The sequence below is a fragment of the Trichoderma citrinoviride genome (assembly GCF_003025115.1).
Source record: "Trichoderma citrinoviride strain TUCIM 6016 unplaced genomic scaffold BBK36scaffold_12, whole genome shotgun sequence".
In the NCBI taxonomy this organism is placed as follows: domain Eukaryota; kingdom Fungi; phylum Ascomycota; class Sordariomycetes; order Hypocreales; family Hypocreaceae; genus Trichoderma; species Trichoderma citrinoviride.
This window is the reverse complement of record NW_020194720.1, coordinates 1,378,517-1,627,415: the sequence shown is the minus strand read 5'-3', so window position 1 is coordinate 1,627,415 and position 248,899 is coordinate 1,378,517. Positions and strand designations below refer to the sequence as shown.

General features: G+C 53.4%; 79 protein-coding genes across 79 annotated transcripts; 41 read left to right on the top strand and 38 right to left on the bottom strand.

Annotated features, from left to right (window-relative positions):
* Positions 1-7,327: 7,327 nt before the first annotated feature.
* BBK36DRAFT_1136290 (hypothetical protein) lies at positions 7,328-8,620 on the top strand (the record flags this gene model as incomplete). The annotated part of the gene is made up of 6 exons (XM_024892934.1): positions 7,328-7,359; positions 7,435-7,516; positions 7,584-7,666; positions 7,730-8,327; positions 8,393-8,524; positions 8,588-8,620. 6 exons carry the CDS (start codon positions 7,328-7,330, stop codon positions 8,618-8,620), a joined length of 960 nt encoding a protein of 319 aa, XP_024747369.1.
* Positions 8,621-8,952: 332 nt separating this feature from the next.
* Positions 8,953-10,002, top strand: BBK36DRAFT_1181391 (hypothetical protein; the record flags this gene model as incomplete). The annotated part of the gene is made up of 1 exon (XM_024896246.1): positions 8,953-10,002. The coding sequence occupies one exon, from the start codon at positions 8,953-8,955 to the stop codon at positions 10,000-10,002; it is 1,050 nt and encodes a 349-aa protein (XP_024747368.1).
* A 140-nt stretch (positions 10,003-10,142) lies between these two features.
* On the bottom strand, positions 10,143-12,208 carry BBK36DRAFT_144977 (WD40 repeat-like protein; the record flags this gene model as incomplete). Its single annotated transcript, XM_024897517.1, has 9 exons — positions 10,143-10,905; positions 10,957-11,057; positions 11,119-11,178; positions 11,236-11,397; positions 11,460-11,480; positions 11,549-11,674; positions 11,726-11,803; positions 11,884-11,970; positions 12,146-12,208. The coding sequence occupies 9 exons, from the start codon at positions 12,206-12,208 to the stop codon at positions 10,143-10,145; spliced, it is 1,461 nt and encodes a 486-aa protein (XP_024747367.1).
* Positions 12,209-12,733: 525 nt separating this feature from the next.
* On the bottom strand, positions 12,734-15,835 carry BBK36DRAFT_1181380 (DNA mismatch repair protein MutL; the record flags this gene model as incomplete). Its single annotated transcript, XM_024896245.1, has 4 exons — positions 15,790-15,835; positions 15,641-15,737; positions 14,333-15,576; positions 12,734-14,302 (listed from the first exon to the last, which is right to left on the bottom strand). Exons 1-4 carry the CDS (start codon positions 15,820-15,822, stop codon positions 12,734-12,736), a joined length of 2,943 nt encoding a protein of 980 aa, XP_024747366.1. The 5' UTR covers positions 15,823-15,835.
* Positions 15,836-16,207: 372 nt separating this feature from the next.
* On the bottom strand, positions 16,208-17,123 carry BBK36DRAFT_1136289 (hypothetical protein). The gene is made up of 3 exons (XM_024892933.1): positions 16,532-17,123; positions 16,373-16,477; positions 16,208-16,303 (listed from the first exon to the last, which is right to left on the bottom strand). The coding sequence occupies exons 1-3, from the start codon at positions 17,038-17,040 to the stop codon at positions 16,237-16,239; spliced, it is 681 nt and encodes a 226-aa protein (XP_024747365.1). The 5' UTR covers positions 17,041-17,123; the 3' UTR covers positions 16,208-16,236.
* Positions 17,124-17,775: 652 nt separating this feature from the next.
* On the top strand, positions 17,776-18,056 carry BBK36DRAFT_58336 (hypothetical protein; the record flags this gene model as incomplete). Its single annotated transcript, XM_024898305.1, has 2 exons — positions 17,776-17,858; positions 17,918-18,056. Coding segments are annotated over 2 exons (222 nt in total), but the record flags the coding sequence as incomplete, so codon positions are not given.
* A 324-nt stretch (positions 18,057-18,380) lies between these two features.
* Positions 18,381-19,435, bottom strand: BBK36DRAFT_1125013 (Arv1-like protein; the record flags this gene model as incomplete). The annotated part of the gene is made up of 4 exons (XM_024891227.1): positions 18,381-18,844; positions 18,902-19,058; positions 19,134-19,187; positions 19,247-19,435. 4 exons carry the CDS (start codon positions 19,433-19,435, stop codon positions 18,381-18,383), a joined length of 864 nt encoding a protein of 287 aa, XP_024747363.1.
* A 571-nt stretch (positions 19,436-20,006) lies between these two features.
* BBK36DRAFT_1136284 (PGAP1-domain-containing protein) lies at positions 20,007-23,878 on the top strand. The gene is made up of 3 exons (XM_024892932.1): positions 20,007-20,072; positions 20,337-20,861; positions 20,927-23,878. Exons 2-3 carry the CDS (start codon positions 20,337-20,339, stop codon positions 23,741-23,743), a joined length of 3,342 nt encoding a protein of 1,113 aa, XP_024747362.1. The 5' UTR covers positions 20,007-20,072; the 3' UTR covers positions 23,744-23,878.
* Positions 23,879-24,165: 287 nt separating this feature from the next.
* Positions 24,166-25,586, top strand: BBK36DRAFT_67700 (AAA-domain-containing protein; the record flags this gene model as incomplete). Its single annotated transcript, XM_024898489.1, has 4 exons — positions 24,166-24,225; positions 24,280-24,553; positions 24,623-24,995; positions 25,070-25,586. 4 exons carry the CDS (start codon positions 24,166-24,168, stop codon positions 25,584-25,586), a joined length of 1,224 nt encoding a protein of 407 aa, XP_024747361.1.
* A 606-nt stretch (positions 25,587-26,192) lies between these two features.
* Positions 26,193-29,437, bottom strand: BBK36DRAFT_1181358 (hypothetical protein; the record flags this gene model as incomplete). The annotated part of the gene is made up of 6 exons (XM_024896244.1): positions 29,232-29,437; positions 29,139-29,163; positions 28,970-28,987; positions 28,758-28,891; positions 26,314-28,671; positions 26,193-26,256 (listed from the first exon to the last, which is right to left on the bottom strand). The coding sequence occupies exons 1-6, from the start codon at positions 29,396-29,398 to the stop codon at positions 26,193-26,195; spliced, it is 2,766 nt and encodes a 921-aa protein (XP_024747360.1). The 5' UTR covers positions 29,399-29,437.
* A 902-nt stretch (positions 29,438-30,339) lies between these two features.
* On the bottom strand, positions 30,340-31,270 carry BBK36DRAFT_58237 (hypothetical protein; the record flags this gene model as incomplete). Its single annotated transcript, XM_024898301.1, has 3 exons — positions 30,340-30,560; positions 30,621-31,016; positions 31,093-31,270. 3 exons carry the CDS (start codon positions 31,268-31,270, stop codon positions 30,340-30,342), a joined length of 795 nt encoding a protein of 264 aa, XP_024747359.1.
* A 923-nt stretch (positions 31,271-32,193) lies between these two features.
* BBK36DRAFT_1125003 (carbohydrate-binding module family 50 protein) lies at positions 32,194-33,927 on the bottom strand (the record flags this gene model as incomplete). Its single annotated transcript, XM_024891224.1, has 1 exon — positions 32,194-33,927. One exon carries the CDS (start codon positions 33,925-33,927, stop codon positions 32,194-32,196), a length of 1,734 nt encoding a protein of 577 aa, XP_024747358.1.
* Positions 33,928-34,835: 908 nt separating this feature from the next.
* BBK36DRAFT_1126103 (MCM-domain-containing protein) lies at positions 34,836-37,522 on the top strand (the record flags this gene model as incomplete). Its single annotated transcript, XM_024891347.1, has 3 exons — positions 34,836-34,908; positions 34,974-37,104; positions 37,207-37,522. The coding sequence occupies 3 exons, from the start codon at positions 34,836-34,838 to the stop codon at positions 37,520-37,522; spliced, it is 2,520 nt and encodes an 839-aa protein (XP_024747357.1).
* Positions 37,523-37,878: 356 nt separating this feature from the next.
* Positions 37,879-39,211, bottom strand: BBK36DRAFT_1136281 (Ribokinase-like protein; the record flags this gene model as incomplete). Its single annotated transcript, XM_024892931.1, has 2 exons — positions 39,105-39,211; positions 37,879-39,016 (listed from the first exon to the last, which is right to left on the bottom strand). The coding sequence occupies exons 1-2, from the start codon at positions 39,202-39,204 to the stop codon at positions 37,881-37,883; spliced, it is 1,236 nt and encodes a 411-aa protein (XP_024747356.1). The 5' UTR covers positions 39,205-39,211.
* A 640-nt stretch (positions 39,212-39,851) lies between these two features.
* Positions 39,852-41,874, bottom strand: BBK36DRAFT_1181338 (carnitine acetyl transferase; the record flags this gene model as incomplete). The annotated part of the gene is made up of 3 exons (XM_024896243.1): positions 39,852-39,980; positions 40,044-41,706; positions 41,835-41,874. The coding sequence occupies 3 exons, from the start codon at positions 41,872-41,874 to the stop codon at positions 39,854-39,856; spliced, it is 1,830 nt and encodes a 609-aa protein (XP_024747355.1).
* A 1,221-nt stretch (positions 41,875-43,095) lies between these two features.
* BBK36DRAFT_1181333 (hypothetical protein) lies at positions 43,096-43,787 on the bottom strand (the record flags this gene model as incomplete). The annotated part of the gene is made up of 4 exons (XM_024896242.1): positions 43,096-43,161; positions 43,202-43,241; positions 43,308-43,499; positions 43,747-43,787. The coding sequence occupies 4 exons, from the start codon at positions 43,785-43,787 to the stop codon at positions 43,096-43,098; spliced, it is 339 nt and encodes a 112-aa protein (XP_024747354.1).
* Positions 43,788-43,917: 130 nt separating this feature from the next.
* Positions 43,918-46,024, top strand: BBK36DRAFT_1136280 (MFS general substrate transporter). The gene is made up of 4 exons (XM_024892930.1): positions 43,918-44,174; positions 44,382-45,271; positions 45,328-45,461; positions 45,530-46,024. The coding sequence occupies exons 1-4, from the start codon at positions 44,088-44,090 to the stop codon at positions 46,009-46,011; spliced, it is 1,593 nt and encodes a 530-aa protein (XP_024747353.1). The 5' UTR covers positions 43,918-44,087; the 3' UTR covers positions 46,012-46,024.
* A 533-nt stretch (positions 46,025-46,557) lies between these two features.
* BBK36DRAFT_1143736 (TMS membrane protein/tumor differentially expressed protein) lies at positions 46,558-48,144 on the top strand (the record flags this gene model as incomplete). Its single annotated transcript, XM_024893621.1, has 3 exons — positions 46,558-46,608; positions 46,707-46,786; positions 46,845-48,144. The coding sequence occupies 3 exons, from the start codon at positions 46,558-46,560 to the stop codon at positions 48,142-48,144; spliced, it is 1,431 nt and encodes a 476-aa protein (XP_024747352.1).
* A 473-nt stretch (positions 48,145-48,617) lies between these two features.
* Positions 48,618-50,338, bottom strand: BBK36DRAFT_144911 (glycosyltransferase family 62 protein; the record flags this gene model as incomplete). Its single annotated transcript, XM_024897516.1, has 5 exons — positions 48,618-48,785; positions 48,935-49,030; positions 49,098-49,417; positions 49,492-50,171; positions 50,262-50,338. The coding sequence occupies 5 exons, from the start codon at positions 50,336-50,338 to the stop codon at positions 48,633-48,635; spliced, it is 1,326 nt and encodes a 441-aa protein (XP_024747351.1). The 3' UTR covers positions 48,618-48,632.
* A 965-nt stretch (positions 50,339-51,303) lies between these two features.
* On the top strand, positions 51,304-53,150 carry BBK36DRAFT_1125139 (hypothetical protein; the record flags this gene model as incomplete). The annotated part of the gene is made up of 5 exons (XM_024891246.1): positions 51,304-51,350; positions 51,406-51,658; positions 51,735-52,057; positions 52,119-52,644; positions 52,707-53,150. 5 exons carry the CDS (start codon positions 51,304-51,306, stop codon positions 53,148-53,150), a joined length of 1,593 nt encoding a protein of 530 aa, XP_024747350.1.
* A 763-nt stretch (positions 53,151-53,913) lies between these two features.
* On the top strand, positions 53,914-55,306 carry BBK36DRAFT_1125547 (cystathionine beta-lyase; the record flags this gene model as incomplete). The annotated part of the gene is made up of 2 exons (XM_024891296.1): positions 53,914-55,161; positions 55,235-55,306. 2 exons carry the CDS (start codon positions 53,914-53,916, stop codon positions 55,304-55,306), a joined length of 1,320 nt encoding a protein of 439 aa, XP_024747349.1.
* Positions 55,307-57,709: 2,403 nt separating this feature from the next.
* Positions 57,710-59,257, top strand: BBK36DRAFT_1125773 (Ca2+ transporter; the record flags this gene model as incomplete). Its single annotated transcript, XM_024891314.1, has 3 exons — positions 57,710-57,863; positions 58,012-58,357; positions 58,456-59,257. 3 exons carry the CDS (start codon positions 57,710-57,712, stop codon positions 59,255-59,257), a joined length of 1,302 nt encoding a protein of 433 aa, XP_024747348.1.
* Positions 59,258-60,079: 822 nt separating this feature from the next.
* Positions 60,080-64,481, top strand: BBK36DRAFT_1136276 (ARM repeat-containing protein). Its single transcript, XM_024892929.1, is given in 10 exon segments — positions 60,080-60,265; positions 60,334-60,378; positions 60,448-62,465; positions 62,548-62,839; positions 62,920-63,074; positions 63,145-63,438; positions 63,507-63,797; positions 63,867-64,005; positions 64,079-64,183; positions 64,199-64,481. The coding sequence occupies 9 exon segments, from the start codon at positions 60,247-60,249 to the stop codon at positions 64,174-64,176; spliced, it is 3,351 nt and encodes a 1,116-aa protein (XP_024747347.1). The 5' UTR covers positions 60,080-60,246; the 3' UTR covers positions 64,177-64,183; positions 64,199-64,481.
* Positions 64,482-66,314: 1,833 nt separating this feature from the next.
* BBK36DRAFT_1125827 (glycosyltransferase family 2 protein) lies at positions 66,315-68,648 on the top strand (the record flags this gene model as incomplete). Its single annotated transcript, XM_024891319.1, has 3 exons — positions 66,315-66,356; positions 66,468-66,634; positions 66,734-68,648. The coding sequence occupies 3 exons, from the start codon at positions 66,315-66,317 to the stop codon at positions 68,646-68,648; spliced, it is 2,124 nt and encodes a 707-aa protein (XP_024747346.1).
* A 1,438-nt stretch (positions 68,649-70,086) lies between these two features.
* BBK36DRAFT_1133657 (heat shock protein 70) lies at positions 70,087-72,829 on the top strand (the record flags this gene model as incomplete). Its single annotated transcript, XM_024892109.1, has 6 exons — positions 70,087-70,221; positions 70,362-70,423; positions 70,504-70,535; positions 70,639-72,097; positions 72,204-72,470; positions 72,536-72,829. The coding sequence occupies exons 1-6, from the start codon at positions 70,206-70,208 to the stop codon at positions 72,827-72,829; spliced, it is 2,130 nt and encodes a 709-aa protein (XP_024747345.1). The 5' UTR covers positions 70,087-70,205.
* Positions 72,830-73,437: 608 nt separating this feature from the next.
* On the bottom strand, positions 73,438-77,487 carry BBK36DRAFT_1136275 (hypothetical protein). Its single transcript, XM_024892928.1, is given in 9 exon segments — positions 73,438-73,500; positions 73,568-73,589; positions 73,784-74,031; positions 74,120-76,122; positions 76,204-76,716; positions 76,787-77,145; positions 77,158-77,240; positions 77,286-77,404; positions 77,459-77,487. 5 exon segments carry the CDS (start codon positions 77,231-77,233, stop codon positions 73,788-73,790), a joined length of 3,195 nt encoding a protein of 1,064 aa, XP_024747344.1. The 5' UTR covers positions 77,234-77,240; positions 77,286-77,404; positions 77,459-77,487; the 3' UTR covers positions 73,438-73,500; positions 73,568-73,589; positions 73,784-73,787.
* Positions 77,488-78,305: 818 nt separating this feature from the next.
* BBK36DRAFT_1126116 (hypothetical protein) lies at positions 78,306-82,612 on the bottom strand (the record flags this gene model as incomplete). Its single annotated transcript, XM_024891348.1, has 5 exons — positions 78,306-80,092; positions 80,181-80,497; positions 80,555-81,069; positions 81,140-82,276; positions 82,385-82,612. 5 exons carry the CDS (start codon positions 82,610-82,612, stop codon positions 78,306-78,308), a joined length of 3,984 nt encoding a protein of 1,327 aa, XP_024747343.1.
* A 2,589-nt stretch (positions 82,613-85,201) lies between these two features.
* On the top strand, positions 85,202-86,677 carry BBK36DRAFT_1125477 (hypothetical protein; the record flags this gene model as incomplete). Its single annotated transcript, XM_024891285.1, has 3 exons — positions 85,202-85,448; positions 85,525-85,725; positions 85,818-86,677. 3 exons carry the CDS (start codon positions 85,202-85,204, stop codon positions 86,675-86,677), a joined length of 1,308 nt encoding a protein of 435 aa, XP_024747342.1.
* Positions 86,678-87,057: 380 nt separating this feature from the next.
* On the bottom strand, positions 87,058-89,210 carry BBK36DRAFT_1125270 (Vps52/Sac2; the record flags this gene model as incomplete). Its single annotated transcript, XM_024891262.1, has 4 exons — positions 87,058-88,200; positions 88,273-88,667; positions 88,751-88,862; positions 88,938-89,210. The coding sequence occupies 4 exons, from the start codon at positions 89,208-89,210 to the stop codon at positions 87,058-87,060; spliced, it is 1,923 nt and encodes a 640-aa protein (XP_024747341.1).
* A 1,954-nt stretch (positions 89,211-91,164) lies between these two features.
* Positions 91,165-92,602, top strand: BBK36DRAFT_1207710 (translation initiation factor eIF-5A). The gene is made up of 4 exons (XM_024897430.1): positions 91,165-91,323; positions 91,641-91,907; positions 91,974-92,106; positions 92,175-92,602. Exons 1-4 carry the CDS (start codon positions 91,312-91,314, stop codon positions 92,243-92,245), a joined length of 483 nt encoding a protein of 160 aa, XP_024747340.1. The 5' UTR covers positions 91,165-91,311; the 3' UTR covers positions 92,246-92,602.
* Positions 92,603-93,126: 524 nt separating this feature from the next.
* BBK36DRAFT_1125294 (hypothetical protein) lies at positions 93,127-95,025 on the top strand (the record flags this gene model as incomplete). The annotated part of the gene is made up of 4 exons (XM_024891267.1): positions 93,127-93,246; positions 93,308-93,832; positions 93,889-94,102; positions 94,160-95,025. 4 exons carry the CDS (start codon positions 93,127-93,129, stop codon positions 95,023-95,025), a joined length of 1,725 nt encoding a protein of 574 aa, XP_024747339.1.
* Positions 95,026-97,205: 2,180 nt separating this feature from the next.
* Positions 97,206-98,270, top strand: BBK36DRAFT_1171460 (Yip1-domain-containing protein; the record flags this gene model as incomplete). Its single annotated transcript, XM_024895574.1, has 3 exons — positions 97,206-97,250; positions 97,332-97,755; positions 97,867-98,270. 3 exons carry the CDS (start codon positions 97,206-97,208, stop codon positions 98,268-98,270), a joined length of 873 nt encoding a protein of 290 aa, XP_024747338.1.
* A 402-nt stretch (positions 98,271-98,672) lies between these two features.
* BBK36DRAFT_1098337 (Rhodanese-like protein) lies at positions 98,673-99,176 on the bottom strand (the record flags this gene model as incomplete). Its single annotated transcript, XM_024889118.1, has 2 exons — positions 98,673-98,971; positions 99,059-99,176. Coding segments are annotated over 2 exons (417 nt in total), but the record flags the coding sequence as incomplete, so codon positions are not given.
* Positions 99,177-100,522: 1,346 nt separating this feature from the next.
* BBK36DRAFT_1161960 (sterol desaturase) lies at positions 100,523-102,446 on the bottom strand (the record flags this gene model as incomplete). Its single annotated transcript, XM_024894412.1, has 5 exons — positions 100,523-100,558; positions 100,620-100,903; positions 100,970-101,937; positions 102,025-102,175; positions 102,266-102,446. 5 exons carry the CDS (start codon positions 102,444-102,446, stop codon positions 100,523-100,525), a joined length of 1,620 nt encoding a protein of 539 aa, XP_024747336.1.
* A 4,134-nt stretch (positions 102,447-106,580) lies between these two features.
* On the top strand, positions 106,581-106,835 carry BBK36DRAFT_1125836 (hypothetical protein; the record flags this gene model as incomplete). Its single annotated transcript, XM_024891320.1, has 2 exons — positions 106,581-106,648; positions 106,745-106,835. Coding segments are annotated over 2 exons (159 nt in total), but the record flags the coding sequence as incomplete, so codon positions are not given.
* A 1,006-nt stretch (positions 106,836-107,841) lies between these two features.
* On the top strand, positions 107,842-109,292 carry BBK36DRAFT_1143719 (histidine kinase; the record flags this gene model as incomplete). The annotated part of the gene is made up of 2 exons (XM_024893620.1): positions 107,842-108,023; positions 108,107-109,292. The coding sequence occupies 2 exons, from the start codon at positions 107,842-107,844 to the stop codon at positions 109,290-109,292; spliced, it is 1,368 nt and encodes a 455-aa protein (XP_024747334.1).
* Positions 109,293-110,222: 930 nt separating this feature from the next.
* On the bottom strand, positions 110,223-115,629 carry BBK36DRAFT_1125914 (glycosyltransferase family 2 protein; the record flags this gene model as incomplete). Its single annotated transcript, XM_024891327.1, has 3 exons — positions 110,223-111,588; positions 111,658-115,320; positions 115,385-115,629. The coding sequence occupies 3 exons, from the start codon at positions 115,627-115,629 to the stop codon at positions 110,223-110,225; spliced, it is 5,274 nt and encodes a 1,757-aa protein (XP_024747333.1).
* A 5,205-nt stretch (positions 115,630-120,834) lies between these two features.
* BBK36DRAFT_1125437 (glycosyltransferase family 2 protein) lies at positions 120,835-126,770 on the top strand (the record flags this gene model as incomplete). Its single annotated transcript, XM_024891283.1, has 3 exons — positions 120,835-121,136; positions 121,423-126,653; positions 126,739-126,770. The coding sequence occupies 3 exons, from the start codon at positions 120,835-120,837 to the stop codon at positions 126,768-126,770; spliced, it is 5,565 nt and encodes a 1,854-aa protein (XP_024747332.1).
* Positions 126,771-127,610: 840 nt separating this feature from the next.
* On the bottom strand, positions 127,611-131,115 carry BBK36DRAFT_1161955 (hypothetical protein; the record flags this gene model as incomplete). The annotated part of the gene is made up of 2 exons (XM_024894411.1): positions 127,611-130,882; positions 130,959-131,115. The coding sequence occupies 2 exons, from the start codon at positions 131,113-131,115 to the stop codon at positions 127,611-127,613; spliced, it is 3,429 nt and encodes a 1,142-aa protein (XP_024747331.1).
* A 2,045-nt stretch (positions 131,116-133,160) lies between these two features.
* Positions 133,161-134,827, top strand: BBK36DRAFT_1161954 (hypothetical protein; the record flags this gene model as incomplete). Its single annotated transcript, XM_024894410.1, has 3 exons — positions 133,161-133,266; positions 133,404-134,150; positions 134,220-134,827. 3 exons carry the CDS (start codon positions 133,161-133,163, stop codon positions 134,825-134,827), a joined length of 1,461 nt encoding a protein of 486 aa, XP_024747330.1.
* A 1,509-nt stretch (positions 134,828-136,336) lies between these two features.
* BBK36DRAFT_1171452 (histidine acid phosphatase) lies at positions 136,337-137,778 on the top strand (the record flags this gene model as incomplete). Its single annotated transcript, XM_024895573.1, has 2 exons — positions 136,337-136,392; positions 136,461-137,778. 2 exons carry the CDS (start codon positions 136,337-136,339, stop codon positions 137,776-137,778), a joined length of 1,374 nt encoding a protein of 457 aa, XP_024747329.1.
* A 2,822-nt stretch (positions 137,779-140,600) lies between these two features.
* Positions 140,601-141,369, top strand: BBK36DRAFT_1126128 (hypothetical protein; the record flags this gene model as incomplete). The annotated part of the gene is made up of 2 exons (XM_024891350.1): positions 140,601-140,705; positions 140,776-141,369. 2 exons carry the CDS (start codon positions 140,601-140,603, stop codon positions 141,367-141,369), a joined length of 699 nt encoding a protein of 232 aa, XP_024747328.1.
* Positions 141,370-142,096: 727 nt separating this feature from the next.
* Positions 142,097-143,240, top strand: BBK36DRAFT_1181243 (inositol monophosphatase; the record flags this gene model as incomplete). Its single annotated transcript, XM_024896241.1, has 3 exons — positions 142,097-142,214; positions 142,358-142,516; positions 142,618-143,240. 3 exons carry the CDS (start codon positions 142,097-142,099, stop codon positions 143,232-143,234), a joined length of 894 nt encoding a protein of 297 aa, XP_024747327.1. The 3' UTR covers positions 143,235-143,240.
* A 250-nt stretch (positions 143,241-143,490) lies between these two features.
* BBK36DRAFT_1181242 (cytochrome P450) lies at positions 143,491-147,266 on the bottom strand (the record flags this gene model as incomplete). Its single annotated transcript, XM_024896240.1, has 6 exons — positions 143,491-144,163; positions 144,218-144,414; positions 144,476-145,852; positions 145,920-146,642; positions 146,709-146,827; positions 147,155-147,266. 6 exons carry the CDS (start codon positions 147,264-147,266, stop codon positions 143,491-143,493), a joined length of 3,201 nt encoding a protein of 1,066 aa, XP_024747326.1.
* Positions 147,267-149,641: 2,375 nt separating this feature from the next.
* BBK36DRAFT_1171449 (hypothetical protein) lies at positions 149,642-151,556 on the bottom strand (the record flags this gene model as incomplete). Its single annotated transcript, XM_024895572.1, has 3 exons — positions 149,642-150,752; positions 150,831-151,321; positions 151,413-151,556. The coding sequence occupies 3 exons, from the start codon at positions 151,554-151,556 to the stop codon at positions 149,642-149,644; spliced, it is 1,746 nt and encodes a 581-aa protein (XP_024747325.1).
* A 2,253-nt stretch (positions 151,557-153,809) lies between these two features.
* BBK36DRAFT_1171448 (hypothetical protein) lies at positions 153,810-154,145 on the bottom strand (the record flags this gene model as incomplete). The annotated part of the gene is made up of 2 exons (XM_024895571.1): positions 153,810-153,879; positions 153,955-154,145. The coding sequence occupies 2 exons, from the start codon at positions 154,143-154,145 to the stop codon at positions 153,810-153,812; spliced, it is 261 nt and encodes an 86-aa protein (XP_024747324.1).
* A 645-nt stretch (positions 154,146-154,790) lies between these two features.
* On the top strand, positions 154,791-155,948 carry BBK36DRAFT_1143709 (ribonuclease III; the record flags this gene model as incomplete). Its single annotated transcript, XM_024893619.1, has 1 exon — positions 154,791-155,948. One exon carries the CDS (start codon positions 154,791-154,793, stop codon positions 155,946-155,948), a length of 1,158 nt encoding a protein of 385 aa, XP_024747323.1.
* A 389-nt stretch (positions 155,949-156,337) lies between these two features.
* On the bottom strand, positions 156,338-158,764 carry BBK36DRAFT_1125366 (FabD/lysophospholipase-like protein; the record flags this gene model as incomplete). The annotated part of the gene is made up of 1 exon (XM_024891276.1): positions 156,338-158,764. The coding sequence occupies one exon, from the start codon at positions 158,762-158,764 to the stop codon at positions 156,338-156,340; it is 2,427 nt and encodes an 808-aa protein (XP_024747322.1).
* Positions 158,765-160,109: 1,345 nt separating this feature from the next.
* On the top strand, positions 160,110-161,464 carry BBK36DRAFT_1181226 (hypothetical protein; the record flags this gene model as incomplete). Its single annotated transcript, XM_024896239.1, has 3 exons — positions 160,110-160,469; positions 160,537-161,306; positions 161,365-161,464. The coding sequence occupies 3 exons, from the start codon at positions 160,110-160,112 to the stop codon at positions 161,462-161,464; spliced, it is 1,230 nt and encodes a 409-aa protein (XP_024747321.1).
* Positions 161,465-162,600: 1,136 nt separating this feature from the next.
* Positions 162,601-164,022, bottom strand: BBK36DRAFT_1171444 (hypothetical protein; the record flags this gene model as incomplete). Its single annotated transcript, XM_024895570.1, has 1 exon — positions 162,601-164,022. The coding sequence occupies one exon, from the start codon at positions 164,020-164,022 to the stop codon at positions 162,601-162,603; it is 1,422 nt and encodes a 473-aa protein (XP_024747320.1).
* Positions 164,023-167,491: 3,469 nt separating this feature from the next.
* Positions 167,492-168,250, bottom strand: BBK36DRAFT_1125481 (hypothetical protein; the record flags this gene model as incomplete). Its single annotated transcript, XM_024891286.1, has 1 exon — positions 167,492-168,250. One exon carries the CDS (start codon positions 168,248-168,250, stop codon positions 167,492-167,494), a length of 759 nt encoding a protein of 252 aa, XP_024747319.1.
* Positions 168,251-169,535: 1,285 nt separating this feature from the next.
* Positions 169,536-171,836, top strand: BBK36DRAFT_67662 (hypothetical protein; the record flags this gene model as incomplete). Its single annotated transcript, XM_024898487.1, has 3 exons — positions 169,536-169,617; positions 169,714-171,754; positions 171,818-171,836. The coding sequence occupies 3 exons, from the start codon at positions 169,536-169,538 to the stop codon at positions 171,834-171,836; spliced, it is 2,142 nt and encodes a 713-aa protein (XP_024747318.1).
* A 1,065-nt stretch (positions 171,837-172,901) lies between these two features.
* Positions 172,902-174,464, top strand: BBK36DRAFT_1125291 (pyridoxal-dependent decarboxylase-like protein; the record flags this gene model as incomplete). The annotated part of the gene is made up of 2 exons (XM_024891266.1): positions 172,902-172,950; positions 173,026-174,464. 2 exons carry the CDS (start codon positions 172,902-172,904, stop codon positions 174,462-174,464), a joined length of 1,488 nt encoding a protein of 495 aa, XP_024747317.1.
* A 198-nt stretch (positions 174,465-174,662) lies between these two features.
* On the bottom strand, positions 174,663-175,256 carry BBK36DRAFT_1125156 (hypothetical protein; the record flags this gene model as incomplete). Its single annotated transcript, XM_024891248.1, has 1 exon — positions 174,663-175,256. The coding sequence occupies one exon, from the start codon at positions 175,254-175,256 to the stop codon at positions 174,663-174,665; it is 594 nt and encodes a 197-aa protein (XP_024747316.1).
* A 522-nt stretch (positions 175,257-175,778) lies between these two features.
* Positions 175,779-180,707, bottom strand: BBK36DRAFT_1136263 (patatin-domain-containing protein). Its single transcript, XM_024892927.1, has 3 exons — positions 180,356-180,707; positions 177,385-180,299; positions 175,779-177,174 (listed from the first exon to the last, which is right to left on the bottom strand). Exons 1-3 carry the CDS (start codon positions 180,643-180,645, stop codon positions 175,811-175,813), a joined length of 4,569 nt encoding a protein of 1,522 aa, XP_024747315.1. The 5' UTR covers positions 180,646-180,707; the 3' UTR covers positions 175,779-175,810.
* A 566-nt stretch (positions 180,708-181,273) lies between these two features.
* BBK36DRAFT_1171438 (hypothetical protein) lies at positions 181,274-182,508 on the top strand (the record flags this gene model as incomplete). The annotated part of the gene is made up of 3 exons (XM_024895569.1): positions 181,274-181,337; positions 181,433-181,761; positions 181,819-182,508. The coding sequence occupies 3 exons, from the start codon at positions 181,274-181,276 to the stop codon at positions 182,506-182,508; spliced, it is 1,083 nt and encodes a 360-aa protein (XP_024747314.1).
* Positions 182,509-182,540: 32 nt separating this feature from the next.
* Positions 182,541-183,177, bottom strand: BBK36DRAFT_1125711 (hypothetical protein; the record flags this gene model as incomplete). The annotated part of the gene is made up of 2 exons (XM_024891307.1): positions 182,541-182,872; positions 182,964-183,177. 2 exons carry the CDS (start codon positions 183,175-183,177, stop codon positions 182,541-182,543), a joined length of 546 nt encoding a protein of 181 aa, XP_024747313.1.
* Positions 183,178-184,025: 848 nt separating this feature from the next.
* BBK36DRAFT_1207329 (hypothetical protein) lies at positions 184,026-186,197 on the top strand (the record flags this gene model as incomplete). The annotated part of the gene is made up of 4 exons (XM_024897393.1): positions 184,026-184,292; positions 184,357-184,435; positions 184,498-184,702; positions 184,838-186,197. The coding sequence occupies 4 exons, from the start codon at positions 184,026-184,028 to the stop codon at positions 186,195-186,197; spliced, it is 1,911 nt and encodes a 636-aa protein (XP_024747312.1).
* A 511-nt stretch (positions 186,198-186,708) lies between these two features.
* On the bottom strand, positions 186,709-187,563 carry BBK36DRAFT_1171435 (F1F0 ATP synthase subunit C; the record flags this gene model as incomplete). The annotated part of the gene is made up of 3 exons (XM_024895568.1): positions 186,709-186,820; positions 186,903-187,338; positions 187,506-187,563. 3 exons carry the CDS (start codon positions 187,561-187,563, stop codon positions 186,709-186,711), a joined length of 606 nt encoding a protein of 201 aa, XP_024747311.1.
* Positions 187,564-187,837: 274 nt separating this feature from the next.
* Positions 187,838-188,752, top strand: BBK36DRAFT_1136258 (transcription initiation factor TFIIA, small subunit). Its single transcript, XM_024892926.1, has 4 exons — positions 187,838-188,081; positions 188,185-188,332; positions 188,415-188,619; positions 188,698-188,752. Exons 1-3 carry the CDS (start codon positions 188,035-188,037, stop codon positions 188,565-188,567), a joined length of 348 nt encoding a protein of 115 aa, XP_024747310.1. The 5' UTR covers positions 187,838-188,034; the 3' UTR covers positions 188,568-188,619; positions 188,698-188,752.
* Positions 188,753-189,474: 722 nt separating this feature from the next.
* On the top strand, positions 189,475-190,157 carry BBK36DRAFT_1095078 (hypothetical protein; the record flags this gene model as incomplete). Its single annotated transcript, XM_024889073.1, has 4 exons — positions 189,475-189,551; positions 189,698-189,773; positions 189,863-189,898; positions 189,963-190,157. Coding segments are annotated over 4 exons (384 nt in total), but the record flags the coding sequence as incomplete, so codon positions are not given.
* Positions 190,158-190,493: 336 nt separating this feature from the next.
* BBK36DRAFT_7228 (hypothetical protein) lies at positions 190,494-193,282 on the bottom strand (the record flags this gene model as incomplete). Its single annotated transcript, XM_024898540.1, has 5 exons — positions 190,494-192,479; positions 192,530-192,597; positions 192,652-192,933; positions 193,027-193,042; positions 193,109-193,282. 5 exons carry the CDS (start codon positions 193,280-193,282, stop codon positions 190,494-190,496), a joined length of 2,526 nt encoding a protein of 841 aa, XP_024747308.1.
* A 1,113-nt stretch (positions 193,283-194,395) lies between these two features.
* On the top strand, positions 194,396-195,348 carry BBK36DRAFT_1125090 (histone-fold-containing protein; the record flags this gene model as incomplete). The annotated part of the gene is made up of 5 exons (XM_024891237.1): positions 194,396-194,459; positions 194,542-194,627; positions 194,715-194,805; positions 194,942-195,155; positions 195,246-195,348. 5 exons carry the CDS (start codon positions 194,396-194,398, stop codon positions 195,346-195,348), a joined length of 558 nt encoding a protein of 185 aa, XP_024747307.1.
* A 318-nt stretch (positions 195,349-195,666) lies between these two features.
* BBK36DRAFT_1125603 (L domain-like protein) lies at positions 195,667-197,031 on the bottom strand (the record flags this gene model as incomplete). The annotated part of the gene is made up of 5 exons (XM_024891301.1): positions 195,667-195,882; positions 195,968-196,102; positions 196,215-196,475; positions 196,550-196,590; positions 196,953-197,031. The coding sequence occupies 5 exons, from the start codon at positions 197,029-197,031 to the stop codon at positions 195,667-195,669; spliced, it is 732 nt and encodes a 243-aa protein (XP_024747306.1).
* A 737-nt stretch (positions 197,032-197,768) lies between these two features.
* BBK36DRAFT_1125554 (vacuolar sorting protein) lies at positions 197,769-202,444 on the bottom strand (the record flags this gene model as incomplete). The annotated part of the gene is made up of 2 exons (XM_024891297.1): positions 197,769-202,147; positions 202,231-202,444. 2 exons carry the CDS (start codon positions 202,442-202,444, stop codon positions 197,769-197,771), a joined length of 4,593 nt encoding a protein of 1,530 aa, XP_024747305.1.
* A 1,624-nt stretch (positions 202,445-204,068) lies between these two features.
* On the bottom strand, positions 204,069-205,253 carry BBK36DRAFT_1171429 (hypothetical protein; the record flags this gene model as incomplete). The annotated part of the gene is made up of 1 exon (XM_024895567.1): positions 204,069-205,253. One exon carries the CDS (start codon positions 205,251-205,253, stop codon positions 204,069-204,071), a length of 1,185 nt encoding a protein of 394 aa, XP_024747304.1.
* An 823-nt stretch (positions 205,254-206,076) lies between these two features.
* Positions 206,077-207,014, top strand: BBK36DRAFT_1143690 (hypothetical protein; the record flags this gene model as incomplete). The annotated part of the gene is made up of 3 exons (XM_024893618.1): positions 206,077-206,152; positions 206,265-206,355; positions 206,633-207,014. 3 exons carry the CDS (start codon positions 206,077-206,079, stop codon positions 207,012-207,014), a joined length of 549 nt encoding a protein of 182 aa, XP_024747303.1.
* Positions 207,015-208,039: 1,025 nt separating this feature from the next.
* BBK36DRAFT_1181140 (hypothetical protein) lies at positions 208,040-208,430 on the bottom strand (the record flags this gene model as incomplete). Its single annotated transcript, XM_024896238.1, has 1 exon — positions 208,040-208,430. A coding segment is annotated over one exon (391 nt), but the record flags the coding sequence as incomplete, so codon positions are not given.
* Positions 208,431-216,935: 8,505 nt separating this feature from the next.
* On the bottom strand, positions 216,936-219,468 carry BBK36DRAFT_1125105 (hypothetical protein; the record flags this gene model as incomplete). Its single annotated transcript, XM_024891240.1, has 6 exons — positions 216,936-217,024; positions 217,151-217,852; positions 217,997-218,712; positions 218,787-218,838; positions 218,898-218,928; positions 219,346-219,468. 6 exons carry the CDS (start codon positions 219,466-219,468, stop codon positions 216,936-216,938), a joined length of 1,713 nt encoding a protein of 570 aa, XP_024747301.1.
* A 1,761-nt stretch (positions 219,469-221,229) lies between these two features.
* BBK36DRAFT_1161926 (hypothetical protein) lies at positions 221,230-222,015 on the top strand (the record flags this gene model as incomplete). The annotated part of the gene is made up of 1 exon (XM_024894409.1): positions 221,230-222,015. The coding sequence occupies one exon, from the start codon at positions 221,230-221,232 to the stop codon at positions 222,013-222,015; it is 786 nt and encodes a 261-aa protein (XP_024747300.1).
* Positions 222,016-225,324: 3,309 nt separating this feature from the next.
* BBK36DRAFT_22472 (hypothetical protein) lies at positions 225,325-227,191 on the top strand (the record flags this gene model as incomplete). Its single annotated transcript, XM_024897941.1, has 4 exons — positions 225,325-225,412; positions 225,588-225,673; positions 225,735-226,568; positions 226,649-227,191. 4 exons carry the CDS (start codon positions 225,325-225,327, stop codon positions 227,189-227,191), a joined length of 1,551 nt encoding a protein of 516 aa, XP_024747299.1.
* Positions 227,192-227,559: 368 nt separating this feature from the next.
* Positions 227,560-228,831, bottom strand: BBK36DRAFT_1095811 (Metallo-dependent hydrolase; the record flags this gene model as incomplete). Its single annotated transcript, XM_024889080.1, has 1 exon — positions 227,560-228,831. A coding segment is annotated over one exon (1,272 nt), but the record flags the coding sequence as incomplete, so codon positions are not given.
* Positions 228,832-230,288: 1,457 nt separating this feature from the next.
* Positions 230,289-231,095, top strand: BBK36DRAFT_1181122 (hypothetical protein; the record flags this gene model as incomplete). Its single annotated transcript, XM_024896237.1, has 1 exon — positions 230,289-231,095. One exon carries the CDS (start codon positions 230,289-230,291, stop codon positions 231,093-231,095), a length of 807 nt encoding a protein of 268 aa, XP_024747297.1.
* Positions 231,096-231,572: 477 nt separating this feature from the next.
* Positions 231,573-232,247, bottom strand: BBK36DRAFT_144715 (Spc24-domain-containing protein; the record flags this gene model as incomplete). The annotated part of the gene is made up of 2 exons (XM_024897515.1): positions 231,573-232,149; positions 232,221-232,247. The coding sequence occupies 2 exons, from the start codon at positions 232,245-232,247 to the stop codon at positions 231,577-231,579; spliced, it is 600 nt and encodes a 199-aa protein (XP_024747296.1). The 3' UTR covers positions 231,573-231,576.
* A 630-nt stretch (positions 232,248-232,877) lies between these two features.
* Positions 232,878-233,664, top strand: BBK36DRAFT_7217 (mitochondrial fission 1 protein; the record flags this gene model as incomplete). The annotated part of the gene is made up of 4 exons (XM_024898539.1): positions 232,878-232,896; positions 233,040-233,058; positions 233,124-233,217; positions 233,335-233,664. The coding sequence occupies 4 exons, from the start codon at positions 232,878-232,880 to the stop codon at positions 233,662-233,664; spliced, it is 462 nt and encodes a 153-aa protein (XP_024747295.1).
* Positions 233,665-234,756: 1,092 nt separating this feature from the next.
* BBK36DRAFT_1181109 (septin) lies at positions 234,757-236,807 on the bottom strand (the record flags this gene model as incomplete). The annotated part of the gene is made up of 3 exons (XM_024896236.1): positions 234,757-235,536; positions 235,601-236,202; positions 236,402-236,807. The coding sequence occupies 3 exons, from the start codon at positions 236,805-236,807 to the stop codon at positions 234,901-234,903; spliced, it is 1,644 nt and encodes a 547-aa protein (XP_024747294.1). The 3' UTR covers positions 234,757-234,900.
* A 3,804-nt stretch (positions 236,808-240,611) lies between these two features.
* On the bottom strand, positions 240,612-242,001 carry BBK36DRAFT_1125858 (ferrochelatase-domain-containing protein; the record flags this gene model as incomplete). The annotated part of the gene is made up of 3 exons (XM_024891322.1): positions 240,612-241,072; positions 241,129-241,705; positions 241,774-242,001. 3 exons carry the CDS (start codon positions 241,999-242,001, stop codon positions 240,612-240,614), a joined length of 1,266 nt encoding a protein of 421 aa, XP_024747293.1.
* A 500-nt stretch (positions 242,002-242,501) lies between these two features.
* On the top strand, positions 242,502-244,575 carry BBK36DRAFT_1136254 (Ku DNA-binding complex, Ku70 subunit; the record flags this gene model as incomplete). The annotated part of the gene is made up of 3 exons (XM_024892925.1): positions 242,502-242,579; positions 242,643-243,248; positions 243,315-244,575. 3 exons carry the CDS (start codon positions 242,502-242,504, stop codon positions 244,566-244,568), a joined length of 1,938 nt encoding a protein of 645 aa, XP_024747292.1. The 3' UTR covers positions 244,569-244,575.
* Positions 244,576-244,958: 383 nt separating this feature from the next.
* On the top strand, positions 244,959-248,515 carry BBK36DRAFT_1161917 (hypothetical protein; the record flags this gene model as incomplete). Its single annotated transcript, XM_024894408.1, has 3 exons — positions 244,959-245,859; positions 245,938-246,860; positions 246,929-248,515. 3 exons carry the CDS (start codon positions 244,959-244,961, stop codon positions 248,513-248,515), a joined length of 3,411 nt encoding a protein of 1,136 aa, XP_024747291.1.
* Positions 248,516-248,899: the final 384 nt, after the last annotated feature.

Genomic DNA, 248,899 nt, shown 5'->3' with positions numbered 1-248,899 from the left:
ATTTAACCTTAAGCTTAAATAATATAATATTAAAAATACCTTTTTAATATATAATATATAATAAGTAAAGTATTTTTATAATATATAAAATATTATAAGGCTTTTATAAGGCTAAAAAGCTTATAAAGCTTAAAAAAGCCCTTTATAGCTTAAAAGATTTACTAAAGTTATAATATAAGAAATTTATAATTAAGCTTTTTTTACTAAGCTTAAAAGCTTATTTTAAAAAAAGCTGCCTTTTTTATATAAAAGATAAAAAGCTATTTTTATACTTTTATATAAATAATATTATTATTATATATTATAAAAAGAATAAAGTATATTATATTAAGCTAATTAAGGCTTTAAAAATAAAATATAAGCTTTATAAAAAAAGTAATATAGCTTAATTTTTAAGAATTTATATTATTTAAAAGTATAATAAATATATAATTATTTTATTTTATAAGACTTATATTATAAAGATTATATAATATTTTAGCTTAATTAATTAAAATTAATATTTAATATTTTTAATTTTAATAATTAAGCTTTTAAAGTATTAAGGCTAAGTTATAAAAGTAAATATTAAGTAATATTAAAAGAAATTAAGCTTAGCCTTATATATAATAATTATAATATACCTTAATATAATATATACTACTTTAGCCTTATTATACTTCTTTATTAATCTTAATAAAATTTTTATACTTCTTTATTAATCTTAATAAAATTTATTAAAAAGCTATTAACTAGCTAATTTAATATTTTTATATATAAAAGTATTTTACTTTATAATATAAATAAGTAAATAAATTATAAGTTATAAGCGCTTTTAATAATACTTTTTTTATTAATAATACTAATATAAAAAGGTTATTTTAAAGGTTTTTAATAATATTATTTAATAGCCTAGTTATATAAAATATAATAAAATAAAATATAATAAGTACTTTAATTATAAAAGTAAAGCTATTATTACTTATTTAATTAATAAAAAAAGCTATTATATTATAATGCTTATTTATATATATAAGGTTTAACTTAAATAATAATTAAGACCTTAACTATAATAATTTATAAACTATATAACTTATAATTAATATAAATAATTAAATTAGTATTTATTTATACTATATAAATATATATAATTTATAGCTTTATTAAGAATATTAAAAAGGAATATTTAAAGTTTTTTATCTTTTAATATAAAAAATATTAATAAATAAGCTTATAAAGGCCTTATTTTATTAGCACTTTAAGTATTTCTAGTTATTATTAAATATAATAAATACTAGTATTATAAAAGTAAAAAAAGTAAATAATATTAATAAAAAAAATATAAAAATACTTAATTAATAAATAGTAATAAACTAGCTATATTTATAAAGTATATAATAATAAACTAGCTATATTTATAATATATATAATAATAAACTAGCTATATTTAATTTTAAAAGACTTAATTATTAATATACTTTTATATCTTTAAGGTATAAGCTTAAACCTTTTTAAAACTTATATTTTTAAGCTTTTATTATTATTATTTATAAACTAGATTTTTATTATTTAATAGCTTTATTTAAAAGTATAAAGTATATTTTATATTTTATATTAACTATTTAAAAGTTAATAATTAAATATTAATAATTATTAAAAAGTACTTACTTTAATATTAACTAGTTAAGTAGTTTTATTAAGCTATACTAGCTTAGCTATTAAAAGTATAAAAAAAAAGCAGTTATATATATAATTAGCTAGCTAATTTTATACTTATTAAATAAAGAATTATTAATACTTATAAATAAATATAAAAGTAATTATTAATAATATAAGCTATATAATAAGTAAAGCATTTTATATTATTAAAATACTAAGTAAAAAAGCCTTTTTTAAAAACTAAGCTTTATATATAATTCTTATAAAAAAGATTTTATAATATTATAAAAAAAAAGCTTATAGCTTAAAAAGTAAGTATATTATTTTATAAATTAAGTATTAATAATAATAATAAAAAGTATAAACTTAATTATAAAAGTAAGTAAAATATACTTTAAGCTAAAAAAAGATATTATAATAATATTTAAAGTAATAGTAATAATATAAGTAATATAAGTAATATTAATAATAATAATAATATTTTTCTAAGCTTTTTAATTATGCTATTAGCTTTTATTAAGCTTAATAAGTATTTAAAAATAAAGCTTTTATAATAGCTTTATTAAAGTAAAGGGTATATTATAAAAAGCTTAAAATATAATATATTATATTATTATAAGTATATTAAGTATTTATATTAAAAAGCACTTTTTTATTATAAAATAGCTAGGAATATATATTAAATTATAGTATTAAAAGCTTAGCTAAATAAAAAAAAAGATAATTTTTTAAAGATTAATATATAAGGCTTTTATAGCTATTTTCTTATATAAAATTAAGGCACTTTAAAACCTTTTTTTTAAAGCTTAATTTAAGCTATTTAAGTATTATAATATTTATAAAAAGTTTAAAAATAAATATAATTAACTTTTAACTTTTATATTTAAAATTCTTATTATATTTAATATTATTAAAGGTATTTATAAGTAATATTAAAAAGTAAAGAGAATTTAAATTATAAAAAAGTCTTAATAAAGTATAACTTTAATTATATTAATTAAATTATAAGTTTATATTAAATATAAAAGGAGTTTTAAATATAAAGATTAAAAGTTAATTATATTTATTTTTAAACTTTTTATAAAAATATAAATTATTTACTTTTTTATAATTATAAATATAGTATAAAGCTATAACCTTTTTAAATTAAAGCTATAAGCTTTTAATAATAAGATTATATTAAACTTATTTAATATTTATAATCTCTTTATATTAAGGTTTATAATAAATATAAGCTTATAACTTAATTAATATAATTAAAATTATACTTTATTAAGGCTTTTATATAATTTAAATTCCTTTTACTTTTTAATATTATTATAAATATTAATATTTACTTACTTAAGTTTTTTATTATTTTTACTTTTTTTTAAAAAAGCTATTAAAAAAGTAATAATTTTTAAGTATTTATAAATAAAATATTAATAAAAGTTATAAAAGCTAAAAAATACTTTAATTTCTTTATATATCTTAAGCTTAATTTAAATATAAATAATTTTTACTTTTTTTAAATTTAATAAGACTTTTTAAATTAATAATATAAACTTTAAGAATTTAATTTTTTTTAAAAAAAGCTATATTTTAAAAGCTTTATATATAACTTAGCTTTTTTTAATTAGTTTAATATTTTTTAAATATAAATAATATACTTCTTTTTTACTTTAAAAAAATAAAAATATTATTAATATATATTATATAAGTAATATTAATTAAATCTTTTAATACTTTATAAATATAATATTTAAAAAATAACTAAAGTATTAATTAATTTTATAAATATTATAAAAAATTTATAATAGCTATATTATATATAAAATATTATTTTATTTAATTTTAATTTAATAAGAAGTATTTTTTATATTAATCTTTATAAAAAATTAAGCTTTTTATATATAATTTATTATTTTAAAAATTAAAAATAAAAAATAATAATTTTTAATAGTAATTTTATTAAGTTTTTTATAATTAATATATAATTTAAAAAAAGCTATTTTATTTAATATAAAAAAGATTAATACTTTTATAAAACTTTATAAAAGCTTAATTTTTTTATATTTAAAGTTCTTTTTAAAATATATATAAAGTTTTTTTAAGTTTTATAATAAAAGTAAATAAATCTTTTTATAAAAAAGTTTTATATTTAATATTAAATTTAATTATATAATTTATCTTTTTCTTTAATAATAAAATACTTATTTTTAAAAAGTTAAAAATATTTTTATAATTTAAAAACTTTATAAAAATTACTTTTAAACTTTTAAGCTTATTCTCTTTTTCTTAATATAAAAAAAAGCTTTATTAAAGCTTAAGTTATTATATATATATAAATAATATTTTTATATATATATTTAAATTTATAAAAGGCTATTAAGTAAATTTTAGCTAAATTTTATTTAAATTATTATTTTTTATTTTAAAATATTAAGTAAATTTACTTATTTATAAAAGTTAATATTTTTTAAAAAAAACTAGTATTTTTTTAAAATAAAGATTTTAATTAATATTAATATAATTATAAATAAAACTTTAAGTTATTTTTTAAAAATTAATAAATATAATTAATATAGCTTAAGTATTATAATAAAAAAGATTAAAGTTATTTAAGATTTTTAAGTATATTTTAAGTATTAATATTTATTAATATTTTTATTATTATATAAATTTAATATTAATAATATTTACTTTATCTTTTATATTTATATTTATATATAAGTTAAAAGGTTTTAGTTTTTTATTATAATAATTATATTAAAATATTACTTTACTTTTATTATTATTTTTTAATTAATTAAAGTAAAGATAATTATTTTAATTATTATTTTTTTTTATTTTAATATTTTAAGCTAGTATATTTAATAAAGTAGTAATTAAGTTTATTATAATTAAAGTATATTATTTTTTTATTATTTTAATTTTAATAATTATAACTTTATTATAAAAAGAAAATATTAAGACTTTTTTTTTATTATATTATTTAAAAAGCTTTTATTTATTTTTTATTAAGTAGTTTATAAATAACTTAATATAGCCTTTAATAAGTTATTTTTTATAGCTTTTTTATAATAAGTTTTAATATTAAGTAATTAATAAAAGTATTCTTTTTTATATTTTTAAAATCTTATTATTATATTAATTAATATAATTTTATAAAAATAATAAAAGTTTATTATAATAAAAAAATATAAGTTTTTTAATTTATAAAAAAAAGTATTTTTTTAATAAGTTTAAATAAATATAAAAGTTATAAAAAAACTAATTCTTTTATTAATAAGCTTTTTATAATACTATATAAGTTCTTAATAAATTAAATCTTTAATAAAAGTATTACTTTAAGTTTTAAAAATATTTTAATTTTTTTTAAAGCTTTTCTTTTTTATTTTATTTTTTTATTAAAAAATAATACTTATTTTATTTAAGTATTATTACTTATATATTTTAAAAAAAAGAGGATTTCTTAATACTTTTTTTTTATAATATTAAAAGGCTTTTTAAAATATTTATTAAAAATTATTTAATTAATTATTATAAAAATAAAAGTTAATATTAATAATTATTTTATAAATATTCTTAATTTTAACTTTTTTTTTATTATTTAAAAAGTTATTATTATTATTCTTAAGTTTTAGCTTATAATTAAAGTTTATATTAATATAATAAATTATTATTAAAAATATTACTTTTTTAGCTTATAGCTTTTAAAAGGCCTTTAATTAAGTAATTTACTTTTAAATTAATTTTTATTTTTTAATAAGGCTATTAATAGCTTTATTAATAATTAAAAAAATATAAATAGCTATAAGTATTATAAAAGCTATATTAATAATTAATATTATTTTTTATAAAAAAAAGCTAAATAAAGCTATAAAAATTAAAAAGTTAATTTAAAAAAGGTTTAATAATAGTAAATTATATAATAATTATTATAATTATTTAAATAATTATTAATAAAAGTTTTAAAATATAATAAAAAAAGAGATTTTAATTAAATAAGTAATAATAATAATAAATAATATTATTTAAACTAAAGCTTAAAAAGCTTTTTAAAAAAAAAGTATTATATATTATACTTATATAAAAGATTTAATTCTTCTTTAAATTCTTAAACCTTAGATATATAAATTAATTAAGGTATAAGGCTTTATTAATTATACTTTAGTATATTACTTATTATTTAAATAAGAAAGAGAATAAGGTTAATAATATAAAGCTATAGTTAATATTTATTCTTATTATATAAAAGATTTATAAATATTAAATAAGTTAATATAATTTTATTATTAAAGGCTTATAACTTTTACTTAAAAGAATTATAATTTTATAATATATTTATAAATATAAATAAATAAATAACTTATACTTTAATAAAAAGTTTAAAAATAAATATAATTAATTTTTAATTTTTATTTATATTTAATATAAACTTATAATTTAATTAATATAATTAAAGTTATATTTTATTAAGACTTTTTTATAATTTAAATTTTTTTTAATATTATTTTTAAATATTTATTAATATTTTATTACTTTTTTAATATTTTTTAAAAAAGTACTTATTTTAAAAAAATATTAAATAATTATAATAATAAAACTTTAGTTTTTAATTATAAAGCTAGGTTTTTAATTATTATATTAAAATATAACTTAAGTATTTATTAATCTTAAATATTAATTACTAAGCCTAGCTTTAAAATCTTAAGTATTATAGTTTTTTAATTATTTTATAAGTAAAAGAATTTAATTTATTAATAAAAGAGTTTAAGCTAGATTTAAATTAATAATTTTATTACTTATATAAAACTTTTAAATATTATATTATTATATTATAAAAGTAATTAAATATTTATAAATAATTAATAATTGAAATTTATTATATATTTAATTTTATTTATATTAATATATTAAGTATTTTTAAGAAATACTTATAATTATTAATAATATTAATTAAATTATTTTATTAAGATAATATTTATTTAATATTAAGTATATACTATTAAATAATTAATATATATAATTTAAACTATTTAATAATTTTATTTTATTAAGTATTTTTTATTTTAAATTATACTTTAACTTATATATTATAATAAGAATATAATATACTTAGTATACCTTATAAGCATTATAAAGGTTAGCTTTATATATTATAAGTATAAAGGAATTTTTTTTAGTAATAATTAGTAAATATACTCCCTCTGCTATTTTATAAGCCTAGTTACCTTAAGAAGGAAAAGGAGATATACTCTAAGAAGCTAAAGAGAAGAAAGACTAATTACCTTTAATATAATACAGCTATAAGAAAGCAATTCTATAGCTAATATTGCAGTAGCAGGTGAAATCAGGCATGTTATAAAGGTACCGCCCTGTCTCTATATACTGAAGTCGCGCGACTTATTCTCTTATACTAAATTCGCTGATTAGTAGGTTGCTGTACATGTGGCAAATTGTACTTAATTAACCTTTGTGATGCTTGTAGGGTGTATACAAGGGCGACGTGACTCTGTAGAGGGGTAGCAAGTTTCTAGTGGGTTACTCTAGTAGTTAGTGCGGGGCAAATACCTCAAGTAAAGTGATGGACTTGAGAGATGGATACAACTGGATACGCAACCGTATCTCAACCAAGCTTTACCTGCCAAGTTACTCTTATGAAGATTAATTCGCCCTTCTCTTAAGCCAGAGGACAGTAGTCAATATGGATTTCTCAAAATTCAGCAAGGGAATCTCGTGAGTCTCCCTAAATAGAATGCTGCTATACATGGCGCACTCATGATACTGACAGCCTGGTTGGGAAACTTGCAGCGATCTCAGTGCGCAGATTACTCCATTTGCGTCACGGACACTCCAGTTCACCAAGGAACAACTGGGCCAGGCGGATGATCGAGTATGCGACTCGCGGTACCGGGACTGTTGCAGCATATGAGTGTGGCATTAACTGTTCAATGCCTTAGACTGAGCTTCCTGCCGATTACATCGACCTTGAAAAGAAGGTCGATGCTCTGAAACAAGCCCACCAGAAGATGCTGGCGGTGACGTCTGTTGCCCAAGTAGCCCTCCGGTTTTGTCGGGTTTTGTGCTAACCTAGACGGTTGGACAGTTCGCAATATGCTACTGAAGCCTATGACTACCCGCCCAATATCAAAGAGACCTTTCAAGACCTTGGTCGAACTGTGAGCGAGAAGGTCAGCCTTCTATCCTCAGCCACGACGCCCGCGGAAGCTCAAGCAGCCCTGGTGGCCCCGGCATCCGCGAAGCCACAGCCGAAAACCTTCAACCATGCCATCTCCCGTGCGAGCTTAGCTAGCAGCCAACTCCTGCACCAGCATCACACAGGGGCTGGCGAGGATCCGTTGGCGACGGCCCTCGAGAAATATGCGCTTGCCATGGAACGGGTGGGCGATGCGCGTCTTGCCCAAGATTCGCAAATCCAGAGTCGGTTCTTGGCTGGATGGAACACGACTCTCAATACCAACCTTACATTCGCGGCGCGCGCAAGAAAGAATGTCGAGAATTCAAGGCTGTCGCTCGACGCTGTCAAGGCTCGCGTGAAGGGAAATACATTCAAGCTTGGTGGTCACTCTCGGGGCGAGCGTCCAGACGACGCAGAGCTGAGCTCTGACGCCCAAGAAGAAATCGAAAAAGCGGAAGATGAGTTTGTCACACAGACCGAGGAAGCAGTTGGCGTGATGAAGAACGTAGGTCTATCTGCTACACACTACCAGGAGGGATTTCCAACGCTGACTTATCATGCAACATGCAGGTCTTGGACACACCTGAGCCGCTCCGCAACCTCGCCGAGCTGGTTGCCGCCCAGATGGAGTATCACAAGAAGGCGTATGAGATCCTGAGTGAACTCGCCCCGGTCCTCGAGACCCTGCAGACGGAGCAAGAAGTAGGCAGCACCTCCAAATTCTCAGCACTTTAATAAGCATCTGACATCGAGGGCGTTTATTAGGCTAGCTACCGGAGGAATCGCGATATGGCTTAAAGGATGCCTAAATGCTCTCTGAAAGCTGTCAATTTCATAATGCAAGACTTGGACGTTATTGTAATGAGCAATGCATAATATAAATGCCCGTGGCATTCCCGTTTCACCAAATCTAGTGAGATGCTGAGAAAAAGGTGCAAGTAGAATCTTGTCTGTGGCCTCATTTTATGGCTTTGATAAAATACACCCTTAGTATGGGGCGTTCCGTTCCCTAGATTTGGACTTTTCCACCTTCATTCAATTGTGATCGCAACAGTAAAATTTCCACAGTTAGGCGAGAGGTATCGCGCGAAAGAAAAAAAACCACCCAGGAGGAGCAGACAGCCTTCTTGATGAGCCTTGACAAATCGATTTACGGGAGCCCGGGCAGATCCCATGTCCAGTCTTTTCGCAGCTCCAACCAGTCAATCCCCGATGTCCAGCTTGCTCTGGCAGGTCTTTCGGGAGCAGAGGAAGATCCGAGACGGGCAGTCAAAAACTTTCCGCACCGGGGCCAAGATTCAGAGGAGGAAGAGAAGAGATATCAGTCCGAGCCTGAGAGGCGCCGGCGGAAGTCGACACGCCGGGATGACGATCGCAAGGGCCACCTGGATGTGATGCTGCGTGCGACTGAGCAATTCCTGGCTCAAGGAGACATCTCGAAAGCAGCCAAAGCCTTTGCAATCGTCCTCCAGCTGCGGCCTCGGGCTCAGCCCATCGACATTCGGCTGCACAACCTTTGGTCAATCGGGTCGGAGATTCTCATGCGGCAGAGAGAGCAGCTGCAAGGGATTGACCAGCAGTACGCAGAGCCATCATCCTCACAGAGCGCATTTGCTGGCGGCGGTAGCAGTGGGAAGCGAGTGGCTGCACCTTGCTGGGGCTCTTCTGCCAATCTGAGCGAGATCAAGTCCTACTACGAGATCTTGATCCGTCAGTTCGCATACGATCCAAAGCAGCCGAACAAGCCGTCGGCACTCGACTTTTGGCTGGCCTTGCTGAGCTGTGAGCTCAGCACCATCTACGCGGAGCATCTGAGAAGCATTGCTCGATTGGAGGCTGATATACGACTACAAAACGCGGACTCTGCGCCTCACGACACTGCCATGCTAACGTCGCCAAGTACACTTGACTTTTTCGCTAGACGGCCCGGCTATGAAGTTGGCGACTCTGGGCCGCAATACGAGACAAAAGAAGACTGGGTAAGATCCCGGAGAGATGCCATTTCTCAGCGCACTCTTACTGGTTTACGGGATATCAACCACAGAATGGAGAAACTCATGGATCAGCCGCCTTATTCTCAGAACGAGCACTTTTTGCGGCTCAGGGAGATCACGACGCTTCTCTCGAGGGACCTCACCTCATCAAGCTTGAGCAGCTCGAGGTTTTACATGGCAACCTGAAATCGGGCTCGTCAAAAGCCTCCAGTTGTCTAAGAGAATATGGGTATCAATACGGATATCCACGGATGCCCCAATGCGCATCATGACAGCATTTAAGAGGCAGCCGCCTGCTGCTCATGTTCCTGTTTCCCATCATGGTCTCACTCCTTCATTTTTTGGGCCCATCGCTGCAGCAACAGGGCCGTGTTTGAGCTGCCAACCACAACGCACCAATCCCCTCCGGGACTCCAAGACGCTTGCCGGCCCACGAAATTGGCCGACGATGACTCCATCTTATGGCATTTTAGCGGCTCGTGGGTGTCGGCCATGCTGTACTTGGCTGCCCAGGACTCCAACGTCTCTGGGCTGAACTCTCGGGAGTCGGCATGTTTCACATTCCCCGGGGCCGACGAATCTTGGTTTTGACTGGCTGCTGCTCGGGGCTTGTTTGTTGAATCTGGCCTTGAACGCGGGATGACGGTCTTCTGCCAGCTGGGTAGTTGTACGGGCTTGTCTTTGTCCGCGGGGTTCGACATGGTCAACATGATATCGCGGTGCGCAGTCAGTCTCTTCAGATCCCAGAAGAAGATGTTACCTGCAGCGTTGCAAAACGCGAGCACCGGATTCTGATTGGGCACATGATGTAGCCTGAAGCGCATGAAAAACTGAGGACCACAGCTCGGAGTGTAGAAGGCCAGCAGCCGTGTATATTGGACTGGGCACTGAGGGGAGGTCAATGGGACAAAGGCAGACCGTGTAAGCCGCCCAGGGTCTTCATAGTTTGTTGGGAGGGCATTCTGTGGCGTAGGAGCAGTGCTTTGGGCCGGTAGAGGCCCGTCCGAGGAGAATCCTTCAATCTTCCACAAAACAATGACGTTATCATGGCATGCTCTGGATAAAATGAGATCTCCGAAGAATGAGACGCTACCGTTCCATTAGCACAATACTTCATCACTCTCTCTTTGAGACTATTACCAATCAACAATGCCGCTGTGCACTGCAGAAGTCGAGAAATGGGGGTAATGGACCTGCAGCGGTGTATCAATGGGTTCAGTGGGGAGGTCGGGAATGGTCCACTGCATTGTAGGTCATGATTAGCACGTTTGCAGCCCCAAGTAAGACAGAATGGGATCATACCAAGTTGATGATCTGATCGTGACCACCGGAGAGAAGATAGCGGCCAGTTTCATGGAAAGCCTACGGGGCAATGTCAACGAACATGTCGGGACGGCAAGAAAGGAGGTGACGCCTTACGACACTGAGCAGATTCCACGAATGGCCCTCTCCGGCGAGAATACATAAACAAGGCTGGCGCCTGTGTTTTTCTTCCACGCTCCATATCCGCACACTTGTGTCGTCGGAAGCTGAAGCGATGATGTGTGGGTTGATAGGGGATGTGGCTAGATCGTTGACGTCCTTTTGCTTCCAGTGAGTAACGCGACGTGGATGCAAGGGTAAAGTGTCTGGAGAAAACGAACCCCTCCATGGCCGACAAGGCACTGGATGATGAGAGAAACTCTTTAGCCCATTGTTCGATCTTTGACCTCCTGGTAGTTATGATACACACCTCGACCAATTCACCACTGATCACGTCGTATATCTTGACCTTGGCATCAACGCCGCCGATGCAGATGTAGGGCCTTCCACTAACGGCATCCATCGTCCACGTACAGCAGCAGCTGGCAGCCTCATCCTAGGCGTTCATTAGTGAGGTCCAACTCGTGGTAGAGTGCTTGAAGCGTACATCGTCGTCTCTGATGACGTTGATAACATGGCATGGGTTGGCATCGTCTGCGTCTTTTGTGAGACGGCAGATAATCACCTAATGAGCGTTGTCAGCACGCTGAAGCTTCTGTAGGTGCGTGATAGATGCGTGATGCCATCTCTAGGTATGCAGCTTACATGTTTCTTACTGATGGCAGCGAAGACTGGCTCATGATCCAGAGGTTGGTAAGGGCAGAATTTGACGTCGAAGAATTCTACATGTGCCTCCGGTGGTTAATATGTATCACGCATGGCCAGATCACAGCCGCTCGATATCAGGATCCAGTGCTTGCCTGCAATATTGTCGTCACTGCCGAGAAATCTGGTGTCATTCTGCAGGTATCAAGAGTGATGTTAGTGAGCCGTGAGCGACGCGCTCATCCCAAGGGTCGGCGTGTACCTCAAGCGAGAAGGAGGTGCGCAGTTTGGGGAGTTCAAAGTTGACATCGTCAACGCTCGCCATCCCGGCTGATGAAAACGACGCGATGTCGTTAGCAGAAGAACATGATGTGGCTTCCGGCTCGGCCTCTGTGAAGGAGTGAAGTGCGTGTAGTATGTAGGTAGTTGTAGGTTGAACGAGTCTCGCCCCACACCCACTTTGTCAGCACAGGTTCTGCCACGAGTGAAGTCGCGATTCGGCTGGTGATGATCAAACCTCGACAGAATGAGAGTTCATCTGCAAGCATTCCCTGAGCTATTACATACATACGTAACACGTACAGCGCGGCATTTCAATTGTTGCACCAATCAATGTGTAGTCATGATAGCCTCGGGCTGAACACCAGTAGCTTCCGATGGACTGGGCATTTGCCGCTGCGAGCCGAAAGACTTACAAGTCAACTGAACCGACTCCTTTCACTTGAGCGCAGGGATACCATCCAGTAGAGATCTGGGTAGAGGAGCTCCGTTCGCCATTGGGTTACCCGCCTGTATCTATGTACAACAGAATGCATCCACTATCCTACAGACTCTATATCAACAACGATAGTCAGTTCTCCTCATCCACGTAACTCTGCCAGGTCTCGATCGAATCGGGCCGTATATCCTGCGCCCAACCTACTCCGCTCCATGCCTGCAGCCGACTCAAGTGTCGTATCGTTGGGCGTCCGTGAGGGCAGTTCCACGGTTTGTCCAACTCTCCCAAATGATTGACAAGAGTATACATCTGGCTTCTCGTCATGGCTTTGCCAATCATGATGCTGCTTCGGCACGCTCTCATTGCAAGCATCTTTCGTACCTTGGATGGGCGGGGTAAATATGAGGACTCGGAAGAATTGTCTCCCAAGAGAGAAATAAGTTCCTCTAGATCGTCCAGTTTGAACGTAACTTCACGGCTCAGCGGTAATGATGTCAATTGGCATCGCGACCCGACAGGGAAGCGTCCTGATGTATCCGTTTCAACTTTGAAACCATTCGCATTCAAAGCCGCCGCATTCTCCAGGATTATCTCTTCTTCAAGGGCCGTCAGCTGAAGCCTCTTGGGATGGACAAGTCGCTGAGACTGTATTTCAGTGGTCCTTTGGAGCCTCTCATAGTTGTATTTCTCGTCTGACGCATGCTGGTCGATGATGAAGAGCTCATCATGCTTCGCTTCGGTGCCAGTGCTTGTGTGGTTGGCAGGCTTCACGGCTATGATAAACCCGAGATTGAATTGGCCGACGATCCTCATTCGAGAAAAGTCACCTTTTGAAATAATAAGAGGGAGTTTGGACTCGGCGTCGCTGGCGTCGATCCGCTCCACAGAAGAGGTATCACGCGCCGTAGAAACAGACAAGGAACTTTGACGACGAGGACCTGCATTTTGTAACACTCGGAGCTTTCCCTTTCCTATGTGCAGGTTCTGTATCAAACATGTCGTAGCATCTTTCCGTCGTGCAGCTTTGGAGAGTTGTGATGTCGACTCCAACGGAGGGGCACTTGCGTTTGCTGTGCCAATTGAAGAACCACTATCAAGTGATGAGACTGTAGGTCTGATGAGTCGAACAACAGGTTCTGCTTCTGTCTCAAGAGACTGCATGGCATGCCCGCTTTGTCCGGCGGGAACATCATCGTGTGTGGCTTTGACGTTATTCGGTATGCGTGGAAAAGGTTGTTGCATAACGGGCTCGGTATGCCGGCTGTACACTTCAGAAGCAAGCAAGAACGCCTTTGCTTTACCGGATATGGCTGATGTCGAATGCGACTGTTCTGGCTCCGAAGCTTCTTCTGCCACCTCTGAAGCGATGGAAGCGCTGCTCACTTCTCGCGCAGGGGTTATCGCCTCGGCCAGGTCGTTGCTGCCTATATCCAGCGTGATATCTTCAGGCGCAGCAGAGCTGACAGGGTTGTATACCTCTGCGCTTTCAGTAAGAACGGAGCTGAATAACCTTCGAGGTCGACCCGGACTTCTGCTGGCGCTGGAAACAGCAAACGAACCCTCGTGAGAAGGGGAACGATCCACTAAAACAGTCTTTAAACGAGGAGTTTTCGGCGTTTTTGTATCTGGGGATGGCCTGGCACCGATCTCAGATGCCGAGTCCATATCGTGGTCCTCCTCGTCATCGTGATCATCGTCCTCCTCATTATCGTCATTATCGTCATCATCAACATCTTCCTTATGGCGAAACTTCTCCATCTTGTCACCTCGTGACGGGGCAGTCACCGATCGTGATGCTGGCGGAGTTCCATTGTCCTCTTCTGATCCCTGGCTGTCTTCCATGGAACCGGATGAGTTCACTTCAGGACTGCGGCTGGGCTCTACTACTGGAGGAGTAGAGGACACAGATTCTGATCGAGATGCTGCTTTGTCAAACATCCGAGCAAGTCGTCCTGGTTGGGTAAGTCTATTGTGAGAAGACTGCGACTTCGTATCTTGAGTGGACGCCGCAATTGATATACTGTTTTCTTGTGTATCAAACAGTTGAGACAAGGAGATGCGGAGGGTGTCCAGGAGGGTATTCTGGTCGTGTAAAAGAATAGACCTCTTATCAGGGCTGACGTTCACGTCGTATAGCATTGTATCCAGCTGGACGTCGGCGAAAATGAAAGGCGACTGGGAGTTGTTGTATGATCGATAGACCTCGTTGAACGCTTTTGCTAGTTGAGGCAGCAAGCAGGGTCGACCATTGACGAAGAACATCTGCCGATCCGGTGTTTGTCTGCCTTCACCGTGGACGGGCTTGGAAACATGTCCAACAATTCGGACGTCATGGCTGTGTGGTGTCGACTTCTCACTGATTTGCAAGTCAGGGCGAGTACCCGATGGCTGGAGTTCCAGGTGCAGATCGAGAGGGATCAACGCGGCCAGTGTTTTTGCGCCGAAAATGTTGATGATGTTGTCACGAGTGCTCGGGTTGCCTTTGGTGGAGAAGAGGACTATGCGCTTGCCCTTCGTAGGTTGCTGAGATACGGAGAATTTCACGTTCGTTAGAATGCACGCGTACTGATTAAGTAGAGCAATAACCTTGTGCCATTCTCTCTTGATATTACGATCAAGTTCTCGGCGTCGGACAGGCAGATTGTGGAACAAGTTTTCCACTGTGACGGTGGTCCCTCGCTGGGCTGCAACAACTGTCGTTCCCTCCAGCTCTCCTGACTGGCGGAACGTCAACCGGGATCCTTTAGGGACATCTTCTTCAAGGCATGTTGTCACGGTGAGGACAGACAGTGCGCATAGTGATGCCAAAGCCTCGCCGCGGAATCCGAATGTCTGGAGCGATTCTATGTCAGAGTAGGAAGAAAGCTTCGACGTATAGTGCTTCAAAGCGACAGAGCTGTAGTTGGCGGGTGAGATTCCAGATCCATTGTCTTGAACCTCGATTGAATCAAGGCCTTGGTTCTTGAAACGGACATCTTAAATCACAGGTCAGTCAGAAGTCCGGGCAGTGAACACCGCAGCCGTAGAGCGCTCACAAACCTATGATTGTTGCCCCGGAATCAACGCTGTTCTCAACCAGCTCCTTGACTACAGAACACAGGTCAACAATGACCTGCCCAGATTGTATTTGATGGACCTAACGGCGGATTGTGAGCTGATTTCACCGTGTAATGCGCGAGAGAGCTTACGGTACGGCCATCAATCTGTTTGATAGTGGCCATATATTCTAGTAAAATGATTCGAAAACAGATGTTTAAGCTGTCATATCATCACTGAAATGCGACCATGTCATCAGAGAAGCTCGCGTCAACTCCGCCAGGGGCCGGGAACCTGAACGCGTTAGTGTACCGCGTAAAGTAGTAGTACCTAGGTAGTATTATATAATATCTTAACATCCACTATATACTACTCGGTAATGCCAGTTTGCTATTTATACCAGAATCTAACTATATAATTATTATATATTCTATATTCCTATAATTCTTTAATATAATTAATATATATATATATAAAGGGACCTTTTCTTTAAAACTTAAGTAATATATAGCATAAATCAGATACGGATACAGTTACGGAAAATGGTATTGGATTTTGGTATTTATAATAAGAAACTAGAGAATACACAGCTCTGAATCTTATGACGATTGTCGCTCGAAATATGTCCACTGCCCTGGGGCCGGCTTTTCTTCCAGATTTTCCCAGCTACAGCCCATGTTAGCAATGGAAGATACTTGCACGTCCAAGGAATGCCCTGTCTTTGAAGTGACTTACACTTGCGCCTTCTCCATGGTCTCAATCAACTGCAGTTCACCTTCTGCCACCTGGATGACCTCTTCGATGAGGCCAGCACCCAACTGCTGCTCAAGTTCCTTGACCCTGCCTCGCTTGTTAGCCGCCTGACAAGTACGTGGACCAAGTGATGAGCCTCACTGTTCAGCAGTCAGCTGCGGTTCTTCCACCCACTCCAGCTTAACATCGTTGATGTTTTGGTGTTCCGAGGCATCTGGAACCACATCGCTGCTGATCACCTGGCTCTCGCCATTCCATTCCTCGACACGGACGTCTCCAGCCTCATGCGCAATTCCAACAACGAAAACACGGTCGCCAAACTTGACAGCCCTGGCACCACTGCCATCAGCTCGATCGCTTGCGGACTCGAATTGGTGGGGATATTTTCGCATCAGCTCCCTGGCCTTGACAGTCCACTCTTCATATCCGGGGGGAACGATCTTTTCGACGAGGCCCATGCGGTGCTTGGTGGTCGCCTCGACGGATTGGCGGTACAGAGAGGTCTCGGGTATGGATTGCAGTCGGTTGAGCGTGGTGTTGTACAGGTAGAGGAGCGTTGACCGGGGCGTCTTGTGCGTCCACAGCCCCGTGAGGCCGGTAGGAGTTCCGGGCTCCAGATAACTGGCGAGAGCTCGAAGTGTCGGCCGCATCTTTGCGAGGATCAATGGGAATCCGATGTGAAGCAGTGCGCAATTGATCGTGAGGCTATTGCGCCGCGGGGAGAAGTTTGAACCGTAGATCTAGCTTGTCCGAGTTGAGTACCCACAATATCCACCCGGCGACCCGGACTCGAGGCTCGATACCGCAGCACAAGCTTAAGCGCAGCTGCAACCGGTACTCGTACTAGTAGTATAGTAATTCTAGCAACATGGAGCAGAATTCAGGGGAATTCAGTATTTGAATGAGATATTTTATAGTGCTTTTTCTTATTATATTTATAAGATCCTTAATAATATCACTAAAATATACATAAGTTAATTTGTAAACTAGAAAGATTACTTAATTTAATTAATTAATTAACTAATATATATATATCTTAATATATCTTCTTACATAGTTAATACTCTATAAACCAATGGAGTGCTTACGTAATTATCAGTCGGAGAATCTTTAGGCCCTTTCCCAGAAGCCACCCGGTGACGCGACCTGGTCGGCCTCTAGAAATACAATGCGTCAAGGGACGGGTAATCCACAGTCATCTAGCGTTCAGGGTACAGCTTCATACCTGCAGTTGCGTCGCCAGTCGTCCGTCGTCAACAGACTTGCACTCTCCAACTCGTGTCTCTCCACCACCACCAAACCATCCAAATGGCCCAGGGGTAAGGATCACCTACGCAATGCATAGGATTCTGGACTAACGAGGTTGTCGGGCATTCATCAACAGATATTCCATTGTGATTGGCCTCGTGGTCATCGTTGCGTTGAGCGCAGCGGCGTGGTTCCTGTCGCCCAAAGGCGAGAACCAAGTGTCAGTCTTTCGTCCTCTCCTTCTCCAGACTGTATCATACTGACAATTGCTTTCGGCAGATTATGGCGGTCCTCTTTGATCCTGGCCATCGTCAGCTGCTATCTCATGTGGCTAATTACTTTCCTCGCCCAACTGCATCCGCTGATCGCACCGAGACGAAGCAATCTACGAGAGGAGTTTGTGGGGCATAGCATCTAGACTTGACGGCTGGCTATGACGAGCGAACCTTCAGGCGCATGGGACCTATTGGCGTTGGGGATTTTACTTCGTTCGCTTCGACTTGTTTCGCTATCGGGGGTTTCTCTGGGAATCGACCTCTTCATCTGCAAGCTATCCATGATTAAAGTGCACAAATAGAGCTGTCGAAAAAGCTTGGGTTCAGTCGGCCAGTCGGCCTCGCTGAGACTTGCGGATTCTCATAATACAGGCCGGCGTTAGTACTATTCATCATTTAATGTTGACATTGTATTCTGTAATGCCTGGTGCGGTTGATATACGCTCTTTTGGTTTTCGAGAGTCATCCTATCCTACAGCCAGACGGCCGGCCCAGTCTCTCAAATACTTGACCAAGGCCCAAAGTGCCTTGCCGTCTGCAGCAACGCTGCTATCACCGATAGTATCTACATCACCCAGTCCAGCAGAGATCAATATCAGCTGGCCCACGGCCCAGCGCACCGATGCGCCGGCAATTGCTAAGAAGCAAGCAACATAATACTTGCAGTCGAGTAGGATCCGCAGGGCTTCTACGTTATTTGCCACGACAGCCCAACCTAACGACCTGGCTGCAGCGGGCACGTCGTACTCCCAGATGACCATCAGTATCGGAAATAGTTTGGTCGACGATGAAACAAGCAGAGCCGTCGACACCGAGTTCGGGCGAGCATACCGTGGCATTAGCCCCGTAATATGCAGCGGTGAGAAGCGGGAGGACGTTAGAAACCGGATGCTCATGTGGAAGGCGATGGTGGAAAGAGCGCAGAGGACCACTGAAGTTTGCGACGTTAGCCGATGCAGTGAAGCGCGTAGAAGGGCGGGATACCGACAGAAAAACATGTACTGGATCACAATCGGCTGTTCAGCGAGGGGTCCCAGTTTACTCTCCCCGGGCGTCGACGATGGAATGGTTTGCTTCTCTAAGCGCGCCCACGTCAAGTAGACGTCGAACAGCAGAAGCAACACCCCCAAGCGAATGATGGAAGGCTACCCAGGACGTCAGCATTTCCGCGTGCGGCGGCTGATAGCGGGCGAGGCAGGGAGGCGGCGCAGCAAACGTACGTCGAAGCGATCGCCATCTCGCATCAGGGTATTGTGCAACAAATGGCGATAGACCTATGGAGACTCATATATGAGATATGGCACGCAAATTAAGCCCAGTTCAAGCAAGATACCTGAGGTTTGATGAGGACTAGATCGATGAAGAGCACAACGAAGTCGTGCTCTACATATTTATCACAGAAGTGGCCGCATTTTCGGCAGACAGTGAGACGGATCAAGTGGCCGTTGGACTTGTCATCGGCTCCGGAATATTGTGTCCATAGAGTTTTGACGGGATATCGGCACTCTATACAAATAGGCATTGAGGTGATGGGAAGCCACGTAGCCTCGACATGGATGTTCTGTTCGTGGCTGCCGTGGAGTGTCTGCGCATGTATCGCCCGGTGTTTTTACATCAAAGGGAGCGTTCAATGTGGTTGGCGGTTCGTGGTAATTGTTGGATTCGGAATGGGTAGTGAGTGAGTGAGTGATGATGCTACAGGTAATACTACAGGCAGTACTATAACACCTTAATATCCATTGCTGGTTAGCGTAAGGGACCTTGGTAGTCCCGTGTGGTGAAGGGGGTTAGCAACATATAGTGCCTAGAGTAAAGCCCATGCACTCATATAAGGGTATGCGTTTGACGGGTTCATTTATAGGGATCCAAAACGATGCAGAGGTTCCAAAGCGGCTCCAACGACGAGAGTACATATACAATAGGAGCAGAGATCCAGTGTACTTCACGTGGAATCTAGTCATAGTGTCATGGTCCTTCCAAGCGCTTTTCTGTAATGCACCGAGTTTCTCACACGTGTTGTATGTACTTATGAAGTTGGGTAGTACTACTCGTATTAAGCTCTGTGATAGACACTCTCGCTGACACCACGATAGCCCGGCTCGTCCTGCATTAGTGCGCAAATGCTGGATTGCTAAATAATAACGCGAAACGCTCCCCCCAACTTCTGGTACTGGTACGAGTACTGTATCGAGCTGCTTTCCCGCGATTATCCACTTAGCGCTCTGCTCCTCGCGCTGCTCGCTCCCATTGGACCAGGCCACAGCGGATTGGGTCGCATTCGGCCGTGTGACTTTCTGCTTTAATTTCACTACTTTTTCCCAGACGTTGTTACTTGCTGCGATCGCCTTGCTCTGGCCGTGCCGTAGCAACCCATAGCCACCCACAGCTTCGGCCTCACCAAAGGTCTCCCCTCGACCTTTCCCATGAAGAGGCGCTCGTCGTCTGTCGATGTCGGTGGCAATACCTCCCTCGAGCTACAAGACCCAGACGCCGAGCCGGAAGACGGCCTCAATGGCTTAATAGCCCGTCAGTCGTCGACTCTGGACAGACAGCTGCGCGGCCTCTACTCCAACTCGAACCAGGCGAATGGCCACCAGCAGCACCCTCCCAGCCATGCAGCGATCGCGTCCTTCTCACCACTGTCGCTCCCTACCTCGTCGCCCAGTATGACCACGACCAAGCAACCGCCCTCAGCAGCGTCGGGGGCGCGCGGTCGCGGCCTTTGGTTCCTGTCGCTTCTCTGCTTCTTCGTTGCCACGGCTGGTGTTGGTCTCTTGGTCGCCATTTTCCGGTCCCTCACGACTCGCCAGATCGAGCCCAAGGGATGCCGAATGTCGTACATGCGGCCTTCTTACATCCACTTCTCCGAATTCGACACCGAGCACACCCGCTTTGCGAGCAAATACTCTCTCTATCTCTATCGCGAGCAAGGGATTGATGGCGGTCAGGTTGGTTCAGTATCCCCCTACTCGGAAAGGCAGACACACCAGAGCTCACACACCACGGCAACAAGCTGCGCGGGATCCCAGTTCTCTTCATCCCGGGCAATGCCGGAAGCTACAAGCAAGTCCGACCAATTGCTGCGGAGACGGCCAACTACTTCCATGATTACCTTCAGCACGACAGAGACCAGCTAGACTCCGGCATCAGGAGCCTTGACTTCTTCACGGTTGACTTCAACGAGGACATCACTGCGTTCCATGGCCAGACGTTGCTCGACCAAGCCGAATACCTCAACGAGGCCGTCCGCTACATACTTTCGCTCTATACTGAGCCTCAACGAGGCTCTCGCGACTCGCATCTCCCGGATCCTACCTCAGTCCTCATTCTGGGGCATTCCATGGGAGGAGTTGTCGCAAGGGCAATGCTGGTTCAGCCAAACTATCAGGAGAACTCGATCAACACCATAATCACAATGTCAGCACCGCATGCGCGCCCCCCAGTTACGTTCGACGGCCGAATCGTGCAGATCTACGACGAGATCAACGACTATTGGCGGCGGGCTTATACCCAAAAATGGGCCAGCAACAATCCGCTGTGGCATGTCACATTGGTGTCTATTGCTGGAGGAAATCTGGACACTGTTGTCCCGTCCGACTATGCCAGCATCGAATCGCTTGTGCCCGAAACCCATGGATTCACCGTTTTCACGTCGGGCATTCCGACGGTCTGGACCAGCATGGATCACCAGGCAATTCTCTGGTGTGACCAGTTTCGACGAGTTCTGGCCCAGACTCTGTATGAAATCGTCGACGTCCACCGGGCCTCTCAGACGAAACCTCGGGCACAAAGGATGAGGGTCTTTAAGAAGCGACTCCTGACTGGTCTGGAACCGATTGCCGAGAAGACTCTGTCCCTGAATGAACCGACAATACTATTGACCCTGGATGACTCGTCCAGTACGGTAGTGCCAACCGGGGTCCGACTCGCACTGTCGCAGCTGGGTTCTGAGGCTGCGCCGAGGGCGTATCTCCTTCCCGTCCCGCCTCATGGATCACCTGAACCAAAGCGCTTCACTTTGTTGACCGATGCTCAACTTCACGCAGCCATCGACGGCAATCAGCTGCAAGTCCTCCTTTGCAGCGTCGCGGGTGTCAATTCCATTCTGCCCTCCGCAATCGATCTATCGAGGAATGGCACCACGCCGACAAAGTTAGCATGTAAGGATGCTGCGTCCGACACGGTCCTTCTTCCAGCTTCAAGAACGGATATCGAGGCCCCTTTCTACCTGGACGGACAACCCCGGATAGATCCCTTTTCATACCTACAATATGATGCTGAGCATCTCTCTGATCATCAATTTGTCGCCGTCATTGATAGAGCGACGAGCACCAGGCACGGTTTCGTCGTTGCGGAATTCAGTGATCACTCGTCCTTTCAGAAAAAGGAAGACATCGGCCTCGCCCGTCTCCTTACATTCGGGCTTTCGCTCCGACTGCCAGCTGATCGCCCCCTTGCCATGGACGTCCACATACCTGTTCTCAAATCCAGCCTGATTGCTTATGAGATGGTGATCAACAATCAGCAGTGTGCTGGGAAGCGACTCCTTTTTGCGCCGCTGATTCGCCAATACATTCAACGGCCCTACGAATCCAAGTTTTTCGTTAATGCCAGGACGACTGGGATCAGTTTCCACGGTGTTGCTCCGTTTATGCCTCCTCCGCTCACATCATCGGTGGACGATGGCCTGGCTTTCGGAGTCTGGTCTGATCCGACGTGCAGAGGCCCCCTGGAAATTGACCTTTATGTGGATGTTCTGGGGAGTCTTGGCAAGCTGTATATGCGATACCGCACAGTTTTTGCAGCCTTCCCTTTGCTCATCGTTACGCTAGTACTTCGAAAGCAGTTCAGTGTCTACGACACAACGGGCACATTCATCTCCTTCTCCGAAGGCTTGGATCTGTCTCTGCGACGGTCTATTCCGCTTTTACTTTCTTGCCTCACTCTGCTCTCCCTCTCACCTAGCAGGGTGACAACGTTCCTCGCCGCACTCGTGGATAGCAATCAGGCGAATTCGAACCTTTCTTCGGACCTCCGCTTCCATAAAAACGACCTTCTCATTGGCACCGACGACCCCTTGTTTATATACCTCGTGCCTTTTATAGGCATTGTATGTGTCGGCGTCTGTACCGTGCTTCATTACATTCTTCTTGCATTGACAAGAATTCTTGGCGTCGCATATGCCATTTTTACCGCATTGCCTGCCATCAATGGCAACAAGCCGCCGAATTCATTGCCAGTCTTTGCGCCGTCCACTCCTCGACGGAGGGTGATTTCGACCATTATTCTACTATTTCTAGTTTCGACCTTTATTCCCTACCAATTCGCCTACTTGGTCGCCTGTCTTGTGCAGATTTTGACAGTCGTTCGCGCGCTTCGCATATACGTCGTCAATCCGTCAACGGCCAATTCCAACTATTATCATTACTCGCATTCTATCCTCCTGCTGATGATGTGGGTTCTTCCGATCAATCTACCCATCTTGGCAGTCTGGGTCCGTAACCTCGCCGTCCACTGGCTCACACCATTTTCTTCCCATCACAATGTGCTGTCTATAATGCCGTTTATACTCCTCGTGGAGAACTTGACAACAGGGAAGATGGTTCCACAGGTAACTTGCGGATTCCGCCACATCACGAGCGGGCTTCTTTTTGGCACGGCGCTCTGTGCTGCAATCTATGGCGTTTCACGGGCATACATGCTTCATTACTTGGTTAATGTGGTGGCCGGATGGCTCGTCATCCTTCACTCTTCCACGGAGCCATGGTCGTTGATGAATTTCGGTATGTTTTTGGAAGGGGATGCGATTGAGTTGGAAGAAAAGCAGTAAGTCGCACTGAATAATGGTATAGATGTTCATATAATAAGCGTTACTTTTTGGTTACCACCGCTTTATACCTTATAGTTAATACCCACAACATAGATAATTGTAACATGACAATATATATAAGATGTTAATTTTCTCATTCTGTCAATCATGTATGGTTTAGAGGACTGTATATACCTTATTGTAAGAGATGGGTGGTTGTCTTGAGAGAGACGTTCTGCCTTTGTCACTGTATGTCTACCTGTTTGCACTTCGGCACTTGGCCTAAATCGGATACTAAGCCATTACATCATACCTTACCGCATGTAGTATTATCCACGGTCCTCGGTACGAGGTACTCGTACGCGTTTACACTCCCGACCTCATCAGCCTCTCTCTCTTCAATGCCCAACCGCACAGCCTCGTGGCTGCGCTGGATACTCGGAATGGGCGAGCGTCGAAAACTAGGAGATGTCGCTCTGGACATTGTCCTCTTCGCTGGCATGGTAAACAGATCCCCTTCATCCATAACTGCCGTTGTGCTGACGTCGTCTCGCCAGATGACAGCTGGTCTCTACGTTGCTCGCACGTTCCTGAACCCGATCCTGAGCAATCTGGTAGATCCCGATAAAGAGAAGCACGAACAAGCGAAGCGACAGGCGAAAGCTCATCTCGACCGCCTAAGTCGGCGGCGCCATATCGATGGCATTGGCGATAACGGGGCCGACGGGGCTCGAGGTGGCCGGCGAGTCGAGGAGCTGGTGCTGAACGAATATGAGAACCTGATAGCGCTCGAAATGGTTGCACCGGATGATATTCACGTCGGCTTTGATGGTAAGTTTTGGCATTCAGATTTCCGCCATGGGGGTCGCCGCCGCTAATTGGACGTGAATCTCGAATCAGACATCGGAGGCCTGGACAGAATCATTGAAGAACTCAAAGAATCCGTCATATATCCATTAACGATGCCACATCTCTATCAACATGCCGCTTCGCTGTTGTCAGCACCATCCGGAGTTCTGCTGTACGGCCCGCCTGGCTGCGGCAAGACAATGCTGGCCAAGGCTCTGGCCAAGGAGAGCGGCGCATCGTTCATCAACCTCCATATATCAACGCTCACGGAGAAGTGGTACGGCGATTCCAACAAGATAGTTCGGGCTGTCTTCTCGCTGGCTCGCAAGATGCAGCCTGCCATTGTTTTCATCGATGAGATCGACGCCGTTTTGGGCACGCGGCGGAGTGGCGAGCACGAGGCCAGCGGTATGGTAAAAGCCGAGTAAGTACTCTCTGACAGCCCGGGTGACGTTGAAACTTGCATCATGGTGCAAATGAGTATTGACGCGATAAAAGGTTCATGACCCTGTGGGACGGATTGACATCGAGCAACTCATCCGGCGTCCCAGCGCAGATAGTCGTGCTCGGCGCCACCAACCGCATCCACGACATTGACGAAGCGATCCTCCGACGGATGCCCAAAAAGTTTCCCATAACCCTGCCGAACCTAGAGCAAAGACGACGAATCCTGCAACTGATTCTCAAGGACGCCAAGGTGGATGCCGAGCACTTTGACCTGGATCACGTCGCCAAAATCACGGCCGGCATGTCGGGGAGCGATATCAAAGAGGCTTGCCGCGATGCTGCCATGGCGCCCGTGCGAGAGTACATGCGCCAGCATGGCCGCGACGGCTCCAAAAGGCCAGTTGACCCAGCGCAGTTCCGCGGGATCAGGACGGATGACTTTCTCAAACACCCAGGGGACCAGTATCTGCTAGAAGTGCTGCAACAGCGCCAGAAGGGACCCAACCAAGCACCGGCGAATGATGCGTACGCAGAGATCGATGAAACATTCATCGAGCCCCAGGATTAGTCCTTGACGTCTACGCAGCTGCCCACCTATGCCTACCACGTTTTGCATGGCTTGGAGCAACAACTCTCCTTTTTTTTCGTTTTTCTGTTGTCTTTTGGGGTTCTGTCTTTTCAGGTGTAGTGTTTCTTGTCGGTTAGCGTATTCGTCACGGAACTCCGGTCATCATTTCACGACAATCCCCACGACAGCACCTTTGATGTTGAGTAAACAGTGATATAGCGTCCTCGTGGATCTTGTGGGATATACAATATAAATTGGGTCTAATACATTTGTCGCTGAGAGGTTGTACACGGGCTGCCAAGGCAAGTGCTGACGTGAAAGGGCTGATAGGCCAAGTATATATGACCGTACAGACCATGAAAACATGTAGAATAATGGGGCATAAAGCCAGGAATCTTGGTTTTACTATAAGTTCTCTTCTCATAAACCCGCTCAAATGTTTAAAAAAAAAACAGCGTGCCCTCTTACACTCGGACGCTCAACTCGACTGGTCTCTCGTACACTTTTTGTCGGTCCAACCACGCCGTCTGTTTGCTGACCGTCACATTCTGGGAAATGCTGAGAGATAGTTTCTGGCTACCCAAAGCACTGCCGTGAGACGCTCATCTACCCCAAAGGCATGTCTAAATTGATGCTGCTCATGTCCCCATTGATGCCGAAGAATTGAAACCTGTCGGTCATTGGTTAGCGGCAAATATCAGTCTCAGTCTCACACACATGGACTCACCAATCTTCCACGTTCAGCGTCGTCGGCGCAGGCTGTCCCTGCGCAGAGCTCGTGCCCCAGCTGTCGGGACTGTTGCTGTCTTGCAGTCCTCCGTCGAAGCCAGACTGCCACAGGCTGGATTGTTGTCCCTGGAAGCCAGACATGGGCACCATGCCTGCAGCGCCCTGTGAGGCGTTTTGGCCGGAGCCTCTGTACTGGTTGGTCTGTATGCCTGTCGCCACACCGCCCCCGGGCATTTGATTCAAGGCGTTTTGATCCAGAGTCTGGTGTGTCTGTGTGGGCGACAGATTGGGGAACGCCGACAGGCTTGAGCTTTCGGGGAAGAGCTGGTCGGGCTGGAAATTCTCCCACAGAGCTTGTGAGATGTTTGGCGAGTTGCGGGTGACCAGGTACAAATCGGGAGGGGTGGCAGGGAGAGAAAACGAAGGGTTGAACGGCGTCGCGGGCCTTGTCTGGGGCCGCGAGTTGGTTCCGCCCATGAAGGTATCTGCGCCGGTATGGCGAACGGTTGGAGACGCTGCTGACGAGCGTTGACCGGGATTGCCCGTATTTTCGCTCCTGGTAGCGCTAGGGGTCTGCGGCCGTGATCGTTCGTATGATTCCTGCGGCGTCGGGGTGTTGCTCATGAAATCCATTGCCATGTCGTCGTATTTCCGCTTAGCCGAGTCGTGCCTGTTGTTGTTGAGCTGCTCCAGCTGGGCAACGGTTTGCTGCATCTTCCGATGCCGCTTGCCTCCCGCTTTCTGCAGCCGCTCTTCGAGCACCTTGTTGCCAAGAATGGACTCAAACAGGGTGTAGACCATCTTGCCCACAAGCCAGACGCGAGAGACCTCCTTCATTGCCTGCATGCAGCTGCGCAGCCTATCTTGCGTCACCTGCTGGATGGAGGGCACAGGGGAGCGCATTTGGTAGACATGCATAATGAGGGCGGAGAAGAGGCTATATACGATAAAGGCCGGGCAGTATCGAAGCTGGTTGTGTGCTGCCAGATTCTCAACAATGGACGTGATCATGGCCGCCGCTTGGAAGGCAATGTTTCTTGACGGATAGGGAGTGTCGTTGGGGAAGCGAGGCGAGCCACTCGGCGGCATATGTGCCCGGTGCAAGAGACACAGGGTCGTGTAGTAGTTGGAGTGAAGGAGCGCAGACCAGAAATGATGGCGCGGCATCTCCCAGTATACAATCTTGGGGCAGTTCTGCAGCCAATCGGCCAAGGCCATGTCGCTGTGCGTCAGGTCAATGGCGTTCCGCTGCCTTCCCTTGGAGGCAACCGAGTACTGCTGCGACAGAACCAGCCCCATGATCTCGCACAGCTTGACGTATTGCAGGAAGAACTGCACATGGATAGGGTCCGGCGGGTACTCGCTGCCTCGGTCACCCTCGTCCTCGATGAAGTCATCCTCAGTCAGCATCTCGACGTCCGAGTCGTCAAGGTTGATGTGGACCGGACGGCCAAGGGCAACGGCCACTGATCGATCGCGCGTGAACAGCGTCCACCAGATGCGCTTCCAGAGCCGCTTGTCAGACTTGCTCAGCTGCGACCGCTCGACAGACCTATGCATGCCCGAGCCCTGAGCAACAATGGTGGCGACACGGCTCCAGTAGAAGACATTCTTGGTGACATCCTCAGGCCCCTCCCAGTACCATCCCATCAGCAGGAGGGACTGCACAATGGTGACGCGGTCGTCCTCGTAGTTGGCGTCGTACAGAGCCTTGGCCCGTTTGTAAAAGGTCAGGGCAGCCGGAGTAGTCGAGCCATTGGCGTCCATGAGCTGCGCGTTTTGGCAGACTCTGGAACCGGCCAGGAGGACAGCCTGGAGGAGCAGCAGCGACGGCGGATTCTTGGGATCCCGATACTGTCTCATAAAGCGTGTGCGATTGATAACAGGGACAATGGGATGAACCCATTGGAAATAAGCATCGATCAACTCATCGCAGAGCGATCGCGGAGGCAGTAGAAAGGCCCCCCGCTGGTGCAGTATATCGATCTCGACGTTATCAAGCTCGGTCAGCCTGGCTCGCGAGCCCCTCACATTCTCGGGCAACGGGTAGTGAACGACGTCCGCAGAGCCCTGACGGTCGTGGACGAGGAGGGTGAGATTCGATGATTCGCCGAGGTACGCAACACGGCCGGCCTCGGTGATGGGGGCACGCGTGAACTTTGGCTTCATGACCAGGTTGAGATAGGTGCCATTGTCGACCTCCTCCTTCCTGGCCTGGGCCTCTGTAAGAGACGTGGGAGGCGTCCCGTCAGCAGTATGTGACACCGTCGGAGCCGAAGCTCTGGGCGAGTACGGGGTAGCGGTGCTGCTTTGAGGCGTCTGCCGCGACGGCTCATCGGTATTGTCGCCGCGATCGCTGCACAGAGAGACGGGCATGCGCACCGGTCAGCATGGAGAGAGCGGAACACAGGACTTGTGGCAGAGCTCGACATGGACACGCACCTGTCGGAATCTTTGTTTGCTTGCGCCCCAGTGGCCTGGGTCTTCTTGCGCTTGGGTCTTGGGATGCGGCATTCTATCTGAAAGGCGACGCAGTTGGTGCATGGAACCCCCAGACTGGCTGCGTCGCATCGAACCTGGACACGGCCGTACGGTTAGCATGCAACGGCACCCATGGAGAATAGCGCATGGCTCGCGACGGCGGGCAAACGTACTTTTCGAGCGTGACATGTCTGATATCGAGTGGTTAGCAGAGGTGGTTATAGGTCAAGATATGAGATGCCGGTCGCAACGTGGTCAGCGGACCCGCCGCTGGACGAGATGCCTCGGCACGTTGGAGAAGTAGTGATTATGCGACCTGCAGGATGATACACATATACATACCTCGCATGCTCGTGACGCTCGTTGCCTAGAAACATCGGGCGAGTTAGAGACGTGCATCCGCGCAGCGCTGTCACCGAATCGTGGCCCTCATACCTCCTAAAGCTCATCTGGTTGGCGGCCGCCGCGGCGCTCGCAGCAGCTGAGGGCAGAGGAGACGTCTTGGATTGCGGCTGCGCTTGCGGCTGTGATTGCTGCTGCTGCTGCTGCTGCTGCGGACTCACGCGCGACGCGCCGTCGCCAGAGGGCACTTCGCCGTCCATGGTGCGGGCGTGGTCGCTGAGGCCGCGGAATTCGGAGGAAGTCGAACGATTGCGGGAACAGAGACGGCGGGGGGGGGAACGATGGAAGGAGGAGGCAAAGCGACCTCCTCCCCGGCACGATGTCGAGATCAGTGCTCAGCTACGTCCAACGGGCGACAGACCAAGGCGATGGATCAGGGCTCGAAAGGGCGCATGCGACTCCAGGAGGCGAGGGCGATTTGCAGACGCTGTTTGTTGTACAATCGGACAAGAGGATCAAACCGGCAAGGCGAGCGCAGGCATGTTGCGGCCTTGGTTCCAACTCCGTCAGCACCTGGAGGCCACACCCCGTCTCGTCACGTCGGTACTTGCGGGCGATGCGGACGGTTCTGTTAGCCGTAACCACTGTCTCGGGCTGCGTGTTTGTATGTGTCGCCGGTTCCGAGATGGCTTCATTCGTGTGTCGGAACTGTGAAGCTGATCAGAAGCAATTCCGCAGGGAAAACGTGAAGCGCGCTGCCTCGGCCGCTTTTACCAAGCACGGCACTTCGCCCTTTGTACTAGTCAGTCAACCCGCACGGCCCAGGCACGACAGTCTACCTGCAGGTACAGCTGCTACAAGGGATCGGAATCGAAATCCGCCAGGGCACAGCGCTTTTGGCACTGGTCTAACACATGGAGAAAGAGAATGATGATAAAGGTACTTTCAGTTGTTCCAGTGCAGATTGTAATCTGACAACCTGGATATTATCCAAGAGGCGGCAGTCGCTCTCTCTCGACGTCATATTTCTACCGAGGAGTACTGTGCGTACATAAGGTAAGGTAGTAACTAAGGCGACTGCATCGTCGGTTTGAAGCTTCCAGTGTATAGTAAGGTAGGTGTATTCTCCAAGCATGCCCGCATCAACAACGATAACCAGGATAAATCTACTGCGCATCCAATGCTCCTTCATCCTCGTCTCTCAATCCTTATCTACGCGTTCCGTCAGCGCCTTTATTACTCTGGCATAAAACTTGGATGCCTGATGCCGAGGAAACGTAATTTCTTCAGTGAGGTAGTCGGGGAGGACTTCGATCAGATCGCTGTCGCGGTCGTCGTCCAGCTGCGGGCGGTATGTGAACTGCAACTCCTCGTAGCTTTCGGCTGCTTCCATGTCTTCTAGCGCAAGCTTGAAATGAAGAGCTATTAGAGCGATTAGCCTTTGGTCCCTACGCAACCGTAAAACAAGTCATAGCAACTTACTCCCGTTGCGTCCAGTCTGGATGCAATCAAAGACATCCTCCTTGTCAACACGGCGCACATCCCTGACGATGAGACCCGTCAAGTCTGCATACAAGTCTTCTCTGACCTGCGCGACCCGCTTGCTTTCCTGTTCGCTTTGGGCCGCCCGGTTCCCCGTCGTCGGTCCTTTGCTGCTCGTTTCGCCGCCTTGTCTAGCCGCTGCCAGTCTTGTGTATAGATTCTTCGTCTCGGATCGGGCGTGCGCCAGAGACTGGTTGGCGGCCGACAGCTGGGCGCGCAAATCCTCCACCTCAGTCTCGCTCTGGTCTAGCCGCGACTGCAGCTGCTCTGCTCGCTGGATGGACTTGGATTGCTCGGCCACCTCTTCCTTGAGCTGCGCAATCAATTCGTTGGCCACTGTCGCGCAAACGTTAGCGGGCAATGCTTTCTGGCGGCATCCATAGCACCTCCTGTACGCCAGGCGCCGCCTCACCTCGAGTATTCTCCTCGGCTTGCGCCTTGAGTTGTTCAAAGTTGTGCTCGGCTTGCTTCACGCCAATCTCTTGAAGCTTCTGATATCTCTTTTCTAGCTTTGCATGGCTCTTCTGTAACTGGGAAAGTTGCCGTCGGACATCGTCGCTGGTTGTACTGTGGTCTTCCAGGCCACTCATCTCTTCGTCGTCTTCGCCATTCTGTACGTCGCGGTTCTTGGATGCTTTGGGCCGCCCTCGTGCCAGCTTCGATGACTTGGACCGATCCGGAATGCTGGCTTCATCATCTACTTCGGATGCGACGCTGGAGTCGGAAGAATTTGTGCTCTCGTTCAATGCGCTTTTGATCTTCTGGGCTTGCTTCGAGGCCGTGGACGCGAACTTGGCTTTCGCGTTGGATCCGCGAGATCGGTGTCGCGTTTTCTTTGACACTTTACTTGCCGCCGCTGGCCGATCGCGCATTATTCCTGCTTTAGTCTATGGTATGCGGCCGCTCAGAAATCAGTGATTGAAGTCTCGAACCCTCGGACAGAAAACAATATTCTTTGTTTTTATTTTTTGTTTCACTTCCAAAGATTGTGAAGCTCTCGAATTAGCCAACGCGCGTCGACCGGCGCTGATATAGAAATGCTGAGTATTGCCAGTATCGGCGAATAGTAGTATCTGAAAGAGAGATTGAGCGTCCAAGCTTGCCAAGCTACCTGGAAGTTTGGGGACTGAAGCCGGGCCTTGACTGTATTATCGATAAGAGGTTAAGTCTAGTACAGGGGGGTTCTGCCAAGTCCCCAGTGTGAGGACAGTCTGGATTCACTGCCTCCGACTTTAAAGGCATCGTGGTCCCCCTCAGATCAGTCTTCACGAGGTCCTCATAAGCTTCGTCCGTAGATCCTACACGCTACCACAAGTAGTTTACAAAAAAACTATCAATCGTCGAATGTCCAATCTCAATAGGGAGAATTCGATGCATAGCTCGAATTGCATAGGTACATCTATCAATAGTTGGAAACCATGCTAACCACATACAACTACCTATACACATATGCTGAGCAACTCCAAAAGCAGGTGTAAATCAATAAGAATGCTGTGTATCAAATTCTATCCTTTTATCGCTTTATGCTAGAATCGTCGCTCGAGATACCCCCAAGGAATTGCGACGATGCTTGTGAATCAAACATATCGAGGCGTGGCGTGCCTTCGGCACCTGGCGTAGGTGTCAGCTCTATTAGGTCTCCAAAATCCTGTCCGTTCGTGTTCCTCTGCCGTGGCAAACCGCCAATCAACGGGCCCATATTCCGCTTCGACCACGCAGTTCGCAGCCACGTCTCAACTGCGGCCGCCGCCTTGTCCAAGCCATTGTTCTGATTGCTTGGTGACTCTGTATCTCCCCCCTCTTGATAAGTGCCTTCCACGATTTCAGCAGGTTCACGATCGAAGCCGAAGCGTGCCATCTCTGACCCCATTACCGACATGGACGGCAACTTGTCCATGTCAAGGCCAGGGAAGTGCTTTTTGGCCCACGAGTTGAGGTAGTCCTTGTCTGGACCGGGAGCCCGGATATTCCTGCTCAAAGGGCCTACACCACCAGCGCGTCGCATCCACGCCGGCCTCATATCCGGCGCCTCGCTGCTTCCATGACTGCGGAGGGAGTCTCGTCTTCCCAGCAGCGTTGGTCGATCGTCGGCCGCGCTCTGTCGCCTGGACATGGGCTGGTCTATTTGATCTGAGGTGGTGGAGGCGTCGAGGCTTTGCCGCGGCGTTGATGAGAAAGAAACGGTCCTGCCAGTCTTTTTCCTCCGCGGCGGGAAGTAGCCCAGTTTCTGGCGCGCCATGCGCCCGATTTCTACCGGCTCAGGCAGTGAATCTATCCTGACCCATCTGACGTGTGACCATGGCATGGCGTCCTTTTCAGCACTCTCATCTTCCGGTGCAGGCCGTTCGCCTGGTAAGTTGAAAAGAGTATCAGGTGTAGCTTGTGACGGTGTTTTGTGAGAATTGGTGGCGGCGTGGTTTTGACTGCTTGACGGGGGATCACAGGGTCGCCCTCGCACTTCGCAGGCATCGACTGGAATAACGACCCATTTTCGGACTTGGATACTGTCCCTGGACCAGAGGCCATTCGCTTTTCGGAAAGCATCCTCCTGGCACTTGTACCGCAGGATAATGCCAGCATACGTATCGCTGGGCTGTATCTTGTGGATGTACACCAGATATTCTTCTGGTTGAGAGTTCTCTGAGGGAATTTCGTCCGAGTTTCGACGCTTGTGGTATCTCGAGTAATCCAGCGCTCTGTTGTTTTCCAGGACGCTAGCCCTCTGTGCGGTCTTGAGCGCGGACTCTCGCTGGTCCGATGATCCAGCAGCCACCCGGTTCGCAGCCTTTGGGCCTTGAGAAGCGGGAGAGCTCCCTCCCTTGAAGCTCTTGCTGGCAATGCTGCCGAGGTTCGATGGTATTCGATTCCAAAGGGAGGTAGAGAATGCGTTTCCGGACTGAGCATCCGCTCGCGATCGAGACACATCACCTGGGTTCTCTGCTACCGAAAGAAGCGAGGATGCGAAGCCCTGGACGGATGACCAGCTCTGAGTCCAGGAATCACCGAGAAACTGCCCCAACCCAAGCGTCTCATCTCTTCCCTTGGTGTTCCCACCTCTCTGTGATACGTTCCCGTAGCTTCTTGTTAGGTTCTCGTCGCTGCTGTGGCCGCTGCCGTAGTTGCCATGATCGGGGTTGCGGCGGTTGCGCGACCGAACGGACGTAGCGCCCGCTGTTCCGGCAAGGGGCGCTGCAGAGGATGAGGATTGGTGCGGCGATGACACTCCAGGAGCATTGCGGTCGGCCATGGCGACCACCGGACGATGGAGGGCAGCTCACGAGTCTGCAAGTCTGGCAACGCCTTCTCACCAGTCGGCGGCAGTGGCGAGGCTCCGTGGCGGTTCGTGGCCGTGTAGCGCCGTCAAGGCCGTATCATGGGTCTGCGGAGCCCGGGGGAATCAGCAGTAATTAAACCCCAAGGCCCTCGCGAAGATCGATATCTCGGAGCCGTCTGGCCTCTCTTCCGTCATAGGGAATAGGGGAAACGAGCGTCGCTGGGCTGATACTCGGGATATACATTGGATGTCTTGTCTGCAAGAGCAATGGCAGTGGTAAGACGGCCCTGGCGGTCCCTTGGAGTGTCGCAGCTCGTGGCCACGCACGTCGTTATGCTCGGTGCTAAGATGGAGTTGGTCTGGCACGGGGGGCCCCCACCATCTGAATCCTTGAGACGGCGGAGCACGGTGCCGGTACTTTGCAGGTACATGGCCGCAGAAGTCTTAGCACGTGCATGCTCCTGGAGTTGGACTTTCAATGGCTGAGATGTACTTCACCCTGCCTGTAGACAAGTCCGTTATACTCGGTACAGTAGTAAGAAAAGACCGTTATACCGGATCTCATTGACTTTACAGATGGAGGGAAATCATACAAGTCGACCTTTGATTCGACGGGCCACCAGTTAACACTCAAACACAGTGTCGTCATCAGCTCAGACGGTCGCTTGTTCCACCTCTTGGTTGCACATCACAGTGCGGATCAAGAACAGCTGCACTTATTGCAAACGCGAGCTGGTACGTACCCTGAAGCAAAGTGGTGCTAGACCAAGCAGGGCAAAATCAATTAAGAGATCCCGCGTCGACGCGGTACAGCTCTGCAAGACGCATCCTTTTCGCGATTTGCCTGCTGCTTGCCCGTGAATCCAGCACAACTGCCCGCCATGGATTCGTTTATGCTCCAGGACGATGGCGTGCGTGATCGTATTCGTCAGGCTGAGGAGTTCTTGGTTCCCAGTATGCATGAAGCTCATCTTCCCCTCTCGTCTCGGGTCTCTGCCCTGGCTAACCTCTTGTTCAAGATGACCCTCATGCCCGAAGCTATAGATCGGACATCATTTTGATGCTCCGCAAGAACCAGCGTCGCCTCACCGTCAACATCGACCACGTCCGAGATCACAATGCCGAGTTTGCGCAGGAGATCCTCCTGAAGCCTTTCGATTATACCCTTGCCTTCAACCATGCCCTCAAAGAGATTGTGCAGACGCTGCCCCAAGCCCGGCCTGACCAGACGGCGAGGGACACCGTTTACTACTGCGCGTGGGCCGGCAACTTTGGCCTCAATGCCTGCAATCCTCGCACGCTGTCCTCGCAGCACCTGAACAACATGGTCTCTGTTGAGGGCATCGTGACCAGATGCTCCCTCATCAGGCCCAAAGTTGTGCGCAGCGTTCACTACAATGAGGCCAAGGACAAATTCCACTTTCGAGAGTACCAGGACCAGACCATGACCAACGGAGTCACTACCTCTAGCGTCTATCCGCAGGAAGATGACGAGGGGAACCCTCTCACAACAGAGTATGGGTTCTGTACATACCGGGACCATCAGACGATTTCGATCCAAGAGATGCCTGAACGGGCGCCTGCTGGCCAGCTTCCTCGAGGCGTGGATGTCATCTTGGACGATGATCTGGTTGACTCAGTGAAGCCTGGCGACAGGATCCAGCTTGTGGGAATATTCCGAACCCTGGGCAACAGAAACGCCAATCACAACAGCGCTCTGTTCAAGACTGTCGTTTTGGCTAACAATGTCGTCCTACTATCTTCCAAATCCAGTGGCGGCGTGGCTACCGCCTCCATCACCGACACGGACATCCGAAACATTAACAAGGTAGCCAAGAAGAAGGACCTCCTCGGCCTTCTCTCTCAGTCACTTGCTCCCAGCATCTACGGCCACGACTACATCAAAAAGGCCATTCTACTCATGCTTCTGGGAGGTGTGGAGAAGAACCTCGAGAACGGCACCCATCTGAGAGGAGATATCAACATCTTGATGGTTGGCGATCCTTCTACAGCCAAGTCTCAGCTCTTGCGCTTTGTGCTCAACACAGCGCCTCTGGCCATCGCCACAACAGGACGCGGCTCCTCGGGTGTCGGTTTGACGGCTGCGGTGACTACCGATAAAGAAACGGGCGAGCGGAAACTGGAGGCGGGCGCCATGGTCATGGCTGATCGCGGAGTTGTCTGCATTGATGAGTTCGACAAGATGTCAGACGTTGACCGTGTGGCCATCCACGAAGTCATGGAACAGCAGACAGTCACCATCGCCAAAGCTGGAATTCACACGTCGTTGAATGCTCGGTGCTCTGTTATTGCAGCTGCCAATCCCATCTTTGGACAGTATGATCCTCACAAGGACCCTCACAGGAATATTGCTCTTCCGGATTCGCTCTTGTCTCGATTCGATTTGCTCTTCGTTGTTACCGATGATATTGAGGACGCCAGGGATAGACAGGTGTCCGAACATGTGCTGCGCATGCACAGGTATCGCCAGGCAGGCACCGAAGAGGGCGCGCCCGTTCGGGAGCAAACCTCCCAATCGCTCGGAGTGTCCGCAAACACGCAGAACGGCTCTCAGCGCCCCACGGAGGTTTACGAAAAGTACGACGCAATGCTGCATGCAGGTGTTACCCGAACATCAGGCCGGGGAGCCAGCAAGAAGACGGAGATCCTCAGCATAGCATTTATGAAGAAGTATATTCAATATGCTAAGCGGATCAAGCCGGTCCTTACGCAAGAAGCCTCAGACCGCATCGCCGACATCTACGTCGGTCTGCGGAACGACGAGATTGAGGGAAACCAAAGGCGGACGAGCCCGCTCACAGTCCGTACTCTGGAGACCCTCATCCGATTGGCTACTGCTCACGCAAAGTCACGCTTGTCATCTCGAGTAGAGGAGCGAGACGCCATTGCTGCTGAGAGTATCTTGCGATTCGCTTTGTTCAAGGAAATTGTCGAGGACAGCTCACGGAGAAAGCGCAGGCGCACACAAGCCGCTGGGCTGGTCTCGTCTAGCGATGAGAGCGGCGAAGATGATAGCGACGACGAAGGCGACGAGGGAAGCCAGCAAACTAGCCTGCCCAACGGCAGCAGCTCTCGACAATCAACCTCACGCATGCAGACCAGGAGTTCACGGACGAATGGAACTAACGGGTCTACAAGCCACAGCTCAAGCCGCCAAACCCGGGCAATGGAAGCAGATATGACGCTGGACAGCAGCTCTCATCCATCTCACGACATGGTGGACACGCAGAGCTCCTTTGCATCAACATTACCGGCGTCGCAGGTCTTGTCTCAAACCCCTGGAGAGGGCGAGGATGATGGCCTGGCCGGCGCGGCCAGCAATCTGGAGATTGAGGAGACTGTTCTCACCCCTGAGCGACTATCGGCTTTCAGGACAAATCTCGGCCAGCTGCTCAACACCAGCGTGTTCGAGGACGATTCGGCGCCTCTTGACGCGGTCATCCAAGCCGTCAATGAGAGGATTGGTGGCCGCGAAGGGGGGGCTTTCAGCAGACCGGAAGCTATCCAGGCGCTGAAGAAGTTGGAGGAGGCAAACCACATCATGTGAGTTTACATGCGGAAATCTTTTTTTCGTGACAATGATCTCTGTGCTAACCAGTGACGCAACAACTAGGTTTGGCGATGGCGATGTTATCTACAAGATTTAAAATCTAGAACGACTAAAAGACATCTGCTGGCAGCTAAGGGTAGAATCAGGGAACTGCGGGAGCTGGAGAATGATACCTAACTATTTGAGTACGAAGGCTTCGTATATGGAACGGTAACGTCAGGGATACTAAGGTATTACAAGGATACTACTACTACAAGGTGAACCTCGGGGCTGAATGACTTTATGAGCCACAAAGTTGTTGGGAATTAGAAGAAGTAGAAGAATTAAAACGACGACATCTATGCGATATGAAATTTCAAAGTCTTGCCTCAAACTCATGCAGTCGGTCTAGCACAACGCTTCCATTCCAAGTCTCCGTTTTATCTTGTTCTCGTTCCAGTGTCGGCATGCCCACCTGTTGTACGGCAAAACTGGCCGCGACAGTTCCCCAAACGGCGGCCTCCTCGTAGCTCTTCCCCCGAGCCAAGGCAACAGCCATGCCGCCGAGAAATGTGTTGCCGCCGCCTGTAGGGTCGACGACCTCTTTGCTGTCTTTGAAGTAGGCGGGGATCCATCGTTCGACGCCGGGGTCGACCTCGATCTCGTCGCGAACGACCAGCCCGTCCTCGTCGCGGATGAGATCGGCCAGCAGAGCCGTCATGTCGATGTCGGGTCGCAGTCCGCCTCTTGTGTAGTTCTTTTTTCGAGTCGACCTGGAGCCCTGGTTAGGTCGACGTTTCCTGCCGCCATTCTTGACGACGTAGCAGCCCTTGTGAGCAGCTCGCACAACGATGGCAAAGGACTGCAGGGGCATGCTGTCCAGAAGCTGCTCGCAAGCACGCTCAATCGCCCTCGTGGAAATGTCTCCGGTCACCGGGTCCAGGCCATCGTCGCCCATGAAGCCGGCAAGCTCGCTGTGGTTCGGGCTGCAGACGTCCACCAGGGGCAGCGTGTTGGTGAGGTTGAGCAGCTCATCGGGGGTGCACAGGTCGGGCACAGGCTCCCACACGAAGATGGGTTTGGTATATGTCTCGGGCGGGGACACTTCCTTGCGGCGCGCGATGATGCTTGTCACCAGTTCCTGGCAGCGGGACGGAGAGCAGATGAGGTGGAACGACTTGGACTGCAGCAGGTTGGGCGGCAGATCGTCCGTCGTGATGCGTTTCTTGGGCGTCAGGTACTTGAACTCGCGCTTGTCGCCCGCGCCGCCGTAGCCGTTCCATCCTCGCGTCGTCAGCCGGTCGGCATCATGGCGTATCACGGCACCGGTGCCCCAGCTGTCGACCAGCTCCGTGACCGAAGGCGGGAAGTCGGAGCCCTGGTCGACAATCCACCCCACCGTCGACGAGAGCGGCGGGGGCGAGAAGAGGCGGGCGCCGAGCGCGGCGTAGGAGCCGGCGCCGCCCAGGACGTTCTTGCGGGAGGGCGTTGGAGGAGCGAAATCGATATCATCTTGACGACAACAAGCGCGTTTGGACACGGTCGGTCAGCCCCAATGGCTGTTAGGAGGCTAACAGGGCCGGTAGCGGGGACGCCTCACCGAGTATGAGCATGCCAAAGGTCACAAAGTCGATGTCGGCATGATGCTCCAGTTGCTGCTCGGACTCCTCTGGGGGATCCGAGTCTTTGCGAGAGCCCATGGCCGGCTTGGTGAGGACGAGGTTTGAAGGAGTTGAAGATGGATTTTCTGGCTCGGCGACGGGCGAGAATCACGGCAAGAGGTGATCTGATGTGCCTGCAGGCAGCTTATCGCGGTACATTGGTGCAAGGTACGGGGTACTGGACGAGCTAACACAGCCCGAGTAGTGAATCATGGCAGAATACCTTGATGGCGTCGAATTCCTGCGTCGCTGATACGTCCGGGGTAAATTGGTCCCGGTACCTTATCTCCTCTATCTGATAAGCTTATGAGCCGCCATGACACTTGAAATGTTTCATGGCAAGCATGAATCGAGTGTCGACAATGTCATAACTGAAGATACTTTGTGTAATCAGCAGCTGGGGCACTAATTGGTTGTAACTGTTGCTATGAATTGGTTTTGGGGCTTCAATTGCTCCCAGATGCCGCCTGGACGCCGCCAGAGTGTCGAGCAACTACTACAGACACACACAAGAACTTGGAAGAGCCAGATATGCAAGTCACTATTACATATGTTGCGTTCCGTGACCAGAAAAGTAAAAAGGTATTGACTTTATTCAAAATGGGCGCAGTGAAGAAAGAGTCTATGGGAAGCGCCACTGGTATATGTGTATGTAGTATAGCAGTATACAAACCAAACAATTCTCGGATTACAGCTTGGCCTTGGGCGGCTCCAGTGTAGGAGTCAGCAGATCGCGCATCTCGTTCGCTGCCTCGTTGAGGTAGTAGCTCATCCGGTCACTTCCAAGTCCCTTGGACACGACGTTGAAGTTGATGCTGCAATGGTTGTTAGCGGAAGTTCTGCCAAGGGGTTATACAAAAGTCAGTCTCTTTTCTTACCTGTTCTCATTGATCATGTAGGCAATGCCAAACCCATCGTCAATGACCTGACTCCAGCCGTAGCCGTTGAAGAACTCTGAGCTGAGCTGCGACGTTGACAGATACCATGACGAGGAGTAGGTGTATGCGGGATCCTTGTAGATGGCCGGAAGCTCCTGGCCGGGCTCGAGGAGCTTCTTGAGGCCAAAGAGGTGTCTATCAACGCCCTTTCCGTCGGACGCGGCCGAGATGTACTCGAGGTGAGCCGCAATGGCCTTCCGGAAGAGGTCAATCTTTGTCTTGTCGTCAATCGACGGGTCTGCCATGGACTTGCACCAGGCCACTGATTCGTCAGAAACGCTGCGGCACGTCTCGGTGCGACCCTGCTGGAAGCGCCGGGTGGCAGCCGATTCATACGTCGGGCGGTTCTTGCCGTACATCTTGGCGTAGGCAAGCTGGATAATCATCTGCACATATGCATCTGGCGAGCACTTGAACTTCTTGATGAGACCCTTGCCGTAGGCCTGGTACGCTTGGACAGCAAGCTGATGCTTCCCAATGACGCTGTTGAAGTCGGCAACGGCGCGATCAATCTCGCTCTGAATCTTGGGCGTGATGTCAAACTTGATAGGCTGGGGGTCAGGCAGGCTGGATCGGATGCTGGGATCTGAGAAATCAATCTTGTTTCCAAAGATGAGATCATTGATGTAGTCGTTCAGACGATGTGTGGGCGTGCCGTCCATCATGGAGTGCTCGCCCATAAAGCCCGACGTGCCGTTGTCGTTGATGATAAATTGGAGAGGCTTGTCGTACCAGCGATTGGCGCCATCGCCATGCCAGTACTGGTGAGCACGCTCCTCCAGAGTGACGGGAGACGCATCGTCGAGGCAGACGACGAACGAGGCAGACTCAATAGTCTCCAGAGCCTCCTTGTTCTTGGGGCTAGCTGAGACCAGCAGCTCACGCGCATCCGCCCAAATGTCGCGGTTCTCCGAGGTCAGGGCTCCCACAGGAGACACTCGCTCCGCAACCTGATAGATGCGGTTGAACTGCTGTTCGAGCTCCGACGTGTTCAGCTGCTTGCCAGCAATCTCGTGAGGGACCTTGAAGAACTGGTTCTTGCGAATGGCAACAAAGTGCTTGTTCTCGGCCGGGGAGAACTTGACGGGATAATCCGCGGGGCGGGCTGCAACGCGGCTCGCATTGAACATCCACTTGTAGCTGTCCATGCAGATGGGCAGCCCTTTCATGTATTCCGGCTCGAGGTTGCCGCTGTCAACGAGCTTCTTGAACTCAAGGACGCTGCTGGTGATGGCCGCGGCTCGCTTAGCAGGGTTGCGTCGTTTGGGATCGTCCCTGTGCGAGTAGAAGTAGCTGACGTATGGCACTACCGGATCGCGATAACTCAGGTATGCAGCGTCATTCCACCAATCATACATCCAGTTCTTGATCTTGGGATCCTTGCTCCTCTCGATGAGCTTTTCTTGAAGCTTGCTGCCGACTCCGCCCGGCTTGATGAACTCGGACACGGCCGCTTTACTATGCTCAAGCTCGCTGTCAGAGATGATAGGGTGCAGGCTCTTGAGATATCGCTTGGCGGTCTCCTCGAGTGTCGGAACTGGAAGGCGGGGGAGCGAGTCTTGGAATCTGAGCATCGGGCCCTTCGACTTGTCCTCAACATAGCCTGATGCAGAGGAATAGCGGTATTAGCTCAGGTAACGTCTCAGGAGAACAGCAGAAAGCCTAGCTGCTGGGTCGATAAAGCAATTGAAGCGAAGCATCGTTTCGCCCAGGTTTGAATTAAGAACATACCGGGAGGGAGCGAGCTGCTGTTGCGTTTGGGTGGCGCCATGGCGATGCGATGGGTCTGCCGTCAGCAGGCGTGTAAGTCAGCAGCAAATCCAAGAGACAACGGCACAGAGCAACGAGTATCGTACAGAAGAGAGCGCAACCCGTCGGAAGGTGTTTGTCGGTCTTTGGGAGCGAATTGCTGACAACATGGCAAACTAGAGGGAGGCAAAGGGGGTTGGCCGAGTCGAGGCTTCGGAGTTGTTTATATCGGCTGCTGGAGATCCGCTCAGATACCGCGGCTCATGGGGAACGGGACTGGTGCGGGAGGCGACTCGATGCTACCGCATTCGCGCGCGGACAGGGCCAACAATAGTGGTGAACAAGAGTCAGGTTTATCCGGTCCAACCTGCGTAGAGAGAAGTGGAACAGCCTTCTTCGCCAGTCGATAATGGGGGGAGCGCCGAGGACATAAAGGAAATGGAAGCGCCCAGAAAACCACAGAGAGCAATGCGGCTTCACAAGTGCGAACAGATTGTCTGGAGCGACGTGCCAGACCGCGGCACATGCCAAATGCGAGAAATAACGCTTGGCTGGCCGACGCTTACCGCTCTCGGACCTTCGGCTCCACTGGACCCCGGATGTAACGAGCCGAGGTTGTTTTCTTTTGCTGCGTCAATACAACTAGTCTACCGACCACAACGAGGGGGAGGTACTGGTGGGCGCTATCGATAAACGCTACGGGGCAAGGGATTGACGGCCCAAGCTGAGCCACTGCCCTAGGAGCAACGGAAACCTCCGTACGTCCTTTGTTTCAAAGGCGGTGGTGCATCTTGGCTTCTGATTGGGGTCAAGATCAGGGGCTGCCGTCATCACGAGCCGCTGTGCAGGTGACGGAAATACTGCCGGCAGTAATCGACGAGCACCAGTGCTGACCGCCTACCATGATGGGACGAAGATTCCGTCAGTCCGCACAAACAAATGATCACCTACTTGACACACGATATTTTAAGACGAGACCAGAATTTCTTCCTTCGTCCGAGCACGCCGGCGGTCGTCCATGCCAGACCATTATCTCCACGATATGAGCGCCATCCAGTGCTTCCGTAGACTGTGGGGAGGTATGGCGTCGGCATTAGAGCACGGTGGGGAATCTGGGGAGCAGTCGGACCAAGGCTATCGGTAGCGGGTTTCCAGACGTCGCCAATGGGAACTGATGTAAATAGGAAAAGCGATTGCCTTTGTGTCTCTGGGCAGTCGAGGCAGTCGAGGCAGTCTGGCCTCGTCACAAGATCATGATTAAATTCCCAACGCGCCAGGCAAGCTTCCACTTGCCGTGGTCAATCATGAACTGAACCGCCCCCCAAAATTGGCCCAAGCTGCAGCCAGACGCGAGCAAGCATGATGCAGAATTGCATGGAAGGACTGGCCCTTGCAGTCAAAGGACGAAGCATTCATCCGAGGGTTCCTCCGCCATATGGACGTCGTTCGCAATACTGAAAGTAGGGTATGCACATAATTATCATCAGAGCATTGCTATATGCTATGCTCGTGTCGAAGCCGTGGACGATGTCTGCCGGAGGAAACATGCGGAAACTCGTCTGTGAGTTGAGACCGAGCATCTGGGAGATCAGAGTCTCGGCCCAGAAGCCAGGCATAGCGACATAGCTCAGGGCGTAGAAGATGTGCCTCAAAGTCAGTATCCGCAAGATCAAGATGCGTACAAAGTCCAAAATACCTACGTTGTGATGGAAGCCTCTTATCGATTAAGAGAACGATTACGCCACAAAAGATTACATGCCGCGTGCAGAAGCGGCCGGCCCGATCTGGCCTAGTGGATGCGTGCAAGTTGGGGGTCCTGCGGACTTGGGCTTATCATCATCGCGGCGCCTCATCCATACAGATCACTTCTCTCAAGAGCATCTCGATAGCAAACTGTCGGACGGCACGACAGCATCCCCCCAGTCTTATACACATCGCGCTGTAGCTCATCATGCCTTATCTTCCTTGATTTACTTCTCGCCTTAGGTATTGCAACATTCTTCATATTTTTGCCTATTCCGAATCCTTGCTCAGGGGCGCTGCGAAGCAGTCTCATGACCCAACTTCTCGCGCCCTTGTTGCGCGTTTGCTTCCCAAGACACGGAGACCATCGCTGCCTTAGACAAGCAAGGTGCCGATCAGTGCAAAACCAAAGACTGACCTTCTAGGGGCTCGATCTCTTGTCTTTCAGCTCATAGCATCTCTCCCGATCCTCCGCATCCGAAAGATCTCAGTATGCACCCACAAGACAAAGACGCTCACCGTGGGCGGCTAATCGCCACGGTCGCTGCAACTGTCATCTCCCTGGCTTGCGGCACAAACGTGAGACACCACTATTACCCACCGTCCTTCTCGCCATCTGCGGCATCATCGCACAGTGCAATGACCTGGTCCTGCCGGCTGCTCCGTGTCCTCGAGGCGGGAGATTGAATCTCGGTCCATCTCCTTTGCCTGTTTATTGTTCCTCACATGCCGTAAAAGCGAAAATATTATGAGAAAGCGTCAACTGACTCCGAGATCGCAACGCAGTATGTCTATTCCGCATGGGCGCCCCAGTTCGCTGAGAGACTCCGGCTCTCTACCACGGAGAGCAACTTGATCGGCCTCTTCGGCAACCTGGGCATGTACACGCTGGGCATCCCCATCGGCATGTTTGTGGATGACCGTGGATCAAGACCTGCTGTTCTTGCCGGCGCCTTTCTCCTGGCTATCGGCTATGCCCCCCTCTGCATTTCCTTTGAGAAAGCCGCGGGCTCTGTCCCTGTGCTCTGCTTCTTCTCCTACCTGACTGGCTTGGGCGGCTGCATGGCCTTTGCAGGAGCAGTCAAGACATCTGCGCTCAACTGGCCAACCCATCGAGGCACGGCCACGGCCTTCCCGCTGGCTGCTTTTGGTCTCAGCGCCTTTTTCTTCTCCTTCGTCGGAGCCGTCTTCTTCCCCGGGAGCACCAGCTCCTTTTTGATGCTGCTGGCATGGGGCGCCTTTGGTCTTACTTTCTCGGGCTACTTCTTCTTGAAGGTCTACCCTCATGACTCCTACCAGGAGGTGCCCAGTCACGCATCGGAGTCACAAACACCCGCTCGACAGAGGGCGCGCAGCATAACCGAACCCGGTACGTCGTCCAACCCCGATGCCGTTCACCCAAGTCCAGGCACATCACCCCAGGCCTCTCCAGCATCCGACGCCAGTCGCGCCGCTATCTTCAGTGACACCGAAGCTGGTGATGATACCCAGATCAACGAGACATTGCCCTTGATCCCCGATGTTGTCACCGCCGACATAGTTGGGGGCAGTAGTGTTGATCAAGACGTGTCTCATCGAGTAGATATACGAGGATGGAAGCTCCTGTTCTGCCTGGACTTTTGGCAGCTATTCGCCATCATGGCAATCCTCGCTGGAACTGGCCTCATGACTATCAAGTATGTCCTCTGGCGCGCCCAGCCACTTGTGATGATCAAGCTAACGTTCAGTCAAGTAATATTGGAAATGATGCCAATGCTCTCTGGAGACATTACGACAGCTCGGTCGACGAGCCGTTCCTGGTCAGCCATCAGCAAATCCACGTGTCCATTCTCTCCGTCTTCAACTTCGTAGGACGACTGCTCAGCGGTAAGGCCACAGCAGCCACAATATGTGTCCTCTCGCCTCACAAGCAGCTTGACTGACGCATTTCACAGGCATTGGCTCGGATTATCTGGTGAAAAGGCTCCATGCCAGCCGAATTTGGTGCCTTGCCGTCGCTTGCAGCATATTTCTCCTGGCTCAAGTTTGCGCTACACAGATCGAGATGCCTCAAAAACTGGTTTTCGTTTCAGCCCTTTCCGGCTTGGCGTATGGGGGCCTTTTCGGCGTCTTCCCCTCCATCGTCGCGGAGACGTTTGGCATTCGCGGACTGAGCCAGAACTGGGGATTCATGATGCTGGCGCCCGTTGCCTCTGGGAACGTGTTCAACCTGCTGTATGGGAGGATCTACGATCACCACAGCGTCGTCGAGCCTGATGGCACGAGATCCTGCGACGACGGCATTGCATGTTACCGTACGGCTTATGCGGTTACCTCGACCGCGTGCGGTCTTGGATTGCTCATCACCCTGTATATAATCCACTACCAGAGGGTCCAGTATCTGAAAGGAAAGGACAAACTAGAGGAGGAAGACTAAATGTCTGTATATGACTGGATCGTGCCCGGTATAGAGATCAGGATATGGGTTTTGCAGACAATTACAGCAAGCCCATGATGGGTACACTCTTGGATTCATATGTTCAAGTATTAGATTCTCTACATCGATAGCAACTAGCATTTTCCAATTGGAATGCATAAGTGGACATGAATTATGCTCACTCGATCCTTGACCCGAATACAGTCTCGTCCGTCTGTAAGTCTTCGTTCTCGTACTTATAATACTGTGAGCTTGAAGCTATCTTGGCTATGCATTTAAGCGAGCCGTTTGATCGCTGGGCTGATAGTACGGATAGAGGCATTAGGTATGCATACCAAGCCGCGCCTAACCGCATACGGGCAGTTATGTCATCTCCCCATCCTTCCAGGTCACGGGTACTAACCTGTCGTCAGTTACTCCGTATCTCGACTTAAACGCATCATCTTGTTTCAGTCCTTCTTTGCACGCCAACGACATCGAGCGCTTTCATTGCGCGTCTGCGACTCTCCCCCCTTGCTCCCAGCGCATGTCTCGATCCTCCACATAATGGGCGCCCTACTTTCGCTGCCGCTTCTGGCGGTACCGAGCGTGAGCACGGTATGTTCCCATTAGCTTTGCGCCATGCCGCCCGAGTCTTGATGAACGCCTAGGGCATCATGTTTGTTGACTTTGGCTTGCTGACTTGCGCGATGTAGATAGTGTCATGCTTTGCCAGCTGCTGCGGCGCGGCGACATGCTCCATGGTCTGTAGCGCGTGCGGCAAATGCGGCAACAGGTACGAAGTCGATATGGTCTTCGCCAAGCCCTCTGATGGCTCGCTGACAGCTTCGCAGCATCGCTACGCGCATCGCCTACGCTCTCCTGCTCCTCGTCAACTCGATTCTAGCATGGATCATGCTCACGGATTGGGCCATAGAGAAACTCCAGCACCTCGCCCTTGACTACGTCAAAATCAACTGCCCCACGGGACAGTGCTATGGGTGGCTCGCCGCTCATCGAATCAACTTTGCCCTCGGGCTTCTACACCTCATCTTCGCCGGTCTTCTCTTTGGTGTCAGGTCCTCCAAAAGCCCACGAGCAGCTATACAAAATGGTTACTGGGGTCCCAAGATCATTGCTTGGCTGGCACTCATTGTCATGTCTTTCCTCATTCCAGACAAGTTCTTCATGTTCTGGGGAAACTATGTCTCTTTCGCCGCTGCCATGCTCTTCCTCATCCTGGGCCTCATTCTTCTCGTCGATCTGGCACACACCTGGGCTGAGTACTGTCTGGCGCAGATTGAGGAGACCGATTCCAGGTTCTGGCGCTTCGTCCTCGTGGGCTCAACGTTGGGCATGTACCTGGCATCGATCGCCATGACGGTGGTCCAATACATCTTTTTCGCTCAGGGGGGTTGCACCATGAATCAGGCCGCCATCACCGTCAACCTCCTTCTCTGGATCATCATATCCATTGTGTCGATCAATCCCACGGTTCAGGAATACAACCCCAAAGCTGGCTTGGCCCAGGCCGCAATGGTCGCAGTCTACTGCACCTATCTGACCATGTCAGCTGTTTCTATGGAGCCTGATGATAAGAACTGTAACCCCCTGGTGCGCGCTCAGGGAACAAGAACCACATCCGTTGTCATCGGAGCCATCGTGACAATGCTCACTGTTGCGTACACTACCACCCGTGCCGCTACCCAAAGCCTTGGACTGGGAGGCAACGGTGACGCTATTCGACTACCCGAAGATGACGAACACGATCTGGTTACGCAGCAGCCCATGGAACGCCGTGCCATGCGAGCCGAGGTCCTGCGTCGTGCTGTCGAAGAGGGTAGTCTTCCGGCTGATGCGCTTTTGTCAGACGACGAGAGCGACGACGGCAATGATCACCCTCATGATGACGAGAGATCCAGCACCCAGTACAACTACTCAATGTTCCACATAATATTCTTCCTGGCCACGGCATGGGTATCGACACTTCTTACGCTCAACTACGAAGAGGCCACTCGAGACGGCCAATTTGCCACGGTTGGCCGCACGTACGGTGCCAGCTGGGTGAAGATTGTCAGCGCTTGGATCTGCCACGGCATGTACATCTGGACACTTGTTGCGCCTATCCTTCTTCCCGATCGGTTCGATAACTAAGCTATGGGGGGCGTCGATGCAACTCCACTCAAGTATATCCCATGTCCAAGACTGCACAAGGGGCACGATGGAAGAAAGATACCATATGCCCTGAAAACAAGACGCTTGTTGGGCGATATCAGATCTGCCTTTCCAGAGCCCCCCCTAAGAGGGGAGAAGGCTGCAGCGCTTCACTGTCTGCTACATCGCAGTACTATAAATGAGCCAACTGGCAGCCCCATCAGACTGTCCGAGCCGTGGAGGGATAAAAGCATCTGTTCACCATGACTGCGTGGGAATCTTTCAAGCGACGGAGTTCAGCACATCGTATTGGATCATTAGGGAACTGTGAATTGTCATTTTCGTTTTGGTATGCGTTTATTAAATTAGATTCTGCTTATTGATGGCGATGACCCGCTGGGAGGGCGAGATGTATGCTGCATCCGTATATATAGGTAACCCGTAACGGCGCGAAATAAATTCGATTACTCCAAATCCTCAAGCCATGCTTAGTTCTTTTGCCCTTCTATAGCCCCCGCGGCCTTTGCGGCTGCGCCCTGGTTCAATCCAACAGCCTCTCTATCGCTTCCCTGATCCTGCAATTTGAGATCCTGCATCTGCTGCTTGTCCTGCTCCCACTGCGAGTTGGCATCACCAAACTCCTCTTTGATCTGCGCTTCCTTCTTCTTCCGCTCTTCTTCTTCTTTCTCGCGAGCGATTCGTTCTCGCTCCATTTCCTGCAGTGAAAGCCGTTGTTAGCAAAAGGTGACATAAACTCAACAACGATAAGGGGCCACAAGGAATTACTTACCTCCATATGCTTGATATCGTCAACACTAGGTTCATACAAATGCCAAATAGTATAATGCGGCAGTCCAACAACAGAGAATTTCATACGCTTCGCCATCTAGAGGAGATCTTTGTCAGTTCAAACTCTCCCAGCATATCTCAAGGCGCAGTATGAAAAGACTCACCTTGCCGAAACCCTCTGTTTCAGCGTGCTTCTCAAAGCTAAACGCCGGGAAATGAACGCCAGCGCGGAAGACTTTCGCCTTGGCCAAGATACTGACACCGCCGACTCCGTCGATTTCCATTTCCATATCAGGGTCGCCGTAGGGGTCGCGCAGGTAGGCAAGATGCGGCCTCCATGTGGCATACTCGGCGTAGCCTTCGACAATAACGGCGTCTTCGTCCAGAGTGTCGGCCAGCGCGAGCGCGGTTTCGGATTCCTGCCACGAGTTCAGATCGTAGGGCTGCTCACCGCCGAGCCAATCAGGAAGGGGACGCCAGACATCTAGGGGAATATTGTTTAGTATACGAAACAATATAAAAAACAACTTGGATCTGGAGTTACAGGGGCAGACATACTGGGGACAATGACGTCCTTGTTGTGTCTCATCAGATCCTCCAAAATGGTAAACGGTGCGGTTTCCACGTCCACATCACGCCAGTATACCCAAGAATGGTACGGCCGCAGAGCGGCGCTGAGAAGCCAATTGCGCGCCTGGGCCATGAGCTTTCTGCGGCTCGCCTGAGCAGCGAATCCGTGGCGGCTTTCCACGTCCTGGTTCACCTTTTGGCCGAAATCTTTCTCGATGATGGAGATTTCTCCGTACGGTTGCTTGGGGTCCGGATCGGCCTGGATGGCCTCCAGATGCTCCGTCAGGGATTGCAGCGTGTGGTCCTTGGAGTCGGAGACGAGGAACGCAAGATCGATCAGGTTGTGAGGATACGTAAAGTTCTTCAGATGGGAGAAGAACATGGGCAAGTGCTGCTCGGCATCGCGGAGAGGGACGCAGAGCAGGATACGCTCCTCACGCTCCCAGCCGCGCGCGCTGCCCTGGACGTTGGAGAGGTCATAGTATCGGACCGTTTCCAGCTTCAGGTCCTCATATCCGGAAAGGATGCCGAGCGAGATGAGGGAGGCGACAGACTTGGGCTGGCCGAACCAGAGGATGAGGACGAAAATGACGACGAGTGCTATCCCGACGCGGATCGCTGTCCTCTTGCGTTTCCTGTGGGGAGGGAGCGTGGCCCTTGGCTGGAATCTGCGGGCAAAAAAAGGCTGGGTTAGCTGGGCATGCCAATTGGCGTCAACGTCGTGCGAGGGAAGCATGGGCGCGGACGGAATATCGCACCTATGGGGGGAGATCTCGAAGGTGTCGGCACGCGGATATCCATTCGAGAAGCCGCTTGTGTGATGCCGTGGCATCATGATGTGGAAAGCGTAGGCGTTGGTGATGAAAACATCTAAGATTCCTGCTATCGGTTCGCGCTCTTGCACGCGGGCGGCTTCTACCACCTGCGTGGACTTTGGGTTTTGGAGGTGATCGCGGGCTGATGGTTGGTGGCAAAGGCAAAGGAGGCAGAGGCCCGAAGGAAATGTAACGTGTTGGAGTGGTGGCCCTCGTATTGCCTGTGATTGTCCAGCCAAAGACCCCTTGATCCTCTTTGGCGGCCAATCTACGAAAATGTGCTAGCTCGAATCTGCAACATCTCTCGCAAAAATTCACCCAGATAGGCGACGAAAATGGCACCTATTTTTAGCTTGCAATCACTGGATGCTCAAAGATTCAATAGTTGTACATGAGATATTTCATACACTGAATTATTTACAGGAAGACTGAAACTCTACAGTCATCATTTATACTCGAAAAACGAGCCTGACACGCAGATGTCACTGAAAACAGGCACAAAGTCCCGGTTACATATCTTAGGTCAGCGATTTCGATCGCTTTTGCGGCCAGCCAGCCCAGGCAATCGGGCAGACAGACATCCTATTGTAATTGTAACCCCGACAAGCTGCGGATCAATGATCTTCAGGCTTCCAAATAGCTGCCTGTCTCAGGTTCCTGTACGGCGTCTTGGGGCGCCTGCAGACGAGATTCTCCATTGTTACAGGTACCTGCTACTAATCCCCAAACAAGGGACGCACTAGCGCCACCTACGAACCCCTCCAAAGGAGTCCAGGCAAATGATTTAGGCGGTGCCGCCAACCAGCAAGCTATCACGTACTACTACTTAAGCTGCTGGGCCAGGAGTCTCGGTTCGTCACTGTCACTGCGGCCCTCAACAGCGTATCCTCTTCATGTGTTTACTTCCTCTTGTCCAACATCCACAGCAAGCTGCCGCACAGCCCTTCTGACTGCATTCGCGCATCTCACTTCCAACGTCGCCGCCATGGCCGCCCCAAGCAACATGCATAACCTTACAACCCTCATCAAACGGTACTTGGATGCCCGTCATCCCGATTCTTCTCCAGCTTTGCTGATTGCATGGCAGACTTGAAGCCGCGACCTCACGCCTCGAAGATATCGCGTCGTCCACGGAGCTTCCCAAAGATGTCCCGGGCCTTGGACAGCCTGCGACCCCCGTATCGGTATCCGAACCGGCTGCGGCACCGCCGCCCCCCGCCGTCCAAGAGCCTCAGGAGGCGCTGCCCGAGTCGATAGAGGATTTCGACACTTTTCTGAACACCACCCTTGCCAAATATGTCAAGCTCAGCAATGAGCTTGGAGGACCTGTTGCCCAGCAAGTGCGTCTTTCCCTCCTAAACACTTGGCGACGCGCCGATTCAGGAGAGCTGCTAACCTTGTTGCGCTACTATGCAGGCCGCCGAGGTTCTCAGGGGGTTCCAGGAACAGCGCAAGTTCCTGCTTATCGCTTCCAAGGCCGCGAAGCCAGCCACCTCAGGATCGAGCTTGGTCGTCTATCAGAATCTGCTGAAGCCCATCACGGAAGCGCTCATGGCCGCAACTGAGATTAAAGACAATAACCGACCCGACCCAATGTACAGCAACCTGAGCGCCGTTGCAGATGGAATCATGGTTCTGGGCTGGGTTACGATTGACCACCGGCCTTACAATCATGTCGAAGAGTCCTTGAGCGCCGCGCAATTCTTCGGAAACAGGGTTCTGAAGGAGCAAAAGGACAAGTACGTCCAGTGTGCGGGCCAGGCATGATGATCAAGCAGCTAACCATGTTGTGTGCTATAGCGACCCCAGACAGGTTGAGTGGGTGCAATCGTTCTATCAGATCTTCCATGACCTCGGCGACTACATCAAACAGCATCATCCGCAAGGAGTCGCTTGGAACCCCAGAGGAGAGCCTGCCGAGGAAGTTGCCAAGTCTCTGGATTCCAGCAAAGAATCACAGCGACCCCCTGCAATCGCCGGCTCTTCTGCTGGCGGCGCTCCCCCGCCCCCTCCCCCGCCTCCGCCACCCGGCCCGGCCCCTATCCTGGATATCGGCTCTGATTCCGCAAAGCCATCCGGGGGAGCGCCTGCTGGGGGCTTCGGGGCTGTCTTCTCCGAGCTGAATCGAGGCGAGGATGTCACCAAGGGCCTGCGTAAGGTGGACAGGTCAGAGATGACGCACAAGAACCCATCTCTGCGCGCAGGATCCACAGTCTCCGACGGCGCCAGAGCAAAGAGCCCCGTGCCCGGCAAGAAGCCCAAGCCTGAGAGCATGAGAGCCAAGAAGCCTGCCAGGAAGGTGCTCGAGGCCAACAAGTGGACTGTCGTATGTGGTGACCCGGCCCCTGGACACGGCGAGATCGTTGTGCGCTGACAAAAGAATTGCAGGAAAACTACGAGAAGGAGGCTCAGCCCGTGGAAATTGAGGCATCCATCACCCACTCCGTGCTGATCAGCCGATGCAACAACACCACCGTCATCATCAAGGGCAAGGCAAACCAAGTCACTGTCGAAAATTCCACTCGTCTGTCTCTTGTCGTTGACTCGCTGGTCTCTACCGTGGACGTGGTCAAGGCAAACAACTTTGCGCTTCAGGTCCTCGGCACGGTGCCCACTGTCATGCTCGACCAGGTCGACAGCGCGCAGGTTTATCTCAGCAAAGAGAGCTCAACCACCAAGCTGTTCACTAGCAAGAGTGACGGTATCAACTTGAACATCTTGGCCGGACCCGACGACGACTACAAGGAGGTGCCGCTGCCTTCGCAGATCTGCTCATACTACAGCGAGGAGAAGGGCGAGTTGGTGAGCGAGATTGTGGCCCATGCCGGCTAAGGAGCAGCTGGATGGATGACGGACTTGGTACCCAGGGACGGTATATACGGACCAGATACATACACCACTATATCCATGTAGAGATTAGAGTTGAATATGGCTTCATTGATATCACATAGTATACAGTACTGACAGCTTCGTCGCGCTAATAGTACGAGTATCGTACTAGCCCCAGTGAAACGCCTGCAGTCCTTGGAGAACTCCAATGCTGACTCACTCCTCCGCATTTCCACTTCTCGTTGGCGCCTCGGATAAAGCGCGGCTCAAAAGCCACCCCCAGGAAAACCGGCGATTGTGTGATTTGTGCTTGCGCGGGTCAGGCTGCCGGTATCGCAGCGCTACGCCGCATGGGGCAATTCAGCCCCTCTACTGTCATCCTCCAGAGGATTGCGACTTCATCCGTTGGGCCAATTGCCTCCCCACAGCGCCGATTGCTGGTTTGCTTCTTGCTACAGCATCCAGATCCCTGAACCATTTTCCCTCTCTCCTGTTTTTTGTTCTCTTCCTCTCTATATCGAAAGAAGGAGAACTTGAAACACCAATCGCATCCCATCTTGCACCAGTGCGGCGACTTGTTGGATTCTCTGTTACCAGTCAGCCAATTCTCTCATACTAGGTACTGGGCACTTGTCGGGCTGTACGGGACTGCACAGTATCTGCTGTAGTAGTCACACAACCTCAGCCAGACAGACGATTGTCGCATCATCTCATTGCAATCCTCTCTCATCCGACATCACCTTTCCTCTACCCTTCTATATCCAAGATGGCAGCTCCCTTCCCCGACGGCCAACCCGGCAAGTCTGCCAGTCCCCTCCAGCGTCTCGACCTCGACGGCCACAACCTCCCGCCCTCACCGGCGCCATCGAGTCCTCGAAACGGACGACGCCGCTATGCTCTCGCGACAGAGCTTGTTTACACCGAGGGCAAAGACCAATATGGCGCTTCCAGCACGCCCATCTACCAGTCTGCGACCTTCAAGCAGACTTCTGCCAGCGGCGGCCAGCAGGAGTACGACTACACGAGATCTGGCAACCCTACACGCACTCACCTCGAGCGTCATCTCGCCAAGATCATGAATGCCAACCGTGCGCTGGCTGTCAGCTCCGGAATGGGCGCTCTCGACGTCATCTCGCGACTCCTGCGCCCTGGCGACGAGGTCATCACGGGCGACGACCTCTACGGTGGCACCCATCGATTGCTCACATACCTGGCGACCAACCAGCAGATTGTCGTGCACCATGTCGACACAACAGACGTCAACGCGGTCAAGGAGCGCCTGTCAGAAAAGACGACCATGGTTCTCCTCGAGACGCCCACAAACCCTCTGATCAAAATCGTCGATATCCCATCAATCGCGCGGCTGGCGCACGAGGTCAATGAAAAGGCTCTCGTGGTGGTTGACAATACGATGCTCTCCCCCATGCTCTTTAACCCCCTCGACGTCGGCGCGGACATTGTGTATGAGTCGGGAACCAAATATCTCTCTGGCCATCACGACATCATGGCCGGTGTGATTGCGTGCAACGATGCGGCAATTGGCGACAAACTATACTTTACCATCAACTCGACAGGCTGCGGACTGTCACCCAACGACTCTTTCCTCCTTATGAGGGGAGTGAAGACGCTGGCTATTCGCATGGAAAAGCAGCAGGCCAACGCTCAGGCAATTGCCGAATTTCTAGAAGCACATGGGTTCCGAGTGCGATACCCCGGTCTCAAGTCTCACCCGCAGTATGACCTGCATTGGGCCACTGCCAGAGGAGCCGGAGCAGTCTTGTCGTTTGAGACAGGCGATCCGGCCATCTCGCAGCGCATCGTCGAGGCGACCCGTCTGTGGACCATCAGCGTCAGCTTTGGGTGTGTGAACAGCCTGATCAGCATGCCTTGTCAGATGAGCCACGCCAGCATCGACGCCAAGACGCGAAGAGAACGGCAGATGCCCGAGGATATCATTCGGCTTTGTGTCGGTATCGAAGATGCCAGCGATCTGATAGACGATCTGTCCCGTGCTGTAAGTTTCTCTTTGATGCCTAACCGTTCAACTCCTCCTTGCATGGCCCAACGACTAACCTTGTTTTCTTTAGCTTGTCCAAGCCGGCGCTGTGACGGTCACTCTGGACGGGTTCCACGCCATTGAGCCCTCTCCATCGCCATGAGGGCGGGGCGCAATGAAGTAACTTGAGAGGAGTAAATATTGACGGGTTATTCGCTTGCTGCGCATGTTGAGCCTGCAGAGTACACACGCGGCTTGGGTTCGCAATCGTGAAATCAGGGGTCACCGGTTGTGATTTCTTACTACGTAGGATTGGGGAGAGTTCCCAGACCATGTAAATGGAAAAAAGAGAGAGCATAAGATATGCTTTGTCGGGCAGTGGGCCCTTGAATGGCAGAGGAGGGTCTGGCAACAGCTACATACCACCATTACAAACCACTTCATCAACATGAATAGAAGATGCAAAGGTGCTGCCACCATCGGGCTTCTCCATCCGCCGTGTTGTTACCTTTTACTACCTCAGCTTTGAAGAGAAAGTCGAGACCTCACGACCCCTGCTAAACAGGTTTTTCTACTGCCGCTTAGCGCGCCGCATTCCTCCCAAGTCGTATGCAACCCCCAGCGAGAGCGAGTGGAAAGGAAGACGAAGAAGGGTGGGAGGTAAAATTAGAGCTGCGAATAAGGCACGAGTAGCGCCGAGGCAGCCAACCGACGGGTTGGGCGCTAAAGCCATGCTTGTTTGTTTTAAGCTCTGGTTTCTTTCCAGGGGGGGGGGTGAGGAAGTGATTGCTTGCTTGATTTAATTTATCTTGAGCCAACTGCGTCGCATTGAGCGCTTCGTACTCGATGATTGCTTGCTCGTATGCATCATGGCGGGAAGGGGGGGGGGGGGATTGAATTGAGATTTCCAGGACCAAGAAAGAAAGAAAGAAAATTGGAAGAGTGAGACAGTTGCTTTTTTTCCTTCTCTCCCTATTCTTGTGGCTGCCCCTGAGTGGCCCAACGGGCAGAGCGTCTTTTTGCTTGCTGCTGCTCGACTCTTGATACTGTATTGAGCTAAAGCAAGATATGTACTGCCTAAGCGTCCTGCTGGGCGATCTGGTAGATGGAGAGTCAATTGGCGCTCTCGTGTCTGTTTGATTACATGTAAACGCCGTCCCCAGAGCAGAACTTGACTTGATGACTCGGGGGGTGGGCTTCAATCTGAGATGTTCTAGACGCCAAGGTCGGGTCACTGGTTACCTACATTATGCGAGGAGGCCCTGCGGCTTGTATCTCACCAACAATGCAGCAATTACTGGTGTATCGAATGATAAGATACTGGTTGGTGTCTCTACAGCATATTGCACATAGTACATACACAGCATCTTGCTCTCGGCGACTCCTTTTTTACACCACCGCAGCACAGCATCGGGCATTCCATGTCGGTGCCGTGTGTGCCGTTTGTGCGTCTTCTCGCATCGATAACCCTCCAGAGCAACTACTCGTATTTTCCATTCTCATCTTCTTTTCCTGCTCCATCCACAGCTTAGCTGAGCCGTGTATCCACCTAAGCGAGCAAGGGCATGGGGCTTCTTTGGGGCGGCAAAGACTCTCCATCATCCATGCATGCAGACGGAGTACATGGACAAAGTGCGAGCAGCCAGTCCTGGGTCTCGATCGCGGACTCCAGTTGGTCGGGCTGTTCCGTGATGCCGGCCACCGACATTTACAACGCGGGCGCCCACCAGTTGGCTGCGTATACTCGTAGTAGTACTCGTCCTCGCCCGCCAGCCTCTTCTGTTTCGGCATGGCCCCCGCGGCGGCGGTTCGTCAAATCACAGCTGACGCCTCCTGATGGTGCCCGTGAGACTATTCCCAGGACTGCCGCCGACTGGGCCCGGCATCTGCAGCGATGCTCTCCCCGGAGCCTGGCAGAGGCCATCGGGGGCCACCTGGAGCCTGCCACGTCGTCGAGAAGGGGGGAAGCCCTGCGCCACGACGGTCGTGAAGCCAGAGTCGAGAACTTATTAGTATCGCCCACTGCCCAGAGCTGAGCCTGCAGGGTGTTGAGACAGACCTCTAGCTTTCTTCTGCTTCCTTGGCCTTTCCCACGCCAAGCCGCCTCCGTGTAGTATCTTAACCGCTTCGCTGCTAGTCGATATTGCAGGCAGCGCTTCCGTCTGGGCTGCCTCCCACACCCTCTGGAGCTTGTGTTGCATCAGGATCAAACAGAAGCGACAGCAGGGAACGACACACGGGCCCCACTTGCATCAGAGCTCGTTTCAATCCGGTTGCTTGACTTGATTAACGCTCGCCAGCCGCCGCGATGGCTAGCCCAAGTCATCGCCGCCACGGCTCGCAGCATCGTCACGGCCAGCACCGAAGTCTCGTCAACAACGACGCCCTCGAGCCCGGCCCCGTGTACGATAAACACTACGGCTCCCGAGACCGAGCGCGAGAGCGAGAACGGGATCGAACCCGAGAGCGTGAGCGAGAGCGTAATCGAGAGCCCGAAGAGCTCCCTCGTCCCAGCACCAGCCACGAGTACAAGCGCACCCGCTGGCGGAGCGAAAAAGGCCGCGGCATGCAGCTATTCAGGATCAAGTCCAGCGGCGAGAGCGGCCGCGGTGGCATTCACCCATGGCACTTCTTGCGCATCTGCTTCCGCTCCTCCTGCAAGGCCAGCGCCGCCATCAATGTGCTGTGGCCCATTGTTCCCGTCGCATTGGCTGTTCGATGTAAGTTGTTGGAAATCTTTGTGAGAGAGAGAGAGCTCTTTGCGGGGGACCAGCGCCGCGATTTGCCCATCTACACCCGTCCGCTTTCCGTGCTTCCGTGCGTCAGAGTTGCTGATTGTCGACGAACAAATCGCTTGATTGTGTCTAGATACCCTCCCCGATGATCACATCCTCATCTTCATTCTCTCCTACATTGCCATGGCACCGTGTGCCAACCTCATCGGATTCGCTGGTCAGGAGTTTGCGCGTAAAGTCCCCCATGTCTTCGGCGTGCTCATTGAGACGACCATCGGCTCCATTGTCGAAATCATCCTCTTCATGGTTCTGCTGCAAAAAGACCAATTCCTCGTTATCAAAGCCGCCATCCTCGGTTCGATTTTAGCCACCATGCTGCTCTGCTTGGGCTTCTGCTTCTTTGTCGGAGGCATCTATCACGAAGAGCAAACCTTTAGCGACACCATCAGTGAAGCTGGTAGTGGTCTGCTCCTCACAGCGTATGTTTCACCCCCTCCCACCCGCCTGATCTTGCGACAGGATTTATATTCCATTTCCTGCTTTACTTGATGGACACCCGACTTACCAGTGATTCCAGGGGCGTTGCGCTGGCTATTCCCACCGTGTTCTCGCACGGCCTGCCGGACGACAGCACGCTGACTGCCGAGCAGATTGCTCACAAGACACTGAGCATCTCGCGAATCGTCTCCATCCTCCTCATCATCGCCTACTGCGTCTATGTCTTCTTCCAGGCCCGAACCCACCATGGTATCTACCACGCCATCTTTGAGATGGATGAGGAGCGCGACCGCGACGGCCATAAGGACGCCGCCAAGGACAAGCTCACCATGACCGAGTGCATCGTCGCATTGACCATTGCCGTGACTCTCGTCACCTTGATTGCCATCACCCTCGTCTTGCAGATCGAACACGTCATCGAAAAGTCCAAGGTGTCCGATGCCTTCATGGGTCTTATTCTGGTTCCCCTGGTCGAAAAGTTCGCCGAGCACATCACGGCCATTGACGAAGCCTGGGACAACCAGATGAACTTTGCCCTGTCTCACGTCCTGGGAGCCACCCTTCAGACTGCCCTCTTCAACGCCCCGCTGGTCGTCGTCGTTGCTTGGGGCCAAAGCAAGCTCCTGGATCTGGAGTTTGGCATCTTCGACTTGGTCATGCTCCTCCTAGCCATCTTGACCGTTGGGCGCTTCTTGCAGGATCAAAAGAGTAACTATCTTGAGGGCTTCCTCTTGGTGACTCTCTACGTGGCAGTCGCGGTTTCTGCCTTTTACTATCCGGACCCGCCGCATGCTCAGGGTGCCTCTGCTGAGGGTGGTGAGGGTAACCATGGAGGCGCTGTGCCTGGCGAAGGCGGTAACGAGAAATTCCGCTTCTTCTAGCATAGAGTAACCCTCTGTGATGCCAGCATTGCGGTACGAAGGAGAAAGTATTGCTCATGGCTCGCTCATGCTCTACACTTTTGACAGTCGAATGAGAAGGGGTGTTGACAAAGTCCTCTTCGGACGACCATGCATAGCGTTGGAAGGAAAGGAGGATTGCGGAGCATGTATAGCGGTTTTCTAAAAATCATTTCAACTGGGAAGAGTAGCGTTTTCACTCTGTCTCTCTGTTCATACTGGCATAGGCAATGGTTAGCAATTTTCGGTTTATAATAGAATGTAATGAAACGCTTACAGTACCCAACTTCAGCGTGGCGTGTAATTGCTGGGGTACTTGCTCTTACCCTGGAGGATTTTCTCGCGCCTTTGTGCGTCAACAGTTCCCAATTGCTATCGACAGCAGATGTTTACCATTGGTGGCATAATGGAGTCGTTCTATTCTAGCAACTGCTTGATGTTCGTGAACAATCGCGTGTGGACTGGATCTCTTGTCATTTCCGCGATGAGCTTCGAATCTACAAATTGTTGCTTAAGATCACAATGTCGCTTTGATTGGCTCACGTATGGCAGTTGTTGCCCTTTCTGACCTATCCCTCATTTTAGGCTAAGCCGTATCTCGCCGCCTCGTTGTTCCGGCAGCCGCTTATCAGAATCGGGTGCAGTAACAGCCTCCGATTCTGCCACTCCACTCCATTCCGCATCCATAGCCTTGACCTTAGCCTTGCGTCAATCTCGTGGCGCAAAAGACCCCCAAAGCTTGGTCTTTCTTTTCCCTTCAACTTCCTGGCCGGCCGCTCAAGAAACGAACTTCCCATTTCTCTGTCTGTCCGACTCGCTCCCTCGGACGCACCGATGCTGCTCGCTCGACTCGCTCAACAACAGTGCCGTGTTCCAGGGCAGTACATCCCTTAGCAGTGCAGCGCCACGCTCGAATGTAGTACCTCGATCACACTCCGCTGTCGCAATCCAGAGTCACCCTGCGGGTTGCCATGGACCGCGCAAGGAAGCGTACGTTCTGATCTTGATCTTGCGATTTTACTGACGGCATGGATATGGGAGCTAACTGTAGTTTCCAGGAGAGCTTCGAGCTCTAAATGAAAAAGCATGGGAGGGCGACAAAGGTATGGAGATTGGATGTGCTCCGAGATAATGCCCTCGTTGCTCATCTTTGGCTAACATCCTCACCAAAGACCTCATCAACGTCAGCAGCTCGCTTGACTCGTCGCTCAAGAAGAACACGGCCTTCATTAAACGCCTCCGGACTGCCATTAGCGCCGCAACCCTCTCGACGTTTCTGCAAGAGATTCGAACTCTGAGTCTGCACAAGTACCTGTCCGAGATCATATCTGCCTGCTACGAGGGTCTCTGTCGCCTCAAGACTCCCGGGGAAATCGATGCCGCCATCGAAATCGTGAGCGCCCTCCACCAGCGATTCGGTCCCACCGAGTTTACCGAGTACCTCACCTGGCTGCTTGGCAAGGGCATGGCCACACCTGACAAGAGTGTGCTCAAGACCCTGGCTGCCGAAGTTCGTGAGAAGGAGGAGAAGGAGCGCATCACCCGCCAGCGTGCGCTTCTCAGGGTCATCACCGAGCTCTGGTTGGTTGGCGTGCTGCGAACCCTGGACGATGCCACCAAGCCAGACGATGCAACCAAAGGCGCTACCGGCAAATCCGTAGAGCTCAAGACTCGAAGCAGCTCAAAACCTGGCGCCTCTGCAGACCCGTTCCCGCTCGAGGTTCTGAAAGACCTACTCGGCCACGACAGGGAGCACGCCAATCTGCCGCTGCTCGTCATCTTCGTCAAAGCATTCAGCTGGGATATCTTGGGGGTCCGGACTACTACGCCTGAAGGTCGCAAGTCTGGAGAAGACGAAGCCTCGCCAACCCGTGAAGAGACCGCAGAACCCTCCGTCGAAGATCAACCGTTCACTCCTCCCGAATTGGCCGAAAAGTTCAAGGAGATTCTCAAGAAATACTTTGACGATGTCGCCAATCACATTGTCCGAGATCAAAAATCGATTCATTCCCAAGCCCGACGTAACGCTGAGGCCTATGTCAAGTCCGGAGAGGTCTTTGAAGATAGGCAAGCAAATTACGAGAAGCAAGTCAAGGCTCAGGATAGGCTTGTTGCCAATGCCCAGGTGATAGCCGACGTTATCGGCGCCGAAATGCCTAGTCTGAAAGATTCCAATGACCCCCATGCTTCCTCAAACAACAGCATCGGCTTGGTAAAGACTGGCGACTACCTACGATCCATGGCAGATGGTGCCGGTATCTGGGAAGACGAAGACGAACGCCGCTTTTACGAAAATTTAGTTGACCTCAAAGGAAAGGTCCCAGCCATCCTTCTAGAGGATGGCAAGAAGAAGAAGCAGGAGCCTGAGGAGCAGAATGCCAAGAAGCCTGATTCTGCCGAGGGCGCAGAAGCTACAAAGGCCCCTGAAGCCATTGACGATCAGTCGATGGCCATTGCGAACAAGACAATTGGAGCCCAGGTTGATGCCCTCTTGGCTCGTCTGCCCGACCTTACCAACAAGGATATTATCGATCAGACGGCCATTGACTTTTGCTTTCTCAACTCCAAGGCGTCGCGCAACCGACTGGTCAAGGCGCTGACGGAAGTCCCCAAGGGTCGAAGCGATTTGCTGCCGTCTTGGGCCCGTCTGGTTGCTACGCTGGGCAGATATATGCCCGATGTCCCCAAGGGATTAGTCGACTATCTTGATGCCGAGTTTCGTAGCTTGCAGCGCCGCAAGGAAAAAGACTTCTTGGGCCAGGTCCGACTGAGCAATATTCGGTACCTGGCGGAGCTCACCAAGTTTGGGGTCGTCCCTGAGCACGTTGTTTTCCACTGCCTCAAGGTCAGCCTCGACGACTTCTCTCGCATGAACATTGAGATTCTGTGCAACTTGATTGAGAACTGTGGCCGCTATCTTCTCAGGAACCCTGAAACAGCGCCAAGAATGGCCAGTTTTCTCGAGACGCTGCAGAGGAAGAAGTCTGTACAGCACATTGGCCAGCCGGAGAGGATGCTCATTGACAATGCCGTGTACCACGTTGACCCTCCGGAACGGCCTGCCATTGAGCAGAAAGAAAGGACTCCGATGGAGCTCTTTATTCGGAAGCTGATCTATGGCGACATGACTAAACGGAATTATAGCAAGATTCTTAAGCAGATTCGCAGACTTCACTGGGAGGAAGCAGAGGTAAAAACTGCCCTTTGCCTGTTTTCTGCCCGAGTCCATATGTTCTCTGTCTCGGCTAACAGGTGACATTCATTACATTCAGGTCGTTGCTATTCTCGAAAAGGTCTTTTCTAAGCCTGGCAAAGTGAAATATGGAAACATCCATCTCCTCGGCATTCTTTTGAGCGCACTCTACCGACATCATCCGCACTTTGTTGTGAGAGTCGTTGATAACGTTGTCGAGTCCATTTGCTTTGGGCTAGAGCAGAACGATTTCAGGTTTTCCCAGCGTCGCGTCGCCGAGGTCAAATACCTCGGGGAGCTCTACAACTACCGCATGTTGGAACATCCGGTCATCTTTGACACCATGTATAAGATTTTACTATTTGGATATAGTGAGACCCACCCCTTCCCATCCTTCCTGCTGGCAAACCAACTTCAGCTCCGCCGATTCTCGTTTCTGACATGTTCCCAGGCGGACCACCTGTTCCCGGCAAATACAATCCCTTTGATCCGCCGGACGACTTCTTCCGGATTCGCCTCATCTCCATTATGCTGGAGACGTGTGGCATGTTCTTCAATCGAGGTGCCGCTGGGAAGAAGCTCGACTATTTCCTCTCATTCTTCCAGGTGAGTCAAGGCAATAGGGCCCTATGTTATGCTGTAAGCGTGTGCGAGACTAATCTGTTATGTTTTCAAGTATTACGTCCATACCAAAGCACCTCTGCCGCTGGACATTGAGTTTCTCGTGCTAGACACGTTTGCACTGACAAGGCCTCAATGGAAGTTTGTGGACGACATCGAGGAGGCGGCCAAGGCCTTCCAGCTTGCCATCGCCCAGGACCAGAAGACGGCAGGAGTGGACAAGGTTGCGGAAGCAGACGACGCTACAAGTGGCCCGTCTTCCGAGGACGACAACGGTGACATGGACGACGTAGAAGCCGACGGTGATGGCGAAGATGAAAGCGCTTCTGAAGAAGAAGAGGAAGCAGAGGTATGATGCAGCACGGGCCTCTGAGCGAATGCCCTTGGACAATCCTGCTAATGCCTCATCTCTGACAGGAGGGTGACAATGTCTCCACCCATGAAAGCGAATATGACGAGGCCATCATCGTCACCAGGCAGGAAGAAGCCGTTGATCCGGAAGATGAAGCCGAATTTGAACGAGAGTATGCCAAAATGATGGCGGAAAGCCTTGAATCGCGCAAATTTGAGCGCAAACAGCTGTTTGACGTGCCGCTCCCCGTGCGGTCGAGGAATCGTGAACCGTCCATGTCCACTGGCTCTGGGGAGACGCAGCAGAACGGCAAAATGGCATTCTCGTTGATGACAAAGAGAGGCAACCGGCAGCAGGTATGCTTTTGTCATGTTTCTTTCTCCCCTAAACTTGTCCTGAGATTTGAATGCTGACGTGGCCGTTAGACTCGGACAGTCGAACTGCCTTCGGATTCGACGTTTGCAATTGCTATGAAGACACAGCAGCAAGCAGAGAGGGAGGAACAGCAGCGGATCAAGAACCTTGTCCTCAACTATGACCTTCAACAAAGTGATGACCAAGACGGTGAGTGTACCCAACCTACCCATTCCAGCGTTGCCTTTCTTGTACTCAGACTCATTGAAATGCCTTGCTGTAGGTAATGACCGGCCGACAACATTCTACCATAACCGGGTGGACAAACCGAACAAGGGCCAACGCGTTCGGAAGCTGCAACTTAGCGATGTGGATTGGTAGCAGCGTAATTATCTGATGGAAGTCGATCCTTATGACCTACACATGATGCTACCATCTCCGGACATCAAACGACACCGAGCTTTGGCATTATCGGTATACACGCCTGTAATCCCTTGGAGAAAAAAACAAGGTGCTCAAGTTTCTGGATGCTGTCACTGCTTGTCAGCAACAAGCACACCGCCCCTAACAACGAGAGCCACAAGCGCGGCTCAACAGGGATGACAAAAGCATGACTTGGGTTTGCTATTTCACTGTTCTCTGATATGAGACACCGAATTTGATCGGTGAGGCCAATGCAATCGGACGGAGGGTCTCCTCTGGTACGTTCTGCTACTGCCGCGTGAATAAGCAATGGCGGTTTAACAACAGTCACCGACGATGCATCTTGAAGGCTATTGATACAATCTACTGCCTTATTTTGAGAAATGGAAGGTGCCTGAAGGGGGATGACGGGAGTGGGAGGGCTGGCAGGGTGTTTATGAGTCCTCGGTGAGGGCAAGCTCCGTGATGGACGCCGCGATGGTAGCAGTGGCATCAGAAGCTGAGGACAATGTTCTTTGTACGAACCACACATCATTCCCTTAGCTAGTCTAGTGGTTGCTGTGTCCCGCACTCGAAGGTGTGGGAGGAGGAGGAATCGATGCAAGGGACTTGAGAATGCAGATCCTTGCATGGGAGCACCTGTGCGACTCTGGCACCTCCGAGTTACTAGTATCTATTCATTGCCACCCACAGAATGATGATCTGAAGAGACACACTACATAGTTGATGAAGTACTGGACGGGCAACCAAGTCACGGACTCGAGGCAAAATCGTGTTGCTATTTACGTTGATCAAGGCCCGAGCTCTGCATTAGGGAGCGGTGCTACGAAGAAATAGAGGGTATAATCGTGATGTTCCCACCAATAATGCCTTACGGTAATCGTATGCTGCAGTTCGTATCGCTGCTTTAGACCCAACCGCAGTCTGCGTCTGAATAGGTAGCCAGAGAATTTCTGGATCCATTCTGTGCCTCTCTCTACCTTAGGTATAAACCTGTCTTGGTGCCCTTTGTCTTTCTCGTGATACCACTTTTTGTAATTCTTTTCCCTTCTCCCTCCATCCACGTTCCACCGAGCACCCACGACGCCGGACCGAGACACTGCCCATCAGCTCCCGCCCAATCAGGCCCCCAGCCGTGTTCGCTGCTGTGCATGTGTGGTTCCATATTTGGGCCGTCATGACCAGTGCTGCTGCAGCTGCGCGCCGACCTGCTGCATTTGTTCAAAAGCCTCTGGGGGTCTTTGACCTTTGACGCCGACAACCGACACCTCCAGGGAATAAGCACCAGTTTGTTGGTCACGACTTTTGCCGGAGAGAAGAAGCTGAAGCTGAAGCTGCTGGCAAGTCTCACCCGCTGCGACCAAATCCAGCAGGTGGTGGTGCACATCACTTGCCGCTTCTCACACAAACGGCAGATTGTGTGTGTGAAGGCTGAACCAATTCTTTTAGCCGCACTTCTCTTTTCTCTTTTCTCTTTTCTTTTATTCTTTTCTTGTTCATCCTTGATTTGCAATTCTGCTCTTTGATTTGCTGCTTCTTTCTGGCTGTCGCTTTTGCTCGATATTGTGCCGTGTATCCGGACGTTTCTGCTTTTGAGAAAGACACGACGGCGGCTGTTGTTGGACGTCGACGCCTGAGCCGACTCTGCTGCTTTCCCATTTCCTCTTCCTCCTCTACTTCTTCTGCCTCCATCTTCTTGTACTCGAACTTTCCATCTCTCACTGGGGCTGCTATGCGATTGCGGATTTGCTACAGCCACAGGGCAACACGACAGAGATCGCTCGGTCCCAGCGAATGTCTTGACTGCTTTTCGCATGCGAGCGTCAGTCGAGCCTGATTGATCTGGGGCCCCGGCTCAATTTAAAGGCTCGCATTGTTCTGTCTTGCTCTGCATTTCTGTCTCTCCTTCTTTCAAAGGACCGTGTTGCGTGTATTTGCGTGTACTGCGATTCTGGTTATGGGAGGATTCAGCAGCCGTCTATCGATTTACATCTCATCGCCTCCCTAGACCGGGGTTGAAGACCGACGGCCTATCTTCAACACCAACAGCATCTTCTTTTTTTCACAAATTTACCCGTCGCAATTGGTAGGACAACATGGCGGTTGATCCTGCTGGGTCGGAATGGCCCGTCAAAGATGTAAGTTGATTCCTGTTTGCCCATAGTCACGAGGTTTGGAGTGAAATGTGTAGTCTTTTCTGCTTCAGGACCGTCGAATGGCTAATGGAAGCTTGTTGCACCGCATCTCAGATTGTGTATACCGCCATCATTGGAGTGGTCATGATTATGGCGCTGCTAGAATGGTTTCTCTGGCTCGCTGCGTTTCTGTATTGCTTGTACAAGGCATTTCGAAAGGCTGAACACTGGTCTATCAACGTCCTCTGTGTCGTTGTCGGCATAGCATTTGTAGCCTTCAGGTATGTCTCTTGCTCACACATATATCAGTGTTATGAGAGTATATACCTATATGCTCAGCAACACTAGGAGACTTGCTTGCTAATGCTCGCCTCTTGCAGGGCCATCTTCCTGCCAATCATGATTGTAACGCTGCCACTGCCAAGCCAAATCTCCAAGCACTGGCCAGAGGATGTCGTCTCAGTTCTCCAGTGGTTTGCTTTTTGGAGCTTTTCGATTCTCCTGACGGTGCCCTGGCTTTTCTGCGTCTACCAACTCGTTACCAATCAACTTGGACGTACGAAGCGCATGAAGCAGGTGCTTGACGACGTTACCGCCCCCAAAGTTGTGATTGTTATGCCATGCTACAAGGAAGAGCCTGATGTGCTAATCACGGCTATCAACTCGGTTGTCGACTGCGATTATCCCGCTGCTTGCATCCACGTTTTCCTCTCGTTTGATGGAGACCAGGAAGATGAGCTCTATCTCAACACAATTGAGAAGCTGGGCGTTCCCCTGACCATGGAGTCGTACCCGACAAGCATCGACGTCACGTACAAGGAAGCCCGCATCACCATATCGCGGTTCCCTCATGGTGGCAAGAGACACTGCCAGAAGTCGACGTTCAAGCTCATTGACCGAGTGTACGAGCAATACCTCAAGATGAACGACAATCTCTTCATCCTCTTCATCGATTCGGACTGCATACTGGACAAAGTGTGCCTGCAGAACTTTGTATATGACATGGAGCTAAGTCCCGGCAATTCTAGAAACATGCTGGCAATGACTGGCGTCATCACGTCGACCACGCGGAAGCACAGCATCATCACGCTGCTCCAGGACATCGAATACATCCACGGCCAGCTGTTCGAACGCACGGTGGAATCTGGCTGCGGATCGGTGACGTGCCTGCCGGGGGCCCTGACCATGCTTCGCTTTTCAGCATTCAGGAGGATGGCCAAGTATTATTTCGCCGACAAGGCGGAGCAGTGCGAGGACCTGTTCGACTTTGCAAAGTGCCACCTGGGGGAGGATCGATGGCTCACCCACCTCTTCATGATTGGCGCAAAGCAGCGCTATCAGATCCAGATGTGCACGTCGGCATTCTGCAAAACCGAAGCTGTGCAGACCTACCGCTCCCTTATTAAGCAGCGGAGGCGATGGTTTCTCGGCTTCATCACCAACGAGGTGTGTATGCTGACAGACTGGCGACTGTGGAAACGGTATCCCCTGCTGGTCATTGTCCGCTTCATGCAGAACACGATCCGAACGACTGCGCTCCTCTTCTTCATCATGGTCCTGGCCTTGATCTCGACGGTTGCAAAGGTCAAAGACCTGCCGGTTGGGTTCATCGGGGTGTCGCTTGGGCTGAACTGGCTGCTCATGATCTACTTTGGGGCTAAGCTCCGACGGTTCAAGATATGGCTCTACCCGCTGATGTTTGTCCTGAATCCCTTCTTCAACTGGTACTACATGGTGTACGGCATATTCACCGCCGGCCAGAGGACCTGGGGCGGGCCGAGGGCAGACGCTGCCGCTGCCGATACCAACACAACCGCACGGGAAGCAGTTGAGAAGGCCGAGAGGCAGGGAGACGAACTCAACGTGGTTCCCGAGAGCTTTATTCCTGCCCAAGAGGCACGGAGGGCAGCCTCGGCCAAGGGCATGTCTCAGGGCTCGGGGCTCGGTCATAAGAGGAGCGTTGTCAGACCCCCTGATGGCATTGACGGCCTGTTCTCAGCTCGGCGGAAGACAGCAGCCGGACTCTATACGCATTACGACGATTCAGACGGCGGTATCGAAACGCCACCCATCTCATCCACTACTCCGTCCTCTTCGCGAGACGCACTGCAGAGGGGCTCTTTTGAAGGCTTCGTGCTCAACGGACCCGAGGCCATTGTTTCCGTGGATCAGTTCATGGGAGAGGAAGATCGCAGAAAGTATGCCATAGCCCAACGGGCGCAGTTCCAGCGAGGCACCGGAACGAGCAAAGAATCGACAGACGTTGAGCTCATTGATCTGTCGTCGGATCCGTAAAAGGTGGCGTGGCGTGGCTTGGCTGAGGTGGCTTTCACGCAATCGAATACTATGGAAAGAGGCGAGTCTGACTATATCGACAACGCCCCTTGCAAAGGCCTGTCAACGAATATTTGGTTATATCATTTGAACAAGACATTATTGCATATACGTATAGACAGCCACACCGCCGTTCTCTCCCTTTCTGTTGGTTTCTTCCGTGCCTTTGATGTCCCTAGAATTCGCCAGGAACGGTGCCAGGAACAACGGTGGTTGTGTCTAGAACAAACTGCCTTATACTTGGGAGGTGAAGCAGAGGCTGATGCTGCTCTGTTGCCGTGGAAATGGCAGGAAATGACCTGTCTGTTCGAGATATCAACGCCGCCACTGTTTGCTGTTGTTCAACGCCACCACGAGGTGAGGCAAGGTGAGGAGGATACAGGCAGCAGCCCTCGACTACGCTTTTGGGCTCCAGGGCTCCCTTTGGCGGGGTACTCGAGGGGCATCCGAGCTGACGAGCCATTTGGCGGGGTAATTTGTGCTTGTTAGGCTGGTGAAAGACACGACGATATAATGTAAGAGCGTCTATCTATGATATCGCGGCGTGCCTCACTAATACAACAACTGGTGGCAGCCTTACGATGCAGCTGCTGTAGAGCTACTACTATATGAAGACCAGACGGATTGGACAGCATCAGGACCTATCAACACCTTGTACAACACGCAGCAACCCCTGAAGCAGTGGCAACGTCATGTATTTCTCTGGGTGCAGCAGCGCCTCCCATTGGCTGTCTGGCTGCTGCTGGCCAACGCGATAGGGCGGCTGCTGCTGGCCAATCCTGCCCTGCCTGCCTCCCATTTGCTCGCCGTCAGGCTGTGAGCTGTCCTTGTGCCTCAGCTTTGCATGTCCACCTTTTCTCGTGGCATCTGGAAAATTCTGCAGCTTTCCATGGGGTACCTCTCGCGGCCATGGCGGGGCGGCAGCGGCAGGTACTCCCCCGCGGCGATTTGGCGGGTGCCGCTACCTATGGCAGCGAGTGCCCCGCGGTGCCGCCAGGTACCGCCCCCCGACGCTGGGCGCCCAGATATTTGAGCAGGCGGCAGAACGCTGAATTTTTCTTCATTAGTACCTGATCTCACCGCCCAGCGCAGCTCATCCAGCACTGAACTGAGACTGACTGAGTCAATCCACACGCCCACCCACTCCATCCCACTCTGTATCGCAACCGCCACTTATCAGAAGCACCACCTCTACCTTTTTACCTTACCTCTTACTACCTCTAGGACCTTTTTTTCCTTCCCTTTTTTTTTTGCTTCTATTTTTCACCTTTACTTTCCACCTCCAAAAATCTAGGCTCGATATTTTCCTGCCTCGATTCCCTCCACGCATCCGATCCTTTTGAATTCTCCCTCTTTTTTTCTTACTGTTCTCGCTTTTTACCCCTCGTCGAATACCAATTTCTTTTTGACTTGGGCCCCTCACTTGCGACCCAAGTGCGGCAGAATCGAGAATCTCTGATAAAAAAAAAAAGAAGAGACAGGGGATAACAGTGCGATAAGCCAGAACAAACAGACATCATGTCTTCCGTCGTCGGTAAGTCCCCCGCTGCCGCTGCGTTCATTCTCATGCTTATTTCTATACTGCGTCGCTCTCTTCGTTAGCAGACCGAGATATCATGAAAACCCCATGAAAGACGTGCTCCCATGCTGACACAACCCCTCCCTGCCTCGCAGGTGTCGATTTCGGAACCCTCAAGACGGTGATTGCAGTTGCCAGAAATCGCGGTGTCGACGTGGTGAGTAGCAAATCAACCGCTTCACACGATTCTCCCAGAAGCTGGGCCTTTGACTGACCAGAGATAATCTATTATTCTAGATTACCAATGAAGTGTCCAACAGAGCAACACCGTACGTCCCGCCATTTCAGCCTTTCATCCGCGTCTCCATGAGCGATGCCCCCCCTCTCTGTCAATGGGAATCCAAGCATTGCTAACATTGCTGCGTTCGATAGTTCCTTGGTAGGCTTCGGCCCTAAATCACGCTACCTTGGCGAGGCCGCCAAGACCCAGGAGATTTCCAACCTCAAGAACACCGTCAACTGCCTCAAGCGCCTCGCCGGCCGCTCCTACAACGACCCCGATATCCAGGTCGAGCAGCAATATGTCACCGCTCCCCTTGTCGACGTCAACGGCCAGGTTGGCGCCGAGGTCAGCTATCTCGGCAACACCGAGAGGTTCTCGGCCACCCAGCTGGTTGCCATGTACCTCAGCAAGATCAAGCAGACCACCGCCAACGAGCTGAAGCTGCCCGTCGCCGACCTCTGCCTGAGCGTCCCTGCCTGGTTCACCGACTCGCAGCGCAGAGCCCTGCTGGACGCCGCTGAGATAGCTGGCCTCAAGGTCCTCCGCCTCATGAACGACACCACCGCCGCCGCCCTTGGCTGGGGTATCACCAAGCTTGACCTCCCCGGCCCCGAGGAGAAGCCCCGCCGCGTCTGCTTCATCGACATTGGCCACAGCAACTACACCTGCTCCATTGTCGAGTTCAAGAAGGGCGAGCTCGCCGTCAAGGCTACCGCTTGGGACCGCAACTTCGGTGGCCGAGACTTCGACAAGGCCCTCGTCGACCACTTGGCCAAGGAGTTCAAGGGCAAGTACAAGGTGGACATCCACACCCACGGCAGGGCCATGGCTCGTACCATTGCTGCCGCCGAAAAGACGAAGAAGATCCTCTCCGCCAACCAGCAGGCTCCCGTCAACATTGAGTCCCTGATGAACGATGTCGATGCCTCCGCCATGGTCACTCGACAGGAGTTCGAGGCCATGGTTGAGCCCCTGCTGGCCCGCGTCCACCTGCCCCTCGAGCAGGCCCTCGCCCAGGCCAAGCTCACCAAGGACGACATCGACGTCGTCGAGATCGTCGGTGGTGGCTCTCGAGTCCCCATTCTCAAGGAGCGCATTCAGGACTTCTTCGGCAAGCCTCTGTCATACACCATGAACGCCGACGAGGCTATTGCTCGTGGCTGTGCCTTCAGCTGCGCCATCCTTTCCCCGGCTTTCCGCGTCCGTGACTTCACCGTCCAGGACATCATCAGCTACCCCATCGAGTTCGGATGGGAGAAGGCCCCCGATATCCCTGACGAGGACACCAGCCTGACCGTCTTCAACAAGGGCGGCGTCCTGCCCTCGACCAAGATCCTCACCTTCTACCGCAAGCAGCCGTTTGACTTGGAGGCTCGCTACGCAAACGTTGAAGAGCTTCCTGGCAAAACGAACCCTTGGATTGGCCGCTTCTCCGTGAAGGGCGTCAAAGCCGATGGCAAGGAGGACTTCATGATTTGCAAGCTCAAGGCCCGAGTCAACATCCACGGCGTGTTGAACGTGGAGAACGGATACTTTGTCGAGGACCAGGAGGTCGAGGAGGAGGTCAAGGAGGGCGACAAGAACGACGATGACAAGAAGGACGCAGATGTGAGTTGTTTGACTATCCCTGTTGCGACGATGAACGGAACTTTTAACTGACACCACTTTCCACCAGGCTATGGATACCGACGCCAAGGATGACGGCTCCCGAAAGACCCGAAAGGTCAAGAAGCAGGTCCGAAAGGGCGATCTGCCCATCGCCAGCGGCACTTCATCACTCGATGCCAACACCAAGTCCGCCTTGATCGAGAAGGAGTCTTCCATGGTCATGGAGGACAAGCTGGTCGCCGATACCGAGGAGAAGAAGAACGAGCTCGAGGCGTACATCTACGACCTTCGCGCCAAGCTTGACGAGCAGTACGCCGAGCTTGCCAGCGAGGAGGAGAAGGCCGCTATCCGAGCCAAGCTCGAGTCCACAGAGGTATGATATGACATTCTGCCTGCGATTCATCACCATGGAACACGTTTGCTAATTACGATTTATAGGACTGGCTGTACGACGAAGGCGACGATGCCACTAAGGGTGTCTACGTTGCCAAGATGGACGAGATCAGAGCCCTCGCCGGACCTGTCGTCCAGCGATACTTTGAGAAAGTCGAGGCCGAGCGCCGTGCCGTCCAGGAGCGCGTCGAGGCCGAACAGGCTGCCAAAAGAGCCGCTGAGGAGGAGGCTCGCAAGGCTGCTGAGGCTGAGAAGGCCGCCCAGGGAGGAGCGGACCAGGAGATGAAGGACGCCGATGCTCCTCAGCCCGAGATTGAGGAGGCTGGCGAGTCCAAATAAGCGTCGCACGCTTCGGTTGAGGGAGGAGGAGTAAGGAAATATTCCCAGAGATGAAATACACTGCGATAGAAAAAGTTGAACTTTTGGTCAAAATCAACGGAGGAAGGGAACTCACGAGGGATCATCATGTCTACACACTCTAGATTTGTTATATCATATGCATATCATATGCCCCCCCAAAGTAGCTATGACCTTTTTTTTATAGGTACGCATGAAAGGAACACTTTAGACCTTGCCAGTCTCTCGCCCATTCTTCTCATGACGTGACTGTTGTAAATCAACTTTTTATCATACCTTACCCGAACGGTTTGAAACGATGGCTCTCATTGTAGTTCATTCTATCCCGAACGGAATGAAGCGATTTTCATTACAAGTCATTCTATTTTCACTCCAATGTCCCATCCATCCTTCGTATTCGCATGTTTGCACAACCCCCCCCTTAGGCTCGGTCGAAGCATCTATTTCCTTTTGACTTCATCTCTACTTGCTGCACGGCACTTTCTTTTCATCTTCCATGATTGCATCGATCTTTTGAAAAACGGCGCGGTCTGTTTTTCCTCTCTTTCTCTCGTGATCCGCTACCTCTTCTTTTTCGTTCATACTTTTGTGATACAAGGATTGTTTTTTCCCTTGAACAATCTAGCCAGACTATATAAGCAACCCTTCCAGAACAATACACAGATCGAAACCGAAACAAGAACACGAAGAAAACAAAAGCAAGAAAAGGAAGAGAGAGAGAAACAATCAAGTGCTTTTATAAATGCGCAGGAAAAAAGGAAAGAAGGACAAGATGAAGAAAGGGAGGAAAAACAATAGAGGTGAGAAGAATGGGTAGTAGTAGTAAGTGACGCCGAAGTCGGCCAGTATGAGAGAGAGACGGAGGGAAAAAAAAAAAACAAAAGAGGTACTAGGAACGATTTTTATCTCTTCATTCCCAGTTTTCCCCAATCGCCACGCTTCAAATGTCAAACAGGGGCTTGAGCTTGATAATCAGCTGCCACTCGTCATTCGTCACCTCCTTGCGGTAAAACTCCTTCAGAGTGTCGATGCTGGCACGCGAGATCTGGCTGTAGAGGAGGTCCGACTCCTCCAGGTGGCGGCCGTAGATGGGCTGGTGGCCGCCCATTTCGATCTTGACGGCGACCGAGGGCTGGCCCTTCTTGCAGACGGGGACCTGCTTGTGGTCTCGCTCGATGGAAGTCCTGGAAGTTGTTGTGTCAGCATTGGAAGTTTCTGGTGGGTGGAAGAACGAAAGAGGGCACAGGGAGGGGAGTATATGGACAAACTTACACTCTACCGAGAGGAATGACTTCCTTGGTGTTGGTCGTGGGGTTGGTCTTGACAGCCGCAATCGGCGTGTTGATCTTGAGCTGGCCCTCAACCACATCCACACCAATGACGATGGGCGCCGTCTTGTTGAAGACGGCAACGGGCTTCAGGACGCAGGGGAACACCGCCAGCATCTTGGACTCTTCCTTCTTCTTCTCCAGCATCTCGTCCATGTGCTTGGTGAAGTTGTCAAACAGGTGGTAGATGATGTCGGCCTGGAAGATCTTGATGCCCTGGTCGTCGGCGTATGCCTGGGCTTCCTTGTCGACCTTGACGTCGAAGCAGAGCATCACGGCATAGTCGGGCGCCTTCTCCAGCATGATACCGCACTGCATCACGTCACGCTTGTAGACCGGGCCGATGCCGACGTTGGCCACGGGAATCTTGCAGTCCTTGAGGAAGTCCAGCAGGGCTTCCAGGGATCCCAGGGTGGAGGCCTGCACGCTGACGCCGCGACCAGAGGTCTCGACTCTGCTGAGAAGGTTGGCCAGATCCGACTCAACCTCGTCGACGATCTCGTCCTCGTCGTCGTCTGGACCAACCACCATCAACCTGGAACCCGCAATGGCTCCCTCGAGGCCGGGGGCGCTGATCTTGACACCCAGAGCTGCCTTGACCTCCTTGTTGTGAACGTAGGCCGACTTGAGACGCAGCTCGCGGAGCGGTGCTGGCGTGAGCAGAGCTCTGATGTTTGTTACGATGGCACCTTCGGTACCGCACAGAACGATTCGGTCGCCTTCCCTCAAGATACCGTTGGACAGGATGACATCAATGGTCATGCCGAAACCTTCGATGGCCTTGACCTCCAGCACAGTTGCCTGCACCTCAGACAGGTACATGAGCGAGCCAACCATGCGCTCCTGCGTGAGCTGGATGATGAGCTTGAGCATGTCCGGGATACCCTCGCCGGTGTGCGCTGACGTGGGCACCAGAGAGACGTACTTGGCCATGGACTTGTTCTGGTAGAAAAGCTCAGAGTTGAAACCCTGCTCGGCAAACGCCAGCTTCGTCTGCTCCAGGCGGTTCTTGAACTCGTTCTGCACCGCCTTGCTCTGGAGCGCCAGACTGTCCTGGAAGCCGTTGTTGTCCACCTTCTTCCACCCGTAGAGTCTGTCAATCTTGTTGAGCGCCACGATGAAGGGCGTTTTCCTCTCACGGAGCATGCGCATGGACTCTAGAGTCTGCGGCTCGAGGCCGTGCATGATGTCGACAACCAGAATGGCAATGTTGCAGAGAGACGAACCACGGGAGCGGAGGTTGGAGAAGGACTCGTGACCAGGGGTATCAATGACGAGGAGACCAGGGACCTTGAACTCGAATTCGTTGTTCTTGTTGACGACGGCCGTCTTTTGCTTGATGGCGTCGACAGGGAAGTACGTAGCACCAATCTGCTGGGTGATACCTCCTGCTTCGCCCTCCTGGACGTTGGTCTGTCGGATCTTGTCAAGGAGCTTGGTCTTTCCGGTATCGACGTGTCCCAGAATACAGCAGATGGGGGAGCGCAGGTTGTCCTTGGATCGAGCAGCCAGGGCGGCCTGATGAGCCTTCTCTCGGCGTTCAGCAGCCTCCTTCTTGCGCTGAGCTTCGGCTTGCTTGGCTTTTGATACGGCTTCGTCCTCGGAGGAGTCGTCTTCGGACTCGCTTTCGGACTCAGACCCGGACTCGTCGTTTTCTCCCTTCTTCTCCTCCTTGGCTGCGCCGTTGGCTTTGGCGGCAGCCGCCTTCTTCTCCGCCTCCTCATCGGAATCGGCATCCCAGCTGTCCTTGACGTCTTCTTCGTCTTCCTTGACAGCAGCCTCCCAGTCGTCTTCGACGTCGCTCAGCTCAGCAGCCTTTGCGGCCGCGGCCTTGGCTTCGGCCTCGGCCTTCTCCTTGGCAGCCTTCTCCTCTGCCTCCTTCAGCGCCTTCTCGGCCTGGATTCGGGCCCTTTCGGCGGCTTCAGCCAGAGCAGCCTCTTCGTCCTTCTGGACAGGGGGCAAAAGAAACAACGCGTTAGCAAGCGACAACCGGCGAAAAGGGGGAGTATACGAGACTGTGTTGCTTACCTTGTCGTTCTTGCCCCTCTTCTTCTTGCTGTCATATACAACCTTCTTCTTGGGCGCGCCCTCTTCCGTGGGGCCAACCTTGATACCCGCAGCAAGCATCTGCTGGAGCTTGAGCTCATTTCGAGCCTTCTCCTCCTTTTGGGCCTTGGTGAGGAACTTGCCCTCCTTCTTCAGCTGCTCAATGCGCTCCTTTTCCTTCTGCTTCTTGAGAGCCCGCTGCTCCTCCCTGCGCTTGGCTTCCTCAGCTAGTCGCTTCTCCTCTTCCTCTGCCTGCGCCCTGGCTTCGGCTTCCATCCGGGCTGCCTCTTCCTGCTTGCGACGCAGCTCCTCCTGCTGCTTCTGGATCAGGGCGAGGTGTGCCGGGATCTTCTTCTTCTTGCCTCCCGTCTCAGCAGCAGCGGGAGCGGCAGGGGGGGTGGCCGGCTTCTCAGCAGCGGGCTCATCTTTCGTAGGGGTCGCCGCCTTGGCCGGCTCTGCGGCCTTGGCAGGTGCTGGGGTCTTCTTCTTCGCAGCCTAGAGGAACTCGAGTCAGAAAAATCAAAATGTCACCGGAGGCGTTTGTGAGTTGGAGAGTCCCATATACCTGTTCCTTCTTACGCTGCTTCTCGCGCTCCTTCTTCAGCTTCTCCTTCTCGGCCTTTGTGAGTATCCTGCCGGGCTCCTCGAGATCATCCTTGACCTCCTTGGCGGCCGCCGCGGGAGCGGGCTTGCCCTTGCCCCCCTTGCCCTTCTTCTGCGGCAGGGCAAACTCGTCGTCGTCGATGGAGGCCTCGACGGGTGCCTTGGCGGACAGGTCCTCCTCGACGGGCGCGGGCGCCGGCTCCTCGTCCACAATGCCCTTCTTCTTCCGCTTCTCCTTGTTCTTGCGCAGCATGGCCATCAGGCCGCCGCCGCCCGTCTCCTCCTCCTGGGCATTGTCGCCGTTGTTCTCCTCGGCGGGCGGGGTGGCCGCGGCCGGGGCAATGCTCTCGCCCAGCTCTGCCTCCCAGTCGTCCTGGGCGTTCTTGTTTCCCTTCTTCTTCGGCGCCATGGCTGCTGCTTGTCTCGTGTAGTCGACGGTTGGGAAACGGCGAGAAAAGTTGACGAGGAGGGGTAACTCGGTGATGGCGAGGAGAATCGAGAAAAGAAAAATTCAACCCCGCAGTGTTGAAGAGAAATTATAGGGAAAGAAAGCGGGCAAAGATTGTTCCCCCAAAAGACAGAATGGGGAGAAGGAATGCAACCAGAGAGAAGGAAGAAGAAAAAAGAGGCGACTTGAAAAAAAATAAGGCCGGAGATAATACTCGAGCTGTCCCGCACTAAATTAATCCGCCACTTTTGTCTGGCCTCTTGGTGGTTTACAGTTGGTGAAAGCCTTTTTTTTTTTGCTTTGCGGGGCAGCAAATGGGGTGTCTTTGATGCCTGCATTTTTGCGGGACTCGCTCTCGATGCCTTCGTTTGCTTGCTTTACTAATTGGACAGTCTTTCCACCTTCTTCTTTTCCTTTTTCTTTCACCTCATTTCACAGTGACTTCTTCCATATCATGACAGTATTATTATTCAATGAAGTGCACCTACATTAGGCTATCGGTGGTTGAAGCTTTAGAAAAGGTTGAGTCTTCGGTGAGATACGTCACAAAGATCAAATACCCAGTCATGCTTCACCCGCCGACGCCGCCTCCGACTCTCTACCCAAGGCGAGAAGAGTCGAGCTATGACTTGGTTTAGGAAGAAGCAGCAGACAATCACCGCCACATGGTTGGAATTGAGTGTGGTGGTGGTATCTTTCTCACGTGTCTCATGCCTGCATAGCCGTGAATACAGCCATTAAGTGACATCCTCACCTCTTAATCTCCACACCGGGCAGAGGGTTGCTCACGATCCCTGGATAGCACCGTTCGTCACCACAGCCGCTGCCTACTCAACGTGTACCCCATATCATCCTTCAGGGGAGAGAATAGCAATACTGCTGGAGCCAGAAGCAATTCAAAAGTCAAGTCCCTGTATTTGGCTTCATATCCTCGTCCGTGTACGTCCCTAAGACCCAAGCGACCCATGATCCAAAGCTGCCGTATCCGTCCCTTTCCACATGCAATCATGCCATGGCAATCCAACACTTTCGTCTACAGTGCCGGTGCGACGAGAAACTTGATAATCTCGTAGCCCAGCTCGAAATATCTTTCTCTCCGCCTAACTTCTCCTTCATCTTTGAAACCGACGGTGTAACTCCCTCCCCCTATCGCATCGAGGTGGTAGCAGTACACGTAGAAAACGTCATCGGGTCCCACGAGCTTTTCCAAGATGCGCAACTTCAGGCACCTTTTTAGCAGGTCGCCGTCAATGTGCGTGATCTTTGGCGTGGGCTGCAGTTCCAGATCCAGAATGTCCACCCTGTTATCGACTTGCAGTGTGTCGAGGGAAGTAATGCCTCCTTTGGTTTGCGCCAATGTCTGGATCATGAGCAACAACCGCCACAACTCAATGCCAAGCAGCGAAAGCTGATGCAACGAGCCGTCCAGTGATACGCCAATGATATCCGATCCATCATGGCTGCTCGGTAACGTCCCATAGCGCCGCTGCGTATTATCCACGAGCCACGGGGGCCTGCTGCGTGCTCGCACGAACCTCCTCACCGAGGATGGCAGCATGGCTTCGAATACCACCTCGAATTCCCTGTCCCGTTGGCCCAAGGGAATCCACAGGCCAGCTATGACGCACACCTGGTCTGAGACAAGAGTCAATGGCCACTGGCCATGACCGTCAGTGGGATCACCAATGTCAATCATATGAACTGCTCTCCGGGAGATCTGGTCGCCGTGGACGAGCTCCATGCTGCCATCTTCCGTGGACTGGTAGTCAATCACTTCAAGAGAGTGCAAAGCCGTCAATGCAAAGATCTTGCCCTTTGACACGCGTAGAGATATCGCGGGGGAGTCCAACAGGAATTGCTTCACAGGCTTCAGTTTTCTCTCCGCCAGATCCAGGACTTCCCAATGGAGCGTCTTGCCGACGCAGTATATCAGCCCTTCTGCATCTGCCGTGATTGAATATACTTCGCCAGGAAGACGCTTCTTATACCGTGTCCAATATCTGAGCAGTCTGCCCTCGCCTTCGGCCGAACGAGCATGGAGTTTTTCCGTGGATACGATGATGAGCTCTCCGCCTTGTGTAGTCACGAGTATGAACGGAAATACCTTGCCGTCCTTTTTGTACAGCCACTCATGCAACCCAAATACCCTATCTCCGTAACGGCCCAGGCCAGAGATGAATTCGACTTCTCGTCGATCCTTGTCGGTAGCGACCGAAATTGTCGCTCCCGAATCGGGGTCGATAAATCTCAGAGTGGGCCTGTCATCGATAATCATCGCGACGACGAGGCAGTTGAGCGTCTGCGAGAAGATGATCCTTGATGGGGTGCCTCGAAGCGGGATAGACCTAGGCACATTTCCGATATGCGGACCGAAGTCGGCCAAGAGCAGCCTCGATCCAGCGAGGATAAGAAGTGATGTATGCCCATCTTGCCCTGATAGGTTCTGTGTAATCCTGTGGATGGAGTGAATCGGGGGGCAGGGCATTTGCGGATCGCTCAAATCCGTCGGCCATATGTAATGTTTGCTGTTGAACTTGCCTTCAGCTGGTGAGAAATTGCTGAGCAATATCAATTTGTTGTCACAGCAAGCAAAAGCCGACGACGTTCCAGTGTATGGCACTGAAGTTGGGAAGACGTCGACCCGCGCTACCCCAACGACTTCCGAGTTGCACGTCAGGTTGTCCGGAGACTGGTCAGATATGCGAGCTGTGATAAGGCTGCCGCATCGAGTGCCCAGCACAAGGTCAACTTGATCCTCTCCCTGATGGGCTACAGAGATGCTGGTCAGTGCCTCAAGCTCAGCACCACCACCTTCGTCCGCTAAATGTCTCACGTCAACGATAGGTCTTGGAATTAGGGGGAGCCAACTTGGCATTTGAGGCCATGCGGCAACAAGTATAAGACGCACCTTGGCCAGACGAGACGGATCCGGACACAATCTCCTGGCCAGTTGTTGAGTAGATGGATATCCACGGCACTCCGTTGTACATGGACCCAGCGGCAATGAAACTCTTGTTCGACACTGAGAATATCGAAACGCAGGTTACCTCACCCTGCGCATCCCAGCTTCCCGCCAAGGAGAACTCGATGCCTTCGGCGGTCATAACATGCAGCCGAGACACTGGAGCAATGTGTGTAGAGAATACGACAGTATGTCCAATGCAGAAAGCACTCTCCGCGGCGGCATCAGGTATGCCAAGGACTTTTCCGATGCGACATTGGGAGCTAGTTGACAAGTTAATCCAAGCTTGGCAAGGGAAACTGGAGGGACGCTTTCTTTACCTTGCTGTAGGAGTAGCCACATTGATGGATCTTTCAGTCACCTGAACTATACTATCCTCCACCTGGATAGCGTGTAAAGTCCTGGAGGCCAGGTCGAAGGGGGTGTCTTCAGGCGGTACGGCATCGACCTGGTCAAGGCTCTCTGAGAAGCGAAGGACAACTGATGAATGCGGTAGCGCCAGAAGGCCATATAGCACTCTCTCATTGGCCTGATGCGTGGTAAAGGTCCATGCTTGCCTTATGGGCTCACCTGTTTCAATGTCCAAGCCGATTCGAGCCTGTATACCCCATCTCCATTGCACTACGCTCCCGGTAAGGCCACGACCAGATGCGCTGAAGATGTCGTCTTGTTTACGCATCTTGTTGCGGCGCTGCGTCGTTGGCCTCGGCTGCGCTAGCTGGAGGTCTGCTTTGTTCGGGTGCCAGCTGGAGTAGTCATTCGTCGTGGTCATGTCGATGACGGGAGACCAATTGGGAAGACTGCTAACACGCTGGATGTCCTGACGAGGGGCGAGCTAAACAGGGGAAGGAAAGTGTTGACCGTCAATAATAGCCAAATGGTCCTTGCTCGAGAGTAAAACTTACCTTCCAGATGCCGCCTGGGCCAGACTCTCCGCCGATAATGAGAACGTCGGAAAAGATATCGTATGCGGTATTGAAAGCTGTATCAATGTTGGCTCCCAGGCATCCGACGTTGGTTACGGAAGGCAAGAGTTCGGCCGCGTCTATCTCGATGTGGATAATTGCGCCGTCTTCACGGGCCAGATAAATGATGTCGGTTTTTGCAAAGTATTTCTTCCTGCGAAATGGCCTTGCCCAGGCGACCCAGAGCGGCTCGTCAACGCCATGATGCTGCGGCGTCCGCGGAGGGGGTTGGGTCGGCAAAGATTCGAATTCGGGTGCGCCCGAGAGCGCATACTTTACAACCCCTATGTGAGAGTGGGAAACGGCGAAAAAGGCGGTTTTGAATCTGATGGGAATCAGCAGCAGGGGCAATCTGTGCTCTTTGGGAAGTCGAGTGCCAGTCCTCTCTTCGGCGAAAATGGATTGGAGATCGTCGCCCAGCTCCCATTCATAAGTTGCCATGCGGGAAGCGGGGGGCCCGCGACTCCGTTCGCGTCGAGCGACGACCAAGAGCAGGATGATGTGATAGTCATCCTCGGGGCGAGGATATAAGAACTCCAGCTTATGAATGGCCCCGCTGACAGTTCGGATGCGTATGGACTTGATGGGCTCGATAGATCCGTGCTCTGCATACTGTTTGTTGAGCTCAGACAATGCTTCCAACTCGTAGACCACGAATAGACCTTCCGGAGATCCTGCAGCCATGTACCGAGAAGACGGGTCCACGGCAAGCTGATAGCCCAAGTAGGGTAGCAGCCTGGGGTTTTCATACGTGGTGATGACAAACTCGAGCGTCTGGTCCGGTTGTTCTCTCACAAAGATGAAGAGCAACTGACAGGACTCGAGCATCAAGACGAGCACCTGCGGCGGAAGCGAGCGACTTTGAAGCCCGTCCAAGATTCCATGCGCACCCGGAGACAGTGGAGAGGACGGGGGTTCGGACTTGATGGGGACGCCGTACGGGTCATCATCCAAGCCGTGCTCCAAGCTATCGCCGAGGACAACTGCATTTCGGATCCTGAACCCAAAGTCGGACTTGCGCAAGACGTCATGGACCTGACCGTCTCTCCCGAGTTGGCTGATTTGGAGGAAGTGTTCCTGAAGAAGATGTCAGTTTGAGGCAGCTCGTAGCATAGAGGCGTGAGACACCACGATAACATGTTTGAGAGAGCATGACTATTTTCCCACGACATTGGGTTGACTTACACCGATGAAGGCAATGTCGTTGTGCGTACTAGAGCGCAGTCGAACTGGTAGCACCCATCGAACAACAGGGCTCTCAACAATGGTATGAGTGAGAATGCCGCAGACTGGAGGTTGTTGCAGAGGCTCAGAGGCCGGTTGTGGAGCGGCAGAGGCTTTCAAGGCAGCCTGCAGGTTCACGGTTTCGGTAACCCACTCGCCGTCTCTCAAAACCCTTGTTTGGAACGCCATCCTATGTGTCTCTTTTATGTCATTCTCCGGGAAAGGCGTGTGCTAGTAGAGACTGCGGAGAGGCCAGGTACGAGGTTGGTAGGCTTTCAAGCAAGAGATCCACTGTCGAGAAGAGTCTTTCGCTGATTCCGCTCGCTGTCCAGGGCGTAGAGGGGCGTGTGTGAGTGTGAGATATCGGGACAATGTGAAGAGCGTGTTATAGCGGTGTTGCTTAGTTCAAGATGACGATGCCGTCCTCATAGTGCCAATCGATCAACGAGTTGGTGAGAGTCGAGAGTGGAATGGCAATGCTTGAGCACGGCCGTGGCTCGGATACGGTCTGGTGTCGTTGATTTGGTACGTGAGCAGCTGCTCACAATATCCGTCTGATCTGATAGAGAGGCGCAACGAGTGAGATTCGATGCTAGCAGATCTGAAGCTTGTAGGGCATTCACCGCAAGCTACTGCCTAGGTAGCAAGAGCAGCGACTCAAGCTGGAGGCGGCTAGTAGGAGAGCAATTGTCAGGCTAGAGGTGAGGCTATTGAGGGTTTTTTTCCGAGAAAAAAAAAGAATAGAGTAAAGTGAGAAGTGATAGAGCTGGCCGAAGGAAGAAGATGAAAAGACCTGGAGGCAGCAGATTGGAGGTGCTAAGGGAACCTGAAGAGCTGGAGCTCACGAGTGGCTCAATAGCCTGCAGTACCAGAGATACCAAAGAGGTACCTGTACCTTGCCTGCAATGGGGTGTACAGTCGGGGAGGCCAAGGTAAGGTGTCGTGCAGCTTCCATGGGAATGCTTTGAGGCAGCAACGCACGCAAAGAATCATTCAGCATAAATGATCCCTAAAATACAGCATCAATTCAGGTAATAACGAGCCGTCTGTCGGTTCACAAACCGTCTTGAAGTACCTCCCGTCTCTAGCGGTACTTGTACCTTATAAAAGACAGAGTGGGGCCGCAGTTGGGTTGAGGCACATGTACCTTATGTACATCTGCCCACCACTTTGACGCACCTCAAAATCCCATCTTTTGCACCAACATCAACACCCTCCTCATAGTCTACCTAGTAGCTGCAACGGACATGCAATCCTATTTAGCTCCCTTATGCAAGAAATCCCACTTCACTCATCTAGACCGATCCATGGGTAGCATGTAGTAGTACCTTGCCGTGGCCCTGGTCTCGGGTCTGATGCCACCACTGGATATTCGCCATGGGAGGGTGAATATAATAGTTGTAACATCTTCTGATATCATCCAGAAAGTTACTATTAGCAGTCTCAAGAGTAGACTAAGTGTTCAATTTTTTGGCCATCGCGCCATTGTTCTCGACGGCTCATGAGTAGGCATGGGGAGAGGGTGTTGTGCCTCAAGACTCACTCTCACACATCGTTTCCACTCTATATCTTGCCTCCGGCACTCCTCCAAATTACTGACCAATGTGATGATGCCACAGCCGCATGGAGGATTCGGGGAGGCAATTGCTGAGCTATGTCTGCCACCCTCTTGTCGCAGAGACCTTTGGTCCGACATCGTCTCTCATTCTACAGAAAGGGAGGACATCGTACTACTACTCGCAACTCGGAAGACGCATCCAGGCTCCTGAGGCCTAGGACACGTCCACCTCTGTCGAACCAGCACCAATCGTGAAGACTGTCGAGTCAATATTTCGTGCAGATATGCGATCAAATATTGGGTATGACCACGCTTGTCACACGCAAGGCATCAATATTCACCATGTGTTACACATCAGTACCTCTCACAAGCTCATCCGAAACGGGCTCAATGAAGACAATCTCTCTTGGATCCCCGGCCCACAGAACTGAACGACTAGTCTAGTGTCCTCCAACGACCATAAGATGGCGAGATGATGAGCTTATTGTCATGAAGATTATCGACCACTTGCTGCAGCCTCCCCTGGTCCATTCTCCACTCGGTGAGCGAGGAGACCAGGATCTGAACTTCAAAGGGTGCAGAGCTTTCAAAGTGGCCAACCGCATGCTTCCATTTGGTGGGCCTGGAGCAAGCAGAAGCAGGCGAGGCTATCGTTGCAGATTCAACACGGCCTACCTGGAGATGCAAGTGTTGTACTTGGATCACTTGTGCATTGTTTAAGGTGTCCGAGTACAAGCCGTATTTGTATCCAGAGTCTGGTTGCGATATGTACCTACCTAGACTGCAAGAGCTAAGTAGGAGAATGGCCTTTAGCAACGATGTTAGAATGGAACAAGCTGTACAACATGAGACCAGGCGTGGTTATGAGCCTCACTCAGTTTCATATTGGCCATCCACGCTTGATACAACATGGCAATACATTATCAACTGCACAGAATGAGCTGATATATGTTTATTGCTATCTCGTAGAAACTACTAATCAGATGTTTAAGCAAGTCAAATTAAAATGAAAAAATAAGGGTCTTTACTCGAATCAACATCAAGTACGAGTACTAGCTGCTGTAATTTACATGTGACACCAAACCACGGCCCACCAAACGACAAGCCACCGCTCTAGCACAGCAACTCCCAGCACATGGAAACCACAACGTCACCAGCACTAGCCCGATCCAAACATCCGACTTCCTCCAAAACCACCAAGACACGGCACAATCTAGCACATGAGCCTGGAACAAGAGCCGGCCGACGACGCTGGCCTCCGCGAAGACGATGACCATGACGACAACCACAGCAACAACGACTTTGCAGCTTCCAAGGAGGACGACGAGGACCCCGTCGACTCGCCCGCCATCGCCCTGAAGACGAGCGAGATCCTCGCCGCCTGCACCTGGCGAGATGCCACGCGCCTGAGGGCCCTCGCCGAGTCCGACGGCGGCCTGCTCGCCGATTCGCTGCGTCGGGCAGCCTGTACGTTGTCTACCACCACATTTCTTTGTCTATTCTCTTTGACCAGCGTGCTGACAAGGTCGGATGCTGTGCATAGGGCCTATCCTGCTTGGAGCGTCCCCCCCTGCCGAGGAGAAGAAAGAGGTCGACAACGACAACGACGACGATGACGGTCTTGCCTACACGGACGGATCAAGTCTCGCCGCTGACGACGACGACTGGAGGAATCTGCCCCGGCATAGGGACGAAGATCAAGTCCAGCTCGACGTCAACCGCTCCTTTGTCCACTATCCAAGCGGTATGTCATGAACATCTAAAAGCTCGATACCGCCGGGAGGCATCGTCCCCCCCTAACAAACAATAAACTGACATCTGCCCTCTTCAAACTAGACCAATCCGAACCGGAACTACACAAGCGCAAACGCGAACTATCCGACCTCATCGTCGAGGTCCTCCGCCGCCACCCCTACCTCTGCTACTTCCAGGGCTACCACGACATCTGCCAGGTCTTCCTGCTCGTCCTCGAGCCCGCGGCGCGCGCGCCCCTCGTCGCCCGCCTCTCCGTCCTGCGCATCCGCGACTTCATGCTGCCCAGCCTCAGCGCCACCACCGCGCAGCTCAGGCTCATCCCCGACATCCTCGCCCGCGCGGACCCAGAGCTCCGCCGCCACCTCTCCAGCATCGAGCCCTTCTACGCGCTCGCCGGCACGCTCACCATGTACGCGCACAACATTGAGCGGTACAGGGACATTGCTCGATTGTTCGACGTCATACTGGCGCGGGAGCCTACATTCTCCATCTACCTCTTTGCCCAGATCGTCATCGACCGCCGCGAGGAGATTCTCGAGATTGACGAGCCCGACATGCTCCAAGTCATCCTCGGCAGGGTACCCCCCGAGCTGGACCTGGATGGCCTCATCAAGAGAGCCGTGAGCCTCTTCGTCGACCACCCTCCCGAAACCCTCCGGTCATGGCGCCACATTTCCAGCGCCAGCGTGCTCAAAACCTGCAGGGACGTCGATGCGAGCACGCGGCAAACGCTCGAGGACGGACACCGCTTCTTCGAGAGGCAGGTCAAGGAGATACAGTGGCAGGAGCTGCGGATGGGCGTCAGGAGGAAGATGTGGGTGTACAGGCGGCCCGTCCAGTACGTCGGCGCAGCCATCATGGTGGGAGTCGTGGCGTTTTATCTTCGGCGGAACCCGTCTCTAGTCCAGTATATATGGTCCTTTTTCCCGGGTGGACATTGATGTCGTTGTCATTAAAGGACAAGGGGCGAATGGTGTTTCAAGGAATCAATTTCTCGCATGGCAGGACTGCCTTTGGGGCTTAGAGAAAAGAAGAGGTGGGAAATCTAAGGACAGCGTGATAGGATTCACACAAGGCCTCCTGTTGTCTGAATTGAACACAAAAAAAAAGAGCTTCATACACATGTGCCTGTCGAATTATTCAACCCTTCTTCCATGAACATGCTAATATGCCTCCTGACGCCAATACAATAAGCAACGACAGCTAGAATCCAATTATGGCTCTTCATGATGATTACCCCGGATCCAACGCGTAGTGCTTTACATGGTAGCACTCATGCACTCCCCCCCCCCCCCCCTTTTCGCGTAATACTATGCCCATCTCACGCTTCTTCGCCTTGATATTTTTGCTTCAGCTCCTCAAAATGCTGCTGCTGCTCCTCCGCCAGCTTGCCCGTCTCGTCGCCGATAATAGTCAGGATCAGCGAGTAGTTGTTATACAAGAACCGCTCGCTCTTCCTCGTCTCGCCGTGGGTCTGCGCGTGTCGAGCCAGAAAGGTTTCCACTTCAGACCGCAAACGGCGCAAGCTCGCGACGACGGGCTCATCGTCGCCCGCCTCCGTGGACAGTGCCAGGAAGCCTTGGAGCAGCTGCCCGAACCGCTGCGTCACCATATGAGGCGCGGCCGACATCTTGCTCTGATCGGCCTTGGCCAGTTTCGTAGGCGCGGCATTGGTCAGCAGTCGGACGGATTCGCAATGGCGGTCCATGATGACCTGCAGCCGTGGCCATAGCAGCATGTTGGTGCCATTGATGTAGCCGTCCACGGCGGGCACTTTTCGCCTCTGGAGGTCAAAAGCGAAGTGCTGATTGAGTCGGATGCAGAGGAGGAGCCCGAGGGCATCAAAGCTCTCGCTGACAAGGGTCTTTGAAAGCACCCTACCAACTTCGAATGTTGGCTCGAATATGTAATTGAAGTTCCTGGATATCTGTGCGTACGAGAGGGCGGGTGCGAAGAAGGAGGCTAAAAAGGTATACTCGGCCGTGGCATTGTCGATGAGAGCCAGGTTGAAGTTTCGAAAGGGAACTTCCAGGTAGTGAGTTGACTGATCCTCCTCTGCTAGGTATGATGAAATGGCCGCGGTACTCTTCGTCCGTAACATGTCGATTCGGCGCCCGAGGTTGAATGCGTCGTGTGGCGGGCCAGCAACCCGGCTGCTCGACAGGACGGCAGCTTTCCTCGTGGCATCCTCTTGCCCTAGAACGTCATTCTTGTCCAGAACATGGAGCTTGAGCTTTGCCAAAGCCCTCTCGTAGCGTGTGAACTGATTTAGGTAGTACCATCGCATCGTGTTCATGTACGCCTGTGATATCTCTTCTGCGAGGGCGGCATGATGCTTATGCAGAAAGGTATACAGGTCCTTGAACTTGAGAAAGTTCTGTTGCTGGATTATTTGCGCATTGATGTGTGGTGACCGAAGAGCTTTGATCTGGGCAACGAGGAAGTCTCGAATACGCTCTATAGCCTGCAGTTTGTCATGTCAGTTCCAGTCCGCAGCCAAGAAGTCATCATAAGCGCAACAGATGTAGAACGGCACCTTTAGGATCAGCTTCTCCAGGATGGGGCCAAGCTCCTCGCTGGCCTTGCCCTGCTGTGTTCCCGATAGCTTCTTGATGGCTGCCGCCCTCTTGTCCACCTCATTCAACGTTCTAGCCCACACTTCGTCAATGTGGCCTGTCGTTATCCTGGAAATGGTGTCAGGGGACACGCTCAGCTCCTCCACCAACGGGCCAAGCGCCTTTTCTATTCGTTTGCGATTCTCGAGCCTGCGACTTAATGCGCTGGAGCGTGACTGCAGAGTTTCAATGTCTGCCGATACGGTCGACAGGTCGTTGCGGAAATCAGTAAGGTTGTTTTCGACCGAGTTGAGGATGTCGTCGCACGCGACAATGGACCGATGCAAAGCGTCGAACCGGGCCTTGTCCTGCTCATCTATTGCCAGCAATTAGCACATGAAAGGGAGACAGACTCCTGGCGCAATCGCAAAGGAAAGTCATCGACGGGCCGGGACGCACATTCGCTCGCGCTTTGCGGCCGGCGCAAGCTTGTGGTATCTTGGGCAATGTCGCCGGCGGCCAGCTCCTGGAGAGACAGCCCGCCAAAATCGAAGTCGAGCGCCAAATCGTCCTGCGTAATCAGGCTTGCCCTGCTCTGGCTCTTGCCTACGACCTCGGAATCGGCCGCCAGCAGCTTCTCCAGGACGTCCACCGGGTCCGGGGCCTGGGCTGTAGGGTTCTGCCTGGCCTCTGATCCATTGGTCTTTCGAGCCGACGCCAGCAGCGACGTTGTCGAGTCGCCAGACACCAGGGACAGCGACGAGCCCCTCGGGGAAGGCCCTTGTCGCTGCGAGGTTATGTAGGGACTGAGGTTGCTCGATGTCCGTCGCGGAAGCGGCGAGTTGTGTCTGCTGGTGAGCTGGGGAGTCGACGGCCCGGACGCGTTGGCTTGGGTCGCTGCGAGACGGTCGAGCCACATGTTGCGAAGGGGCCGGAGCTGGGACTGAGGGGAGGGTTATCGAGTGGTGGAGAGAAGGCGCTTCGCGATCATGACCGTCTCATGGCTTAGGGAGAGGGCCTATGTGTCTGATTGACCACTAAGAGCGAGATGGCGGATGGTGGATGACGGATGGCTGCTGGACAAGAGCATGAGCTTGAATGAGCTACAAGGAACATCAACCAATCCAGTCTGTGCTCGACACGTTTCAGTCCGAGTCGGCGGTGCTGCTTGGTGCTGAGCTGCCCTGATGAATGTATGAACTCGGCAGCAGTGAGACGAGCACTCGAGGCTACAAGGATACGGTAGTTGTACCTGATGCCGCTGCCTGTGGAGACGACATGGCTGAGCTTTGGAGGGTTCAGTTAGCGCCATCGTCAGGTAGTATTAGTGGAGGACGGCGCTACAGCTTGAACCTCAGCGTGGGAATCATCTGGGCTAGGTAATTGCGGTGCAAACAGCCGCATCAAGCATCATGGATATGAGACTACCTATAGCAGCATCACGGCTTTAACGAGGGCACCCAAAAAAAACGCCCCAACGCCCACACTTCCAACGCAATCTCTTCCCAAACGATTAACGCCCGATATCAAAACCCATATCCAAGAAAGTAAAAAAAAAAAAAAAAAAAAAAAAAAAAAAAAAAAAAAAAAAAAAAAAAAGAAAGAAAAAAAAAGAAATTCAATCTATGGTTTATACCATTTTTGCGCAAAAGTTCAATTTATTGAGACTGGTCCCCCCTGCTGAGTCGTCAGAACAACGCAACCTGAAGAAGACGTCCAATACGAGGGCTGGGAAAGCCATCTACTTAAGGCGTTGATCGGTAAGGTAGCACAACTCACGCGAGTACTCGTAAGAGGCTGGTACCTTGAACAATGCAGCGGAGATGCAGATGAAGCTTCGACCTGCAGTCACTGCCAGCTCATCTCTAGACTTTCAAGTTCCTGCGGCACTGTGAGCACTTAGGTGCCTCTGTGCTAGAGGAGGAGGTAAAGACTGTACCTTATGAATACTAGACAAACACCACTCGCAAGTAAGGTACTTCAAAGCTAGGTGCGACTTCATTGCCAAACTGTGGGCGATGCTCCCACTTCCATTTCCAACAAAGTCTCTGGATTGTTCGTACCACAAGATACTTGGTCCATGTAGACTAGATGCTGGCTAAGGTCGAAGAACAAGAGGGGCCGCATGCAGCATGCTGGGTAATTGGCAGATTCGAGATGCGGAGTTGTGTGTGATCATCCTCGTCCTGAGCTCATGCAACGTCTCCCCTCCCTCCCAGACACTCTGCAGAGCAACAGGCACGGAACGGAAGAGGAGTGCTTGAAGGTATCTGCTGCGGCACCCGTACCGTAGCTGGGCAGGCAACCAAGGCATGGGCCTTGTATCAGGAGGAGGCCGTTAATTAGACACAAGGTTACCAACTTTGAGTTCTGGCTTTAACTGAGAAGTGAGGAAGGCTAAAGGGAAATCAGTGCAGGCTATCGACGGGAGGTTTTTGGCGAGGACAGGAGGTGCGCTACTACGGGTGTTGTTCACACTTGGACAGCCCAGCCAATGCTCGTGAGAAGTAATAAGGCAGGGCAGTGATACTTCGGGTTCTACTGGAAGAGCTATCACGGCTCTGGTTTCTTCCAGGTTTCACCTTGGCCAAACCAGATAACGAAACTAGATAACGGATAAAGAAAACTTAAACGAATAGAGTAAATAAAAATAAGAATTAAAAATGGCAAAAAAAAGATAGACAAAGAGGCAACAAAGAGGCAAAAAAAGGGACCCTCTCCAAGGCTCACGCCCGTGCCAAAACGGTACTAAACTGCTGTAAACCGTGTCCCACCGTCGCCCAAGCACCATTTGCCGCCAGGGCCAATCACACCGGCGAAAAAAAAATTCAGGTAACGCACCTTTTCTTCCCCCTCCGTCCCTCTTCCTGCTCTCTTTCTCCTCCCACCTCTCAATTTCTCCTCTCCACATACTTCCAGCACTCCACTGCTTTTCTTGTCTGCCGCGCAGACTCTCTCTCACTCTTCGTCTTCTTCTCTTCCGCTTCACGACAAGCTCGATTTTTGCGCAATCCATCACAATGTCTGAGGAGGTAAGTTTCGGCCCTCTGTTTGAGCGACACTCTGCTGCTCTGGTTCTGCGCAACGAAAAGGACAAAGGAAAAAAAAAAAAAATACACCCCGCAGTCGCTATGGCTGCCCCTCGACTGAGCGACACCCCACATCACAATATTGCTATTTTTTTGCCTTTTTTTTGCTGGATTTTCGAGATGCAGCTCTGCGTTCTGTTTTCGTGTTGTTGTTCGCAGGAGCAAACGTCCAGATTTTTGCCCAGTCGATTCGCAATATTTTCACAATCTGCTTCAGAACGGCCTATAGACGAGATGCTGACCATTTCTCCCGCCAACAGCATGATACCACCTTCGAGTCCGCCGACGCCGGCGCGTCTCTTACCTACCCCATGCAGTGCTCTGCTCTGCGCAAGAACGGCTTCGTCGTGATCAAGGGCCGCCCGTGCAAGATCGTCGACATGTCCACCTCCAAGACCGGCAAGCACGGTCACGCCAAGGTCCACCTTGTCGCCCTTGACATCTTCACCGGCAAGAAGTACGAAGATCTCTCCCCCTCCACTCACAACATGGACGTCCCCAACGTCACCCGTCGTGAGTACCAGCTGGTAAGTAAAATTATGCCCCCATGGTCAAGGAGAAGGGTTGAGCTTTGCTGACACGAGTTTTCGCAGCTCGACATCTCCGACGACGGTTTCCTCTCTCTCATGAACGACGACGGTGACCTCAAGGATGATGTCCGCATGCCCGACGGTGAGATTGGTGAGAAGATCAACAAGCTCTTCAAGGTTGAGGAGAAGGACACCAGTAAGTCATGACTTGTTTTTTTTTTTAGAAATGTTAGAAATGGAACGTATTCTAACTTTTCGACCCAGACGTCGTTGTCCTCACCTCCATGGGTGAAGAGGCCGCCATCGAGGCCAAGGAGGCTCCCAAGCAGGGTTAAATCAAATCCTAGCTCCATAACCAAATGAGCAACACGAAAGATTTCAGGATTTGTTTTATAGCCCCTCGCCACCTCCTCCTCCTCCCTCCATCTAGGCGTTTATCACGGCCGTCGTAACATCGGATATCCTTGGGTTGATGTATGGGTCGTTGCGTTCAAAGGTCGATGGGTGGGATATTTTCAGCTAGTTACAATACTCGGCAACTCAACAGATGCACTCTCTGAGGGCCACCACATTTCCTTTTGTATTTCCACGAGTCAATGCCAACTCTACCCAGACAGAGATGTGTGCGTGGCTGGCCTGAATGATGAAAAATGAAAGATAAAAAAAGTTACTTGCAAACATGTCTTTGCTGCCGTGGTGATGAGGGTGTTTCATGTGAATTGAACATGTGAAACCCATCCATGAAACTGCTTGTAGATTTCTAATAGTTCCTCGAAATTGGTTGCTGCAGCTATTCCAAGACATGTGTGGCTGCAGCACTTGGAATGAAAAAAAAAGTGGTAGTGAAAGTGATAAGCAGATAAGAATCTCTGAGAGGTAGCGTAACACAGCCAGAGCTGCCGACGAGCTTCGCTTTCAAGCTTCATCCCTCGGGACTGAGTTTCGAGTTGCGCGTGCCTTGAGTTGTCGATTTTCTTGTATTGTCCATCATCTCAGCATTGGACAATCTCAAGGCTCTACTTGTCTTCTTCCTCCAATTTTCCTTCCGACATTTTTGTATGGAAACCGGTGGTGCAATATGAAGGCGAACCTCACAGGAAAGCGCCGTCAAGACCGGAAAGTCTACACTCGCTCGCCCTAGATCTCAACATAGCCAACTGTCTTCCGTCTTGACTTGCTCTTTGCATCATCTCATCGCCTCATCCGCAAGGTCAAAATGGAAGGGCCAGGAGATATGCGTCGGATGCCCCGAGGGGAGAGATGTCCTGAATGCGGTAGCCAGAGATGGTACCTGCAAGACGGACTGAGGTTTTGCTCTCGGGGCCATCAGATCGAGGTAGGGCATTTTGGACACCAAAGACGGATAGTAAAGGATTGCAGAGCTGATTGAGTATAAGGGGTTCATCCAATTCGATCTTGGTGACATTGAAGACTCGGGGAAAATGGGAGCCGTGTCTCGGCGCGAGAAAGCCCCCAGAGCCAGGGGAAAGAGGGCGCCGATGCTCACTGGCCAGGCGGGCCGAGATCTCTACTTGGAGGCTCTCCAGTTGGTGATCAGGAGCCAGGTAGCATGGCTCATCAACGAAAAGGGCCACAGGGAAGAGTTGGAGACTGTCGTTCGCGATCTCTGGGACCTGCGCATCAGAGGGTCCAACTCTGGCATCGCCGATGACGCTCAAGGAGACGACGAAGACTTGGCAATCTTTAGCTCTGAGCCCTCACAAAATGCATCTTCAAGAGAAAGGCATCCGACGGCCAGGAAGCAGAGCTGGGATCCCGAACTGGGCTTGCGATGGCCGTTGCCGCGTGTTCCCGACACACTAGCAATCTGCTACCTGGGCTGCATCCTCTTGAGGATACCGACTCATCTCGGAGAGGTCATTCGTTGGGCCAACAGCGGGAGCATTCCGTACAAGAAATGCGTGAGTATGGGTGGTTTCTGAGCCTTGGCTTCTTTCGTTCTGACCGACTCGGATAGTATTATAACCTGCCCCAGGAAATGAGGGATCGAATGCCTGCCGCGTACATAAGAGTCTTGAAGATGCCCTTCCGCACCACGACCAAAGGTGGTGAGTTACACAGGTCTGTCATGGACTTGGTACTCTCATATGACTTCAACTATGGCCTGGTCTTTCCGGAGATTAATCACATTCCGGAGCTGGTACAATTTGCAAAGGAGCTTGCGCTGCCCAGTGAGCATTGCCATTTGTCCAAATTGTAGGAGAACTTATCATCTGACATTGGGACAGTTGATTCTATCATAGTGGCTCGAAAACTGGCGTCAATCTTGGGCTATCAATTTCACTTTCCGACTGAACGGTCCTCAAATCCCCGGCTGGATTATCCAGAGATACGACTCATGGCTCTGCTCATCGTAGCTACCAAGTTGTATTTTCCCTTTCCTGAAAACTCCTCGCTATCTCGCGTTCGGAGTACAAGTTCCTTTGAAATGCCTACACTTGACTGGGAACGATGGCGGCAAGGCAAAAGAAACTTGCCAACACAACACGAGAAGAGGACTACCAAGTTCGACTTTGACAAGGTCACCCCCAGCCAGGTGGTAGCCATGGCAGATGACGAGCTGGACGCGTACTTTGCTCATGTTTCCAGTCTCATTGACAGCACCAGTGAGCTTCAATGCAACGTGATCCTGCGTCTGAGTACAAAGGCTAACTCACAACATCTAGACGACAACCCAATCACGAAGTTCTTTCCAGTCGAAGAACTACCAGCAAGCACAACCCAAGTGGAGGATGTTTCTGCAAAGGACTTGGATGACGCCGTCAAGAACCTCCTGAGCCAGACCCTCGAATACAATCTGCCCGATGCAGTTGAAGGGGCCGAATTCAAGCCATCAGCTATGCCGAGATATGAAGCATTCCGTAGAATTGAGCATCTCTCTGAGACTGCCAAGGAGCTATACACAGCGGCAGGTAAGTATACACTCGGCACAGATTACCACATCACTTATACACTGGACAGCCAGCTGACATTCCATCCTGAAGGCTTAGTGGTAGGGGCCTCTCTTGAGACCATGACGGACGCCGTTTACAGGATTGAGCGGGCCATGGTGGTATGGCAAAGCAAGCAGTTGGGCACAGGAAGCCACTATTAGATGCGATATCTTTGGCATGTGATATCCTACCATTACCGAGCAGTGGTCGAGGACTGTAAAGATGACGTAGAAAGAGGACATCAGCAGCTGGCTCAGAGTTACGTAGCAGTTGAAAGGAGAGGATCCGGGGTCCTCAATCAATGATGAATCAATACAATGCGATAAGACACTCGTCTGTCGGACATCGTTTCCCATCAGTGTTGGTTATGTAGAAGCTAAAGCTACTACTGGGGTAGAAATGCAGTCAAATGAATTTCAGCACATGGTTGGTGTTTACCACTGGCAGCTGTTGCAGAATTCCCACGAGGTACAAGGTACATAGCGCAGCTTGACGTGGAAAGCTCCATTTGGCAGGCGATCCCAAACGCGGGCTAGGGCGAGCAGAGTGGATCGTCCAGCATGCGCTAGCAGCAATATGGCAAGCCCTCGCAAAAAAAATGTCCCAGAGCAGGCCACTTTCTTCTCCATAGTCACGTGCGTCGGCTACTGACCTAGGGTTTCCCATGATTTGAACTTGCGCCCCACCAATTTCGCGCGCAGATTCAGCGATTCGAACCTTCACATCGTCAAGCATCACCAAAATCGCCCAAGAGTGAGTACCGCCGCCATGCCCGTGAAGATGTCTCCAGGATGAAGTGCTAATCCCTTTAACAGTGCAGATGTAAGCCTCCGTCCAGCACAATTCACAGACAGATTTCCTGCTCCCCCCGAGACGTCCGAAACCCGGCAAAATTTCGATAACGGTACTGACAAAAAATGCGCGAACCAGCTTCGTGAAGACCCTGACGGGCAAGACCATCACCCTTGAGGTCGAGTCCTCCGACACGATCGACAATGTCAAGTCCAAGATCCAGGACAAGGAGGGCATTCCCCCGGACCAGCAGCGATTGATCTTCGCTGGTAAGCAGCTCGAGGATGGCCGAACCCTGTCCGACTACAACATCCAGAAGGTGCGTCAACAATCAAGGAGGGTGCATTATCGGGCATCGATGATGTGGAAAAGGCGGGCGAAAGAGACAAACGATGGAGAATTGAAGGGAAAAGAAGGAAGATGGATCAGGAATGTAATGCTAACGTACATCTGCAGGAGTCCACCCTCCACCTCGTCCTCCGTCTGCGTGGTGGTATCATTGAGCCCTCCCTGAAGGCTCTGGCCTCCAAGTTCAACTGCGACAAGATGATCTGCCGCAAGTGCTACGTACGTCGAACTCCTGAACAGCTCTCAATCCGCCCGGAAGGACGGGAAAGACCTTTGTTTGATCTAGGGCGCTAACACCAGTTCACCAGGCCCGTCTCCCTCCCCGTGCCACCAACTGCCGTAAGCGAAAGTGCGGTCACACCAACCAGCTGCGACCCAAGAAGAAGCTCAAATAAATCATTTCACCAAGGATGTGGCGTCTGGTTTCTGGCATTCTGGGGTTGGCAAGGACAGAGGTGCTTCTGCTTTATTCCGGATTTGTTTCTACATTAGCATCATGGCAGAGGCAAATAGTATATCAATCTAGATGATGTCTGGTGGCGATATGTTATGAAACAGTCCTCTTTGGGTGGGGGACAGCCAGTGATTCGACAGTAGCTGACGCTCGATGTTGCTTCTTGAAAGCCAGCTTTTGGCCACCGATGCCTGGAAAGGGCGATGTCAAGGCTTGAGGAGGGAGGCACTTGTGATGTAGCGGCTGGGAAGACGAATAGGAGATGCTACAGTCATCAGTTACGTCCACAATTGAATGCGTTGAAGATATATTGTCAAGCAAACGAGTATCCCTGTGATTGATGGTGATCTTTGGTGATTTTCGGTGATGTGCTCAGATATTGAAACGCAGCTGGTCACATGACGATTGACGAGATATCAAGACGATACAAGTGCCGTTCGAGTATAATGTACGATGATAAATGGACACGGCTTATGGTCATGTACAATAGCAACTTGTAATACAGACCTTGAAATCCGTGCATCCCTTCCGCGCTCCATCGTGGTGAGAATGATGGTCATCACGTGATGCGACGACAGTCGTAATCGTGACAAGCTATCCCCAAGCTCGAGCCAGCAATCGCGGGACCTCGAGCCGAGCTAGAGTCGTCAATTGTCCGCCAAACTACAAGTCAGGCCAAATAATTCCGGACGTCTCTTTTTCCCTAGAGAGCGGACCATTGCCAATTCTCCTCTTCGAGACGCCAAAATGTCTGGCTCCGGATACGATGCAGTAGTCGACGTGGACGACGAGGTACGTGGACTCGAAGAGGACATGCATACCTAGCATGTTATCAATCCAAAGAACATCGCTTTGCTAACAAGGAACACACAGGGCGACCTCGGCCACACCGACCTCCAGGAAGACCTCGAATTCCACAGCTCCAACTTCACCGACGCCCCCTCGCGCAGCGGCAGCGGCCGCAGCAAAGCCCCCGGCTCATCCAGCCTGCTGCCGCCGCCAGCGACCGCCTCCGGCTCCGGCTCGGGCTCCGGCTCCTCCAAGCGCTACCTCTGGAGCATGGCCTTCTACGCGCAGTTCTTCGACGTCGACACCTCGGCCGTGCTGTCGCGCTGCTGGGCGGCGCTTTTCCCGCGCGCAAACTTCCTCGACGTGCTCGAGGGCAACCCGGACCTGTACGGGCCGTTTTGGATCGCCACGACGGTGGTGCTCATCTTGTTCCTGGGCGGCACGATTAGCCAGTATCTTTCGACGACGGGGAAGTCGCAGTTTGCGTATGACTTTAGGCTACTGAGCGGTATGTGAAGAACATCGATGCTCTCTCTCTTCTTGAGGCCCGACCCCTATGGAGGGGAGAGAGTTATATTTTTGATCAGATGAAAACTAACCAACATGCTCATTCGCACAGGCGCCGCCGGTCTCGTCTACGGATACACCATGGTCATCCCCGTGGCCCTCTTCATCGCCCTGCGCTACTTTGGAAGCGAGTCCGCCAACCTCCTGGAATGCTGGGCGCTGTACGGCTACTCGAACCTGATATGGATCCCCGTCGCCCTCATCTCCTGGTCGCCCATCTCCATCCTTAACTGGGTCTTTGTCGGCGTCGGCTTCGGGATGTCCGTGGTCTTCTTGGTGCGGAACTTGTATCCGGTGCTGAGCGCGACGGACCGCCAGGTCAGCAAGATCCTGCTGGTGATTGTCATCTTGCTGCATGCCGGTCTTTCCTTGACGATTAAGATTCTCTTCTTTGCTCATGGAAGTCCTGTTGCGAGATCTCCGGCGGACGGAGGATCTGATGGTAAGCCGGAATGAGTGGAGGAAACTCTCATCTCTGCATCTCTGTTCAGTTTTCATTACAATGAAGATTCAAGGGGAAAGGTCAGCGGCATCGTAAAGGGTCTACTTTCGTCACGGGATGGCGGGTTCCAATGAGAACATCATTGCAGTTTGGTGGGCATTTGACAAAAGCACTGTATACTATAGCAGCATGGTTAGCTATGCCTCGACATGAACGACGGGACAACGAATCTAGATAATGTTCATTGACTTTCAGCCCCTTTGCATCTGGTAGCTATCCTTATATATTCACCTGAATGGCAATTGTCCCAGCCCATCATCCCATATATACAATATATCACACAACACAGCCCCGTCCAAGCCCAGGTCGTAAAGATAAAAAGGTCATCCAGCACCTCACTTCTTCCCCTCGCCACCCTTTCCCCCCTTCACCACCTCAACCGGCCCCTTGTTCGCATCCCAATCCAGCCAGCTGCCCGGATACTCACCCACGCTGGCCCAGCCGGCATGCTGGGCCAGACCCGCCGCGGCCTTCGCCCGCACGCCGGCCTTGCAGTAGAAGAGCAGGTTGGCGTCTTTGGGCGGCCGCTCGTATCCGTACATGTCCTCAAAGTCCTCGTCGGAGATGTGGAAGCTCTGGACGGCGGAGGTGATGGGGATGTTGATGGCGCCGGGGATCTTGCCCGTGTCGATGAGCTCGTGGGGTTCGCGGACGTCTTTTGGTTTCCCGAAACATAGAATTGTCAGTTTAGAGCACTATAGCAAACACAGGGGCATAGGAATAGAGAGGATTGTAGACGTACCGACTATGACGACCTTGTCCTTGGGATCCTTCTTCTCAACCAACGCCTTAATCTCGTCGAAGCTCCAGATGCGACTCCCCGGCACCTGGCTCTCCGGGCCAGCAGAATACCACCGCACGCCAGCAGCGCCTACACTCTTGCTCCATCTCGTCGCCGGCAACGGCCGAGTTGTTGCCGCCGCAGAGACGACGCTCGAGAACGTCCTCGTGGCTGCGCGTGCCGAGGTTATAGTGGCTGGGGTTGAGGCGGCGGCGATGCGGCGCAGCGGGAGCCGCTGGCAGACTTGTCTGGTAGCCATTGCTTCTTGCTGTGATTTACGGCGTAAGAGAAGAATGAAAGGGATCGGTGTCGGAGCGAGATGTTGCAGATCCAAGAGCTGTTGTGAGGAGAGAAAGCGAGGGAGAGAGATGCAATGCGCTCAGCAGTTGATAGGTTGACGAGTTGCCGCTGATATCCACCGGCTATCGAGGATACTCTTCAAGAAGCTCGATCGAACCAGCTTGAAGCTAACCAGCACCAGCACCAGCAACCAGCTCAAGCTGCTTCACTTTAACCACAACACCAAACACACATTAATGATACAATGCAATGCAATGCAATGCAAAAGCGATAAGCCCAGCAGCTCAAATTAGTCGAATACTTGGGCAGCCCTCAGCTCCCCGAATAATTCGTCAAAGTTGATCCGAACGAAAAGTCGCCCCGCGACGTCATCCGTCATGTGGGCAGCTGAAAACCGACAGCTTCCTTCCCCAAATGCTGAGAGACGCATATGTCCTAATCACCGTTTCGCCGGACGATAGCCTACCGATTTACTTTCCTTTTCCTTTTTCCCTCTTGACTTTACAGAAATCCCTGGTCTGATGCTGCATCCATCGATGATTCACGAGGAATTGGATCCTCTTCGTGCTTCTTCTATCCTTGTCTCGTGTCAGCCCATATCAGCTGAGCTTCTACTGCATTTGGACCAAATCTCATCACCCCAGACACAAAGAGCATACGCTCGACTGATCAATCTTCTTCTTGTCCTCTTTATTCGTTCCATCAGCTCAACCTCGTCCCCCTCGTGGCGCTCAGCAGTGAACCACGCCGCCGCCGGGTATTATCTAAAGAATTATATACAGTGATGGGTATTAAAAAAAATGTACCGTGCCCCCTTGTGGCCCTGATGCCAGGCCGAATCCTGAACTCCAGTTATTAGTGCCAGGGCAGCTCAGTGTTCGGCAGCGCCCGTTCCTCGCTCGACAAGCTGATGCCGCTCATCTGCAAAGGAGAAACGCCGCCTATTGCCATGGCCGACATCGCCCACGGACTCTCATATATCGCCTCGATATTCCAACATCTCATATATGCCGGCTGACTCGACTTCAAAGATCTCGGTCTTCGCTGTTGCGTCTTGTTCTTTTTTTCATTTTTTCTTTCCTTTTCATTCAGTCATGCTTTTTCCATTCTTTCCGTACACTCTATTCATTTCCTCTCCTCGAAAGTAAGAGGGCAGTCATCCTACTCCATTGTCAGCATGATCTTCTTCAAGCTCGCCCATACCCGAAGATGTCTTCCTTACCTTGGGGAAAATCGTGGCAAACACCTTGATCTCCTCTGAGAGAGGGGTAGCGTGATGAGTCCAGTTCATCTGCACAGACGCCTTTCCGAGCATCAGGGCCAGGTTGAGCTGCGCATAGACTTGGCCCAGACAGTAGTGAGCACCGGTTCCGAACACCAGGTAGTTCTTGGCGCCCTTGGTTTCGGCATCGCCCGAGTAGTATCTCTCGGGGTCAAAGTAGTCGGGGTTCTCATAAACATCGGGATCGTGCAGGGCCATGTACGTCGTGGGGATCAGCATGGCACCTATCCGGCAACATTTCAGTCAGTATTCAAGAACAAAAAGCACTCTAGTGAGGGGACGCGGCTTACCCTTGGGGACAGTGTAGTTCTCGGTGATGGGGAACGGCTTCTTGACCTTGTACGGAACCATGAGCACAGGCGGGCGGTATCGCAGAAGCTCGCGGACGACGGCACGGGTGTAGGTCAAGGACTCGAGCTGATCCATGTTGAGCTCGGCATAGGGGTCACCGTTGCGGACCTTGAGGTTCTCCTCTCGGACGCGGTCGAGAACGTCGGGTCGTTGGGCGGTAACCTGGAACAGCCACGTCGCGGCACTGCTGGTGGCATCCTGGGAAGCGAAGAGGAAGGTGAAGATGGTCTGCGAGATTTCATAGTCTCGGAACATGCGCAGCATGGGCGCCGGCTTCACCAGGCCCTCGGTCGACAAGCCCTTCTCTTCAGCCTCGCGCCAGCGCTCCGACTGGATCATCTGCAGAATCCAGCCGTCCATGATGCAGGTGACGTCTCCTCCGGCAGCCATGCGGACCTTGCTCTTGGCGGCACACTTTGCGAATTCGGCGAGAACCATGTCGGCCGCCTTCTTTCCGTACCACGTCTTGGTGTATGGGAGGATGATGGGGAAGTTGACCAGCTCGAGAGCGGCGGTGATGAGGTAGTAGTCGTCGGCAATCTTCTTGACAGCCTCGTCGGAGATGTAGTGTCCGACAAAGGTGCGGCAGGACACGGCGCACATCAGCTCTCGGAACTCGGGCATGAAGGGAACGGGCTTGCCGCCATTCGCCTTGGTGACGTCGAGGAAGCGCTTGAAGTACGTCTTGTACACCTCCTCCTGGCCGGGCAGATAGCATTCGAGAGCCTTGCGGGTGAAGAGACCGTTCAGGCCCTTTCGGAAGTCCACATGCGGCTTGCCGTCGAGGAAAACCCAGTTGTCCTCTCCGAGAAGCTTGTACGCGGCATCGACAACGCAAGGCTTGACGTACGCCGGGGAGTTGAGGACCTTGCGAGCCATGTCTCGGGTGGACGCAATGACGACAAACCTACGAAATCCCATGTTAGTCGCGATCTCTTCCCGTCGCCAACTCCTCGAAATACGCCGAATGCGATTCAGTCGCGTCAAGACTCACTTGTGGAAGACAGAGACGCAGCTCAAGGGACCGCTCTTCCACTTGGCATAGTACTCCTCGAATTTGGGGTCCATAGACTGCAGGAAGGGTCCAATGAAGGGTTGCTTCCATGCCGGGCCGACAATGGAGCCCTTGTTCATGAGGTAGCTGACTGTTGGATAGCGACAATTCGTCAGTTGGGTCAATTCTCTCGGGCGAGCCGCCGTGGGCCTTCAGAAATGCATAGGGCGCAGCAACATACTCTGGTCATAGGCGACGCAGACGGCCAAGATGGTGAAGAACCAGGTCCACGCGCCGGCGTTGGCAATTGTCTCGATCACATAGTCGACCTGAGGAGGCACGTTGGCGCCGACATATTTCGAGTTGGCGAGGACCGACGTCAGGACGGAGGACGCCCTGGTGGCATTGTTGAGTGTGTCCATGGCGGATCCAAGGAGAGAAGAAGAAGCTGGATTCGGATGTTATCTGCTCCCAAGCTCTCGCGGTGTGTCTCTCTTCTCTGGCTAGGACACGATATGATGCTGCTGCTGCCTCTCGTGCTGGAGTCGCAGTACCACCGAGCCTGACAGGACAAACAGTACCTGGAGGAAGAGAGAACCGACGGGGGCAAGCGAGTGACGGCGATGGGGATATAAAAGAATTGAGGGTCGACAGGGGGGGGAGAAAACAAAAAGGCGCCGGGTCAAAGGCCGTCTGGGGTTTAGCAAGAGGCCAGATACAGGCGAGTGACTTCCAGCTGCGACTAGCAGTACCTCCGGACTTGAGATGTGGTGCGAGATGCGGGCGAGACGTTGAGCTGCTTTGGCGCTGGAGCCGACCCACGAGTGCGGTGTGCAGGCGCTACGGAGCTGGAACGCGGAGGTATCTGCCCAGGTACTGGACGAGTATTGCCTGGGTACAAAAGGTCGAGGTACAATCGACGGAGGAAACCACCTCAGATGCTCATCTGCCTTTTGACGGCAATAGCAGGAATGAATCCTGCGAGCGCTGCTCCTCTGCTTTCGAATAAGATGCTACTACCAGTTCCGAACGAGTACGAGTATTACATCCCAGGTATGCAATGTGTGTAGCATTGACGAGCAGATGGCGCAAACGCCTGCTGACGGAGCAGCAAAAAGAAGAGATCAATTTTTTATCCAGGTCCTTTGCCCGATTTCGAGCCGACCCACGGCGTCTCCACGAGCCAAGATGCAGCTAATCCGCCTCCCCTGTGTGGTTGATTGCAGCGGTGGTCCCCTGCCAATTTTAATCTTGTCTCTCTTTTTTGGCTCTTATCGATTCTTTCTAGTGGCGGAGAAAAAGAAGACTGGAGCGGGAGGGCAAAAAACATGACAGCATGGCGTTGCGTGAATCGCCAGCCAGCCTTGCGCTGGTACGAGTACGGACCACGGACGGAGGGCGGAACACGGAGTACAAGCTGACGATGTAAGTGTAAGTTGTGTGTGAGTTGGACGTTTTCCTTCATTTCTTCCAATTCGTCTTCCTCTCCTTCTCTCCTCTCTTGGCGATTTGCAGTCACATTTGCCTGCTTCTCGCCCGGATCCTTGCCGTCACCTTTTTGCTAGTACTAGTATTATTAATATCCATACAAGTTCGCGCCGCGGCGCCTTCGGCTTTAGGCTTGATGCCGTTTCCACCACCTCACCCGCGACCTAGGACACATGTACCCGTTAATTAACAGCCCACCTATCCCACTCGTCTATCAGGCGTGATCGCGTACTTTTGCAACCGGGCCCTGGATCCTGGCATCGGGAATAGTGCTGTTGGGATGTCAAATTGCCAGGTCCAAGCTCAGCCCAAGACGGAGAGAGAGCATCATAATACAAGGCTCGCTGCTGGCCGGGTGTCATCCCGTCGATGGCAGGGTGCTTGAGCTTACACGAGATTCATTGCAAGGGAAGAAAACGATCAGAGCTTTGCGCCGTGATAACTATCGATAAGATGGCTTTGACATCTCTTGAGACATTGAGTCCACCACGGCCGAGCATGAACCATCAGGTGTTGACTGCTGCTGCGAAGTACACCATACATATCAGCCTGGAGACGGCTGTGGGATGTGTGTGAACAAGGAGGATCGCCCTCTATCAGGAGCCTATCCCGTTGGAGCTTTCTCTCTCGACCCGAGTTGACCGGAGTCTCATCACTCGTAAGAGAACTCGTATGATGATACGCCTCTGCAAATGAGGAGCGTCACTCTTGTTTCTGTGCGAAGCTCTCACGCGACTCTGAGAGATTGCTCCTACTCATGCTGATTCTCGCAGCTCGGTCCTCCTCACTGTGTTGGCGGGTGTTACTGCTTCGCACCACCTCCGCGGACAAGAAAGGGGGGCTGCTCCAGAGTGTACCGATCAGGCAAGTATACGAGACAGTGCGCCGGACTGTCAGCTCGTACTCCAGCTTGAGTGTACTCGTACCTCGAACATTGCACAATTCTGCAGCGCTCGCCATCGGCGCATTCGGATTCGGACTCACACAAGACACACAAACAGCAACTCGCGCAGCATCAGATCCAATCTCGTTCCTGTGGCCCCAGCCCACCAATGGCAGCCGCCCGCTCGCCCAAGCGGTATGTACAAGTCCGTTACAGGCAATCTCTGGATCCCTTGCAGCCAGAAAGTGTCGCAAAAACGGCAGCCTGCCGCGTTAAACTACGATTCTGTTGGGGCGCCTCTCGACAGCCGCAGCCAATCGACTTTCACCAAATCCAGCCACGCCCGTCCCGCGTATCGAACACGAATACGAATAAGTGCTTGCTTTGTCTCCAAGCGTGCCTTTCTGCTGTCTCGGCCCGCTTTTGGGCTGCTCACGCTCCGCTCGTTTGTCCCCTGGCCTTGTCTCGTCCTTGCCTGTAGCTTGACGCCTTGAAGGATCGTCTGCGATTACGGTCACTAAAAGGAAGCTCACAGCTACATGTACATACGATGGACTATCGAACTGCCCTCTTGTCCCACGCGCGTGCCTGCAATTCGCCCTTGAGCTCCGGACTGGCTGGTGCACCGCAGGACGCAATTCGAGCTCAGACCCAGCCCAGCCCGAGCCGTCCGGACGGTAGTCTAGTCTAATATGTACAGCCAGCCACGCATCTCGGACCAGGTGCCAGACATCCAAGCGGCATGCTTCTTGTACGAGGCCTATCAGCGCGCGCCAGGGCTCTACGGCTGGCCTGGTTTGACTTTATATCAATGCTTACTTTCCGCGTCCGCTGCCCTTCTTCCCGACATCATCAGGCGCTCATGGGTTCCTCGGCTGGGCAGTGGTCCGAGGGAGCGGCTACAGCAGCCCCCCCCCGGCCCATGCTCATGCTCAGGCTTTCCTTTCCGGATCTTCCCCAGTGAGGGAAACCCTTGAGCTGTCCGAGCTGACTGACATCATTTTTTTGGCCACTGATGGAGCGAAACGCGTTGGTTTTGAATCATTTAAGATTTGCTTTCTGCATCTCACTGCTGGTATCAGGGGCATGGCAAATTGCTGTACGGGGTATGCGGCGAGTTTCGGAGAAGGATGGCATTGGGTTTGCCTGCTGCGACAAGGAGCACTCCCCGTACCATCTGCAAACTCCTTCGCCAAAGTACAAGTAAAGGTTGCCTGCATGCATGCGCGTTTACCCCCGGCTGCGTTCGGCTATGTAATCAGTTTGGGCATGAACTGGATGATGGTTGAAGTGTTGCTTATGTAAGGAGTCACGATGACTATCTTGTTACTACTTCCCGGGTAAGCGAGCAGTTGCAGTCGCTGCAGACCACAGCGTCGTCCCCATCTCACATGATACGATGCATTTCACAACCTGTCCTGGCGTTTCTCAAGCATTCTGACGGACAAGCGACAAGAAACTGAAGCAACCAACCCCAAAATCGACGTCATTGAAGCCACCGACGTGGTGGTGCCACCCCCCTTGTCCTAGCTGCCAAAAGGCCTTTCCTGCCTCTAACACACACATCCCGTAGCACAAGTCTAACCGCAGCCTAACGATCGTGCCATCCCCATTCGTAGCTGGACAATGTCTGCAAGGCTGTGTCTCAATCCTGCCAAAAAATGATGAAATGAAATGACGGCGTACGAGTACTAACGCCCCGTCTGCCTTACTTCAACAACTTGAGCTGCACTCATGTAACTCCTGCTTACATCATGGCAGGCCACGTCCCTGTATGGAGGAGACTACCTACCGTAGTAAGGCGTGCTGCGGGAAGGAGCGTGACGTATCGATACTGGCGACCTGCTGGGACGGGTGCTGTCACCACTAACACCACTATTAATATGGGGGACGGCCTCAGCTTCCTCCCCGCATCATCATCAATCTCTACTGCAATCGCATCTCAACGACTACAGTTTCTGTCAACATCTACCACATTCAAGATGCCGTCCTACATCGTGAGTAGTAGTCCCACTGCTGTCCTTGGCCTTGTAAGAAACATGCACTGACGAAGGCTTCTCTCGATTTCTCTATAGGTCACCCTCAAGGAAGATGCTTCCGATGCCGACCTCGCCGCGTAAGTCGAACCCCTCTTATCCAGCTTTGACTGCGCCGACTCGACATACTGACGCAACAATAACTTAGGGCCAAGAAGAAGGCCACCGACGCCGGTGCCAAGATCACTCAGGAGTACAGCCTGATCAAGGGCTTCGCGTGAGTCTACCATCCCCGAACGAGACGGAAACATGTTCGTTTCCTCGCCATTGTGGTGTTCCGATGGCTGACGACTTGGGTTTTGCCACCAAACAGCGTTGAATACCCCGAGGGCACTGTTGTCGCGCTCGACCAGGAGCCTAGCGTTCAGTCTGTCGAGAAGGACCATGTTGTCACCACGCAGTAAATGGGTGTAGAGCTCCTGACGATGCTCATGATGATGATGCCGGCAAGACCTACATAGACGGGAAATAAACATAGAGTCTCTCTTCAACGTGTTGGAACATGTCTTGCAGCCACATGCTCTATCTGTTTATCAGTGACCATCTAAACATCGAACGCCAGCACCTTGATGCCTGGCCCTCTGGTCCCTGAACCAGCCAAGGTCGAGCTGCCCCGCCATGGATCTCGCGATTCCCCTCCTTTTAGCCTCTGGCTCCCGGTGACGTGACGTATGTGCCTGATAAGGGTGGGGGAGCCAAGCACGCCGTTATCGCCATGTGACCGACCCTTCACCGGTCGTTGACATTGGCATACGATATGCTGGTTGCTGGACCGAGGATGCAGTGCACTGACGGTATCCAATGATCAATTACTATTCCAAACACCATAACTGGCGGCTGACTTAAGGCGTTCGTACCACCACCTCTTCTGCGCAGCTTACTTTGCGCTGATGCCCGTGATTCGCCCAGCCTCTCCAGAGCTTGTGCCGCCAGTGGCCTCTTCCGTTTGAACCGGCTCACCACGGCGCCGGCATCCGCTATCCCGCAGCTGGCCAGGCCCCAAGATCCCGGACCAACTCGCTCTTACATACTCCATACATACTTTCCTATCCATCAACTGTCGATCTCTCTATCGACTTACTACATATCTTACTGTTCGCAACTTCGTATTACTCGCCAGTCGAATGAGCCAACGATCGCTGAGCTGCTGACCGACGAACGGACATTCTTACTTATCGATTACCCTACGACGATACAAAAGAGAAAGACGCGAAGCAAGCATATGCTGTTCGTGATATAGACCGGACCGGTGTGTGGCTTGGCGCGTATCTTCGGCTGCGTCTTCTTCCCATTGCCGGTTGGCGCCGACTGAGACTCTTTCTCTCTCTTTGACTATCCGACTGTCGAATCGTCACAGTCTCAGCCTTGACTCGCCGCTCTCTTCACCCCCTTGCATAGCGAGATGCTGCCATGACGGCCCTGCTCAGGTCCACGAGGCAGCTCCGGCCGTTTGCCATTCGAGCCCCGGCCATTCTGCAGCCCCAATGCCGGCGGCGCTTCACCTCGGGCAAGACACACGATGTTTCCGACTCCGACATTGCGTCTCTCGCCAGCTTGCCCCAGCATCCGTTGCGACTGGCCGACCTCGTAAGGTAAGCAAACAGCCCGCAGCTCATGCCCATCTTCAAGAACGCTTCAATCGGCATGGTAGTGTTAACAATCTCCCTTCGTCCAGACAAGGCAGGCCGCCGCTTTCCGAGAGATCGCTCCTCGCATCCGCCAACTTCACCCTCTCCCTCATTCCGATCCGCCTCGCACGTCGCCTGCAGGCCCTCCAGAACCTCCCGTACATTGTCGTCTCCAATCCGAACATCTCGCAAATCTACAACAACTACCTACACTCCCTCTCCATACTTCTTCCCTACTGGCGGACCGCCTCCAAGGGCCGCGCCATTACCACTCTCGACGACGAAATCAAATTCACCAATGTCCTCGCCGAGCTGGTTGCCACCCATACCGACACCATCCCCATCCTGGCCAAGGGCTTCCTCGAGTGTCGCAAATACATCTCGCCAGCGGAGGTGACGCGCTTCCTGGACGAGCATCTGCGCGCCCGCATTGGCACTCGCCTCATCTCGGAGCAGCACATTGCCCTGCACTTTAGCAGCCAGCCTCATTTCGATCCCGGCGCCAGTCCCACGCCGTGCCCCGAGCATCCCACATACATCGGCGTCATTGACACGGCATTGAAGCCTTCGGTGACGATTGAGTCCTGTGCCGGCTTTGTGGCTGACATCTGCGAGCTGCGGTACGGCATACGGCCGAAACTCATCATCAATGGCGAGCCCGAGACGACGTTTGCCTTCTTGCCGATGCATCTGGAATACATCATCACGGAGCTCTTAAAGAATGCGTTCCGAGCGTCCATCGAGAGCAGGTCAAACGAACCCATTGTCGTCACAATCGCCCCTGAGCCGCCGCTCAAGCACCAGCCCGGCGAGCTTCCAGACATCAAGCCGCCCGCGGAAGACCTAGGCCCCTTCAAGAGCGACGCCATCAAGCCCCTGGACGATAACGCTCCGGGCGTGACGATTCGCATCCGAGACCGCGGCGGCGGCATCCCGCCGGATGTCCTCCCCAACATCTGGTCCTACTCCTTCACCACCTTTTCCGAAGACGACGACATCCCCGACTCTGGCGGGCACGACGGATTGAACGCCATTGCAACCGCCAGTACGGGCGGCAGCTCCATTGCCGGCCTGGGATACGGTCTGCCGCTAAGCAGGGCCTATGCCGAGTACTTTGGCGGCGGCATCAACGTCCAGAGTCTGTACGGATGGGGAACGGACGTCTACCTCCGCCTGAAGGGCGTCGGAAAGGTCGATAAAGGCGTGAGCGACGATGCGGAAGAAGAAAAGTGAAGACCGCGGATGAACAAAATAAGCGCAATGATATAACCTACATATACTTACTCGAATGCCCCGGAGGCAGCCATTGTTGGCTACAGCGAGATGGAAAGATGAGACAAGAAATGGGAATGCAAAGCGTGAGTAGGAAATGCTGTTTGCTCGATGGCCTGTATATCTATGATTGTTGATAGAAAGCGGGCAAATATGTCTAACGATTTGCCAAACTGTTTCCAAAGCTTGCAAATACATACAATTTTTCAAACATAAATTGTCATGCAAAGGACCACATATAACACCAAGCCTGTACGAACTCGATAAACGCATCCCTTCAAGGTATACCGCTTTCACCCCTACACATCACCGTCTCACAATCGTCCCTCTTCTATTTTTGCAGACTCACCATTATAGAACTCTCAAGTCAAAGATACAATCGCTCAATAAAGAACAGATACCTATTATTAACAATCGCTACTAACAACTTCCAAACAGTAATCGACGCATCCAATTCGTAACCCAATGACTTTCTTCAATTCTCACTTCTTCTCTCTTCAACACAAGACGACACAAAAACAAGGCGAGCAAGACAAGACAAGACAGCAAGGCTTGACTTCTTCGCTTCCCATAAGACCCATAAAAACGCCAAATATCTTTGCCATGTAACAAGTATTGCTGATGCAGCTCCTCCTTCTTTTCTCATGTTTTCTTCTTTTGCTCTTTGCATTGTAATGATAGTTTCTCCTGTGATCTCGTAGAATGTAACCGTTTTTCCATAGTCAAGTTCATTGTATGGACTATCGTACGGAGGAGTTGACAACCTCTCCCCTCCCCAAATGAATGATTAGTACGAATGTAAATAATGAAGAGAAAAAGAAGGTAGTCAGCCAGGGCTCTTGATCATCGGTACGCTCGTTCATCGTCTCCATCAACACATGCCACATTGCATTACATGTTTTCCAACTCCCGGTCGATCTGCTTGTCCACAAACGTGCGACGCTCACCAACCAGCTCCGTCTGCAGACGCTGCTCAACGAGCGCGCGAACCTGCTTCTTCGTAACGGTGTCGAGGTCAACGTCCCGCAGCACGGCCTGGATGGCTTCAATGATGGCAGCATCCGACGCAACGCCACCGGCAGCTCCCATGAAGTCAAACGAAGCGGTCGATCGGGCTGCTTCATGGCCTCGGCCGAAGCTCATGGCGGAAGAGGAGCGGTTCATGCCGCCAAGTCCAGGCGAGGGAGTCAGAGTCAGGTTGGATGGGCCACGGGTATGCATCACACTCGTACGCTGGGGGAAGTCCGAGTATGGCGACCCGCTGCGATCCTGAATCGCAGTACCCAAGGACATCATCGACTGTCGGTGCTGCATGTAGGCAGGGTCGCCCATTTGGCTGGCGGCAAACGGCGCAGGGGAATGAGGCTGGGGAGGCATGTATGTGTTGCGGCCCTGCATGCCGGTGAGGACCGAGCCCTGGGGACCCGCAGAGTAGACACTCTTCATTTCGTCCATCTCGTACTCGCCATAGGCCATGTCCTGCTTCTCATGGGCAAAGTAGTTGCCACGGCGGCCCGGCAGGCCGTTCATCAGAGCGTAGTCGTCCCAACGCTGCAAGGGGATGGAAGCCGGGTTGAAGCCCTCATCGTCGACAGCAACCACCTGCTTGTTGCCCTTCTCTCCGATGACGACACGAGTGTTACCCCAGGAGAAGTTGTCCTGGTTCCAGAAGGAGTAGACGGGAAGGGCAAACGAGTAGATGGGATAGGCAAGGATGTAGATAATCATCCATCCAATGTGCTGCCACTGTCTCTTGAGGATGAAGATCAAGGCCTGGAGACCGTAGACGGCAGCCAGAATGACAAGAGACCAGAGAGGGAACGATGTCGGGTGCGTGGCGACGCTGTAGATCATGTAGCCCAGGTACGCACATGTTGCGGGAAGGATGATGGTACCGAAGAGATCGATGAAGACGATGAATCGCATGCCAAAGAAGCAGAAGCCACACATGTCCTTAAGTCGGAGCAGCTCCACCAGGTTGTGGATGGTAGAGTTGATCCATCGTCGACGTTGGGACAAGAGAACGCTCCACGACTCTGGGGCCGCTGTCTTACACTGAGCGTGAGGGAGGAACTTGAACTGCATGTTCGGGAAGTGCTTCGTCATCAGAGTCGTCAGGTATCGATCCTCACCCAGGGACAGGAGGTTCTTCTGGTGGAGTGTATCCACGTCGCAGACGCTGTAGTCTCGAATGACTTGGTCAGAGATGATCAAGGGCTTGCCCTTTTCAGCTGTCCGCAGGCGATACATGGTGAAACTAGAGCGAGCATACACATGTCAGTCGATGATGTTCCAAACTTAGTCCAGAACTTTTGGGTTCACTTACCATCCAGGCAAACAGGTAACGCTGCCGAACAGAGACTCAAAGGCCTTTGCCATGTGATGAGAGATGTAGTATTCGTAGACTTGGATCATTGTCCACCAAGACTTTTGGTCGTTCTCCAGGCTCGTCTCGCCGCAGATGCCGGCAATTTTAGCATTGTGAGCGCATGCAGCTACCAGCCTGTTGAGGGAGTCTTCCTGGACACACGTATCGGCATCAACCATGAGGAGGTACTCGTACAGCTCGGGGTCGACACCGATGACGTTGTTGATCTGATTGAACATCTCCAGCTCCAGCGGGTTCATGGGAGAACGGTGGTGAACACGGTTAAGGAAGCTCATCAGGAGGATCTGAGAGTCACGCTTGCCGCGGTTGCCGGGCTTGGCCTTAGTCTGCTCCGACTCCTTTCCGACCTTGACCACGACCAGGTAGGGGACCACGTTGCCCTCGTACTCATATAGACCAGAGTAGACCTTGGCATAGTTGAGTTGGTCACTACCGGGGCCGACGGCCCTGAACGCCAAAGCAGGAGGGTCAACCTTGGGGTCGACACCCAGGATGTCCAGAACGATCTTGGGCGTGGGACGGTCATTGCCTCCGCCGACGACCATACCATCGCAGATGATGCATATGAGCTTCCTCTTATTGTCATATTGCAGAGCCGTCAGCGAGTCGAGGGCCTTTCGCAGCGAGTCTTCGCCTTCTGTGTAGGCAGGGACCTGGCAAATGACAAACTTGTCCTGGGGAGAGGGCTTGCGCTTGGTGCTAAATTGCAAAGCCGAGACAAACTTGAGTGCGATGACGATACACAAGACGATCGTGAAGGAGAGAAGGATCCAGTTGTTGACCACGCAGCGAGGCGTCACGCGGAAATCCGTGCTGCCCTTGAGGAAGACACGCTGGATGCAGAGCCAGCTGTTCTCGAGGTTGGCGTGCACGGTGCTGTTGTTGTTGGGGTCGTTGAGGATAATGTCCAGCTTCTCCTTGATGTCCGTGCCGGGGTTGTCGCTCCACAGGTCGGTGATGTCCTTGTTGAGGAACGTGTAACGCTCGTCGTTGTTGTACACGTCCAGGGTGTGGAAATAGTTGGTCAAGTCGTAGATCTGGTCGCCGTACATGGCCCACATCCTTTGCGACTCCTCGCCTTCTTTCTTAACGTCCTTCTTCGTGTAGACCAGCTGTCCCTTGTAGAATTCTTCAATGGCCGGCTCAAACACATTCCAATACCAGTTCTCGTCAGCCAGCTTGCTGGTAGGATCGGGCTGAAAGTGACCAGAGGTGTGTACGGCCACGGAATATTGGACAGTGTTGTTGGGAATCAGCTGAAGCGTGTTGGGAACGCCGAGCCCAGGGCAGGCCACATTCAGAGGGGGCGGGAAGTAGTCATCCATGTCCATGCCAGCCAGGGGCAGCATCACATCCGAAGTGGTCTTGACGTTGGTATCGCTGTGCTGCTGCTTCCAGAACTTGGAAATGTCGTAGACGCCGCCACGGATACTGACGTAGAAATCGTTGGTGCCTTGATGAGTTGAGACTTGCTTCCGGTTCCAGGCCTTATCCAAGTTGGGGCACAGAACGCGTCCAAATCCGACAATCCAGAAAATGATGATGGCATTCATGAGAGCAATGAGCATGCACAGCGCCAGCTTTTCACGCCAGGCCATGCGAACGTCGGGGCGCTTCATGCCGCCGATATACCTGAGCAACGGGGACGGGATCCACCAGGTCATAGCCCAGGTGAACCAAACCCATGCCCGACGGGCGTTGTCGACCTCCTTGGTCTCCAGCTGCTTGTTCTCAGCCATTTCGGCGTCAACAAAGGGAGCGGCCTCTGGGTTGTAAAAGCCATCACCCCTATACAAGTCGCCCTTGTTACCCAGGCCATAGTCACCACTACGCATGGCACTTGGTGCAATGGACGGCGCGGCCTGAGGGGTCTGCGCCTGGCCAAGTGTCAACTGGCTCATATTGCCCTGGCTCATGCCGCGGTGGTGCAGCTGGTCCCGGCTGGCACTGGCCATGTTGTCCACGCCAGTGGGGGGGAAGTATCCGCTGCCATTGCCCGAATAGCCAGTGTCGAAGCCGTTGTTGAAGGGGTTGCTGTGGATGGGGTGGATTTCGTCGCCCGGCTTGACATCCAGCATGCTCTCCGCCTCCCACCAGGCGCTGTCGCGAATCCAGATGCGTTCCTTGCCGATGAAAACTTCGCCATTGGTCCAACCACGCTCCAGGATCCATGTCTCGATGCCTTCCCTGCCATCCCTACAGCCGAGGGGGGCATAACGCTGTACGAACTCGTCAACGTCAAAGTCGGCGGTGAAGTCGAGGTTTCGATGTCTGCGGTTGGCCCATTCCGGAAGCCTCCACGAGCGCAGCTGCCGAGAGACAGTGCCGGCCGACCATGCAGACGTGATGGAGGGCAGCGCCGCCAGGCTGGCTGGTGAATCATCGGTCGGGTGCAGGCAGAGATGATACCACAGCCGGTTGGAGCTGAGCACGGTGGGTAGATCAATGCGACCAGCCCGGCCCAGGTTGATGCCTTGGCCTTCTACTGGGAAGAGCAGGCTTTTGAGGAAGCTACCATCATCAGCGCCAAACGCAGCCTTCTCCAGAACGACCTCTCGCTTCTCCAATGCGTGCTGGCGCTCGCGGGTCTGAGGGCTCGGGACTCCCAAGTCCGCCGCTACCTCGGAGACAGCCTGCTGGACCTCTCTAAGGATCGAGGAGCTGGCCGGGGGGATTTCGAAGCCATCATTAATCATCTCGGCGTTGATGCCTTGAGTGTCGTCAAAGACGGAACGCATACACAGCGCCCTGCCAAGAGCAGGGTCGGGGACCTCGAGAACGGTAATGGCAACAGTGTCGCCGTTGTCCTCGTTCGAGGTGGGAGTGCGCACGCCATGGCCGTCCAGAGACTCATCGCCATCTCTTATGCGGACGAGCTGCGCAGCAATGGCGGCGTTGGCCTTTGAGATGACCCAGTCAACGAGGGACTCGTAGAGTCCGCCAACCAGCGTCTTTCGGTCTTCCGTGCTGCACTGGCGATGGATGACGTCTGGGTCGATGCCGAGCAGGCCACCGACATCCTCGCAAATCTCCTCGAGAGCTTCGGATTCGATGCTGTAATCGAGCGTGTCGCCCAGCTTGAGCAGGCCGGCCAGGGTCGAGATGAAATTTCGGTGAGCTGAGCCCTTGATGCCAATGTCCTTAAGAGCCTGGCGGAAGTCGTCGGCCGCCGCGGAGTCATCTGCAGTGGGCAGGTAGGACGGCGGGTCGTAGGTGCCAGATCGAGCCAGCAGGGCGTAAGCAGAGGCCGATTTGAGACCCAAAAACTCCCTCTCCGCGGGCGTGGATGCCGATGTCAAGAGGTAGTAGAAGACATCGAAAGCGCGATAGCCTGCCTCGGCAGGAATGTTCAGCAGGCCCGCGTCGGTGTTGATCCCACCCTGGGAGAGAGCCAGCGTAGCTCCAGTCAGGTTGCCGGCGAGGTTCAGAGACAATGTCACGCCCAGGCCGGCTTGCCTCTGGGCCGCTGGGTTCTGCGGAGTGACGCATCGGAGAAGCGGCTGGATGGCCTCGAGGGCCTTGTAGACGGAAGACGGGATGGCAAACGGGAACGAGTTCAGGAAAGGCACAAGGAGGGAGGGGGTCGACTGGTGCAGAGAGCTGGGCTTCTCGTTAGCTACCGTTACGGATGCGATCTGGGGAATTCTGGGCTTCATTCTCTTACCCCAAGACGACGCAGCCATCTTCTGCACGCCGCCTGGCATGCTCCCAGGCCCGCGATGCCAGTGTAGCGTCGACGGCGGGACCGCCCTGGGCAGCTGTGAGCCATGTGTTGACGACGACGCTGGTGCTCGCATCCAGCTGATGCGGCTGTGAGGTGAGATAGATGTTGTGGATGGCGTTGAGCAGGGTGGTTGTCGAGACCTGCGTGGTCTGAGGCCCGCCACCAGCTCGAGCCTCCGAGGCCATGGAGAACATGGAAAGTCGGTTCGCCATGACGGAAGAGGAGTGGGCGTGAAGGCCCTCGAATCGACGGTGCGTGCTATAACGATGCCGCGCAGATTATTCCGTATGCTTGTGTGTTAAATGCGGTTGATGCTCTCCTTGCTCTTGTTGTTATTGCTGTCTGGCAGGCACCAATTGTGTGCGACCGGTCCAACAGCAGCAAACAAGGCTATGGAAGAGAGGAGAGCCAAAGGGGCAAACCAAAAAGAGAAGATGAGGGCGAGGGCGATGATGGGGATGGAAGATGGCCTGCTGATGCAATGCGAAGCGAGAGACGAGAAAGACGGCTGACGGAGTGTCCAAGGCGCGACTGCCGTGTTGACTCCTTTTTTTTTCTGCTTCACCCCCGGTCTTTGCTTTTTTTGCTCGAATTATTAAGGTGCTATTTTTCGGCGCAAGAGACGTCCAAGACGGATAAGGCAGATAGAAACGATACACAAAGTCAGACGGAACAAACAGACGATGCAGAGAGCGAGCGATTGAAAGGAGAGCTGCCAAAGCGAATGAGGCAACGCTCACCAGAGGTGGTCAGAGGGAAAACAGCAGAGGGAAAAGTCTCGCGGCTGTGGCAGCAGGATGAATTCGATGGAGGTTGGAGGAGATGCCGTGAAGGCGCTAGGAGGTTGAGCACTGCCAGGTAAAGGCAGCATACAGCAAGGTACAGCGAGGTACCTGCTGGCTGGTGCTGGCGGATGGCGGCTGTGGCACACCAGCAGAGCTACAGGGGCATCCGCAGTAGCCCGTGGAGCCCTGGAAGGGGGGGTGCGCCAAAGAATGGGCCACCTGTAGCGATCCGGCTGCCACCGTCAATGGCGCACAGTAGCGGCGGGTACTTGGAGGTACTTGCCCAACCGGGAAACAGGGGCCCCCTGTCCAACGTGAATGGCTGGACGGTAGCGGGCGGTTCTGCTCACTGAACGCCGTTCCCGCTGACGCCTCAACTCGGGGGGTCAGCCACGCTTGCTAGCAGCAAGTGGTGCTCTCTTAGAGCTCAAGGGCTCTGTGCTAGCAGCAAGAGCCAGCACTGGTGGTACGAGTACCTGCGCATATCACACCTTGGTGCTGATGATGCTGTAGTGGTACAGACAGCGGATGCTGATGTTGTTAGCGATCCAGCGTTGGGCTCGGGCCTGGTTGTTAGCACAGGGGCTACAGGCCCGTTGGTGTCGTATACCGGCTCAGCTGAACGCAGTCCTTGCTCTCCATCGCCATCGTACCCAGAGGTACCTCGTAACCCCCCCGAATCTCGATCAATCCACTGAGCCTCGATGGAGCACCTTGTAGGTACCGTGGATGTACTGTGGTATGTGCGAACTGCAGCTCCCAGAGTGCTGTGCATGCCCTGTGAGGTAAGGTATCGACTGGAGAGCAGCTCCGTACAGTACCTACGGGGTACGACCAGCAGGTGGGAGAACCGGGTACGAGGCAGTACCTCCGAGTTTCTGCGCGCTTCTCGTGCCCACCGCGCGGTCCATACCAGCGCCGCGCCGTCCAAATACTTTGAAGCGAGCACATTTAATTTACCGTTATATGGGGTATCATGGAATATTCCACGGCCTGGAATCGCACCTCCACACGTCCTGCATTGCTCAGATGCGGATATAATACTCCTGCCTGCCATGGCGCACCGCGTCCTCGGCGCCCTCCCTGGGAGACGGGCCCGGAGTGGGCGGATGCAGCGACTGCAGCAATACGAGCATCTGTCCGGCGACGCCTTGACGCATCAATGCTGTGGTATCAGCGCGGCACAATGACCGTCTCAAGATGACTTGACTGACACGGCACCACCAGCATGACAATGCTCGTATTTTACCTCTTTTTTTGCTCTCCTGTGAGGGGCACACGACCGATGATGGGCGGCTGTGCTTGATCGCGGGTCCAGACAGAAAAAACTAGACCTCGTACTTTGCGATAGCGGACGGCTCCGTTGAAGACGATTGGCTGAGAAACAAGAGAAACACAAGCTCAGCAACTAGGAAACCTAAGATAGAAGAGGAAGATGGGCTAAAGAACCCTAAAATAACCAACAAATGGTGTTTTTCTTACATGCGGGGAGAGGGGCAATGAGAAGTTGGATGTATGTAAGCCCACAGGACTTGAAGCAATCGCGTTGGCCACTTGCAGCTGCCAATGTGTGTACGTAGGTATGTATCGTACAGGGCATTCAGTGTCTTACGAGTACTATCTGTGCTCCGCGAAAAGGAACAGGTTCAAACTGCATTTTGATCCATGCGTTTTGGTGTGTTTTCCATGCGTTTCTTTTGCAGCTTGACACCCGGCATCCCTGTCGTCTGCATTCCGGGCTGCTCCGGCGTCTCATACCCACCTCGCCCCCGTAACTCTACGGAGCCGATGGGTACTTGTATGTACTTATACGTGGTGCTCGGAGCAACTTCGAGCAAGACATTCCGGCCGCACTGAGACTCGAGAATACCTGGGCGCAAGATTACATGCTTGTCGTATTATCAAGAGAATGATAATCTTTCTGTTATTTTTTTTCTCGGGGCGCCAATAATACCCAGATACTGGTGCTGCGCGCACGTTAGCAAATGCTCGCATTCATGGCAAGTTTTGTCGTCGACAGACTTGACGGCTGGATGCATCCGATGCATGACAATGATGGAAGAGTGTCTCGTGTTTCGGGAAAGCTTGCCCGTATTCCACCTGTCATCGGGTATATTTTAGGGGAGATCTGGCGACGATGGTTATAAAAAGAATGCCGAGCTGCTGCTGCTGCCAAGAAGTTGTACATACGAAGAGGAGCCCACGCACTCCGTTACAGTTCATAGAGTTGCCATTATTAGGGCTGTGTGCTGTCCTCGTTGCATACTCGCTGAGGTATGGCAGGAAACCGCCACCAATCAGGTATCTTGGGTATCAACTACAGTACCTCTCGGAACCCCTATTCCTTGTCATACTGAAAATAGGTACCTATAGATGGTAATCCTATCGTACGAGGTAAGCACACATCATGATAGGTAGTCTCTGTATATAGATAATACTGGTAGTAGGAGGTGAGATGCTGGATCTATTCCCATCACGGAGCGCTCCTTTTCTTCATCATTCAGGCTTCACGAAGACAAGCTTGTCCTTCCACGGCGCTGCTTATAGCCGCTCTCACCGGCAGCAGGCCAGCTTGCGGGCACTTGGAAATTGAATCGATCCGAAGCGAGGAACCCCGAGGCCACCCCTGGTCTTCCAGAACAAAAGACCGGCTTCCTCGCACCCGGTGGTTTGCAAATAGCACCTGTAGCTGAGAAGGGGTGAAGCATTCCTCAGTCACGACTTTGACCAGATGGAAAAGAGACTCTGAATGGTTTGATCTTCGTCTGCAGTTAATATCGATTTATTTCGATGTGTGTGTGTAACACGCGTACAAAAGTACAGCCGCTATGGCCTTGCAACGGGCTTCGGAACATGTGCATCATACAAGTGCTGTACATGGCCAGCAGATCAGATCGGCAAGCCCCGCTGCGATTAGTCGCAGACTTGTCCGTTCATGTTCCTGGAGGTACTCCGTACTTGTGTTCAGTCAACATCACAAGCTACGTGTTGCTAGGCGTACAAGTAGGTTCTCCTGCCAGTACTCGTACTCACTCATTACCCTGTTGCCGCGAAATATCTGAGGTGCAATGGATAATCGCTTCACGACTGGGCCACAGGGAGGTTTGGCTGGTGGAGGCAGAAAGAGAAAGAACGCGAGGACAGAATAAAGTCATTGACGTAACCCCCCCTGTCCCATATATATTACCATTCTTTCCTCATCTTTCTCCCCCATTATATTCATCCCTCTGCCTCAGTTGCGACGTGGGGATCCCATCATATCAGGCCATCAACACCTTGAACACCTCCACAACCCACCGGCCTCGATTTCCCTGCCATTCACAGTTCGTGCAGCAACGCCGCAAGAATACATTGCACTCTTCCTTGCAATGTTGTGGTTACGTCCGGGTACTTTGAGTACCACTGCAGTCTGCAGAGCCTGCAATCAGAACTCCATGTTTGCGTGAAGATTGGCGATGCATCTGCAGATTATATGCGAGGGAGGGCTTGCAAGGTGACATGAAGAACTACCACAGCCAATGGCTTTCCAAGATGCTGCTGTCTCTCTGCACTGCTGGTTCAGATATAGGGCAGACGCGTAATACTTCGTATAGAACCACAATATAGTCGTTTTTACGAACCGCCATACTTACTGGAAGCACTATTCGAATGCCTTTGTTATTCTCAACGCGATAGATAACAATACCTAATATCTCGGTCAGCACATGCTGATTCAGACTCTTCTTTCTCATGGAAAACAAAGCAAGAGGCATGCACGCAGTTACTACTACGAAAATGTACAAGTGCGGGCTTCCGGCACCGTGGACAGACAGGCTGTGTCTGGCTCCATCGCGACTGCTAATAATACTTTGCAGGCGGCATCACCCCTGGACATGTCCAGCATAAGGGGCGTACAGAAAGGCGAACTGCGCTTCTGCCGCCTGGCGCCCACCGGAGTCGTCCGTGATGCTAAAGCCACTCTCGCCACGCCCCCTTGGGGAGAGCGGGAAGGTACCAGTAGCTGCCGCTTGCAGCACCTGGAGTGGCGCACCCGGTACCTTGCGCCGGCCTCGAGAGAGGCACTAGCAGTTATCTGATCAAGTACCTGCAAGTACCGACCGGTGTCGACCCGCAGATACCTCCGAGTACTTCTGACCTTTACCTCGATTCTCACAGGCAGGCAGCTCGAACGCAGAGCAGGAGCACCGCGCCTCGTACCTACCCGCACCGCACCGCACCGCACCGGCTGGTGACTGCCTGTACGAGTATGTACGGTACTCGTATCCATCCACTGGAACTGCAGTGCAGTGCCTTAGCAACCTGAGTAAGCCGCTAACACCTACAGCCCCTTTCCGGGCGTGTGAGCAGTTCGCGGACGAAAAAAAATACCAACCAACCTCACCACTCAAACTCTACCAGAGCCATAGCAGTTCGTCACGCTCCATCCGGGACGAAAACACCACGAATTCCCTTATCCGCATCACGCAAATCGACGGCATCTCTACGGAGTGATAGCAGTGCTATACCGCTCCTGTAATCTTCCAGCATCCCATATTCCGTGCGCCTGCACACTGAGCAGGTGGCAGCAACCGCCGCGATACTGAGGCTCACAGGGAGTCCTTCGGGATGAGCCTACCGCTGGGGACCGGCAATGGAGGAGCACACACGCAGCATTCCCTTCCTCAATTGCCTGCTCACCAGCAGTCGGACACGCAGATAACGGCCCATCTCGCGAGTCGATTCCACACGCAGATCCAGGCAACCTATCTGTCGTCCCATGGCGTCGTCTGTGTCAACTCCTATACGTCGTCGACCAAGGGACCCGATGGCGGCAAGGAGGGCAGTTCCATGGCTGCGGCCGAAGACGTAGCTGAACGTTCATATCTGCGTCTTGGCCACCGATCTGAGAACCAAGCCGTTGTGTTTCTGTAAGTCCATTTGACGAGCTGCATCCCCTTCTACCCCCCCTCTTTCTTCTGAATTCTTTCTCCTGAAATTCCATTCACCTCTTCTCTCTTGACCTCTTTTGGTGTGGCTTTTCTGTGCAGTTCTCTTTGTGGAAAAAGCCCCCTATTGGGCCCCCCTTGCCTCCTGAATGGAACATCCGGTTGTGCAAGAAGTTTCAACGTCATGATTGTCGTGCCTCCGCCTCTATTCGAGCGAAGACAAGCGTGTACACTGCTGCAATTGGATCTAACGTGTCTGCGCTTCTAGGGGAGAATCCGGTGCGGGAAAGTCGACCATTCGAAACCATTACCTCACGGCTCTTCTCAAGAAGTCGTCGACCCCTTTATCCAACAAACTCTCTCTTGCAGCATACGTCTTCGACGCGCTCACTACGACAAAGACGGCGACGACTCCGATTGCTTCCAGAGCTGGTCTGTTCTTCGAGCTCCAATACGACACGTCGGCCTCGACGAGCCCCATCCTCATCGGTGGTAAAGTACTCGACCACCGGTTGGAGAGGAGTAGAATCACCGACGTCCCGACGGGCGAACGCAACTTCCACATCCTATACTACCTGGTCGCTGGAACCAGCGACGCGGAGAAGAGCCATCTGGGAATCGACAGTGACAATGGCAACAAGAGGTGGAAGTTCCTTGGGCACCCAACCCAGCTCAAGGTGGGCATCAACGACGCCGAAGGCTTTCAGCTCTTCAAGACCGCCATGAGGAAACTCGAATTCCCTAAGAACGACATTGCCGAGATTTGCCAGGTTCTGGCTACTGTCCTCCACATTGGACAGCTGGAGTTTGAGACGACCAACAGCACCAGCGCCACTGGGGATGATAGTGGTGGCTTCTCCCATGAGGGAGGCACCACCTTCACCGCAGTCAAGAACAAGGATGTCCTCGCTATCATCGCTGCTTTCCTCGGTATCAGTGCCTCCGATCTCCAGACCACACTGGGCTACAAGACCAAGATGATTCACAAGGAGCGCGTCACCGTCATGCTCGACCCCAAGGGTGCCCGTGCCCACGCGAATGAGCTGGCCAGGACGCTCTACAGCCTCTTGGTCGCCTGGATCGTCGAGAACATGAACCAGCGCCTGTGTGCGCCCGAGGAAAACATTGCCAACACCGTCTCCATTGTTGACTTCCCCGGTTTCGTCCAGGCTGCTTCCACAGGCTCGGCTCTGGATCAGCTTCTCGCTAATGCCGCCAACGAGGCCATCTACAACATGACGCTCCGCAACTTCTTTGACCGCAAAGCTGAAATGCTGGAAACAGAGGAAGTCACGGTCTCTGCGACTAGCTACTTTGACAATTCTGATGCCGTCAAGGGTCTCTTGAAGCCTGGCAACGGTCTTCTGAGCATTCTCGATGACCAAACACGCCGCAACAGGACCGACATGCAGCTTCTGGAGGCCCTGCGCAAGCGCTTTGAAGGGAAGAACCCTGCCATCGAAGTTGCCTCCGCGACCTCCAAGCTCCCAGGCAGCAACTTCCACACCGAAAACCTGGCTGCAAGCTTCACGGTCAAGCACTTCGCTGGAGAAGTCGAGTATCCTGTTAGAGGCTTGATTGAGGAGAACGGCGAGATCATCTCTGGAGATCTCATGAACGTCATGAACAGCACCAAGTCCGACTTCGTGGCGAAGCTCTTTGGCCAAGAAGCTCTGCAGACCGTCACGCATCCTCAGGAGCGGACGACGGTGATGCAGGCAACCATCAGCTCAAAGCCTATGCGCGCCCCTAGTGTCATGGTGCGCAAGGGTGCTCGTCCAAACAGGCCCCGCCAGACGCAGGATAACTTTGACCAGCTCTCGCAGGACAGCGACGCTCGCGAGACCAAGCAGCGAGGAGCGGCGGGCAAGTCAGGGTCGGAACAGGGTGCCTCTGGGCAGTTCCTCGCGTCTCTCGACAACGTGCAGAAGGCCGTCACGGACCCCAACACCAATGCCTACTTCTTCTTCTGTCTCAAGCCCAATGATCGCCGCATCGCCAACCAGTTCGACAGTAAGTGTGTCCGGACGCAGGTACAAACGTTTGGTATCGCCGAGATCAGCCAGCGTCTACGCTCGGCTGACTTCAGTTTGTTTGTGCCCTTCGGAGAGTTCTTGGGCATGGCAAACAGCGAGACCATGCTTGTGGGTAGCGAGCGCGAGCGGGCAGAGGCTGCCATCGAGGAGAGGCACTGGCCCCGTAACGAGGTCTCGGTCGGTGCTACTGGTGTCTTCTTGAGCGAGCGTTGCTGGCTGGAAATTGCCCAGCTGTCCTTCTCCAGCTCGGCGTCTGCCCGCGGGCCAATGTCTGCCTTCGACAGCGAGGGAGGAGACGGCCTCACGCCTGGCGACCACAACGCCTTTGGCGCTTCAAAGGAGCGTCTCCTTTCTGCCGGACACACCCCTCTGGGCTACGGCGAGAAGGGCAAGAGCGGATATTTCGTCGCGGAGGACGCTCGTTCCGAGGCGGGCGCCTCGGCGTTTGGCGCTGGCGACATGTTCAAGAACCTCGAGACCCGTGAGCAGATGGCCGAGAGGGGCAATGAGAAAGCCCTGGTTGAGGTCGAGGAATACAAGGACAGCCCCAGCCGCAGGCGCTGGCTGTTCCTCGTCTACGCCCTCACATGGTTTGTCCCTGACTTCCTCATCAGAGTGCTTGGACGAATGTCCCGTAAGGACGTGCGCATCGCCTGGCGCGAGAAGCTCGCCATCAACTTTCTCATCTGGTTCTTCTGCTTGGTCGCCGCTTTTTTCATCGTGGTCTTCCCCATGCTCATTTGCCCTACCCAGCACGTCTACAGCGCCGCAGAGCTTTCTTCTTTTAACGGCAAAGCGAAGAGCGATGGCGCGTACGTAGCTATTCGTGGTGTTGTGTTCGACTTGGGCGCCTTCATCCCGTCTCACTACCCTTCGTACCTGAAGCAGTCGACTCTTCTGAACTATGCCGGCAAGGACATCACCAGCCTCTTCCCCGTTCAGGTGTCTGCCCTCTGCGATGGCGTCGACGGCTCAATCAACCCAACCGTGACTTTGGATTACAAGTCGACCAACCTTACCGGGTCGCCCAGTCTTCTCAGCTCAACAGACGCGAACAGCAAGTTCCACGACTTCCGATACTTCACCAACGATAGCAGACCCGACTGGTTCTACGAGCAGATGGTGTATCTCAAGTCCAACTTCAAGAAGGGCAACATCGGCTACACCGCCAAATATGTGAAGTCTCTGGGCAAAAAGTCCTCTCAGAACATCGCCATCTTGAACGGCAAGGTCTACGACATGACTACTTATCTTGCTGGAGGCCGCCACTTAAAGGCTCCTGTTGGGCAGAAAGTTCCAACCAACAATTCCATCACCGATTTCATGGACCCAGCTGTCACATCCATCTTCCAGCTGAACCCTGGACAAGACATCTCCAAGTACTGGAACTCTCTCAACCTCGATGCCACCGGCAAAGCGCGGATGCAGCGCTGCTTGGACAACCTGTTTTACGTTGGTGACGTCGATACCAGAAACTCTGTTCGCTGCCAGTTTGCCGAATATCTGGTGCTCGCCATCTCCGTTCTGCTGGCCTCGGTAATTGGATTCAAGTTCTTCGCCGCGCTGCAGTTTGGTGGAAAGAATGCCCCCGAAGACCTCGATAAGTTTATCATGTGTCAAATTCCCGCGTATACAGAAGACGAGGAGTCGCTCCGCCGTGCCATCGATTCCGCCGCCAGAATGAGGTACGATGACAAGCGGAAGTTGCTGGTCATTGTCTGTGACGGCATGATTATTGGTCAAGGCAACGACAGGCCGACGCCGAGAATTGTCCTGGACATTCTCGGCGTGTCCGAATCCGTGGACCCGGAGCCGCTCAGCTTTGAGTCGCTTGGTGAAGGTTTGAAGCAGCACAACATGGGCAAGGTTTACTCCGGCCTCTACGAGGTCCAGGGCCACATTGTTCCCTTCCTGGTTATCGTCAAGATTGGCAAGCCTTCCGAAGTCTCTCGCCCGGGTAACCGTGGTAAGCGAGACTCTCAGATGGTCGTCATGCGCTTCCTCAACCGAGTGCACTACAACCTGCCGATGAGTCCCATGGAGCTCGAAATGTACCACCAGATCCGAAACATCATTGGCGTGAACCCGGCGTTCTACGAGTTCATGTTCCAGATCGATGCCGATACCGTGGTCGCTCCAGATTCCGCCACTCGCATGGTTGCCTCTCTCATCAACGACACTAACATCATCGCTGTGTGTGGTGAAACGGCCCTGACTAACGCCAAGGGGTCTTTCATCACCATGATTCAGGTGTACGAGTACTACATTTCTCACAACCTGTCCAAGGCCTTCGAGAGTCTGTTTGGTTCCGTCACCTGTCTGCCCGGTTGTTTCTCCATGTACCGTATCCGCGCTGCCGAGAGTGGTAAGCCCCTCTTCGTGAGCAAGGAAGTCGTCGACGCGTATTCCACCATCCGAGTCGACACGCTGCACATGAAGAACCTGCTCCATCTGGGTGAGGATCGTTTCTTGACGACGCTGCTGCTTAAGTTCCACTCCAAGTACAAGACCAAGTATATCTTCACCGCCCACGCGTGGACCATTGCCCCCGACTCCTGGGCCGTCTTCCTCTCTCAGCGACGTCGTTGGATCAACTCTACCGTGCACAACCTGATCGAGCTGATTCCCCTGTCTCAGCTGTGTGGTTTCTGCTGCTTCAGCATGCGTTTTGTCGTCTTTGTCGACTTGCTGAGTACCGTCGTCCAGCCCGTCACTGTCGCCTACATCGTGTACCTGATTGTGCGCGTGGTGCAAAACCCCAACGTGGTGCCGGTGACTGCCTTTATTCTGCTGGGTGCCATTTACGGTCTGCAGGCCATCATCTTCATTCTGCGTCGCAAGTGGGAGATGGTTGGCTGGATGATTCTCTACGTCATCGCCATCCCGGTCTTCAGCTTTGGTCTGCCCCTGTATGCTTTCTGGCACATGGACGACTTCGCCTGGGGTAACACCCGTGTGGTTGCCGGTGAAGACGGCAAGAAGGTTCTCATCTCGGACGAAGGCAAATTCGACCCCTCTTCGATCCCGAAGAAGAAGTGGGAAGAGTACCAGGCCGAGCTCTGGGAGACGCAGACTTCGCGAGACGACACGCGCTCCGAAGTCTCTGGCTTCAGCTACGGCACCAAGGCTCACGGTGCCATGTCGGAGTATGCGTATCCCAGCCGGCCCGCCTCGACAACGGGCTTCATCCAGACGGGTCATGGTCAACCATACGAGACACGCAACATGTCGCGCATGTCCATGGCTCCGTCCGAGATGAACCGCATGAGCCAGTATGGCGGGTCGCAGTTCTTCTCCCCAGAGGACATGGTTGGCCTTCCGAGTGACGACGCCATCCTGGCTGAGATCCGCGAGATCCTCAAGACAGCCGATCTCATGACTGTCACCAAGAAGGGTATCAAGCAAGAACTGGAGCGCCGCTTCGACGTTCCGCTGGACGCGAAGAGAGCCTACATCAATAGCGGTATGTCCTTACCCCTCGACCCTCTGACAGGCCCCCCTTTCCATCAATAGCTGTGTTTGTTTGCTAACTTGTTCTTCTGCTGCAGCCACCGAAGCTCTCCTCTCTGGTCAACTCTAGAAGAAGACGGCAGCGGGAAAAACAACAACGTCCAGCCCACTAATAGCTTTGTTTAATCTCAAAGCGGCTTACTACCCCCTTTCTTCCCTCTCAAATTTTGGGTATTATCTTATTAATTTTTGTTTATTCGGCCGCCTGGGCCGCTCCCTATCTGGTTTTACGCGCCTTTACCGACAAGCATGCATTAATCTTGGGAGGAAGAGAGGGGGTTCAAGCGGGACATGATGCCTGATGGTGTTGCCGGAGAGCTGACGGGGTATGGCTTTTGTTATCAAAGTATGAGGAGGACGAGCGTGAATGTACCTAACGGATTTTCATTTTTAATGGCGTGCTCAAGGATAGATGGATGAGGGATGAGTAGTGTATCAGGTATGTTTTTGCATCATTGACTTGGAGTTTTGAGTAAGCGAATACAATTTGTTTCAAGGCCATTCTATGCCCCTTGGCCTCTCATAGTCCTGCTTGTGAAGTGTTGCATGTGTATGATGGGTATATGAGGCAATCCTGCAGTGCCTCAAGTGTTGGGTACTGATGATGCAGCTGGTCTTGACTCAAGAACATGACTCCTCGTGATTCACATGGCTGAGGTTAATCAATCAACATACAAGTAAATAGAAACTATAAGCTATAGACAGTGATCTTGTTTGGCCGTATATACATTGAAGCCTGAGAGACGTAAAAGAGCTTCATTAATTGATTCCGTCAACTCGTACTCTCCACCTCCCCCAGCTTTTCAGGGTATCTTCATCCTATATCTGCATGCTCAAAGCCAAACAGGGAACATATTCTTCTCCCCATGCCCACGTTTCTATATAACGTAACCTTCACACCTTTGGCTTCTCAGTGCGTCTTCTTCTTCGCCAACAGCTTTTCCACCCCGCCCTTGCTCCAGGCCCGGACCCTCGCCTGGTCACAGGTGTTCCACGCGCGCTCCATCAAGGCCTCGTAAAGAGCCGCCTCGTCGGAGCCCCCACATGCGGCCCGCTGGGCATCGAGCCAAGTCAGCAGCCCGAACCTCGTAATGAGCGTCGTACTGCCCGACTCGATACACGTGGCGCGATACACGATCCTCAGGACGCGGAGGCGCAGATTCGTCCGCAGGTAGGGGTTGCTGCCCAGGGCGAGGATCTTCTCGAGCCAGCGCTTCTTGTGGAACACGCCGAGGTCAAAGGGCGTCTGGAGGGCGTCGAGCATGTACGTCAGGAACCAGGCGACTTCGGTGTAGTACTTGTCGTCCTCGGAGGGTTCCCCGTGGAGGATGTCGTGGGCGAGGGGCAGCTTCTCGGGGGACCAGACGGGGCTGCGCGTGAGGAAGCTGTTGACCTTGGGGTAGAGCGGGTGGAGCGGGCTCTTGAGGATGTCGAGGGCGTGGATGGAGAAGGCGACGAAGGCGGAGGGGACGGGGCCGCTGTCTACTTGTGGTCGGGACGATTCGGCGAGCTCGGAGAGGAGGAGCCAGATTTGCTTCTTCTCTTCGTAGGCGGACTCGTCGATTTTCGCAGCCATCTTGAGGAGGTTTGTTAGGGCCTCTTTGCGGATGTTGGTGTGCTCTGAGGCGAGGAGGCGGATGAGGCTTGTGATGAGACCGTCTTCAATGAGGTCCTCGACGGCTTTGTTGTGCCATTTGAGAAGCACGCCCGTGTCTTCCGGGCTCGCAAAGGGAATGTGCAGCGCCTCTTCAAGTTGCTCCTGGTTGAGTGCGGTTTCCTTCTGCTGGGAGCTGCCCTCGTGCTCTTGGCCGTCGTCTTCTTCGCCTTCATGGGCGCCGCTACCTGAGGTTTTGGGCATCTTGCGCGCTCCCAGCTTGGCAAGCTTCACGGAATGAGAAGAGAAGCACTCTTGGACCTTGGCGTAGACGCGCTCGAGCGCTTCGCTTCCCTTTTTCTTGTACAGCGCGCTGAAGTAGAGAGAGATGAAGCTCGATAGCGAGGCGCGTTCATGGGCATCCGCAGATTTGATGACATAGGGCAGCTGTTCTGCCATGGCAACGGCGAGCAGGTTGAAGCTGCGGGCACTGGCCTTTGCTTGTACGTCGCCGTCATCGTCTGCGAAGTAGCTCTCGAGCACATCCAGGTATTTAATGGGCGATGTGGCACAGCGGCTGATGCAGTTGTCTAAGAAGGACCATATCTTCTCCATGTCCTCTGGGCTGTTTTCATCGATGCTCAGTGCAATGGCTTGGAGAAGAGGGTTTAGTCTAGTGGCGGCTGAGACGAGCTGGTTTTCCACAGCAACGTCTGCAAGGACTCGTTTCAGCTGATCAAGAGGTGCAGTTCGGTCGCTGCTGGAGAGCAGTTTGAGGAGTGTGGTGAATGGCGACGACTGGCCCTTGCCGCTGAGAATCTCGATTCTTGCAAACCAGCGCATGCCGGGAGAGTAACTGGCTATCGACACCAGGTTCTCCAGCTCCATCTCGCGGAATCCGTCGTGCTGCTGCTCGTCGGAGCCGTCGCTTTGCAAGCTGCGGAGGACGTTGACGAAGAACGGCGAGACGTCAAAGTTTGCGGCCAGCGCCACTTGTGGGATCATCTCGTAGTACAGGAGAAGCAGCCTGCTGGCCATGGCCTTGTGCAATGTGTTCTCGCTGGCAATGCCCTTGTAGCTTCGCACAATCTCCTTCATATCCGGGATGCGTCTGCAGAAGGCATCGATGAGCCTTCGGGCGGCCTCAGTCCACCGAGTGTCTGTCGCTCGAAAGCCTTCTCTATGCAGCTTGATGGCGACCGACAGCTTCTCGAGCGCTTCGATCAGCATTCTCGTCGCGAAGAAGGACGTGAGGTTCGAGTTGGGTGAAAGGCATCGAACCATGACCTTTTGGTTCAGGGGAAGTGGTAGGATGTTATCCAAGACGATGTTTGTAGGAGGAGGGCCGAGAGCAAAGCGTGTCTTGTCGCCGAATGAAGGGGGGAGCGGGATCCTCATCGTATCAAAGAGAAACGAGGCATATCCAATCCACGTCATTGTCAGTTTGGGCTCAAACGTGAACGACTGGTTGTTGAAGAAGTAGTTTGCTATCAGTTCCGGAGCCGCTTCGAATATCGCCGTCAAGAGCTGGCTGTGCTTCATGCTGGACCAGGGGCGCAGCTTTGATGCAAACTCAGACAAGACAAAGTTGAAGACGGGGACGCCGTCGCGGTAGGAGTCGTCCTTGGACAGATTGCTGTGTGCTGAGCTCTTTTGCTTGGCAAGCTGAACCGAAAACTCTTCGTTTGTCTCCTTGGGGTAAAGGCCGGTGGAGGGATATAGGATGCCGGCAACCGGGTTGGTACAGACGTACATGAGAAACTGATGGGCCTTTTCGATGACCCGGTCGACTTCGCTCTCCGATTCTGTGCTGCTGGAGTAGCTGTAGAGAGCGAGTATCCGCATCAGCGTCTTGGTATTGAAAGACTTGAACTTGATATCTCGTGAGATCTTGTTGTCTGCCAACACATGGGTCCGCAAGCTGTCCAGAATCTCCACGACGAGAGACGGCGGATCACTCTTGATCATAAATGTCAGATGCGACAGCAGCTCCTTCTGAGAGAGCAACTCCTTTCGGCCGTCAGAGTGCAGATACTTGAGACAGCTCAAGAAGAAGCGAACGGCATTTGTTCTCACGGACGCTTTCCGAGAGTCTTCAGGGTTCTCTAGAGTGCCTCCAATTTCCAAGTTTCTACCGAGAGAGGCGAAAGTATACGTCTTGGCGCGCACTATCCGTCTTGCGAAGGCGCCTCCGTCGAGGGACACTGCTTCGCGAAGCAATCGCAGTGTGGGTGATATGATGAAACCCTTTGACTTGTCTGAGGATAAGTTCTTCGATATTGACTTGAGCTGGCGCTCCTGGACAAGCGTTTGGCAAATACCCAGTCCGTGCTTGACGAGCTCCAACGAATCCGAGACGACATTGAGCACGAGGGCGAGGACAACAGCCGCAGAGGACATGACACCGCCTTCGTTCGTCTGGGCAGCAAATGACCACATCTCCATGATGTCGCTCAAATAGACGGCGTCCTCGCCCTCGAGCCTCGGCTTGACCAGTTCGAGATATTCCCGTAGAATGGCGAGACTCGCGGATCGATCGCCCTCGCCGGAGACTATGCTGTCGAGAAGCCTCTTGAAGGACTGCAGGCCTGTTGAAGAGCTATTAGCACCAAAAGAATTGGTCCATGATGAACGTGTAATCTCTTTAACTTGATCCCAACTCACCATGTCTTGCCCGGCGCATGTCCTGGTCGAACGAGAGCAGAGCGCGCAGCTGCTCCCCCGAGCTCACATCCTCGCCGGTGGGAACATCGTGTGTGATTTTCTGGCGCTTGCGGAACGCCGCAGCTCCGTCGGCGTCATTGGAAGCTCGTTTGCCCATTTTGCATGACCTTCGGCAATTCGTCCTGCTGCTGCTGGCGATTTGCATGCAATTGTCGTCGCAGCGTTTAGATATTTTGAGATACTGCCGGGTCTTACCGCCTCAGGTGCTTCCAGGATAGGCAAGCCCAGCAAGCTTATCGCAAGCACCCACTCTCGGCTGTTCTACGGAATTGCTCGCTGCAGTTCTCCGCTAAAGAAGGTACGTACCGGGCTGACACAACCCCACTGCAAACACCTCCGACATGTCAAGCCACTCAAGTCAAGCCACTCTGACTGGCCCGTACGTAAGCCACGACTTTCTATTTCTACCTTACTAGATCATATTTGGACAGGCACAGATCTCACATGCAGCACATGGCATGGCTCTTGGTGGCTGCAATACATACGAGTAGGTATACACACAATCGAGTTATTCTAAGCTCAAGACAAGATCAAGAAAAAAAAGAAGACGAAAAAGAAAGACATCAGAAAAGACAGAAAATCAAGGAAGAAAGAGAGACAGAGACCAAGGCCGTGCATGCATGCATGATACTGACGGCATCACAATCACATCAGGTCAGGCCCTCGCACTGGTGCGGTCCCTCCGGAGAGGGTGGAAGAAACTGAGACATGCATGATGGCTTCGCTCGTATCCTCAGTTCCTGCTGGGTCTCTTCTGCGTCTTCTCTCCACGCCACTGGCCGCAGCAGCACGAAGAGCATCCGGTATTACTGTTGCATGCCGGCCCCTCGTCTATTGGGCGTCAGGTGGCCGCTTCTCGAGTCAAGCCATCGCGACGCTGCCCACACCATAATCTTTGGTGTTGGAGTGTCTGGCTATGGACTCGAGGACAGTACGAGCATGTCATCATGATCACCGCCAGAGCGGTGCTAAAGATAGGAACACCGCCGGACAATGGAGATCTGAGGAAACCGCAGCGACGGACTGTTCCAGGTCAAGTGATTGAGCGACTGCTTGATTGGGCTCCTCTGCTTTGACTGACGGACGGCAGCAAAGCAGAAACGAAGCGAGAGACGAAGCGGGAAATGAGAAACGAGAGAAGCGCGCGCGCCAATCGAGCTGCGACGGCCCAAAGAAGCAAAACGAGGGTCCCGGATGAGGCAAGATTCGGCTGCGTGGCGCTGAGACGGCAGACGAGATGAGGCACTGATCTGATGGGCAGGTTTCGCATCGCACCGCATCGCACCGCATCGAGGGCCTCGCCTGTCTGCTTGCGCCGGAGCCGAAACACGCTCCAGCTTCGAGACGAGACACCTCGACCCGTCAGCCCTCTTCTGGCAGCACATCCTGGACATGGTCGCCAGGCCCAGGGGAACCCGAGGGCATGCCAGCAGCTGGCCAATGCCGGCCGCCCACGCGACCCCTCCTCGGGCCCTCTGGAGCAAAGCCACGAATGAAGCCGTGGCGAATGCAAGACATCGACTCGCTATGCCAGCCCGGCCGTCTGACGCCGTCTGTGGATCCTGCAATCTTGTGGGTAGCGCCAGCCATCCGCATCCATGGCTTCTACGCGCCGACTGGACGGCCGCCTGTGCGGCCCAGCCTATCACCGTGGCGGCCCTGTTGGCTCACCATCGTCGCTGCTCAGCCGCCACTGACTGGGCCGTCTGTCTAGCTCTTTGTCGAGGTGTGTTCATCTCCTCTGGCACTGGCTGCTGAGAAAAGAAACAAGGGCAGACAGACACCAGACACCAGACACACACACCTACGGGCAGACGAGGGCGAACATGGGCGAGCAAGGGCGGACCAAGTGCGGACACTGGCTCCAGTCGAGTGTCTGTCCATGTCCATGTCGAGGTTGGGTGAGCTGCGCTATTGCAGATGCGAAGTAGTATTTACGAGCTCGCCCGGCCCTCCGATTTGAACTTTCCAGTCGATGTTGCCGGATCTGCTCTGATCTTTTTTTGATTCTTATTTTTCCTTTATGTCATACGGGGCTCGCTGGTCGGTCTTTTCATTCGCTTCTCGGTCCCCTCCCTTACCTCGCTTTAAAGACGAATCTGCCGGCCCAGTCGGCATGAGGCTGCTTCTTCTCTCCCCAGCATGAAAGCTTCGACGGGCGTCTTTGGGGAAGCATATGCGTCATGCTTCTCTTGTCTCACGTGCTGGGAACCATTTGCCTTTCGCATCGACGAGAGACCCGAGCGACGTATGTGGTGATTCTATTGTATTTTTATTCGATTCCGTTCAATCTATTTCCCCACCCTCGTTGCCTCCCTCCGGCTGCATCTGCTGTTGGCAGACCAGGCAATGTCTGAGAGCCTCTCACTTACTTATAGGCGCCAGGCGACAACAACCGTCACATCCGCATTATCAGCGACCAGCCGATATCCCATCCGCCCCCAATGGCGGTTCCAGAGGTTGAGCTTCCCCGGCCTAGCTGGAGGCAAAAAGTGCAGCGGACGTTCGCATCCAGCCAGCCGGGCTTTTCTTCGAGGAGCAGGGCGCAGAGGGACGGTACACGGCCTCAGCTGCAAATCTCAGCACCGTTTGAATTCAGACATGTCGACTCCGGCTCTTTCCAGTTCCCGTTTCCTGCCCAGCGCCCGCCTCGGCCCTGGGAGAGTCCTTTGACGCCGGACACGCCCGAGACTCCCTTTGAGCCGTTGCAGCTGAACGTCTTGAGTTCGGGAAAAGAGCTGTCGCCGATGCTCCCCGATTTCAACTTTCCGAGTGAGATGACGCCACCATCTTTGGTCCATCTTCCAGCAAGGCCCTTTCGCGATGACTCTTTACATTCTCACCACCAAAGAGACACTCCATCACCATCGTTTCACATTCCTCGAAAAAATGTTGCGGCTCCTCCGTCATCGCGCAGCCCAGAGGTGTCGCCGTTGCACCTCGCTTCCGACAAGCAGACTCGCACCCGGGCTTACACGCCGTCCGATATGGAGACGATCAAAGAGCGGGTGGCATCTGCGATGAATGAAGTGGAACAGCTGCAGAGAAAGATCAACGACATTATCGAGCGGCAGAGCCTCTACACCGCGAGCAGACCATCAACAGCCCACTCCATGGCTCGCACTATACCCGGTAAGCTTACAGACGCAGCTTTGTCCCCTTTCTGTGCACAGTTCCCTGGCTTATGCGGTAATCATGCAGAAACGGCGGAAGTTCCGGTGATTCCTGCGCTCCCACCAGCGGCGCCGTCATTCGCTGAGCGCCTGAACACAGAGGTGTCACTGCCCAACACGGGGCCCGTGACAGCGTCTGTCCACATTAGCCAGCTGGAGGCGTACGAGGAAACGCTGGACAACATTCGGCAATTTTCACAGTCGATGAGAGGGCAGCGGTCTTCCCCGCCACCTCCGCCCCCGCCATTGCCCCTTGTGCTACGGCCACCGCTACGGAAGAAGAAGTCGTTTTCGCGAGTCTCTACCTGGCTGTTCCCGGAGCCAGACCGTGCCAGAAAGCAGAGCCTGGACTCTGTCACAAACGTTCCGCGTCCTATCAAGGGAAGCGAAGGATTCTACCAGTGTGTAACACCGCCTAGGCGGCCACACAGGCAGAGCACCGAGACATTTGATACGTTGTCTACTTGGTCGACGAACGACGGAGACCGCACTGTGCCATCGGCCTGGTCGCCTCGGAGCACGCCATCCAAGAACCAGCAAGAGGAAGAGGAAGACATTTTCATTGACAGAAGGGCCACCTTCGGGATGAACAACGTCCGGAGCCCGGCTGCGGTGAACGTCGGCGTCGCAATATGACCAGGCGCGGACCTTGTACATATCTGACGGAATGTTGCTACTACTAATGTATATACTACTACACATATCACGCATGTGCTGGATCACATCTTTTAGACGGCGCGGAAACCACTGGAGGGATAATGAACGGGTGGCACGTCTGGCATATTAGGCTGGGCTGGGCTGGACTGGGCTGGGAATAGAATGGGACGGGCCTTGATGCCCCCATGGGTTATACCAATAAAGATGACAAGTGACGGATGCAGCTGAGCGACATCCAGACGATCACTTGGGCGTTACTGAGGGGAAAATCTTCAAATAGAGGAGGGAATCCGAATAGTATAATATTGAGCATAAATCCCCGTGGGTGTGTAGTAGATGCTACTCTGCGGAGATGGCATGTGATGCAGTGTCTGTGTTTGACGTGAGGTGCCAAGTTCTCCGCGGTTTGCCTCCAAATGAAGGTCGACGATAAGACTGAATCAAAGGACCGCCCTGCACTGCAGCCAAGGTGGCATGAAGTTACATTTTCACCAACTCGGTGAATTCATGCGTGTTAGTGCCCAATGTCGAAGAAGTGCCGAGCGGTGCCTTTTGGGCTGGGCAGTGGTGCATTGGCGTTGCACGGGCTAATGCATGGAGTGTCTTTTAGTACAAGTATTCACAGGCTTAGACTAAGTGAGATGCTTTCAATCATTGAGTTCAAATAGTATTTCTTGGTTGATGGCAGTCCTGGGAGAAGCAACGAATGGGGTTGGCTGCAGGTACAGCTCATGTGATTCAGGCACATTTTGCGTGCATCTCTCAGGCTGAATAGAGGTTGTCACTGCTGAGAACCTTGAGGGACCTGGTGCTGAACCGTGTAACCTGATTGGCGGTAGCACATTATCTAATCAGACTTCCCGAACTCACATTCGCTTACTCATCGATTCTCCTAACAACCCGTGGACCGAATCGAGGCTTCAGCCAAGCGCAGCCATTCCCGGCATCTTCAAGCCAAGAACCAAGCGCCGCATTCCGCCTTCACTTTTACTGCTCCTTATCTCGTATTTGAGGACGACGATGAGCTGACTTTGCAAAGGGCAAAAGTAATACTTGTACCTTTACATTGGCCATTGGCGCCGGATCGACCAATCCCCTGCCGCACCTCAGCGCACGTTTCTCTTCCTGCTATACCTCTCGCGGCTTACCAAGGGCTGGCTCTCAACCGCAGAGTAGAGGGAGAGATTGAGGGGGGGAGACCAGGAGCAGCAGGAGGGACTTTACGCTGTCTGTTGCTAAGAAAAGCAAAGCAGAGATTCTAATGTCGTATCCCGACCCCTCGGAATCATGTCCGTGTCCAGAATCGTAGCCGCCATCCGAGGCGCGGCGTCGCGAGACGCATTCAAATACAGCGCTGTGCCGGACGTGGAGTCTGAACGAGAGCCTCAGCAGCGTCGGCAGGTTGATCGGCGTGATTCGAGTCGACGACAGCGCCTCGCAGAACGTGCACACTCTGCTTCGTCGCAGGGACAATTCAGACTGATCAAGATGTCCCTCGGCGGAATGGCACTCTTTGCCATCTTGTTGACCCTGGCCTCACTCGGGTATGCACATGAACTCAGGATCAAGGACGAACATGAATGAGAGACGCTAATTTGGCTGCTTTTCAAAGCCGAGCCAAGCCCTCCTCGACTTGCGAAGCTGTCGGCAACTGCACAGAAGACGTTTCGCAGATCTGGGGCCAATACTCGCCCGTCTTCTCAGTCCCCTCCACCATCGACACTTCCATCCCGGCGGGCTGCAGTGTGACTTTTGCGCAGGTCTTGTCACGCCATGGAGCGCGGTTCCCGACGCAAAAGAAGACAGATGTCTATCGAGAGATGATTGAGCGCATCCAGAGCAGCGTTGAGGATTATGGCAAGGGATTCGAGTTCCTCAAGGACTACGAGTACAACCTTGGCGCCGACGATCTCACCCCCTTTGGCGAGCAGCAGATGGTGGACTCTGGAAAGGCTTTTTTCGAGCGCTACCACAGCCTGGCGTCTGATTTCGACCCTTTTGTGCGAGCATCCGGGTCGGAGCGAGTGGTTCTGTCGGCGCAGAGGTTTCTCGAGGGGTACTATGGAGCTCAGCACCGCGACGCTTCAAACGCAACTAAGGAGATTCTGGTCATTCCAGAGAGCGAAGCGTTTAACAACACGCTGAACCACGGAGCGTGCCCTGCTTTTGAAAAGGGTCCGGCATCCGAGATTGTGAGCAAGAACCAACAGGTCTGGCTTGGCGTCTTCGGGCCGGCGATCAACAGGAGGCTCAACAGCAAGCTGCCTGGCGCCAACCTGACCCTGACCGAGACCGTCTACATGATGGACCTGTGCCCATTTAATGCGGTGGCCAACACGAGTGCGCCCTCGGACTTTTGCAGACTCTTCTCGGCTGACGAGTGGACAAGCTACGACTACTTCCAATCTCTGGACAAGTGGTATGGCTATGGGAGGGGCAATCCCATGGGTCCTTCTCAGGGGGTTGGTTTCGGCAACGAGCTGATTGCCAGACTGACCGGCGAACCTGTGCACGACGCCACCACGACGAATACGACGCTCGACTCTTCGCCCGAGACGTTTCCCCTTGACGACAAGCTGTATGCTGACTTTTCTCACGACAACACCATGTCTTCCATCTTTGCGGCCCTGGGCCTGTTCAATTCGACCATGGACCTGCCGCTCAAGTACAAGCTGTCTCCCAAGAAGCTCCATGGGTTCTCTGCCTCGTGGGCCGTGCCGTTCGGTGCCCGCATGTATCTGGAGAAGATGCAGTGCAGCGGCTCGAACGAGCAGCTGGTGCGCATCATTCTCAACGACCGGGTGGTGCCGATGCGGACGTGCAACTCGGATAGACTGGGGCGGTGCAAGCTGGGTGCTTTCATTGATAGCCTTACGTTTGTGCGCGGTGGAGGGCTGTGGAATCAGTGTCCTTTGAAGGCTGAGGGGTGACTATGATACATGAACTTGATCTTGATCTGAGCGTATAATCACCTGTTAGCATTATCTTATCATTGCGTTTTGAAGCGAATGGCAGGCTAAGGAGGGGCTTGTGCCGTCCATGGGGACGCAGTTATATAGATCCCCGTTGCTCTACTGTTGAGCATCGATAAGGTGAGGCTTACTACTCACTGTTTACACCATGAGTCGCTTCATATTACATTATCATCCAGCTTTGGAGTTTACCTCACAAAGCGAAGAGATACGCAACACATACCAACCTTGTTGAAGCTAAGCTTGCATCGAAAGAGACACCACATGAGTCTAGGCATGGGCTGATGTTTGATGGTTTCCATTGCTCCTTCCTGGTCTTCTGCTTGCAGAACAGATCGTCAGGAAGGTACTTGAGGTATTGATCCAGTAGAAAGAAAGAGCGCCGAATCCAGAGGGCAGCCTGCTGCTGTATATGCGCACATGAACAGATAGTAAGGCAGTCGGTACTGCGAAGAATCGGCAGGAATAGAGGAGGATAAAGTCATGGATACCCTCGGCACACACAACCCAGACACAATCATCGCTCAACAGCATCCATCAACCACTTCACACATCCGAGCAACATACTCCGTACAATGGCACTCTTCTGCGGTGTGGTGTACGGGGTTCATTTTGAACGCCAGCGTATATTTGACCCGAGACACAGTCATGCACACCGCGATGTTCCTGACGACCGACTCATTGTCTACAATTCCGAGAAACGGATCCGACAGCTTCGAGAGATGAATCCAAACACGGATCAGATGAGCCTAAATAGGCACACCGTTGTCGTGTCTATTGACGGAGCTTGTCGTGGCAACGGAACCCCCTCAGCCCGGGCCTCCTGGGGTGTTTATTTCGGACCTCAGTCTCCGCACAATTCAAGTGGAATCTTGGCCGCTGATCTTCCGCAGACGAGTACTCGGGCCGAAATCGAGGCTCTATCTCAGGCGCTGAACATCATTCATAACCACGTGTCTAGGGACTTCTCGCTGCTACACTATCATATCAGAACAGACTCGTCGTATCTCGTCCAGACTTTTTCGACATGGATCCATGACTGGATAGAGAACAATGGATTGACCTCGCAGGGGAAGAGGGCAGCTCATTTTGACACCTTAGTGAATATTCATGAGCGACTAAAGGATATGACTTATCGCGATCGCCGGGGCATGACATTCAAGTTCTGGCAGATCCCACGGGAGGAGAACAAAGAAGCTGATGCGCTCGCAAATGAGGCTCTGAATAAAGCATCTGGAGCCAACGAAATGGCCGTAAAGGCGAAGCTCCGAGTCAACACAATGGCTGGAATTACGAAGCCCAGAATCCTCTCTGTTTCCCTCAATCGCCTCCTATCTTTCGATTCGATGTGCGGTTCGCTCTTTACTAGAATACGAGCGGGCTCATTTTTCCGCGCTGTCTAGGATGGAGAATTTGCTAGATGGATGCTCCTGGAAGGCCCACGACCAGACGCTGTTCTCATCACCGACGAGGCTATCACATTGAGGGAAAACGTCGCCGTTTGGGATGCGGTATTACAGTATATACGGCAGGGTGGCACAGCTGTGCTTATGGGCGACTTTTCATGCTTCGTCGAACCGTTGAGCATCAAATCTTTCTTTGCCAAAGCAGGGTTGGACTGGGACCAAGGCTCATACCACCGGACGACGCTGGTACTCAACCACCAGGTGGTTGGGGCTGACTTGGCTTCAAGACTTCTCTCAGAGTACAGCCAAAAGGCTGTCTTCCTCACACATGCAGACCCTTCAGATGCTTGGTATGTGACGAATGAGTATTCCGTTGTTGAGTCTCTCGATTTCTCGGAAAATGCACACAACCCTGGCGAAAGTGCCGTTTTGTTGGCTCGTGTCGGAAAGGGAAAACTGGGATATCTTGGCGATGTCAAGGGCGAGAAAGGGTCTGAAGCTGTTGTTTTGGTCATGTGTGGTTTGTAATTCCATCTAGAGGGTATGCAGGAGGGATCTGGGACCTCTGGCCTAGGGTATGTTACTAATCCTCTAATACTAATGCTCGTTATCACACCCGCTCTCACCAGCACCGTTTGATGTCGCTTTCATTGTTCCAAAGCGAGCTCGAGTCGATGGGCGGCGGCGTATTACCGTACAGGCTGTGTAAGGGCTTACCCTGGCACTGTCGGCTGATGCTTGAACTGGTCGTTGAAGTTGAATGGACTATTTATAGGGGTGGTGAGAGCACTGCTGACTGATGACTGAAGACTTCAATGAGATTGAGCTTGAGCAAGCACCAACCATCAAAAGTTACGACAACCAGCAATGCCCCTCTGTGTTGCCCAAGGCGAGGGTACCCAGTACATGCGAGCTCGATAAGACACGCAGCGATAAGGCCGCCCCCCGAAGCGGAAGTCGCTCGACGTCAGCAGCAGCAACTCCCAGCGAGTCCGTGCGCGGTTCAAACAAGCCCGCCTGTCCGTCATTGTCAACCGCAGTCAATTGGCAACATAGCCTCGTCACCCAAAAACAACAGCTGCGCATCTTCTTCTGCTTTTCCCCGTCTTCCACTTCCTGCCAAGCGCGCTGCTGCGAGTTATTGAACGGCAACGACGACCCGAACGAATCAGTGGAGGCACATATGCGACTGAGCAACTCGTCGAAGAATTGATCGAGGAACCATCTGCCAGACTGACCGCTCGCCTGCTGGACTACGTCTCAATTTCTTGACGACTCGTAACTCGATTCCTTTCCTTCTTTGGCTTCCAGGGAGTTTGACAGAAAGGCACTACTTCCCAGAGGCGATCAGACGGACGGGCAGCAACACAGACCATGGTCTCGACCGCGGGAGGCATCGTCATTGCGATTGTGGTGATTCTGGTTGTCGCGGCGGCTGGATGGGTTGTATTCACGCAGCTGCGCGCGCGAAGACTGGGAGTGAGATTCCCTCTTTCATCTTGACCTCGACGAGGCTGAGCTAACCATATGCGCTTCAACGCAACCACAGCTCCCACCACCTAGTCTCTCGTCGTATCTGCCCTGGCACAAGGCAGACACGCCGTACGGACCGCCGCGGCCGGCGCGCGGCGGCATCGTTGGCTGGTTCAACGACGTGCTGCGCAAGTTCAAGCACCGCAACGACCGGTCGGCCGCGGGCGCCTACGAGCAGTCGTCGCACGGCCCGCCCGGCAACCGCGGCTTTGGCCCGCTGGACCCGGACGACGCCTGGGACTCGCGCGTCGGCAACGAGGCTGACGGGTACGGCTACTACGAGCAGGAGCTGGGGGGCCACACCGAGTACACGGGCGCCAGCTACGGCGGAGGCGGCGGCCGGCTGGGCGCGGGAGGGGTGGCGGCGACCCATGCGGCCTATGACGAGGACGTTGAGCGGGGGCGGCGGCCGAGCAGAGATGCGGGAGCGGCGACGGCGGCGGGCGTCGGGGCTGGGCGCGTGAACCCTTTCGATGACGATGCGCAGGCGAGCCTCCGGGGCGTCAGCCCGCGGCCCATGGACGCGGCTTCGTACAGGCCGGGGGATCGGCCGGGGAGCTCTGGCAGTAGCCATGCCGACAGGAGGTCCATGTTTAGGGAGAATATCTAAGGAGTGACGGAGTGAGGGACTGGGGAGGGGATTCGAGGAAGGGATGAAGGTCAATATGGGAGAAGAGAACGAAAAGGGGTTGCATGTTGACGGTGGTTTGCTTTGTTACGAAAATGATTGTTTATGATGTATGTCACGATACGTTATTCTGGAGGCTGTCTTATGTTTTTCTTTCCCTCCGTCTCTGTTATGACTGTCGTTTTGTGTTTTCCTTTTGATCACCTGTACATTTGCCGGCTTGGAAAAAGGGAGGTTTACAACTGCACATATAAACGATGAAGAGGGTCTTCTCATATCTTGACCATCAAGAAACCAACGATATACTCTCAAAACCTTTTCAGCCTGGTAAATCATCAACCATGTCGTGGTGCAACTCCTTACTTGTGATTGTTGTCGAGGACAGATCAAAGCATCCCCGTCCAGAACGCGGCCCCACGTCACAGGCGTCATTGGAAAATAAGCTGCTTGCTTGCCCCTCCAGTTCCCACACAAGGCGGCCCCTCCTCCTTTACACTTCTCATGTCATCCCCCACCAGTCATTAATTCCATCTCACGACGGAACGACAAGCAGAGACTCTTCTTCTCTCACTCACTCTCATTCTCACTCTCATTGAGAAATTGAACCGTTGCTTCATTTAGTCATTACATATTGACAAGAAGAGTGAATATATATCAAACACAAAATAGAGCGGTGAAAACAAAGACACGAATCGAAATACCCCCCACAATGGCAGACGTCAACCTCCAAGCAATCCACGACGAAATGGTCCTCGTCGCCTACGAAGCCGGCCGCACCATTCTCTCCGCCAACCCAGCGGACATTGGCACCGGGACAAAGCTCAACTGTGCGTTTCACAGATGCCCTCTCACAATATCTCTCTCTCTACAGCATAAGATACACCCTCACTTTACTACTCCACATCTGCCGTACCTCGACTTGTGTGAAACTGAGACTTGTGCTAAATGATTTGCTCGTTTATATAAACAGCCGTCGACATCGTCACGGAAGTCGACCAGGCAGTCGAGAAAATGGTCTCCTCCCGCCTCAAGGCCGCCTACCCCTCCTTCTCCTTCATGGGCGAGGAGACGTACAAGCCCGGCACCAAGATTGGTCCCGAACCGACCTTTATCGTCGACCCCATCGATGGTACTTGAACTCCCCTTTCCTCCCCCCTTATCCGCATCTTCTCATCTTCATCCATCCATCTCTCACTGATACATAACACCTGCTCATATTTCCCCAAACAGGAACAACAAACTTCGTCCACTCCTTCCCCAACGCATGCATCTCCCTCGGCCTCTCCATCAACCGCAAGCCCGCCATCGGCGTCATCTACAACCCCTACCAAGACCTCCTCTTCACGGCAATCAAGTCCCACGGCGCCCACATGACCCGCGGCAAGGGCACCCCGCCCCAGAGGCTCCCCCTCGCGACGTCCCCCCGGCCCCTGTCGGGCCTGGCCAGCGCCCTCGTCGCCGTCGAATGGGGCTCCTCCCGCGACGGCCCCAACTACGAGCTCAAGACGGACGTCTTCAAGAAGCTCGCCGCCACCAGGGAGACGGGCGGCGCCATGGTCCACTCGCTGCGGTCGCTCGGGTCCGCCGCGCTCAACATCGCGGCCGTCGCGGCGGGGCAGCTGGACGCGTACTGGGAGGGCGGGTGCTGGGCGTGGGACGTGTGCGCCGGCTGGTGCATCCTCGAGGAGGCGGGCGGCATCATGGTGAGCGGGAATCCGGGCGAGTGGAATCCGGCCGTGGATGAGAGGGTCTATCTCGCTGTGAGGGGGGCGCCGGCCGGGCAGAGGGAGCTTGTGGAGGAATTTTGGGGCGTCATTGGCGATAGGAAGATGGATTACTCTGTTTAGGGGCGATTGACGCATGGCCTTGAGGCTCTAGATGTATAGACAGAGGCAGATGCCTTAGATATACAAACTGTTCGACGCTGCTACCTCATCTATCCAAATCACCATCTGTCCAACGTATCGTATATCTGATACTACTGCTTCTAGATTCACTTCTTAAAATCCAAGATCATGTCAAGCACGCTACGTCCAATATCATGCCCAAGTCAAACATCAAACCCAGAGACAAGACACCCAAACCACCACGACCGACTCCCGTCTAGTCAAACACATCCGTGACATACCGCTCGTTGCGCTGCTTGTCCCACCACGCCCTGGCCTTCTCCTCCGTGACCTCGGACCCCCGGGCAGAAGCCCTCTCCTGCACGAGCTGCACGCAAACAGCCTCGACCGCCTTGCCGACATCGCGGCTGCCGCAGACTAGCACCTTTGCGCCCTGATCCCACAGCCTGTACAGGTCCTCGCGGTCGTGCGACATGCGGTGCTGGACGTACTTGCAGCCCTGCGACTTCTCTGGTGTGCGCGAGTAGGCCCTGCGCATCTCGACGGCGCCTAGCTTCTCCCATCGCTCGAACTCGTCGGCGTACAGGTCATCGACGCCGGGCTCCCTGCATCCGTAGAAGAGCAGGGCGGGGGCAACTTTGCGGCCCGCGGCAATCATGGCTGCGCGCTCCTGGACGAAGCCCCTGAACGGAGCCACTCCGGAGCCTGTGCCGATGAAGATGAGGGGCGTGTTCTCGGCGTCGCTGGGGAGGTGGAACGCCTTGGACTGGCGAACGGCCACGTGGAGCTTCTCACCAGCGCTGAGAGAGGCCAGGAAGTGAGTGGCCACTCCAAAGTGAGAGCCCTGGCCCGACAGTGCGGGCTGTTCGAGGACAGAGTAGGTGAGAGTCAATTTGGAGGGATCGGCCAGGGGAGAGGAGGAGATGGAGCTGCGAGATATGTTAGCCAGGTATCTCATGATACTATGCCGAGAGTTTACTCACTACTGGCGGACACGCATGGGTGGCAGCATGGCCAAATACGAGTCCAGAGGCAGGTTCAAAGACGGGAACCTCTCCAGCAAGTCGATGACGGAAACGCGCTTCGCGCCAATCTCCTGCTGGTAATCGTCTCCGGACAGTTTCTCGAGCTGAGCCTTGAGCTGCTCATCCTGAGTTGACTCGGCCAGGACAGAGATATTCTAGGAAACGTCAGCGTCAGTATACATGACGGAGGGTTTGAAAGCCATGTGCTAAACTCACCCTCTTTGTTGCCGGCTGGCTGAGCTCGACATAGGCTCTAAGCACGTCGTTTGCAGAGATAGGCGTCTCCGTCGGAAGGGTAGTCGGCTGATCCGAATGGATAGTCAAGACTGCATCCCAGGAAAGCTGGAAGCGACGGAATACTCGGGCTACTGTGTCTGGCGGGTTGAAAGGGAGCACAGCGAGGTAGTCCCCGGATCGGTAGGTCATGCCCGTGGGCAAGCGGATCTCGATGTGTCTCTTGGCAGGCCCGCTCGTCGTCAGAGTTTTGGCATCGGTGACGAGTGCCTCCTCGACATCCTGGCGCAGCGTTGACTTGCGAGGAAGCGATACGTCGACGATGAAGCCACCGGCCGAGCCCTCAGAAGAGCCTGCCGCGGCTCCATACTTTTCCTTGAGAGCAGGCCAGAGCGCTTCATCCTCCCACGTCTCGAAATCGCTAAACATGTCACTGTCAGCGGCATCCGTGGTGGCCAGGGGAATGAGGCGGGAGGCGCCGTGCTGCTCCAGAGTCGAGTCCACGAGCTTGGGAATGCGGTGGAACGTCTGGACCCAATCGTGGTGGCCACAGCCAAAGACGGCATACGAGACGCCATCGAGCTCGTTGTCCTTGAGGTTCTCGATCCAGTTGACGAAGTGAGTCGCGTTGGAAGGCGGCAGACCCTCATACGAGGCCGTGACGATGACGACCGGACGGTCCTTGGGAAGGTTCTGGTGGGCAGTGTCCAGGGGAGCAAGGTCGGTGACCTTGAATCCGTGGCTGTTTGCATCCGTCGCCACTCGTTGAGCCAGCGCCTCGCAGGTACCGCTGTTGGAGCCGTAGTAAACAGCCAGGGGCTTCTGAGAGCCCTTGCTACTCGCTTCGGCCACCCCCTTCTTGTCCGCACGATGATGCTCCTCAGGGACGCCCTTGCCGACTAGCCTCTGCTCGAGCTCCGTGGCAGTCATTCCATGCCGAAGCTGGGCTCGCATGAAAAAGTCCTTTGGCTTGATCGTCAAGGATGCAGCAACCTCCAGCTGGTAGTTGGGGTCGTCGAGCGTGAAGTTGAAGTTTTGGAAGAGGATAGCCATGGCGATGACGGCCTCGTTCCAAGCAAAGCCTCTTCCTATGCAGCCACGCTTGCCATTGCCGAACGGCTTCCAGCAGTTGGGGAAGTCCCTATTGAGCCGGGCAAACTCTGCATCGAGCATGCGCTCTGGCTTGAACTCATTGGCATCCTCTCCAAAGACGAGAGGGTCAAGGTGTGACTTGGCGAGAACGAGACTGATGGGCTCGCCCTTGTGGACGAGATACTTTCCTCCAATGATGGTGTCTTCGATAGCCTCGACAGAGAAGGCGGGGATTGCGGCGGTGACACGTAGAGTTTCTCTCAGAACCTGCAACATCGTCATGTAAGTATTGCCAGAGGTAGATGGCCAAGTGAGACTGAGAGAGTGTACGTACTGCCTGGATGTATGTGAGCTTGGACACATGGTCGACCTTGGCTGGCCCACGGCCAAGCACTTGATCAACCTCCTCTTGGACTTTTCGATAGGCATCTGGGTTCTTCAAGAGATGGTAAAAGGCAAACGACATCATGCCCGATGTCGTCTCGTGGCCCGCAATCAAAAAGGTAATGAGCTGGTCGGTGATGTTGGCATCGCTCAGCTTCTCGCCGGTCAGGGGGTCTGTGGCGTTGAGCATGGCGCCGAGCAGATCCTTGCGGTCGGACGGGTTCTTCTTGCGAGCCTCCACGACGGCGTTGGCGGTGTCTCGCATGATGGCGATGTCGTTGAAGAACTTTTCGTTGGCAGCACGGTACAGGAAGTTGGGGGCAAAGCCGGGCCGCCTGTTCCGCCTGCTGCACTCGGCCAGGAAGTCGCTCATGGCCTGGACGAAGGGGTGCATCTTCTCCTGGTAGTACGAGTTGAAGCGGTAGTTCATGGAGCACAGGGCAATGGTGTCGAGGGCCAGCTTGGTGAACTCGTCGGACACGTGGATGGGCTCGTGAGGGCCGTGGCGGGCCATCTTGAGGGCCAGCTGGGAGCTGATGTCGTGCATCTCGTCGAACATGTCGCGGATGGGGAGCGGCCCAAAGGCGGGCGTCAGGATACGGTGCGCCTTGCCCCAGTTTGGCTCATCGGAGTGAGCTGTGAACAAGCCATCGTGGACGCCCTCACGCACGATCTAGACAAACAGTGTCAGTCGATATGGTAGTCATCATGTGAAGACGAGAGGGAGCCATTTGCGTACTCGCAGGACAGAGCTCAGAGACTTTTGGAAGCGCTTCTCGTCGCAGCATTCGTTGACGAGGGCCTGAGTGCTGACGAAGACGGCGGGACGGGTGCCCATGTGAAGCCTGTAGATTTCGCCTGTTCAGGGAGAAATGCATGTTAGCATTGCGGGATGGCGATGGAAAAGCATTGTCGTTCTGATGCTGCTGGTGAGTGAGGAGAGAGATAAGGTAGGTGAGGGGGTTCATGAGTACTAAGGGTAGGTATGTAGGTAGGCGAGTGTAGATGAAAGATGAGGCTATCGATAAGGTAGTGAGAGAGAATAAGGCAGTCGTTGGCGTAAGGAAGGTGTGAGCACAGAGAAGGGGCAAGTGCGTGAGTACGTAAGAAGATATACGTGTATAGGGAGGTTGAGGTGGTAGGTGATGGTGATGTACGTGTATCGCAGAGATTCAACCGCCTTACCATATGTGTCCGCAAGGCGTATAATGTCGCTAATGGGATTTTGAGAGAATTCGCCCAGGTTCCCCAGCAGCGGCAGCCCAGGAGGCTCAGGAATAGGAACAGTCTCGGCCATCTCGACGCTCAGGACGAATCCAATTCAAAAGGCTGAAAAGTTGAACAAAACAAAGGAAGGGAGTTGAAGAAAAGAAGCAACAACGAGGGGAGTCAGTCCAATCAGAAACCCTCGAAACGATATGACGCACTCAACAGCCCGGTTGAGCAAAAGAACCAAGACCCAAGGGGAATAAGGGAAAACAAGTCCAAGCTTCCTTTATCAGTGATGTCTGTTCGAGAAAAAGTGCCAACAAGCGCTAATAACAGGCGATGAGGGACCCACGATGATCGATGGTGGGACAAAGGAGTTGTCTTTTCGGATCTCTGATCCTCGCGAGGCAAGGCTGGTGCATTTATCTGCATCCAAGCTGCTTCTTATACGAAACACTGCGGTTCTTGGGGCCCGGGCAATGCTCCAATGCCGTCATTGCCATCCTGACTCTCTTCCACCCTCCATCAGTCCATACATGTATCCTTTCAGCCCCTACATACATCCGCTCTCTCGCTTCACGGCCGCTCGGAAGCTGAACAACGGGCATCGTTACACCCAACTCGACGGCAATCCCGTCCGACCACCTGCCTGTGGATCGCCCTCGCACCCCTGAAGCCATCTCTCGCCGTGGTGGAGCACGCGGACATGGCGCACAACCTGGGATGCCCTGCTTGCCTGCGTTTCGGTCTCGGCAAGCTTAGATCGAGGCTCTAATGCCGCTTACCACATGGGGACACCATCCAACACCACTCTCCTTTACCTACCTGATGTAAGTTCATTCCATTCTCTTTACTTACTACTTGATTTGTTTCTTGATCAGATATCACACTTGAACAGCCTCGGCTCGCTCTCCCCTATCTCGTTCACCAATGCCGTGCACCCTGAACCGGAGTCCTCATGTTTCCCTTCGGCACCCCCTAAGAGACCGAGCATTAACCCCCCCAAAACGGACTCGGTCTCTCAGCAAGACACATCATACAAGTAGATGCATCGCCACAAACAGTAGCAATCCTCCGAAATCTCAACAAACCCTCAAGCCACCTGTCAAGACACAACTCAAAACCGGCCCTACCTCGCCAACTCCGTCCCTCCGTGTCCGTGTCCGTTCCCGTCTCCGTGTCCGTGGGCATCATCACATTCTTCCTGACACGTCCTTCTTTCAGCGCCTCCAGCTATACAACCCTGAACCCACCCCACCCGCTCATGTCCATCAACTCGTACGTGCCTCGGCGCCTCGGCTCACGGCGGTGGGGCCGCTCGTGAATGCAACTCAACCTTGACACTTGCGCCGGAGAATTTCCTTACATTGTAGTTGTAACACGCAGTAAGATTGAACATCTCTTACATGACCGGCGATAAGAAAAACAGCAATATCCACCTCTAAGCCTGTTCAAGAAAGTGTTCCAAATACCTGGTTCTACTAGTAGTAATCCTTCAATCCTCCGACCAGATACTACTATGCCATAGTAATAGCGGCCCGGCCGTAAACAACATATAGCACAACTGCCGACAACTGCCACAACGTTGGCTAACCCCCTGGCCAGCGCGAAAAAGACCCAAAAATCTACATCCCGAATCCCGTTCGCCCCTCTTGCTTAAGCCTCACTTCTGCCACTTCCATGGAGTCTCGAAAACCTCTGCAGGTATTCTCTTTGTTAATCTCATCACTCTCTCTATGAGGTTGAGCCGTGACATTCACTCCGCATCTTCATGTCTATGCCAGATTGTCTATACATATATACACACCTTCTACACCACTCCAAAACAGCCGTTATATATAGTACAAGTACAGATGCAATGCCCAGTCATCTACAAGTAATGACAGATTGCAAGCACCTGGCAGCGCAAAACAGAGTCTTGACACGTAATATACTAGTATACTACAGATGCTATCCGCATACCGACCGGGCGGCAACGGCCTCAGTCCATGGCTTACACTCGCGCAACCACTCTTGGCCAACAGGTCCTTCGCATATACCGCGAACCGCAGCCAACTGCAACTATAATAGGAAACAAAACGACCGTAGTTCAATCCGTGGGCTATGCCCCCCTCTCTGCTTTCCCAATCCTGCCTGATATAGAAACAGGTTTCAGGCAGTGTTCAAATCATCGCGCGAGCTAAATTCCCATTTGTGTGTGTAAAAGCCTTCTATCGTCATGTCGTTAATGGTATGCGCCGCTAACCTCAGTCAATGCGGTTGAAGCTTCATCATAATGCTTCGTTTTGTTCTCTTTTCCGTTTGACCTTCAACCCCTCTAGCTCAGGCATCAGAGGCAACCTATCAAACACATCCCGCTGAGCCACTTTCTGGTTTCAGACCATGCGTGACGACAGGGGATGGACGTCGCCCCTCGTGACAAACATGAGTCCGCTTCTGCTCGGTGACGTGACGACAAGAAGATCAGCGTTCGTCACGGTTGGAATCGTCTCGAGAACCTCCTCCCGAAAACCTATCCCTGAGCCAGCTGAAGGGTCCAGAGCTACTGGTTTGTTGACCAGAGCCGGAGCCAGAGCCAGAGCCGCCGTTGCCATTGCCGTTGCCGTTGGCATTATTGTTCCCCCCATCACGGCGGCTGCTCTGCGTCGGACTGCCTTGCCGCTGGCGCACCCTATAATCCGCAAACGAGGACATTCTAGGGCTCGTAGGAGACGCCGAGGTTCGAGAGGCTCGGCGCTGCATCCGTGAGGTGTCATAGCCCGTGCTGGACGCCACTCCCCATAACCGGTCTCTCTCCCTCTCGCGCTCCTGCTGCCGTTCCCCGCCCCGGTCCAACGGAATTCCCCAGATGCGGTGTCTCTCCTGCTCGCGATCTTGCTGCTGCTGCCGCTCTTGCTGCAACGACGAGATGCTCCGCATGGCCTCGTTCAGCCGGCTCTGGCTCTGGCTCGGGGGGCGAGAGTACTGAGGCCGTGCTGCTGGAATCGGAAGTGGAAAGCTACGGGTGAAGGCGCTCCCTGTAAATGGCTCCCCCGTCTGTGGTGGTGGGTATGCATCGGAGCTGGGTCCCGCGCTTGTCGCTGCGGTCGCGCGTGCATTTGCTTGGTCATTGGTACGGTTGCTGTTGTCGCCGCCAGCCTTCTCGATGGATGCTCGGCAAACCGGGCACGTGTTGTGTTCTTTGAGCCACAGCACGACGCATTCTTCGTGGAACCAGTGCTTGCAAGGCAGAAAGGCAGCTTCATCACCCACTTTCATGTCGTCGATGCAGATGGTGCACTCCGTCTTCGAGTCGCCTTCCAACATGGAGTCCACTACCGGTCGTCGATCCAGGTTGGCAAGAGCCTCGCTCGACGCTGGTGGCGCGGCGTTCGATGTCGGGTGCGCCTCCATGAGGTTCGTAATGATTTGGTCCAGTGCTTCCTGAGAATAGACGGCATCTCCAGAGATGGCGTGTGCCGGGTTGAACAAGTTCAATATCTCCTGCAGCCCCCTCGCAAATCCGGGGGTAGCGCCACCCGCCTCTCGACCTCCTACAGGAGGTGACACGTCCCGAAGAACATTGGAAAAGAAGCTACATAGGCGGCAATAGGAGGTTAGCTACTGAGACAAAAGGCGTATCCGCGGAGCTAGAGGAAGAGAGTCAACTTACGTCTGAAACAGGTCACCGTGGTGATCGTGACCAGGAGACCCAGGCCCGAAAAAGCCAGACGAAGGACCGGAGAAGATGGTGACAGAGGCGCTACCACTACCGTTGACGAATGTAGCACGGTGGATATGAGGATGAGCATGTGCCGGCCGCGGTTCATCTGCTCGCGGTCGAAAGCCGTCGGCCGGCCGTTGCGTGGGGGCGAAATCCTGGATCATGCCGAGAAAGCGTTCTATCACTGGGTCGACGGCGGGATCATGGTGCTCATCACCTGGACGCACCCTAATGCTCCGGCGAAAATGGAATCCGTGCGGCCCAAGATGCTCTTCAATATCAGCTTCGTCGGGGTCCGAATCCATGTCGTGGTGCTGGCCGCGGCCGCGAGTTTGGTGATGGTCGTCATCGTTATCGAAGGCCCCGATCGGATACGACGGTGGTTCGGTAGATGACGTTTCTGAGCCGCCAAAGTCTCGAGGGTCATTATCCGGGCTTACCTGTACGTCAGGTTAGACAAGCCGCCTAAAGTCAGACTGAGAACACAGGGAGAGGAGAAGAGAGATAGAGAGAGGGTCGAGCGAAACGTACGATTTCTGTGATGTCGCTGTCGCAGCTGGGGCACAGCAAGCCCTGCTCGTCGCGGTACCACTCGTGAGAGCAGGCGTGGCAGTAGACGACCTCGCGACCGGCGGTTGCGTCGAGATGTCGATGTTCATGTCTGCCAAAATCCATCTTGTCCCTCCAGTCTGCAGCCTGCGGTTATGCGCAGTCAAGGCGCCGAGTTCGCCCAACGGTAACAGTGCAGCAGGGCGAGCCGCACAGACAGCCAGCAGCCCAGATCGCCAGGCGTTGAATTCCAGCGGCCAAGGGCAGCCGAGCTATAGAACAGACGAAGCTGCGTATTTCCGGATCGTGGTCGGTCAACGAGCGCCGTTAGATACGCTATCGCCCGGTCGAGATTACCAAGTGCCTAGCAGGGGCCGCCTGCACAGGCAAAGAGATTCACGGTCGGAATGATCGTCTCGTGGGAATAGAGCTGAAATATAATCAATGAACAAAAACTCCCGCGATGGCGCTCATCAAGAGGCAAACGAGGGGTGGCAAGCGAACACGCAGCGAGCGCGCACGTTAAAAGGTCGGAGAAAAGCCGCAGATAGGGAAGAAAAAGAGGTGTGTGTGTGCGGAAGATGGCGAGAGGCCGTAGGTGGCACAGTAGAGGTCCTGGAGGATGATGACGTGAAGATGGCCGCAGCCTGGCGGTGACGGCGATGCTGGAGGTCGCAGGATTCTTCAAGAGGACGACGTATGGCTGCACAGGCGATGAAGAGGAGAAGAGAAAGGAAGGAAAAGGAACGAAGAAAGGGACCGGAGGACCAGCAGGCAGATGAACGAGGCGAAGAGTCAGAGTCAGTCTCGAAGCAGCAGCCGAGTGCTGATATGTAATTCTAAGGTAGGTATTTTCAGGTGCAGGTGGTGCAACGCAGGTTGGCGGCCATGATTTGCTGCTAGCGGCGCAGTGACGTTTCGTCAGGGCGGAGCAGCAGCGAGTGCCACTGCCGTTTAGCGCCGGTAGCCGCCTAGAGGTGCCTGTAGGTGCCTGTAGTCCGTTCTTGAGTCCTCCGTACATGTACTCCGTACTGTGCTCCAGATTGCCGGGCGGATTCATGTTTGTTCAGACTCATCTATTCTGGATCGTAGATACAACTGTTTTGAGGCAGTGAATGGGCGACGATGTTTGTTTGATACCATCCGGACAAACACAACAGTCACGCACTGAGAGTTTCGTCAGGCAGTGCCCGCAAAGGCTACAAAGCATCGGATCCCAGATGGCCTCCGAACTGATTTCTAATTAAGGTACCGGTACGACCCAGTAGGCTGAAGTTTGCCTGGCTTGCGCTGTATTCTGTACCACCAGAATAGCCCATCTAATGCCTCCCATGGCGTTTGTTACCTCAACTGGGTCTAGAAGCAGCTTGCAGCATGCAGCCTCGACAAATATCACATATCCATCACAACAAGTTGGGCACATGCAAGCCAAGGCAGACCGAAGCAGCTGAGTTGAGAAGTAAACCTTTATCTATATAAGAATAAGTTAAGACTATGCCTTGGCTTGGTTTACTGCGTCTGATTTGACGCCCTTCCTTGCCGTGCTGCACAAGAGGCTGGCTGGCCACTGCTACATCCCAGGCTACAAAGAGACGTTAAAGTGTCTGGTCCCAATTGGACTTTGGGTGCCAACATGAGCATACATGATCCAATTCGAATCAGCAAATCCTACATCGCTCGCAGGCAACACTTTACAGAAAGGTGGACTCATCTTCAGCCGCAGGGTCCTCAGGTACAGATAGCCCCCCAACATTGGAAGTCAGTTGGAGCCTGATACCAGCCTGCTTTTTAAGACGAACCCCCTTGCAGATCTCCATGCATCTGCAGAATGAAATAGACCCCTCAATCTCGCCCTTTTGGAGGTTTGAATTAGGCTCGCAAGGCTCTGATAAGGCTGGAGTGCGTTTTGCTGCTGCGCCGTTAGCGGGGTGAGATGCTGGAAGGAGCCTCTCGGAATCTATCTGTCTCCTGTCAGCACGGCTCCAGATCCTGCACAGCAAATGCCATAAGCATTTTGGGGGATTTCCTGGAGCCTGATACACGGCGTTCTGAACGTGTTCTGGATTCGGCGCCGTATTCCCGATTGCAAGGCATTCATACGGCCCTCCTATCCACCGTCTCACGACGTGCGTCACTTCTTGCAGATGGCTGGTTTCGCAAGCCCGTCTCTCGCAGAATTGCAAATCCACCAAGATCTTAACGTCCCAGATCGAGTGATTTATGGCCATAAGTGGCAATCGTATTGTCCAGGGTTCGCGGTGGAACAGTCAACGTCTCCCAGATAGAGGTCGCTCAATATCAAATTCGATAATCCATGAGGTTCAAGGTCTGATTTGTTCGTATGGCTTTGTACAATTCCGTCTATTATCATTTCCCGCCCTACTCCTTCGTGCCGTTTGCCTGCTTCAGCTTATCCTCCTTGTCCCACTCAATCAACTGCTTCGACCAGCTTTAAATCACCAAGACGTTAGCAAGACTCCCCTCCAGCGATTCCCCATGTAAACCGCGCGCGTAAGAAACGTACTATCGGCTAGGATGCCACTCCCACGGCTCCGGCTTGTGCGCCCATCGTTCCCTGTCGGCGCTGAACTTCCACGTAATGGCGACGATGCCGAACATGGCGACGCCGGCGATGAGCGTGTTGGCGCGCCAGTTGGCAGGCTGGGCGTACCAACCACCGGCAGGCGACCAGACGTGCTTGGGGTAACTGTTCATTTGATTCCCGGCGATTAGGACGAGTTGTTCTCGCGAGGGTGGTATAATCGAGCTTCGTTCGATTCGACGAGTGTCAACTTACGGGACTTTTCCTCCGCCACCCTGGACATTTAGTTAGCTAGCATTCTCTTGCGCGGGTCAACTGATTCCGCAACTCACCATTTTGAAAGACGTATCAATTGCAGCGGATAACTGGGCAGTTCTGCTATCCAGCGCTTTCAAAGGATCATACAATCAAAGGCCCAAGTTGGAAGACGGAAGTCCCGCCAATAGCTCAGCGAGAGCGAAAAACGCCGGGCCGAAGTAATTCCGCCCGCAAAGTGGGCGCCAAGGGTCGCAAGTTTGCGAAAAAGCAGGTGGGCAATGGCTCACACGACTTTTTTCCGCCGGGCAGCATTAAATCGACGCAACGACGAACTTGTTTGGCTTCTTCTCGACGAGGCAGTTTTCCGGGACAGCGCAGTTGTCTGATTCCCTTTTGCCTCAGCTGCGGTTCCCTCCCAATTTGCCCCGTTTTTTACCTGCTTCTGTGAAGGCCTTGCTTGCGGGTCGTAGCATTGAGGCTGAGGGGCACCGGCTTAGAGGGGGATTTTTTTTTCTTTCATATAATTCTCTTTTTCTTATACTTCAACATCAACCTCCCACATGAAGAGAATACGACCCTCACGATGGAGCGGCCAATTGCTCCAGGCCCGCCGCGGCCCCGGCATCCCAGCCGCTAGGACGCCTCTCTGCCTCGCCATCAGATGCCAATCGACCTCCTCCGTCCCCGCGAGCGACTCCTCCTCCTCCAACAACCTCGACTCTTCTTCCGTCCCTCCTCCTCCTCCTCTGCCCGACCGGGCCCCCCAATCCGCCAAGCTCGCCGCCCTCCACGCCCGCCTCTCCCTCTCGAAGAAGATCCCGCTGCAGACCCTCGCGCGGGCCCTGGTCACGCCCTCCGCGGACGCGAACCCAAACTTCAACAATGCGAACCTGGCCTACCTGGGGAGCACAATCATCAACTTCCACGTCTACGAGTACCTCGTCTGCAAGTGGCCCCGCCTGCCCATGGCCATCCTGTACGAGGCGCTGAGGGCCTACGCCGGCGCCGAGTCGCTGCAGCAGATCGCCAGGAGATGGGGCGTCGAGGCGGCCGCCGCGCCCGGGGAGGAGGTCGACCCGGGACTGCTGCAGTGGAAGGCCGGCGAGGGCCATGGCGTCAACACCCGCTGGGGGTACATCCGCTCCGAGGCCGCCAAGGGAAAGGCCTGGAGGCGAGGGCTGAGCAGCCGCGTCGTCTTGGACAGTGACTTTGGCGACCAGGTCAGCAGCTCCGCCGACCCCGAGCGGCTAGAGTACAACACCCTGCAGGCCGAGGCCTTTGGCTCCGTCGTCCAGGCCGTCATTGGCGCCATCTACACCCACTGCGGCCGCGACGAGGCCAAGGCGTTCGTCAAGTCGCACATCCTGTCGCGGGAGCTCGACCCCTCGAAGCTCTTCCAGTTCAAGCTGCCCACCCGCGAGCTGGCCATGCTGTGCGCCCGCGAGGGCTTCGAGCCCCCCATCGCGCGCCTGGAGAGCGAGACGGGCCGGCTGTCCCGCACGCCCGTCTACGTGGTCGGCATCTACAGCGGCAAGGAGAAGCTGGGAGAGGGCGCCGGCGCCAGCCTGGACGTCGCCCGCCGGAAGGCGTCCATGGCGTCGCTCAAGGCGTGGTACCTGTACAGCCCGGGGAACAAGGTGCGGGTGCCCAGTGACATGTTGGAGCAGGGCGCCAGGCCATGGACGGCGCCGCACATTGATATCGGTGAAATCATCTAAGCGCTGTTTGACTTACCCTGGCATTAACATCTTGCCCACAAAAGTCAATTCGGTTGGGGTCGGATATCTCAGGTATATATATGCGTGTATATACATGTACGAAGTGAATGAAGAAGCAAGAAAAAAAGAGAAGCAAAAAAGGGCAACGGAGCGATGGTCGGGTTCTTGCAAGACGGGGATGGACGGAGAGCATGTATGTTTGGGTTAGAGAAACGTCGCCCTCCACTGTATAATACAAAACATATTGTAAAAATAAGCCGGACAAACTTTTCGTTTTCGCCATAAAGTTGAAATGTACAGGATATAATACAAAATGATATACAGGCTAAAAGCAGGCGGCTTCTCGATCTTCAACCCCCCAACTCCTTTCCGTCGTCGGCTGTTGTGGCCTAGCTAAACTGATCTCCATGATGAAGCAGAGCCGCCTCCCCCGTGTTCACTCGGCGCTGCGCCTCACCTTGCTCGCGCAGCTGCTTCTTGCGCTCGTACACAGCCCGCACAGTGGCTCTGATCTGGTCCTTGCCCTCGTCGTAATTCGCGCGCGCAAGCCGGACGACGCTGTCTATCTGCTCAGGGGTATACACAAAGTTCCACGTGCTCAGGAAATCCGTCGTGCCGGGCGAGATGCCGGGCACCTTTTCGTTGGAGAGGAGCGGGAGGTAGATGACGGCGAGGCCCGCGTCGGGCTCCAGAAGCCGCCACGAGGTGTCGTCCGTGATGGGCTTCGTGATGGGCGGCGAGTCTGTGGATCGCTCTTCCGTCGTCCCGACCCATACGGAGCAGTAGCCGAGCTCCCCTGCGTTTTCACTACCCGGCGCGAACTTGGATTCGACGTCGAGCTTTTTCTGCTCGTCTGCAGCCGCTTTTCGACGGTCTTCTTGTTCGGCCTGGGCCTCTTCCACCTTTCGTTCTGCTTCGGCTGCTGTCGCGGCTTGGGCTTCTTCCAGCTCCTTTCTCGCCTGCTCGGGTGTCTCATCCGGCTTTGGCCATCCGATGCCTACCGGCCATCCCTTGATGCCTCGTTGTCGCGCATAGCCATCCGCAACAGAGAGCCAGTTGTCCGTCTTGATGTCGGCCGAGGCATCAAAGGCAATGAGAATGTCCACGTTCCGGCCGGGCCGCAGCAGCGGATATATGGGCAAGTTGTTCGACATTCCCGCGTCCATGAGCTGGATGTACTCCCCTTCCAGAATACTCCTGGGCGTGGTGCTGGGCAGCTTCCCGTACATTTGATATGCGAAGTTGGGGATAATGGCAGGGTCTATAGGGTGTACTTTACTCAAGTCCTCGTTTCTGCCCGATACTAGGTCGTCTATCGTCTGAAAACCGGTGATGGTCCTGAGAAGGGGTCTAATCTCGCGATAGTAGTGGCTGAGCGTCGCGCAGAACGCGCTTCCAAAGATGCCCATGAGAAGAGGAGTCCTGATCTCTGGGAGATGGAACCCATGATCAGATACGTCGTGTCCGTTGGAAAAGCGTCGACCGAGAGCCCACGTCGGAATTCCAGCCGAAAACTCCTCGCAAAAGAATTCGTAGGGCGTAAGTTCGAACCATTGAAAGTAGGGTTCTTTCTTCATCTGTTCCATAGTGCTCACTGGGGCATCCAGATTCTCAGTGTCCTGCTTCTCTTCAGCGGGAATCTCATGGCGCACAGCTGTGTATATGGGCAGCGGCCACTGTCCCTGCCGCAGATATAGGCGCTGATTTGATAGCTTGAAGTCTCTTGCATCGACGCCCAGTTCGCCCCTAGGTATCAGGTATCTGGCGCCCAGCAGAATGCCGTAGATATCGACGATTCCAAAGTCGGCATGGGTGTCTCCCTTTAGCTTTTCGACCAGTCCACTCAGCAGATATTTGCTTGTCGGCAGTGAGGTGAGGGATTGAAAGGCGACCGGTGGATAGGCTATGTGCGTAGATGCTCTTGCTTTGAGGTGCTGTATAAGAGCGCTGACGCTTCCTCTCGCAATGGACGAGAGGTAAAGCATCTGAAGCCAGCAAGACCCGCTTACGCCAGCGGTATAAGTGACACAGTCGAGGAGTCCATCCTCATCTGTCGCATACATCGACCCAGTCCCTGCTATCAGAGCTCGCATCCCCCCTCCCGATCCGCACATGGCAATTGTTGGCACATCCTCAGGGTGGATATCGTTTTCTTCGAGCCCTAGATACTTGGCCAACGCCGCCCTGGTGACGACTTTCCGTCTCGAGAGAAACTCCTTCTCTTCGTCGCACAGCTCCGATGAGACTCGAACAGCAGCAGAGTATTGGATCTCGGGGTTGACCGTAGGGTCATGAGCCTCCTGCCATATCTCTTCCGCTAGCGATCCTGGAGACGCAGAAAGCTCCCGCTGGAGCTTCCTCACGTAAAGAGGTATATTCTTCCACCACTCCGGGATGATGGCATCGACCAGCCGATCTGACAGGGCAGCCCATTCCAGCTCGGCCGCCGAAGAGAAGAACTCGAACTGCCGCGCAAAGTACGCCCATGCACCGTCGTCTGATTTTTCCGTCACGAGTCTATAAGACTCCTGATCGTCCGCCTCTTCCTCATCATCTTCGTCTTCTCTTCTCCTCCTCTTGGCTTTTTGGCTTTCGGACAGGCGAGCAAAGTCGTCTGTTGGGTACAACCACCACGTGAAGAGCCCTAGGGCAAGGACTGTAGCCGGCAAGCTTGTTGGCTGCTGTCTCTTTTGGCGTTTTGACTGCGTGAAGAAGCTGCGGTCCAGCTGAGCGGCCACTCCTGGAGGGCGTCGTGAAGCTCTCAGACACGACCTGAGCGATATCGATGGCCGCGGCAATTTCACGGGGTATCTCATGATGTCTCGACTGTAAGCCGCAGCTCACGAGAGCCAGCTTGTTGATCAAAGCAGGGGTGACATCAGTCCTAAAACAAAGAAAAAAAAAGCGGTTTGAAGATATGCTTCTGCGAGATGTCACTCCATGCAGGTCATGGTGGCAAATAGAGCAGCTTAAATATATATATAGAAATTGATGGTTACCTTAATTGCGACTTTTTGGCGTGATGAGACCATTTCCATGCTTGTGTTGGCGTAGGCGTTACGTCAATGCTGCGGTTAGCCAGGTACCTTGGCAGCTGCAGGCGGCGACACTCCACCAAGTCGTAGCAGCCTAGCATGTGGAAGCTTCCATGGGCGTTCCATGCTTGCTTAAGGTAGGTACCTTATTGCACACCTTAATCGCAAGATGCAAGAACGATGCCTCAATGCGAGGCTATTCCATACCTCATCCCATTGTCGTCGGAGAGAGGGCATGAGAAGGATGACTCGTGAAGATCTGGGGGTCAAGTCTGCCTGGAGTGGCCAGGGATGGATGACTCTTTTCTTGCCATGGGAATGAGGTAGTATGTTTGGCAGTGAGAGGGACAAGAGTACATCTGAGTTATCTCTAGGTACTTATCTATAACCCTGACAAGATACCTAAATCAAGATTGCCATCCAATAGCTGTCGCTCCAAAGCAATCCCAGGTCGAATTTCATGTGTACAGTAGCTTAAATGCCGGGTCCAACCAAGCACGCCGCCTGTAGTTGTAGCTGCCCATAAACCCGCTGCACATTGACGCCAGACAGTACCTTCCGAGTACTCCCATCCACCAGTCATCAGATAGATCATCCGGCCAAAAGCAGCAGCAAAGCATATCAGATAGCGGCTGACTCCGAGTGGCCAGCAGGTACCTCCCAGCGGGTGGGCGCTTGTCCAAGCAGGTGGTGGGGTTGCCGTCTTTCAGTGGGGCCCCAGCAGATCTCGCATAGATTTTTTGCGCCCCAAATATCTTTTTTTTTTTTTAAACAGTCGCGACGGAATTGCTGCACCTCCAACCTCTGCCCTTTCATCATCAATTTCGGGGTCCAACCATCGCGTTTCTCTGCCTTCATCTGTCTTTCATATAGCCAAGGAGGCGACACGCGAATTGAACTGACAGGTAAGCCTCAGGCGACTCCACTGGCGGTGCAGCTTGACAATTCGCAGGCGGGTTTCATCGCTTGTGCTGCGCCAGCCTCTTCCACAGCTGCCAGAATTACTCACAATTTGCAGGAACTTGCATCTATCGCACTACACGAACCGCGATACTCTTTCCTGATCGCCAATTCCTCGAATCTATCTAAGAAAGCATACTGAGCCTTTCGACCCCCAAACTCCAAAATGAGCGAAGCAGAGGCTGTCCAAAACCCTGTCGAGGTGAAGGAGGAGACGATGGAGCAGCCCGCGGCCGCTGAGACCAACGAGGCCAGCGAGACCAAGGCCGAGGAGACCAAGGCCGAGGAGACCAAGGCAGAGGAGCCCAAGGAGGCCGAGGAGCCCAAGGAGGCTGAAGAGACCAAGGAAGCCAGCGAGGCCAAGGAGACTGAAGAGACCAAGGAGGCTGGCGAGGCCGAAAAGAAGAATGGCGCCAACATCCTCAAGACCACGGCCAAGATTGACCGCGAGAACCTGCAAAGCAACCGCAAGTTTGACCCCTCTGTCAAACCGGTGACTGACGATCCCGAGGAGATCAGGAAGCAGGTAAGGCTACCCATAGGATACCAATAGCCACACCTCTCGAGTATATACTAACCAGACAATCAAACAGGTCGAGTTCTACTTTGGCGACTGGAACTTCCCCCAGGACAAGTTCATGTGGGAGACGTGCGGAGGATCAGAGAACAAGCCCATGTCGATCGCCACGATCCACTCATTCAAGCGCATGCGCTGCTTCCAGCCTTACAGTGCCGTTGTTGCCGCTCTGAGGGAAAGCAAGTTCCTGGAGGTGTCTGGAGAGGAGGGCAAGGAGGTGGTGAAGCGCAAGGTGCCCTACAAGCCCATGGCGACCTCCAAGGCCAAGGCCGAGGCTGCCACTGTCTACGCCAAGGGCTTTGGTGACGAGCAGCCCGACACCCAGTTCGAGCTGGAGAAGTTCTTTGCCCAGTTTGGCGAGGTCAACGGACTGAAGCTCCGCCGTACCAACGAGGGCCTGTTCAAGGGCTCCGTCTTCGTCACATTCGCCGACGAGGAGACGGCCAAGAAGTTCCTTGCCCTGGATCCCGCCCCCAAGTGGAAGGATCACGACCTCAAGATCATGTCCAAGCGTGACTACTGCGAGGAGAAGAGCGAGCTGATCAAGCAGGGAAAGCTGGCGCCCAACGGAACATCGCAGAAGAGGTTCTACGAGGGCAAGGATTACGGCAAGAGGACTCTGCGCAGCGGTGCCTCTGGCGACCAGGACGACTGGAAGAAGCGACGTGACCAGGACCAGAAGAATGGCTTCAAGGGAGGCCGCGGAGGCGGTCGTGGCCGCGGTGGACGGGGTCGAGGTGGTCGGGGCGGCCGTGGCGGCCGTGACCGCGACTCTGGCCGACAGGAGTAAGCATCCTCTGCTTGATATCATTTTGTCGGATTGTCAAACTAACGCAGTGACTAGGAAACGTGTGGATGCTGCCGCAACTAACCTCAAGAGGCCCCGGGACGAGGAGGAGTCTGCAGCCCCCGCTGCCAAGAAGGTCGATACCAAGGACGAGTGAAGAAACAAAAACAAAAGGGATACGGGCGAATGGGTTCACAATGCATTTCTTCGTCGCCTCAGCTTAAGGATGTGAGGCGACCCTCACTTTTGAGGCATATAATCAACATACGAGCGAGCCAATAACAGGGTGCTGGAATTGCACCCGGGCTTCAGGGTTTATGCGCGTCTATCTTTGCAGTTGATGGAACAATATTCGGCGGGAATCTTGCTATCTGATTTCGTGTATCGTGCATATTACCCAAGATTGGGTCGATTACATGGGAGATATCTCTGTCTCTGACCGATAGGGAGCTGCGGTTTTAGTTCAGGTTGTCCTTATATTAGCAGCTGGACACTATATGCAATGAAGCTCATGATGTCTCATTCACTCTGTGCCATTGGTCGTTTCGCCCAGGACATACATGAAGCAATGAATTTTAGATGAAATAATGAATGAATGTTCGGAGATTGGAGTTCGTCAGCCACATATGGACATGAAGGGGCGAACTCGACATCTCGTGCTTAGTTCGCTCATCGTCGTGCTTAAGTTCTGAATCGGGCTGTTTTCATTATTCGTAATACAAGCAGTGATATGTTTGTGACTGTGTGTGTGGTTTTAAGTCAGCTGGGTCTGAACATGCTTGGAATATCAAACAATACGTAAATCGTCGCAAGGCATCAATTTCCAAGAACTCACATCTTGGCAGCGGCGCGCAAAAGTCTTTGCTGCCCTATAGCTCCATCATCACTCAACATGGCGAAAACTACCTTCAACTTTCTCGACTCTTAAGAGAAACTCCTCGATATCTTCTCAACGGGTAGAGAAACAAGGGTCTTGAAGGTGCACTTTACCAGTTGCAGAATTGGCGCTGCTTCATACATCAGCGCCTTTCAGATGCATGAAGTTGACGACGATATTGCAGAGGGCTATGTGAGGTGAATTTCAATATAATAACAAATAAAAACTTTGGGCTGCCAGATCCAATCTCTTGTGGGTATTGTTGATTATGAACGAGAATCACTCAATAGCCGAAAGCATTGATTAATAGATTCCCAATCTCCCAAACTCCATGCTAACAATATGACCCCAGCAGAATTCGAAAAACAAATAGAAAAGAAAAAAGGGAACGACAATTAGATACTGATAGCATGCCCTCAGGCAACGCCAATGGTCCTTCGGCTGAGTTCATTGTATCCTGGCAACATGTTATCCTCCCGCGGCCCAGACTCCGGAATGTGAATCACACGAGGCTGCAAGTAAGCGTCCGCCTCTTCCTCTTCAGCCTGAGCGAGCGCGCTCTCAAAACTAGGAAGCTCGTGGCCCTGGGGCTCGTAAACCGTCTCGACGCCGATCTGAAGAGGCACAGCCAGCGAGATGGCGGTGTTTGTCGGTCCAACAGACAGACTCAGTTGCAGTGTGTAAGATCGAGAAATCAAACAAGAGTGGAAGCTGGGTAGGAAGAGCTTCTTGTTGGTGTTGGTTACCGTAAACGGGATTTCGATGTCGGTGGTGTGTTTAACAGTAGAGAGTTTGGGCTTTTTGGAGCCTTTCCCTTTGCTGCTTTGCCGCCTTCTTCTCTCAGACGCATCTGATTCGGAGGCATCTCCATCCACCACGGTGCTTGAGTAGCCCGAGTCACGCCGAGAACGCGATGACGCCTCTTGCTGCATCCATGAGACGGATTCCACAGGTAGAGTGAAGAGCGAGTGAGTCGTCGTATAATTCAAGCACGGGGTACTCTCGCAGTTCGTCCGGCTGCCCAGGTTTGGTAGATGATCCACCGGTACGGCGCTGAAGAATGTGGTCGACACGAGTTTGCCTGTGACCGAGTTGATCTTGGGAGGAGCCGTCTCTGCGGATGACGGAGCATACTCCAAGTTGATACGGACGCTCGTCATGGAGGATTTGTGACCATCCGCTGAGAGCATGACAGCACCGGGCTGAATGGCACTTGCAGTGAACTGACCAGTCTTGCTCGAGAATAAGCTCTTCCGGATGGTCTTGGTCTTGGATAGTTTGTACCACTCGTCCCGAAAGGTGATATCGAGAGGCGCGTCCTCAGGATGCGCCGGAAGCACCTTGAGGATGTGGTGGGCTTCCATCACCTTAGTGACAGTTCCGTTCCCGTGCTGGATAGCCTTGGCGTTAATTGCGTACTCAATCTGCGTCATATCGGGAGCTTGATCGTCGGCCGCCCAAGCGCCCAGGCTTGGGGGAAGTCGTAAGTGTCGCTCCCGAACGTTTTGTGACAAGCAGGTGTGATTGCAGGCCCCAATGGTGAGTTGATGGGGGACAACAAAATGGAACGGGATCTTGTATTCGCATCCGGCTCGAAAGATTCGGTCTCCGGGCAAGTCCGACTCCTGGATTGGCATGCGGATCTTCAAGAACGGCCTGAAAGAATGCGAAGGGTACTGCTGGACAAAGTCAAGCCGAGTGGCAGAGATACCGACAAAGACGATGTCCAGGCTGTTGAATGCAGTGTCCTTCAAGACGCGGACTGCAACATGGCCAGCGATAGTGGACCCGGAGGTATAGACCTTGGTGTTGAAATGCTGGTCTATTTTGACTTCCATGGCGGGATTCTGAGTAGAGCCGCTCTTGGACGCTTTGAAAGGGCGAGTCGTTCCCTGAGATGAGGCCGACATTTCCGGTCACGAAGACGGCGCTGCAGAAGAAAATAGGGTTGCGTGTCGAAGTGTGCAGGAAGTGAGGGAGTGTCTGGTTTGTCTGCCACGGGATACTCGGGATCGGGTGCAGAGAATGTTATCTCGGGGACTTAGAGATGATGTCGTCGTGAAAATGTTTCGGAGACTGATGGTTGATGGTCGAGGGCGGCTCTTTGACCTGAGATGCAGCCTTCGAGGTCTATTTAGATAGTTGAACCGTCGATTTTACGAAATGTCCAAGTGGTATTATGATGAGGAGAGCAAAGAAGCAGACAAAACGGGCAACAAACAGGAAACAACGGACGAGCGAGCAATCAAACAGCAGGTTGCAAGAATGGGATGAAGTCGAAATCGGAAGCACGTAAGTCTGGGGAGGGCCTCGCCCTTAAAGCTGAGTCAATTGGGCTCTTGTCGACATGACCAGGTCATCATGAGCTTGTCCGTGAGATGGATGGAGGGGTTGCTACCAAGCAGACAGTGGAAAGGAGCTCGACGGCGGCGGTAACGGTACTTGCGGCAACGGCATTGAAATCAGAGGTCCCGGGGAAGATGCTGGGGGCGTGTGAAGAAGCTGCGAGAATGGGGAGTGTGGCAATCATCGGGTGGTAGCCAGTAGGGAGCCTAGACGTACGTATTAAGTCAGTGCCGCCATTCCGCGTGGAGCTCGTTCATGGGTGGTTCCATCGTTCCGGCGCAGGTACTCGTGCGCTGTGCGATGATCCCGGAGCAAAATTGGCGAGAGGCTCTTTGTGTGTGTGAATCGAGAATGCCGTGATGTTGGGAGAGGAAAATGAAGCAGATATCGAGGGCTGTAGGATGGAGATGGAAGAAATTGAAGAGTCTCGATGGTCACAGTCGGAGTGCAAGAGTCACTGAGAGGGAACGTGGAGGTATAGGTACATCTTGGGCATCAGCGTTAGGGCGCACTCAACTGGAGCTGGCGGGTATCGTGCCCTGTAGCGGTCACAGTGGTGGATGCTGTGCAACATCGCAGCTTCCATTTTTGCGTTATTACCGTACGAGTATTAAGTATTCGAGGTAATGCCTGGAAATGAGGACAATCTCGAGATTCCTTCCTCTTCTCCGCAGCTTCATCATTCTCCTTCAATTCAGCGCTTTGGCGGCACAGATCCAGCGCCAGCGACTTCGTGTTGGTCCAGTGAAAAGCCAATCTCCTCGAGATCTCACAACCTGCAGTTATTCTTCAACAAGCAAAAGAGCCCCATCGGTTCGGTCTTCCCCGGGTCTGCCCCATGGCCTCGACTCCCATCTCCGTGTGCTAAAGCACAATGAATGGAGACGCATCACGAGGGTCAAAAGCTTTAAGCGCACAATGCAGCAAAAGGGACGCGATGGGAAAGGGAAAGGGAAAAAAATAGTAATTCAAGAAATCACGAGTCCCCATTAACGAGAGCCCCTGTCGTGGCGCCTGCGCACGAGTTGAAAAAACAACCCAAAAAGAACAAAGCTCGTGCCAGGACCCTTGAGTCGTGTGGATGGCTGCCTTATTAGACGACGTTCTGGCTCGGTCTGGACTCTTTCGCTACTCTGAATTTTTTTTTCCAGGCCCATCTGGTGGGCGCTCACGATGGTGGATTCGGTGCAGGATCGGAGGTTTGCGGACTGAATCATGCCCACCGTGTAGGTGGACGATGTATTGATTGCACTACTATGTACTAGGAAGCTCGCCTCGTTGGTTCAACTTTGCAGCGACAAAAAACTGAGCCGCGTTGCTACCGTTTGGGTCGGGCCATCCGGTGTGCCTGGAAGGCGGATGGATGGGATGGTAAGTTAGCGGTTTGCTAAAATCGTGATATATTGGAGAGATCAACTAATAACCATCCAATGAGGATTCCTCTGCTGGCCTGCCGCGCATCTCACACGTGTCCAGCGGGGATGCGACGTTTACATGAAGTCAACGAGATGGGACACCCAACTCCAATCGACTTCTCTCGCACCTCGTGCGTCTCCGTGGGAGAGACTAGGGCTGTTGCTTTTGTCAACCCACGAGGCCATCACCACCGTGAAAATTCCGATATCGCCTCTAATATCTCCAACGTCTTCTCCCATTTCGCACTCACGGGACATCAAAAAGCCACGGCCTAGAGCAAACTTTATCTAGTTGAGCCGCTACTTCAGCATCTCCACTACCTTAAACAAGTGCAGCTTGCATCGTGGGAGACGAGCCGAAGCAGAGACGCTGGTCAAGGTACATACAGACACTTTGCAGCTTCCTAGCGCCCGCTCTGCGTCTTCATGTCTTTAGCCACCCCTCAAAGGATCGGTATCTGGATACCTTGCTGAGCGAGTTAAACAGCCGTCAAAGACGGGTACTGTCGACCCCAGAGGAACGACCTCGATATCTAACGCAACACACGCCCCTGGCCCCGTTTTTCAATCCCAGACTGCTGCACGATTTGACAGACGATCTCCGTAAACGACCTAGCGCATCGTTCTATTCTTTGCCCAGCTTCACACGGTCCTCTTTTCCAATACTAACTTTTTTCTGCTTCGCGACTTGGCTTATTATACAGAGTCCTCCTTTGGAAAGCGCCTAACGGATTCCTCTGCTGACAATGGCAATTGGAAGTTTGCGCCCAATCCAGGTCAGCCAGGGGAAAAGCTTCGATGGTGGAAAAAGGGGGAAGGAGGGAGGAATGGCCAGAAAGGGCAGGCCACCACGTCGACGACTGACTCTTGGCCAGTGATATGCCTCTCCCATGCTCCTTGAAGGAAGTTTCAGTAGACGCCAATTCCCTGCAACGCTTGGATCTTCTGCGTATTTGCCATTTGTCTCTCCCAATGTTATGTGAGTTCTCCTGAAATCCCTAACGTCTATACAGTGCCGTTCCTATGAAATCACATGCAATCGCACACTGCATGCAATACCATATCCACAGATAATCCTTGTACGAGAAGCTTAATCAGAGTGATCGCCAACCCACATACTCAAACCGCAACGCCACTTTCTGCGCCGTTCACCTGTTCCCAGCATTGCGATGATTCATCGACTTGGCTCAGCTTGGCTTGATGCAACGGTTTTAAGCGATTACGCGTTTACCATGCGTAGCCACTTTTCATCTGTTCGATGGCCTCAGCCTGACATTATGAGATGAAAGTAGGATACACAATACAGGAGCCGGGCCATGAAATGAACGAAAGATGCTGATGGTAAAGCCTCACGCGACAAGTCATCAACGAGTACCGAGTCAACACACTGTTTCTTTTGTTTGTGCCGCTGACGTGAAATTAAGGGTCGTCTAGAAAGTAGGTACAGAGACATCGGTGTCATTCGGTCCAAAGACGACGGCATAATCCGCATGTTGTCCCAAGAACACACCTCGAAGGTTTTGAACACCATTTCTTACTGTGCGAATCACCGACCCGCCACTCTTCTCATGGCCTTGTTGTTCAGAGTCCACGACAGTCCGTTCTTGATAGCACCCGGCCCTTCCAACTTATCATCCAGTTTGCCCATCGCCATCTTGCACAGACAATCGCCAGCAATGTCTGTAGGCGCCAAACCCAACGGCATAACCGTCCTAATCACAGGATACAGAGCACTCCCCATAGCCCTGTACAGCGCGCCCGGGTCCGGGATGTACTTCTTTATAGCATCGTGTTGGGAGGCATCCACAGCGCCGAGTCGGACTGAGTAGGTTCGCATGCTGCGAGTCTCATTGCTCATCTCCGCAAGTGCGACTTCCGTTTCTCCCTTTACTCTGCCAAAAGTCGCAGTGCAATAACCCGGCTCTTGCGTCGCGCCCTCGCCGGAAACATAGACGAAGCGAAAGGGCTGGTCTTCCGAGTCTGAAAGCGAGGAGAATGCGCGTGCGGCTGCGAGGGGATAGTCTTTGGTGATTCTGATGTACTCGTCCTTGGTGACCTTGGTCTGACTGATGCCGAGAGCCCAGACGCAGCCATTGGCATCTTTGAGCTGTCCTAGCAGGGAGGAACTATACTGCTCGAAGTCTTTGTGGATGATGACGTTGATGCGTGGATCTTTGGCGTCGTCGGCCATGGGAACCGGACGGCGGCTGAGGATGGATATCTTGGCGATGCTGGTGTCTCTGATCATGGCGTCTAGGACGCCGGAGCCGACGAGGCCTGTTGCCCCTGTGAGGATGAGGTGCATATTGGCAGTGAGTGGTGATGCGTTTGACGATGTCGCTGCCGTCTCGTAAGACGCTGGAACTTCAAGGCTCGGCGTAAATGGCAACGCAGAATGAAAAGGAAGCCGAGTCACCAACTATCGCCGACAATACGGATATATATATATACTCGATGTCTCGAGGTTGAACTCCGCCAATCCGCCTCCGCCTCCCGCCATCTGATGCTCACGACTCCTGATGGGTGGCATAGCCTGACTGTCCACTTCAGCCTGCAACAAGGTAAAGGACCAATGACATCTTGCGATCTTGCCGAAATTCAAGTATTTCGGAAATACCGGCCAATAAGCATCGTGGAATGTGTAAGTCTCTCGGTACTCGAGGTGTCCCTGGATAGAGGTTTGTTCTTCTCCGTCCATATCATGATCAAATCCTGCAGTTGATAGATGTAAGATCCGGTGTGTAATGCCACTTTAGGCAAGGCGGGCTGACATCGGCAGATATATTGGGTCAGGGCGTATTGCCGGATGAGGACCAGCACAAGCCACTTGTAACGCTGGAATGGGGGTTGATAGGCGGTTCATATATCGTGGCTATTCATTGTCAGTACGCTGTCTCTTTTGTTGCACCATCAACGAGGCTTATTATCTGCTCGTATTATCTTGAAGGCTTCCTATGTACTTCGACTTCCAATATCAAGCTCCCTTCATCATTGTGAACCACGTGGGTCTCAGCTTGGATTGCCATGGGCCGGATCGTCGATCGCGATCGGCAAAAGAGCGGTTAATCATCTTTGTCCATCGGAATGCAGGTGCTGCCCTGAGTCCGTTCCTCCCTTAGCTTGTCGGCAGTGCTGTAGATTGATTCTAGCCCCTGGTCGTCACTTGAAGGTGTCCAGAATTCCGTCCCTCACCTGCATCTTCGTATCTGGCCCATTGCTCTGATGACGATATCCTCGAGAACCCAGCCGAAGCTTTGGTAACGACATTATATTAGTCCGAGTACGTCGAATCGATTGCGCCCGCCATTGGAACCCGTCATTTGCATATCCAGAGTCCCCATCCTCTTAGACGTCCAATCCCGTCGCATACTCGTACCGCAGCGCGAAGAATACGACAGCGTTGCTGCATCTGCAAGCACCAACTCGTCTCAACAACTCGATCGAATTGTGCAGTTAAACGTCGCAGCTCGAGCGTGCGAACTGAGTACATTTACAAAAGGGAGAGCTGGCGCCGGGCGCGATTCGCATGCCTTGATGGTGATGTCGCGAGGAGACCGAGGACCCAACCGAGCTATTCACGGCGCATCAGCATGATTGGCACACGCAAGACTGGCCTCCGCGGCCTGTTCCTGCTCTTGTTGGCATCCTCGTCAACGGCATTCTATATTCCTGGTATAGCCGCCAAGTCACCTGTTGTTCATGTGCTTGCCGCTGTGTTGACAAGCACTACCCACCCAACCAACTGGTCGCTAACGTACCCTCTCGCAGGCTGGTCAATCAAGACCTACAAGGATGGCGAGCTGGTGCCTCTGATGGTCAACAAGGTCTACTCAGACAACACACAGCTCCAATATGCCTACAACGACTTGCCATTCACCTGCTCCCCGACGGGGAACCACAAGGCTGGGGGCGGCTTACTGAGCGGCCAGAGCGTGCCCTTGAATCTGGGGGAGGTGCTGCGCGGCGACCGCATCATTACATCCGACATGGAGCTCGCCATGGCAAAAGATACACCGTGCACACTGCTCTGCAATAAGGAGCTATCACGTCGCGATATGCGCTGGACAAAAGAGCTGATTCGGGATGGGTACGTGGCTGAGTGGATCGTGGACAATCTGCCTGGCGCAACCAGCTTCGTCACTGCCGACAAGACGCGCAAGTATTACGCTGCAGGCTTCAAGTTGGGATATACAGAGGCTTCGCCAAAGACTGGAAAGCTTCACTACTATCTCAACAACCACCATACTATTGTCATCCGGTACCGCAGAGCACCGGGCCGAGCCGGCGATCGTGGTGAAAAGGTCGTTGTGGGGTTCGAGGTCTATCCCAAGAGCGTCGGAAACGGGAACAAAAAGGACAGTGCGGGATGCCCGGTGGACATTCAGAACGTCGACCAGCCCTTTGAGCTGTACATTGCCCCCAACAAGACGACTGATGCGTCGTTGAAGTATGATGGCTTGTCGTACCACCCTCATGAGGTGGAAGACGATGACAACAGCCCTGGCTCCCTGAACATTCCTTACACATACTCCGTCTACTTCCGCGAAGACGAGAGCATCGAATGGGGCCATCGCTGGGACCTCTACTTTGTGAACCAAGAGGAAGGCACACGCATTCACTGGATGGCCATCATTAACTCGCTAATTATCTGTGGGCTCCTGACGGGTATTGTCATGATTATCCTCGCCAGGACTATTCATAGCGATATCAACAAGGGCATTTCGGCGGAAGAGGGGAAAGCTAGGGGCAAGAGGGCGGCTAGGCCCAAGGGCGAGCAAACTACGGGCTTGTTAAGTCAGGGGCCCGACGACAAGAATGATGAGGACGACTTGTCCGACGAGGGCGGGGCGCTGGAAGAGGCCACGGGCTGGAAGCTGCTCCACGGAGACGTATTTCGGAAGCCGGCGCTGGGAACGCTTCTGGCGCCCCTTGTCGGGTCCGGGATGCAGCTGTTCTTCATGGCCATAGGACTGGTCTTGCTTGGTGCATTGGGGGTCTTGAATCCCAGCTTCCGAGGCGGCTTCATCAGCGTTGGAGTCGGCCTGTTCATATTTGCGGGACTCTTCTCCGGCTACTTTTCTGCTCGCGTCTTCAAGAGCTTCGACGGAGCTGATCATCGCGCAAACGCACTGGTCACAGCCTTGCTGTTTCCCGGCCTCACGTTTGGGCTTGTCTTTATCCTCAATCTCTTCGTATGGGCCCAGGCGTCCAGCACGGCGATACCCTTTGGAACACTGGTGGCCATTCTTGTTCTCTGGCTCTGCGTACAGGTGCCGCTTGTGTATGCAGGATCTCACTACGGGTTCCACAAGGCCGGTGCTTGGGAGCATCCTACTAAGACGACGACGATTCCTCGACAGGTGCCTCGGCAGGCCTGGTACAGCAAATCGATCCAGGCAGTGCTTCTCGCAGGCTTGATCCCGTTTGCCGTCATCTTCATCGAACTGCTATTCGTTTTTCAGTCGATCTGGCAGGACAAGAGCAGCTACTACTACGTCTTTGGCTTCCTGGCAGTGGTACTCGCCATTCTCATGGTCACCATTGCCGAAGTGACCATTGTGACCATCTATGCCCAGCTCTGCGCCGAAAACTACCACTGGTGGTGGCAGTCCTTCTTCGTTGGCGGCGGGAGCGCCTTTTGGGTGTTTCTCTATTCGATATGGTACTATTTCTTCAAGCTGCACATTAGCGGCTTTGTGAGCAGCATGCTCTTCTTTGCGTACAGTTTTATGGCGTGCTGTGTGTATGGATTGTTGACGGGCACCATTGGATTCTTGAGCGCATATGCCTTTGTGCGCAAGATATACAGGTATGTATTGCTTCCTCAAGATGAACCATGGGCGAAGACGTGCTGACAGGCGATCACAATTAGTGCCATCAAAGTAGATTGATTCACGAAACTAGCGAGTATTGATCTTTATGCTCAAGTTAGGCAAGCTTTTGATATTGATGATTATCCTTTGATCTTAAGTCGAGCGGCTTCTTCATTGACTTTGCTCGAGGCAATGTCAAGCCTCATGAGATGCTGTGAACTTGCACGTAATAAGCGCCTAGGTCCGCCCATGTGCCACAGGCATCTTTAACAAGGTTGACACTCGTTCTTCTGATAACTAATATGTGTTCGTGTTGTGTGATTAGAATATTCTGTTCTCTGCAATCAACATATGGATGCCGCTCCTTATCGCGCCGCCTCGCGGCCAAGTGCGTACACGAGCGGCATCAATGGAACCGTGGAATCGTTGGCATGTGTGACGGCGATCCGGAATGGCATCTGACATGCTGGGTCACTTGAATCCGTTCAAACGTGTCACGAAAAGGCGCCATGTCATCAAAGGGCGCGTTGAAGACAACTTATTTGACATTGAAATCCCTGCAAACGGACGCGAATTGGCCAACACCTTCTTGCAACATCCTCCAGCTCTTTGAACGGGCTTTGAGATCCCCGTCGATATAAGCGTCTCGTTCTGGGAACGATCGGAATCGGAAATCCAAGCCAGAAGATGCAAGGCACAACCTTTTGTCTCTGCAAGCCATGGAATAAAACGGGCGGGTTCCACTCATTCCGCTGCAGAGCCCGAGCTTTATTACCCCGATGAAGGATGGCCGGGTTCCGGGCCAGGAAGCGTTGCCGGGACCAAAGAGACAAAAGAGTGGAAGAGAAGGGCAGCCAGCGCTAATGAGATGGCGAGGAATCCGAAGTGGCTTCTCCACATGGACTGCTTATTGTGTGCCCGCCTTGCTGTTTTCTGACGGGGTGGGGGGGGGGGGGCAAAAGACAGTTGAAGACTTACTTGTCCGTGGGTGATCCAGTTGTCGTCGATGGTTTAAAGGGTCGATGGGAATCGCTTCGAGTCTTCAGGAGTTTTGGAACGTGTCAGGCAGGATTCTGTGACTGGTTTGGCAAGGGACTCTGTGAGAAGAAGCCCAGAGAAAAGAGACAAGACATGGCGAGCCCAATGAACACGGAGCAGTTTAGGGTGGCGGCCAAGGCGGCCATTGACGAGAGTGAGTTCTCTCTTCTTTCATCTTCCCCTGTCCAAGCAACAGCTGGCTAACAAGAAGCTTCACGAAAACCAACAGTCGCAAATTACCATGAGAGCGTCCCTGAGCGCCGGGTCGTCTCAGCTGTTGAGCCGGGCTACCTGAGGCCGCTCCTCCCCGCCTCGGCACCGCTCGACGGCGAGCCATGGGAGGCCATCCAGTCGGACATCCAGTCCAAGATCATGCCCGGCATCACCCACTGGGCGTCTCCCGGCTTCATGGCCTTCTTCCCCTGCTCGAGCAGCTACCCCGCGGCCATTGCGGAGATGTACTCCAACGCGTTCAACGGCGCGCACTTCAACTGGATCTGCTCCCCCGCGGTGACGGAGCTGGAGACGATCGTCATGGACTGGCTGGCGCAGGCGCTGGGGCTGCCGGAGTGCTTCCTGAGCGGCGGGCCGACGCACGGCGGCGGCGTGATCCACGGGAGCGCGAGCGAGGCCATCCTCACGGTTATGGTCGCGGCGAGGGACAAGTACATCAGCGAGGCGACGGCCCACCTGCCCGAGGGCGAGGACAAGGAGGAGGAGACGTGGCGGCTGCGCAGCAAGCTGGTGGCCCTGGGCAGCGCAGGCGCGCACTCGAGCACCAAGAAGGCGGCGCAGGTGCTGGGCGTGCGCTTCGCGACGGTGCCCGTCTCGCAGGACAACGGCTTCTCGATGACGGGCGAGGCGCTGGCCAAGACGCTCGACGAGCTCCGGGCCAAGGGGCTGGAGCCCTTTTATCTGACGGCGACGCTGGGCACGACGGACGTCTGCGCCGTCGACGACTTTGCCAGCATCGCCTCCGCGCTGGCGCCCCGAGCGGGCAAGCCGGGCGAGATCTGGGTGCACGTGGACGCGGCGTACGCGGGCGCGGCGCTGCTGCTGGACGAGAACAAGCCGCTGGCCGAGCCGATGGCGGCCTTCCACTCGTTCAACTTCAACCCGCACAAGTGGATGCTGACGACCTTCGATTGCTCGGCCGTGTGGGTGCGGCACAGGGGCCACCTCATCGCCGCGCTGAGCATCAAGCCGCCGTACCTGCGCAACCAGTACAGCGACAACGAGCTGGTGACGGACTACCGCGACTGGCAGATCCCGCTGGGCCGGCGCTTCCGCTCGCTGAAGCTGTGGTTCGTGCTGCGGAGCTACGGCATCAGGGGCTTGCAGGCGCACATCCGCAACGGGGTGTCGTTGGGCGAGTCCCTCGAGGAGAAGCTCGCTTCGAGGGAGGACTTGTTTAGCGTGTTTACGAGGGCGCGGTTTGGGCTCGTGACGTTTCGCGTGAGGGGGGATGGCGAGGAGGAGGTGAATCGGAGGACGGAGAGGCTGTATGAGGCGATTAATGCGGGCGGCAAGTTTTACCTGACGAGCACGGTTGTGAATGGGCATTTCGCGATACGGGTGTGTACGGGGACGGCGGCGGTGAGGGAGGAGCATGTCCGGGGGTTGTTTGAGCTGTTGGTTGAGACTGTTACGAAGCAGTTGAAGGAGTGATGGGGATTCTATGCATGTACACTTGTTGGCATCATCATAAGTCGTGGTTAGACAGAATGGATACATGAAGACAAAGATAGATTTCATCCCATTTGTCTAGTATAGTACATAGATCATATTCTCATAAACCCATCATTCGTAACATCATAGCTCCAACAGCATAATCACATTGCTCATAGTATCATTCATTCGTTTTTTTCACCGCTCGATATAGTCCTTCTTCCGCCTCCTCACAAGCGACCTCTCATGGTTAAACAGCGCCGCGGCCCCCAGCAGCGCGAGCACCACGCCGGGCGTCCAGTCGAAGCCCTCGCACTCTTTCTCTTTGCTCCGTCTGCGGTGGCGCTCGTCGGGGTCGGCTTGCGAGGGGCGGAAGTCGGGCGGGAGGATGCGTTCCCAGATGCGCCCGCTGCTACTAGTGCTAGCAGTACTGTTTCTCCTCGAATCTCCTCTTCTTTCTCTGTCTCTTGTTGTTCGGTTGTTGTTGTTTCTGTCTTGATGGCGACGGGAGGATTGGCTGCGATTCGCCTCTTTGCGCGGCTGAGAGTCGTCTCGACGAGAAAAGCCTTCGTTTCGGTCGTCGTGGCGAGGACGCCTACTTCGCGCACCGTCGCCGCCTCCATCCTCGGAATACCGGTAATCGCGATAATGATCGCTATTGCTATCGTGATCCCTTCGAGCAGAATATCCGCTGGAGATGTTGTCGTCGCTGCCGTAGCCAGATCGGTACGTCGACGATCCGACCTCGGGATACAGACTGCTCGGGTAGTCTCCTCGTCTTGAAGAAGGCATGGCTGTTTGTATGCAAGTTGTGTGTGTATGTGTGCGTTTCGATAAGCAGATAGAGACAACTCTTTCTTGGTATCATCACACCAAAAGACGTAAATGATAAAGTCGTCCATCAAAAGTGCACATCATCCGCCCCCCCTTTATAAGTGAACATCCCCCTTCTTCGCCGCGTCATTCCAAGGTCCCACGATCAACCAACCAGTTTCTCTCTTTCGCTTCAAATCGAGGCCCCCGGATGATGTCACAAATGCCACGGCTCGGGTTCCCACTGGCTGCAGCCAACCGGCAAAAAGAAACAGGCGGCTCGATTGCGAATCCCTGCATTTTCTCGCAATCGGCGCAACGCAGAAACTTGGAGCTAACCAGACAATCGAGGTTAGTCGTGGGATCGTCATTTTCGTCATAGCACGTCTGTGTGTCACTTGGTCACATGGCTGTGAATCAATGAATCAAATAGAGAAGATGGGCAACGGGATCAACTCATCTAGTATTTGGATTCCGTCACAAATGCAAAACAGCTCAATCAACGCTCTCTATTCGTGCAATCGTGCTCGGGTCTAAATGCTGGCTCGTCTAGGTGCCGTCGTCCTCCTCAAGGCCTTCTTCGCCTCCGTCTCCTCCGTCAGCGGCAGCTTGTTCTCTTCCTTGAGCTTCTGGAAAAACTCGCGTCCAAACTCGTATCCCATCTTGTAAATCTCGTCAAACTTGCCAAAGTCGAGCGTCCCGTACCCATCAACCGGCGGCCGCATGTAGATGCACCCTGGCATCGTCTTTGCTCGCTCCAGGGCATCCACGCTTGACACATATGCCAGCCTGCCTTGGATCTCCGCCAGCGTCGGCGGGTTTGGGTGTGTCGAAAACGGATTCCACCGGTTGAAGAACGCCCAGAAGCCGGACAGCGAGTCTCCGTAGGTCTGTGGCGTATCATCGTCCAGCGCCCCAACGTCTATAGCGAAAATCACGTCTACGCCCAAGTCCTTCATGTGTGATACCGTCAGATTGTCCACGTAGCCTCCGTCAAGCAGCATGCTGCCTTCGTCACAAAGCGGAGGCAACAAGCCGGCAAGCGACATCGACGCCCGAATATATCGCCACGCGTATCCGCTCGTGTGAAACTCGGCCCGGCTCTTGCTGATGTTGGTCGTGTTGCAGTAGTACTCGAGCCAAAAGTCCTCGATCTGCGTGTTGCCGAAAGTCTTGAAGATGCCTCGATTGAACTCGTGTCCCGTCGTGTAAGAAGCAGAGGGGTACGTCAGATCCAGAGCGAACCGCCAGAGACTGGCCATGCGACCTGCAAACTTCTTTGCGAAGCCAAACATGGGCACAACATCTGCATGCCGGGCGTAAAGTGCACCGACAAAGGCTCCAATCGAGGTTCCGCCGACAATGTCCACTGGGATGCCGGCCTCTTCCATTGCTCGGATGATTCCTATCTGGCTGATGCCTCGTGCACCACCGCCGCCGAGAACAAGGCCGATGGACTTTCCGCAGAGACGGCGAGCGAGGCGATGGAAATCCCCCTTGAACGGCGTGTCAGGCGAGTAATACTGAGTATGGTGCACGTTTCTCGAAGTGTACTTTTGAATCTCGGCCTGCAGCACCTGTACGCGTTCCTTGAGGGCTTGTCCCAGCTTCTTCGACGGAGGATGGACAGGCATTGCGTCTGTTCTGTAAGGCATCTGGATGTGATAATGGCCACCGTTGATCCACATACGATTTCGCAGCCACGACCGAGTGAGACCAGGCCGTGAGAATCGTTCGGTGTGGAGCAGAACCAGAGTCTTGCGTGCCGTGGACTTCATCCCCAGCATGAACCGTTCGTATTCTCCAATGGCCGGAGAGCCTTCAGCCAATCCCACCAACAGAATACTGTCGGCTTGCGTGATGCAGGTTTGCGTCCACGGTGAGTTGACATTGGTATCTTTTTACCACTCATGTTAGCTTGTGAATCTCAGACAAGAGTGGTAGCAACAAAGTGATGAGAAAAAGTTATGCGTTCAGGAAAAAATTAGAGTTTACATAGCCGTCAGAGAACGTGTCTCCGGTGTGAAAGCTTGTCATCATAAGAGCAAGGAGGTCTTGAAGACCGAGAGCAGAAAGCAAGGAGAGAGAAGAAATTAAAAGAGCTTACCTGCCACGTACACCACCAAACCATACTTCTCTTCCAGGTCGGCCAGATATTGCGACAACTTGAGCTTGCCCATCTTGTTGAACGCATGCTTGCCCAGATGGTTCAAAATACCAGACTGGTTGAGCGAGGTCGCGCCGTTCTGCGGCCCTACCTGGGCGAGCGCATTCATAAGACGGTGCCCGAATTCCACAACGGGAACCCCGGCAGTGACCGGTAGGATCGCCACTGTCCGGAGATTCAGTGTTGACTTGCGCTGGTTGGTCGCGGCTCCCGAGCCTGCTTCCTTGGCGATGTACTTTGTAGAGTCATCCACCGCTGCCCTCATCCTCGAGGCAATGATCTTGGAGATCTTGATGGTGATGTTGGGATGCTCCTGAGCAAGACTGTTGAACAGGGTACGAGGAAACTTGACGAGCTCGGTATCTCGAATGGCGTGCAAGGTTCCGGAACGCGCGGTTTCTGTTAACACCTCGAGCTCACCGATGCTCTCGCCTTGTCCAAACTCGGCTCGTGCCGACACTCCACCATCCTGCCTGTCTTCTACAAGGCGAAGACGACCGTTGAGGACAATGTATATGGCGTCGCTTTCATCATTGTCGTGGAAAATCACTTGACCAGCATTGACTTGAACCCACTCAAGAGCAAAGTCAATGTGCAGGATGAGCCGAGGCAGAATGTGCGTAAGCCTCTTTGCCATGGTCAAGAGGATGATGGGGTAACGGTCGACAATCCTTTCCAAGGATGCTCTCGGGAGGAAGCCCACGTACACGTCCGTCTTGGCCACCACGTCAATGAACGATCTATAAGAAGAGACACTCCCGATATACCCGGCCAATCCTCCGGGTTTGATGAGCGCAACGCTTCGGCGACGGCTCTGGTCCCGATGCGAGGAATGCGGTGTGCCCTGCTTTGAAGCCTTGGAGCCGGGGCTTTCAAATCGATGCTCTGCATGGAGCGACTCTGCGCTGAAAGACGCAGGGCCGGACTTTTGAAAGAGATTTGGCGCACCATCCGTGACCGTGGTACCGATGTCCAGAAAGCCGTCTACAACATAGTAGAGACCGGGGCTGCGCTCCCCTTGCTCCACGAGCACCGACCCTTTGGGGAAGAAGACGATTTCAACCTCGTCCATCATGTCGTGGGCCAAGGCATGGGCGTTTGGTGGAGAATGAGCGGCCAGGCCGTTTGAGGCCAATGACTCAGTCTCCCCATCAATGGACCCGTCGTATGGGCCAATGAATCCGAATGCATTGCTCGTGTACAACGTCTTTGCCCGTCGGTCTGTGGAGAACATCCTGGGAGATCCCGTCAACCTCGGGGAGCCTTCTACCGAGTCAACGTCTCTCGACGAGGTCCCACCTGCATCTAAACCAAGAGCTTTGAAGACACATTCGAGGATAGATGCCCTGAAGAGGTTATCCTCGTCCACCGAGTCACGATCCGCTGAGATGCGAGCGTGCCTTCCAGAGTCGAACGGGTTGAACGTCTTCTGCGTCAGGGGACTGAAGGGTCCGATGTCCTCATTGCCAACGTATGCTGGAGACCGGGCAAGGCTTGCCGGGAAAGGGCTCCTATTGGGTGCCCGACTGAGCTGCCCGCCCGCCAAAAGATCTCCAGGGTTGAGACCACGAGCCAAGCGGAGATCGCGTGCAGAAGAAGCCGCGTTGTTAATGCTAGATGACGTAGATCGATTCTTCGCAATAGCTTGCATGACCAACTCTTTGCGGAGAGCCGTGCTCGACCGTCGGCGTCTGTTAGCCGCTGAATTGTGCAGGGCGATTCCCTTGGTCTCTTGATCCTCGCCAATGCGCTCCCGCTCGCGGTTGAACTTTTCCTTCAGCCGGGTGAGGGCGTCTCCGCGAAGAATGTTGGGGAGCTGACACATGGTAAACTTGACCATGTCCTTCTCGGTCTGAAGGACCTCGGCTGTCAAGCCGAGATAGTTGAACGCCTGAGCGAGCGTCACCCTCTGGAATCGAGAAAGAATCACATGGACAATGTGTGCTGTGGCTTTGGGATAGATCTTGATCAGCCTTCGAAAGGCACTTGCAGGTATGATTGCGATGGTCGTATCAACCGTTGCCCTTGCTATGATGTCAGGGTGTGCCGAGGCTGACATTGACCTGCTGTGAAGCCCTGCTCTCTCCTTGCCAGGCGGAAAGCTAACAGAAGGATCCAGCGAGATAGGCGGTATCTTTGGGGTACTCGCTCCGTTTGACAGGATACTATCGCCATACCGGACGCTTGGGCGCTCCGCATTAGCTTCCAGATGCGGCGTGCTGGGCATCGACGTGGGACCGTGAGAGACCTGCGCGGCAGAATCTTTCAGAGAATCGCTTCGCGCATGCCGACTTCCGCCCGCCGGAAGAGGGGAATCTTCGTCGTGCGACTTCAGCTTCACATCTTCTGTGAACAAGGACATGATGGAGAAGAGCGACGACATTGGCGCCCCGTTGCGGACTTCGGTCAGCAGCTGATACTTTTGCTGACCAGGCAGTGCGTCTTCGTCCGAGGAAGAATCGAAGAGGTCGGTTCGCGACCCGCTCCTCACAGGCGCTCGGGGATTCCGACCCGACTTGACGAAGATCTCCACCAGGCCGTCGACAACAATGCAGAAGCCTTTTTCTTCTTCCAGGTTGATAGTCTCCCCGGCAATAAGCTTTCTAGTCTGCATACTCCGGGTCAGTTCGTGAAACACGGATCGTTCGAGGTAGCCGAAGATCTTGATCGCGCTCAGAAACTCGTCCAGGTAGTTGGACAGGCCGGACTTGATGCCACCCTCGTGGGTGTCGGGGAACAAGTCGATCTCGGGCTCTTTGCGCTGGGGCTCAGGCGGCAGTCTCGAGTACATGTTCAAGATGCGATACCTGACGACCCAGCTGACCGCCGACACGATGGCCACGACGATGAACATGCTAGGAAGGCTGTGAGTCTTGAGTGGCCCGGCAAAACCAAGGGACTGGCAGCATACAGCGTGGTGGCATTCATGGTCACTGTCCAGCTCGCGGAGAAGAGCGTGTACAGGAAGCTTGGGAAGGTGATGGTCACCGTGCGGATGATCCAGTACAGGATGGTGGTGGTGAGGTTGATGATGCTCAGCAGAAGCCACCCGATGAGGCCCAGCCAGCCGGGCGAGGCACGGGCAGCTTCCACCGTCGCGTAGCTCACGGGGAGCGAGCTGGAGGGCGAGTCCATGGCGTGGGAGACGCTGTGGGAGAGGCTCCCAGCCAACCGAGCAGCATTTGACACGTCAGATGCCATGGTTGGAGATGGTGCTGCACATTGTTGCCCAGCATTATGCAGAGCGACGAATGGCGGCCGTTTGCGCGGCGGAGCGGTGCCGAGGGGGGTGACTGAGAGTTTTATAAGGAAGAGGAAGAGAAGAAGAGAGAAAAGAGGGCAGCTTGTGATCAATTTTCATGTGGTTTTTGATAACGGAGCTTAGCTCTATAGCCGGGATTCTGCCGGCATAAGCAACCCCACCACCCCACCTGTTTTTCTCGAGCAGTGTGCCGAATTTGAGATGACATAACCACGAACCTCGAGGGAAGCTTGATAAAGAATGCTGTAGAATAGGTGAATATGTATCCATGAACAAGCAGAATTTCTCCAGCAGTCACGGCAGATTTCGACATTCTACTACTTTCAAATCCCTGCCCCATAGCATACGAGTACTCACGACCACTGATATCCGGACTTGGTGGGCTTGTTCATTGGACTGTTCGTGAGAGCTTCAAAGTCAATTACCGTAAGTATCGTCATTTCACTCCCAACAGCCCACTCGCTCTTCTCTCTTCTTCTCGCAACCCCGGCGCAATTCCTCAGATCGACCCTCGGACTAACCGATCATGCGACGTTGTCCCATTGAAACAGGAGCCTCCATATCCAGATGCCCTTTGCGCAGCTAGTACTCGGCAGCCCCGGCTCGGGCAAGAGTACCTACTGCGATGGCAGTATGTTTCAATCCCTGTGCCTGTCTCCCGACGGAGGCGATCCAGCAATGAATATGGGCTTTGGTATTGACACGAAGCGTTCATTCTCTTCCCAGTGCACCAGTTCATGGGCGCCATTGGGCGCGCGTGCTCCGTCGTGAACCTCGATCCCGCCAACGACCACACAAACTACCCCTGCGCTCTCGATATCCGCGACCTGGTCAAGCTGGAGGACATTATGCGCGAAGACCGCTTGGGGCCCAATGGCGGCATTCTATATGCTCTCGAAGAGCTCGAGAACAACTACGAATGGCTAGAGGAAGGCCTGAAAGAGCTTGGGGAAGACTACTTTCTGTTCGACTGTCCCGGTCAGGTCGAGCTCTACACGCACCACAACTCATTACGAAACATATTCTACAAGCTCCAAAAGGATCTTAAATTCAGAGTCAGTTTGCCCTGTCGGAAGCAACATGAGCACGGCTTGCTGACCATCCTGTGCTAGTTTGTCTGCGTACATCTCACGGATAGCTATTGCCTCACCCAGCCATCCCTCTATGTATCCAACGTCCTCCTCTCGCTCCGAGCCATGATTCAGATGGACATGCCGCACGTCAATGTGCTTTCCAAGATTGACAAAGTGGCCTCGTATGACGAGCTGCCGTTCAACCTGGAATATTATACCGATGTCGACGACCTCACATACCTGACGCCGTACCTCGAGGCTGAGTCCCCCGGAATGCGGAACGAGAAATTCGGCCGACTGCACGAGGCGATAGCGAAAATGATTGAGAACTACGGCCTGGTGCGGTACGAGGTCCTGGCAGTGGAGAATAAGAAGAGCATGATGCATCTGCTCCGTGTGATTGATCGCGCAGGAGGCTATGTCTTTGGCGGCGCTGAAGGCGCCAATGACACTGTATGGGCCGTCGCCATGAGAAATGAATCGTCGATGCTCGATGTGCAGGACGTGCAGGAGCGGTGGATCGACCACAAGGAAGAGTACGACCGTCTCGAGCAAGAAGCCGAAGAAGAGGAGCGGAGGAGGGTAGCCGAGGCGAACGGGATGGATGTGGACGAAGCCGAGGCAGACCCAGCTCCCCCTTCCAATCCAGAGGCAGAATTTGACCCTGATTTTGGCGATATGACGGTACCGGCGGACAGCGGTGTCAAGGTAGTTAGAAAGAAGAAGTAATCAAGATTGAAGAATCGGTAGGGTCCGCCACGTCAGCTGCCGTCTTCCATGTCGTCGTCGCTCATGGCAGTGTCCATGACATCCAGCATGGCGTCATCCTTGCCCAGAATGTCCACGGACAGCGAGGATTGCGGGTGAGAGCTGGCCTCTGCCTTTGCGGCCAGGATGAGCTTCCGAGCTCGATCGACGGCAATCTCCTCGATCTTGCGGATGGTGCCGCTGACACGGACAACGCGGAAGATGCAGGGCCGGCCGTCCTTGACGGGGACGCGGTCCATGAAGGTCAATGCGGACCAGAGCAGCTGATAATGAGCTCTGTTGCACCTGAGGATGAAGGTGGAGGTGGCCAAAGAGAGATATTTGACTATGAAACATGTTAATAAATCATGATTCTGTCCTTTCTCGCTATTGCTATACTAATGAAACCACCAAATGCTAGACTCGTCACGACTCACCTGAGAGATTGCCCTCGAGAGCTCCCGCGCCAAAGTCGCCATACAGCTCCGCCACCTCGGCCTTGATGGCTCTCACCAAAGCCTGCGGCGTCAGTTTGGCAACGGTCGGCTGATGCTGGGCAACAAGACCGGGAACACGAGCCCTGGAAGCCGCGGCGGCATCAGGAGGGTAGATGATGTTGACCAGCAGGTATCGCTCCTTGATGCGCACCATTGGCAGCGATTTTTGCGAGGAGATGCGTCAGATTCGGTGGAGTTTCGAATATGCGATGAAGGGAAGACAAGAAGAGAACCTCGGCAGAGAATGAGATGCCCGGGGGCCCCCGTAGAAGCAAGAAGATCGGCGCAAAGGGGCTAAAAGAAAGACGAGACAGAGATCCGTGCAAGGGTTCCGTGATGCAAGATGGCAGCGTTTGAAGGCAACCTGAAAGGAGATGAGATTCGAACAGGCGTCAAAAGCCGAAAAAAAGTCCATGGCGCGCCAACTCGGGTCTCGGGGGTATTGCAGCGTGGCATCGCAGCGCTGCAGCCACTGGACGGGGGGCTGTTTTCCAGTGGGGTATCGCTGTAACTGGAGCTGCAAGGCAGCGCCCGAGAGGCTTATCGTGCGCTAAACCCGGCGCTGCTGCAGCGGGCTTCGGGGGGGTCGGCTGGTCTGGTTTGCATGAGCACCCGTGAAATCCTCCGCATCGATGCTACATGCCGTTTTCTGCATCTTGACGCACATTTGCGCAGCAGCTGGGAGGTACTATCTATATATCTGTGCTTGATGGCTTCTTGCTCGATCAGGGCAAGTTGACTAAGTAGTAGCTGCACTAACACTGGCGAGCTGCCATCTGCCAGCTACTACTGAGGTATCGAGTCTCCATACCAATTGATAACCAGTTGGATGCTGGTTCTTGGGCTGCTCCAACACGTGCCCAACATACATGTACACTCAGCCCATCCTCTTCACTTACATCCTCCAACGAGACCTACCAAGTCTCACACCAAACACCTGTGCCGTCTCTGGAATATCTTGAAACCCATCACATCGACTGTATATACAAACCAACCGCCACCATGGACGGCCCGTTCAACGCCGCCATCCTCATCGTCTCAACCACAGCCGCGCGGGATCCCTCCGCCGATGCGTCCGCCACGGTCCTCCGGGAGGTGCTGATGCAGGACGGCGGCGGCCGGTGGGACGTCGTCGACGAGCGCATCGTCTCGGACAATGTCCTGGACATCCAGAGGAGCATCATGCCCTGGACAGACGGGCCGGATGCCGTCAACCTCATCGTCACCACCGGCGGCACCGGCTTCTCCGTCGCTGATGTCACGCCAGAGGTGAGCTGGATGGGTTTTATATCGTGATGTTGCTTCTCATTCTGACCGAATCTCACTCCGTCAGGCCGTTGCCCCAATGATACACAAGACGGCCCCTGGGCTGATTCACGCTATGCTATCTGCCTCTCTTGCGATAACTCCGTGTAAGTCCTTTCATCCCTCAACGGCAGACATAACCTTGTCCAGCTAACCACACTCATCTAAGTCGCCATGATGTCTCGTCCTACTGCTGGCGTAAGAAACAAGACAGTCATTGTCACCCTACCGGGCTCGCCCAAAGGGGCCAAGGAAAACCTCCAGGCCATCATCAAGACGCTGCCCCATGCCTGCCTGCAAGCAGCAGGCTCAAACTCGAGAGCTCTGCATGCCGGCGGCGTCAAGAAGCTGGAGGCAGACGCCGGCATCGACCGGTCCCCGACACAAGCATCGGCACAAACACCAGCAGCTGCCCAGGCGCACCATCACCATCACCATCATGGACACTCTCACGGCCACAGCCACGGCCCCGGCCACGCAAGCCTTCAGAGGTTCACCACCCCGAGCAGCTCTAGCAGCACAGCCCATCTATCCAACGACATCAGCCTGGGTCCCACGCGGCGCTATCGAGAATCCCCCTATCCCATGGTATCCGTAGATGACGCCCTCGCCTTGATCGCAGAGCACACGCCAGGCCCGCAGCCAGAAACCGTCAAGGTCGACGAGAACATTGTCGGGCTGGTGCTGGCCGAGGACGTCCAGGCAAGGGAAAACGTGCCGGCCTTCCGCGCCAGCATCGTGGACGGCTACGCCGTCGTCGTGCCCAAGGACGGCAAAGTCAGGGGCGTCTTCCCCGTCGCCGGCGTGTCCCATGCCGCACCCGGAGAGCTGCCGCCTCTCAAGGAGGGCGAAGTCGCCAGGATCACAACAGGCGCGCCTCTACCGCCGGGCGCCAACGCCGTCATCATGGTGGAGGACACGACGCTCAAGACCATGACGGACGACGGCAAGGAGGAGAAGGAAGTGGAGATCCAGGCCGAGGGCGTCACGGACGGCGCCAACGTGCGCGAAGTCGGCAGCGACATTGCGCGGGGCGCCGTGATCCTCAAGCAGGGCGAGCAGATCTCGGGCGTCGGCGGCGAGATCGGGCTCCTGGCGGCGGTCGGCGCGGCAGAGGCCCGCGTGTACCGGCGGCCCGTCATCGGCATCCTGTCGACGGGCGACGAGATCGTCGACCACGACCGGCCCGGCGGGCTCAAGCTGGGCGAGGTGCGCGACACGAACCGCGTCACGCTCATGTCGGCGGCGCGCGAATGGGGCTTCCCCGTCGTGGACCTGGGCATCGCCAGCGACAGGCCCGGCACGCTCGAGGAGACGCTGCGGGCCGGCCTCCGCGACGCCGACGTGCTCGTCACCACGGGCGGCGTGTCCATGGGCGAGCTGGACCTGCTCAAGCCCACGCTCGAGCGCGCCCTCGGCGGCACCATCCACTTTGGCCGCGTCGCCATGAAGCCCGGCAAGCCGACGACGTTCGCCACCGTCCGCGTCAAGGACAACGCCGGCCGGCGCCTGTCCAAGGTCGTCTTCTCGCTGCCCGGCAACCCGGCCTCGGCGCTCGTCACCTTCCACCTCTTCGTCCTGCCGTCGCTGCACAAGCAGGCGGGCGTCTCCCCCGTCGGGCTGCCCAAGGTGCCCGTCACGCTGGCCCACGACTTTGGCCTGGACCCCCGGCCAGAGTTCCATCGCGTCGTCGCGAGCATTGGGCAGGACGGGCGCCTGACGGCGAGCAGCACCGGAGGACAGCGCAGCTCCAAAGTGGGCAGCTTGAGGTCGGCCAACGCGCTGCTCTGCTTGCCTGGTGGGAGCGGGAAGCTGGAGAAGGGATCGAGGGTGGACGCTTTGCTCATGAGTTCTATACGCAGTGGATAGTGGTGGATGTAGTAGTTGGTTAAAATGAAACTTGATTCAGGAACTCATGATATACACATGACAAGGAGGGAAAGTTACAGGCAGTCGAGGTGCTGTGGCTATTTATCTGGCTCATGTGAAATGAGGGTAACAAAGGGGGAAATGGCGGGAAAAAAGCTCATTACTCTTTTGTTTCGACACCATTCATAGCCTCTTGAAAAAAGATGCTTCGATTTCGAGCATCAGCAGCTGTTCTCTGGCTAGTGTACACAGGGGGCTAGTCATACAGCTTCAGATTCGAGACACAAAAGAAGAACAACAAAAGTAAGATAAACATCGTCTACAGCCCAATCTTCCAAACGCCCAACCAACATTATCGTTGCAATGCATATAACGGGTTCCTCTCGTCTTCCCTTCCGGAGAGACAGAAGAGGCACAGAGAGAGAGAGAGGGAGAGGTGAGGAGGCCGTGATGGAAACTGTGCATATTCCATGTCTTCCAAGAGTCCCCCCCTTCTTGTCGAATTTGCTGTTTAGGACTTGGCGCCAAAAGCAGGAGCCTTTTCGGCAACCAAAAGGCCGATGATCAAACCAAAGAGACCCAGGACGGAGCTGAAGATTTCAATGACGAGAATCTTGACGAACCTGTTCGACACGTGGTTAATACAGAACAGCCAATGCAACGTGGGCCATCAGCCAATGGCCGCCCAAAAGGGAGTCCACATACAAAGACGCATCCGCCGCATCAGCCAACGCAGCACCACTCCCGTTAATCCCCACCGCCACACCGCAGACGAGGTTGCACGCGCCGACCGTCAGCCCGGCCCAGAAGAGGGCATAGCCCGTAAAGTACGAGTCGGCGGAGAAGAGCTCGGCGCCGCGCACGGAGTCGACCTTTGAGGAGAAGACAATGGCCATGATGACGCCGTAGATGGCGACGACCTCGCAGAAGATGATGGAGATGAGGTTCTTGGTGCGGATGCGGGGGGCGCGGACGCCGGCGCCGAGGATGGACGAGCCCGTGATGAAGATGCCCCAGGCGGCGCCGACGACGGACAGGCCGATGCAGAGGGAGATGCCCAGGCTGGCCCAGGCGTAGGGCGAGACGGACTCGAGGAAGGCGCCGACGTTGAAGGACTCGCCGCTGCCGGTGAAGAGCATGTCTGTGGGTAAGGTTATTAGCCTGGGGGTAAACTCATGGTGGACGGTGCTATATGAAGAGTTCGGTTTGGCGTGGTGGTGAAGACTTCAGGGTCGAGCAAGGTGGACGAGGATGATGCTGATGACGACAAAAGGTGGTGACGGCGACAAGATGGGCCAAAGAACATACAAGCTCCCACGACGGTCAGAAACGACCCGATTCCTCCGACGCCGTACTTGAGACTCATTGTTGCCGCTGGTTCTTTTCTTCTGTTGGTCGGGGTTGTCGAAGCAGCGCTGGCGGCTCGTCGTCGTCTCTTGTCGCTGAATGGGAAGCTTTCCAGGTGCTAGTTGAGCTCTCTCGGAGCACAGAGGCGCGACAATGGCCGACGTCACATGACAAGCATCCCGTCCTCCCCTTTGCTGCTGAGTCATCGCCGCTTCGCTCTGGGGTGCATCGACTTCGGAGGCTGATTTACGCTCCAGGCCGTTATTAAGCGCCAGTCGAGCGGTAACTGAGGTTCGCTAACGGTCACTGCGCTGAGGCTGGCTTAGCGTCAAGGCTGCCTATAACCATCAACCTCAACCGTTCATCTGTCAGCAGTCGCAGACTCTCCCCAGACATCAACGCCTCCCAGCCCTTTCCATTCCGCTTCCAGCACCAAACGCCGCAAAGAAGCCTCTCGCCTCCTATCGAATATCATACACCCCTTTCAGCCATGGCAAGCGGCGCGCAGTCCTTCTACGAGCTCTACCGCAGGAGCAGGTAAAATGCGCCCCCCCACCGCGACGCCGCAGTTGCTGCCTGCCTGCCGGACACAGACAACTGTTGGGGGATATTTGGTCGCTAACCTTTCGTTTGCGCGCAGCATCGGCCTCGCCCTGACGGACACGCTGGACGACCTCATCAGCGAGGAGCGCATCCACCCGCAGCTGGCCATGAAGATCCTCAGCAACTTTGACCAGGCCATCACCGAGGCGCTGCAGAAGAACGTCAAGAGCCGGCTCCAGTTCAAGGTAAAGCGGCCCTTTTTCTCTGGGGCGTGTGCTCGAGTTGGAGAGTGCGGCGAGCTGACTAGTGCTTTCGAAAAAATCGCAGGGAAGCTTGGACACATATCGATTCTGCGACGAAGTATGGACGTTCCTCATCAAAAACGTCACCTTCAAGATGGACAATGGCAGCGTCTCTGTTCAGGCGGACAAGGTCAAGATTGTTAGCTGCAATGCAAAGAGACCTGGCGAGGGACAGTGAAAAAGCGCGACAGGAGGATTTTTTTCTTTTTCGTTGATCGATTCGGAGTTTGGGCCATTTTTTTCACCGCGGGAAGTTGAGGGGGATATCGAAAGCAAGAAATAAGACGGCATTGAGGAGAGAGGGGGGCGGGCAAACAAGCATCAATATCGGCAACGGGACGGCGTTTTGGGTTTACGGTTACAGGGCCAGGGCATAGTGCTTGAATTTGTTGCTTTCTACAGCAGTTGATGCTTGTCAATTGGGGTCTGGCTGGGCCACCGATGGGATAGAAAAAGACGATGCTGCAAATGATAATCGCGTCTTTGTTCTCCGTACACGCGTATCGATCTCAAGGCCATGTGACGGGATGCCTTCAATGTGACGAGTCCATCCCCCTGTCCTGGAGCCACAGCCAGAGCGCGCCACTGTGGCGGTGGAAGCACCCCAGCCCAAGCCATAGGCAACTTGCCCACAGCACTGAATTCATCCATTGTTACAGCATGTCATGTCCTCAGCCAGGCCTTGAGTTGACAGAGCATCAACGTCGCCTGTTCTCACCCTCGACATCAAAACAAAGCAATTGGCCGTTGCAAATCGACACTCCTACTCTCCTTCATCTCAACACCTGTCCTCCCCCCTCCACCACAACAACAAAAATCCCCCAACCCAGAATTCCTTCCAAATGAAAAACGGCCAATTTGCCCCAATCCAGTAACACCCTCAATCAACCATGGACGCGCGCAAACGGCGGGCCACCAAACACATAATACCGACCTCTCCGGACTCCCGGCCTCATCAACGCTCCTCCTCCGCCACCAGCAGAAAATCCACTCTTCCTGCATCTGCCTCGTCGTCGAGAAAAAGCAGCAGCAAGGGCGACAAGATGGACGCGCTGCTCAGTTCTTCTTCTTCTTCTCCTTCGTCTTCGTGGAGGCAGCATTGGATGTTCTTTGCCGTGGCGAGCGGTGCTTGCGCGGCGTTCAACGGCGTGTTTGCCAAGCTGTATGTTTTTGTTTCTTTCTCTTGGTATCTACCTACTTCAATTGTATACATCATTCACATGGCAAATCCTCAATTTCATCGAACCTGGAGAAGAAAGAGTGTTAGTTGTATGAATCAGTCAAACTAACATCTAGTCAATTCGCCAGAACCACAACAGAGCTCACATCAAAGCTCTCAACCGCCATCGCCACATCACTCAACATCCAAACCCACTCCTCCATTGTCGAAATCATCATCCGCACCGCAAGTCTTTCCCCCCCGTTCAAACCAAAAGCTCACCAAACCCCTCAAAACTAACACAAAATACCAAGATCTTCTTCATCCTCAACCTAACCTTTAACGGCATCGTAAGCTACCTCCCTTTCCCATATCTCCCCTCTCTCCCTCTCAGTATACTTACAAAGACAAAAGATGTGGTCCCTCTTCACAACAGCCCTCAAGAGAGGAAAATCCGCAACCCAAGTCTCCATCATGAACACCTCCACAAACTTCCTCGTCACCGCATTCACAGGCCTCGTCATCTTCTCCGAGGCCCTGCCCCCGATGTGGTGGGCCGGCGCGGCTCTCCTCGTTGCCGGCAGCGTCGTTGCCGGGCGCAAGGATGAGGGCGAGGGCGAGGGCGAGGGCGAGGGCGAGGATGGACGGCCGGAAGATCAGGCTGTGCCTGTGCCTGTGGGTGGTGCTGGTGTGCTTGAGTTGGACGAGGATTTGGCTGTTGTGGGGGAGAGGTATCGCGATGAGGATGTTCCTGATCTGGGTGAGTTGCGCAGTTGAGGCAAGAGAAATCACATTGCTCATCAGAAAACAATGCTTCAAACGCTGTTTTATCTCATCGTATATATAGATATACAAGGCGCAAAGAACCAAGAAAAGGAAAGCGCAGCAAGAACACGAGGAAATGTCATGTATCCGCTCTATTCAAAATGCTAAACCGAAGCAAATCTACCTCCTTTCCAACTCAACACCCTCATCAACCCCATCCTCATCCCCATCCAAGATCCCCTCCCTCCTCCTCCTCCCCGCCGCCGCCGCCGCCCGCCGCTCGTCGTCAAACTGCCCACTAAGCCGAATATGACCCCGCGAGACCGTCGACACCGAGTTCGACACCCAAAAGCCCACCCTGCGGAGCGCGCTCCAGAGGTGCTCTTGCCCCTCGGTGATGTGGTGGTCGTCTTTCGGGTTCTCGGCCGCCTCCACCTTGAACTGGTACTTGAGGCAGTCCTTGACGGTGACGAGGCCGGACAGCTTGCCGTGATACTCAATGAGGATGACGCGAGGCCCAATCTTCTGGAACAGCTCCATGACCGTCTCCAGGGGCAGGCGAGGGTGCACCGTCACGGGCGTGGCGTCGATGTATCGGCTGAAATCGAGGGGCGAAGAGGCCGTCATGTCCGCGCGGAAGTGGGGGGTAATAGGCGTGATGGGCGCCTGGTTATTTGTCGTTGTCGGATGCGGCGAGAAGTAGCACTTTGCGTCTGGGGAAACGGGCCGCTCGCGCTTTGCCCGATCCACGGCATACCGCAGCTCCGTCCGGCCAATGTATCCCACCAGCGTCTTGGAGCTGCCGTCCAGCACAATGGGGAATCCCTGATACTTGGTCTCGGCCAGCAGCTGCTCGACGTCGGCCAGCGTCAGCCCGCTGACGGGCAGAGACACGACGGAGCTCCGCATGACTTGAGAGACCGGCACGCCGTAGTTGTGGTCTTCTTTGCTGTCGATGAATGGAAAGCCGTTGAACCAGATCATGCGGTCGGCGATGCCACCTTTTCCAAACATCTCGCTGACCATCTTGGTCACGCCAACGACAATCATGGTGGGCAAAATGTACGTGAGCGCCCCGGTCAGCTCGAACATGATGACGACGACGGTCAGCGTGAGGTGCATGATGCCGCTCAGGGCTGCCGCCGCGCCGAGAAAGGCGTACGTGCCCGGCGTGATGCATGGCTCGTCCGGTTTGCAGGCGGAGAAGAAGACGCTGCTCGGGTTCGCCTCGTGGATGGCCTGAACGATGATGCCGACGGTTCGCCCAAACGAGGCGCCGATGGCCATGGAGGGCACAAAGATGCCGGCGGGCACCTTGCAGCCGTATGAGATGATGACGAGGAACACTCTCAGCACCGTCGCGAGGACGAGCGACACGATGTTCCACGCCCTCTTGTCCTTGTCGCACAGCCCGTGGTAGTTCTCTGCCCCTTCGCACTCGAGAAAGAGTATCTCCATGCTCTCTGTCATGTCGATCCTCAGAAAGGCATTGGGATAGGCGATGATGGCGGTTCCGGCGGCGAGGAGCGTCGCCTCCAACACAGCGTACTTTGTCAGGTACTTTTTGCGGAACGCCTGCGCTCGAAGATTCCACTTCATGACAAAGGCGCCGTACAGGCCGCCAAAGATGCCAATGATGATGTAGAAGACGATTTCGAAAAAGTGCCAATCGCGATCGTACTTGACCTGGAACATAACCAGCTGTCCCGTGCGGAAGGGGTTCATCGTGGAGAGGACCGCCGTGGCCACCAGAGCGCAGAAATAGCTGCGCCACATGGTCTTGAGCGGAAAGTAGCTCGACATCTCCTCGAGCGAGAAGAGCACGCCTCCGATGGGGCTGCCAAAGGCGACGGCGACGCCCGCGGCGGCACAGGCGCTGAGGATCTCGCGCGTCTTGCCCGCGTTTCTCCTGTACTTGTCGAACAGCCTCGAGATGACATTGCCGGTGCAGACGGCGTAGTGAACGCTGGGTCCTTCCTTTCCGACGGACAAGCCGGAGGCAATGGCCAGGGGCAAGCAGATGGACTTGATCAGCAGGGTCCAGAATCCGAGGAAGCCCTTCATGACGAAGCCGGCAATGATGCACTTGATCTCCGATATGCCAGAACCGGCTGCATACGGAGCATATGACTTGACGAGCGTCGCAGATACGCAAGCGAACAAGGTCTACCGCAGAGTTAGGAAGTCCAAAAGCCAAGGAAGTAAAAAATCCATACCGCAAATACAAAGTAGATGAAGTAGTTGAGGGGGCCAAAGCCTGTCCAGCGATGCCACTGCTCGCAGCCTACAGCCATCAGTCAGTGACACACTCCAAATGTTCTCCCCCCCAAGAACATACCATTGTCCTCTCCCCAGCAGCAAAACTTTTCATTCAGATAAAACGCCGTCGTGCAGTGGCCCGTCTTGATGTCGGCCAGCCACTCCGTCACAATGTTGAGAAACGCGGCATTCAGGCCAATGGCCGCCCCGATGATGGTGACGACGATCCATCCCTGCGCGGCGTCGTACGACTCCCACAGCCGGTATCTCCAGCCGGGCTGGCCGAGCCTGTAAACGCCTGCGGTGCGTTTCCTGCGGGCTTTCCGCCGTGCCTGTTCCCGCGCAGCATCTTGTACCCAGTCTGTCCCTCCGAGCGTCAGCCCTGTTCGTACTCTTATCGCGGTGGTGACGTTTGGATGCGGGAGGGGACTATTCCAAGTCTATTCGCTCTCACCTATAGTTGTAAAGTCCTGTATTCCAGACCTGTCAGCACCAGAGCATACAACACGCCTATGGCGAAGCACACACTCGCTCACCTCATATCTCTTGATCTCGGCAATCTCCTCCTCGATCTGGCCCTCCCTCGGCGCCTGGCCCGCGGCCTCGCCCTGCTCTGCGTGGGACACGGCAAAGGACACGCGCGAGCTGATGGACGGGCGCCGCGAGATGGACGGGCTGAGGGCAGCCATGGAAGTCGTCGTCGAGTTCATGGCACCGACCTGCGCAGCATGGCGATTGGGGTCGACGCCCGGGTCTGCGTGCGACTGCTGGATGCGACTCGATGCGCCTTTATGCGATGCGATGCGACTTGACGATGTTTGATGTGACTTGTTGCGGTTCGAAGCGAATTGCAATGATGGCAGTAATGCGCTCGCTTGTTTCTGTGTGTACGGTGCGGCGGGAGCAAAGGGCGTTGAAGCAGGGCAGTTGTCGCAAACGAAGCTCTACCAGGTTGACATCAACTTGAACTGCCACAGTGACCATCGAGTTCAAGTATTACGAAGTACATTACACGCTCGGCAGATAAGATAAGCAGCACGCACGCACTCCATGCAGCACGAGCAGATCTCCAGGCCGTGGCTCCGTCCCAGTGCATGCGCTACAGCTGGGGGGACCGTCCACCAGAAGCCGCCGCCTCAGTGGGTGCAGCAGCCCCAGGCGCATCGCTGAACAAGTCGCGTCAGGGCGTCGCGTGTCACCCAACCCGCGGGAGGGCCTTCTGGAGCACCTTACCTGAGCCTGCGCCTATAAGACCAGAATAAGAGATATCAAAGAGACATTCACTTTCAACCCGTGCAGCTTCTTTTACCAAACTCTACTTTGGACCATCTCAGAACTACTCTAAATCTTCACTCATCTAGACTGAGCCATCTCCAGACCTCCATAAGCTGCCCAACCTCGACTTACAGCTGCTCGCCATCCTCCAGCAGCTCACCTACCTTAGGTTACCTAATTGTCTTGAGCCCACCTCAGTCTTCGACTTTGTCCTGCAAAACCGCCTCTAGCCCTCGACCTCGAACCCGGGCCATTTCCCACCAATTCCAACGAATCCCTTCAGCACAGCTCCCGTCCGCTCGTTTCTCCTTGCTCAGGCCATCAAACTCGACATCCACGAAGCCTTCAATCCTCCCTGCCAAAGCCCACCAGCAACAAGCGGGAGTCCGCAAAATCTCCTGCATCTTCACACCTCACGCGCGTGATCCACAGCTTTTCAACTCACATCATCAACCCAACTCACTCATCACCCATCATCCCCTCCAGCCAAACACATCTCAACAACACCTCTCTTACATCCCAACCACTCAAGTCGAAACCCCGCGACAATGCCTTACAACACCAACGCAATCCCTCCCCGAAAGGAGCCCACCGGCCAGACTCAGCTCCCATGTAAGTTTTTTTATTCTTCTCAACACAACATCCCCCCGACATCCTCCCTCCTCAGAAACAGATGCTCACTTGCCTCCCTCAGTATCAAGAGTCAAGAAAATCATCAGCCAAGATCCAGACGTGCAAATGTGCTCCAACAACGCCGCCTTCGTCATCACCCTCGCCGCCGTACGTCTTAACCCATTTTTACCTCTTCCCCTTTTCTTTCCTCTATAAGGGAACCCAAAAAGCTCACACATCATGCCCATTGTCAAGGAAATGTTCATCCAGCATCTCACCGAAGAAGCCCACACCCAAGCAAAACTAGAACGCAAACCCCGTCGCAACATCCAATACAAAGACGTCGGTAAGTCCAAAATCACACACACACACACATCTCAACCCCCCCTCTCTTTCCCTTTCCCCTTTCTCCCCTTTTCCCTCATCGTCTCTACACCATTACAATCTTTTCTTTACTGAATCCCAAAAAAAAAAAAAAAAAGCCAACGCAATCTCCCACCGCGACAACCTCGAATTCCTCGAAGACGTCGCCCCCAAAACAATCCCCTTCAAAAAGGCCAAAGCCATCAACCAGGCCCGCCTCCGCGGCGAGCCCCTCCCCGACTCTGTGGCCCCGACAAACGGCACATCATCAAAGGGCAAGTCCAAGGCGCACGCCAACGGCAAGGCCGCAGCCGGCACCAACCCCTTTACCCTGTCCCTCCGCAACGAGGAAAAGGACAACCACCACAACGACAACAGCAACAAGCACGGCGAGGGCAACGGTGTTGTTGTTGGGAACGGGAGCAGCAGCAGGACGGATGATGGCCCTAGTGATCAGCTTGAGCTGGAGATGAGGCAGGCGGCGCAGCCCGAGGATGATGATGCGGACGTGGACATGACGGGTTAGAAGCTCGCGGTGCGTCGGCGTTCGCGTCGTCGTCCTCGTCGGGGATGATTGTTGGATGATGACTTGTTACTTTTTGCTTGTTTGGTTTGTTTTCATACTGCGTTTGCTGCTGTCCATAGTTTTGAGAGAGTTTGCAATTCATGGCGATTTCTTTCCATCTATCATCATGTAACAACTTGTGGACCAAACCCAGTCCCTCTCATCTCCTTCTACGAAGAGTGTATTCTCAAAAAGCAACCATTGTAAATCAAATGACCAATAAACCTGTGCCAGACAACGAGTTATAACAAAGAAAAGAAACAAAAAGGAGTCATTCTTTCACTCCTCCATGGCATCGCCATACACCCCCGACGGTAACCGCCCCTCGTTGAGCTCCTTCTCCAGCGCAATAATCTCCTGCAGGCTCGTCGCCTTCTTGATCCGCTCCTGCAGCCGCTGCTTCTCTGCGTCGGTGAGCTTTATCCGCGAGAGCTTCGAGGGCGCGGCCGACGAGCCGTTGGCTGTGACGTCGAGCTTGGACTTTTTGCCCATGATCTGCGCGTCAAACGGTCAGTATATACCAATGTAACCATTATATTATTAGGGGAGATGGGGAGTGGGGGTGGGTGGTTTAACGTACCGATGTGGCCAGAGCCGTGGGCTCTTCTTCCGTGCCAAACAGCTCCCGGGCCTTGTCCCGCTCCGCCTGCTTGACCTTTTCATAGTCCAGGAAGCGGACGGAAGGACACCGCCAGATGACCCAATATCGGTAATGCTTCACACACACAAGTCAGTCCAACCCACTCGATACAACCCTCCCAAAGCTAGCCAAACAAAGCCACCACCCGTGGGAAAGGTGACAGAGGTGAACGAGAATGATGACGCACCTCCTTCTTCGTAACGGGATTATCAGCCAACACCAGATGCGTCAGCCTTGCCAACCCGCCCAGCGCATCCACGTCCGCCAGCTCGACGAGGCTGTTGGACGCCAGCACCAGGTTCCGCAGGTTCGGCACCGCGGCCGCCAGCGTGGGCTGGATGCTCGCGACGCGGTTGCGCGCGAGGAGCAGCGTCGTTATGCGCGGGGACAGCGGGAAGTTGCCCAGGACTTGGATGTCGTTGTCGGTGAAGTCGATGGCATCGTGGGGCTGCAACCGCCAGATATTTTCCGTTTAGCAAAAGAAGAAGAGGAGAGGAAGGGGGGGGAGAGAGAAAGACTCACGCCAGCGACACCTAGGTTTTCGATTGCAGGAATTCGATGTCCTGTTCCGTTGCGCCGCCATCAAGAAAAGCTTCAAATGTATCAAATATTCCTTTTTTTCACAAATTGGCAAAACAAAAAAAGAAGAAGCTCTCAAAAGCAGAACAGAAGAAAAAGAAAGGCGAGACCCAAGAAAAGAAGAGTCAAAGGAGAAGAAAAAGAGAGAGGGTCAAAGCAGAAGACCGAAAAGAAGCCAAGACGAAGAAAAGGTGTAGCATCTGCTCTTTTCAATCTCCCCCCTTGTTTCCCCTCCCCTCTCAATTCCCTTTCCATTCCTTTTTTCCCCTTTTGTATTCGGCAAGGAAGTTTTGGACGAAAAGAAGAAGACGGGAGAAAAAGACGTGGGAAGGTTTTCAAAACGCACCTCGGAGATCAAGCTCTCTCTCCTTCAAGGGATTCAGATAGGACAATGAATCCCGAATCAACTCGGCCGTAAGCCGCATCTTGGTATCTTTATGATTCGCAGAACACGAGGCGGGAAAATAATCGGTCGTCGTAGAGGAATCGCTCAAAACAAGCACGAGATGTTCCCGTCTTCGCTTTCGCTTTTCGCTTCGTTCGAAGGTTTCGAGGTGTTTCCCAGCAACAATTGGCTGACGAAATTGCCCGTACGTATCGATTGGCCAGTTTTCAATCTCAGATAGATCAAACTACAGGGTTCATCACGCAGAAGGCTTGTCGTTGCGACGCTGCAAAAGAAGTTGGTCAAGAAGAAGAGGAAGATGGATAGTGTCGCATGTCCGATGTCGAGAACTTGGGATGCGCGAGGCTGAAATGATTGGAGACGAGGCAGTGGAAATTTCCCACTGGGCAGAGGAAGCGCCACACTTTTGGGTGGCGCCACAATGAAGCTAGCGCCACGCTTCGACTTCACGCTTCAGCTTAAGCATTACTCACAAGTTCCAAGAGAAATAGAGCAAACAAGCACTCAAGATTCATAGCTCGAAGACGGGGCATTAATGTTCTTCGTTAGTCATTCATCTGAGCAGAACTTCTGCAAATGCTGCAAAGCAGACCCCGACTCTCCACCCATCTAAAGCAACGCAACACCAAGTGCTCTATCTCACCATCTAAATCCAGACATCATCAAGACTCCAAAACGCAGTTCCCTCTTTTAACCATAACCTTAACCCCAAAGCTCATCTTACCCCTCGTTTCCAAGTACAAAGTGAGAGCAATTCTATTGAAACACATACACCACCCCAGACCGATCCACAGACACGCTCATCGAATACGGATACTCCAGAATCGCCACGTCCATAATCAGATCCAGGTGCGACTTGAGCAGCTGCTGCTGCTGCATCGAAATCACCGTCGACCTCGGCGCCTTTTGCCTGGAGCCGGTTCCCGCATTCGGCGCAGACGCCGCGTTCCTTGCGAAGCGCTCCGTGTTCAGCGTTGTCGACGTCGTTGGGTGCGAGCTGGCATATGTTGGCGCCTGCTCATCCGGCTGGAGGCCGCTGTAGATGCAAGAGTTCTCGATCCGAGAAATGTCCCAGAATCGGAGCCGTTTGTCTGACCCTCCCGTGAGCATAAACGCATGGCGGACTTCGCGAGACTCCTCCGATGTCCCCGTGCCCACGACCATGGCTCGCACTCCTCTATCCGCGTTTGCCGCGTCGCTCATCTCGAGATTGGTCGCAAATCGGCCCAGCATCCCTTCGGGCTTGTCTTCGTCGACTTCCCACGCAGTATATCCCTTCGGGCCATCCTTACTGCCACCCGTTCGGTAAATCTCTCTGCACGTCGTCTTCTCCAAGTCCCATACCGTCACTTCTCCTTGCCCGGTTCCTCCGGCGACGCAGATCCATTTGCCTCTGCCCTTGGTAGGGTGCACGCAGAGCCGATAGATGGATCCCTTCCCGGGCACGCCCCATCCTTTCAGCCTCATCTTGAACCGGAGATCCCACAAGTCGACCACTCCATGGGAGGTCCCCACGCACAGCCAGTTCCTCTTCTTGTCGACGCAGAAACACGTAGGCGTCCCATGATGGACAGGATTCTCCAGCACGTATAGCATTGTCATGGTTCTCAAGTCCATGGCCAGAATCCTCGATAGGTTGGTGGCGATGACGAGAATGGAGCTTTGCTCTTGCTTGAAATGCTCGCACCACACTGCGTATTCGCCTTCCGGTAGCTGGTAGTCCCGCAACACCCGCAGCTTCGTATATCGAATGATACCGCTCGAGGGAACCGTATCGACCTTTACGACGTGAACGCTGCCGTCGGACGCACAGCTAACGAAGCAGTGCGAATTCTCGACAAAACAAAGGGCAACGACGCGAGCACCATCACCATGCTTGTAAGTCTGTCGGGACCGATTCGTAATGTTGCGCTCAAGCCGCTGCGTGTCCCACACCTTGACTGTCCCGTCGTTGCCGCCCGTGATGAAGAAGATGTGATCGGGAGACGCAATGACACGATTGATGGGCCCACGGTGTTCTGCAAACGTCGCCACGAGATTGCCTTGGGGCTTCCATGGAGGATCTGCGCCCGGGACGTTGACCGATCTGCTCTTGTCTCCAGAGATGGGCTGAACCATGGGCCCAAACTCCAGCACGTCGCGAGGGAAGTTTTCGACGTACATGTTGTCAAGCATGCGTCGGACGTGCGGATCCGTTCCTTCATAGCTGTGCCTCACCTGTCTCAGACCGGCCGTGTCGCCACCTTCTGTGGCCGGTCGAGAAATGGTCTGCACAGGCTCTGTCTGCGTAAATGGCCCCTCCACCTCTCCAAACGCATTGGCATCGCTAGTCCCAATCTCCGGGATCGACTTGTGGCCGTCTCTGCGATCCAAGAGGCTCAGAGCGCTCGATTGGTGCCGTATGCCTCTCCGTGAAGAATACGAGGCGGTGTCGTCTCCTGGCCCCAGGGGAGAGGTGAGGGCCCGAGAATCAATCGAGCTCGCCCTGTCGCTACCAGTGGGAGACAGCAGGCGTCCCGTACTGCGAGAAGGCAGGGGCCCAAGGCTCTGCATCCGTCTGTGCGAAGAGAGAGCAGCGCGCTTCTTCTTGGCGAGCGTATCGTCTATCGTCATGGAGGCGTCTAATAACGCATCGGCAATCGTATACGGCCCTGACACAGGCGGCGTAGGCTCCAGGTTTGGCATCGCAGCAGAGGGGTCCTTCAGGGGCGTGTCGTCGAAGAAGACCGTCTGGATCGTTACGCCCAGCTCCTTCAGCTGAACAAAGCCAGTAGGCATGTTCTCTTCTTCAGGGGCGGGCGACACCATGACGACGGCATCCCGCGCCTTGCTGGTGCTGAGTCGCGCAATGTACTCGCACAAGGCCAGAAACTTCATCTCGTCTTCGGCTTTGAGGCCAAAGTTCCTCAGCTTCTCGAGCCATTGCTCATCCTCTTCGTTGCGGCTAATCTTGCTTGTCGAGGAGGGTATCAGTGCAGCCGAAGTAAGCGCTCCCTGACTTGACGACATTCGCTTGCCCAGAACCGACTTCCAGAAGACGCCCTTATCCGTCTTCGATGCCCACGTCAGCGCCTGGTCAAAGACTGCCCGGGGAAGTGGCCGCTTCAGGGAGTCAAGTAGATTGAGCTCGGAAAAGTCCGATAGATGCTGTATCTTGAGGTATGGTCTGACCAGCGGCAGCAATATGCACTGAACATCGGCCTTGGATAGGAATTTGGCGGCCATGGAGAGAAATTCTGCTGATGATTCCCTGATCCACATGTTCGGGTGCATCGTCAGCCGCCCTACCAGGTCTGCCAGCTCCCAGATCTTTGACCTAGATAGCAAGCCCAAACCTGCCAGCTGAGCCAGCGAGTGCAAAGCCGAACGCACCACCGTCTCCTCCGGATCCGCCAGGGCCTGGATCATCAGAGGCAGGATGAACTCTTCAAGGCTCGTGCCGCCTATGAACGCGCCAATGCCCACAATGGTGTCCAGAAAGGCACTCTTCAACATCCAGTCCCTATCGTTCAGATACGTGATCAGGTGCGTGAGAAGAATGTCATTAGAGTTCTCCTGGAAATACATGCACAGCTCCGGCACCGACGTCAGGAACGCTCGTCGAACGTGAACATCCGGGTCTTCGACGAGCTGCTTCGTGTGGCTCTCCAGTATCTCAAAGAGCTGTCGGTTTGCGTTGTCAAACATGCTCTCAAAATTGGCCGCAGCGCCGTCCGTTCCTGGCTCAACCTCGGGGTCGGTGATGGGCATCGATCCATCCGCTCGAAGGCTGGATGCCATTTCCAGGAACCGCTGAGCGGTCGTAGCGAGACTGCCTATGCAAGACGCATACGTCGCCCGCACAAGCGAGTTGGGCGTCCACGACTTTGTCCCGAGGGCAATCTCCATCCGGGGCAAGACGTACTCCACCAGCACATGGGAGTTGATCGGCGTCGTCATCCGTACGAGCTGCAGCAGCTGGGTGACGGCGCGTATCACGGTTACGAGCACCATGTCCGTCTCCTCCTTGCGTAGCAGCGTCATCAGATACGGCAGCACTCTGTCCAGCTTTGCCTCGTCTGTAAGCCTCTCGGCAAACGCCAACAGCAAGTCGCACGCCCTGATCCTCGAAGCCGCCCGGGCCGTCGTCCTCATGGCCGAGACAACCAGCGTCAAGAAAATCAGCGTCCCGTCGTCCTCTGGCGGCTCGAGATCCGCAGAGACGGCATGTTCGTGACTCGGTATGCTCAGCCGTACAGGAAAATGGTCAAGCCCAAGCCTCGACTTTGGTATCATCGGCTCTGTCGTTTGCTTCTCCGTCTGATATCCCAGAAAGTACGAAATCTTGTCAAAGTCGTTGAAGATCCTGTCGATGCGGTTATCCGACTCCCCCAAGTTCCTCTCAGCGCCAGAGATGGGCCCGTTACCCGACGACGGATCCGTAATCACCTCCATATACTGATGCAGGAAGCTGTAGAAGTAGCCGGGAAACACCTTGTCCTTCCAGAAGTCGAGATACTGCTCGGCCGAGTACCGCCGCTCGGGATCGAGCTGGATCATGTGCGCAATCATGTCGCGGACGTCCTTGTCCGAGATGACGCTCAGGTGGGTGATGACGGGATCGTACTCGCCGCGGCGGTACTTGTACAGCTGGGCGAGGCTGAAGATTTCCGACTCGAGGAACAGCTGCGCGATGACGCATCCCGCGCTGAAGATGTCCATGGCCCACGTCATCTTGGGCTTCTGCGGCGGGGGCTCGGCGGAGGAGTAGAAGCGCTCGGGGGCAATGTAGCACGTGCGGCGGCCGGACGAGTCGAAGAAGTAGGAGAAGTCGCCCGGGTTGTCGTCGGGCAGCATGACGGGCTTGTAGGCGGAGGAGAAGTCGGTCAGGTAGAGCCAGTTCCACGAGGTGACGAGGACGTTCTGGGCCTTGATGTCGCCGTGGTAGACGTCGCGGGCGTGGCAGTCACGCAGGGCGCAGAGCAGCTGGAAGGCCAGCCACTTCTTCTCAATGTCCTCCAGGAAGGGCCGCGTGCTCATGCGGTCGTACAGCGAGCTGTACATAAACTGGCGCACCAGGTATCCGTTCGTCTCCGTCTCGATGATGCGCTGGAAGCCCAGGGCGTTTGGCACGCCCGCCAGCGCCTTGCGCTGCTCTGTTGGCACACACACACAGAGAGAGAGGTTAGACAAACTGTATGCAAACAGACTTGTTGCTCAGCGCGCGCCGGAAGCTCACCTATAATCTTCTTCTTGTACTTGTCCAGCTTCACTTCGGTGTAGGGCTTCACGAGCACCTTGACCAGAACCACGCCGTGCTCGTGCCTGCCGCGGATGCTCTTCATGAAGCGCGCATTTCCGATGCTCTTTTCGTACTGGATGTCCTGCAGCTGCGCAATGTCTATGCCCGCCGCGCCGGCGGACGGCGTGGCGAGAGAGAACCCTTGGCCCATGGCTTTCTAGTCAAACGACCAAAGACAAAGTAAGAAAGAGAGAGAGAGAGAGAGAGAGAGGTAGTCCTTCGTCCTTCGACCAGCGACACACAAACTGTCGTGACCCCAAGGATCGAGACGGGCGGCGAAAGGAGGGGGGGAATGTGGGATGTGGCGTCTATCGTTTGGCCAGGGAGGAAATCGCCGTCATTTTGACTTTGGCCGGACGAGCAGGAGCTGGTAGAGGCGATGATGGGAATTGCGAGATGTCGTCGTCAGTCGCGGCGTCGTTGCGTGTGGAGAGAAGGAGGTTGGAGTCCAGAGAGGTTCTCGTCTCTGGAGGTTGGATGAGGTAGCTGTTGGAGCAAGGTGGAGGGACGTCACCGGACCGCAATGCTAAGGTAAGGGTACCTGTAGCCTAAAGGCAGTGGAGTGCCGCAGCGGGCGGGTTTAGCGCCTCGTCCACTAACACCACTAAGGACGATGGAGGCTACATGTAGACTCACATCAGGATAAGCCACTTCAGATGAAGGCGTCTGGTTAATATACATGTATATTCCTTCAACGGCTACGGCCTATTATTACAGACACTCGATAGGCAATGTTCAAAGCCACTGCTCCTTGGGTTTGATTTCCACAGTCTGGCCTCAAAAGCACAATAAATCTCTAATGACCGCAGTAAAATATACCGTGTTTAGGTAGGTAGTTATCCTACCTAGTTAAACCAGTCACATGGTATTCAAAAGTCATATCCATACCTCTAGAGACAACGGCACCCAAGTGATGAGATGAAGCAGAGATAGGTTGTCTGTATTTCCCCCCCCCCCCCCCCCCAGTAAGCAATCAAGTCTCATATGAACTCACAACAAGCTAGAATCAAGGAGACAAAAGAGCAGAGAGTAGCGTGCGTAACAAATAGGAAGAGGGTCGGAGATCCAACACACGCCCTTTCCAACCACCTCATACCTAATACACGACACAATCCTCAAGGATGCAATTTCTGTAATTCAAGTCATGGTCCCAGTATAGAGGGTAGATATTTTGCGACCCCAATTCCCTGCTCCAGGGCAGCTACCTAGGTATATCAGAAGTAATGAACATAAAATAAAACCAAAGTACCGAGCAGTAGCCAAGGTAATCCAACTAAAGGAGGTATAAGTGAGTCCAAAGAAGATAACAAAGAGGGAATGATAGAGAATGAAGTAGAAAAGGGGGAATAAATAATGTTACTTTCGAAGAAAAGACAACAAGAAAAAAACGCCCATGTGCCCAGTTATCTCAACCCCCCATAGTGCGGCTATATGCGTTTGATGGACTCCCTTGAGAAAACGACTTTGGCTTTCAAGCTGTCAAAAGAACACCCCTTTGTTGTTTGTTGTGGAAATAGAAAATGCATGTGTTCAAGATAGTAGTAGCAAAGATAACCTCCCGTATGTCCCGAAACTCCCATGCATATACCAGGATCGTTAATGATAAGCAGACAAGAAAAAACAAGAGTGTTTCTTTTTCATTCCGTCATTGGCAAAAAGAAAAATGAGAAGTTGTGCGACAAAGTCCTGATCCCGCGCCGAACGACAATCGGCTATGCAAACAAAGAAATCCAAGAAAGACGTAAGAAAACAGAGACATCATCGGCGCTTCTCCCCTAATTCACCACGGCCCGCATGCGCATCTGCCTTGATGAGGTGTAGCGTATCCTGGCGAGCAGCGCCTCGGTGTCAAAGTCGTCGTCGCCAGCGTTGGGGTCCGCCTCGATGCGGTCAGCCATGTGCAGAGCAGCAGGCAGCCTCGGCGCGGCGGAGTCGGCCACCTCAAGCTTCCGCGAGTGGACATCGTCACCTTCCTTGTGGTGCGGCACCAATGTCCTGCTGACGGTGATGGGTTTCATGGTGCGCGGCTTTGGGTCCGCCGACTCCTTCATCGTCTCGGGCTCCTCGCGTTCGATGCGCTCCATCTCCTTCTTGGCCATCTCGAGCACCTCACCAATGCGCTGCTGGATCTTGGACACCTCTTCGCTGCACTTGGCGTCCCTGAGGAACTGGTGGGCGCCGTGCTCACACGTGCTCTGCACAAACTCGAGGGCCTTGTCCAGCTCGTCAAAGACATCCGGTGCCTGGCCCGCGAGGCTGGGGTGGCCCAGACGCATGGCAGTCGGTCCATACCGCCGACTGCTAATGTATCGTAATGAGGGGAGAGCCTCGGTAGCCTTGTCGTCGCCTTCCGCGTTCTCATCCTCAGGCACGTCCATCTCGGCCAGCTTCTTAATCTGGGCCACCTTTGCTGCCATCTTGGCCTTCCGCATCAGATTCCTACTTGATGAGATGAACCTGACGAGATCATCGAAGAAGCCCTGCACGTAGCTGTCGTAGTAGACAATAATCATGTTTCTGGTACGATATGTCTGGCGAGGCCCGTCGGCAGAGGCAATCGACGTCGTCCTGCTCTTCTTGACCATGCGGCTGCTGGATGCCCCGCTGGCGTCTGTTGACGACTGGGGGAACGCCGGCCGCTTCGCGACAGCCGGGCTCGGCGGTGAGGACCGGCGCTGCCTGTTGGGCTGTGGGGGGGTTGTGGCGAGATCTTGCTGCTGCTGGACTGGTGCTACATCCTCGGTGAAGAAAATGTGCATCGCGCCATCGTCCTTGGGCTTGAGGGACTCGACGGACCCCTTATTCCTCAGCGACCTGGTCTCGGGCTCCTTGGTGCTGTTTGCCTCGGCGAGGGCGGCGAGCTCCAGCTGGCGCTTGTCAACCTGGCTGCTCAGCTCATCGAGCCTCGTCTGCCAGCTGGGTATGTTGTTTACAAGGTTCTTTAGGGCGTCGATAGCCATGTGGCGGAAGTTGGTTTCCCGCGACGGGACTCTTGACGGAGCAATCGTGGCGGCGTTAGGTGACGCTGCACCTAACAGTGAATCGACGGGCGTCGGGTGGAGGGCGTCCCGTATATATCCCCACGCTGTCGGTGGACGCGGCTCTGATCGACCAGGAGAAGGGACTCCAGTCAAGTATAATCGTTCTCTGGCCGTCCGGTAGTATCCAATAGTAGACGATCGTTGTCTTTCGTCCTCGGTGTGAGATGTTTGGGTATGTCAAAGAAAATAGGTGCGAGCGGGCGATCCTGCCGTCCGATAGTCCGCTAGCGTCTGGCGAGGAAGACGAGGGAAAGGATATTGTCGCAGTCTGTGGAGACAGATAAGGTCGCAAGAGGGTGCTGTGTGTGTCTGTGTCTGTGTCTGCGTGTCGTGCCAGCTAGAGTTCTTCCTGTCGTCAACGGGAGCAAGCCGGCGATTGCTTCTTCCTCCGCTACTGAAGATGAGAGGGAGGCGGGCGCCGAAGATGATGATCCGGTTAGGCGAGATTCCGTTCGGTCGAGCAACAGCTCAACAGAGTGATGTGATTCGAAAAAAAGGAAGGAGAAGCAACCAGAGGGTTTTCGCTTGGTCGATCCGGGGGAGGAAGCAGCGGGCAGATGGGTTTGCAAAAGCGAGGACGCAAACAAGAGAGGTGAGAGGAGAGGCGCGCGGTAGATTGGGTATAGGGTGGTGTAATATTAATACGGCCGTCAATTGAGAGGCCCCGGTAGCTGTGCTGGGTGGTACTGGGAGTGCGTGCTGCAGAGGGTGCCGCGGGTACGAGGTATGGGGTACTACTACCATGTACGGACGCGCTCGCGCTCGCACTGGGCACCGGCACGCCGCTGGCTGCAGGGTTTCCAGCGGTGGAGTGCGAGGTGCGCTGCGACTGCTGTTGGGCGTCGGCGCACTGCTGGCCGCTGGAGCACGCAGTCGCCCCGTACCCCGTACAGGCACAGTGCAGGCTGGCTTCCCCTCGGGGGGGTGCAGTGCTCCGGGTGGTGTCCCCCTATGAGGCAAGGGTTGGCAGCACAGGGTCGCCGGCCCGCACGGTGTACTTTGCAGCCTGCGCCGCCTGCAGGTATGGGGTACAAGCGGACAGAGGCAGCGCACGGGCCGCCGGCTGCCACAGTGGGATGGGCACAGTGCGCATCCTGAGTCGCTGTGTCTCTTGGCGCTGCCGGCAGCACGAATCGACGCGCGGTTATTGCGGCCTTTAGTCCCGCACCCGCCCGCGTGCATATTGCGGAGGTACCTCAGCACCACACTGTGGGCGGGCCTGCAGACGGCAAGCCAGCGCATGTCTCGAGGCAGAGCGACGCTGTGGCTGCGTAGCCTGTACTTGGTGCGCGTTGTAGTCGTCCTCCGTACGACGCCGAGCAGACACTGATGCTGCCGTCGAGCTTTCGCATGAAGGGGGCGTCCAAGCTACAAACACTGGAGCAGCTTCACAAGAAGTCCGGACAGCGACAACATGCCGCATCTACCGCCCTCGTCCAATGGCGCGCATGCGCTACCCAAATCGGGTATTTGTACTCTGGCCTCGAGACTCGTAGCGAATACCTCTCATCTGCGGCGTCTGGCGGCAGAAGCAGGAGCCAGGGTGCTCGTAGCGAGGTAGTTGTACCTGCTCCGTGCTGCAGCTTCAGACAGCGGTACCTTGACCGGCTCAGCCGACCGCCTGCTGGGTCGAGGATCGCGACTGGCTGTGACAGAGGAAACGTACACAAGTACTGCTAGAGGTACATACCAGCATCGAGCTGCAGCAATTGCCTGAATGCTGTTCCTCCCTGCCTTGGTCGTTTCTCGTTCCACCTTGTCCGTCTGTCCGTCTAGAGCGGGAGAATCCGTCGCCTTTTGGCGAGCAAAAGGGTCAATCCGTCGTCAATCCCAGGTGGGGACAAAAGGCGGCCCCTCCTCCCCCAACTGAAGGAGAGGAAGACAGTGGCAGTTTAGCAGGGCTTGGTGGCACTGGCAGCAGGGCAATATAGAAGGCTCTCTCCGTGCGAAAGCCGCCGGAAAGGACACGGTGCCCCAATGCAGCGCAGTTCCGCGCTCCCGTGCTATCGCCGAAGCAGGCGTTGGTTCGACGGCGAGTCGAAATTAAATCGATCCAAATGGCGGATGCTCCCCTTGTTGCCTCGTCCGCCTCGAACGTGTATCGGAGCTGCTTTCTGCACGGAGCGACTCTCCTTGTCAGCACGGAGTACAGCCAACACTACTGTACGCCTCATACATACAGCCAGTCAATGCAAATGGAGACCAGCCGTAATACTAGCAGCATCTTGCACTTGTTCATACAAGACGATCCGTGACAGGCCTCATAAGCGTGCCTCTAGATCTGCACGGCCATGCTTCCGCGTGCCGCGCCATGTCGCCTCCGCGCCGTCGTTTTTCTTAGCATCACGGCCTGTCGAAGAGCTGCCACTGCTAGGCTCGAATCTGCCGAGAGGCCGATTGAGACGAGCGACACAATAGAGCTTCCCCGCGTCTTTGTCAGTTGCCGTGGATTGCCAACGACCACAAGGCTGCAGAGTTTGCACCAGCGCTTGGAGGCACGCCTCCTCAAGCCTGTTTTATGTCCAACATCTCTCGCCTTTTCAACAACCTCTCGAGCGCGACCCCGAGGTTCAGGCTCCAGCACTGGCTGCACTGTACAGACAGTCTCGTACTGCATGTGTGTAGCTTCGCCTTATGCTGCCATATTGCTACTACAGCAGCAGCAGGAGCGTCGCCTCGAATGTGGCCTCTTCGCAGCTCCAGCTCCGGCACCACCTCGCCATCCACACAGGTGCCATGCGCCGGCCTGTGCTGAAGGCGTCCTTGTGTCCAGCTGCAAGCTTTCGGCATCTTGTGCCCGCGGTAACACGTCCAGATCTCTGTAACACTCGGCCAGATGGCAATGTGGAAAGCCGCGGCATCAGCGTTCCTGTAGTACGTAGTAGTACCAACAAGTATGTACGATAGTGATATGATCCCACTGCGACTTTGTACGAGTCGTAGCACCTCCTGCTCGTGCTCCGTACGGGCCATCACGACGCCCTGTCCCACCCGCAGCTGCTGCCACTGCGACCTGCTGTGACGTGAAATGTGGCTCGCCTGGCGGGCCTGTCCGCGGCCGTCCAGAAGCTCAGGTGGAAGCAAGACAGCAGAAGCCCGTCCGTCATTGCCGCAGTCCATCAGTCACTCCCCCGGTGGGTTCGTCATGCCGTTGGGCGTCAGGTTGAGCTCGCCCGTAGGTGCTGGCTGGCCTTGGCACAGAGCACCCTGATAAACGCCTAATGGCCAGGTGACAGGCCCTCTGCCCGTCTCACGTCCTGCTCGACCGCAGCGCTCGACAGGGCCACTGATCCACTGAGCGGCTCACCACAGGCCTCTTGGTGCATTAAACCACATAAGGAGCAACATTGATCTTGACACGGACGCCGCGAGAAGAGGGCAATGGTCGGCGACCAGGGCGGCACGGTGCAGCAGCTCAGAGATCACAGACCAGACCAGGCCCGATGCCCCACGGCCGCGCCGCTCGCAAGGCTGGGGTCTCGCATTCCTCTTGGTTTTCCTTGCAGTCCCTTTTCTCTATTTTCCCCTCGCTCTCTGTGGCTTCCCGTTTAGCAGGACTGGCAGGGAAAAGGGCGTGCGTTGTCGGATCTGTTTCCCTCGTTGCCAAGTGCCGATCTCAAGATCCGAGGCGCGTAAGGGGACCAAGGGGACAGATGCCACGCTATTCCAGGGGAGTGCTGAATAGCCACTCCTATTCCCAAAAGGCACGGGGGCTCTCTGCTGGGTTCATTGGTTCTGTCAATCCACTTGTCATCAAACCCAAGGTGATTTCTCGTCGACTGCAATTCAGCCCTCTACCCCGGGTTTTCCCTGTCGTCTTCTTCTTGCTGTGCTCTTGTTTCATGCAAGATGCGTGCCGTCATCCTCGGACAAGTACGAGTATTACTCGTAGCATGTACGCCCAGAGGCAGCGTCTCATCATGAGTGGGAAAGGCCATCATGTCGTCATGCATCCATCCCACTCGGCGAGCACAGCTGCACGGAAGTGAGTCTTCCGGAGTGAACAGACAAATTTGTTGCCGAGCACCAGCGAGCAAGGAGTGTGAGCCCACACTTCTGTCTGAATCAATCACACGCTGTAGCTGTCTGACTGCATCCTCGAAATAGTGCCAGACATTCTTGGGAGTAACACAAGACGCAATTTTTCATGAGCCTCAATATGACAGGACATTGTGGAAGTTGTCTGTTCGGGGAACCACTCGTGCGCACCAGCCAATCGCTGTCCCCGGATGATCGCCGACCACGGGTTGACAATGAGACACAATGCGCAGCCCGCCAAGGAATGAGTATCACGCAACAAGTCCCGCAAGAGAGCCTCTGTTGTGCATCGCAGGGTATCCTTTGGATGACCTGTATCCTGCGTTTGGACGAAGGGAGAGAGTGAGTGAGAAAAGAAGAGCGAGATTTGGCCAGTCAGGACGCAGCAATCTTGTCCGGCGTCCAGTGTCCCATTGTGATACATCGCCGAACAGCAGCCCGTTGCCCTTTTTTCTGGGTACATGCTCAGCTCACTGCATATGCTGTTGCTCGTTGGGCGTGATTATTGCTCTTTTTCGTCGAACCGTCAGCCTCTTTTCTGCTGCCATCTTCCCACCCTGGGAAGATCGCTTTCCAGGATCGGAGCTAATCAAACGGAGCGCAACATGGAGGCACTGTGGCGTCAACACCAGACTCGCTAGGCGGCAAGCGAATCGTCCAGGCCAGATGAAGACGCCTTAGCACCTCTTTTTTTCTTTACTTTCCTCCGTAGGTGGCAGATGCTCACGCCTGGTGTGTCTGCCAGCCACGCGCGAGCCCTGGCCACGGGGCACGTCGACCAGAACAGGCAGCGTCCGTGGATGGTCGTGGGATGCTGGTCGTGTCGTCAACCGCTGGTTCGCAGCGATATCCGGACGAAACCCCACTGGATGCAGGCAGCGGACGAAACCTTGGCCCTAGCGGGAGAATTCCCACGCAGCTCACGCACACTGTGCCCGGTAGAAGGCCAGACGCAGGACAGCCAGCTCGAAGAAGGGGGCCCCCCGTTTGAGAAGATCTGGCCCGTGGCCTTAGCTGGTTGAGCTGGGGTTAGACTCGAGGGCCCGGGAGGGGATTCCGGCGGATACCCGCGCCGCCGCGGATATCCAACTTGACGAGAGAAGCTGCGTGAGCTTGCACTTGCTCAGGCTGATGACGGGTCGAGCCTTGTTGGCCGTTGGCTTGACATTAGGTAGGCGGCCTTCGGAGCCGACGGGCCAGAAAGAAGTTCGAATCAAGGCCGCGGCGATGATCAAACCTGGAGAAAGAGAAGAGGAGAACAACGGCCGTGGTTGCTGCTCCTGGCTCGTACATGGCTTTGCATGTCCATGTGCGCGTCCTAGCATGTAAGGACGCATGTGCGCGTACATGTACTTGGTACGTGTGATTGATGATGCGATGCCCGCATGCAAATCCAACACTCCAAAGGCCTCTTCTCTCTCGCTCTCACTCTTCTCTCATCTGTCGCTCTCCCACCTGCTCGAGGCCCGCAGCACCTCGCCTCGTCCTAATGCTCTGACTAGCCAGACTCCCAAACTCCGCAGGTCAACGGCTTCGTCCAACGACAGCGCAGAAAGACGGTCTGCGCAGCGTGCAGTTGGACGGATCCGAGGCGCGCGAATGTGACATTTTCGGAGCAATCAGATGGCAGCGTGTCCGTATAATAGAGTCGCTCTTCTTGGCCCTTGCTGCCAATCAGCCGAGCTCGATGGATTCCATTGTATGTACATACAAAGGTGGTCGTATTATTGTACACACGCTCACAGCTGCTGGATCAGGCGAGTCAGGCGTCGCGACGGGGGCTGATTTCGTCTTTGAAGGGGAAAAAGACCGCCGTCAACTTTGCATTGGCGGGAGATCCTTGTCCTTTGTCCCTGGATTTGTCTGGAGAGGGCTGGTTTATGTAAGCCAGGGTATCGTTTACCACATGCAGGTTACGTGCGGGTACTTACAAGCACCGAGTAGTGGTAGTACCTCGTCTGAGATGACTTTTGAGGCTGTCTGTCCCGGTCTCTACGGAGTACTAAGAAAAGAAAGAAAAAGGCCCTCTTTCGGGCCGCAAGATAGTGCTCACTCGCCTGAGCAAGAGACAGGGGTCGGAAAGAAAAAAGATATTCTAAGATCTACAGAGCACAGTATGAAGTGAAATCAAGCCCAGTAATGATACCTCGTAGGAAGAAGAAGAAGGAGGAGGAGGAGTGCATAATGCAGACCTGCAGAACCTGCATATCAAGCAGGACTGCTAAACGGTCAACAAGGCCGGTGATGGAGTCCTCAATCTCGACCGTTGTAACGCTGTTTGCATGACCACGAATCAGATTGACAGGAGCAAAGAGGCAAAATAAAATAAAATAGAAAACCAGTAAAAAAAAAGCAGGCATGGGTTTCTCCTCGATCCGATTTCACGAGGGCCATTTTATTCGATGCGAGGGCATGGGAACCTTGGCGGCTGGCGTGTCTTTGCCTTGAAGTTGGGCCCGAATCTATGCTGCTCCATGTCCTTGCATGCTTCACGTCGTTGCTTGTTGCGAATAAGGTGAGTCTAGAACGAGGATGAGGGTGACGGCCTCTTAAGAAGAATATCATGATTTCTAGTGTTGTGTTTGAAGGATGAAACGGCGGGGTCCAGTTCTGGAAGCCCTACCTGATGTTGTATCGTGTTGTGCCGAGATGCCTTCGTGATGGCGGTTGGCAGGCGACGTCCGGAGTGTGATTTCTTGTCTGGCGCATAAGGCATCTTTGCAGAGAACATGATGGAGAGTACTATGACCACAAGTTGTCAGCCAACAGAAAGCAACATTGTCTCCATATGCCAAGTCTAGACAATTCCTACGAACGGGGGACACTGCTGGCTAACAGGGGAAAGGGGGGAATCTCTCTCCCACAGGGCTGCTAGCAAACCATCAGCCATCAAAGTGCCGGCGCTTGTCATCAGTCTCCTAACCAGAATGAACCGAGGACGAACAAAAGTATCATAGTATTTCGTCAATATATCTCACCCGTTCGTCCGATTGATGTGTGCATCACTGACTCGAGACGCGAGCCGACAAGGCATTGATGCAACAGCGGATAGTAATGACAACCACTTCACTTGTCGCCTTGTGGATCAAAGCTGGCAAAACGAGAAGCCGAGGTCTTTGATGCACGGGATGTGCCGCCATCCCACCAACGATGCCCACATACGATAGTAGTAGTATTAGAATCCACCACAAAGGAGGCGTTTGATGCGGCCCTTGGATGCAGCAGCCCGGCAGACGCTGCCGAGGCCTCGCTTGTCGTCGTGACTGGGTATCTACAAGCCCCAACTGTAGAACCACAGTATCACGACCTCGAAGCACGTGTGGTGGTTGTAATGGATGACATTAACACCACGGAGCGCATGTTGGACGTGCTCGTTCAAAGCATCGTTACGGCTCGGAGTCGCACGTACATACACAGGGAAGAATTACCATGACTGGCAATTTCAGTCGCAACAAGCCTGCAGTAACATGTAGCACGGCTCCTATTGCTACGCTGGCCTGTACGTATTGTATTATTACTCGTATCAACTCGTAGTACGTGCGGTATTCACAATCAGCGAGCCATTGAGACAAGACACGTGCGAGGCAAATGACGGTCCGTTGCTGAAGCACGAGCCTGCAAAAGCGCCTGGATCATGACTTGTTCACAGCAAGTGCAGCGGCTTGCCCGTCTGTAACACTCGTAGTGCTCCATGCGATATACGAGTATGTAGAACGTCTAATAACACACGTCTCCGCAGGCCCATGGATGATCAAACCATGCCCGCTCCAAGATTGAGATTATCGCCGACTGTCCATCATGGTTTATCGCCGGTGCGGCTGTTGGTCCAGGAGGAACGGATGAGAGGGGAAAAAGGGACATACTATCATCATCATCATGCTTCTACGAGAAGTATTATACTGGAGCACTTGTAAAGTACAGCAAGTATGCAATATGGAGATGAAGCGGGTGAAGAAAAAGCCTTGGTGGTGTTGGGCTCCTGCGGCAGTTTCGCGCATGCAACTTGTCTTAAGCTGACGGGCATTGATCCGGCAGTTGAAGAATGCAGAAAAGAGATGGGAGGTGAAGCGCTAGCTGAAGCTGTGCCGAGTCCTTGCTCGATTGAGTTATACTAACTACTAGATAGCATTGACTGCAATTACTAGGTAATACATACGACTCGATGTATGTACCAGAGACAGATCATGATGAAACATGGAAAAGAAAATCTCCAGATTCTCGTGCTGCGGCAGCACAGCCCTGCAAGCGTATCTCTTGCCGCTTTGGACAAGTCGGAGGAGATGGAGCAACAAGGGGGGAGGCCGACTTGTCCAAAAGAGACAACATCCAGCAGAGCCAACAGCAGAGGATCAACTTGGGCGGCTGAATAGCAGAATTGATGTTACTGCTGCCATCATTCGCATGATATACATACATACATGCTGCATCCTACAGATGATGCTTCGTCCTGTAACAGGTCATCCGCCAAGTCTCTGCCCAGGCATTGGCCATCGGAGGTCATGGAGTATTTGATAGTACTACTATTCCTTTTTTCATCGAGGCCTTTCCCGCTTCGACTACGGACGTCTATGTGGGCTCTGGCGGGCGATCACGATGCTGCTAAACTGCTACTTACTTAGTGTAGAGCTACTACGATGTTCAAACGTTGGCGATGCGATGCCAACCGTCTCTCGCTTCGGAGAATATCGATGATGGATTGCTTCTGCTGAAGAGTGCCAAGCAACCAAAACTCGTTGCAACAACAGCCTCATCGTCATCATCATCATCGTCATCATCATCATACAAACACACAGCCCACGGCCAATATTATATCCCCCCTCCCTTGGAGTCGTCTTCGACACCATCCAGAAGGAAAACCAACAATCATCATGGGTTTTCGCAAGAAGAGAGAAAAAAAGGATTCAGCGCCACGTGCCAACAAAAATCCTTCCTCCAAGCAGATCCATCAATCAAACTCAGCCCTCGCAATTTGCTTCTTCATACGGAGTACTACTTTTTTGCTCACATCTTCCCTCAGCCACCCAATCACTTCCCCTGTCCACAAGCAGCAGCTCCTCCTACAATGCAACCCCTCCTAGAACTACGATTCCCATCCACACACACACAGCACACACCCTCTCTTTCTTTTTTCGCTCTTTACTCTTTTCCCATCCCGCACTCGCTGCAACGCTCAGAGATGGAGACTTAGTCTTTCTAAGCCCATTTCGTACTCTGATCCAACAAAGCAAAAGAAGCAGCTAAAGTAATATCCCAAGTACATTCCCCCGTGTTTCTCACATCAAATGCTACCTTGCGAGGTGTCATCCCCCATCGCGACAGCCCATGCCGCTCCCCCATTTCCGACGGCGGCGTCTGTTGGCGGCTCTTTTCGCTTTTTTTTGTGTGGTTTCTTTTTTACTATTCGCGAAAATACTTGATTCGAGTGAATGTACCTTGCTTTTTGTTTGGCAACCGGGATGATGGGGGGGACGGGAAGAAAAGAGTCATGTTTGTGCAATTTCGGGCTGGGCGTGGTGATGGTTCTATCATGCTCATTGATGATACATACCCTGCTTGCCTTGCCTTGACTTTGATGTGATGGCTAGTATTATCTTATTACCTACTTATTGCTACCCAGGTAATATACGCTCGTAGTCAACATTCAGCGCATCGCGATCCTCTGACATGGTACATACAAATTACCGTATCTACTCATCATCATCATCATCCATCACCCCCTCGTCCTCTCGATGCTACCCGCGAACTAATAATAAGCTGCCTGGATGCGCGGCAGCAGTGCAACTTCTCTCTTTTTCCTCCCCGTTTCTTACAAGGTGCGAAAACAGTACATCTTGTTATGCCTCTACACAGTTGACTGTACTTGTTGTTCTCACACAGAAAAATCTTGATTCTTCGCTATTCATTCATACGGGTTCAACTTTAAGCGCTCTCGATTGATACAAGAAGCTCCACAGGAATCACGATGGCTCTGCCCGTCAATCTCGATGAGAGCGAGCCAAGCCCCGGTCGATCCTTTCTTTGCCCTGCCAATACACCAGCCAGCCATCTTAGTCTGGACGATTCGGACATGTCATCACCAGTTTCACTCCTGGTCGTGTAGCAGTATCATGCACTTCCTCGACAGCTTCTTGCGACTCTGTATCGAAACGCGTCGCACTCAACGCATCTCCTATACCATCTGCTACTTTGTGATAATCCACATGAAGTTCGTTAGGAGCTTCCAGACATGCCCATTTCTGGATCGATGCCCATCTCTCCCTTCGTACACACGTCTACATACAATCCTCTTTCCACATCCAGCAAATACATGCATACATGCACATCTCTCATCCATCACGCTCACCATCACCCACTACCTCAACATCTCTTCCCATCTCTTCCCCTTTGACCTCTGCATCCCAGCACGACATACGGAGTACATAGATCAGGCTCTTTTCACGTCTAATTTCGCTCACGCCCCATGCCGAATTAACCTACATTCCCATACGTATCTCGTTCCCGCTGGCATACCTACCTTACGCATAGAATTCCGGGTCCGTACATGTAATATGACCGAACACACATGCAACTCTTCCAACAACAAACGCACTCAATACGTGGATTTACTTTCTTCAAACATATATAAATCAATGCACCTGTTACATTACGGTTCATTTAAAAAGTCACACGTCATAGGGTATACTAGCCACCACACACGTCCATTCGCCGTAGCATATTTCCATTCAATTTCCACGGTTACAATCCAGAGTCCCAAAACAGGAACCGACCCGGCGTATCAACAGAACTTGCTCCAATGGAAAGAAGGAGGAAGAAGGAAGAAGAAGTACTCGTAAATTGAAAAGAAAGGGCTCTCGGGTAACATACCTGAATCTTGCACATAGTATGACAACAAGGCACCAACTCTATAGGTAGGTGACAGCCTCTCGTCAAATCATCTCTGGAGACGAACTGTGTGCCTGGCGACACTTCATCCAAGCACAACACGAACCATCATTGCCATCCAAGACCTTGTCATCGTAGCATCAAAATTCCACCTCCCTCCCTCCCTGCCTCCTCCTTTGCGGCTGATATTCCCATGCTTTCGCTCTCCAATAAGAAGCAGACAAGAGTTACATGTAGTACAACCCTCGCACACAGGTAAGGCAGGCATTCAAATACTACCATCAACAAAGTTCCCTTTTGTGTTGTACGTACATGTAGCATCGAATTCAGCCCAGCGGAGCCTCAACACAAAACAACACAAATCTCCACCCCGTCGCAAAGACAGAATACGTACAGAGTACACAGTAAGAAGTAATACTTCATAGACGCTCATCCTTCATACACATACGCACATACACACACACACACACACATGTTATTGCATCTTCAAAAGGCCCGAGACACACACACACACAGTACTTTATTTCATGACTCCCAATAACGAACGACCCCAAATGGGCCGGGTGGCCGTGCGTGTCCTTCCTCTGTCCTCCAACACCGTGCTCTACCAACTGGAAATGAAAACGAGGAAAAGACGTCTTAATAAAGTTGCCGCGAGGCTAAAAACCTGTCCCTGACGCTTTAGACCAGAAACTGGCTCAGCACCTGCACCCTGGTCCGAGCCACCTCGGAGTCCTCGGCCATCTGTTGCATGATCTGAATCATCCGAGCTGCCGACGGTTCGTTAGCACAATGAATTGGACCGTTCCCGTGCGCGTAAACATGAGCTGATGGAAAGTCCATGGATGGGGGATTCCAAGATATACGATATGCCAGAAATGTAAAGTTGCACTTACTGATGTCTGCCTTGGCCCGAACAAACAACGGGTCTTTGGCCAGCAGCTCCTTGCCCAGTGGCTCCTTGGCCGCTTCTCGCAGGACGTTCCCTATACACAGAGCCTCGAGAAAAGCTCGGTGGTTGAACACCCACCAGACGCGAGCCTCGCTCTCCAGCAAGTTGAAGAGCAGGAAAAAGGAGCCGATGGCATCGTGAGCGGCCTCCAGCGTGCCCCGCACGTTGACCGGAACGTCCGGGCTCTCCGACGCGTGGACCAACATGAGGTTGTGAAAGTAGTTGCTCGTAAGAAACAGCGTTTGACGCACGACTCTCTTGTTTGTCCCCGCCAACGCCGTCAGGCTCTCAGTGTCCCACGAGCGAAAGACGTCCGGAAATGAGCGGTACACTGCTCGGAAATCGGCAATCAGCTTCGACTTGTGCCGCGCCGTCGCGCAAATGGGCACGTCGAGGGACCGAGGAGAGCATATCGTCTCCTGCACCAGGTTCGCCAGCGTCCACGAGCCCCGGATGTAGGCGTTGTCTGTTGGGTCGCTGCTGGCAATGGACGACCCGTGGTCGAGCAAGTCATCGACCGACACGTCAGTGTGCGTGGCGGACGGTGGCAAAGACAAAAGGACTGTCAGAAAAGTGTCCTGCAGTAAGACTGCCTGCCAGACCTTGCGTCTCTGCTGCTTCTCGAACGGACTAGCATCCGGCGTGACTGAGAGCAGAGTGCGGTTAGTTTGTGGCTTAGCACAGATGACAGGTAGACGACGGTGATGAATGGATGGATGAGGAGACGCGAGGGCCAAGGAAAAGGGGAACAGTTATCCCTTGCCTGGGGATGTGTGCGAATCTGACGTACCGATGTTGGGGTCACGATGCAAGCCCATGGCGTAGGCTTGCCGTATCAAGATTCCAGCAAATGCCCAGCCATCCGAAGCATGGTTGTCGTTGATGAGAAAGTACGTCATCAGAACCATGGCCTGGATGGACCGGATGGATGCCGTGCTGAGATAGGAGAACATCCGGAGGGCTTGGTTGCTGGCTGAAGCGTAAAACTCGGCCGTCTGCTTCCGCTCCTGCGCCGTTGTCGACGTGACAAACTGTGTGCCCAGCGCCAACATGACAAAGATTTGCGCGATAAACGCGGCATCGACCTGATGCTTCTCCGCCATGCTCATCTGCCAAAAGTGCTCGTAGTCGGCATAGAACGTCTGGCGGTGGATCATGGGATACACCGGATCGACGCATTCAAAGTACCGAGACAGCAGGATGTCGGCCTGGAGCTTCTCAGGAAGCACCGATATGACCTCGGGCAGGCCACCTTCGCATGTCCAGTAATTGGCAAAGGGATGCTCCGACCCTATGCCAAAGACATTGCTGGCAGTGGCCACAGAGTACGGGACGTTGGATAGCAAGCCGATGGAGAGGGCGACAGCGCCTCGGGACGGAGTGTCGCCGCTGCTGTTGGCGTTTCTGTCCGCGATGTTGGGGACGGGCAGCTGTCCATTCGCCCCGGCTTTCTTCTTCGGAGGCTTGGTCATGCGGCGCCCATTGGCCGCGGACCTCGACGTCTCCCTGCTCGAGAGGTTTCGTTAGAAATACAGTTGTGATTGTTCGTGGCGACGGCGTCAGACAACGGGTCAACTCACTCGATGACGTTGGCAACATGAGCATATATACATTCAGTCTGCCGCTTGATGCCTGCGAGGTTCAGCATTAGTCGGCAAGCCAAGTCGACATTCAAGGTTGGACCGACTTACATGCAAGACAATGTGGTCGCCCTCGATCGCACTGTCGGGGACAAGTCAGCCATGTTTCCCTTGTGTGACACACCCAGGTACGCCTTTGGGTGATTCCAAATAGCTGAGCTGGTGAACGTGGCCTGGAATCGGGGAACTGATACAGGAACAGGGCAGAGGGAGCAGACGAATGCAGGGGAACTCGTAGCACAGCGGACGGGCAGCGGCAGGTGAGGACACTCAAGAGTCGGTTCCACGGCCATTCATGACGCGGCAGGTACCCGAACTGGCTTGGTAGCTGGCACAAGATGCAGCTCGTGAGGAAGATGACGACAAGCGAATAGAAGGTACCTGTTGCAGACATGTAGTCGCAGTACTACCTAGTACCTAGTGGGAAGGGAGAAGTGTGAAAGGGGGGGGGGGAGAGGAACGGCCAGATCATGTCTCGCATCAACGGTAGAGCACGCACCTTTGTCTTTCGTTCGACGCACTCGTGGCACGACAGCGTGGGCTTGTTCCGCTTCTGCTTCTTCCTGGGCGGCCCACCCGCATGAGGCTCGGGCAGCGTGGCCTCGGCGTCGTGGGACACCATGCCGCGGTAGTCGAGCCCGCCGAGGCCTCCGGGATTGCCGCCGCCGATGACCGGCAGACGAAGGTTGCCCGGGACGGAGCCGGAGCCGGGCGACGCGACGGAGGCGTTGGACGCGGTCGCGGACGTCGGGGTCAGGGCCGCCGGCGGCATGGAGGCAGCGCCGCGTCCGACACCGCCGGCGACGGGCCTGCCGTGCTGCTGGAACAGCGACAGGTCCATCCTAGCACTGGCTGGACTCGCGCACTTCTGCAACTAACGTGCTCCCCCAGCAGGAACAAATAGCCGCCCCCTCCCAAGGCTCGTTCCGATGTCCGATGCCGATGCAGTGATCCCCCCCTATTTTGGGGGATGACGGCCGACGCTGGGAGAATAGCCGCGCGGGACTCTTCGCCTGGGGCCTGGCCTTGTTCCCGGCGAGCGAAGGCCTGCTTCTGCCGTCTGCTTCTCGTGCTCTCTCCTGTGCTGTGCGGTGCCTGCTCTGCTGCGTCAGCGGCTCTCGATCCGAGTCGCTCGCGCCACAGGACCCCCGGGAATAACAGCGTGGGAAAATCGGGGTCGTTGCTGTGCTTGGGGAGGGATTCAGTCTGGCGGTGGCCTCGTGGGTGTCGGATTTGAGCACTGGAAATAACCATTGTCTGTCAATGCTCAAAGGGGGGCGGATAGTCAAATAGGAGCGGGAAGGGTGGAGGAGACGCTTGGATTGGATGACGAGATGCAGATTCTATTTGGGGGCAAGGAAAAGTCCCGGTCAGTGGCCTCTCCAACCTCGCAGTCTCAGCCGCAGCGCACTAGTAGTAGTAGTTCATTCTTGCTGGGGTCTGCAGAGATGAGGGAGAGGAAGCGTGGATTCAACTTGATAGACTGGGGTATTAGAATAGGTGGTGAAGCAAAGGCTGGATTCCTGCGACTATCTTCGCGGCAACAGTTAATCCGCATGCGGTCGACAATCGAGGCATTGATTGCTCGGTGGCTGATGGGAGGGAAGGGAAATCTCGTCGGTATCCGGTACACGTTGTTGATATGGAGGCTACGCGTATTTGTTCGATCCGATCGAGTCCTCAGTACGCCATCGCCTGCCCTGGTGGCAGAATCGGCCCAATTAATGCGCCGCATAGGTAAGGTATTGGCTTCCCAGCCTGGACACAGTACAACCATAAGACACTTGACAACTGTTTACTCGAAAACAACCAAGGGAATAATAAAAAGAAATGTTAAAGTCGAGTGGACCGAGTTACACAACCGTGATATTCCCCTCTGGCCCAGATCAACAGATTGGACCGCCGATTGCTTGAGACGCGGACATTCTCAGCCTTGTTGCAGGGTAGCCATTTTGCCAGTTTATCGCGGCTTGGCGAGACAGGTCGCCAACAGAGTCACACTTGCTGCTGGGCAAAATAGTCCCAAAACTGCAAATCAAGCTAGATTCAACTGCTTCGAGCGCATATGATAGTTGTTGCTATTGCCATCAATTGCTATATCGTATACATTGTGTAACCTTGACGGGCCGAGGCAGCGAAATCAAGCCTATGACGAGCTCACCTGCTAACGAGCTCTGGTGGGGCTGGAGCTCCCCAGCTTCGATTAATCAGTGATAAGGTCCAGTAGCTCCGCCATCTTCATCTCCAACCTGTTCATACAGTCTCGCTTCATACGAGTACAAGAGATTGAGTCCAACACTCTCGCAGCGCTCGCAGCCCCATGAGCACCCTCACAGCGCCTGTCCGACGCACAACGCAGCTCCTCAACCACCTCACCCACACAATGGCCGCCCCGGAAGCGCCATGGCGCTCTGCCTTCCTGGCCCACGCCCAGCAGGCCGGCACGGCGACCTTTACCCTGAGCACGCTGCATCCGCTCGACAGCAACCAGTTCGTGCCCAGGGCGAGGACCGTCGTCTTTCGCGGCATGTGGGCGTCCCTGCCGGAGAATCCAAGAAACCCGGCGCCGCTCAACCCGGCCGCCTTCACCAGCGACATGCCGACCATCACGACGGATGTGCGCATGGAAAAGGTGCCGGAGCTGATGGCCAGCACACAGGAGCCGTCCGCGTCGTCAGGGGCACAGTCTGCTGCGGGAGGCCCCGTCGAAGCCGTCTTCTGGATGGAAAAGGCCAACGTGCAATGGCGCATCCGCGGCCGTGCCTACATCATCGGGCCGGACATCGACTCGGAGGCTGCCGCGCCCGTGAGAGCTGCTCTGCAGCCCTGGATGCGGGTTGTCGATGAAGGGAGGAAGGATGGCTGGAGCTGGAGCAGAGAGCTTACCGCCAGCTTTGGCAACCTGAGTCCCTTGATGAGAGGGTCCTTCCGGAATCCACTGCCCGGAACGCCTCTGACGCAGAAGCCAGAGCCAGGCCAGGGCTTGGGGCAGGAAGTGGACGATCTCCATGATGAGCTGGCGCGGAACAACTTTCGAGTGTTGGTCATCATGCCGGAAGAGATTGACCAGATAGACTTGTCAGACCCAAAGAGAGGTCGGAGGTGGAACCACAAGGTTGAGGTGTCCGGATCTGACATCTCTTGGAGAACGACGGAGCTTTGGCCATGAGGTGGAAATGCTTGACAAAAAGGAGTACGCAGCTGTGGCGGGCTTTCATCTTACCGTTCCTTAGGATACAACGACAGGGCATGACTTTAAGAGGCGCTTACACTCGATTGGGTTGCAACTTTGATGACACTAGACTATGGTTGAGTGGCAACTCTAATGACATTTGACTGCAGAAGCTCTCAAAAAATCAAAGGGGCTCCGTGGAGCATGATGTGACAGAATAAGCACGGCATCTGAATTCGGGACCTCGGCTCTTCTAGCATGCAGCCCAGCGCAGTTTCGGCATAGCACAGCAAAGAAAGGCCCGGATCAAGACGTCGTTGCTGTTGCATTGCATGGCTAGCAAGTGTGGCTATGGCAGAGCATTACTCGCTAGTTGATACAGCTCGCCGACCCGACAAGAGAAGTCGAGGACATAAGTTGAAACTGGCTAAACAAGTGCCCGAGTGACGGGAGCCATGGCGGAGATGACAAGCTCGTATAATCTCCTAAGGGCCTGCCAGATCGGTCCTGGGAAGAAGCTTGTTTTTTTCGGTGCCTGTGCCTTGGGATGCTGAGGCTGAGATGGAGTGTTGCCGGGACTTGGGAAGAGTCTAGAACGCTGATCATCACGGAGATGGAGGGGGACGATGGCCGATGTCTTATCATGTGGCATCATATCGAGCAGGTACGGAGGCAAGGAGGGTTGTACTATCGCCAAACTTTGGTTATCAATCGTCTGACTTGCCCAATTGGACATGCAGTATTGTGCTTGAAGCCATCATGACGGGTTCAGCCCGTCCATAGGCCCCTCCCTCACGCACTGGTCCGTTCCAAAGGACCTTGCATGCAAGATACTTGACCTGGCTGTATGCAAGGAGCTCGATCAGATGCGTACCTCGGATAGGTAGACGCACAGGCAAACCCTCCTCGGCGGCACATGCTTTCCGAATATTCGCTTCTCTTCGTTCCCATATAGGAGAGGAGAAGAAGTGGATGCTCTCACATGAACATTGTCGGTCCAGCCCTTGCAGAAGACAACAGTGGATGCTCTTACATGATCATCGTCGGTCCAGCCGGCGCCGTTACAAATCCGACAAGACTTGCTTCGTGGAGGCGGCGGAGCAGGACGGTGGTTCGTTGGCCATACCTTACCGTATTCCGTATCATTCTTCATTCTCTGCGGCCGGGCCGAGATGGGATGTTTATCCCAGGGTTCAAGCAAGGCTACCTGTCCCTATGCTCTTTGCCTTACACCGACATGCTCGACTGCCTTATCTTGTTTGAAAAGTTACACTGGAATTGGTAGCTCATGTCATACTTTTGGCTGTTGAAGGATGATATTGAGTTGGGGTAAAGTACGACATGATTTGATACGATATACGAGGGTTGGTAGACGCCGGGCATCAAAGACGCGCTCACTGATTGGTCCTTTTGCGAGACGGAGCGGGGGGGCAATCTGGGAAAACGGCGACTGCTGCAAGGTCGGAGATACTCGATCGTCGGCATACAACGGTAATGGGAGAAAAGGCTAAGCTTTTTCTTCTAGAGCTGCAGGGAAGACGATTTTTCTTTCTAGAGCTGCAGGGAAGCGGCACCGTTTTCCGTCCAGGGGGGGGAGTTGCGATTGTTGCCTCCTCTTTCGGCCTCGTTTGACGGGTCTGGACGTCCTCCCCCCTCCCATCCTGGCAGAGGCGAGTAAGTAATAGAGAAAGCAGAGAGAGAGAGAGCGAGAGCTGAAAAGTTGCGGCGAGGGAGAAGGAGAAGAAGTAGTAAGTAATGTAAGTAAAGTAATATCAGCGGACGTTGGCCGAAAGAATGGAGAAAAAAAAGAGGGAGCGGAAAATGAATCCCTCTTTTTCCGTCTTTTTCCTTGTTGTTGCATGTTGCGGCATTGAATTTTTGGGCAATTGGCCCGGATTTGACGGATAGGCACAGGATGGAACACTACGGAAGTAGGACAGTCGGACAGGACACGCGATCTTTTGGTAGGTGGTTAGCAAAGAGTCGGTATGGAATTGCATTTTCGCTGGCTGGATACTACATATATTGGGGGCTTGTTATTTTTGTTTTTCAATTGGGGGGGAGCTTCTTGTGAGACACTGGTTCAGGCGTGTCCATTTCAGCTGTGAGACAAGTAGGAGCCGGAATCCGACGAGGACTTGAATGCTGCTTTGTGTCTGAGAGTGGGATGCCAGGGGGGGTTGGGAGAGGAATGAGAGGTGCGGCGGAAATAGAAAAGATGGATAGGCTTCAATGGACTCGGGCAGACGAGGTCGATAGCCTAATCGAAACCATGGCCTCCCCATCTGGACATCTTGAGCCTCTTCTTTTTCTCTTTCTTTTCTGTTTTACTTTCCAGGGCACTTACACGGCCATACCCGCCCTATGAGAGAGACCCCGGTCACTTCGCACAACCGCCTCCGCTCTGAACGAGAACGAGGAAGCTCGGCCGCTGGCCCCCCTCCTGGTCCCCGTTTCTCAATTCCAAGGGAGGGTCCCCCGGATCACGGAATGCCAACGGCCTTTACTAGGTAGCGTTAGTGTAAGTGATGTTGCTCTATTATCGCATTACGAGAAAAAAGAGACAACAAGGCAGACACACACAAAGGAATTATTCCGCCAAAGATACGTGGACAGGCTTGTATGGAGAAACATGTACATTGTCTCCCAATGATGCTGCTGCTTCCAGTAAGGCGCCCATTTCGTGCTTTTCTGAGTCAAAGGAGAATTGGAGCGGCCGCACCATTATAGCATGGGGGAGCATCTTACTGGCCTGGTGTTGTGTAAGGTAAGGCATGTAGTATGTATGTATGTGTGTTGTGTGTAGCCCAGCCCGTTGCAATGCGGCACTCAGTATTAAAGGGCACGACAGAGAAAGAGAGAGGACTCTTCTTCTTCTTTATCTTTCTGGGGTTTTCCTTTTCTTCTCGTCTTCATTCCCCTCATTCCTTCTCTCCCTTTGCCTCTTTTACAGAAAAGTCTCTCTCTCTCTGTCATCTCTCTCTCTCTCATACGTACTCTGACGCGCGGCTCTCGTTGCATGTCGTACAGCTTTATTGAATACTTTGTTTAATACCTGCATTCTTTCTGCGCGGGCCAATTCTAGGCTTCTTTATTAAGCTTAATCATTCTTTTTCTCTTACGCAATCCTTCCTTATTCTCATTTTTTTTTGCCATCGAGCGTGTTGCCTGCGCTGCTTTTGTTTCTTGGGTCCCTCGAGTGAACGGGGGTTCTCTTTTTGGCGCATCACGAGTTACACTTACACACGAACCGGCGGGCGGTTATTTCGGCTGCCTAGAAATCGAAAGAGGGCCACAGCCACAGCGATGCGCGGCCTCAGCAAGGCGGCGACGCTCGTGTTGGCGCCAGCGGCGGTGTTGACGAGGCCTGTGCCGACGAATCCTTCATCACGAGGTGTGTAGATATTGCAAGTTGAGATGAGGGAGAAAGGAGGGAAGCATGAGAGAGAGAGTGAGCGGGAGAGCGAGAGAGCGGCTGGGTACACCATCCGGACGCTGGGAGCATCACTTACAAACGTTCATCTGCCGACAGTTTACTGACCTGTTCCATTTCCTTTCCACTCAAACAGATGTCCCGACCGAATCTGCCTTTTCCGTTGCCGTCTATGTAGACACGAGCGCCTCCGGACACACAGGGACGACTGACCAGACTCTGGTAAGAATGACACCAGAAATCCCCCGTGGCCGCGATGAGATGCAAACTGACACCCAAAAAGGTCTTCAACCTCGACATCCAGGAAGCCCCCGAAGCCTGCGCCCCCGCCAACGTCCGTATCGACGGCTTCCTCCTCGCGCAGGATGACACCGGCGCCGGCCAGGGCACCTTCGCCTCCCTGGACGGCCACACCGTCACCGCGAGCTGGAACTTTTCCTGCAGCGAGCGCACCAAGACGCGCCGCCGCCTGCCGCCGTGGGACCAGGACCTCGCCTTCACCATCATGTCGCTCGACGGCGAGGCCGTCCCCGCGACGGCGTCCTTTGTGACGAGCTTCCGGCAGCAGGCGCCCGTCAAGGTGTACGACATTGGGGGCGACGCCGTGGTGTACACGACGGAGGGGCATGCGCCTTCTCGGCAGCACCAGAGGAGGCTCTTGGACCGCATCAAGAGCATCACCGGCTTGCCCGAGGTGGACTGCGAGACGAGGGCGGACGTGGGCGACATCGTTTCGCTCGAGACCCAGATGCGTGACCTCGGCGAGCGCATCAAGGTCAAGCAGAGCAGGATCCTGGACAGGCTGGGCATCAGGGTGCCGACGCCGACGCCGGCGTTGAACATGCAGGGCTTTTACCAGACGGCCAAGCTGGCGTCTTCGACGTTGCGGGGGACGATGGAGCACTGGCTGGGTTCGGTGCTGGGCTTTCCGGTGTTGCGGTATGATGATTACCGGCATCGTCATCAGCCAGGGCAGCAGCTTGCCCATCCGGAACACAGGGACGATGGGCTTGTGGTGAGCATGCAGGTGGACGGCCAGGGGGGACAGCACTTCTACTACTACCGGGACGAGGCCGATTCCAGCTCTACGCGACTTACACCCACGCCTCCTCCAAGGGTAAAAAAAAAAAAAATACCAGACTTGTCCTATCTCTCCTATCGAATGGTAAAGAGTGCTAATTGTGTGTGGGAAAACAGAACGTCAGCTACCTCCCCCTCTTCGCAATCATCTTCACCTTCCACCTCGCCCTCTACTTCGTCCTCCGCTCCATCCGCCAGCGAACGCCCTCCCGCTGCTCTTCACAACAGACCCCCAGCAGCCATCACCATCGCCGCAGCACGCAACGACAACAACGCTCCAGCAGCAGCAGCGGCAGCAGCAACGAAGAACAACAACAACAAAGCACCGCGAGTCTCCTCCGCGAGAGCGTCAGAGACCTCTTTCGCTCGAGACGCAATGAGTTTGAGGAGGTGGTTGACGAAAAGATGCGCCTGAGGATGATGTATGAAGACGAGTATAATAATGCTGCAACAACAACAACTTCGATGGAGGACGAGCTGGCGTCTTTCCAGGAGGCTGCTGAGCTGTTTGGCGGCGTGGTGGCTGCTCAGGCGAGGCCAAGGGAGGAGGAAGGGGGCGGTGATGACGACGATGATGAAGATGGGCGGCTGCCGCCGAGGTTTGCGGAGAATGTGAGTCCGCCTGCGTATGACGAGGTGCACAAGGGGGGCGTGTGGTGAGGAGAAGGCGCCTGGTGGCTGTTGATTGTTGCGTTTGTGTGTCTTGTGTGTGTGTGTGGTTTTGGCGAGGCGGTGATTTTGGTCTTTGGAGGGAGGAGACTCGAGAAGGGGTTTCTTTGATGAGCAGTGCAATACTAGTACTTCTCTGAGTCAACCCGTGGCGAAACATGTCCTGCTCGGACAAGGACGTTTATACACCATTCCGAGGGACAACATGAAGCGAGCATACGATAGAGCAAGCTTTCCGAAACCTCTTTAATACATAGAATAACTTTAATCGACAAAAGGCTCGCAGTATTTCACCAACGCTATATTACACCATCCTCTCAAGACAAAGTTGATTCATATACACCCCAAATCCAGTGTGTCTACCCATGTATAAACCTGCAAAAGTTCCTCCCTATCCTCTCCACCCCCTCGTCCAACCCCCACCCCTTGACCTCGCACACGAACCGATACATGTCCTCCAGCAGCGCCTCCGCCTCCTCGCCCGCGGCGTGCATGTCGCTCTCCACGAGGACCCTGTCGTCGGGCACCGCCCGCACGACGCCCGCCAGCTTGTCCTTGCCGCCGCCGCCGCTCATGTTGACGCCCGTGGAGAAGGAGGCGAAGATGGTCGAGGGCACGGCCGGGTGGAACCACTGCTTGAGCATGTCTGCGCTGCCGCTGTACGAGTGGAGGCATATCCGTGGGGGAAAAGGTTTGCCACCGACGCTCTTCTCCTCCTTCTTCTTCTTTGCTTTGCTGCCGTCGTTGTTGTCTGAAGCGGTTTCATCATCATCATCGTCGTCGTCGTCGTCTGAGCTTTCTTCGGCGCCGGGAGCTATCCTCTTGTTGTCCCTTCGAGACAAGACCTTCTTCTCATGGCCCTTCCAGCAGGCCGCTATCGTGTCGTACAGGACGCCGTGAGCCTGCACGCCATGGACGCTGACGGCCCTCCCCATCTCCCCCGCCAGCCGCAGCTGCGCCTGCAGGACGGCCTGCTGGTGCTGCATCCGCACCCGGAAGGGACTGAGGAGGCGGCCCTCGCGCCCGCCAGGGGTGAGATTCTCGTCGCGGGAGTAGTCATCATCGCCGGGGGGTCGCTGTTGAGGCAGGCGAAAGCCCTTGTCGAGCCCGACTTCGCCCACTAGGGCGAGAGGGAACGAGGTGAGATACTCCCGGGTAGATGCGATGAGGGATGAGAGGGGGGTCGGTGTCGGGAGGGAGGAGAGAAAGGATCGATCCTCTGGCTTTGGAGAGAGAACGGCCATGTAATGGTTGATTTTGGCATCTTCTTCTTGCTCTGCAGAGGCGTCGTGACCCTCGGTGCTGCTGCTGGAGGGTCTGTAGTTGTACGTGGGGTTCTGGACGGTGTCGTCGTAGAGCTGGTAGGAGAACCAGGGGTGCCAGCCAAACGCCGGGACGACTTTGCATGCTTTGGGTGCTGAAGAATCCGACTCCGAGTCTGGATCTGTAGCTTTTACGCCGTGCTCGGCTGCTACGTCGGCGACGAGCTGCTGGTCCTGCGAGCGGGTGGCCATGATGGCGAGGACGCGCGTGCGGAGAGCGGCGACGGACGACGGGGAGAGGGAGGCCATGGTGTCGGTTGGGTGGCAGTGGGCGTCGTAGGCGCCGAGGTGCCAGGGGAAGGGGTCATTGCGGGCTGCTGGTTTGGGTGGTGGTGGCGAGGCGGTGTCTTGATCTTGCTGGCACATGGTGCTTGATGATGATGTGCTGGGGTGTATGTATCACGATGAGATGCCGGTGGTGGTTTGTCAAGGTGAAGAAGTTGGCGAATAGTGTGATGGGGTGTATCAAAGATGGGGAAGTCGATGAGGTGTTTTGCTGGTGTTGTCAAGATCGAGGTGAGGCCATCGCGAGTCTCGTCTTTTCACCCGGACGGATATGAGGCGGTGTTTTATCAGGTCATGATTTTCATCCAGTTGCATCATCAATCCATCAATCAACAACTCCAGTCCAGACGTCGTCAAACAGAAACTTGTGGAGAAAGCGGGGAGAAGCTGCCGTCTGCCGGCGATCCACATCCGTAACCGCAAATCTCATCTCATCTCGTCCGATCTCGTTCAAGGCTGTTATCGATTGTCATCATCTAGTCTGCCTTATACTCAACTCACAATTTCGTACAAGACTTCATATCGTCAACTGCATCGTCTCGCCCATCTTCATGTATCCGAATTGACCACTCTTCACAAGTCTCGGTAACTGCTTATCCTGACTGACGCAAAAGCTTCGATCCCACCCCCCCTGGAATATTAAGCTCCAGGCCGCCACGCCGCTTCCCCGCACCGGCCATTGAATCATGGGCGATGCCGACGCTCTGAGCTTTTGGATGGATCATGATAGAGCTACATCTACATACTGTGCATATCGGCTGTGACAAGGTTCTTCTGTAGAGATTTCATCTCGTTCCGGCCAGTTCGCTCTTTCAATAAGTTTCAACTCTTGAATAAAACAATTAGTGTGCCCAGAAGCATGTGATATTCACACATTCCAGCCTCATCATCAGTAATCCCCATCTCAGCCATCTCTCACCACCGCAATCTGCCCCAGTTTGGCGGTCCAGCCCCCCCTTATCCCAGCAGATGCCACACCTTGACGCCTCCAAAACTTCGACTAATCCAACATCTTTGAAGCAGCCACAAATTCATGCCTCCCCCCCTTCCCTCCTTTCCGCATCCATCCTTCAGCACAATCCCCGGCCTGTTCCTTATCTTGCTCCCTGATTGACTGAACTGACCCACTACTTAATCCGTGCTGCCGGTTGCTCATCGTTTTCGTTCCTCTCGCCTTTGTTTCAACGCCATGTCCCCGGATTTTCTGTGCTACAACTGTGCTGCATACATCTCGTTTCAGTTCCCTTTCTATTTCTTCTTGTCTTCTCTTCTTCTTCTTCTCTTATCTCCATCCCGTCTTTCTTTGCTTGTGTCTTTGTTGTCACTCATCAGCAATTCTCTGTCCCTGGCGTGTCGCGTTCTGTGTTAAAAGCACCGTCCACGTCTACATTCCTATTTACTTCGACATCAACATCAGCATCGACGTCAACATCAGCATCAATACAACAACCTCAGCTTCACCACGTCAAACCCGCCATGTCATGATCCGCCAACTCCTCGCCCGCCTCACGTCCATCCTCCTGCACCCCATGGCCCTCCTCAACCCCCTCTACGCCTTCGTCGTGCCCTTCCTCCTCGTCACCACCATCCCGCTCGCCGTCTTCGCCGGCATCACCACCACCTTCGCCTTCTCCATCCTCATCCTGCGCGTTTTCGTCGTCTACCTCGACATCGCCCTCTCCCTCGTCTCCCAGTCCCTCTCCCACCTGACCGAGAGCAGCGCCGCCAAGTTCCACCACCCGCGCCGGCCCTCGTCCTCCTCGCCCTCGTCCTCCTCCTCCGTCCACAGCCGCACCAACAGCGTCAGCCCCTCCGCCTCGTCCACGCTGCTCAAGCGGCAGCACAACAGCCGCCGCCGCCGCCTCAGCTCCTCCGTCTACTCCGCCGGCTCCGCCACCCCCGCCAGCGACATCGGGCTCGGCCTCATCCCCAGCGTCGGCGCCGAGCGCGACTTTGAAGGCGTCGGCGGCTGGCGTCTGGGCGGCGGCGACGACGACGACGATGACGACGATGCCTGGACCACCATCAACTCCCGCCTCGAGCTGCACGACCGCAATCACCGCCGCAGCCTGTCCGGGGGCCCGGCGGCCGCAGCAGCGGCGGACACCGGCTTCCTCATGATGAAGGGCCGCGCCAGGAGCCCCGAGCAGAGGCTGACGCCGGCGTCTCCGAATAGCTCCAAGGCGCGAGCGCCCTCGGCTCCGCGTCTGATGGGCGGCTCCAGCCAGACCGACAGCTATTTCCCCATGATTACGTCTTCCAAGGCAATCAAGCGGAGCACCAACTAGCTGCGTGTTGATGGGACGATGACTGACTGGCACGAGAAAAATGATCAAAAATGGACCGTGAAATGGGCCGGGATCCAGATGTGGTCTGAGGTTTCACAGCAGCTATGGCTGTTGTGTACCCAGTCTGCTTGGACGATGGATTTGCTTTTGAATGCTTTTCGGCACGCGGAATGGATGGTTATGCAATTTGGCGTTTACAAGGGAGCGCATGGCGTACATTTCATGTTGTACATCAGACTGTGAGGATACTGCTGCCTCCAACTCTTCTTTGTTCGCCATGATGAGATTAATACATACACGACCATCTCATATGTGATATTCATTGATTTCAAATACCGTAGCCACCTTCGATCGTATAAAAAGACCTCAACGCCGTGTCCAGACAATGCCCTTCCAACTCCCCAAGACGAATGGTATCTTCCCAAAAGCAAAACACAACAAATTCAAAATCCAACAATCAAATGCCAAATCCCACCACCCCTCACAGCGTCTGCCAAAAGTAATTCGCGTAAAAGTACCGCGAAAACTTCTTATCCAGATTCACCACATGCACATCCCCCTTGCGATCATTCCTCACCACCGCCCTCGCCCACTCCCCATCCTTGTCATCCCTCTCAATCTCAATCCCCAGGCTCCGATACACCTTCAGCCTCAACAGCACCTCGTCATCCACGGGATCCCTCCTCCGCCCCTCCTCGGACCCGTCCACGCCCTGCAGCTCCAGCTCCTGCAGCCGCGCCGAGAGGTCGGCCGCCTGCTGCGCCAGCCGCTCCGCCTCCATCTCCGCGTCCGAGGCGGCCTTGGCGACGCGGAACTTGTGCGTGTCGAGGCGCGCAATGGTGGACGCGTGGTCGGCGGACGAGTGCGAGGCGGCCAGCTCGTCGTGCTGCGCGTTGATGGCGTTGAGCTGCCGGGCGAGCCTCTTGAGCGTGGCGTCGCTGTCGCGGACGTGCAGCTCGCGGGCCTGCTGGAGCGTCGACAGGGACTCGGCGATGCGGCTGACGGCGAGCTTGTCGGGCTGGATGTTGAAGTTGTTGATGGTGTGGTGGATGAGCTGGGGGGCAGCGTCAGTCAGCATGTGCTTGCATGTTGTCTGCAAAAGAAACCGATTCCGTCGAAACGTACCGTGGCTGGGTCCTCGGCGAGAAGCATCGTGGCGGCGTTGCAGTGCAATCAGCAGGTTGTTATGTGTAGGTTTCTCCAAGAAAGAAAAAAAGATTGATCTCCAATGTTCGTGATTCAACTCGTCAGGGTCTTGGTGAATCCTCTTCCAGATCTAAATCAATCTTGACCCAAAAAGTATACGAACCTTCTCCCCAGTTCCGTCGCCCGGGACAACCCCCCTTCCGCCCCAATCAAAGCCACACCTCTCGCCTCCCCCCAAAGATCAACGTCATCCCCAGCCACACCTCGAACACCCAGCCACAATACGGTAGCTTGCCTTTGCCTTGCGAAAAAGAAGGGCAACTTATGACCTTCTGATTTCCCTTTGACAACAAAGCCAAACCGCATTCGCAAAATCTCACGAGACCTCCGGCAAATCATACTTCTTTTCGCTTTTGCTCCTTTAGCTGACTTTTGCACACCTTTGCTCCTTTGCACATTTGTTCCTCTTCACTCGAATCTTCGACCTTGCTGAGGTTTGGCACGAGCGAAAGCGAACTACGACCGACATCGTCATCTTGCGCCTCTACCTCGGCTCCCCCCATCCTTCAGCTCGAAACAAACCCGACGACTCCCTTTTGCGCCGCCTCCATCCACAACATAACCAAACCGCCCAGCATGGTCACAGAACTTCCCTGTAAGTCGACCTCTCCCTGTCCTGCTTCTAGCAATCTGCAGCTACGGCATTCCTTCTGCCATGCCGAAAAGCGCAAATACAACTCTAGACCCAAGTCGGAAGAGACAAGTCAGCTAACTGCCTTTGCTTCTTCCAAACAACAGACGCCCTCGACGCAGAGACGTTCGTTTCTCCCTCCCCCGTCGCAACCATACTCAATCACAACCCAAGCTAAAAACGCCATATAGGCCTCTGAACCCCTCAGAGCTCAGCGTCCTGCGCGCCCAATTCGAGAAGGAAGGCGAAATGGTCGGCGTCCAGACCAAGTTCAACTACGCTTGGGTACACATCCCTCTCTCTCTCTCTCTCTCCCTCCCCTTCTCCAGTCATCCTCCACTCCTCAAACACTCAATATCAAATCCAACACTTCAGCTGACGCAAATGGCAAACGCAAAAAAGGGCCTTGTCAAATCAAACAACCGCAACGACCAACAGCTCGGCGTCCGCCTCCTCTCCGACATCTTCCGCGTCTCCCCCGAGCGCCGCCGCGAGTGCCTCTACTACCTCGCCCTCGGCAACTACAAGCTCGGCAACTACGGCGAGGCCCGCCGCTACAACGACCTCCTCCTCGACAAGGAGCCCGCCAACCTCCAGGCCACCGACCTGCGCCAGCTCATCGACGACAAGGTCGCCAAGGAGGGGCTGCTCGGCGTCGCCATTATTAGCGGCATTGGCATCGCGGCCGGTGTTGTCGGTGCGTTTCTGTTGAGGAATGCCAAGAGGAGGTGAAACCTGAAATGGACCAGAACAGACAAGGACCGTCCTGCCGAGGAGCGTTTAATATGGCGATGACGCAGATTGTTATGATATAAGAAACAAAACTCAGAGAGAAAAAAAAACTGTAAACACGACGAAACAGAAATGTCGAACGAAGAGAGGGAGTAAGGTGGTACGGAGATTAACTGATTTAGTCACTTTCAGTACCTAAGAAGATTGTCATGGCGGGATCGCAAAGGACTCTGGGAAACACTCTTCTCTTTTGTTTGTCACTTCAAACCACATACTTATACATGAGCGATTCGCACTTGGATGTACAAAGAACACAACTACTCCTCAATACGCACACGATGCCTAACATTACGAAACGATCAAGCATGCCTACTCTTCACAGCGCATGGGCACGCATCTTTAGTAAAAATGAAAATACAGACACAAAATCAAAACTAGCTAGGAAATTACGACAAACAAGCCTAGACATACCATCGCGTGTTGAGACGTCAAGCACACGACTAAAATACAACAGTTGCTGATTCAACCCTCCTCCAGCCATCCATTTGCTCCAGTCAAATTCAAATCCGCAGTCCGCTGCTCCATCCAGACAGGCAACCAGGGGGGCTATCCGAAGGCATGGCGAGTGGAAAAGACGGAGACGCAGGGTATTTTCGGCCTTATCTTGCCCGACATAGATTTCAAAGGAAAGCGTAAGTGTGACGATCGTAGGAAATGAATAATGAGTGACTTTTCGCACGGCGGCCCCAACCCTCCCAACAACTGTGCCAAAGGCAGGGGGGCAACCCAGCACTGCTTGCGGCCTCTCCTCCCCAGAGCATCCGCCCTGTCCGATCCTGCAAGACTCATGGGACGCCAACAGGTAAAGGTCCAAAGACCGAGAGGAGCTACCCAGCTGTACTTGGCCGCGACCACCATACCAAGTCAAGATTTGAAATGCTTCATAGTCCTGCACTTCTCCATGCTGCATGACCAGTTATCATTAACAAGGTTCTTTTCCTTGCCCACCCTTCCGGAAGACAAAGCTTTTCTTGGCGGCGATTATACGAGTTTATGATTAAAATAAAGTGACGAGAAGGAGGCGACAAAAAGAAACAAAGAATCGAAAAGGGGAAAAGGAAAGGCGTCGAGCAGATATTGTATGGACATCATGGATATTCTGATATGGATCGTGCGGGTGGTGATTCGCAACTCGGGGGAGGGGGGCAATCGGGCGGAGGACCACTGGCCGTCCGTTTATCGCAGTGAGAATCCCTTTCGCTTGCCCTCCTTCTCTATCGGCCGCCCGCTCTCGATGCGCTGCTTCTTGTCCTCGAGCTCCAGGCGCTGGCGGTCGAGCTGCTCCTTCATCTCCCGGTGGCGTGCGTAGAGCTCCTCCTCTGACTGCTTGAGCTTGCTCTCCTTCTCCGCCACCTTCTGCTGGAAGACCATCTTCATCTCGGCCTCCATCTTGGCGAGCTTCTGCTCGTGCAGGGCGCGCTCCTCCTCCTGCTTGACGGCAGGGTTGACCTCCTTGAAGACACTAGGATCTTGCGAAACACCCATGGCCAGCAGCTTGTCGGTTCTGTAGTTCTCGTACAGGTTGTTGTTGGTGTGCTCCTTGAGCTCCTCCATGTGCGTGCGGATGAGCATCTGGCGGAGCTTGACAAAGTCGCAGTGCTCCTCGTTGTCGACCTCGATGATACCCCAGGGGTACTCACGTCCGCGGACCTTGCGGCCGTCGGCAGTCTTGATCTCGTTCGTGGCGCCAACAACGGCGAAGGGGACCTTGGACATGATCTCGTTGTTCTCGGCAATCGTCTCCTCGTCGTCGAGCTCATATCGGGGACCCTCGAAAATCTGGATGCCGTGGTACTTGATGTCGGCCAAGATCTGGAGGTCGAGTCAGCAACGCCATTCACCACACAGACGTGTAGAGGGGACCATCTTCACTTACTCGTGCCTTGAAGCTGACAATCTCCTCGTCCGTCAGGGTGTCGGACTTGGCAATGACAGGGATCAAGTTGACCTTGGTGTGGAGACGGCGCATAACCTCAATGTCGAGAGGCTTGAGGGAGTGGCCGGTGGGCTGGATGAAGAAGACACAGGCGTGAATTCGGTTGTCAACAATGTTCATTCGGTTGACCTTGTTCTCGGCATCCAGGTAGGCGTCGAAACGCTGCTCAATGTTGTCGACAATGGGTCGCCAAGACTCATCGTTGTTAACGAAGTCGCCAAAGCCGGGGGTGTCAACAACGGTCAGACGCAGACGAACGCCGGCCTCCTCGATATCGGCGCTGATGGACTGGATGGTGACAGTCTTGGGGATGATGTCCAGGCTGGGCGCCTTGCGCTCCTTGGGAGGGTACAGGGAGGTGTTGAAGAGAGTGTTGACCAGGGTCGACTTGCCCAGACCAGACTCGCCAACAACCATCACGTTGAAGTTGAAGCCCTTTCGCACACTCTTACGGTGCCACTGGTTGGGGAGGTTGGCGAATCCAACATAGCCGGTCAGCTTTCGTCGAACGATGTTCTTGTTGTCAGAAGCAGCCGCGCCTGCTGCGAGCATGTTAGAATTACGACCAGCAGTAGGTAACCGCGTCAGAACATACCGGGAGCTGGCGAGGCAACGCCCTGTGGTGAATCGGCACCGTTGGAAGCTATTCAGACCAAACGTTAGCTGCTGGATCTCCAATGCTGAAAGATGTAAAAACAGGGCATGGCAACGAGGCAGGAGGGCTAGGCGCTGGCTTCTGACTGGAGAACTCAGTTGCTTGGCTCTCAACCGTGTTTGGCGGGTTGGTGTTCCAAGAACATGATCTCGTCGACCGGTCAGAGCTCCGAATGTCCCCGTCCGACACCACGGCCGATTTTATTGGACCCGAGTACAGCTCTTCGAAAGACATGGGGCTCCAGGGTCCAAGTCTGGGCGGCTCTTCAACCTCCAGCATGCTGCGATAGCGGCGAATGGCGGCAGTAACAGAGGCAGGCACCGAGAAATGGACAGTGGGAGTTTGCCCGTCTGGCAAGCTGCTCAGCCGCTTCGTCGCTTGGGCTTGGGCTGCAACCTGCTCCAGGGCAACCATTGCGGGCGTCATGGCTGTCTTGTCGAGCTGGAGGCTGCGAGCCCGCGCCCTGACGTGGTGGACCAGATCGAACGTCATGACGGGTTGCCAAAGTCGGATATAAGGAATTTGTACTTGAAGCAACGGAAATGTTGTTTTGCCCAAAAAAAAGCGACCCAAGAAACAGTAGATGGCGAGCAACGGATGTGATTACGGGAGGGAACACGCGAAGGACTGGTTGTGCGTGGGATGAAGAAGAGAGGACAAGAGGCGCTCGTGTTTTGTGTTGCTCAGGCCCGCTGCCGTGGTGAAGTGCCTCGTGGCACGCCCAGAATGCCTCCTGCCCCCTCCTCGCGTCGCGGAGACGGACCACGCAGCGCCATGCAGAGCTTCAGAAGAGAGAATTATCTTACCCATATCGATGTATAAGGAGCGGCCGAAGGAAGGTTAATAAAGAATGGTAAGAAGGCTGGAGATTCTGCGCGATTGGTTAGCTGTGATGGTCGTCTCGGAGAGGAGAGCGAGCAGGAGAGGAGAAGAGGGCGCCGCCAAACGGCCAGGAGCCACGAGTCGAGAGAGCAGCTTCGTGTGGCTCTCAGGGCACATGGCAGCTGGCGCGCGCAGCAGGTGGAAGCAGGCGGACGCAGCTGGCAGCAGGCAGAGGGACGCTCCTCCGGGCTTCCTGCTCCGGCAAACGCCCTGAAGGCATCGTGCGGCGGGATCTCGACTCGACTCGGACAGGCAGAACAGCGGGAGACGACCTACCAAAGGAGAAAATGCGCTGCGACCCTAGCAGATAACGACGCGTGTCAATGGGTTCGAAGAAACGGGATCAAGAGGCAGAAACGACCGCGATGAAGAGAAGGGTAAATGTCAAAGACGCTCAACCAGCCGGAGAGGAAGTAGCAATGACGGAGGAAGTGAAGAAGTGAAGTGAAGTGCAAATGAGGCCAGTTGAGGACGAGCAGGAGGAAGGTAATTTCGGGGGTGATGACGGGGAGGAATTTGTGCTGGGCTTCTCTGGCTCTGGCCAGCGTGGTGCAGCAGCTGCTGGCAGCGACCGTTCCAGGGGGCGATGCTCCACCGCGGGCAGTACCCGGTACCTGAGGGGCCGCTGCGGCCGTCACTGACCGCGGCTGTCACTCGTACTGCGCGCTGCCACTGCGTCGGGCCATCGTACAGCGCTGCTCCAGGCACCTTTCAGTGGAGGACATTGGCACTCGACCGCTAGCAGCTGGTTCCTCGCTTCAATCTGGCGTGGTCAATCTGGCAAAAGGGGGTGCATGAGCGGGCTAGACCGCAGCGGGACTAGCGCAGTCAGGGGTCCGATTGGCCTGCTGCGCTGGTCAATTAGCAGAGGAGCTTCACGACAGGGCCTGCCTTCGCCGTTGGCCGCCGCTGATTGGCCGCAGCCGTTGGTTTCCTACGAGCCACAGCACACCCGCGCTGTGGCGCTGTACCGCATCGGGCTTGGCCCAGGTACCGGGTACTTTTCTGGAGCAGACGCGGTGCTGAGGAGCTCGTAGTGAATCAAGGTAGGTAGACCTCGAAAGCACAGTAGGACCTTGGACCAATTGAGCTCTTGGTGAAGAAAGAGACTGCAGATTGATTGCGGATCGGGCTGGAGGCGGATTCAGGTGCGGTACCGGGCGGGCAAATTTGCGTCGTCTCGGAATGTCGAGTCAAATCTCAAGGGTCGCATGACGGACGGCTTGGGGTATCTCGCTGAGACGACCCGACCGGACACGACAGGCATGGCATGGCATGGCACGAGTACAAGTACCGCTACACGCCGTCTTGGTAGTAGCAGTCGATGGACATGACTTAATTTCAGGAGCTCCAGGCAGTTTCTCTTTAGATTGCCCTGCACTCTCGCTACTCCTGTGTTCATTGTTCGTATCACCGCGCTGTTGAGCATCTACGCAGTACTTGTACCAGCGGTACCTGTACGAGCACTCGTGCGTGTCGGCTTCGTGCCCAAACTGATGGGCTCTATTAATAGGCTGGCGAGGAGCTCATCTTCATTTGCCGCGAAAGGTGAGATTGCTCTGTTTGCATCGCTCCTGGGACTCGAGTCGACACGAAACGACACGACACGACACGACACGCCGCAACGGGTATCGACAGCTGCGGTTGTACAAACACCGGAAGAATTCTTTGGCCAGCGGCTTGACGCTCCGAAAAGCAGGGGACAATTCATCCCGAAGGCTTGTGCAGGCTGAGACAAACCTCAAGTCTCCCTGCTTGGTGTAGGCATTTCACGGCGTTCGCGCCGGAGCAGGTAATGGAGAACAGAGACAGCGTTCCCGAAGCGTCGCTGCCGGCGTGACTTGGATAGTACTCAGATAAAGCAATGCAGCTGCTGTGAAACAATCAAAACGGCGCGCTGGCAAGGCCGGTCGCTGTCTGCATCCTTGTCGAGGCTAATATCCGACACGGTGCCTAATAAGACGAAGGGGGCAGGACATTGCCCATTTTAGAATTGTAGGGTAATTCATCTCGTCAGCTGGAGGATGGCAATTCCAGGATAAAGGCTGGGGATTGTCAAACATTGTTTTGAAACTCTACAGTTCATGGCTATTCAAGGTTCCTGTAGACGTCTGTATGTGGCTAACGCGAGCCCACTCAACCACCAAGCTCCAGATTTGCTTCACAGCTGCTTGAACCACAGACACGCAAACAGATGGCATCAACCGCGGTGACAAACTCCATCCAAGCCATTGAGCAGGTTCACACCTGGTTCATAGGTATGTATACATACAGATAAGCATACATATAGCCGACAGGGCAGTACATGACACCTGCAGCAATACACGCGTACGATATCCATCCAATACGAACATCACCAGCCACTGACAGTCGAGTTCCCTCGACCCTCGACTCCCGTTCTCTGGTGGTGAGACACACACACATGATCGACACGCAAAATTAGAGCTGTCTGGGAAATGCCCCACACGACAAACAATGTCATTCCCCCCACATGTCGATGAACAAGAGAAGATTCTGGGCATTTGTGGGTTGGAGAGGAGCCAAGGGAGCCTCGACGACTTCTTCTCTGCCTCTCTGCAAGTAGTACCTCTGCCTCGGTCTCATGCCTTTTCCCGCCAAGGCACTTCACAGTATCATCATCTCACGAGCAGTGCGGTATCGAGCAAAGGTGATGACAAGTGGATGAACCCTCTGACCTCCCCATTTCACAAACATCACCGGAGCATTCTAGACATGACCGCGGCCCGCCATGACTGGCCAGCGTCGCCCGTCGTATCTGCAGCCAGACGTCAGCCAGACCAACCGCCGGAACATGATGGGCTAGTTTCGCCTGTTGCTTCACCCCGTCCGCTGCAGGCCGCCCTGGTACAACTACCAGCCTCCCCATCACAAAATAATCACCAATTCGCACCGGTAGAAACCAGACTGATGCTCTCACATGGCACCAATTTAATACGGCACCCGCATCATGCTCCGTAAGTCGTGCTCTGAATGCATGTATGGAACCTTTCGCCAGTGGGTCTGGGTCAGGGTGTCCACAACTGAAGCATGACGATAGCCGAACCTGACTGTTCCTCTCCCCGGCTTCTCCAGATCTGCTCCGAGTGATCCTCACCGTGATAACGAGGCCTGGACGGGGCTTGCCATGCGTACTCGTGGTTATGTAACTGGTGAGTGTCGAATGATTAGTCTATACAAGTCTCCTTCGTATGCCGCCTGGAATTCTTGCCACTCCGCTCTATTTACACGTAATGAAGCTGTTTCGGAGGAGTGTTTTGCGGTCTATATATACGAACTGAATTACCTATATGGTGCCAGAAAGTAAGGTAGGCTGGCGAAATATACTACAGGTGCCACGCTCTCCCAGAGTCCCAATGCATGCCCATTTTCCCGTTCCGTAACCATGGTCTCAAACTAAGCCGATGATAGCGCAGCTTGTTGGCTGGCAAAGAATTTCTTTGATTCAGCACACCTCTCGCTCTTGCACGCGGGGCACCGGAGACCCATCTGCAGCGAACACGCCTGGCCAGAGCCGAGATGTGACTTTGCGAGGTCGGCGAGTGCCTGGATGAACACCGGGCTGCCGTTTAAGCTGTCCACCCGCTTGACAGTATCTGCGTGGCCGCTCTCGCCGATAACTTCAATGTCGAGTTCGTACAGCGTTTCGATGTGATCTGATGTGAAGGCAATTGGGATGAGAACGAGGTCCTTTTGACCCTTCTCGATGTAGTTCTCCACCGTGTCGGACGTCTGCGGCCCCAGCCAAGCCTTTGGGCCGACCTGCGACTGCCAGCATAACCTGTAAGGGTTGGAGAACTTGAGTCGCTCCATCACGGCTTGAACGGTGGCGGCAACTTCGCCGGGATACGGATCGCCTATTTGGTGGTTAGCTTGCAATGTCCACGCATCAAGAAGCAATTGGATACCGTACCTCTGTTGACCACGTCCATGGGCAAGCTGTGCGCTGAAAAGAGCAGAATGGCATTGCGTCTTCGTTCCTCCGGATACTCGGCCAACTTTGCCTCAATGTTCTGAGCAAAAGCCTCCACGAGGCCGGGATGCGTGGGCCATCGATCAATGACACTCCAAGTGATGGTGCCGTTGCCAGATTCCGACGCCGTCTTGCCCTCCAGCCTATGCCGCCACTTCCACAGCTCGTTTAGACTGCTGCCCGTTGTGGAACAGGAGTACTGCGGGTATTGGGTGAATGCGACTGCTCTGCCTCCCTTGCCGTTTCCGAAGCCGTCTGCCAACAGCTTGTGGTACATCTCCTCGGTCAATGGGTTGGCGTAGCGAAAGGCGACGTATGGCTTGTGCGGCGCCGTTTCGGGACTGATCTTGTCTAGGATCTTGCACATCTCCTCGCTCTGGTATTCCGACCATTTTCGAATCGGAGAGCCGCCTCCAATGGCGCCGTACTGCTTCTGGATCTTTGGTGTTCGTCGAGCGGAGATCAATGGCCCGAGATAGGACTGGAGTCTGCCCAAGGGAATCAGGTCACCGTCGGCCTTTCATGGTCAGCCCACCTTGTAACTAGCACAATGCATATCGGGCAAGGCAATAATGTTCAACATACAAAGAGTCGACTCAAAAAGTCTCCAACCTCAGGGAGCGTCGAGGGCCCGCCCATGTTAAGGAAGACCATGGCGGTTGGACCCTTGGAGCCAGTCGCATCTTGCGTCACAGGATGGACGGGCGTCGCCAGGTGTCTGGCATGGCTGGCAAGCTGCGACAGCGCAACAGGCGATGCTGCGCTTCTTGACAATCCCTTGGAGAATTGCTGTGTGGTGAGCCGTAACGCCATGGTGAGATGCCGGGTGCGGGAGGATGAGAGGATTAGAGAGAGAAAAGACCGGGCATTGCGGGAAACCAGAGGCAAACAATTACCCGTCGAGGCTGTCAGACACCGATGCGCCGAGATCACAGAGACAAGCTCCGAGAGTGGCAATCGAGCAAAGCGGGAGGTGACGGAGAGATAGGACAGTACTCCCTGGCTGGGTCGGTTGCTCACTCGGCGCATGCTCGGCAGCAGGTACCTCGCTATCGGACCCTGAACGGGCGCCGGCCAATAAGACTGTCCGCAATCGTGATGAGCTTCACGTGACTTCGCGGATCCCTGTCGCATTCTGCCTAGGCTCGTCGCGTTTGCGGGAGCTTGGCGGCGCATCCACTTGCGATGCTGAGCTGAGCGGTTGCCTGGCATTGATTCTCTCTTATTGCAGTGAATGAACGCTGGGTTTGTCACTTTTTTATCATCTCGAAGGGGGAATAAACAAGTCGGATTTTACACAACGTCAGGGAACAATGGCGGATACACAAAAGGATTGGAGGAGGGATGAACACGACGAGGATGATGAAGCAGAGCAGGAGCTCGATGAGGCTGTAAGTCGCCGCGAGGCGCATCTGGGCTGACAAGCGCCATCTGACACTCATTCTCCCATCCAGGGCCTCAAGGCGCAGAAAGATGCAATTATCCTGGCCATTGAAGTCAGTCCGTCGATGCTTGAGCCTCCGCCAGTCTCCGGCTCTAGAAAAGCTGATCGGGACAGCCCCGTTCAAGCTGCGCTGAAATGCGCCCGCCATCTGATGGAGCAGCGCATCATCTCCAATCCCAAGGACATGATGGGAATCCTCCTCTTTGGCACAGAGAAGACCAAGTTTCGGGAAGACAATGGCCGTAGTGGGCTTGGATACCCGAACTGCTACCTCTTTATGGACCTGGACATTCCGGCTGCTGAGGACGTCAAAGCGTTGAAGGCGCTGACTGAGGATGAAGACGAAGACGAAGTGCTGAAGCCAGCCACCACTGATACAGTTTCCATGTCAAACGTGCTGTTTTGCGCCAACCAGATATTCACCACAAAGGCAGCCAACTTTGGTAGCCGCCGGCTATTCATTGTCACGGACAATGATGACCCGCACGCGTCGGACAAGGCGGCGAGGTCTGCTGCTGCTGTTCGAGCAAAGGACCTGTACGATTTGGGCATTACGATTGACTTGTTCCCAATCACCACAGGTGACTCCAAGTTTGATCTCACCAAATTCTATGATGTAGGCCTCGTCTCTTCACTTTATCATCACCTCCTCTGCCATGACATGGGCTAACGACGAAACAAGGACATTGTCTATCGCGACCCGAATGCCGAGGCCAATCGCACCGAAGTGCGGACCTCTAAATCGGGCGATGGATTGTCTCTCCTCAACTCACTCATTTCAAACATTAATTCTAAGCAGACGCCGAAGCGGGCATTATTTCATCTGCCATTCGAAATTGCGCCTGGACTCCGGATAACCGTCAAGGGCTACAACATTGTGCATCGGCAAACGCCGGCGAGGACGTGCTACATCTGGCTTGACGGAGAAAAAGCTCAGATTGCGACAGGCGAAACGACAAGAGTCGCAGAGGATTCGGCCAGAACGGTCGAGAAACAAGAGATCAAGAAGGCCTACAAGTTTGGTGGCGAATATGTATACTTTACGCCCGAGGAGCAGAAGAAGCTCCGGGATTTTGGGGCGCCCACGATCCGGATCATCGGTTTCAAGAAGCGCAGCAATATTCCTGTCTGGGCAAGCGTCAAGAAGTCGACCTTTATCTTTCCAAGCGAAGAGGACTACATCGGATCGACCCGCGTGTTTTCAGCCCTTTGGCAGAAGCTCCTGAAGGACGACAAGATTGGCCTCGCTTGGTGCGTGCTTCGATCCAACGCACAGCCCATGTTTGCCGCTCTGATCCCATCAAGAGAGCAATCTGAGGACGATGCCGGAACGCCATACCTGCCAGCTGGCCTGTGGCTGTATCCTCTCCCCACCGCCGACGACCTGCGAGACATCAGCGTCGAACGAAAGCTAGACTGCTCAGAGGATCTCAAGACCAAAATGAGGGTGATTGTTCAACAGCTCAATCTTCCCAAGGGCGTATATAACCCACTCAAGTACCCGAACCCGGCTCTTCAATGGCACTATAAGATCCTTCAGACCCTCGCCTTGGAAGAGGAGATGCCGGAGGAGCCCGAAGACTTGACGGAGCCTAAAAGCAAAGCAATAAGCAAGCGGGCCGGAGGTTATCTGGAGGAATGGTCCGAGACGTTGAGAGATGAGGCGGAAAGGGCCACTCGATCCAGGTCCTTGAAACGAGAGATTGAAGATGATGCCCCAGAGCGCCCCGCAAAGCAGAGAAAGGCAGCCGCAGAGAAGCCCAGCGGGTCGACTTTCAGCATGGCGCAACTCAGGGATGCCATTGAGAACGGGAGCATCTCGAAGATGACAGTGGTACAGCTCAAGGACGTTGCCGGCGCCAGGGGGCTCAGCACAAGTGGTAAGAAGGCTGACTTGTTGGAACGGATAGAGCAATGGGTTGAGGAGAACAGCTGAGGAGATGAATTCTGAATATTGTATGAGCGTACTGTGTGATTTATGCTTCTTGTACTAGCCACAGGCGAGAATGGGGCTTTTGTCTGCTATTCTGATTGTATACTACATGGAATCAAAATTGATGACTGAATGATGCTTGTATCGAAGTTCTCACCGCATACTCACTTACATGACGACATGGACGCTCTTTGTTCCTGTCTGCGCATAGGGATGGATGGCTGGGTGATTGATTGGTCTCCTACAAGAATTCACTACCTTACTGTGGCCCTGTTCAATGTGACTATTGCCCGACGAAGATACTATTTGCAGCATTTCAAAACATCAAATATCACGAGCAGTGATGTAGTAGGCGAAATGCGTCATGAAGCGGAAACAAATCCATGTACCAGCATGGCGGCTGTGCCAGCGAAAACGCGAGGCGAGGGCGTGTACATGTACCTGACGCGTGATAGCGCTGGGCGCACGCCCCCTCCGGCTTGGGGCACCCCCGTCACTTTCTTCCAGGATCGCAATCCGGCATCACCACCAAATCCGCCATGGTTGCCAACGCCAGCATACCCCGACTTTGAGGATACGTGCACATATCCAAACCCGCCCTCGCCGCCATCGAATTGCCGGCTGTCGCTCTCGCCTCAGCAGCAGCTGCTCGACCCGGCCACGTACCTGCAGAGCCTCCGCAGCGCGCAATCGCCCACGGCCTGGGGCAGACGGTCCATGGATTTCCTCTCCAGCTTCAACTTCCGCGACGAGGAACCGGCCAGGCTCGACAGCCAACTGTGCGGCTCCGTCGAGGAGCTGCAGTCGCGGCTGCGGAATGCCTTTGACGGCAAGGTCAGCGAGACCCGGGCGGAGCGAGTTGCGACACGGCTGGAGCTCGCGGCGTCGGTCGAGCTCACGATTGGGACTGCGGCGGAGGGGGACGGCGGCCGGGGGCTGGAGGGGCTGAGCAGCAACCTGGATCCGTCGTTGGGGGGAGCGCCTTCGACGGGCGCCTTCGGGACCGCGGACGGGGGGCAGGCGGGCCGCGTGGTGGTCGTGAGCGAGGCGCTGATGAACCAGCCGGCCGACGATCCAGTGCTGCAGCGGTCCATTGCCAACCAGCTCGTGGCGGGCGTCGGGCAGGTCGACGGGAGCGAGTGGGCGGTGCGCGAGATGTCGCGGGCGACTCGGGACTGGGTCTTTTCGTATGTGTGCAAGGGCTCGATGCAGCATTGGCAACGACAGCACAAGAGCCAGGCCAAGCCGCTGGTTGCCGACTACTCACAGAGGGAGATTGACCCTCTGCTCGCAAGTGAGCATCTCCCCCATCACGCAACAGTCCTGGGGGAGGGCTGTTCTTTTTTGATTGCGCTGCTAACATGGCATGCAGGTCGGCCTGCGTTTCACTGTCGGGGGTCACTCGTCATTTCCTTTTCTCGAAATACTAGGACCATTTCCATAGACTATGACCACATCCCACTCCATCGCACAGTCTCTGAGCTCGCGACCCTCTTCAAGCCCCCGCCCCCACGGCGTCCCCTCCCCAACCCAGAGAAGCAGCCCAAGCAGCCAAAAGCGCCCAAGACGCCAAAGCAGCCAGGCTCGTCGAGGAAGAAGAAGAAGGATGCTGCCGACCAGACACCGGGAGGCGAGGGTGCCAGCAAGCCGAGGAAATGGAAGCGAAAGACGGACGACGTCGGGGCTGCGGGAGAGCAGTCTCAGTCTCGGGGCGTTGACGGCACTCAGCCGGGAGGGGATGGTAGCGCTACTGGCCAGCAGCAGAATGGTCCAGATGGTCAAGCTGGTCAAGCGGCTGCCCCGAATTCGGCTGCAGGGCTGCTCATTATCAATGTCTCGCCCGAGGAGGCGGAGCGACGACGAAACGTTGCCATGCTCATGCTTCAGGGTGCGGGCGTCGACCCAGATTCGCTCTCTCCAGAGCAGTTCAACATCTTTGCGAACCAGTCCCCAGAGCTGCAAAAGGAGTCGCTTAACATGCTCGTTAAGTATGGCGCAGAGCGTCTCCGCATTGTACATCCTGGGAACAAGGAAGGGTCTGCTCCGCCGTCGGCCTCGAACGCGTCCTCTACCCCTGCGACTCAGAGCAACATACAAGGGAGCTCGTCTGGCCCCGTCACTACGAATGAGCTGGTGCTACAGACTTCCACGAAGAAGAGCCGAAAGAAGAATCAGGCTGCGAATAACGATGTCGAAGAAGAGGAGAATGCCGATTCAACCGCCAAGAAGTCGAGACGCAAGGGGCCGAGCAAGTCAAGAACTGCCTGTGCTCAGTGTAAACAGCGCAGAGTCAAGGTAAGCAGCAACATTTGTGGTCTCATCTGCTTTCGGAAACCGTGCTGATGCTAACGGGTGATGTTCAGTGTCCGAGAGAATTGCCACTATGTAGCGGTTGCCGTGAGGCAGGCTTAATATGCGAATATGCAGCCCCTAAGCCAAAGAAGCAAAAATCCAACGCCATCATCACGACAGAGGATGAGCAAGAGGAAAACGAAGAAGACGAAACGGGGGTAGAAGAACAGGACGAGCCGCAGCTGGTAGACCAGCAGCTGCAGGAGGATGCAGAGGGCTACCCTGATCTGGCCGATGACTCTGTGGCCGACTGGGAACATGGCAGTGCTCCGCCGAGCTTTTTCCACACCACGACCATGGGAGTATCCGAGGCGGACGCCTCGCAGCCTCCACACCAGACCACCAGCGTTCCGCTATCGAATCTCATCTTGCCCACGGGACGCACGTTTTATCCCAACATCTCAACGCCAGAAATGCAGGAGCAGACGTTGACGCAGCCAGTAGCTCAGGAACCGAGAAAAAAGCCAGCCAAGGCCGCGGCAAAGGGATCCGGGCGTAACGTGAGGACAGCTCTACCAAACGAAAGCCACAGCTCCTTGCACTCCTCCACAGGAGCCTCAGAATGGAATGGCAGCGCCAATCCCGTCACGCAGGCGGCAGCGGTTGTAGCAGCAGTCGTGACATCTATGCAGGACCAACCGCACCGTGAGCCAACCTATCAGATGGCAGACTCTAGCCGGAACAATTCCTGGCGTCCCTCTGCAATTCCCCAGACACTGGATCATGCACAGCAACAGACTGTGGCCGGAGCATCAGTGCAGCGCACCAAGACGGCATCGCCGATGAATGACAGACCGCGCTCCCGGACGGCCAAGCACCCGAAACAAGGCATGGTTCACAAGACGTCGCCCGCGAATGCCTACCAGAGCCCAAACATGGGGGATCAGCATCAACCGCCGCAACAACAACAACAGCAGCAACAGCAACAGCAGCAGAGCACCCACGGATCAGGGCTGCAGGCGCCGAGCGGCATGGCTGGCTCGGGGTCGTACAACAGCTACGATCGGTATTCCAGCTCCAGAGCACCGGATACCTCCTCGAGCGATAGAATCACGTATGAGCCGTACTCGTACCAGAGAGACACGACTGGCACTACTTCGTATACCAGCTATAACCACAACTCTCACTCGACCTCGACAACGACGACGGCCGCCAACATGTCCTCGGCGACGATGTCGTCTGCAGATCGGACGGGCTCGCAGTCATACGGCTCCTATTCGAACCCCCAGTCTCGGAACATCTCGCACGCCAACCAGACATCGCATGTGGGATCGAGGGGACCTGCACAAGCTCAAGACTATGGCAACAACAGCTCGGACTTGGGACGCAGCTCCCGACAGACCTTTAACATGCGACCGGGTCAGAAATCGATGAAGCAGGACCGCGGCTATTCGGCATATCCATCGCAGATTCAGCACCAGCAACAGCACACTCAACAGCAGCAGCAGCACACCCAGCAGCAGCATACTCAGCAGCACACGCAGCAAGCGAGCCAGCATCAGGCGTGGTATGGCTTCAATAGCCAGTCTGGAGGCGCCTTTGCGTCGAATGGTGGGCACGGATCAAACTACAGCTGGAACATGCCAGGTGATTCATAGCGTGGAAACGGCGGCTGCATATCTCTCTTTTGCCTTCTTCTCTCTCACCTTGCTAGAGGGGAGCACTTTCTCGCACATCTTTCTTCAGCCTCTGTTCTTCTTTGGGTGGAAGCAGAAAGGAGAAGCAGGGATTGTATGCCTGAGGGGTTTCTCTTTTCCCCCCCATTTGGTTGACGGCGCAACGGGTGACTTTGTCTCGAAGAACAAGTTCTTTTTCCATCTTTCGCTCTGTTTTTTCTTCTCGCTGGCATGACCTGACTCTTATCGCTCTGTTGAGAGGTTGTATGAGTTGTCGGTCTTCAAGGTTGGGGGGGGGGGGGTTCAAGCACTTTGCTTGCCCGTTTGCCCCCGTTTGCCCTCTTTTTCTTTTTGTGTGGTGTGAAA

Excerpts from the sequence above, each read along its gene's own strand:
- BBK36DRAFT_1136276 (XM_024892929.1), top strand. Across the intron at positions 63,439-63,506 it reads AAGAAGAAGAGGAAGCAGAG|GAGGGTGACAATGTCTCCAC; the intron begins GTATGATGCAGC and ends CATCTCTGACAG. Across the intron at positions 64,006-64,078 it reads ACAAAGTGATGACCAAGACG|GTAATGACCGGCCGACAACA; the intron begins GTGAGTGTACCC and ends GCCTTGCTGTAG.
- BBK36DRAFT_1207710 (XM_024897430.1), top strand. Across the intron at positions 91,908-91,973 it reads CCCGTCGTGAGTACCAGCTG|CTCGACATCTCCGACGACGG; the intron begins GTAAGTAAAATT and ends GAGTTTTCGCAG. Across the intron at positions 92,107-92,174 it reads GGTTGAGGAGAAGGACACCA|ACGTCGTTGTCCTCACCTCC; the intron begins GTAAGTCATGAC and ends TTTTCGACCCAG.
- BBK36DRAFT_1136289 (XM_024892933.1), bottom strand. The coding sequence starts at position 17,040 with ATGCGGCCGACACTTCGAGCTCTCGCCAGTTATCTGGAGCCCGGAACT. Across the intron at positions 16,478-16,531 it reads CCGCAGCTGACTGCTGAACA|GGTCAAGGAACTTGAGCAGC; the intron begins GTGAGGCTCATC and ends CAAGCGAGGCAG. Across the intron at positions 16,304-16,372 it reads ACCATGGAGAAGGCGCAAGT|CTGGGAAAATCTGGAAGAAA; the intron begins GTAAGTCACTTC and ends CATGGGCTGTAG.
- BBK36DRAFT_1136284 (XM_024892932.1), top strand. The coding sequence starts at position 20,337 with ATGAAGAGGCGCTCGTCGTCTGTCGATGTCGGTGGCAATACCTCCCTC. Across the intron at positions 20,862-20,926 it reads AAGGGATTGATGGCGGTCAG|CTGCGCGGGATCCCAGTTCT; the intron begins GTTGGTTCAGTA and ends CACGGCAACAAG.
- BBK36DRAFT_1136280 (XM_024892930.1), top strand. The coding sequence starts at position 44,088 with ATGCACCCACAAGACAAAGACGCTCACCGTGGGCGGCTAATCGCCACG. Across the intron at positions 44,175-44,381 it reads CCCTGGCTTGCGGCACAAAC|TATGTCTATTCCGCATGGGC; the intron begins GTGAGACACCAC and ends ATCGCAACGCAG. Across the intron at positions 45,462-45,529 it reads CGTAGGACGACTGCTCAGCG|GCATTGGCTCGGATTATCTG; the intron begins GTAAGGCCACAG and ends CGCATTTCACAG.
- BBK36DRAFT_1136275 (XM_024892928.1), bottom strand. The coding sequence starts at position 77,233 with ATGGCGCCGAAGAAGAAGGGAAACAAGAACGCCCAGGACGACTGGGAG. Across the intron at positions 76,123-76,203 it reads AGAGGGGCAAGAACGACAAG|AAGGACGAAGAGGCTGCTCT; the intron begins GTAAGCAACACA and ends CCCCCTGTCCAG. Across the intron at positions 74,032-74,119 it reads GTCATTCCTCTCGGTAGAGT|GACTTCCATCGAGCGAGACC; the intron begins GTAAGTTTGTCC and ends AACAACTTCCAG.
- BBK36DRAFT_1136263 (XM_024892927.1), bottom strand. The coding sequence starts at position 180,645 with ATGGCATCTGACGTGTCAAATGCTGCTCGGTTGGCTGGGAGCCTCTCC. Across the intron at positions 180,300-180,355 it reads ACCATGAATGCCACCACGCT|CATGTTCATCGTCGTGGCCA; the intron begins GTATGCTGCCAG and ends CAGCCTTCCTAG. Across the intron at positions 177,175-177,384 it reads TTTGGTGGTGTACGTGGCAG|ATACCAATGTCAACTCACCG; the intron begins GTAAGCTCTTTT and ends AGTGGTAAAAAG.
- BBK36DRAFT_1136258 (XM_024892926.1), top strand. The coding sequence starts at position 188,035 with ATGGCAAGCGGCGCGCAGTCCTTCTACGAGCTCTACCGCAGGAGCAG. Across the intron at positions 188,082-188,184 it reads GAGCTCTACCGCAGGAGCAG|CATCGGCCTCGCCCTGACGG; the intron begins GTAAAATGCGCC and ends GTTTGCGCGCAG. Across the intron at positions 188,333-188,414 it reads AGAGCCGGCTCCAGTTCAAG|GGAAGCTTGGACACATATCG; the intron begins GTAAAGCGGCCC and ends AAAAAATCGCAG.